This window comes from Strigops habroptila, chromosome 6 (assembly GCF_004027225.2).
Source record: "Strigops habroptila isolate Jane chromosome 6, bStrHab1.2.pri, whole genome shotgun sequence".
In the NCBI taxonomy this organism is placed as follows: Eukaryota; Metazoa; Chordata; class Aves; order Psittaciformes; family Psittacidae; genus Strigops; species Strigops habroptila.
This window is the reverse complement of record NC_044282.2, coordinates 53,397,277-53,685,634: the sequence shown is the minus strand read 5'-3', so window position 1 is coordinate 53,685,634 and position 288,358 is coordinate 53,397,277. Positions and strand designations below refer to the sequence as shown.

Sequence of the window (288,358 nt, the reverse complement as noted above, 5' to 3'; positions counted from 1 at the left end):
ATCAGATTTTCAGAAGTAATCTCAGACTTTGAAAGGGTCTGCTTTTGCATATCCAATTTGAAAACATCTTCTTCTGTTTTATGGACATGTGTATTTGCTGCTTTTATTAACTGCAACAAAAGCAGCAAATAGAGTTGTTACAGCTGTAACTGAGTTACAGCTGACTGAGGCTACAAGAAACTCGAGATTTTTTTAAATTAAATTAATTACATTAATTTAAATTAAATGAATCTAAGGCATCAAAAATAGTAGTCATGTCTAAAATCTTTTAGCAATAAGCACGATACTCCTCATAATTAATATTTTACACAGAAGAATAGAGCACACAAACTCAAAATAAGACTCATTAGAATTGTCTCTTCTTAGTATGAATCATCAGTATTTTATATAAAAAGAGTGGAATTACACAAATGTAGATATATCTCTTGTAAGTTAAGGGGAAAAAGTTCAGATAATTAACAAAACATATACCTTTCTGCACTTAGAAATCTGCAGCACTAATAATCTGTGAAGGAGAAGATGTTTCCATCAGATTTATCTTCTGGCTATAATCACAGATTCACAAAATAATTTAGGTTGTAGAGAACCTCTGGAGATCTCTAATCCAACCGCCTACTCAAACTAGGGTTAACTTAGATCAGGCTGCTAAGGCTCTTTTCCAGTCAAGCCTTGAGTATCGTAAAGCGTGGAGGTTCCAGACATTCTCTGGACAACTTGTTCCTGTGTTTGACCACCTTCATGGTGAAAAACTGTTTCCTAATATGTAATTGGAATTTCCTGTGGTTTTCACCTCAGAACTAATCACTGAGCACCTCTGAGAAGTGTCTGGCCCTGCCTTCTCTAAACCATCCTGTTAGGCAGCAGAAAGACCCTGGTTCCTCTTCACTGGACTTGCTCCAATATGTCCATGCCCTTCTTGTAACGGGGAGACTAGAAATGGATGCAGTACCCTGATGTGGTGACACAAATGGAAGGGAATAATCACTAAGTTAACAGATATTCTGTCTTTTTCCTTTCAGCAAGACTGTTCAGAAAAGAACAAAGAAATAATAAAAAATTGACTTCTGAGAAAGCATTAACTATTACAGTCAGATGAAGAATGAACATGATAGTAGGGTACAACTGTCTGGGGAAATACTATCTAGCCCAGAACTGTGTGAACAACTTAACAATGGGGATGATTGCATACCAGTGCTTTAGTCCTGGATCTGTTCGGTTTGCTAATGCAGCCAAAGAATCCTTTGGAGCATCTCAAGAATCCTTTTTCCCAATTTTCCCAGGTATATAAATCCAGAAACACTTAGTAACAGAATTTAATTAATCTAAGTCATGAAGACCTCAAAGTATAAATCAAAATCTATATCCCACAAATAAGCAACTTTTGTCCTTATGCCAGGAAGAGTAAATAAATACATCAATAAATAAACCAGATGGAATGTTCCAAAGATCTACAAATCAGTATTTTATTGGCTGAAGCAGAAAAATGTGTTTCAGTGAGGCAGAGAGTGTATTAGTCCTTATCTTCCATCAGAGAACAGCTAGCTGGAGTGTCCCTGAAGGAAAGAGACATCTATGTGGTGGTCAAAGTGCAAAACATCTTCAGCTTTACAGGGGGGAAAAGAAAGCATCTTTAACTCCAGTCTGGACCTACCCAACAATCTGTAAAGTTGCATCACCCACCTCCTGCGCAATGCACCACTTGCCCTAAGAACAGATTTACAAGGTCAGATCAAAGATCCATCTGGTCCAGAATCTTTTCTCTGACAGTGGCCAGTATCAAAAATGTTGATGAATACGAATGGCCAATAATCAAAAACAGGCATCTGAACACCCATGAACTTTGAAATCCAAATTCTCACACAGGTCCTAAATTATTCAAAGAGTTTCTATCTCTAAAACAAGTCCAGTCAATCCTTTCCCACCATCATAAACTCTGTCTAAAGGCACTGAATTTGGTGTGTGACAGCACGAGTGAGTGGAAAGAGCAGGAAGCAAAGATGAATTCCACAGCTTGAACTCCATGCTTTGTAATAAACATTGCTTTTAAGACATTGCGGAATTGGCCCAAGACAGTTGAATCGTTCTGCTGCTTGTTTCAATAATCTATTAAAGACATACATATACTTTCATTCTCTCTCACTCTTCGTCTTTTTGTTTTCTGACCAGCTGGATAAACATTGATAACATGGTAAATATTCCTGTTTTTAAAAAAGCTCCATACCTCAAGTATGTACATTTATAGGATTATTGGACTTCTTCATGACATTATACAAACTCTTCTGCCAAAGGATGGACTTGATGTGAAGGCCAAATTTTAACTGGAAACACCCTTGATTTTTCTGCAGCAGAATGGACACACTGTGTGTGGGAAGAATCTTGTCCAAGTTAGCTTTGCAGGGATTACCAAAATATGAATGCTGTTCCTAAAGAACTGCACCTGAAAACACTCTGATCGTGTATAGTTGTGAATTAGCTTGTCTAAAAATACAAGTAGGCATCCATCCTCTGCATAACTGGGGTACGTAGCAGGAAAAGGAAGCCAGAGGTACATAGACTCTTCCAGAGTGGTGCTGTTATTTACATTGTAACCATCACTGCAGAGTTTCGCTTTCAAAGATGACACCCATAAATCAAACCCAAATGTGCTCAATTTGTTTACTCCTACCAATAATGAAAATCAGCCTTAACTGCAAGCACAAATTGTCTTCTCAGAATAAACCAACAGAATTCTCCTACTTCAAACTCAGTTATGACCGTAACGATTTGCACCTGCAGTAATAAAGAAAGGCATTTCCCAGAGCAAGCATCTCCCACTATGGCAAAAGGAGAGATCTGTTCACATGAGTGAGTGACGAGTAAGCAGGCGTGGGCAGGGACAGATCTCTGACTCTCCTTACCCTAAATGGCCCAAACAGGTTGGCCACAGGATCAACAAGATCATGTAAGAGTCCCTTCTTACACACCTCTTTCTTCTGAGCAGGAGTCAGAGTTCAGTCCCCTAACTCCCATGTATAGACATAGCTGTTTGTTGGTGTGCATGTCTGTAAGGATGGTAACTTGTTCATGGCCCAGAAGATGCCTTAGCATTGAGGTTTCAATTTTTGCTCATCAAAAGTCTCCTTCCAACAGCTTCCCCTCTCATCGTTTCCATTCTCCTGCAGCTTGCAGGCCTAGGAGACCAACAACCAGACACTGAAAAGCATTTCAACAAAATGTTTACTAATGCAGAAAAAAAAAAAACCATAGCAGGAAGCCTTGCATTTTTATGTAAGGCACATGAACTCAAATCAATGAAAAGTTCAGTTCCTCTATAAATACTTCAGCCAGCTCTGAGCAATATGCAGCTGACACTTCCTTTACTCCAGGAAGCACTAACAGCAACAAAGGTTTCGGTCCAAAGTCTTATGTTAATAAAGCAACAACAGAGCACTGTGCCATCTAGCTGACTTCTAAAGGTCTGCTCATTGCCACTGCTGTCAAGGCAGTTTGCACCGATGCTGCTTATGTTGCAGAAAACTCAGAAGTCACCAGGGGTAAATTCTGGAGTGGACAGGCAAAGGAGAGGGACTTCTGCTCTAAAGGTCTAACCAAGACACTGATGGTTCTGTTTAAGTATCTACAAGTTTACTTCCTCCCCCCTTTTTGAATGTTCATTAGAAGCTGAAGTTTTTCAGCCCTGTCCTTAACCACTCTATAAAACCACTGGGGGATTGACTTGGCTTAACTTACATGAAGGGAACTGGGCTAGCTTTCCAGCCTGGCAGTGTCTCTGCTTCGCTGCTGAAGCCAAGCGTGCTGCCAGCAAGCCCCAGGTGTGCGCCACATGAGCAGGTGAAGAAACTAAAAAATGTTTATGTGCATTGCGATGACAGTTCTGAGTCCATATAAAGCACAATACATGACAAGTAGTGTGCTTATCTCAAGATACCAACATTCCTCATGTGCACAAACAGGCACTATGCCTTTATCATCTTGGAAAATTCACTGGATTGATGGTCTTTTGCATGGATTTTATTTTATTTTCTTTAAAGTTGATTTGTTTTCTCTGCTAAACTTTTTTCTTTTTAAATACATTTTAATTTTTCTGAAAATAAGCAGCAAGGATCTGCTTTATAAGAAGGCAGAATGTCACTGCATTTTCACAACTGCATCAGTTTAAGTTAGATCAGAATCAGCCACAGACAGGTCCTGTCAAAACCACTAATAAAACCACCCTTTGAAATCGAAGTATAAATTGGCACTGTCCCTGTGACAAACTCCTCCATACTTCTATTGCTCAAACAAGAAAGACCTAATGCACAGCTGCCTTTGAGACAGTGCATGACATTCCACCAACTTTTAGGAAGTGTCCTAAGTTGATATCTGTTGATAAAAATCTTGTAAACAAACAAAGCCAAGTGATCTTTACGATAAAAAAAAAGAACCATCTTGCCCTGCGTTCCCATGAGAAGAGTCAGGACGATTTTTCTTTAAAGAACCATTCTATTTGCTCTATATCTTGAAGAAAACCTCTTCTCTTGGGCAAATGGGAATTTATATCATATGATGAACACCAACATCTACCCACTAACACATATGCTATCAAATTAAAAAGTGATTTTAAAATTATATAGCAAAAGTACAACAACCAGCAGATCAGACCACCAGAATCTCTTTGGTACTTCTATGACTGCATGAACAGTGAGAGGGAAGGAGGTAAAGAGCCTTTACATGTGACATGAGGAGATTCAGTCTCATATATTAAACCTCAGGATATTTTATATACCAAAATATTTCAGTTTGGTACATGCTGAAACTTTCATTGAAATGTAATATAAGAAAATCACAAACATATTATCTAACCAATTCAGATTCTAAAACGGGGCTTTGGAGTTGAAGATAATGTTGATTGTTAGGTATAGAAGAATCTTTCTTTTTTAAATCTTAAAGTATATTGTCAGATTTGCAAAAAGTATCCAAAATACTCATACACTTGCATGATTCAACGCCTGTTTCCACTATGCTTATTGTTGTGGCGGGGGGGTGCGTATGTATGTACATGAGCAAAAGCAAGAGAAAGCATGAAAGAACATGTGTATGTATGTGTTTTTCTCTCATCTAAGCAGAGACATAAATTCCAAGAAGAATGGGATCATACTAGGTTTAAGTTGAACAATGGAAAACAAAATTGGCCTTTTAAGATTTTATTACCATCTTCACTTGAAAAAAAGGAATATCCTTTAAATTGTAATCTACAAAGTAAATGGAGTACATATATCTAGAACTGTATCTAGTTTAGAAACATGAAACAGCCCTACGGCTCAGGTTGGGAGGTAGAAAGCTGGTGGCTTCCAACCAAATGAGTTACTAGCTACATTCTGTTTCCTGAACGTGCACTGGCTGCTCTGGTCTGTGGATTGTTACCAGCTCCGGCATTTTTTAAATATTTCCCATTACCCTTTATTTGATATTTTATGCTTCCCCTCATAAACCCTTTAAGCAGATTAATTGTGCCTGTGATGTTTGTTTGTAAGTACAGCTGCTCTTCCTTCCAGTTTGTTTTATAATTGTGATGTCTCAAAGATATCCTCATAAAACTGACGGGTGGATCTGCAAACAACCAGAGTTTTATCAGAAAGGAAATCCAGATTAAAGTTATTGGAGAAAACATCTGAGTAATGCTCAATGTTACAAAAAAAAAAACAAACCCAAAACCAACCCACAACCAACCCATCAAAAAAATAAAATAAAATCCATAACTTCATCTACATGTTTAAAATATATACATAAATACTGTTAATCCTGTAGTTTATTCAGAATATACAGTTCTGGTAAAGTAGGATATCTTGGAACAGATAATAAATCCAGCCTCAAGAGTTTAAGAGTAATGCTAATTGATTTGGGGGCTGTCATGCTGTACCTCCAACAAGTGCTATATTTCAGGATTCTTTTGGTTATTAGTTGGAAAGAATGGGTGAGGTTTCAAACTAAAGCAATTGCTAACTATAAAACCAGATCAAATAAAGGCTTCAGTTTGAAAGAGCACCTTTAAAGTTCATTTGTGAGATACACTGTTCAGCTGTTAAATGTCTTGTAAATTTTCCAAGAACTTTGGTGAGCTTTCTTCATAAAATCTATATTATTTTCATTGAAGATTAATGATAGACTTATTAAAAAATCAAAAACTTGGAGAGATTTTCTGTGATTATGAGCAAGGGTCATCACACTACATTACTTTGGAATGTTTTTATAAGCTTTGTCAGTAGAACTACACTTTAAAAAAAATCTATAGACCAACTTTTCCAAGTCTGTTTTTCATTTTTAAAGGATATAATCTATCTTTTCTCTTTCATTTACAAGTACGTGCACAACATCAAAATATCATTCTCATTTCTATGTACACAGTATCATTTGATCTAACTTCATTATTGTTTGTAACTGAGCAACCATGGTCAAATCAACATGGCTATGCAGTATAAGACAGGAAAGGTTTTGCCTGAAAACTAGCCTGGGTCTGCACATTGCAAATGAAGACAGAGCATGTATGGAGAGAAAACAAACCCTGATCCTCCATTTCGTGGCACAGAGACGGGCTGCTGCTCTGCATTGGCCTGACCCACTGCAGGATAAAGGGTTCAGAGTCCCATTTGGCTGCCAGGGTAGATTTCTTTTTCAGGATGGAAAACTTTCATGAAACAAACAAGAAAATCTCTCGGGCTGCTTCAGGTAGTAAAGAATGCCACAGGAAGCAATCAACATGAACCAGGGAACGAATAGCCCCTTGACAGACCATCACAGGGTGCAGTGTTTTCTGTGTCTGCTACAGTACTTTGCTTGCTTTTCCTGCAGAGTAAGAAGTAGTATTGACCACCATCATGGGGTAGAGCCAGGCAACAAAACAAGCAAATAGAAATGGTCAGGACAGGGGTCTGCTTAGTGACCTCACTTCTCCTTGTTCCTCACCTCCACTATGGTTGGAGGATTACTGTGCCTTTTAATGGGCAGTGGTCTACTGTTCACTCTGTCTGCTTAAATAGACTCAGGAATCAGAAAGTGCTTTAAGTAAAAGCTTAAGCCAAGTTTTCCACAACGCTCAATTTGAGATACTCTAAAAGCAGCTGAAAGCCAAGAAAGTCAGCTTCTCTCAGACATCAAAAATGGGCACTCAAAATGTAACTAGCTGTCCAGAAGTTTTGGTCGCAGTGGCCTGGGTTCATGCTATACTGGCAGCACCATCATGAATGGGATTGCTTTTGCCTTCACTCATCAGTCAGTACAGACAGGGATCTGCAGAAAGCAGTTCAGGTCTTATAGAGCAATTCAGATGCTGAAGGAGACCAAACTACTCCTGCTGTGCATATTTCCCCAATAATTAGAAAAAGAACAAACTGTGGCTTTGATCCTAACTCAGGAACCTTAATTTGGTTACCTGAATCCAGGCCTCTGTGTTTAAATATCTTTTTTTAAACTTCAGTAACTTAAGTTACCACCTGTAATGGTATGCATATTTTAAAACAACTTCTTGAAGTGCAAAGTCATCAGTCATTGCTAGAGAGCACAACATTTGACAGAGATAAAGAATATAATTTAAAATAAAGATTTCTATCTATTTTACCTGGAGGAAAATTAGGACTGAAATGGCGGAAGCACACTGGATCATTTTGGGCAATTCCTGTAAACAACGGTGTCGGGATGCCACCTTTTGATGCTAAATATCTGAACTTGAAATTAAGGAAGAATTACGAACAGCCTAAAACCTTTTTCTGTTAAAAAAAAAACCAAACAAAAAACCCAACCAAAAAACCCCTCAAACTCTAGTTGTCAAGATGCCTTTGCAAGCTGCCTTTCCCTAAGGTTTGCCTAAATCAAGAAGAGGACAGGTGTTACACATATTCGAAAGAGAAAAACTGCAGATGTAAACTGTGGTTATTTAAAACCTGAGTTGTTTTAGAGGATGCAAAACTTCCGTTAGCTTAACAATTAACAAGAACCTTACCTATTAGACTAAAATTTCTGAATATAACCCCCACTGTTACACCTGCCCTTATTCAAGGATCTCTCTTCCCAAGTGTGAGGAACTGTGTGCCCCCTTCATCCTTTACCTTTCCCTACTCATGTTGGAATTCGTTAGGTACAGTGTTTACACATCAGCATATGAAAAATAGAAGCAGAAAAATGACATCAGCTAGGGAAGCAACATCTTATGGATATTAAACCTCAATTCATATACAATTGTTCGCATACCAGGCCTAGAGATACAGACAAAATTTGTTGCCTTTTATGAAGCATGGCTCAAACCATTGACAAATCTTATTCTAAAAACTCTAAATGCCGAAGAAACAGAAATGCCGGTATTCCCACTTCAGAGATATTTAAATGAAAGAGGAATATAAAACCTCTTAGCTAAGGTCACACAGCTTTCCTCACACTACCAAATTAAATAGTGCCTGGTCATGTGCCTAGCATGGGAATGTGATTGCTTGTACCATCACCCTGTCACATGGTCCCTGGTATAGTTTTGGTCTGGGTCAGCTAATTAAAACTCCTCCAACACTGTTGCTGAGCACACTTTGGGTGTTAGCATGGGTCAGGGACTGTTGCCTGTAAGTAGTTTTATTATGATGTCTTGCTCTGGACAGCAAGAGAGTTGAAAAGTGTGGATGTGAGCTACACCATGCCGGCTCATCTTGGCGACAGGAAATGGGTGCTAGCCGGTTTTGGTTTTCCAATAAAGCCATGGCCACAAAAGACAAGTGAAAGGCTAGGACTTGAATTTGCAACCCTCTATACATCTGAAATGCAAAACTATATTCACTTTAAAGCCTAAAATCTACACCTCTGACTAGAACCTCAGTGTCCTGTTGCTTTCCAAACTCAAAACACCAAACAAAAACTGAGATAAAGCTCACGCTTGGGGTAGTCTTCTGATTACATGTTAATAATTATGCCACACAGTTCTCTGTCAGTGTGGCTACTGCTATGATGGTTCCTAATGACATGCATATTTCCTAACACTTCAATGCTGACATTCAGTGATGTTCAATCTGCAGAAGATTTTCCTGTCTCAGTCACTGTTGAGTTAGAAGACAACTCCTGACAGGTTCCTTGAGACTGCAAAAGGCAGGCAACTTTATGGTTCTGTGCAAGAGGTGCTGGGGTCCTATACCTTTGCAGCCACCTTCATGGTCTTCTCCTTAGTGACACTAATTCCTGCAAACGCGACAATAGGCTCTGGTCAACATGCCAATTTGGCCATAATGGTGGCAGACTCTGAAAGCTAGAAAGCACCAACCTGTGATTAACCCTAGTCACATAGTGCAGCAATCATTTTGAGTTACTACCAACCTAAGGCAGATTTGAACTGCTGACCAAGAAGTGAAAGGCTTCATATCCTATTACCAATATCCTAAATCATCCAGCCTCCCCTGAAATTGTATTTTTTGGATTATTATGTAGGAACAATAATAGAATACCCCATAAACAGGTTCTTTAGATATTCAAACATGTCAGGTTGTACTTTCTACATTTTCAGATAATTGTGGAGTAAATATTTGTTAAATGAAGTATTTTACATCTGTCTTGGACCAAAGTGATCTTTCTGTCAGTAATACCACTGAACACTTGTAAAAGTATGCCGGCCATTACAGAGTTATGCACTCTTGGCAAATACAGTCTTTGAACTCATGTTACTGGGCTGCCAATAAAAAATATGTTCTTTTTTATCAACTGGATGTCTTTCAATTACACAATCATTGTCTGACAGAAAAGCAGTTGAAATAGATTTTTAAAAATCCTTTTTTTTTTAATTTCACACCAGCTGGCAAAAGGTTAATGTTTTTTTGCCTAACTCGCAAAGAGACATTTGGTGCAGTTCAACAGTACAGAAAAAACACTGTATAAAGATCAAAAGGAATAAAAATGTGTACACTTTCCTATGAAAGACAACACATGGTCCTTGCAGAAGGAAATGCTTCATTTCTCTCCTATACATCAGAGCTATTCCTTCACCTCATCATTACGTTCATCTACAGTCAAAGCGAATGGTGCTGGAGCTGGAGGCCAGCGCTGACCAATGTTTTCATAACCCATTTTAATCCTATAGAACACCAAAAGTAAACATCTAAAAAGCAACTGTGCTCGTAACACCAGTCTGTTAGCATAAAATATCTGGTTCAATCTAAACTGCCATTACACAGACACTCATATAAGCAGCCTAATTCAGATTATACTTAAAACTGCTAAATTAACTTTCCTATCACTGTAATCACTGAAACACAGTGAAATTACTTTTCAAGGAGATAATAGCATTCAAAACACCTCCATACACCTATTCAGAACCACACATGACAATATGGATGCACTTTGTGATCCACCATGCTACCACACTTTATCCAACACAACCTCCCACATATGTGATACCTGGATAAACATTACTTGTTCCATAGGTTTACAGCTGACAAAATACACTTCCAATGCTAAAGATGTGCCAAGATGTCCCCATCTCTGAAATACAGGCAGCTCCATTATTTGTTACAAGCAATGCTATTTTTTTTTTTTTGTTAGCACTATGAAAGTTAGTTAGTATGTAGCATGAATGTTACTTAGTTAGTATGTCCTTCCTATGAAGAAAGGACACACTTTTAACTGTCAGCGATATAATCACCCTTTCTGTCTACTTTTCTTTCAATGTGCAATTACACTAGTAATTGCCTAACTGATGTGTGATTGCACTGATGTGGAATGCACTTGATCACCCTTTATTGTAAGTTATTTTTTTTAATGAGGGAATTTCTCTTTATACTGCCCAGGGGCACCAAGAAACTCCTTTTTTTTTTCTGCTACAGGTATTGTCCTACTTACCTTCCACACTATATCACTTAAAATTTGCCTTTTCCACATGCAAGCTCCCACCTCAGTTCTTCTTCCCAACTATTACTCCTTAGTCAATACTTTCTCATCAGCCACCTTCCTCAGTGTTGTTCGGGCTCCTCTTTTCTCCTTGCATCCTCCTCTACACAGCTACAATAAATATCTTGTCAATGATCCAATTAGTAGAAGATGTAGTAGACCTCAGGTCCTGCTGCAAACTGAGCCCTTTTGTGCTAGCTGGATTTCTTAAGTCAAATCAGATACATTCCCCTTCCTTTCAGTCTTGTTCTCAGATAGGATGTACATGGGAAACATTCCCACATGGTGTCTATTTTTCACCTTATCTTTGATCTCCTGTGAGCTGTTTCTTTTTCAGTGTATAGACAGTTAATCACAGGAAACATTAATTCCAAAATACCAATGAACTCTCCCATGTTAATCCTAATGAAGAGGGAGGAAGAGAAAGCTTTGCTGATGAGCTGTTCTATCCGCTTGTTGATGTCTCCCAGCAAGAATTACTTATGGGTGCTGAAGTCTTCTGTCTCCTGGGAAGATGATGTTGTTTCACTGGTAGTGAAGGTAGGAAGAAAGGTGAAAGAAAGTCTCCAGAAACCCAAGACAACCACCTCTCTTCCTGCCTCTGTTGTGATGTATGTGAAAACTATACTTCTTTCTTCATTCCACTGTCTTTTACTTATGGCATCATTCCCTAGAGAAAGGAATGGTTACCTGATCCACCTCAAGGTGCGGGAGAGGAAGATGCTATAGCCAAAGCAGAGGTAAGTCTGAAGGAAGTGTAGAAGAAATAGGCTGAATGCACTTGGTTTTGCTAAGAGATGTGTAACTCAGGAGACTATATGAGAAAAACATTCACAGAAAGATTTGGATTCAGTGGGGGCTGAAGCGTATATCCTTTATCTCTTTAGAGTTGTCTTTTGACAACTCTTGTATCAAAATTTCTAATCCTGACTAACGATTTTTGTGGTTCTGACTCCGGATTTATAAACCTCCGGACACAGGTTCCTCTTTGTTTGAGGGAAAGAGATGTGAAGGTTTTGTAAGCATCCTGTAGCACAGGTAGCACATGCCACCTCACAGGTAGGAGCAGACACTTCAGCAATCAGCATTTACAGAGAGCTATTCTATTCACCTAAACCCCAACTCTTCCTTTGAATACACCTGTCTGTTTCTATTGCATATTACAGAAACAGTAAGACAACTGAAATCTGTAGGGCAACTTCTGGCAACTGGATTTCTAAATCAAGCACATCAGTAAAATGCCTGTAATGAGACAAGATGAAGCTGGACTAGTGTAACAGTCATCCATGAAGAACCATTAATCCCACTTACCTAAGACACGTGCATTACTTCTGACCCTGCCAGTTTCACTGTCTTGTATAGACAAAGAGTATAGATTATTATAGTTATATTGAAATATTCATCTTAAATTGTCCTGTTGACAAAAGAAATAGACTCTTTCAGAGAGTGATTCAGTTAACTTAGAGGTCTGTTTTGGTAATTACATTCTAAAAGTCTCTGTTCTGCTGCACTGACAGAGGAATATGAGAAATTATGAGGAATTCTGAAAATTTGCTCAGACTTGTCTGCATTATAGCTACCTACATTTGGCTGTATGAATGCTGTTCAAGGTATCTACATCCTTTGACAGGAGGCTTGTGGAATTTAAAAAGCCAGAATCACATCACTTGATCCTTCTCAAATAACATAGTGCAGCTCTACCAATAAATCCACAGGGCCCAGCTCCAAACTTTTCTTACTTCTCTGTAACTAAAAAACTTTTCCATCCTTGTAATATACTTGTGTCATGAATCACTGGAGATCCTACCTTTCTTGTTTCTTTTATGGCATTTGCTGAGAGGCAGGCTCCTTGGTAGTACGGCCCTCTGTTCTGCATAGCTCAGTGGTCCAAATGGGTACATGGTCACCTAAACTATTAGACCAAACAATTAATTAAGAATTAGGCATGTTCCTTCTACAAAAACCCAGCACAAAAGCCAAAATAAACTGTGGAAAACATTAAAATGATAAAATTGTGTTCATTATGTCTTCCATGGGCACTTTCCATGCTTTAGTCATCAGATATGAGATGCCCTGATGATGATGGAAAGAGGAAAGATACAAACACAAAGCATAATCCTGATAGGTGCTGAAAGGTTTTGGGCATTCAGTGAGGTTTTATAGCTGATGATAACTACAGACATTCTGCATCCACCAAGACTAACTTCATATGAAATGTGCTTGATCTGTACCTGTATAATTTGTGAGCACATGGCCATCAGGTTTCGCTGGAGGAGAATCTCCCCAAGAAATTGTCTTTCCAAGAAACACACAATAGAAATGCTACTTCAGGTCTTTCATTTCCATCATTTTGAATAGTGAATTGACCTGAATAAATTTAATGTTAATGAGATATACAATTTGTGGAATGGGGTTTCTTTCCCTTTTACCATTGAAAAAGCTTTATTATACTCTGTTTTGCAATGTCAAGCAGAATGTTGACAAAGTGTGCCAATTTTTGAATGAGAAATAGTAATTGAGACTAAAAAATCTGGTGAATATTTTAATTTTTACTTTACCAATGAAAACAAAGGAGAGCAAAAGTCAAGTAAATGGACATTTTTTAACATTGTTCTACTTCTGGCTATTCACCAACTTTAATAATCTAACCTCTGTTTAAATTAAAATATTGTGTCAACTTTTAATACAAACCCTACATGAGTTGCAAATTCACAATATGTGTTAAGTCTAAAAAAATCATCATCTATCATTGCACGGCTTCAGCAGTGGCAGCTGGGTGTTTTTAAAAGGTTCCTATGAACACAGATGTTAGTTTAAATGTAATATTATGTTATATTACTCACACTTGAACTGACCTTCATAAATATCAAATCCTTACAATTATAAGTCCTGACATTTAATACTTTCCTGCAGACTAAGTGGGACCATGTTACATTATAAGGTCACTTGTCATTTGCAGCTTTTAGAGAAACTTCTCATTTTAATGAAGACACTAACTCAGGCACATATAGTAATGAAATTGTGGACAAACATCCTTCAGATTGGCTCAAGGATGCACATTGTCACTGCACGATATAGCACTGGAAGACGTTAAAAATGCCTTGCTAGTTCACTGCCCATCTGTACTGACAAGCAGCATATGCTTTGCATTTTTACCATAGGAAATGCCTTCTCAAGTCATCCTACTGAACATTGAAGGGTTAACCCTTCCTGCTTTCCTGGGATGAAACTAATAGGCTTACCCAAAGGGCTGCTATTCCCCAAGCAACAAGGAAGGAAGCTGCTCTTGCTCACTTAACCATTCGACCAAGCAACTGGGCAAAATATCAGACTGATCCAAGAATATGTTGTACCCATAAGGCTAAATTATGTCACTTAAAATTAAGTGCTTTACTGAGCCACCTACACCCTAAACTCCTGTGGGAAGTTAGAGGCCTCTCTGGGCAGCGATTCAATGCAGCTAAGGATGGAACACCTTGAATTCTGACTGAAAATTCTAGCAGAAGCAAAGGCAAACATGGTTAATTTCAATGCATCCACATATGATCTTACTTTGATCCCAGACCTGTTGCAGTGCCTATAATATTCAGGTCCAGATGACAACAGAACAGCTAAAGAAAGAGGGAATTTTTTCTTTCTTGTGTGCTCTGCAATCGAGTTCCTGTAGATCTTCCTCACATAAACTGATGACCAGGTTTCTGATCCTGCATTTGCATTTGCTTTTATATTGGTGGGAGGAAATAGTGCACTACCCAGAACAATTAAACCCCAAATACAATTAACCAACACACTAAAACTAGAAATGTCATACCACATTGCCTCTGGCTTTCAGGTGCCCTTCCACCATAGATATTATAACCTTTGTGAAACTTTCTACTATCCACCTGCTTTTTTTATGGATCAAATTTGAGCTATTTGAGATATTAACATTCACTCAGCAAAAAGCCCCCCCAAAACATAGCTACTAAATATATGTATGATATGAGAAGAGAGAGAGAAATTACCTAAAGAGAGGAATAAGAGAACACTATTTTTCAAACACTTTGTTTTGCTTTCCAGACTTTCATCTATCACAAATAACAGGAGTGAAATGGATAACAAAACACAGCATAAAGATGTCAGAGATGTGTCTCCTGCATGAAAGCGATATCAGCCTTTTCATTATAACATGGCCGGTATATGAATAAAAACTTCCAGATGTGTTTAAATTGGTGATAGAGAAGCTTAAATCGGCCCAGACATGGAGTCAAATCAATGTGCAGACATGATAATTCTTTCATACGGTGATCAAAGTGGTGATCATTATCATTTGAATGATGTAGAGCACCTAGTCCAACAGCTACTTTTGGAAACATCTTGGACCCATATATATCCCACTGACTTTTCGCACCTGAATGAGGTTCTAAGTAAGGATGCCAGTCATCCTTGGCATCCTTTCTACAGTCAGTGAAAAGAAGTGCCTCTAGGCTACTTCTGTTCATGGACTCAGGGCATGAACATATGCACTATAGCTTGACTATGTAAGTTATTAAGTCACTAGTCTGTGGAGTATGCTAAATCCAGATCAACTTGTGCTCTCCCAGACAATTTGAGAACTATCACAGGCCAAAGGGCCTTCTGCCATGGGCAGTTTCAGCATAGCCATCTTTTTTAGAGAATAAGAGAATTTAATAATATGAATACCATGAAAGAGTACAGCTGGCCTAATGGCCAAAGAAAGAACCTTGATATTATTTAATTTACTAGTATACATAGCCCTTAGAGGGCAGTTCAGATGGGATGCTTGCTAGATTGTTCCCTGGAATTGTCTAATCCCTCATCAGAGAACCCTGTGTTGATCACTATCCCAACTTAAGAGCTTTAGACAAGCAATATAGAAGGCCACTGACAAACAATGACAATACAGTCTATAATTAGGTCTAATACATCCGGCAGCAGTTGTCTTCCAGACCTGGGACAGAAAACTAGCACGGACTTCAGGCATGGAATCCATTTCACGGCATCATCTAACTGCAGTCCTGAAACTGCCAAGAGAAATCTCAGGGAAGATCCTTTTTTCAGTGTTTTCTATTTTCCCACTTAAAGAGATGCCTTTTGCGAATCTCATTCTGAGCTGCCTACCATTCATCTTTAAATTTTTCAGCAACTTTGGCACACACCCCATTATTTTGAATACCACTCCTATGTGCAATTTTGAAATATTGCAACATTGGGCACTGTAATGACTTCTTCCCTTTCTGGATTTGGTCCTGAGTATCCAGCAGCAAGAAACAAATAAAGGACAACTTATTACCAAATGGCATGGCTTGACCAGAAGCCCATTTAGAACAACTGACTGACTCTTTTCTCATGACCTTCCTTTACCCATGAATAGGAGCTAGTTGACTTGATCAGGTAGAAAGCAGGCCCATATTCCTGCACTTATCTAAACCTCCAAAGGGAACTACTTAGGAAAGGAGAAGGCACACTGCCTTTTCTTCAAGGATGTCAGATTGCTGAAGACAGAGTGCACTGACTGGGAAAGCCCTAGGAGTTTGTGGTTACACTGTTATTCCTCAACACTTCATTCTTACTGATGTACAAGGCATGATCTAGCCCTCAGTGTGCTGTACTGTGCTGTGTTTCAATAATGAGGAGAGATTGCATTATTCAAGTCCTATAGGTGATTGATACCTGTGTAATTCTATACTGCTGCCAATAAAGCAAACAAGTCCTGCATCTGAAACACTTTTCAGATGAATGTGTATATGGCTACTTAGTTAGGAAACCATAACCAGAAAGGATGGATGTGTATTAAATTTTGAATGGTTTATATTGTACATTAAAAAAAAATCATCATTATAGATGAAAAGTGGTCTGATCTTCAAGTACTTTCCAGGTCCTAAATGGAGGTAACCTGTATCATTTATATGAAGAATGACAGTGCATTGAAACAGGAGAAAGACAGGTAAATTGGTGTTGCAGTGTTTACTGCAGTATTTGTTATAACAAACCTAAGGTTGTCATTCTCCCTAAGAGTTACATCTCCTATGAATTTTAAAAGACACATTAAAACCCCAACTCAGAATAAAAACAATCAAAATAATCAAAGAAATTGAAACAAGATGATTTAGATATTGGAATAATCACACATTATAGCTCCTATTGCAGACTTCTGATAACTCTTTAGTTCTTTCCATTTCTCATAGTCTTCCACTGTTACTTATATTTGAAAGTGTGAGCTTAGTGCAAAGCAAGCAATTCAGTGTTTATATAATTAAAATCAGCCATACTTTACCATCAGTATTTACAAGTCTCTATGCCTTGTGTCAGACATGAAATCTGAATTGCACTCACAGGCATGAAGAAGAATGGAGAGCTCCAAAGACTGCAGAAGAGCAAGAAGGATGGTTGTGATAAAACATATAATGGTCACACAGTGGTATGACTCTCATCAGTAATACTGGTCTTCCTTTTATTTTTTTAACCATGAGACAAGGAAGAGCAACAAGTATCTTAACTAAAACTTCAAATTCCTTCAGCTTTTGCATGGAAGCCCTCTAAATCTGCTATTGCTAGTAATCATTACATGAGTCATCAGACTTTGAAGAAGAACAACATTTCTTTTTTCCGCTGCAATCCAAACCCAAATATGGGTACAACCTAATGATAGCTTAATGATAATCCTACTTAAAATGAGATTAGTTGATCAAAAAAGGATATACAGTATCTTACACCTTCTGAATGTCTCAAAACTGACTCCATCAACAAAAGTCTTTGCCTGGAAGTCATATCCCTGAGTTACTCAAAATATCATCTGCAGGATCACAGAATGATATTTGTGCTTAAACATAACTCTTTTTCTGGATCATCGTGTGAAAATGTACAAAATGGATTTCAAGCATGTTTAACCCTACGTATACTACCCTCTCTTCTTTTATTTTCCCCTTTAAGTAGTGATGCTGGGAGGTGATGTGAGATCTTGCATTTCCATCCACTGCAGAGGACTCCATGGTGTGCTCTGACTTGTGACCCTTGTCCTTGCCACACATCCTTGCTTAGGAGCATGATCACTTTGGACAGCCTGCTGTGCCCCACACTGGGATTTACAGTAGCACAGACTAAATATTATCCATTTAAACTTATACCTAGAGGTCCCAAGCATGCAAAGCTGGAGACATTTCCTTCTCAGTTCCTAATACCAGAATAAACTAACATGAACTTTATATCTTTATATACATACACACACTTTATTGTCAATCCCTCCTTTATGGGCTACACTGGTGGCAGTGTTTTCTGGTTCTAATCGCCATGGCCTTTATGATACTGTACTTAATGAATTATGCTCCTCAGGAGGAGGTCACTGAAAGAATTAAGCTAAAAACCCCTAACAGTGTTTTTGGCCAGGAGCCAACCCTTTCGAGGCTGTGTTTCTGCATGAGGTCTACCACAGCTGGAGCGAAACGACTTGCAGGTGGCTCAGTGGGCAACAGATCACACAGTACTGCTCTGTCCGCCCCTCGACAGCAAGGAGGGAGTCACCTCTGCCTGCCGTTGGTGGCTGAAAATGAGCAGGAAATGGCTGACAATCTTGATTAAGAACTCCTAAGCATTGAGCTTTCCATAAGGAAAGGCACACTCAGATCTCTCAGCTCTGACATTCCAACTTCCAATTTAAACACTGCTTGGGGTCCAGGAGAAAATGCTAACGCTTATCCTTATGATGTTAGGTGGTGGATGCCTTAATAAAGATGATGTGGATGGCCCAGTAAGCACACCAAAGCCTGGGTAATGAAGTAGGTATGCTCCATTTCCCCCCCAAGTTTCATTCACAGAGAATTTACAGGTTTTATTTTAAAAGTAGCTGAAACATACTAAGTAATTTTCTGGAGTGTTTTTAAACTATTAATTTCTAAATTACATGAACAGATGCATATGTGCAGTGGAAAATAGCATCAAATAGCTTGGGGAAACAGAGGAGCTCAAAGACCTGGCCAAATAAGGTTAGGTTCCACTAACAGGCTGCTTGGACAACTCCTTTCACGTCCCTAGGAAGCTCACCACTCATCTGTTTAGCTTCAGTTTCTTGCAGATTAATCACTTGTGGTTTTAAAATTATGTAAATCTTAAATATATGCATAAATTGAGGAACAGAAGGCTTTTCCACACCTCAGTGGACAAGAACTACTGTCCATTTGCTGCAGGACTCATTTGAGGCTCTTTAGCAGAACAGGCACAATCCTGACATTGTGGCAGCCAAGGATGAAGGGCTGGAGGCTGGAGTGACCCCCCTATAAGCAGGCTGGAAGCCAGCTGGGATGTGAGGCAAAGACCAGGGAGCTTGGGGATGGTGCTCATAATGAATACTTTCTCACAAACGTCTCTCCATCAGTAGCCATAGGTAGGTTGGTGCCAGGTATCATCAGAGCAGCAGCAACTCTGCCTCGAGCACCTTGTAAGGCTCCTCACAAGTAAATGCAAAAAGCAAACACAGCATACATTAAACCTGACTGCTTGACTTCAATGTTATCATGTGAAGGTACACAGAACCTCAGATTTACATGTGCTCATCAAATCTGCTTCTGCTTTCAGCGACTCAGCTGTTTCTCAGCTACCATCAGTGAGAATTTTATGTGGTTCTAGAAATACTGTGGCTTAGAAGCAACACCACAAGTGACCAGAAAGCTGGTGCTTTTCTCCAGAAAAGACTGAGTCAACCCCATTCTAGAAATTTGAATGCAGTGTGAAGGACAAGCATGCTGAGACTTTGGTGCTGCAAACCCTTGGGTTTGGTGGGACAATAAGGCAGACATCTAAAGTTGGGATCAGCAAAATGTTTTACTGAGCCTCCACGAGCATATTCAGTCCTGTGCTGCAGTTACAGCGATGCTGGTTATCAGTGATGTTGTGATCCAAAAAAAAGGAAAGGCTTTAATGATTTCTGCCATACTTTTCTAATTCTAAAAATGGCTGCTACTCCTCCTTCAAAAGTAAAATGTGAATGGCTTGATCTATGGCCTCCTGTTCTTTATCAGTGCTTCTAACTAATTACATTCACCAAATCAGGAATGAGAAACAATAGCATGTAACTAAGGCGACCATAAAATGTTACACAAGATATGAGGGGAGATTAGAAGTATACAAATTGATATTTCATTACTTAATATAACTACCAATCAACTTAAGTAAGAGATAACTAAGTCTGTGTGCAAAGAACTGGCTAAAAGTATATAGAAAATAATGTACTTGACCAAATTTTCATGAGCACCCTGCTCTGGCTCCTAATTTACCCACTAAATATCACAACATTCACAGCAAATTTTTTTCTCCACTTCCTTTGTGCAAAGCCATGCAAATTCACAGGGACCAACCCAAAGTCCCACACCTCCAGGAATTTTATTATATTGCAGTCATGCCCACACGAGCTGGAGAGAGACTGAGCCAGAAGAGGCTAACGCTGGTTGGTGTACTCTTAATTATCTTCATGCTCATCTCCTCCTGCAGTACTTGTAGTACTTATAGACAGGACAGTCTCGGGGATTAATGACTAGAAAGAGTCAGTGGCACAGCATGTACAGCAAAGAGCCCTCAGCTCTTCCCATCTGGTCTCTAATCCTCATTCCTGTGCTATTGATCATTAAGTCTTAATTTATTGCAGTCTAAACAAAAAAAATTTATAATGAGTAACATACAAGCTCATGTTCCTGGTAGCTTTCATTCCCTATAAATTTCCATTACACCTAGGAAACTGTGGTTTGATTTTCTGTATTGCTAATTGGTGAGATCAGCCAAAGAAATTCCTACCAGGTTTTCATCTTTTGAATTTATTTACCACCATGGAAGGGGAAAGAGGACTATTCCTCTGGGAAGGAGGTAGAAACTGGAAGGATTACATTATTTTGACCTTACATTTAGCTGACATCTAGCACAGTACTAAATCAATGACTTGGCACAGGAGATGGGATTAGCACGGGTGGGTTACAAGCAGTTTGCAGCACTGCAGCTGCCTTGTGGCTACCAGTGGATGTCAGCAAAGGCTCCATTTGCAAAAGAGCCAAATGGAAAGAGACAAAGGAAAGAAAACCCTCCAGGTTCTTTCAGCATATGCATTGCACAATGCACTAGTACTCCAAAACGGCTAGTCTTTATCAGCTATTGCTTTAGGACTACTAGAAAGCAGTAGCACATTAAAGGAGGCAGCAAAGCTGACTGAAGTGCTTGTAATCCTTTACGCTTTCTCCTTTCAAAAGCAGTATTTTTTTCAGTTAATTTAAAAACAGTGAACAAAGACAGGAGGCCCACTACTGGAATAGTAGTGACAGTGGACGATAGATTTACAAGGAGCAAAACATATACAATCCGCTCCCTCTCCTCCAGCAGAGCAGCCACAGCTCCAGGAACACTTAAATACAACAATAAAAAGCAAAGTTCTCTAATTATTGCTTTGCAGGGGTTGGACTGCAACATTTTAGTAAAGCAAACAATCTGGACAAGCACAGGGTTTTAGCTAAACTCTTAACAATTTTAAGAGTTAGAACAAACAAACAAACAAACAGCACACAAATGGAAAGGATTTCCTTTGTTAAATTATAGCCTATCACCTTGTACAAGTAAAAGCTGACCTCACCTCCCCAGCAAACATTCCTGGCAGTGGAGTCACTGGTAAGAGTGACTGAATTTCCCATTCAGGGACAGATTCTGATGCCATTGCTGACACTGAAAGACAGGGTTCTCACGGGCAATGAGGTGCTACTGAAGAAAACTGGTATCTCACAATTGAAAGAGGTTTCCTCCAAGAGAAGTAGTGGGAAAATCCCATCACCGTAAGACTTTCCTCAAAGCAAATGTGGACTTTTCAGGACTTTCTATCCCAAAGTAATGCAAAATAAGTTCATTTATTGGAATCTGAAACTATAAAGTTCTGTTACTGGATGAAAGCTTTCCTACTTCCAGCTGATAGAAAGCAGTATCCTGTGACATAAGACTTCTCCTGTGACTAGGAGAATCCCTCCTAGTAATTCTAGCTTGGGTGGATGCTGTTTGGTTTAACAGTTTCTGCTCTTCCAATCTGCCCAGTCTGTAAATACAAATTATTGTAGCTCATGTGGTCACTAGAGGTGGTCAAGTGTTTCAAGAAAATATTTTTTAATTGGAAAGATGCCAATCCTAGAAACCGACATGTTTCATGGGAACATGCAAGTTTTAACAAAATTTTGTTGGGAAAATTTTCTTGGGTCCAGAATGGAATTTTTGGTCAAAACCACAAGGAGAGAGGGAGAAAGATCTACCTCACAATAACAAATACCACAGTGATCATCTTTCCTCATAAATCAATCCTTTGAGACTTCTAACTATTTTTCAGCCTGGTTTTCTACTCAATGAAAGTTACATGATTGCAGGATTTGACTGTTTATCTCTTAGTCCTCCCTCGAAAACACTGGAGCCCATTGGCCAAATTCAGTATTTACAGAGGTTACTCTGAACTGTTTGGGAGAAAGCAGGGGCTGAGTAGAGAGAGATGTAGCTACTCTGCCCACCGTAGGAAAGTCTTCAGTATGAGAACAGACATGTTGGTTTTTTGCTAGATTGTGAAAGAGTCCAGCAGATGTGAGGTAGGGAATTGGACATGCTCCAAAGACACCGAGGGGGTAGGCCATCACAGGCAAAATGAAGGAAAATCTGAGATAATTGCAGTGGATGGGTGATGAGAAGAGGCACACAGCTCATCTGCAGGAAACCTGTATTCTCTAATGGTTCTTCCTAGAACCACTTTCACTATTTTTCTGTTAGGCTGTCAGCATTTTCCTGACAACATTGTTCTCAGAACTGAGCAGCACAGAGGAGAAAGCACAGAGCTGTACAAAGAAAATCTGACACTTTTCTCTTTTTCTGAGCCCAAATGTAATTTTCTGTATCTTTCAGCACTGCCTTTTCACACAGACATCCTTATCTGCCTCAGGCACTTTCTATTTTACTTTTTCTTATGTCTTTTTGCTTGATTTTCTATCAATCATTGGTATTCAAGACTATATCTCAGGTGCCCTGAAAACAGTGGTTTCTTCTTTTCTTGTTCCTTTGATTTTTTCAAATATGAGAGGACTCTCACATCCGAACTGTGTTCCTCCTCAATTATCTCTCTTCTTCCCTTCTGTAGCTGTTGGAATACACTCACTGCAGATTATGAGGCATGAAGATATATTAGTCTGAGGTATGGCATTCTTTTAGACAGGTGAAGTAGGACTTGAGAGACCAGACAAGTCTCATTGGAGGAAAAAAGCAACAAGCTTTTGATTTAGTGAGGATGAGGAAGCTTATATGGAAAAATACTGAAGAAAGCTATTAAAAATGAGGAGGTATATTGCTGTAAAAAACCCTCTTCTGACACCAGTTTAGCACAGAAGAGGGAGATTAGCTTCAATTCACCCTGTGAGTATTTACAGGCTATGAGCAGATTTTGCAAAAGCAGGCTGAGCTCCACAGCCACAGGATACACTCCCTTTAGGGTCTGAACAAGCTTATTTAAAAGTGTGATTGACGTGTATTGGCATCTTCAGAGAAACCCAAATAAATATAATATAGCTCTAGAGCCTACTCCCTACTGATTCATCTGAAAATATTTTATGATTGGAACAGGCGTTTTTCTTGTAGCTCTCAGCACTAGAGTGGGTGCATTGTCCCTCCCAACTAAAATTATCAAAAGGATGTGCAAACCCAAAATAACAAGAAGAGAAAAACAGTATTGTTCATAATGAGTTATTTTATAGGGTGTTTCCCATCCTTAGCTTCAGTGTTCTGGTAATTTAACACATGGAATAATACCAGCTAGTAATTTTGGCTTTGAATGTTGTTATTTTATGTCTTATGAGAAGTTAATTGCATCTTAGACACAGTCAAAAAGGAAAAAAAAAAAAAAAAACCTGAGATATGGGGCACATTTTTTTATATTGCTGCTTTCTATTCATTCAGCACCAGTCCATGCTAGACCATGCAGAACTGAAAATGAGGGGAAAAAAAGTGGACACAGCAGGTGTAACAGAGAGCTCAGACCACAGAAGGGTGCTATCATTTTCTAACATGAGCTAGCCTTCCATAGCGACCTGCAAAGAATGTGGCCTTTGATATAGCTTCACCAGAATTAGTAGCCTTTCAGGAAATATTACTATTGTTCTGAATTCCACTTGAAAATTTAATTTGCCCCCTGTTATTTTCAGGCAAATTCCAGCAGAGCTTTATCCTATGAAATCTGCGTAGGTGCATAAGAAACATCATCTTGACTCAGGAAATTCATATGCCTTTGTACACAGAATGATCTATTTATCATGCATGTGTTTGCTTACAAAGAGAGAGCTTGTGCAGGTATAATTCACACGTAGGGGGGTGTGTGTGTGTGTGTTTAATGTTGAAATCACATGCATTCTATAACTACATTGTATACTGTGAAATACCTAACTAATCATGAAGTATTTAAAAGTTAACTAGTAAGTACTGAAATGTGGAACTTCAGTGTTTTGTCTTAAAAACATGCATAATAGCAATACTGCAGTATAGAAAAAACAGGATGTGATGCAGCTTTCATAAAAACAATGTGCCAGAAAAGCAATATGCCTACTGACTAGAAGTCAGACTTTGATTCTGAACACTCTTGCTTTGAAGAGGGTACACTGTGTAGCTTTGAGCTGAATCCACTTGTGGCTCAGACAAAGGCAGCGAGATGTGACACAAGGATGGTTGGGCTGTCTTTCCATCATTATGCCAGGAAGCAGGTAAGTCTAGCTGCTTACATTGGTGTGGCGATCAGAAGGTGAGGTTGACCTCCAGAGACCTCATCAAGCTTATTTTAACAGCAGCTAGCAAACTACCCATGCTGATGTGGCTGCAGTCCCACAAGCGCTGTGCAAGGAGCCAGGGTAGCTGGAGCCTCTGGTGGTGCCCAGTGTCCTCCCTCCAGTGGGTCAGGATGTCCCTGTGAGCTGGCACTGCAGCTCCAAGCTGCAGTGAAGACATTGCTGGGATCTCAAAGCCAGATGCTGCAACTGATTTAAATGAGGGGATTGGACATGCATTGCTAATTTGTAGTGGTTCTAGTCGCAGATGACATGGCCTTTTACTTTACTCAGATCTTCTCCAAGCTTACACGGAAAATAAAAACACCTAGATTTGTAACCCATTAGCAACCATCTCTTAAAACCTATTTATTCAGCTTATGAATCTATCATCTTTTGATAATATGAAAAATATGAAGTGTAGGATACAATTTGGAAAACAAATTAACAAATTGGCATATTTCTGCATTGAAGGATGTCAATGTTTAGTTAAGTATGTAAATGAAAGTGATGGTAACTGGATCATTTGTGTAATTCTGAAACTTACTACTTTATAAACACAAAACTGATTTTGGATTGGATTTTGCTGAGATCAGCTAAACAGTCAAATTGGTCTCTGCGGCTAAACATAAAGGTAAACAGATTTTCCATTTATTCTGCTTTGATATCATATGTATTGTACATTTCTTTAGAGGATTATTCAGCAATATCACTTTGGGCAAAGCCATTGTGTAATAAGATTACTGGATTGGTATTTTTGTGTCATGCTAACTTTACTTTTTGCTATGAAGCAATCTTCAAAAGGAAATGCAGAAGTCTTTTGACCCAGCTGTACAACTTTTCAAGCTATGACTGGCTACCAGCAGTCACGCTGTGTTATTTCATACTGCCATGTCTGAAAAGATGTAAAAAAATATGGCAGAACACAAGACATGTCAAAAATTCAGGAGCTGAAATAGACATTTTGGGGAAAAAAAAAAAAAAAACCTAAAAGAAAAAAATAGAATTACCAGTTCTCTGCATAATCTAACCAAGTAGCAAATATGTGACCAACTAGTTGATGGCCAATTTGGAAAGGAACATATACCACTTCCTCTATATATCCTCATATACCCTCTCTATACAATTAGTGGGTGAGAGGGGTCTGTCAGCAGGGGAAGAAAAATGTGAAATTAAGGGCAAGGAAGTCCATGAGAGCTCTGTATATGGCCTCCACTCTGGTTTGGGTTTTAGTTTTCTTTATCTTCTGTTTTTTCCTCTGGGTAGATAAATTACTAGGTCATGGCATTTCCTTTTTTCTGTGGAAAACATGGGTCCAGAGAGACAGGGGATTTTATGGCCGCTAATCAATTCCAACAAATTGTTCATTAACAGAAAAGAACTGGGAAACACCCTAGAAGTTGAAAGATTTCTGGTTTCCCATTTGAAGTGATTTTTAGTTTTGAAATGTATTTGAAACGTCAAAAAGTAAAATGCCTTAGAAATCAAAATAATTCATTTCAAGTGAAACAAAGCATTTTTGACTCAAAATATTGTCATTTTTTTCTGTCTGAATAAAAAGCAAAATAATTTCAACTGCCTTGACTGACAATTATTTCCCTTCTGTGTTTTCTCAACTGCCAAGCTTAACCAAAATTTATTACTTTCACTGCAATATACTAAAATATGCATAAATCTATCTAGCTTTTTGTTGGATGTCACTCAGGAAAAGCAGGTGCAAATTCAAACTTGTGTACAGGGGAAAAAATGAAGTAGAGGTTAACCAATAATCTGTTATAGATAATGTACATTAATTGGGGGAAGCATAACTTGGAAAAGAGCTTTTTCTCAGAAGAGCTTGCTAAAATTATTGATAACAACGCTAAAAAATGAGCACTTATTAAATTTCTGAGATTGGAGCAGAATTTAAATGAAATCACAGTATGATAAAAAAATCAGATACCTATGTATGTATTTATTTTAATTACACTCTAGTTTCAACTTTTCTACAAAGTTCTGCTGTAGCGCAAGCAAAGGGCAGATTTCCAGACACCTGGGGAGCCATGCTTAGCCCTGCTCCCTCTCTCTCTTGTAACAAGGTCATTACTCACTCGTCACTCCAATAATACTGCTATAACTTCAATAAAGCTTGTAATAATCAGGGTAGATGATAGATAAAAAACAAAAGGTAATTTTTCATAACTTATCTTTTATTTTTCTTCACTGGATATGGAAGCCGTTTACAAGCTTAGCAATGGTTAAATCTCCTGCCTGAAGTGGCTTGCTTTAACTTGGCAAAACTATGAAGAACTTCTAATAGCAGGACTACCTCTTTCCAGTTTCAGACAGTTGTGTGTCTGATCAATTTTCATTCTGATGCATGGGACAGAATATGTGTCAAGTGTACACATGCAACCTGACTATAGTAACTTTGACAATAAATAGTTCATGCGACAGCTGAGGTTTTAGGGTCTGTTTACCATTGACTTTGGAATCCCCGCTAACCTTAGGACATGTCTTCGTTGTGCAGTGGACTGCAAAGCAGAAATCTCCTAGACTCTGTTAGATCCAGAATCAGCATCAATGTAGCAGTGTCACGCAGGGCGATGGACATGAAGATAAGCCCTGCTCCTCAGCAGCAGAGACACACACAGCTCCAATGTGGCTGACCTCACTTCTCATGGGGCTAGGCTGTACAATGCTGTACAATCAGGTGGTGTTGGTGCTAGTTTAGGTGTCTCTAGACATTGGTCCAATGCCTTTGTAAATACTCTGTGTAAGACACAAATTCTATTCTTGTTTCTGAGCTTCCTCTTCCTGTAGGCTTTGCTCCTGACCTTAAAAGAGCAGTCCTTTTCTCTGTAGTGTCTACCACAGAGACACAAGAAATACAGCAGTTAATGCCAATCCAAAATGCCTTATGTTGGATGTATAAGCCCATTCTCAAAAGCAGTTGGGCTGTACCAGTGCTGCTCTCTGTTCAAGCTGCTAAAGTCTCTGTCTCCATAACATACTTCAGCTCAGCTGTAGCACCAGAGTTTTCTGACAAAGGCTGCTTCATGTCGGCTTGAGGCAAAACAACAGCAGAGGTGTTTGAACACTTCGCTGGCACACAACCAGGGCCCAGCCCTCAGAAATGTCACTTGGCACTGACTGATTTACTAGCATGGGCATAGCCATGGAATTCAACTTTGCTGCAGCACCAGTGCAACTGATCTCATATACCTAATCCATTAGACAAATGTGAAGTCAATTTGTACATCTGCAGTGGCCATTTGCTCAGGATATCTGAGCACAGGGCAGTTTCGCTGGAGCTGTTGAGCTTCTCCAACAAGCCTGCCAATTGCCTGGAATTCCTAGACTGACGGCCAAAAAAGCAGCAGGACAGTAGATGATGTATAAAGATTTGCTGCCAAATATGATGGAGTTGGCACCTGTGACTTTGGCTCAGTACTGCAGTTCCCACTGTGAAGATCAGTGATTATTGCTTTAATAAGCAGTTCTTAAGTGAGGTACCTGATATCTGTTGTTGCAAGACATGGAGTGCCAAAGGCACAAAAGATAGGGAAGTTATAAAAAACCCAGTCCTCGGGGCTCACCATTCAACTTACCTTGGGTTTTATTATTCTTGAAAAAAAAATTCTTTGAGTTATTTCACCAAGAAAACAGCACACACAAAGAGATTTCTCAGTGGGTTGCTTATTAGTTGAGATTTTACAAGTTGTCAAGATTGCCCAGATTTCTGAGTCCCATTTTACAAGAATCAAAACTACAGAAGGTCTCTAAAACTTGATACTAACCTGTTTGCAAAAGCACAACACTGTTCTCTAAAGTAAGACATCACCATGGGGTTGGTTCATAACTCACTGATGGCAGCAGGACTCTGAAAAGTTTCTTATTCAAAAACCTCCATTAAAGCCTGTGTCTCTTTGAACATCAGAAGCGGGCACGCATTTATGTAAACATATCATAGGTAGGTCAATTCTGCCAAGTGTGTGTGTAGTTTCTCTAAGTGACATTAACATTAACAGAAGAAGGAAAGGGAAGGAAACAATGTAATGTTCAGCAACAGGTTTGTTGCTGGTTTATCTTTAGAACAGAAACATTAATCGTACAATCTGAGACTTGGCAATAATTAATTCAGCTGTAAAGGAAGAACCTTTGTCTTTTAATCTGTGTGCTGTGCTTCTAAATAAATGTACATTTATGAACTATTTTATATATGACTCATGGTGTCGTAATTGTTCACATATTCTTCAGTAAATATAGATGCAATTAGAACATCAAGTTTGGAGGAAAGGGTAAAAGGTCAGTGTTGTAAAAAAACCCTGTCCTTAAAAACAGAGTTGAGATTTCTTAAGACTACCCCAGATAATGTCTGTTTCTGAAGCACGGGTCACATTCTATAGTCAAGTAAAATCTCAGAACAATGTGACTTGTGACATACGTAACTATTATTCCCGGGTCCTATGCAAAAGTGGCCGAAGAACGCTTCCATTACTAAATGTGGAACAGTTTACAAAGGTAGGTTTGTCTCACACTTACCAGCAGATGGAGTTGGAACCAGGGTCTTTATATGTATCATCATTAACATGAATAAGGTTCTTTTCTGGAATAGCAGCACATAGCTGGTGTACTAGTGACATCTTATTTTATAATAGAACAAGTATGCAAGATATAAATGGAGAGAGATTTTTATTCAAATGCAAATGAGAAAACATACTTGAGAAGCCTAGAATCTGTGCTGTAATGTCTAACACAATTTGAAGAGGTAAGAAAAAGGACAAATATGGCTTTTTCCATTCACAAGCAACTGACTGGGTTATGAAATTGATGTGTAAGGCTTTAAACTACTTGCAGAGAAAGTAAGCTTATGACAAAAAAGCTCTGTTCCAAGGAATACATTGTTACAGATCCTCTTTACGTAGAGTTAATTATTATAAGGAGTTTCTCTCTGACTTATCTACATTAATAAATCGAGTGACGAAGATGTTACTTGGACAGTTTGGGAATGAAAACTTTTAGAAGTTATTTAATGAAATCAAGAAGTTAAGAAGATAAGAAAAAACCCTTACCATTCCCCTTCTCTCTCAGTTGATGGTGCTTCAGCTGTAGGAATAGATGTTTCTCACCTAAAATAATAATGGAACAAAGAGGCTAATTGCTTCCACTTTCATGAAACATATGAAACAAGACTCAGCCTCTGACTATAGTATTTTGGTATGAGGACATTCCATGAGTCTTTACATTGGAAGAAGCTTTCTTGACCGCAGACCACAAACCTCTCGTTAAAATTCTTGGAGCAGAAACTGATTATCTGGCTGATACATTACAGAAGTGGACATTAAGGCAAACATCTTATCATTATGATAGCATAACTAAGATAGCATAACTATCTGAAAAACAAAGTAAAGCTGAACTTTTCCTGTTGACTATTAGAGATTAAAAGGTTGCTGCAAAGAATCCTTCCATTTACTCCTCCTGCCTCCCTCCTGATACAGCCCAACTGCTTTTGGGGAAGTGGGACCATGTACCTTGGAATGAGTCACATCAGAAATGGAAAAAGTCCCTCAGCATAATTTCCTGCTGCCTTGCAGCTTTAGTAGGCTTTAAAACCTTGGCAAAGTATGTGAAAAGTGTTGCCATCTGGACTGGCAGTTTTTTATACTCACTCTGTACAGGTGCAAATGTTTGCAAGGTGTTGGGCAGCAAAGGAGGAAGACCATGCAGTTCAGAAAGATTCAGGAACTTGTGTACATATCAGTCAAGCCATCCTGCTCACTGGCAGCCCCCAAACGAACTCTGCTGGTGGCTGCAGCACTATCTCCCTCCAGATGTTCTGGTAAACAGGTAGGAGCTGAGTCAGGGACAAACACAGAAGTCCGTTAATTCTCAGTGGCCCACCTGGGTACGAATTTTGATGTCAGAGTGACTGGAAGTGCTGCTATGAAGGTGAGAAAGTCTTTCTGTTGAGCACTAAGAAGCGTAACCATACCTGAAAGGAAACTTGTGTGACCTAAAACTTTTCCTTAATGTCCTCTTTACAGATGTTTTACCTGACCACAGGGAATGCCCCTAAGAGCATGTTGTCACTAGGTGGAACAGAACTCTTAACAATCTGAAAACTGCATGCCTCTTTGTTTTCACTTCCATTCTACCTCTAATCTGGTATTCCCCCTTAAAGGTAACGCCTGGAGTGAAAGGTTAGTTTGTCCTTTGTGATCAAACATCACCAATGCACATACCACACACCAATGCCTACAACACTTTTGCTCTGAACGCTGGAGCTTTCTTAGCTGCTCTCCAACCTCGGCAACACTCAGTTGTGCTCCTTCCCAGTTTGCCTGAGGGGCAAGCATACACCAGATTCACATCTCTGCTCAAATGGTTTTCATAAACCAGATACCACCCAGTTAGATTTACCCACAGTGTATAATTTAGGAGGAACCATGTGGCTGTATTCTAAGCAGCATCAGCACAATGGCATATGTAATCGCATTCAATAAACTACCCTATGAATTTATTAGAGTAGTCCCTGGCATAGCTACAGCCCAGGTCAACCAGCACTCTCCTAAATTTCTAGGCACGGTCAGGAAGTTAGCAAAAGCCAACAGACTGTGTTCCCAACAGACCATTTGCATCTGAACATCCTGTCCAATGGGAGGACATGACCAGACTGTCTCACCCCCTGAACTGTTATGTTTACAAGCTGAGATGTAAGCTCAAAGCTCACCTACAAGACAGGAACCCAGAACAAATGCTGCAGGCCAAAACTTTTCTTGAAAGAGACTAAGGGGATTAACTCCTCTGGTTTTGCTTAATTGCCCAGTGGCAGAAGCTCTAAATCAGGGTAAGGAAAATGATGTTTGGAGGATGGGTAACCTCACTCACCCACATACAACTGTAGGGAATCACACTCACTCATGGTCCCTCTTAGGCACAAGAAAGAGTGAGGTCCTGTATGCAAAGTGGCATAAATTCTATCATCCCCATTGTAGAACTGCCCAGCACCTAACCTTTTTAAGTCACTTCTCAGTGGAGGAGAATGGATTAGAATTCTTGTACATCTCCCACACCAGTGTCTTGATCTGCTGCAAGAAGGAGGGCATCATACACACATCCTGCTCCAAGAGCAAAAAAAACTGTTCTAAGTTATCACCAAAAAAAGACAGAGCTATTTCACCATAGATAACCAAGCTACAGATCCTGAGGAAGGGATTTATGTCATTAATTTCAGAAGCATGCGGGTGTTCAGCATTTGGCAAACAAACCTGCTCAGAGTGCTGCAGATAGGGATCCTCACACCTGAGCATCTCTCTGCAGGGTGCCAAAGCACCTTCTCAAGGCTATGGAGCCCATGCAAGAGGCCAGGCTCCTTCAAGTGCATTAAGGGTAGCAGGACAGTGACACTCTTCTGTGGATCTTAGGCCAAGGCTTACCCGAGATCGAGAATTTTCTGCAAATACTTCCTATAAGCTCACTTGGATAGTTTGCAGATCCGCATATTTCCATAATACACAATTTAAAAAAGTGGCAGTCCTATTTCTTTTCTTATTTATGTTCACATAAATCCAGCGCAACTCCACTGAAACCAGCGAAGCAAAATCATACATAAACAATGGGAAAAATCAGGCTCTGCATTTCTTGGTTATGATTCCTGTATGTGACAAATGATTCTGGGGCCCTATTTTGGAAGTATTTAACTTGAAACAGCTTTTCAAAATTGAATACTTAATACTGTTTAAAGATCAGTCTTCTGTAGGGCACCCGAAAGTTCCCAGTATTGGCCATTTTATCAAAGGATGTGTCAGTGTCTCAAAGAGATGCAAAAGCAATGACCACTCAAATAGTTTGGTGTTTACAGGTTCATCAATCAAAAAGAAACACTTTGATCACCTGACATGATTCAAACAACATACTTGATATCTGATACCAGACCAAGATCATACAGATCTAATAAACTTTTGGCTCCTGCAAATTTCTTTTAAAAAATATAAAAGAGGATCAGTTATAGAGAAGTTGATTAATATGCACTCTGCTCAAATAGTCTTGAACATCTGTGTATTAAATTCACTTATTAAATTATATCAATCTGTATTTTAATGAGTAAAAGATACTTATTCTGCCATCCATCAAAATAAACTCAGGAAATACTTAACATTATAATCATTTTTCTTGTTTGAACATGAGTTATGAAATATGAATCCCACACTAAGAATGCTGTACTTGCCATTATGATCAAATATGTTTTTACAGGTGCACCAAATATTCTGTTTTCATTTCATTCTCAAACTGCTGAAAATATAAACCATGTTTTATATTTCTTAGGTAGGTAATATTGCCTTTTTCCCCCCACATGGCACCCATTATTAGTGAGTTATTACCATGCCTTTTCTCAAACACACACTACATATCCTAAAGTTGCTTAGTAATGAAAATACAGATTTATGTAACATCTAGTATCAAATAACATTTAGGGCACACTTCGGTATTGAAAGGTTTGGGGTACTAACAACTTTCAAGTGCATGTTAATATTGCCAGATAAGGTGTATACAATCTATTGGGTCACGTTCAGCCTTTTACCACTTTGCTTATTTTTGCCCGAGGAAAGTTAACTTTTAGGTACAATAGGATTTAATACATGCATGCACTGAACTTTCGTTTCTTACTGCTCTGATAACTGGGATTTTTATTTTCATTTTCTTGCTCTCTTTCTATAAAAAAAAAAAAAAAAAAAAAAAAGAAGGAAAGGAAAAATACCTGGCAGACAGCAAGCCCAGCTGGGACAGCAGGTGAGCTAAACTGTAGCCTTCTTCCCAGTATCAGTTTGACATCATATCAAACACTAAGTACAGTCATTAAAAAAATTCCATCCTTCTGTTTGTACAGAGTGAATAGCTGGTTGAAAACAGAGCTCAGTGCTGGAAGCCATATTCTCAAAGAAAACAATATTTGGGAGGGTGCAGTGAAGAAAAGCAAGATATGACTGCAAGGCACAGAGCTTCTCAGCTGGCATCAAATCCACGTGCCTCTGGTGACTTCAGTGGAACTACACGACAGAGGTTTGGCACTGGGACTGTAACAAACAGGTAAAACTCACCATACTAGTGAGACTACAATACTACTTTCAATCAAGTGGGAACCTCTCCATTGATTTCAATGGGAATAGGTTCAAACCATGAAAGAACATATCAGCAGTACAGCCAGCACACTATAAAAAAGCAGCCACATTCTTTAAAGCAAATGTAACCGCACATTAATCTGGGTTTGGGGGTTTTGCTTTTTTGGGAGTTGGGTTTTTGGTTTTTTTTTGTAAAACAAATCAAGAGAGTAGGAAATAATTTGGCATTTTATTGGCAAAAGAGGAAAACCCTTCAACAAAGACATCAGTTCATACAGGTGCAACCACATGTCAAAATTACAGCTGAGGCAATGTCAACCCTTTTCACAGGTACATGGGAAACAGGTGATAGGAGGAAAGAGGAAAATAGTATAGAGGAAAACCCACAAGTAGAGGTTCTATGCTGAGTGAAAGAGAGCAGTAACTCTGTCAGATCTGATTATGTCCAAACACAACACTAAGAATGGGAAAATTTTCCACTTCTAACTTGAAGACAGTATTTAGAAAACTAATTTTCTTAAAAGATATTTCATTTATGATTTTTACTAATTAGTCCCTATCATACATAACATTCTAAGTAATTTCTTGTTGAAAAATCCACCATCTTGTGTTCCATACTAACAGTTTGTGTTGATCTAGGAAGAGGAGAAAAGCCACTGGTCTGAACTCTCAAAATATATAGGCAAAAGGGTTTGACCAGTAACTAGTACATCGTATTCTTAACTACTGTTTCCGTTGAATTTATTATCCTTAGAAAGACATTCAGTCATGACTGAAAGTCTTAAAATGATGCAAGAAAAGCTATCACATCCTAAACTGAGTTATTACAAGTAGTATTTCATAGAATCATAGAATCAAATAGGTTGGAAAAGACTTTTAAGATCAAGTCGAACTATTATCCCAGGACTGCCAAGACCACCACTAAACCATATCACCGAGGGCCTCATCTATGCAGTTTTTGAACACTTCCAGGGACGGTGATTCCACCACTTCCCTGGGATGCCTGTTCCAACACCTGATCAATTATGACTATTGAAGAATTTTCCACCTTATTTTTAAGCACAATTAATGTAGAATTGTATTCCAAATACTAGATTCCATTGAGAACACTTATGTACCAGTCTTCACAGATAAGGAAAAAATAAAAAGAAACATCTGACAGAAGATAGACACTACCTGATCTAGCAGAAGCTTCTGGAAATTTAGTAAGTTCCTCTCTATTGCACATGTACTTAAAAAAAAAAAAAAAAAAGATTAGACAAATAGTAGAAAAATCCCTCCAGTTGGCAAAGCCTACATCGTTTATTGACTTTTCTGTGCTATACAGCCTAAAGTATGGGCATACGTGCATGTGTAAAAAAACCACAAAGAGCAGTTTATTTAACCAGAGAAACCATTTTTCTGACAGTTGTGTACTTCTTGACTTTATTATTTGAAAAGCACCTTTCTGAACTGCGTTCTGTGGATAGGTTGGAACTATTTTGTCACATTGATTGCTTAGTTAGGATGACCAACACAGATTCATTATTAAATGCAAATAAATTATTCAGGGATTTTCTTTCCATGATAAGATTTCTAACAAATATATCAAAAAGAAAAACTTCAACTTGAACTGGTGGAATGATTCCTGCATCCTGTTGGTTCCAACTGATTTTAGAAGGAATCCCCATCAATGTAGGAACCCTTTTCAGCCACAAACAGGGCTTTAACAGTCATGATTCTTATAAAATCCTCAACAATAAGCATAGAAAAAGAAATCTGCATTAAGTAGCAACCCAAAACTGAGTATACATTTCGCATGTATCATAGATAATACTTAGCTAAATGCTGAACAAAGTTGTGCCAGAAATACTGAGGATGCTTTTATTACTGAAGTCACTGAATTCTTTTGGGGAATGCCCTTCGCTGTAGATCTCTCAGCATTCAGCTTCAGATTTTATTATCTTTTACAGGCCTGCAACATATATGAAAATTTACAAATTATTTATAACAAAGCAGGAACCTCACGCTCTTCTATAAGCTTATGAAAGTTGGAACAGTTTGTTAATTTCTCCTCCTTGATCTCCACCCTGATCTGTAAACCAAGCAGCATAACTCCACATAACATTTCAGGCTGAATGGATAAAAGTGTCTGTGAGCTACTCTTGGACTATTTCTTACCTGATCCAAATCTGATTGATAGTTAAATTCTCTGCGCTTACTAAAGAGATAGACTGCTCAAACTTCTGCCATCATAAGGAAACTCAAATAGAGGAAAGTTACGCATTTGGGTGTGGGTGCCTATCCTCTTCACATGAAAAATTGGCAGCAAGAGTTTTCTTTCTTTTACTCATTAGGACGCCAGATGGCCGCAAAAGATTTTTCATGGGAAGAATTTGTTAATTTAATTAACTTTTAAGACAAAAAATTAGAGAAGGAAATAGCAGTGGTTTTATCGGTGTTCCACAGTAGTAACTGCAACATGTACAGGAAGAGGAATATCACCAGGGTGTAACTCCTAATCCCAAACACTTAGACACATCCCCACCCAAGAATGCAACTAACATCTTCAGAGTCAAAAATATGTTTTTCTGTTTGTAAGCCTTTTCCTTTGCCCCTTATAAGCTATCATGTGTATCTGTGAGACATTCTACATTTTGGTGTCTAGTGGTCACGAAGTAAAGGTAATTTTTGAGTAAAGAGAAAACACAAGCTAAGTCAAGTCGGTTAAGTGAACTGTCTACCACCAAACAATTACATATTGGGTTTTCAATGTTATTTTTAATTTTTTCTTTTTTTAAGATTGATGCTCCTAATTATTTCTTTGTCAAAAAGTATTTAACTTCCCTGTGCCACAACATATACTTCTCCAGATTTCCATTCTTCACATACCTGTTTTCAACAACCATCCAAGGCCCTTGGCAAGCAACATATTACTGACACTTTCTAATCGTTACATTAAATAGTAATTTTTTCAGACCTTCTGGATGCAAATAATTAGCACAAGGGCGTGGAAAATGAAAATCATGCTAGAGATAAAAGAAGTATTATGTAACATGACAAAAACTCTTAGAAAAAACCTCAGAGCAGAGACACTCAGTTCACATTGAAAGAGATTCCTAATGCTGGAAAAACTTTGGTATAAGACACAAATGTAAACTCAGTGCAAGTTTACAAAGTTATATGGCTTTAATAGAGGCAAATATAGCTCTGACCTATGAACTACATATATGTCAAAAGGAATGTTCACTTTCCTTTTATCTCCCAAAGTTTTCCATGGTTGAACCCACCCTCGTCCTTGGAAGTTATTGACAAACTGAAGGGAATCCACAGGAAATTACATAAATTGTCCAAGGTTTTACAGTGGTTGATTTAAAATGAATGTGTGAACATCAGAAAGTTAAGTGCTAAACAAAGAGAGAACATAATAACATGCATATATTTTGAAGTCCTAAACACTGAAGTTATAACAGAAGTATTTAGGATGGTATTCATGATTTAAGTGAAGGAGTAAGATGGTAGCAGGGGAAGTGAAAATTCAGGCAAAATTAACTGACAGACCTATTTAACCACAGAAGAGTTTACAAAAGAAAGTAAAGGAAGCTTCAGGACTCTGAATATTTAAATGGGGAAGCGTAATCTATTCAAAGTTATTCTTCAGAGAATAATATTTGTAAGGGAATAAACTAGATCACTGGTGTTTAACCATTGTGGCTAGGTAAATCACAGCTTCTTTCATCAATATTTGGAGACTTACATGCATTATCATCAAAGACTTCAGTTCACATTTGGTTCAATTTTTGTAGATGTATAGGTGCAGAGCTCCCAGAAAGCAAAAAAGGTACTGCACATCTGTGAATCATCTGAACTGCACACGTATTAGTTCCACATTCCTGAATCCTGGATTTGTGCTGGTCTTGGAATGAGCACACTTACTGCATGTACATTACCCAACACAAGTCCATACAGAAGTCTCTGGCAGCTCTTAGCTGGCTGTCAAAGATGATATCTGAGTAAGGACTACTTCTACTACTAACAGTTGGACAGATTACTCCTGGTTGCCTTTTTCTTCCCAAGGAAATCTGGGGGTATACATACTTTGAGAGCAACCCGAACAACTTCCTAGACACCATCTTTCTTCAAGAAAGACTATCATCCCAGCTGTAATGATCTACTGCTATTGCTGCAGTAGATCAGTTGAAACAGTTATTTTTGTTTGTAGTATCTATGAGATTCTCAGGTATCTCTCAGAAGCCATATCTTGTCAAATCTCTCTGCTAATGAGACCATTCTTGTTTATTTCCTGTATGCTGTCTTTTTTTATTTACTACACCGAGAAAAGCAATTGGCAAAGAGCAGACACAACAAAGATAATGCACCAGTACAGAAGATAACCATAATTGATAGGTATTATTTACCAATCCACTATAAAAATCTTTTAAGTGAAACATCAGCTGAAATTGAGTCTTGAAGATAGTTGAAAATAGTCCCTTAAGACAAAGGAGTAAGAGATTGTTTATAAGAGCTGGTTCTCAGCAGAGGTTTTGGGAAGGAAATAAGCATTCTTCACCAGTTGCACAGTATATTGCCTTAGGCAGAGTACATTGATACTAAACCAGTTTGTCTTATTATTCATCTTTGTTCATTTCTGCAGTCGGTTTTGGTGTTGACATGAAAATAAATGAATAACAGAGTATCTAAACAAATGTTTTGTCTAATGGAGATCTTATAAATGACATGCCAGTTACATAAAATGTCAGATTCTCTTCTGTCGCTGTGTTTTGCATAAAAACAAAGTATGTGATTTATGAGGAAAACAATTAAATACAACCAAAAAAGCATGAAAAGACTCTCCCTAAATTCCACAGAGCTTCAAAATGGATTATTTTTTTAAAGAAGAAATAAAAGTTACTGACAAAAGATAAATTAACATCAGAAGGCCCATAGGGATATTAAGAAACTTACACTACACTGAAAAGAAAGACCTAGTGGAAACTCTATAAAGCACTTACAAGGGAGATGGCAAAGCAAGAAAATCCAAAAAAGACACATAGAGCGGATATAGATTAGATTACAATAATGTAATCCATTAATGTTTTGTACACAAGACAATTACCCCAAACATACAATTATAGGTGCAAAAAGTTTCAAAGCAACCAGTGTTTCTATCACCTAACTTACAGATTTCTTACCGTGTCAACAGAAGGAAAGAAAGACTACAACAAAGAATGAGAAAAAGCATCTAAGTGAGGTTTCTGCCCTGAATTCTTCAGCAGAGTATAGAGAATGACTTGCAGGAGCACTGATTTACAATGCCCAGTCCTATGTACCTCTCCTTTTGCTACAGCTAGGAAAGTAAGCACCCGTGTCTTTTCATATAGGGCCCTAAACATCTTATGGAAAGCTTTTAACTTCAAATATTCACTAGACTTAAGAGTTATGGTACAAATTCCTGCACTATGTCATGTTGACTGCTCTTTCCAGGTCTTGATTTCTGACTGGTCACCAGCTGCTCTTTCCCGCCATAGAGTATGATTAATACTGATACTCCCAGAACCCTACTCCATTGTGATAGCCCATGGTGCAACTTATCCACTGATTAATCACTGCTTCAGAATGTATTTCTAATTCCTCATCTCTTCCAGTGACTCACGCTTGCCCCGACATGACTGCCCTGCACACTGTGTGTGTTACAAAAAATGTCACAAATCTGCTAACAAATCACTAACAATAGTTAGATGGCCTGAATTCCTGCTGTGAGAACATAAAAGAAATCTTTTTGTTTGACAAAACTATGACACTTACAGATCCATTTGGTTTGTGCCACTTAATATAAAACATACATTTTATTCTGATCAGATTGTTTCAGATTCTTTAAAGGAAGTGGACAGGTAGATGACTGGACCAAGTCAGGAAAATATTCTGGACCAAGACAGTAAATGAGGTCAAGCTATGGCAGACTGAAAACTCTTCTTGGGATGAAGCAAAGATTGTTGATCAATACTTACAGTGGGGCACATATCCTAGGTTCAAATGTGACTCCATATCATACATCTGTTGTGAGGGCCTTGACTGACCTCATCTGGGGCCATCAACCTTACCTGCTGCCCGTGGGCCCAGGAGCCCCTGCGGAGGCTGGTGCCTTCAGTTCCTCCGTGAGCTGTGTCATACAGCTCACAGGTTTAGCTGTGTCCACGTCTGACCATGAACTCTGTTGATTTGGACTCAGACCTGTGGACCCAGTTCCTGGCTTAATCTTGGACCTGCCTGGGGATCACTGGACTGTGTCTGATTCTAGTCACCATTACCAACCCTGATCTTGACCCTGACTCACAGTCCTGGCTTCACCCCAGCCTGCCTTAACACCATGGACATGCATGACGACCTGGACTCTTGGCAGATCCCAGCTGCCATCCCTAGGCCTGCCTTTCTCTCTTGCTTGGAGGCAGAGGGACGGGGCTGGCAAGACCCCTGCCCTGCTGGCCACGGCTCCCATTTACGCAGCTGACCCTCACTTGCATCCTGATATCTGGCCTTGGAACAGCAATCCAGTCTTCCCAGCATAAACGTCTAAGTTCCAATTGGTTCTGGCTCCAGTCAAGATGTTAAAAGCAAGGCACTCTTTGCAAAATTGATCAACAGTAGGTGTACTGTTCTCCTCCATGCACTATACCCTGATTGCCATACACAGAATTTACTTCCGTATAGAATATTCACCCCCATGTTAAACTTGAGGGGTTTGATGCCTCATCAGTGTTTCAACAGAACTGACTTCAAGCAGATTGTTCAACATTTTTCATGTCTACCTTGAAGCTGAATCAATGTACAAGCAAGAATGCAAAGCTCACAAGACCAGAAGGGTAGATGAGGGGATGACCAGCAATCCTCTTGGAAGGGGCACATGTGGGGTCCCAGACCCAGCTCCCCAGAACAAGCATTACATTAGACCATCTCTAGATAGAAGAAATGGAAGTGGTCCAGAAATCAGAAATCATCTGTGTTCCCTTTCCACTCATATTCTAATAGCTAAAGAAGATGAAGATTGCTTTGCCTTTTTCTTTCTTTCCCAATACATCTGCATTTCTAATCACACAGCCAACCAGTTTCGAATGTCTTCATCCTCAAGACGAAGTGAGTTCCATAAGCAGTAGGTAGAATATCATGAAGGAAACTCTCCAGTGACTTGCGTAGAGTTTGAGTACCTCTGTTCTATGAAGAACTAACAAGCTTATTTTAACAAATGATATTTAGAAATGAATTTATAATTAATTTATAGGTAACATTTTAATTTAATAAGCTGAAAAACTGCAAAAAAATTAGTGCAGGAAATGTCAGATCATTCTAAGATCAGGCTAAACAACACTCAACTCTAAACTGTATTTGCATTCAAAGACACATGACAAAAATTGTACAGTCATGAAACTAACAGCTTCTCAAAGAATTTTGAATTAAGAAGGGTATTAATTATATACTAATGCATACCAGTAGTTTTAAAATTTTGTCAAATAAAAGAATTACACCAAACAAAATATGGGTAAATTTCTGGCAGGATTTGCTTACCTGGAGAAATTGAGGTATACTCTACTGTAACCACTCAGCTATAATTCTACCTATGCAGTTTTTAGACATATGGTGATTTTACTCTTAAGAAATTTCTAAGAAGATTCATTTAGTCTAGTCTCATATTGACCAGAGGGTTTTAACTAATTTTTTCCTGAGGAGCTGCAAAAGAATATTTAATACCAAATAACTATGCCGTGTATACCAATAACTAGACCTTAGCATAACTGTGGAATTTTGTGCCTACCAGAAAAAAAAAAAAAATCATCGTTGTGTATTCTTACTATGGAAGAATATATATTTGAACTGATTTAAGTAGTTTAAATTTCCAATGTTTAATCATGAGACTTCCCTTTGATTTAACTATTTATGGGATCATTGATAGTCCCATAAATTCTAAGCACATTAAAACCCTGCTCACAAATGGAACAAAAATCTGGATGGAAAAGGCCAGATTTTGAGTTTCATTTTAATATAAAAATTGTAGAATTCTATAGGATCAGAGCCCTATGAGCCGTTGAGCCCTATGGTTTTAAGTAATTTGATTTAATAAAAGATCTGATAAAAATAACCAAAAAAGACTTTATTTTGCTTCATATTGCTTATATTTATCTTTAAACTCTGCTTTGAATTCATATAGTTCCAAATTTCTTAAGTTGCAAAGCACATAAAAATTCAATAAATGGAGAAGAAACGTGATGGATAATTGCCTGATTAAAATTTCTGAAGCAGTATGGGTGTCTTGTACTTCATTACCCTAATATTCGCCCATTGCACATGTGCTCATTAATCTTCTTTTATTTGATTCTGCAGTTTCTCTCTTTTTGTGGGCTATATATTACGAAAATAATATTGCTAGTGCTCATTTACATAATCAGAACATACAGCATTCCTGTAATTTGTGCGTTTCTCTTCTCTAGCTTGATAAGGTTATTAAAATTATAGGCCAGAACATGGCACGATGATTGGAGAATAGTGTTTTCTGAAAGGCTGCATGGTGATTAGAACTGAAATTACCATTTGTTTCAAAATGTTCCAGGGAATGATTGCCCACTGAGATAATACAAGTTAAGTAAAGAAAACTTCAAACGGTGTTTAACGACAAAGTTGTATCGTGTATTTATGGGAAATTCGATGTATTTAATGCAGTGCCCTATGCTGTAGAGTGCAATACTAGTCTCTTTAAAAAGCTTTTTCTTCCTATTTTTCTAACAGTACCATAAAAAAATCATTGTTACAATTCATCATTCCAAACAGTCAAGGCTAGCATTTTATAGAAGCACAAGTAATTATAAGGAAAGGATATGTTATAGAAATAATAAACCCTCAGTATAAAGGTCACGCTATGTGAAGTAAAAAGCTTTTATTAAAGAACCTCTAATTCTGACCTAGAGACCCTCAAAATCATTATGATCATCCCTACCTCTGTTAAAATTAAATGGTTAGGTCAAGAAACATATTTTAATATCTTCAGCATAACTTTCACCTGGAAGGCACTCTTGAAAGATCAAATCACAGCAATATCATGGGGATATGTGTATAGAATATTAGTATTTATGAATATCAACTGTTACTTCACTTTTCCTTGTGCTTCTGGTTCTTCACTTTTAAGTGCAATTTGGGGCAATATTTAGTTTTGTCTTAGTTTAAAAATTATTGAAACAAATTCCCTCTGGATTAACCTTTTTATATACTGTTGCTACAGCAGCTAAAAGTGACAACTTTGTCAAACTGAGTATTATAAAACCTTGTAAAAAACACAATAAATGTACTAGAGAGTACCCATCTTAGACAGGAAGTGATATGTTAATGAGCCCAAAAGGCAGAGAACATAAAATAATAGCAAGAGGATTATGGACAGCAATTGCTCAGTGACCATTCAGAACTGATCTGCAAAATGGCACGTGACCAAAAAAAAAAAAAAGACACAAATGTGTATTTGAAGAGAACACAAATGAACACAGTTCTCTGACTACAAAGGGCAAATCATTAACAGCTCGCAGTATTATATTCCACACAATTCTACTGCCTTCCAATGTCAACTCTTGTGCAATGTATTTTCAGACTTTTTAGCTATTATTTCAGCTTCACTTGTTTCACGGTAAAAGGGGAAAATATTTTAAATATAAGCTATAAAATCTAAGACACTTGTAATAGGAAAGTATCATTTAAACATGATGGAAGATGTTGAACTGGACAGAAGCACATAGATAAGCGAATAACTGTGAATATGTAGTCACATTTTTTGCTAAGCTTCTGGAAAAGCAATATTGTTTAGGAAGTCAGCCGGATGTCAATGAAGCGCACGGTGATCTGTAATGAATGTGGAAAACTCTAAGGCTGAGGGTTTTTGCACATTGCCTAAAAGGTTCAACGGTTGATGAGCTCAATGGAAATTCCATGTTTCATTTTCAGAAGTGGATTTGAAAACCACTACTTCAAATGAACTTTTTCAACTGGAAATAAGAAGCATTTATGTGATGGAGAATGAAAATTTTTCCATGTTTTACTACAGACCTCCCAGGCACTAACAAGAATACCCTTCCATTTTCTGTCCTTCTCTGCATCCACTTCATTCTTCTTCTCCACTCATACACACTCTTTTTCAGCATAATAACCTCCATGCTTTTTCTATTTTTCACATCTTTTTATCTCTATTGCTTATGGTATGCATTAACAGGTGAGCATATATTTTTAGTGAACATGCATATATAAAAAACAACATTAAAATCCCTTTTTAAGTCATATGTAAAAGTGAGAGCCTGCCAGAAATAAGCTTGCCCATGCAACCTCAACTGATTTATCTTGGGAATATGCATTTTGATACAGGCTTCAATTACATGATCACAAATTTTTTTCCACAGCACTCCAGCCATTTCAGTGCTCAGATTGGACAGTACTTACTTAATGAACAGCTGTTCACTATTTTCTTCATTGTTCAATACATGGTCCCATTGTTCAATAGATGGCCTCGTGCCATCTTTGTTGCACACTATTCAAACTGTCCTCTAAAAACATTTATTAACTTCCCCATGAGTTTTCTTTTATGATGCTCATCAGTATAATTTTGAAAGCTTTACAAATATTAATTATATCCACAATATCCATGGAGATAATGGGTATTATACACATCCGACACATGCGAACTGAAGCAGGGAGACTACAGCGAATAATATTATTGAATTTTGGATATCCAGTTTGAAATACCTTGGGTTTGAACTACAGCTCTCATTGACCTAAGTTACGGCTGGGAGTCTTCAGCACTTCTTCAAATTGGTTTCCACAATCTGAGGCTGGGTACCAAAAAAATGAAGCACATTCTGATAGCAACCTGTGCATAGTTTGTTTTAAGTTACTTTCCCAGTATCGCATATATCTAGAGTTGCGATGGGAAGAGAGTTCAATTGTCTAGACTAGCACCCACATCTTCATCATGAAGCTCTTCCTTTCTCTTACAGAATTCTCTTGCTTCAGCTTTACATTCCTTCCCACTTGTGCAACAACTGGTGATGAAGACAACCTTATCTGTGATACAAACTTCAGAGACATAATCTCCACCTTCTCATCAGGATAGATATCCTAGAATTAAGAACATATGGATCTTTAACAAAAAGTTGTGCCATGATAATTCTGCCTTTAAAGTAGAAATTCCTACAGTTTGATGCCCTGACTTTTCAATCCGAATAATGTTTCATTTCCCACTTCCAGTTTTTCCTTTTATTGACTCTTTGCCCAGGTACTCTCAGTTTCCTCTCTGTAGTTTCCTCTTTGTTTTCCTTTAGCTCTTCCCTACATCCCTGAGTCCTTGTTTCTTTATGTAAATTGTTTCAGTCTAGCCCTTTCCTTTCTCAAATTCAGCTTTTGTTTATATTGCATCTGAACATGCAGTTCGTTTTTATCTTTTTGTGATAGAAGAAGGGTTAAAGCTGAAAACAGATAGTCGTCATAAACTGTATAAAGCAAGACCAGTTACCTGCTCTCAGTTTAGTGTCCATATAAGCCAGAAAGTCCATCTTTGTCTCTGTCACTGTGAGCTAGGGCAGGCTCAGTTTGCTGGTGAGGAATGGTGCCTACCAAGTAGAGAAAGATCTAGGGACATTGAGATACCTGAGGATGTTTTGGAGTTTTAAATCCATAAAACTTAAGGGGTTTTATCCGCACCTTCACTGAAGTAGCAGAAAAACCACCAAAGGCATATATTTTCTTGCCAAATCTATCCCCTCATTTTAGGAGCGCTGATTTCAAAAACTTGAGTGACATGGGCAAAAATACATACTTTTTCCTTGCATCATTCCTAGAAATGGCAGAACTATTTTGGCTGGAGCTTTCCAGAAAAGCTGGGACAGCTACTTGGCATGGAAAACTTCAGTCAAACGGTTACAATTTGGCACTACTATAAGCAGACAAAATCAAAGTTTCATAATAGGAAGCATTAGATAATTTTAATAATAGGCAGTTCTATCACCTATAAAACCTTTAAACACAACAAAATATTATGTATGCAAACAAATATCAAGAAAATTCGAATTAAAAAGTGACCTAGTGAAATGGAAAGGAGAAAAAACAAACATGCAAAAGTATGTAATATTACAACCTGACCCTGAAAAATAAAGACACATACACTTCTCCAGCTTAACACAGCAAGCGTCTGGAGCTTTCTTCACCTCAGTCCAAAACCAGAAGAAAACAAAACATAACTTGACTCTGCCAGGAAAAAAAAAGAAAAGTAAATATTAAGTTAAGAGTCCTTTAAGCTTTCTTGCTTCCTTGTATTAAAGCATGGCTATTCTAGGGCCTAACCTCTGATGTTCTTCTGGCTGCTTTAATGTAGCATAATGAATCTCCAGATAATAGAATCATAGAATGAAAGAATGGTTGGGTTGGAAGGGACCTTAAAGATCATCTAGTTCCAACCCTCCTGTCATGGGCAGAGACATCTTCCACTAGACCAGGTTCCTCCAAGCCCCATCCAACCTGGCCTTGAACACTGCCAGGGATGGGGCAGCCACAGCTTCTCTGGGCAACCTGTGCCAGGGCCTCACCACTCTCAACGGAAGTAACTGTTTCCTAATATCTGATCTAAATCTATTCTCTTTAAGTTTAAAGCCATTTGCCCTTGTCCTATACCTACAGGCCCTTGTAAAAAGTCCCTCTCCAGCTTTCCTGTAGGCCTCTTTAGGCCCTCGAAGCTGAAGCCTACTCTTCACCAGGCTGAACAAGCCCAGCTCTCTCAGCCTCTCTCCATAGCAGAGGTGCTCCAGCCCCCAGAGCATTTTTGTGGCCTCCTCTGGACTCACTCGAACAGGTCCATGTTCCTCTTGTCTTGGCAGCCTCAGAGCTGAATGCAGCATTCCAGGTGGGATCTCAGGAGAGCAGAGAAGAGGGGCAGAATCACTTTCTTCGACCTGCTGGTCACACTTCTTTTGATGCAGCCCAGGACATGGTTGGCTTTCTGGGCCACAAATGCAAATTACTGGCTCATGCTGAGCTTCTCATAAACCACACCCCCAAGTCCTTCTCCTCAGACAGATAATGTAATTTCATTTTCATTCAGATAATGTATTTTCATATTCTCTGAGCATTACAATTGGAAGTCTCTTTTTTCATCTCTCTCTCCCATTTTCCCATTCTGTCAATTCACAAAATAGTGATTACCATCTGACTGCCCTGGATTCCAGTCTTGTGGGCCAGACCTTACTTACAAACTTTAAAATGTTTTTTATTGACTTTTTAACAATTTTATTACAGAACACTGTTCTGGAATGAAATACAGGATATTCAATGAATCTATTGATACAATGAAGGACAGTAATATTTAATGACTATCAGTTTGGAGTGCTTAAGATAGTTAAAAATCACATTTTTTCAATAGTGTCTACTTTTTTAAGACAAGGAGGGGTTTATGACTGCCTAATCTGTCTTGCATGACATACTATTAATCTCCCACCGTAATTTCTGCATTATTCACATATTTTTTTGTTTGTTTGGAACAGGACATGTTTCAGAATCATATTCACTCTGGATTTAAAATATTCATAAACAGCAAATATTCCACATCTCAGGAATGGTGGATTTAGTCATGAAAAATAGATGGTCCAGCACTAGCCCTACATTGAAAGAAAACCTGCAAAGTCTGTTCTGTTGTACAGAGTGCTGCAAAGGATTGACTTGAATAAAACTGATCACAGGCTATGTGGATACTTCGGAATTCATATCAACTAGGAGAAAATCTCCAGGATGAAAAGAGTTACCTAAATTAAAGGGTTATATGGATATATACAATACAGTATAACTTGTAAATATTGCTTCTATAGTTTACCATAATCCTAGGCAGTAAACTCACAGGACCTTGCTGGTTTAAATAAAATGCAAGAAGGAACTGACTGAAGGATACATTTTAATAGCTCTCTGTCAGAGAGAGTTAACACACTTGCACCTCTAACAACAGGATTTTTATTAAATCTTTATTATGTTGTATTAAAAAAGTCCCCTTAGCCCTCAGGTAGTTGGTTGATGCTGAGTTTTCAAATGAAATATTTATGAAGTTCTTTGTTTAGAAGTTTAATTGTATCTTTAAATGACTTTCATATGCTTATATGTTTTACCCTCCAATATAAATGCCATATGATGCTCTATCATACTGTCCGGAATAGTCATTATGCATTTTACCATCACAACTGTTACATAACAATAAGCAGAAAAAAAAGGACAAAAGGATAACTAAGTTAAACCAGATCTTATACATACTTATTTTGTTGGTAACACAGATCGTATCTCCAGGAAAATGTGCTTCTAATCATGTAACATAGCATAGTGCTGTAATACTTTCCATATTTAAAGTTTTGGTCAATGTATAATACTATAGAAGATAAAAAAATGCACTCTGCACTGACCTTTCAATTTCTGTGCATGGCTGGGGGGGAAGGACAAGATTCTCATGGCTAAAGAGCAGAGGTCGAATCAGGAGACCTAAGGTCTATTCCTTAAACGAAATTCAGTTTTGCTTTCATAAGGGCTGTAGTGCTCCATTGCTCTTGTGGCACAATATTTAAAGGAAAGCACAGTTTAGAAGATTTATTATTTTTCCAAGCAATGGATGACAATTTTGAAATCACCTTCTTGATTTAGGAGCTACAGGGACACTTTCTAAAGTGAAAGCATATTAGAGATCCACATCATTTCATGTGAAAGCAGAGCTGTCTTAACTCTCATCCCACTGTTTTGTGCACCGCTCTTCGGATGTTGCCTGTAGAGCAGACTTTGGACATCTGCTCCAGGCAGACTCTATGGTTAGTCTTCTAGGGGTTTAGGCCAGCTAGTTGACATGATAGGAGATCCCAAACAAAGTTGTCCACAGTTTTACACATGGAAGACACTCACTCATCCACCTGTGCAGCCCTTTTCTGACCCACAGTTAGGGAATATCATGAAAATATCTCAGTTTCGTTGTGAGAAGTGACACCCGTCTCCACGCCCTGGGCAGGCTGGAGAGTCACCACAGGCAGAAAGCAGAGGGAAGAAAAAAGATATGATGCAAACTTGAAGGAACAAAGGAAATTGTGGGTTCATTAGGTGAGATACTTGCTTTGGTAGTTGTCAAAGGGGATGGCAGGATACGTATCTATTGTTTATATTAACCCCACATTACTGTTATTAAGACAGTTTGATAGTTCACCTGAATACACTCTACCTGAATACACTCCGCAGATTTCTTATTTGTTGTTCAAGTACTACATTAAAACCCTTTGAGGGAATTCTCAGTTCACAACCACTAATTTTGCAAAGCCAGCATAAAAACTCCCGTTGATCCAGAGGACTGTTAGCATATAACTGGATAACACTCCCTGTCTTTCTAAAACAGCAAATACTTTCTTACTAAAATTGTTCTTTTGATGATAATTTTTATTGTAACAAACAGCCCCTAAAATATGTCTTTCCTATATAAGGAACCAGCTCCAGTGATTATAGTAAGAGCCAACAACATCCAAGAAATAATCTCACTTATAATTTAAAGTAGAAAACAGTATTTTCCTGTATAATACATCACAATAAAATCTATGTGAACCAGGAAAAGCTCTGGAGAATACCTATGGGGACCCTTGGTTTCAGAAATGGAGTTAGGGAGGGTTAATTCTATTTTTAAAGCTGCTGCTAATCTATTGTAGTGTCCGCCTGCAAGAACTGACAATCTTGCAAGTTTTTATAAAATTGCTCCAGAAACATGTATGTAGCTTTAAAGTCCTGCATGTTAATTGCATTAGCAGAAAGTTAACAGATCTCTTCTCAACAAAATGCCTATCTTGGAAAAACAAACTTTTAGCAAGACATGATCAAACTTGGTAACCTTTTATGTCACACCAAAAATGCAGGTTTTTTGCAATATTTTATAGTGTAAACAACTTTTTTTTTTTACACCCAATTGACAAAACTATTACACCAGTTTCAATAACTAGTTAATTAAATGTATCACACATAAAAGAGATTTTTATTTTTCCTGTTTTGTTCTTGTACAAAGGCTGGATTTTATTCTCGTCTCATAGATATAATTCTATTTACTTCACAGTCATTACTTATTAACACCAATGGGAAGAGAAACAGAGCCATTAAATCAGTTTCCTCTTTTTTCCTTGATGCAACCTGATGCTTTTTGGTTTACCATGGAACAGTTGCATGGTGAGAGAGACCGATTTGCTTGTGTTTTTAATAATGTGTTCTCTTCAGAGAGAGTCAATATTTGCCCTGCCCAGTTTGGCTGGCTTCACTTTAAAAATATTTATTTCTGATTTAAAGAGACTGAAGATGGTAAAGTACACATTAATTAGGACCTGCTACTATTGGGGGCATGTGACTAAGAGGAACATCCATTTTCATCAGAGGGAATTATATTATGCAATTTCTTTTGCGAGGTGACCAAGTTCTTTCTGCCCTACAACTAAATAAAGCCCTTTACATTCACTGGAATGTCATCCAAGAACATGATGCTTAAAATGTTTTAATTCTCTGTGTCAGACTTCATGACAATTTCATCTCAATTTGTTCTTGGGTCAGCACTGTCCAATAGTCATTCCTTGTGTGTATTCATCCCTTTCCAATATACCACTTGACAGCAAGCGTGTACCCCTTGCCTCTATTTCCTGCACTAAATAAGCTTGGTACTTCCATCTCATCTGATAAGAACTTAATTTCCCTTATTGTGCTGGACTTTTCTCCTTTCTTGAAAATGCTTACCAGAACAGTACATGCTATTCCAGATAAGGTCTTATCAGAGAGCTGTATCAGGACAAATAGCCTATCTTTATGGAAGAACTGTTTTGGAAGTATTTCAATTGAAATTTAATGGAAATACCATTAAGCTTTGTTTGGCTTTGTAAAAGGTGATGCAAAATACTCTGAATCAACACAGCTGAAAAAATACAGTCCTCACTTAGAAATGCTCACTTAGAAAAAAAAAAAAATCCCTTTTGAGATGACTTGGTTAATTATTTTGCTTATTTGTGACCCAAAATGAAAAGAAAAAGCAAAAAGCGCTGTCATTACTCATTATGTACACAATTTATCACAGAATACAGTTCTGTCCCTCTGCTTATTAAGCCTCTCCCAGACATTCTTTTGTGTTCTGGGCTTCTGAAAAAGCCTTAAGACTGATGCTACCTAACTGAATCACTGCAGTCTTCTGCAAACCTCTGAGCTCACTGCTGGTTTTGCACCAGTACATGAAAGCAGATTTAGGATTTTAAATATTTCATGTGCTCCATGAAACGAAAGAACTTGATTATTCATGCATCACGTGGGCTGCTCTCTTTTATATTATGAAAAGAAAAAACAAATTAACAATTTGTGCTTCTTTTTATATTTCATTGCAGGCATGAGTCTACCCTGCTGACCTCTCCAGTGCAGCCTTCTGTTAGCCTTCTGCTATTATATATGGCATGAAAGGGCAAGCAAATATACCACATGAGGATATGAAGGATTGCTTTGCCTTCTCTGACTGATCTCTCCTTCAAGAAACTCTTGCAGGCAGCATTAGCCAGTGCAGTTGCAGTCCTCTGCTGCCCCAATAGCGTGTAGGTCTGTAAAAAAGATCCAGGTGGGTTGTGTTGATGTTAGCTCCAGAGACCAAGGCTAATTGCTCAGTGATCCTTGGAAACCATCTGGAGGGACTCAGCTCCAGCAGTTAGACAGGCACAGCCCGCAAGAGTTTCTCAAAGGAGAGATCAGTCAGAGAAGGAGTCTGCAGCTGTAGAGCAGGGAGGTGCCCTGTTATTGCTCTTGTTCTTTTCTTATTTCTTTTTTCCTTTTTTTTTTTTTTAATAGATTATTATTCCTTTAAGTAACTCAGGCTCACCCATGTTAGCCTTTTGGTTCAGCTCTGAGTGTTAAATTGGAGGTCTATGCTGAAAACAAGGTTGTGAATTTCAAAAAGCCCAATGATTTTGGATGAACAGAACTCAAAAGCTAGGATTTTTTATGTTGGCATCTTTTGAGTCATTTTCATTGTTTTGCAGGTAAAACAGAATCTAAGCTTGCAGTAAGGCCTGTGCAACAGCTGAATCACGTTCCCATTCCTCTGGGCTACTGCTTCTCCCTGGTACTGCAGAGGACAGACAAAAGAGAAGGCTCAGGCTGTGCTGTATTAGGCAATGTTCTTCTTCACTCTCTTCCTTCTCCCCCCTTTTCTCCTATGCCATTGCATGAATGAAAGGGAATGTAACCCCCAAAACCATGTTCAGGGTGGAACAGTAACAACCCAGATTTTGCTTATGCTCGATAGGAAAGGTTCAGTGAAAAATCATGAAGTCCCAGACCGAGATCATGTCTGTGGGCATGTTCAAGCAGGTTTACGGGCTTTCCTCACCCCAGAGACCCGGGCCATGACCTACAGCCCACCCCAGGGAAGCCTTGCTCAGCAGCCCAGCCCCACCAAGCTGCATTGCTCCAACACATCCTGCCCGAGCGTACTTTTCAGCTCTGCACAAATGGATGCTTGAATCTGAACCTGAACTAATATTAGACAGTAGAGGTGATACCAGATATTGCTGAATTGCTACTAGTAGCAGTAAATAAAATGTAAACATAGGTAGCTTGACCTTACAGTGCTTCTGTTTACTGTAAGAACTTTTCCTGGGTGTAGGCATATGGATGGCACAACAGGCTTCACCACAGGAGGTGACACTAACAGCCAGCAATGCCTATTCAATTTCTAGCTTCTTAGCAAAAAGGCAACAAAATTTCCTACTTAAAATTTTCCCTACTTATTGGCAAGCCCCAAACCCCTCTCCTGCCCTCAAAGTCCTAATCTTTTTATCTGCAAGAAATAGAGAGGAAGAATATTTTTCTGATGGGCTTGTACAGTTAAAAATCATAAACAGTAAAGAAATCTACATGCTAAGGTTCCAACAGAAACAGAGACTTGGCTGACTTCTGTAATCTGAACTTTGCATTAATTAAGTGTTTTGAATTTGATTAGAATAAATTAGCCATCTCATTTGGTCCAGTATTTGCCGCTTCCCAGCCATATTAAAAACCATATCCAAGATGATCTGGGATTCTAACCAGTGGAACGAGAACAGAGAGAGGAGGAAGGGGAGTTGCAAGCAGAAAGATAAGCAGGGACAAAACAGAATAAAACAGTTGTCATCTGCCTAGGATTTGCATTCGGGTTGTGAGCTGTCTTACCTTGTGACAGCTGCGCTGATGACAATCCCATCTTAATCCTGAATTCACATATTTTATGCATGTATTTTTTCACTGGAGCATAATTATTTTATGAAACTAAGAAACATCAAATAAACATGGTAACAATTACTGGTGCTTTGTTCCTGCTTTTGTTGGATCTTGGAGACGCACTTGACAACCCAGACCAGGACTACTTTGACAATGTTTGAAGAACCAGTTCAGCCATAGGTTGATGTCAACTGCACTAATCAGAACTCTGTCAGTCCATAACTGTATTCATATGTTGCGCTACACGACTCAGATATGCGTGGCAAGCTCCACAGGACACACAAGGCTATTCAACATTAGCTTTCTTTTCTAGACAATTTGTTTTGAAGCTATTAATTCAGCTATGGTGTCACTCTAATTTTTCCTTTAAATACAGATTCACCCGTTCCTGGTAACATGACTGCCTCGCTCATTTTGAAACCTTGGAGAAGAGTTCATTGCTACAGCACCGCAGCCTTGTAAGGAGAGTGCAGAAGCAGGAGGAACATACCTGGAGTTCAGTTCCTCCTACTGCTACAGAGAGCCTGAATCCTCAGCTCCCATTTCCCAGTGCTCTGAACAGCAGGCTCTGCACAACGTTTTGTTTGTGCATGCATGTGAGCATATACACCCCTAAGAATGTGTTGAAATCTGTTCTGTGCTGCAGCCAAGAATTCAAGATTCACGGGGCCAGACAGACACTTAACCAAGACCGATTGTGTAATCTGCTAGGCGACCCACAGTCCTGGGAAGCAGAAGCTGCTGATCTGAATTCCCCATCTTCTCTCTCGACTTTGTATTTTAAGTGTAGCTGTGGGTTTTATGCTCCATATTGGATTTAACATTGCTAATGCATCAGGCAGCTCGGGCACCATGCATTGTTTTCTTGTGCTAAAAGCTTCTGAGGAGATGGTTTGAAAACATCCAGCTGCAGCAAAAGGTGTCTCAAACCACATGCTGCAGATGAACTGTAGACACCTAAAGCTTTAAACAGAATATTTAGGACCTTATAACAATCCGAGTTATTATTCTTGGATTTAGATATTTCACATCAGTTGTGTTTCAGGCAACTTCGTGTTATTCTGGAGCTCATCTTAGACACCCACAATTTAACAGACCTTTAGCTCCTGCTGTTAACTCCTGCAGTGCCCCGTGCTTTAGGTTTTCTACCGAGCTGAGCGGAGATGTCTGAACTGAGCCCAGTAGTTTCACTGCTGTGCCACTTGGGTTGTATGTGTTCTTGTACAGGAATTTAAATACTGATAGAAAAATTTGGGATGTTGAAACATTTTACTTGTCTTTTCATCATCTGGAATATTTTTCTAAGTGCTATATGTACCTTGAAAAGCAATTTTGTGCTGAAAACTGCTGGGTTTTTTAATGCAGAAGCAAAACAGAGAACCTGCAGTTTCCTTTCCAAATGAATGGTGGATCGGTGTGTTGTCAGAAAACTGCTATTCAGCTGCATTAGCATCTTAGTCATGGAGCTTTACCACCTGAAGACTCATCTCATGTGAAGCACAAGACCCATGTTACCAAGGGGAATAGAGTATGCTCAGCAGAAACTGGTAATAACATGTCTGTTGATCTGGCAAGCTGCCACCTTGGCCCCTCCAATACTGTCAGGATAGTGGCAAAGAAACAAGGTTTCTTCCAGGTTTCTGACAACCCTTTCCCCTCTGTGTGGACCTGGATCTTGCAGCCAAAAGCTATGGTCCCAGGCATTTCAAAGAACATATGCCATTTAGTTTCTAGAAAATTATCTAGAGTTACTATTTCATATTGTAAAATACATTTCTAACACCATGCCTACGACATGGCATGGTCCTAACAAGTCCCTGTCCTGGCCAAAGGCTTTTTATATCAGCAAAGCAACAGTTTGCTCAGTAAGCCTTATTCTAGCATATCTCACTTGGAATTTTGTTTGCAAGACAAAGCACAGAACCCCAGTGCTCTACTTATCTGTATTAAGTTATTTGTCCTGTTGCTACACAATGAGGAAACTTGGTATCAGTCAATTTTAAATGGATTGCTCTACAATTGTTAACACACCACAAAGAGATTTCTGAACACTCTGTTTATAATAACAAACACGAGTTTTGTTTCCACCCAATATTTTCCATGATGTTTGCAAAACACTTAACGCTAGTGAAATGTTAGAGTGATGAGATCACTGTTTGTCATGATGACCAAAATCATTTTACAGTTTCCCCGTGCTCCCCATTCACCTATAGCTATCTGTTGTCTCATGTCTTAAAGCCAGACTGTAAATTCCTGCAAGTATCTTTGTTTTTTATAGCATTTAGCATAACAGGATCCCAGTGATCTCAAGCATTTCAGTAATACTGCAACCAATAAAGAAACCTTCGGTGTTCAGTCCAGTGTGTTTTAGTTGCAAATCCGTAAAGATAGGGAAAGAAAAGAATTATCTTTACAGTTCATCTTTTCCACCTCCTTTCAATATTGTTGACATAGTTCATGTTACTAAGGCTGGGTTGACTCTGTGGTCAGTCCAACAGTACAGTTATCTCCAGTTGAGTTCTTTGCCTGCTGTACAAAGCTGAGCTCAGTGGGCATTATTATCAGGAATGACATGGGCTACAGCATCCCCTGCCTCTCTAGTTATGTTTGTACATAGTATTTTTATTTACTTAATCCAGAATACCCACTCATAATAATCAACTCAGAGTCATTCCTAAGGATCCTCTTCAGTAACAGAAGTGGGAGATTACACAATCTGACTGACAAGAAAGTATCCACTAACTAGTAGCAGATTTCCAGATGGAGTAGCCACAAGAGAAGACAAATGACAACCCACTCACCCCCCACCTCCTACCCCCATTTTACTACTTCCAAGACATCAAGTGGCCAATGCTTGAAAATAAAGAATCTAGAAAAGTCCTAGGTTACACCTGAGGAGGAAGAAAAGGCATAGATGGCATTTGTGCAACATAACCATGCCACTCCCACTCTCTCACTGCTCATATTAGACAAAAAAATTACTGGAAAATCTACTTGGAGTGGCTGCTGTGAAGGAAAAGGAGAACGGCTGATGTAATATTTTGGCAGTTGGATGAAGAGATAGATAAGTTTTGAAGTCACAATGGAGAAAGTAATGACAATAATCAGAAGAGAATTTGAAAAATAAGAAAAATAACATCCATCATGTGAATACAGACATTGGTGAGCAAGCGCTATTGCAGGTGCTGACAGGTAGGAAGGGAAGTGAGTGGCTATGCTTTGGTTGATTCTGCTGTAGGGATGAAAAGTCTCACTGCATGTGTAAAAAACTAAAGTGGGTCAAGGAGAAGGAGGTGGCCAGGAAAGAAGGCTCTGCAGTGCTAAGGAGAGCTAGGAGGCAGAACAAGGGAAGGAAAGGAAGGGAAGGGAAGGGAAGGATAAAAGGAGAAGGATAAAAGGAGAAGGATAAAAGGGAAGTGAAATGCAGAAAGCAGAGAGAAAGAGTTGGTCAAGCAGCCCACCAATCAGTAACATCAGCAGCCTCAGGAACTCATTATTCAAAGTCACTCCTGTAGATGGAAAGAACTTAAGAAAAAGCTCAAAAAGCTTCTCATTTTAGGTTTGCTTCACTATATTTAAGTCAGATTTTCTTCTATATCTTTTCCATATGCTCAAAGTGAGTTTCCTAAATTACTCTGTTTAGAAATAAACACATGGAAACAATAAACATTTAGAACATTAGCTTGCATATTTCCTTAATGTATGCATATTTCTCTCCAATTTTCCACATGAAATGAGACTAATTCACTTAAATTTCTTAGGATCCACCCTCTGTCAAAGTTTCCACGATTTCAGGGTTAGATCAGTAGTTGATTAATACCTTTGAGAGTGTGGACTTATAAATTTTAAGTAAGTAAGTCAGCTGCTCAGTTTGTGCATAGCAGAATATTTACACTGAATTCAAGTGACCTCCATCAATTTACACAGTTGAGAAATGGCCTATTATTTCTTTTTCTTATTGTGAAAAAGTAAGGAGAATATAAGGTGTATAGAAGTCGCTACTTCTAAACGAATACAATCAAGGTTTCTTCAAAGGTTTTTCTACTTTGGGATATTTTGTGCCGCATGTTTTATACATTCTTTGAAATTTCAATGTGCTGGTTTATATTCTGCAGTTATGTGCAAATTTAAAATTAACTCACCTCCACTCAAGTTCACAGTCTTCCTCTGGATCAATACTGAAAGCGGAATTCTGTTCAACAGGAGCATTCCCTTCCTGCGGTTTTTTTGCGTTCCTGGAGTAAAGAACTTGTCCTCAGACCATCTAATTCTGCTGTCCCCAGCAGTAGCAGGAAGAGACACACATCACAGTGGATGATCATGGCTACTTTTTGTAGTACATGCCCTTCAAAAACTCCCATACTCCACCATTTGAGAGATGCCAGAGAATGCATACCTGTCTGGTCCTTCTAACAGATGCTAAAGAACTGTTGTCCACTTATTTGACTGATCCTGTTTTGAACCTGTTGACACTGCCACCACAACACCGTGGGGCAGTACATTTCAGAATTTCATTACCTCTTTTATAAAGAATAACTTTTTCTGGTCTCTTTTCTATTTTTTTCTTTATGTCTTCTGACAGTTCAGATTCTGTATAGGTGACTCATGCTAAATTTTCACTGACTACTGTTATGAGTTATCCAACCCAATTCAAACAAGAGGGACTATGGCCTCCTTTGCTTTTAATTTAGTAGTGACAACAAATACCCTGGCTTGAAGGAAAGCCTGGTCCAAGTTGCAAGAAGAGGTAAAAGGGAGAGGATGCACAGCAGGATCCACTCCAGGTACTATGAACTACGAAGAGAGAAGGTCATGGGCACCTGAGGTGATGTCTTGATATATTAAATTATTCTCAAGGACTAGTTTAACGTATGGTTGGGGTTAAGCAAAGACAAAACAGCCCTCCTGAATTTGAGAGTACTTACCCTGTCACTTGTATTTTCACAGAGTTCTTGATGTTACCACTGAAGATTTTATGCTGTTCTAACCCAACAGTCTCCAGGCATATGCTGTAACACTGGTTAGAAACAACCTGTGTGCACGTCCTCTTTTAGGATTTCCATCTATCTGATTGATTTCAAGTATCTTACTGTCCTGCAAGCACGAGCAATACCAAAAGACAAAGAATCCATTATCGTCCAAAGTATGCCATTAAGATTTTGTCTGTTGAATAGCACAGGCCAAATGTATCATATCAAGCATTATGGAGCACTGGAGCTTGATTACTAACAGTTTATCACTGGAAGCTAGAGTGTATCTGTTAGAAAGACTTCCATTATTTACTTATTTTACGTAATGTCAAACCCGTTGCAGTCTTCACTGCACCACTGTGAAAATCAGGCTGCATACTTCTGTTTTTTTCCTGGTCTTCAAATTCTGTGCTATTGTATTCTTTCACCCCTTTTCTTTGTTACACTGAAGAATGCTGGAATATTAAACATTTTGTTCTCTGTCACACAGATGTTTTTTAATAAATCTGTTCATTTTGTTTATGTATCAATCACTGAACTCCTTTATGCTTTGTTTTTGAAATCGTGAACCATTCTTTTGATTCTCCTTAAATCTTTTAGTTTTATAACACTTGGACCTGGAGAATGGACAGAACATGCCAGAAGTGGCTGTATTAAGTGCAGAAGTTACATGGGTAATAGAATGACAGATTACTGTCCTCACTTCTGCCCATGACTTGCCAGTCTCCGTGTCACCTAAGGGTGTGCAACTCTGCACTTCAGTCCCCACTGGGATAGCTTACCCCTTGTTGCCACGGCTTCACCTTTATGTACAACTAGTTTTGCAGTGATTTTTCATGTAGGACATTCCCATTGATGTTTATTTTTAGGTATCCAGTTTATTTTTTTATGCTCCGTTTAAATCAGCATTTTCTTCATATGATACCTTCTTTTTCTGTGATCAACTGCCAGTGGTCCTCCCATAGAACCTTATCTATCTTTCTACTCCACCATACCCTTAAAGGTTGTTTCATGTAAAGGCTATAAAAATGTCAACATGGATTAGCTATATTCATATTTTTAATTACCCAATCATTTGTGAAGGACTCATTTGCAACTGAATGGCTCTGCAATTGCTTCATTCCCTTCACTCATTGCTTTTATTAAACCCGACAACCCAACACACTATTCAGCCTCTGTGGCTGCCACACAGGAATCACACTAACAGAAGACAAGGAGCTGACAGAGTTTCACCCAGGTGTTTTGACATCACCCTATCATATACACCTCTCTAGAATAGAGTTATGACTTTCAGACCTACTGCAAGATAATCATGTCTGTCAGATGATGCTCTTTTCCCCACTGCTACCTGTACTTTCATGAATGGGAAAGAGATTTGCTCTATTTAATATTTACTAAGTGAATTTTAATTTTGTCAGATAATGATTTTCTATAACTGAGCTACTGCTGAACATACCTACCTATACACAAGTATAAGCTTAAGGCAGAAAATTCAAAGTAGGAAAAAATACTAATTTTAAAAAGTATTCACTGGAACAAATTACCCAGCAATATATCTTTTTTTCTTCTTAGTATCTTCAGATGAAGACTCTTTCTGCAGCTACAGGTATCACATGCAAGAAGAAGTAATTGTTTGAAATTTACCATCTATATGCTCCCTCATAAAATTATATTGAATAATAATATAACATTATCCTGGACATGAACTCCATGAACTTTATAGGATGTGCTTATTGCAGTCCATGATAATAACAATTCATTTATTTTGAAATTCATATGTCATTCTGATGCAGTAAAATGTATTTCAGAAAGGCAAGCCCAGTAAACCTTGATCTTCTGATCTTGAAATTTTTTGGGCAAAAGATTTCTACACAAAAAAGTCTAACGTCTTTACACAGTCCAGCAATGTTCTGTCAAGATATTATAGTAAAAACAAAATATTCCAGCTAGGCAGAGGTGCCTGAAGCATTCTCAAGAGAAAACTTGCTTCTATGACAGTAAAAGAATTCAGCACTTCCATGTTTTGACCCTTCTATAAAAATAGAATTCCCGTTTTCTTCCTAAACTTTCTAAAAGGAATTGAATATTTTTTTTTTTTTCCCCAGTCAAATTTACCTATCTGCCCATTTTCCATTCAACACGTTTCTCTGCTCAGATTGCTTAACTGCTCAGCTGTTCCTCAGAGAAGCAGAAACCTGAGTGAGACCTCAGCTTTCCCTATGGCTTCCAGTGAGGTAGTGGTTGAGATAGATGGGTGGTAAAGGTAGATCTACTTTACAGGATGGTCAGATGGTAAACAGGACTTCTTTTATTCTTTGTGCATTCATGTTTCTCCTGTTTGCAGGAAAAGGTCCTGTTTGCACTCAACAGGTGTGGTGCTACAGAAACAGTGGTCTCCTCCCCACCTATTAGCGAAGAAGCATGTTCCCAACTCTCATCACATTTTACACTCCCCAGACCCCAGGCTGCAGTGATGTAAGAGACTCACCACCATTGTTCCTCCCAGGAGCTTTGCCTTCTTTTGTGAGATGCACCATTTACTTTGTGCATGTCAAGAAGCTGGAGGGGATGGTTTGTTAGCTGAGACTTACTCTAAGATATACTAGTTGAATCTCAGCTGAGGAGGAGTGAAGGCTGGAGGCAATAAAGGCTGCATTCCTGTGTATGTCTCAAGGGAACTGCAAGAAGTACTCCCAAAGGTTTGATAAATTTTAATGAGCAGAGGAGCAAGGACACAGACTATGAATGATTTTTTACCACCTTCCTCTAAATGTAAGTATATCTGTCCTGTTCCACAACTACAGACTTGAAACCAAGCCAGACCAGTGGCTGTGAAGTACGTGCAGTAAGACTTGGTCAAATCATGGTGTGTGAAAGGGGTATGAGATGTGCCATTATCTTCCCCTCTCAATTGTAGCTGGATGTTTCCTTAATTGTTATCACATCACTTTTTGTTTTGTTTCTTTTTTGACTACTTTTATTGGAAACTATTCAGATATCTCTTCTGAAATGGAAGCTGGAAATCAACTTGAGATATGGTGAGGTGAGTTTCTGTTAGCAGATGATCCCTCCCAGCCTTTTCACATACTCAAACGCTGGAGTTGGAGGGGAATACTTCAGCCCCACAGGTTCAATGCAAACCAGATTTTAATCTACAGCTTGTATTTTGCTGGTAACACACATTAAGATATTTGATATCTTAATGAGTTGCCATATTCAAAGTACAGAATAAGGAAAAATAGACTTCAGATGGAAGCTAAGCCCCCTGGAAGCATCCTAAAGCACAATAGCTATTCAGACTCCCATGTTTTCCCTTTCAGAGAGGCACACATGCAAACGGATAGTCTAGGGCCTCCTCAAAGGCAGTACATACCTCAGGAACTTCAGTGTGCCTCACTGCAGAAAGCATCTTAATGGCCCCATTTACAGCAGCAGTGAAAATGAACCACGACTTATTGTCTGCCCAGCTGACATGGTAGAGCTTTCAGTCATACAACTGAACTTTCTTACTCCCCAAGCCAGGTGCTACCTCTGAACTGTTTTCTGGGAACCTCCTCTGGTATATGTCACCCTTTGGTCTCTGTTCAAGCATCACCTGGAAGACAGTTTCTTGGTGCAAGGGAAAAGCACGCCCTAGACTGTGCGCTGACAAACAATATGGATAATCATGTGGCAATGTGTGAACCCATGCCAGCACTTATTTTATTAGTAGAGATGGAGCCAATGTATCTAGCTTTAATTATTTAATGTCAAAGTGTTCAGCAGCCATAAAAGCCCAGCCTGGAATACCTTTAGTGCTGCTTTTGGGTGCCTTATCCTCTAAGCCTCCAAACAGTACTGCAATGAACACATAAGCAATGTCTAGGACAATGCTCATTATCAGAATGAATGGCCAGGGCAGCTGTGCTTCCAGTAGTTTTTGTTGTCCTAAGTAAACCCACTGGAGCTGTATTGGTCAAACTAACAGACCATCTATCCAGTCTGCTGGAGAGAAAAGAGACTGAGATACCTTTTGTCCCTGGCAGTAATTCTTCCATAGTAATACAATGCAGTTGAATGGCTGCTTTCCAAACACAGTCTACACTATTCTCACAAGTCTGGAAAGCTCTTATTTATCTTTGCACAATGTTTTGTTTTTAATTGGACATTATGGAAACTCTGACAGTAATGTAAAAGATGATTAGCAATAAAACAAAATATAAACCAATGGCTTCTAAATTTAATAATAGGCTAAATGTCTACATTCAGACATGTTTAATCAAAACCAGTTTGTAAACTTCATTTTATTCAGGTCAGCCAGTCAACAGTACATGTAATGCATACTATAAAACTGATTTAGGGCTTTTGGACACCCAAGCATCTACATAAACCAAGCAAGGATTAACTAGGTCTGTCTACTCATAAATTACAGCACGTTGTTTTTAAGTGAACAGGATAAAAAGCAACATGCTGTGAACCATCTACATCATGCTTTTTTCTCCTTTGACCAATTTCCCAGTTACTCTCTCAAATTATCACTCCAGCTCCTTCTTTGTTCATCCCTGTATTGTTTCCATATAACTGTCTAAATCCGCCTGCAAGGCAACTAATCAAAAAAGGCTGAAGCACAAGAACATTGACCACTTGATAGTTTGCCCAGCTTATTAAAAATATGAGTTTGACATCCTGCAGCATGTTTTAACAATTGGTTCACAAATTACAGCATGGCTAAATACAATTAAATTCATTCCATTGTACACAATAACTATTTAACATATGCTGTGAATCTTGTACACAGATCAGGTCTTTGCAGTGTTTTTCTACAGCTGTTTGTCAAGTCTTGTTGCCTTGTGCTACAAATCCATCCGATCTGAAAACATAAACAGACTTGGGCTGGGTCATAGCTTGGTTGAGATTTTAACAAAACAAAAATCAAAACCCCATTCAGATGGTTTTTAGAAGTGGTGATGGCCTTCCATAAGCAAAGTTCTTCACTTCTCTTTACTCACCGAAAGTCAGTACTGGGTTCAGTCACCACTGTGCTTACAGAGGTGAACCATTCCCAACCACTGAACCTGTGCCTTGACTCATCTCAAATACCTGAACACATGCAGAGCTTATACCAATAGGAGATTCTGCATAAGTTTATAGTACTTTTCCTCCCCTTTCAGAGCTTGAACCTGCAAAGTACATATTTTATGCAGCACGATATATGTGATAATATATTGGCTCATGTGAACTAACATGATATAGTGTGTGTCCCACAGATATTACATGCCACTCCATATGCACCAGATCTGAGAAGCGCGTGATATACAGCTCTCAGGGGATATGAAACACATGTGGGTCTGATTCGCCACTTTGTTATTCCAACTGTACACCGCTGCAACTCTAACAAAGTTACACCGGTGTAAAACTGTTGTACTGAAGTGGAGGATTAAACCCATATGTCTTTCTATATGAGCCAAATTTATGGGACAAAGTTATTCAAACAAATTCAGTAAACATTCAGACTTCTTCAGAGTCCTATACCTGTTTAGTCCTCAGACAGTACTTATCCTGCTTCAGGAAAAGCTTTACCTTAAAGACAGCAACTGTCATTTGTTAGAAGGATGTCAGTAAGAATCTGAGTTATTAAAAAAAAAGGCAAAAAGATTGAGAAGATTTGTGACCTACAAAACATTTCAAACAAGATGGCATTTCCTCAAGCTCACTCAACCATGATTAAAACCCTTTTTGGTGCTTATATGCATACCTCTGTTTATAATTAAAAGCACGACCCATCACTATTTGCAAATGCTTATGATTTCAGTATGCAACTTTTCAAGTGTTTATTCTGGCCTCTTTCCAGACAGTACACCTGCATATTAGTTTAGCAACATTCAGCTGCAATTGAAAATCAAATAATTCTGTTTCACTTGGATTTATATAAAATTCTGAAAACTTATAAGCTGTATGTATATATACCAAGCCAGATTCATTTCTCAACTGATATATAAAAAGCCATTTATAAAACAAATATCAGAATGATTCTTTTAAACTGTCAATTAGAAACAAGGATGGTGCTGGTGCTCTGAGGGTACATGGCTAATTTAGTTCAAGAGACAAACCAAAAAACTCAGATTAACTCCATATATATTTCTTCAGAACATTTCACTGCTTTCAGTAAATTGAAAATTCCTTCTGGTTGACGAAAAATGATTCAATCAGCCTAAAGAATCAGGCTTCATTTTCTTTCACAATTTTTACTGCTGCCTTTAATGCTACACAAAAATACTGAGGTAATACAGTGATGATGATGATGATTATAATAAATATTATTAAGAATAGTAGTAATACTACTATTAGCAGTAGTAATAATAATACTTTCTTTGGAAGGCATGATAAAAAGAGTGTAATTTTTTCTGCGTTAAAGTTATTTCTACAATTTCGAGAAGTTTTAGTCACTTAAATTCCACACTTGCAGAAAGAACAAACTTTTTTGGGGGAAAAAAAAGAAAAGAATAAAAATAAAAAAATCCAGCCCCAGTCCAACTATGTTCAATTCCAGTGCTAATAAATTCAATTTGATTACTTATTGAATAATTTTTATGTCATACATGTGGTGACTGCAAGATCAGGTTTTTGTATCATCTTCTGTGAAGTTTTACTATTAAAAACATTCAGCGATACTGTTCCAGTGTCAAGCAAAATCATTCTAAACCAATATGATGAAAAAAATTCCTTATGCGTTTTAATCTCAAACGGTTATAGCTCAGTTCTGACTATATGTTATGAATTCTTTTCCTCCTGGAAGTGTTTTTGACAAAGACATCCATTTATGCATCTATTTATTTGTTTTGTTAAAAGCTATTCTATACCTCCCTACTTATACCCTTATTGTAATAAGATATGGCAATCAATAAATAAACTCTATGACCAGTTTTATACTTGGCTATTATAATATTATATATTATTATAGTTATAAACATGGTAACCAAGAAACATTAGTGATTTCAGTTATTGAGGACGTTAAGTAATATCTCATAGAAATAATTATTAATGAAGTACGTTAGAACTAGATGGGCAAATCTAAATATCAAACTTTCTATGATATAAATACTTTTCTCTTTTAAAGAACTATGTATAGACGTTTAATTAGGGTATGATTCCTCTCACCTAATTCTAATACTAATGAAAGGGAGTTGAATCAGTCACTTAAATTTAGGCATCGTATACTCAGGTGAAGGTACTGAACACCTGGGGTACAGTAGGGAACCCAATGCACCCACAGAGCTAGCGGCTCTGATGTACCTGTGATGAACTCTTTCTGATGTACCTGTGATGAACTCTTCTGAAGCAGCAGCTGGAGATCAGTCAGGAAACAATTATATTCCCATTACATTCTGGAATATAATTGTATTCCAACTATATTCCCATTATATTTTGGAATATAACAGTACTGACTACACCGCTTAAACTGGAAATCTGAATTTGCAGTTTACAGTCAGTGGCACCGAAACAGCAATTCAAGTCATCTGAAACCCTTAGGATAGGATTCAATTACTTAAACATAGGCATCTGTTGCCATTGGGAAGCTTCAGGGTTGTCTGAAGAGTAACATCCATTCACCCCATCCTAATAGAGATGTGTAAAATAGGACAGAGGGAGTAAGCATTCCTCTACATTGACAATAAAATTTTAATAAATTACATTTAGATTAGATGGTCACTCCTGGGACTCCATTCGTTTGCCTACAGAAAGGTGTCTAGTGTCATTTTATATTCCCTATTCTGTCTGAGATGACCACATGGTGATGGACCTTCTGCAGCCTTTTTCAGGCCTTCTGCAGCAACAGTCAGGATGCAGCTGAATCAAGGTCTTCTGATGTGATACAGGCATTAGAAGCCATCTTAGATGCCATTTTAGATATTTGAAACTTCTGCATGGGGCTGACAGGAATTAAACAGAACCTACTGAAAAGCCACATCTTTCACCAACTGAAAGCCAGGTGGGACCTCACATATGGTGTCTCATGAATTCCATCCACAGTCTAACACCATTGTTCCATCCCTACTCAGGATTTGATCTGACATCCAGTAGCCGGTAGAAACTCTTGGACTGTTGGTAGGAGCTCTGCTGTACAGGAACTTACTTAACGTAATTGACCAGCGAATCCATTTCACCTCCTCCTTAGTCTCTTCTGTGCTCTCTCTGGGACAACTGCCGTTTCTAGCACAGTTTTTCCACAGGTCTCTGTGAGGTGACTGGTCACTTCACATGTGTTGCTGTTTCCTAGAACACCAGTCTCCCTAGATGGTATTTTGCAGTATTGTGTTCTCATGGACAAGATCTTACAGCTAATGCTGCTAGAAATACAGGAATTTTGTGTAGTTTCATCTCTAAATCCTATAAACACTGAGTCCAGGATTTGGGCTTTATTCCCCCTAAATTTCTGAGGCTTCCACACTTAATATAAGATGATTAAGCACCATTCAAAGCCTAAAATGTTAGAGAAATTGGTAAAGATGCCAAACCTTTGTGTTAAGCCCAGCTGGGAAAACGGAAGAAACATTATGATACATTTCTCATATATCTGAACATGTATCTAACATATGAATTGAAATAATTTCTACATAAAGGAGAATTATATTACAGGTACTTATAATAATATTGCATACAGCATGAGACATCACAAAATACAAAAGCCTTTGTGATGCTTTGCAAAGGCAACCAGAATTTAAATGAGATAAAAACCAGACATCTTCTAATCCTTCATCAAGTTTTGTCCCTTCTTTTCTTCTCGTTCACAACACAACCCAGGGGCAGATCCTTACCTGATATAAAACAGTCCAGCTTTATCAAAGTCAAAGAAGAAGCTACAGCCACACCAAAGGAAAATCTGGCATGGTGCATCTAAACTGCAGATATAACATTAACAATGACTAATTGTGAATATTGCAGATGTTTCCTTCCTACGCATGGTTATGTCTTTACCTGAGTATCTTTCTGCTTTTTATTATTAAGCATAACAAGGACATCAAAGGTTATGTTTTTAAATCTGCATGGAAAAATGTCTCTCATTTCCATATGACTCTCTAGCTTCTCCTCTTACTTTAATTTGCTTGTGAGGACTTCAAAACATCTTATTGTCTGCAGTAGAAGAAACATCTGTTGAAGTCATACATAGTTTATTGGCTGGGAACAGTGATAAAAGACAGCGTAGAGACTCACCAAAACACTTCATTGCTATCAACGTAAAACAAAATACTACAAAAAGTACAAAAAACAAGCCTTTTTTCTTTCCTTTTTTTTTTTTTTTTTTTTTAATAAGAGAAACATGGGGAAAATTTTGCCAGCCAAATAGACAAAAACTGTGACTTTAATTCATCAAGCCCCACATGACTGGATTTTGTATCACAGCCAGCTAAGGCCTAACTGCATTGCAAAAAAAGGCTTTTAATTAGCTAAGAAAGAGAAACAATTTATGAACAATGGTACTTCTCTCCACAGGATTTCCTGTTTAGAGGAATTGCTTTCCACACTAGAATTGAATTTTGCTCTTTCTACCTACTGATCTGTTTTACCACTTGCCTAGTGCAGCCTGATATTAATTACTACTCTTTTTTCTTTTCTTTTTTTTTTGGCATAAAACACCAACAAGGCCCCAACAGTGCAATTCAGATCTAAGCCAGCCTCCTAGGATGTGAGGTGGGAAGTATATGCAATGAATTTAGTACTGGCATGTTTTTTCCCCTTTTTACTAGTCTTCTGATTCAGCACCTCTGTGCACTAGGCATTTGAAAAAGACAACCACCTGGGAAGCTTACTGAAACCTGACTATCTAACTGGCATGACAATACACAGGCAAATAATTTGAATTTCCTCTGGTAATGAAGACGAAGAATTTCAAGGTGGTATGTCTGAAACTTCATTTTTGTGTAGGAGCAAGGATGACTGCATCATCAGAAAGGACTGACATTTAGCAAGTGTGGTCCCCTTCAGATATTTTGGTAATTTTATACACCTGGCTATTCAATTTCCATCTACTTGCAGGTCTTCAAGCAGGTTCTGGTTCTAGTGGTTTTGCTCAATTATTCTTTACTTTTGATACTCCATTTCCTTTTTAATGGTACCCTACCTACTTTCTGCTTTATGTGTTGGTTTTTTTCCTCCTTTACACTCCAGAAAATGAAAATCTGACCATCTTCTCATTATCTAGTTTTGTCCTCTCCTTTGCAGATTCTCTCTACTTGTCACCATCTTCCTTACCCTTATACCCTTATATATTCTAGGCAATCTGCCTTTTGTCCCCAGATTCCTACTGTTCTTCCTTTCCTATTAGCACTATCCCATTTTCTTTTTCTTCATGATAATTTTTGTCTAGTTTCTTTTATCTTCAATCTCTTTTTCTGTCTTTTTTTTGGGGGGTGTTTTTGAGCTCCCCATTGTACCTCATTCATACACACACATTAGCATTAGAGAGTTTGGAATAAGGCAACAAATGAAATTATGCCTACTGGTCAAAGCAAAGGGGATCTAGTTGTCTTGTATGCATTTCTTTTCTGCATTTCTCTCCAGCTTGACAATCATTTTATTCCTTAATACCCTTAACACTTTTCCATTGGTTGTTTTTGCTTGTGGTAAGCATTGTTTATTCAACAAAACCTGTTTTGCTTCTGCATGTACAATTGTGAAAAAGGCTCAACTGTTAACTATGGATGAACAGATAGGTTTTGCCTTTTTGTGCCAGATTTCCTAATTCCAAGGTTCAGAGGTTTATGACTTATTTCTTGTAGTTCCAGATCTGCGGTCAGGATGCCCTAACATTCAGTTGGAAGGATCTATGGCTTCTTTAAATATTTTTTGTATTTTGGTATTTCAGATAACTCTGTAACATTTATGTAGAGCCTCAATATTTTAATAAATCCATAGTAGCCACGAGGATCCTCTTTATAACCTTTTTTATAAAGCACTCTGTCTCCTTCAAGGAAGCTGCAGAATTATCAGAAGGATATATAATATATTAGGATAAGTCATTGTCAGTGATTTAGAGCAGAATCTTTACATAGTTTAACAAGGTAAGAGATAATATGTTATAGATATCTACAAAGTAAAAAGCAGAATCTGAAGTAAAGAGTCATTGCTACTTGCTCCTACTCAGAAAAGTTTATTTCTGCATTTGCAATGTCAAGTACTAGTTTGCAAGCTCTTGGGGTTCAAGTCTGTTGCCTAAACTGACATACCTGAGATGGCCTGGAGTATCTGGAACACCCACGTGGCACTGGCAGATACAGCCTAGAACCGAGAGGAACTTTGCGTTTCTGAGGTGTCAGTTGAGCCCACATGGGCATCTCAGGTAGCGTGCTGGGGCAACTGAACTGCACCACAAGCAGGATTAGCTCCCTGCTACGAGTGCCTCTTCAAGATCAGAAATGCGGCACAGTAACAAGACAATGCCTACTGAGGATTATGATGCATTTACTGAATAAAAGAATGCCTGGAACATTTCTGTTCCTCCTTCAGTGCATTTGCCTCTGCTAGAGTTACACTCCCTGAGAAAACACAGGGGAAAAAGACAAGCATAGTTGCAAAGAATCTCAAAATTGAATAAAAAGTAGGCTATAATAGGAAGGAATATTTACACCCTCTGGGTTTGACGTGTTAAAATAGTCAAATCAGTGGACAGAATTGTATCAAAGGTTCTGTTATTACATTTGTTCCCTAAATTATTGCCAATAATTTTGGTCAAGTAGTGCAGGCATTTTTCAAGTAAGTGCAGCTGATCTTCAGGGTCCACAGCCCCTTTATAGCTGGTAGCCTCCACTAACTCTCTGGTTATATAGACCTAAAATGTCACCTGGCATTAAAAGGTACATTATTTTTATTACAGAATGATGGCAGTGAACTCTCGTGGAACTTTCAGTGGGATATACTGCAAATTAAACAGTTTAGGAAAAGTAAGATAATCCATCCAGAATTTTCACACCATTCATCCAACAAGCTCCATAAGTATGTCAAAATATGATGAGAAGGTTGGCAGATCATAATATGGCAAGGCACCCTGTTATCTTTCGTTACATCACACAGCACTTGTTCAAAGAATTAATAGTAACAGTTGCTGTGTTTGATCCAGAGCTGGTAGCCAAAAGGAAGATTTGCCTGTGTTATGCTCATAAGCTAAAGTCCCACAATATTTAAGTTGCTTAGATTATTTAAATTATCTAAATTAATAAATCACTGACTCTGCTGAGGTCAGAATTATGTCTTTGCTTATGAGGATTTATTATCGATGTTTCCTGGATTACTGATGGTTGCCTGCAACAACTGAACCATCACAGCTAGGGTAATTATTTCTGCATTTAAACAAGTTCACAATTCCAGCTTCTCATACAATACCGTGCAACAACTAATACCTGGCTTTTCTGGTAGCCACTGAATTCAGGGAAGTCGAAGCATTATATATATTTTATTATTATTTTTGGCTTCTCAATGGACGTTTACTTGAAGTTCATACAAGGTACAGTAATTAAGTGATAGAGGCTTATCTATCTAAGTAAGTGCCTCAATATTCATTAACATCACAAGTAATATTCAGACCTGGGTAAATGCAGGGCAATACAAGAGACACATAGTTCACTGAGTTTACCTCTCTGCTTTGGTCAGCCTGGACCAGTTTTAAAGATTACCCAGGACTGATCAGTCATGTTATCAGGATTATCTGCTTTCTGGTAATGTCAAAGAGATCAGTGAGGACTGAAAGCCCATTATGGCAAGCACCGTGCCTCCTTTCCTTTAAAAGCCGATCTCTTCAGCAGTGCTTCCAGACTTCAAAGGCAAGATCATCTAACTCTTCTTGTAAAATAGGCCAAAGTCTACCCAGAGAGTGCAAAAACATGTATAAAACTGGATACAAACTGACAAGCTCTACAGATGTACTGTAGGTAGTGAAAGAACTCTGAAAACATGAAATACGTGACTGAGGCTGGAGCCTGTAAAATTGCAGTTTTGACAACAGAACGTTCTCCTACAGACTTGGAAATACATGAGAAATTTAAAGATTATAAAACAAAGCTAGGATAAAATGAACCAAAAAAATCTTTATGCACTTTATGATGAATTATATTTTTAGGATCAATCCACCTGACAATTTTTCAAGATCATACAATGAAAGGGTTCCTACTTAATTTGAGTACTTAATTAGCAAATGCGGGGGGTTTACCCTGGCCAGTAGCCAAACATGCACCCATCCACTCACTCGCTTCTCTCTCCCATGGTATGGGAAGAAAGCAAAAGGAAGGTGAGAAGACTTGTGGACTGAGATTATGACAGTTTAACAGGCAAAACAAAAGTTGCATATGTAAGCAAAGCAAAATAAGGAATTAATTCCAACTTGAAATACTCTGTGAATTCACTACTTCCCACTGGCCAGCAGATGTACAGCCTCCTCCTGGGAAGCAGGGCCTACGCACATGCAATGGTTACTTGGGAAGACAAACACTCTAACCCTAAGCATCTCCCCTTCCTCACTCTTTCCCCCAGGTTTTATTCCTGAGCACAGTGCCATATGGTACGGGATATCTCGTTGGTCAGTAGGGGTCAGCTCTCCCAGCCATGTCCCCTGCAAACTCTTGGCCTCCTCCAGCCTACTCACTGGGGGTAGGGAAGGTGGGAGAAAGCCTTGATGCTGTGCAAGCCCTGTTCAGCAAGAGCCAAAACACTGGTGTGTTGTCAACACTGTTGCAGCCGCAAATCCAAGGCGCAGCCCCACACACGCTGCTGTGATGAAAACTAATTCCATCCCAAGCAAACCCAGTACAGCCAAATGAAAGAGAAGTTAGAATTTGTCCGAGTGGCTGGATAATTAGACTAATAAGACTAATTCAAGTATAACTGGGTTGATGAATTGTGGAAGGGAGAAATGTCTAGAAGAGTTACCAACTACCAGTAAATAGGGACTCAATAGGAACCCACTGTCCAACAAACCACATGCTGCAAGAGCTTCAGTGACCCCATAAGAAGGGAGGGGAGAAGACAGCAAAGTGTTTCATGAAATTGAATGATCTCATCATCATGCAGTAGCACAGAACTGGAAATTACACCCATTTTGTAGGGGGGAAAGAATAGGGCTGTAATGCAAGAAGGATAATTAGAAAAAGTCTAATAAATATTTTCTTGAAAACATTGCAATACAAATCGTACATGCAAATTCTTCCTTCCGATGAAGATGAATTATCAAGCCAGCAAGTCAGACAAGTTATCACAGAATCATAGAATGGTTTCGGCTGGAAGGGACCTTAAAGATCGCCTAGTTCCAACCTCCCTGTCATGGGCAGGGACACATTCCACTAGACCAGGTTGCTCCAAGCCCTGTCCAACATGGCTTTGAACACTGCCAGGGATAGGGCAGCCACACCTTCTGTGGACAACTTTTTCCAGTCCCTCACCACACTTACAGGAAATAATTATTTCCTTGTATCTAGTCTAAATCTCCCCTCTTTCAGTTTAAACCCGTTCCCACTTCTCCTATCCCTACAGGCCCTTGTAAAAAGTCCCTTTCCAGATTTCTTGTTGGCCCCTTTAGGTACTGGAAGCTGCTCTAAGGTCTCCATGAAGCCTTCTCTTCCCCAGGCTGAACAAACCCAGCTCCTCAGCATGGCTTCACTGGAAAAGTGCTCCAGTCCTCTAATCATCTTTGTGGCCCTTCTCTGGACTCACTTAAACTTATTCCTAAATTCTTCCAGTTTTGAGCAGTTTCCATAGATCTAGGCACACTCCCTGCTTTTTGCCCCAATTTACAAGAGAAAGTGGTTATTTTATTTACGTTAGCATTTCCCAACCACAAGCGAGCTCCCCTGCCTGGTTGTGCAAATGGAAGTGGGTTTTCAAGCCTGGTGTTTTACACAAAAAAACTTCTGGAACCCTCCTTTGGCCTGGAATCCATTCAGAAATTCTGCCATTTAAAAAAAAAAAAAAGACCAAAAAATCGTCTTTTCTTTGATGCTCTGTACCTCAGATCATTCTCTTCAAGAACTTGGCATACCCTGTTGTCAATGCACATTCTATTCAGTCACTGGTTTGGAGTTCTTGCTATGCACAAGATGTTTTCCCACCATTTTTTGTAAACTCTTCCAAGAATTAATCTGGCAGGGTGCTGACCATTCTGGCCTGATCCAGAAAAACGCTTAAGGCTGTCTTGAAGCACCCGAGTAGTCCTAACCAGATTGAGCTCATAATACTATTGTTTTACAAGATGGTGAAATATCTGTTTACTCATTAAAGTCTGAATATTAAGATTCAAGATTGCTTGTGATATCCATTACAGATGTTTTCTCCTCATAAATGACCATCAGAATTTCATTTGTTTGATGTTTATATCTTTGTTCACTTCTCTACCCTATTGGATAACTTGCAGTGAAAAATTCCAGGCTCTTCTTGAACAGTTTATTGTTCTTTTCTCTTTCTTCATTATTATTAATGGGAAATTCCAAACTTTGCAGATAAGATTTATATAGTCTCTCAAATGGGTCAGAACAAGCTAGTATCAGAAATGTTTAAAAAGTCTGTTCTGCAATTTTTTGCTTTATAGATGTAAAAAAAACCACACACAAAAAAACCAACAAAAAACCAAAACAAACAAAAACCAGAATAAAATAAAATAAAGCAAAAAAAAAAAAAAATCACAAAAATACCCCCCAAAACCCAAACCAACCAAATTAAAAAAAAAAACCAAAACAAAACAAAACGAAAAAAACCCCAAAACAACAAACCCAAAAGCCTCAATTGCTTTAAAAAGTATAAAATTGCCAAAACCTCTGAGACTGATGCACCAGAAAGGAATCTGTCTTGCAAACATTTATGTGCCCAATTAATTTTAAACACAAGTAGAACACCACATTGTATACTTTCATTAATGACCTAGATAATAGGAGACAGAACATGACTATTACACTTTCAGATGACACCATGAGAGGAGAATTAACAATGTCATATAATAAAAAAAAGTTAGGCTTTATATTAGCTGCATAATAATAGATTTAGTTCATTTTTTAAAGGGACTTTTCTGCTTTTACTTTTAAATTAAATTTAATTAAATTGGGGACCATAATGATCTTTCAACATGAAAAATTCAGATTGAATATTTTTTAAGAGCTCAGTGCTGCATTTAGCATAAATATATTAATCAGAAAAATCTCACCCAGCTCTAATTTTCAATGACTACTATTTCTCCCAGCAAACCAGTTACCTCCACATCCTTATTCTCTCTCAGGATCAAAGCCTGCAGTGTCTGGACTGATACAAGAGATGTCAGCAATAAAGTCTTTCTGCATTTTGCAAGCCTTTTCTGACTATTTCTCTGAATTCAGGATTATTCATGTTTATTCATAGTTTCTCAACTAGAAATTAAATTACCATTTCTTTACCAGCAGACTACTTTCAAGTTCAAGTTCAAGATCAAGTTCCATGTCATGAAGTTATCTCACACCTCTTGGGGCTTCAGGGCTAGAAGAACACCCTTTATAATCTCGTTCCAGTCATTTGTTGACACCGATTGCGTGTCACAAATTCCTCCTATAAACCTTTCAAAATCTGTAACAGAAAGGGTAAATTTATTTACCCCAACTACCTGAAACCTTGCAGGCTGCTATGTGTTCTTGACTCTTGCAAGGGCCATAGGCTTCTTTCTAATGCCCAACCTAAGTTAGTCATGGCTCATTTATATCCAGTTGTCCTAATGCTATTCTCCAGTTTAATTAGCTCTTTTCCCTCTTTTGGTAGTCACTCTCTTGATACAGCTAGAGCAATTATGCCCTTTTCCAAACAATCTATTTAGATGTTCCTGTAATTGATCATCTTCTCATGTTATTACTACAGCTATGTTCCGGACTGTGCTGATTTTTCTTAATCACATATGACTCGAACTGCATAGTGTTTCAAGCAGGTGAAGCCTATTCTTACTTGTATGACACTCTGATTCTCCTTTTCCTGGGAATACTTCTCAGTTTTGTGTCAGTGGATTTTATTGGAAATGTCCATAAATTTCTTCTGTACTCATGAATATTTTTTGCCTCAGAGAGTCCATTTAGCCAGGAGAAAATGAATTATTTTTTCTTTCTTTTTTCTGGTTGGTGGGGGTTTTTGGGGGGGGGCGGGGGTGTTTTGGGTTTGTTTGTTTGTTTGTTGTTTTTGTTTGTTGGGGGGGTGTCTTTTTTTTCTGGATCCTCTGGTTTACTTTTGTCTGTAGAAGGAACTGAAGGTAGTGGCTTCTGGATACAAAGCCCACTGTGATTTTGGCCATATAAACCTGACTTTTCAATGTTGATATACGCAACTAGAATGTGGATAACTGTCTTCCAAAAAACTACAGCAGTACAACATCTGGCCATATTACAAATTGAAGCTGCTCTAACAAGAAAGATGCACAGGAAACCCAACAGCAAAGAGAAAAAGAGCATTCTTCTGGGATAGCAGATGCTGACCCTAGGATTGTTTATACATTTATGTTAGGCAGCCACTGGATAACATAAAACCAAAAACCAGTTTCACTCCTTAGCAGTGAATATGGAGTAAACTGCAAAGTGAGGCTTCCTTCTGCTTCCTCTCCTAGCCACCATAACTTTCTCATTTGTAGATGCACAAAGTTTAAGGCTCAGCAAGAGGTAAGGTCTGAACCATCTTACTACTTCCTTCTCTTTTCAGCTGCCAGACAGCTTGGTGGTCAGCATGCTTTCTTAGACTATGAGATAACTTTCTAGTCTCTTAAATTCTATTTGTTAGGTAAATACCTTAACTGTCAAGCTGTGAAACTTCTATACAAAAGACATGGCCACTGCTCCATTGCTTGATGCACAGGGGCTTAAGATATTAAAATCTCAGTGAATGCTGACTAAGGAAATCTTAATTCAACCATGACTAGATGTTTAGTATCATAGCCAAATGCTCTTGAGCTTTGTTCTGAGTGATAAGCATAAAAACTTATAAATCAGTTAAGGGTGTTGTGTTTTGGGAGGTTTTAATTTTTAAATTCTTCTTTACTAAATGCATATAATACGGAAAAGAAAGTAAGAGTTCAAACACCAGTCATAAGTAAATTATATAGGAAATATGTGTGTATGTATAATTATAGTTTGTGTCCTGTAAAGATAATCTTTGTTATGGAACAGTGAAAACAAACATAGAATCAAAACCAAAAAAAATTGAGAAAGAACGGGCAGACAGGAAAAGATAACAAGTAAGATTAATGTAATCTGCAGTATATTAGCCTGCTGATACTCAACCTGAGAGTGTTCTGTGACACTGAGCTACGACTCGACCGATCTGATTGAAATAAATGGGTCAGTCAGTTTGTGACAACCAAAAAGTACAGCCACAGCTGGTCTTACATATCCAACTTGCTTACAGTGAGCAGGTCTTCTGTACATATCTTCTTACTTCTGACAGAAAATATTAACATTGCATCATAAGATAGTTCTTAGTAATAAAGGATATTAATCATATTTGCATTGTATGATTAATATTCTTTACAAACAGGAAAGTAAAAGAATAATGAATTTCCTGATTTCTATTTTGTAGGTATTACTTATCTTCTTGTAGCATAACATTTTACATAAAATATTTATCTTTTTCAGTTGTTCGCTTTTCCTTAAGAATATTTGTCAAAATGTGTCTGGCTAAAGCCACAGGACCAAGGGTATCCATTTTCAAAAGTGCTGTGCTGTACAGGCCTGTCAGCTATTTGGAAACAACTCAAGAATCTCTAATAGGGCACTGTATAACGACGAAAACCTTAACTTGAAAGCGCTACATCACCTTCGAAATCAGGGCTAAACTCACTTCGCTGGTACCACTAGAGCCTCTAGTGGATTTTTTTTTACATTGCAAAACTATAGTGCAGATACCGAATTCTTATTCTACTGGAGAAACAGTGAAATTTCACAGCTTCTGATATAACTGCCTCAGTCTAAACAGTATCATCATTACATGCTCCTCTGAGGACCTCAAATATTTTTCTCTGTATGCAAGACTCATCCCCACTTACTTAGAAGTAACCTTTCACATTGTGCTCAGGCTTTAAGGGAAGACTCTATGCCTTCGTCTGAAAACTGGAAGTTCTCTGATGACAAAAATACACACCTTTATTATATATATAAAGAGCTGGATTCAGCTGCATACATGTAAGCTGCTCATGTCATAGAATAGTTAGGGTTGGAAACGACCTTAAGATCATCTAGTTACAACTCCCTTGCTATGGGCAGGGACACTGCATGCTAGACTATGTCACCCAAGACTCTGTCCAACCTGGCCTTGAACACTGCCAGGGATGGAGCATTTATCACTTCTTTGAGCAATCTGTTCTACCGTCTCACCACCCCCACAGTAAAGAACTTCTTCCTTGTTTCTAACCTGAACTTCCCCTCTTTAAGTTTGATGTCATTTTACACAAAGCAGGATTTACTGTCTAGCACACAGATGCTGCTTGAGTAAGGCACTTTTTTCCTTACACTCTATGTCTCACCTGCCAGGCTAATGTATATGTCTCAGATATTGTAAAGCATCTCAAATAGAGATGTACATACATCTGCAGGTAACTAAATGGAGCCCAAGCAATGGGATTCAGATTCACACATCTGATAGATGTCTACCATACAAAGTATCTACGAGTAAGCTAGATGTCTAACATCCTATTATAGGCAGTGGAGATCTACTCAATACAGTCACTGCAGCCTACAGTAGTCTCACCTTACAGTCTCACCTTACAGTAGACACAGTCAGCTGCTTATGTACAGGCTCTGTTTACAATGCCCTGGGTGCCCTTTCACCCAGCTCCAGCCACCTCTCCAGAAGGCCAAGGAGATCCCATAGATCCTGCACCACCTCTGCCAGCCAGAAGCAGTTGCCTCAAATGCCCACAGGCATCTCCTGTGGCAGAAAACACATAATTATGGACAACTGAATCAAGCTCATATACTTTGTTTACTTTCCTAGGTCATACATAGGTACCTATACTGGAGACATCTCAATTTAGATGCCTCATCTGAATCTGAATCTAAATCCCAACAGGAGTTTTGACTTAGCAAATAACATTAAGCAGAACTCTATTACAAAAAGCTCCAAGGAAGTCAGTGGTAAAATCCCTAGATTTTTACTATATATCTAGAAATAAATACTTAGAAGCTTTGCAAAATCCAGTGCTGCATATCTATGCACTTTGGTCCTTCAGTATATTAAGTGATATATCAAATGACTTAATAGGTGAGGGTCTGCAAGCATAGGACTTCAAAAATCTTCTGCATTCTTCTGAATAAAATGATTTTTACAGTAAAGTAAATATATTGGCAGGAATAGATAATTTTGGAGAAATACTTCAGAATTTAGAAGTAAGAATATTGGCATGATGACTGTACAGTGCCATTACAATATGGTAAAATTACATGCAAAAGGGGTTTTGTTCATGTCAGTCATTATATTAAATTGGCACATTTTCTCTAAGACTGATTTAACTTATTTTTAAAAAATTGTTAATGCTTTCTCATAGTACATCAAATTATCCCGGAAAATGCACTGTCACATTTAATAGAATCATAGAATGGTTTGGTTTGGATAGGACCTTAAGATCATCCAGTTCCAACCCCCTGCCATGGGCAGGGACATCTCCCACTAGACCAGCTTGCTCAAGGTCCTGTCCAACCTGGCCTTGAACACTTCCAGGGATGGAGCATTCACAACTTCCTTGGACAGCCTGTTCCAGTGCCTCAAATTTTGGAAGCATCAAATTTATTTTGCAAAATTGCTTTCACAATTCTTTTAAGAAAAGATCTCATTTTACTTACCGTGTTTTAGAGTAATTAATGGCAATATGAAGAAAATTGGGATTCTTCTTCACATGTCAATGACTGGCCACACTTTTAGTTTTCAAAGCAGAAAAGTTTAACTAAGAAACAATTGTATCTTTGGAAATGACAGATAAAAGCTAGCAGGAAAAGGCAGCCTACTGGGGTTTTTGGATTTTTCTTAGAAGAATTTTTGAGGATTTTTCATTTTGGAAGTTCATCACTGAAATTTTTTTTCACCATAAATACTTTAAACAAAATCACCATGATTTTCAACAGTTTATTTATTGTTCTACACATCACAATTAGTAATTTCAAAAAATTAACAGTTTCTCTAGAACACACTATCAAAGAACATGTATAACTCTTATTTACCAGAAGGATTTTTTCTCCCACAAAATCCACTGATGCACATCCAAGAAACTCCTGGATAGAGTCTGCTGAAGATCTTTTGCACTTCATATATAAGACTACTCAATTCAAATAACGTGTGCAATGCTGAACCTAAGTGGCATTAATGCCAGAAACAACAACTGCACTATATCAAGCCCAGGAAAAAGTAATGGGACTAGAAAGGGAGATTTAAAAAAAAGAATCAGAGTTTTTATTTCATCTGTAATATTGTTGATAAATGGAAACGCTACCATGCAAAATCTCAGCACTTTTTTGGCCAGAAAGGCACTCATGCTAATATAATGAGTCTGGATTACAGAGGTTTGCCAAGCTTAGATCATGTATAGATTAATAATGATGTCTTTTAATGTCTTCATGATCTCTTAATGAAATACATTTATAATACTACAATTTGGTGAGGACTCACTAAGCATTTTTCATATCAGAACATGATGTTCAAAGCTAGGTTCTTAATAATAATTAACACATGTACTGTGCTTCAAAGTGCTCTAAGAACATTAGTAATTAGGTAAAAACCCCTTGTGCTGAGTGTATGCTATCTGTTTAGGCTCCAAGAGGCCCACAACAGTCAAACTGGAGCTAGCCAGCAAAGTCCAAGCAGAAAATAGTAATTTCTTCTGTGTTCTGAAGAAATTTAGACCAAGGCAGGAAAGACATGTCACAAGATAAATTAAATGCAGGTGGCATTTATTAGACAAATAATATAGACTACGCTTAAAAAAAACCATAGGCAGAATATTAAAGCTTAATTAATTTTTTCTAAGAAGAATCGAAAGAAAAGGCAACCTCTGAAATGGAAGACTCCCCCAAACCATCTGAAACCTCTTATTTTGCTAAGATCTTTTCTCAGCATCCAACATGAGCATTTCAGCATAAGCAATCAGAGGTTTATGGTGATGACTCAATACTTGCTAATACTCAGTATCTGCAAGCTGTAACAAACCCCTGTATAACTCATACCCATTTGCTCCTGTGGCTGATACCTGGCAGAACAGGGGTTAACTGAACAGGCAAGAGATTGCAGCTGGCTAATTTGCTGGGGCTTATCATGTCCCAGACAAGTACAGATATAAAAAGAACTTGGAGATCAGTTGTAGCCAACCAAGACTTGGCTTGAGTACCCGGAGGACATGGTAGCTTGGGAAGTGAGGCTTTCCTTCATGATTAACAATATGCCCCCCACACCAAGGAAAACTTTAGCCTGAGAAATTCCCTTCAGTGCTAGAATAAAAGAATTGTTTCACAGAGTTCTGCTGCTTTTGATGGAAGAATTAACTAACTCATGATTACGTGAATTTGAAGACTTTGTTCTATATCTAGGAATATTATAGAATTCTGATTTTCACAAATAATTCAAATACGTCTTTGAAAAGACATGCAAGAAGCTAGCTGTAAATAAAAATCTGGGCTTTCTAGTCAGGCTAGATTTTAAGGTTTTTTTAATACCTAATGCAATCAATGTGCTTGTTTTCTAAGTGGAGACAACAGCAATTCCTACACCCACAGGGACGTTGGGAAGACAAACATATAAAAGATTCATCAGTAATAGGGTTATGTGCTTAAAATAAATCTGTCGCTAGATTTAGTTGTCAGTTGAAGTTGTGAAAGATTTGGTTGTCTGCTCATGATCTCAGTTTCAAGAAGGAAAAAATCATCCTAAATGTTTATATGTAGTTGAATTTGGATTTCAGAAGACCCAAAAAGTGTTAAATTTTTATTACTTCTAATTTTCTTTGCCATTTTTCAGCAACGTAAGATTTAAAATAAACAGGAGATACTGCAAGCTTAATTAATAAGAAGCCCCATAAAAAAAAAAAAAGTATTAAACCCAGTATGTTTTAGCAAAACATAATTTTTTTTTCTATTTTATTTGAGAAACGAAGAAGTTAGGGGGCATGGGGAATTTGGTGATCAAAAGAATGGCATGAGCTATTCAAATAATAAAAACCTGGTTGCCACAAAGGAAACACCTTTCGTAAAGGGCAGAACCTGAAAGTCTGATTATTTACACATTGCACTCACTTGGACTTCTTCCAGCCACATACTGGAATTTCACTTTATCTTATGTTAATTTTTTGGCAAGTGGAAGTGTGATGCTTTTGAGGTCTTTAGAATATGACCTAGAAAAAGCTGACAGCAAATTCTTGAACAAACTTGCTCTATTTAAATGATACAGATGGCACAAGAGAAATACAAGGGAAGGGAACACAATTGAAAAATGCAGAGCGAGGCTAAGGGATCTCAAGCTGCAGACTTCTGAGTATGAAGAAAGAAGTGACCAATTTCCACTCTTTTTCTGGGAAGCTGCAGTGAGGCCAAGTTTCATGGAGCAAGCCTTGCCTTACCGTAGCCACCTCCCTCCTGCCTGCTGAAGAGTCAGTCTACCCAGTAAGGGAAGCAATTCCTATAGACCTCTGAAATCCAAGGCAGGAAATTCCTTTCAACACAGCTTTCAGCAATGAAACGGACTGTCAAAACATCTTCCCAGAGGGTTATAAGGCTCCTGCCCAGGAATTAGCAGAGAAAGTTCAGCACTTACATTAGTACAATGCCCCCAGCTCTACTCCAGGCATAACAAGAGCAGCTTGAACGTACATTCATGCTGAGGCTAGTTAACACTTTCAAACTCAGTGCACGAATGCCACTTTTGTAATATAAGCTATTGAAGACTTCCAAAAATACATCAAATGTAAGAAAATGCTGCATCTTGCCTAAAGCACAGTCCAGTGTGTGTCCTTCCCAGACCATAAATGGAATTGTTTTCTTAGTTAAATAGGCAGTCTTTTTTGTTTCTGAACCATGTCTTCCATAATTTTATTAAAGACCTTTTTATAGGCTTCCCAAAAATCCCAACCCAATGCAGAAGCAATCACAGTCTTCATATACAGGTGTCAAAGGAGGTACACATATATGTTGTCTCCTGCCCACTTTCAGCCATAGTAACTTAGTGAGCTTATTGGCCAATTTGAAAATGTCGTTAATTCTAGCGGCTATTTTAATTCGACTGATAATGTGACGCTGCTCACTGGAATTCACTCAGTGATGGCTGACTGCAAAGACAGGATTCAGTTGCATAAACATATGTGAAAGTGCTAACCAAGATGTGCCAGTGTATGTCGTTGTGTCCTGAGATGTTTGGACACCAGCTGCCAGACTGGAAAATGCCTGATAGGTCCTGTCACATCAGTGTCAGGCTCCTGAAGATATAATGGATGCACAAGAACATCTCAAATAGCACTAGATACCAAGGTTTAAGCATCTGAATCCAGTTTCCAATGATTTTGCAAACAGAATGAAAAGCCTAATTGTCACAACAGCAAAATAGCTCCATAGCTGTGGTAACGGCCTAACCCCACCTCTGCGCTACTTCAAAAAATCATTGTCTTGAAAATAGCAACTACTTGAAATGTACGCCCACCCTCAAAAAGCCCCCAAAAGTTCCCCAAGTCTATAATGGAAAATAACCATAGAACATGATGGAGTACTGCTGAAATAGAATTGACTGGTTTTATTATCTCAATGTACCTTGTAATTTACGAGGAGTTTGTTGATAGTCATGTGCCAGCAAGCCACCAACAAGTATTCGTACCATTGCTATTATTTTTTGTATTTTTAAATAGGTAAGTATCCCAGTGCAACAAAGAAAAGAAGACCACAACTCCTGGCCTCCTTATCTCCCTTTTCCCCAAATTATTCCGCACCTATATTGGACCCAGATGATAAAAGCAGTAGAAATTGGAGAGATGTGTCTATCTATAAGACAGAAGGAAAGTCTGTCGTATTTTAGAAGCTTGTCAGGGAAAAAGTGCAATAATTTTACAGACAGAAAAATGGAGACTCTGAGAGGGATCTTATCAATGGGCACAACTATCTGATGTGGGGGAGTAAAGGTGACGGAGCCAGACTCTTCCCAATGGTGCCCAGTAACATGACGTGAAGAAATGGGCACAAACAGAAACATAGGAAAAGCAATTAAAAAAAAAAGCCTTAAACCAATTTTATTTTTTTTCCTGTGAGACTGGTCAAACACTAGAAGAGGTTGCCCAGAAAACTTGTGGACTCTCCGTTCTTGGAGAGATTCAAAACCCAACTGGTCACAAAGCCCTGAGCAGCCTGCTGCAGCTGACCCTACTTTGAGCAGGGGGGTTGGTCTATACGATCTTGAGGTGTCCCTTCCAATATCATCCACCCTGTGAATCTGTAAATCTCTAAGTGTAGTTTAAAAGTGCAGATGGAAAAGGTGAAATACAAACATTTTGTTTTGTCTGTCCTATGCTTTACTCCAAAAGTAAAATTATACCTACCTACTTATACTTGTCCATGTACTCTATTCACCATTTTTGCAAGACAGATTGACCTCTCTTTTGATGTCTAAACTTCATGTTTGTTTTGGAACTATATCTCTTTCCAAAATTACACAAGGAAACAGAAAATCAAAGTCACCTACTCTGCCCTATAAAGTACTACACCAATATAATGGTGTCAGTGAAAGGACAACGCGGATTTGAAAATGTTAAAACTTTCTTTCATGTAACACTGACATACATGAAGTGAAAACTGTAAGACATCACTAAATCAAAAGGCAATGATCACAGTATTAGATTTTATTTCACGAACAGCAGTTTTAGAATATGAAAAATATTGCATTACCAGAGATAAGACACAACATACATAGCTTTTTAGGGGATTTACTGTGCTTAAACTTGTGCAAAAGCTGCTGTAAAAGAGAACAATTTCATGCATATAAATTGGCTGAAGCAGAAAGAATTTTAATTTACTATCTGCTGAGGGACTAAAACCAAAACATTACCACAGCAGGTCTTTGCTGTATATTGACCTCAAGGGAAAAATAGTTGGTCGCATCAATAACAAGAATGAAAAAGTGTGGAAAGGTGTTTGGAAAGTTCACCACTTTCTAGTGGTTTAGATTTCACCATCTCCCTCTAATACTGCATATGGGTCTAAGATATTGCTTAGTGGGAGACCACGTACAGGTAATCATAAATAACAGTTCAGAATAAAACTCACTATTCCGCAAAGGCTAAGCAGAAAAATGATTCATGGGGCTTAGGCAATGGTTAGGGCTAGAGCTGACTTTTTACAAGAGACTAAATTCTATACCTAAGCTGAAACCTGCACCCTCTGAAACACCAGAAAATCTCTGATGAAGACTCTTGGCCAAAACTTGGTGTGATTTATGTTTTAAAGTGTTCATGGTCAGTTTAAGAGAGCAACAGGGGAAGGCAAGGGGCAAAAAATAAAAAAAACCCAACAAATTATTTGACTAGTTCTCAAATGTACTTATAAATGGAATTTACTTTCATGAAATTCAATGTTTTATTTCATATTACAGTTTGCAGCCATTAAATATCAGGCACTTGCTGTGTGAGTTGTTCCAGTACACACAGCTGCATTAACAGCTAGCCACAAATACATTTTACACTAGTGGGTACTTTTAAGAACCAAATGTCTCTTCATGAAGTTTTACCAGCAACTTTTTTTTATGTATTTACGCAGTTGCAGCTAATTCTGTATGTTACTTTCCACATATATGCACTTTTTTCCTGTCTCTGCTGCCTGAAAACTTATTTCCACTCATCTGTGGGGCAAGATTAACAAAGACACTACCATCTGTTCCTTGACAGGATTTGCTATCGTGTAACTGTTGACATGTAAAGGGTATTTTATATTTTGATTGGACATTAATTGTGCTTTCTTTGGATTAAGTGTTTTAAACTGAACTATGAAAATAGCCTTAAATATATAGGTCATAGCAATTATTGTGTTATTTACATTACTAAACAAGCACACAGCAGATGGCCTCCAGGGCCTTGGCCAGAAGAACCTATCTCCTGCAGATTTATTTGGTGCTTGGAGATACTACCAACTAAACTTCTCAAACCTGTTTGAATGCCATTGTGCTTCTCGTTTGTTGCCAGCAAAAATATTTCAGGCTTGTTTATTTCAACACAATATTTCTCAAGGCTTTCCTGGTACCTGGCTATATAAAATGTTCATACGTGGGCCTTGTCAGAGGCCATGCCTCTGCAGTTAAATGAAATAGCACCAGGGATCTTTAACTAGACAACGGGCCACAGCCTGGCCACATCTACACATCTAAGTACTTGGCCCAAGTCACCTTCAAGTCACCTTTTGGACCCGCGTGGTACCACTGGGGCCATTATATATAATTGTTATAGTGTATAGGTTTCTTTTAAATTTATAAGTGCCCGAAAAATACAAAGACTGTATTACAGTCCTGTGATTTCTCCATTTCATGAAAACTATACTGTCTGCAGCATGAGAGCATGTGATAGAGTGCGAAGCCTGTGAGATCACCTTTGGAAGACCATGCGAGGTGAAGAATACCACATTCCACAGAGCCCTGTCCCATCCTGCCTACTGAGCATGGTTTCTGGTGCAAGCCCTGCCCTGAACTGCACCGAGGATTGTTCAAAAGACTGCTCACAGGCCCAAAACAGGTTAACATTTAACCAGTCTGGACAAGCAGTGGTCCAGCACTGCAGGATGCTCACTGGTCCTGTTTTATGTAGCAGTAAAAACATAACCAGGGAAGTCATGCAGATCTGACCTTATAAAGCACTACTCCAAGCTTACATGACTTTTTTTTTTTCTTCCTATCCCTGAGTTAAACTGGCCCTTACATGTACTTATTCTATTCTACCCTGATCTAGCAAAATTTTCATGCATGTGAGCCGCTTTAAGCTCATTGTATTCAAGGGGCCTGATTGTATAAGCAAAGTCTGTGTATGCTCAGAAGCTCTGGGAGTACAGCTTTATGTAAGGCCATTCACATGCTCGATGTTTTGTGTTTGCTGTACTCTAACTTTATATACTTACAAAAAGAATCACAAGAGCAATACTACATATACGATATATAAAAATACATAACCTCCAATTAACTTCCATTTCCAAAGGCTTGCAGTTTTAGCTTTTTTAATCTTATGATACAGGAATACATACTAAAATATTATTGCTGCTATTTATGACATGAACATACTCAAATGCATACCACAAGGCCCACATGTGCCCACACACATGGGCACAATAAGCCAATAAGCACTCTGTCAAGTCCATTTTTTCCTATAGAGATATGGAATAATAACAGAATCATATAATGGTTTGGGTTGCAAAGGACCTTAAAGCTCATCTAATTCCAACCCCCCTGCCATGGGCAGGGACACCTTCCACTAGACCAGGTTGCTCAAAGCCCTGTCCAACCTGGCCTTGAACACTGGCAGGGATGGGGCAGCCACAGCTTCTCTGGGCAACCTGTGCCAGTGCCTCACCACCCTCACAGTAAAGAATTTCTTTGTAACATCTACTCTAAATCTACCTTCGTTCAGTTTAAAGCCATTCCCCCTTGTCCTATCACTACACGCCCTTGTAAAAAGTCCCCACTTTCCTTACTTTCCCTTTCTTGCATTAACTACCAGTCCTTGAAAGAACTTTATTTATTTGCAACCTCTGGATTAGTTGTTAGGGGAATTGATGATGTAAATACCTTGAAACATTTCACTATCTCTAAGACGTCACTTCTAACTTGTAATTTTAAAAGACATGCATTTCCAATTGCCCTGTAATAAAAAAAAAAAAAAAAAAAATTTAAAACCACAAAAAATTTTACATACTTCTCAAAAATTCTCTTATGACAAAATGAGAATGTGTGAAGTCTACTTCCATGAGCAATCTAAATACTTATATGAACCATGTAAATTTTTATATTCTTAATTTTAAGGTCTCGGTTACATAGAGGTTTGAGAGATTTAATTCTGAGGGAGTGAATCATACTACTGAAAATCTATTCAGGATCCAAATGTTGCTATCTACTGTTTGCCTTCCCAGTGCAGTCAAATGTCTCCCTTTACTTGGTGCAGTGTGTGTATACAGAAGATGAAACATAATTAAAAAAAAAACAAACCAACAACAAAAACCCCCAAACCAGGATTGTATATAAATAAAAACTGTCATGGAAGCTGGACATAAAGATACAGAGAAACCCCTTTTTTCCTCCCATTGATCAAACAGGCAATTTAAAACATTAGACACTACAGACATACCGACTTCTTAAAATGGAATTCTATCAGTGTCCTGTGACAGATCCTATTCATCATTATTGTAACTCTACTTTTAATAAGCTCTCTCAAAAAATACTGTGCTTTAGCAGCATGAAGACTAATGTTTTAGCTGTAAAAGAATCACTGATTACTTTTATCTTCCTGTAGGCTACTCTTGTGGCATCAGCTTAAAAATGACTGGGTTTCGTATTTACAGCTAAGCTGCTGAAAATAATAAACTATGAGGTGTGTCTTATTGATACATATGTATGTGTATGCATATACTGTTCCACTTCACTACTAAACTCATAAATTATAGGAAGAGAAATTAGGAACACTTTGTCATCTGAAAATATATTCTCCAGATTGAATGACAATGAATCTTTGAAGAAATCTTTGAGTGCTGCAAAGATTCAAGATCTTTGATTCCTACATCATACATGGAAATTTAGCTTAAGAATTAAGTTCAGAAATTGGAGAACTGATGATTTTAAGGGATTATGGAGATTTTTCCCCTTATGTGAAGGATATAAGTGATGAAAACTCACATCTAAAAATCAATTATGAAGATGAATGAAATGACTGCCTAATGTCACATTTGAGTAGACAGAGCCTATGCAAGTCATAAGCTAAGATGATGGCCTATTAAACAAAACACGTTCCTCAAAACACTCATTTCACCTGCTTTATTGACGTACATTCTGCCATTATGTTATTGATTTTTCAGCATAGACACTGGTTTGATTAACCTTTATTTTCATTTTTCATTTTGTTTACTACACTAAACAGACCAAGATGGTCTGTAATCGGTAAATTTAGTTATAATTCACAAAGAATACCTACCAAGAAAAGCACATTACAAATACCAAGACAGAAAACAAACCAACAAATAGCTAGCTTAAACTGAACATGTTTTGCAGTAGAAATTACAATTAAGAATTACTTTCCATTCAACTTGGTTTCAAAAACCATTGTATAGGCTTTTGTCATTATTTCCCCAATCTCCTTCTCCCATCAGCTTGTCTTATGAATTCCATTTTACTTAGTGCTTTCCATGGAAGGATTTCAGGCTTGTGAAAAACTTTGTCACACCTTTCTAGATCTTTTGTAGTTTTACTGTACCCTTTCTGAGAGGTGGGTGCAGACCTTTTCCAAGCAGTGAGTATATCACCATTACACAGAGTGAGAATTACAGCATCTATCTCCAAATGGTTACTAAATCCTACTTGGTTTTGACAGCCAGAAGCACAAAGCACTGAGATTTTATACATCATCTCTTGTGACTCCGAGGTCCTGCTCATGAACTGCAATCATTTGTTAAGAGCCTTTCATTCCATGTAAACATTCAGTTTTATCTCACATGTCAACACGTCTATCATTTTACTGCTCTCGGTAGGAATTCAAAGGTCCTTCTGCAACCTGACAATTATTTTTACAAACCTGAATAATTCAGTATGAACAACAGGTTTCACTACTCCACTATCCTCCCTTTACCAGACTACTTATGGCTATATTGAAAAGCCTATGACTACGTTCACACAAATTCCTGTTAAACCCTACTTGTTAAACCAATCCATCGAAAAAGATGGTAATTGATTCCTACCTTTTCTTTCCTCTCTTTTCACCAGGTGTCAATCCATCTGAAGGTTCTAACCTTTACCTCACAACCGCTGAGACTTCCTTAGAAGAACCTTTGACAAAAGCTCTTGCCCAAACGCCTTTTGGAAATCCAAGTTAATTGACCCAGCTTGCCTTGGCCAGGTATGGTCACCTGGGTCTTCCAAAGACTCACACAGATTTATGAGCCACGATGAGCCAAGAAAAATGATGCTGATGGTTCTCTGGTGCATCGTATTTATTCCTATTCACTGGCTCTTGTCTTTTGTTATTCTTCCCACTGATTTGATCAATATGCCATCGACCTTAGGGGCTCCTCTTGGAGCCGTTCAGGTTTTAGCTACAGGCAGCACTCCCCGGTCCTTCAATGCCATCTGTAGCACATGGTTATATGGCACACTCAGCAGTCCAAGTGTTTCATGCCCAAGTCCATCCATAACTCCTGGATAAACACCATCTGATCTTGCCAATTTCCTATTATTCAATTTATTTTCTGTTTACCTTCTACCACAATTTCAATTGGAAACAGCTCCTTCAACACCCTTCTCTAAAAGGCAGCATTCAACATGAAAACCTCCCTAAGGACCACTTTTACAAGCATGGGAGTTAGGTTTTTTCGTGACAGCTTTTTCTTCCTTGAGCTCCTTTCACCTATTTAATGAACATACAGGCTCCATAGAAGGATCCTGATGGGTTGAGAAAGGATTCTGTGCTACTTTTTATATCTTTTGATGTTGATTATCAGAATCTTTTTTTTTCGGGGGAGGGGGGTGGTGGGGTGGTGGTGGTGGGGTGGTGTTTCCGTGGTTAGTCCAGCTGCACAGGTCCAGCTTCCTCATTTGGAAGCAACATCAAACACGCGTAAGGACAAGTCTGCGCTTCTGCTACCGCTTTCTCTTTTTTTTTTTTTTTAAGCACCTCAACTTATTTTCCTCGTTGAAAACACTTTTTTTTTTTTTTTTCTTTGCCAGAATTCCCAAAGAAACTATGAGGTTTGGGCAAGCGTTAATGACAGAAACCGAAGGAAACCCCTAAGAGGTACGCTTCGGGGGAACCTGGCTCTTGCTCCCACCTTTCCCTCGACGGCGGCCGGTGCCGGTCTCACTGGTGCCCTCGCCGGGGGTACGGGCGGCGGCAACGGGCACGGCTCGGACTAGCACAATCAACCCAAGTACCCCTAGACCCTCACGGACCACGGACAGTCACTACCCCTTCCCAGCTGGGCGGAGGCGGGGCTGTTCTCAGCCCGCCCCGCGCGGCCCAGGCGGAAGGAGCGGCCCGGCCGTGCCCGCCCCTGCCGCCGCCGCGTTGCGGGGCCTCTCCGCCTGCTTCCGCCCGGTTTGGGCAGACGTCGCTGCTGCCGGCCGCTCCATCGCCGCCGCTGCTGCTGTTATGCGGAGTGTCGGGGAGCCTGCGAAGGGGGAAGGTACGTGACTCATTGGCGCGGCGATCTCTGCGCTCTCCGCCGCCTCGGGGCGCCGGGCGGGGCGGGGGCAGCGCGGAGGGGCTGTGCCCCGCTGAGGGCGGGCGGTGGGCCGGGGTGGTGGGGTCGGCCGTGCACTTCGGGGCTGCCGCCGGGCACTCCCTTCCCTTTTCGTCGCCTGCCCGACGGGCGGTGACGGGTCGGAGAGTCGTGAATGAGCCCCGCCGAGCCAGGTGCCGGACACCCACCGCTGCCGTGCGCTGCGGCAGCCGGTAGCCCAGCGCTGCGGCCGGCACGGCGCCCCGGTGAGCGGTGAAGTGTCCCCTGGGCCTTGTGTAACGGCCGTGCAGAACTCAGGTGCACAGAACCATGTTCCACTTAGTAACGTTAGTGATTTCTAGGCGTAGGATTAAGGGTGGAGTAATACAGCCCATGCAGTAAGCAATGCTTTGGGCGTGCTCCTCTGACTTGTTTTTGCTTGGATTGGGAGGAGACTTCAAGAAACGAATCCTAACCATGTCTCCTTTTCCAGAAAATAACTGCGGTGATGCTACTTGTAGTGTTTTTTCTTTATGTCAGTGATTGTTCCTGTGAAGCATCCCTTGGAGCTGGCTGATGCTCGTTTTCTAAGCTGCAAGTTAAAAAACACATACGAAGAAAAAGTCTGTTGCCTGAAGGACCTATAAATGAGGAAAATAAGGTTGTAAATTCTTAGATGTTAAAAGTGAGATGAGGTTTATAAGTGAAGTGTCTTTTAATAGAGAAGCTATTGGTGTGGAAAAGCGGAGTCTAGCAGGCGTGCACACCCTCCTTCAGGAACCCTCTGTCAGGTTTATCCTTAGTGCTGGTCGCACAGCATCATCACTGTTAGGAAATACAGGCTTCAAGGTTGCTGCTACAGAAGAGAGGAAATGCCTGCACCAGACGGGAGGTAAGCGGCAGGTTTAGGAAGTGGTGTAAATCCTGGTATGGAAGCGTATCATTAAAGAAATTAAGATAATGATGAAGGACCATTGAAGCGTGACAGTTGTTGAGGGCTTTCTTATTGGTAACACTTTGTTGTTTTTGCAAAAATTATGAAGCAGCTTCTTTTCTTTCAACTTAAGTATGATATAAAGCATTTACATCAAAAGACTTGAACAGTTGAATGACGCAGACCCTTATCTTTTATGGTGCAGTATACGCCTGGCCCTCTAGGACTTTATGATATCCAGTTAAGGTCTGAGAGTCCATCTGGACGGACATGTTGCAGAATCTGGATATGATTTTATATTCTGTGTGGCTTGGAGACTAGACACCTTCAATTATTGATTAGGATTATAGCAGTTCCCTATTTTGTTGTGGCGCTTGCTTGTGATGTCAGGGAATTGGTTGTATATTTACAGAGCTGGGTAAGTGACGGCACTAACTTTTAATATTTTCCATCATGGCGTTTGCTACAAGGATTAGGTAAAGCAAATGAAGTCAGTGATTTTTCAAGAATCTTTGACAATACCATGAGCAGATGCTATGAAAGAGGCAAGTGTGTATGTTTCTTCTTTACCTAGTCCCACTCTGTAAGTATCCACTCAGTCTGCAACCAAGTGCAGCCCAGGAACTTTCTGGAACAGGTGTATTGAAAACTTAACATTCTCCTTCATGTGATTCACAAAGGCAATCACAATAAATTGTTTAAGGGTCATGGTAAACCAAAATTTCCAATGTGACTGCCAAGCCAAAGAACTTACCAGGAAGTTTTAGAAGATTTACTCTAAAACTTCCTAATAGTGCTGCTGTTATGGGGATTTTCTTTGATAGCTTTGATTTCTTTTAAATTACATTTTTTTTTCTGTTATTGTGATTTATTATAATGGGGGCACTTTGTCTGGAGAAAGGGGTGGTCTCCATTTCTGCTAACATCTAGGTTACATTTACCAAGTATTAGGAGCAGAATTTCAAGGTTTAATCTTTAGTAGTGTTGTGCATCCATTTGTACAGATTATGGAGGACAGGTAGTTTTTGCTTATTTAAATCTGGCATGCTCTTAATAGCGACAGAACTAAGGGGTTTTTTGCTGTTGACAAACCACTGTGTAATACTATGAATTTTCAGCGAAATGTTTGACTAAATTTGATTCCAGCTTACACTTTGAATGATAACATTTAGATGTCCAGTAAGGTTTGTAAACAGGTTACTGAGGGAAGTAATTCTGAAAAAAAGAATATTCATAATAGAAAACAAATGAGTAATATGAAAGGTCTGAGCTTAACAGTGTCTTAAGTTTGAAACAAATTCAAATTCTCACACCAAAATAGTAGCCCGAGAACAGACTCAAGTAGTAAAATGAATGAGAACTGTTACACACATAGCTAGGATTGCTCAACTGCTTAAGGCAGCTGTGCATTGTGTGGTAAGTGCCTTGTTATCATGTGTTAGGTAATCCTGATGTGCCAAAACAATGTCTAACCAGAGATGCTACAACTCCAAGTATGACAGGTTTCTTTTCGTCAGTATCCTCGTTTTTTTCCTCAGTATCTTTGCTTCCTCCTGTAGCTGTCAGTAGCCATGCTGCTCTTTTGGTTCTTTTCCTAGCTCATCTCCTGCTTCTGTTTAGATCCTGTTCCTGTTGTCCTTTGTTTAGACAGATTCTTTACTCAAATTTCTCATTAAAAAAAACCAAAAAAACAACAAAACTCACCCAAAACCCAAACAACAAAACCTTTACTGATAACAAAGTTATTGTGGAAATCTAACTCCTGAAATTTTACCTCTCAAAAGAAATTATATCACTTATTGGAAATGAGTATCAGATGATAACTGGATTATTGTTTGTATCTGCCATGAACACAGGCTTTGGTTATGTATGTAGTTATACGTGGTCATGTGTTGTCAGGGTTTGACAGCATTATTTTCATGGGAGAAGCTGGGTTCCTGAGCAAAATAGTGACACTTCAAGGGTTGCTCTTGTTCTGAGGAATGAGCTAGGACTGTTTCCAGCATGGTTACTGGAACTGTAGGTCTATATGTCAGATCTCTGGCATGTACAGGCCTTCCTGCAGCACTGGTTCTGGGAAGAACCTTTTGGCTACTGCATCAGTTTCTCCTGCCTGACTGTTCAATTCACTGTCCCATTCCTCTTATGAGCACAATGATGAACATGTCCATTGCTTCTTACTGGGAAGGACTTGGGCTCCAGACCTCAAATTAATATTACAGGCAATTATATTACTGTAGTGACTCAGAAAGCAATCTAATGCAATCTGGTATTATTGTTTGTAGTCTCTCGTTTATGTTTCCTGTTCGTTGATTCTCCTGTTTGATTTCCCTTGTCCTTTGCACAGAGCTGCATACAGTCTGTTTTCATGTCTCTGCTTGCGGTGCCTTCGCAGCCCATTTAGGTTAGTAAATGAATAGCAGAATGTACAGCTGCTGCAGAAAAAAATGAGGAGGTGGTAAGCAGCAAACACAGGTTGAGGGATTACTGGAGAATGCTGTTGTGACTAGTAAATTGGTCTACTGTATTTTGACTAATTCTTTTATGTCCTTGTTAGAACGCAGGAAAACCATCAGTAGCTAGAACGTTAAGTTGAAGGTGAGATTAACAGTTGAAGAAAGAACATATGCAAGTTGAAATAATAAAACAGGAAGAAAAGAAAAAAGTGTTTTGAATTCAAAGCATGTGTTAGGCTGACGGAGAACAACAAACATGGAGATAAGGAAGAAACATACAGAAATGAGAGGTAGTTCGATAGGGAGATTCATGCTGAACAGCACAGCAAAGGATGGGGGAAGCCAAATCAAGGACGGCATGATGCTAATTGGACTGGTGTATGGTTTCTTGCTTTGATATCTGCTTCTTGCTAGTGTTTGTTATGCTCTTTGAGCTTTCCCTTATTTAACAAGAACAAAGAAAGAGGAGTGCTCTCCATTGAGTAGCAAGTCTTATTCTCATAGGAGGTGGAAAAGGAGATATTTAACATAAGATGAAATAGCAGTAGCTTTTTACTGCTTTTGCCTGTCATTGCTGCTGAAAGATGGAAGCTTCTTCAAATGCTTAAGTTTTGGGTGCTGTGGTTTAAATGCATGTATAGGTTACCATTACTTTAAATTCTTGCATGTTTGTGTTTCATTGAATATTGTCCAGATTACCTATATGACTCAAATGACTGTCCAACAGAAATGTGGGACTTGTAGTTGGTTTTTGTTTCTTTGCCTTTTCTTCTTGTTTGTTTTAGAAGAAAAAGAGTATAGAGCATGCAGTTGCAGAGTCAAATGGTTTCTCGACCTTTTCTCTTTTGAAAAGGTGCACAGTTCACGTTTTCCCTATGGATAGTAGGAATCAAATGGCAAAGAAGCATCATGTTTGTTTAGTGAGCAGGCATTTTTTCCTAAACCTTTAGACCACAAGCAAACCTATTTGTGCATGTTTTTTCTCTCTCAATGTGATTTTTAATTTCTTCTTGTGCATGTGTCCCTGGTTATCTGTTCTTTCACTGTTTTTGCAGGTATTCTGCTATTTCTCTCTCTCGTATTGAAGCAATCCCCTGTGAAAGGCCGTATCAACTCTTCTCCCACATAATTCACATACCTAGTCAATTTTGAATGTGCTCTGTTCTGGGTAGTGATATGTGCTGAAGTTTGGAGGCCACTAGTGTTTCTTTTCTCTGCATCCATACCTTAGCATGATGGGTTCCTGTTCATGAGGTGTAACATTCCCACCTTTAACTTCAGCCGGATTGTAACCCAGTCTGTAATCATGGTGTTATGTTTCAGTTTTGCCCAGTGGCTCCCAAAATACTGATGTTCAACATAATCCATATTCAAATAACCAACTAAACAAAATACATACTTTGCAGACTTTACTGTATTTGTGATAATTTTCTCATGCTATCCATTCCAAATTGTGATTTATTTCCCTTTGATTTTCTAATGTAGAATTTTTGCTTTTTGCTTGGTTTCCCTGCAGGCAGCTGGTCAAGTTAATTTACAAGATTCTTTTGACATGTGTCTGCTGTTTTTATTGAATTTGCTGGTCAGAAGAGATCTGGCATAGTTTTGGCCATGGAAACCTTTACCATGAAGACACTGTACTTCAGAAGCAGCTTTTTATATTCTCTCATATAGCTATTCTATCTTTATTTGACCAGGGTTTTGCTAACATTGTAGTCTAATCTCAGAACATATATTTAAAGGGTATTTGTTATATCCACCTGTTATTCATGCCCACCACTTTCTGTTTATTCCTCCATGAGATTTCAGTTTTAAACTCCCCAAAATTTTACTCTGGGTCCATTACTATAATGCAGTATTTGGAGGGAAGGGTGCCTGTGAAAATTACTTCATTTGTCCGGTATATCTCAATACCGTGTGCAAATAAACAATTTTTTTTCTTCCTTTGGGACTAAAAATTTTCCCAGAATCCCATTTTCTGTTCTGGAAAATACCCCATATTACATCAAATTAAACCATCCTATTTGTTTTCATGCAAAGGAAACCATCATGACTTCCTTGAATGCACTTGTTTCTTTAAGCAATGAATTTCTTGCTCATTTCTTCTTAGGTCATCAACATTATTTGTTTTATCATCAGGCCTGCATCTTAACGGGGAAATGGGGGAGTTGCTAAGAGTATAGCTATTACTTCCTTGTAGTCTGTAGGATTCCTGGCTTTAGTTAAGTTTGTGAAGTTACTTGAAATAAAAACAAAGCAAAACGAACTCAGTGTTTTGGAGTCATTTTCATGTTGTTATCTCTGAACACTTCACAAACACTTCATGATGCTTTAGCTGTTTTTCAAAAGTGGAAGTTACCATCTGGGTATGATTAAATAGATTGACAGGATATGATATGTAGGACCTCTTCCACCATGTGCTGAAATGTGTTTGATAAGACATATTTCACTTTTAGAATGTCATGGGTTTTTTTCTTTTGGTTACATTTATAGTTGCTGGTATTGTATGAAGCCTCAGGAGACCCTCAGCTGCACCAGGGAAACTTCTCCAGATTTGCTTATGCTGGCCATGACTCCAGGGCTACATGTTTCTAACTGAGTGGTAAAGTTGCAGTGGCAAATGGAGGGCCTTTAGATGGTCCTAGCAACAAGGGCCATGGGCACCCTGGGTTGTATTTCTTATGGCTTTGTGGAATCTCATATGTCAAATTTGCTTCAACCGTCCTTTCTCCTATACTTTCGTTCCACCACTTTTATGCAACTTACCTTTGCCCTTGTGATTACCATTGCATCTCTTGCTTCAGCATTATTTGTCAGATCGGGTACAGCAACTTGTTTGTCCTGTCTTGTGATTGCATAGTCTGTAGGCCAAATAACAATCCTCTTACTCAAGTTACACTGTGCAGCGCTAGACTGAGTTTATGACAATTCTGTCATTAAACACTGTTTTGGATGCAAATTTTGTTATTCCCAAGTTATTTTTCAAATAAAATGACAAGTCCAAGTAATAGTGTAGGATGGAGCAGTTAATATGCTATCAGGACGGTTGCATAATTAAGCACAGTGTGTGCAAAGAAACTTAGTTTTTCTATTAGCCTTTTGCTTTGGAGTCTGTTGAGCCAAGGATGAATATGAAGAGACTTAGTCATATGGCAGAAGTAATTTTCTTCTTGTGGATAACTGTTTCTTACCTTATTCTTACATGACACAATGACAGTAGGTGGAGTCCAGATCAGTAGTAAAAAAACTAATTGTATGTGTTGGTTTGTAAGTGCAAGTGTATATCTAAGTTTTCATTATATCTTTATTCATTGCTTAATTTATGACCTTATGTTGCAAACTCCAGTTGGAGTAGTTCAGTGAAATCAATTAAAAATTAAACTTTACAACTGATTTTATTGGTTCATGATCAGAAACTTTATATAAAACCAAATTTCTTAGGTAAGGACTTGGTACTTCTGCTTCTTGTGTTGTAAACACCTCAGAAAAGGGATGACAAGCTTAATGTTTACTTTGGTTGTTGATGTAACTGGGTTTCTTTGTCAGAGCTGCTTCTGACTTCTTTCAACTTTGCATAATGAAATAAAAGCAGGAATAATGCATTCAAAAATATAACTTATTATAGTTTGACAAAATTAACTTCAGTTATTTATGCTTCAGTCACTGTAAGTTAAGGATGATAACATGATGAATAATGAATGAAGTAGTAAAGATGTCTCCTTTGGCATTAAATGAACTTTTTTGGGGGTAGGTGAAGTAGGGAGGTGGAAGGAAAAGGTTTCATCCAGAGAATTGTGCTGTAGTTGAAAGTATTAAACAACACTTCTCCCTTCCCTCCAAAAGCATTTTTCTGTTTGTATTTTACTCAGTTTTTTCAAGGTGGTACTTGTTAATTCAAAATAAAACATTATCTGTCTATTTTGCATTACCTGTTGTTTAACTTGAATTAAAATTTCGTTAAATTGGAAACATTTAATTTGTATAGCCTTTTCTATTAGAGATGTTCATGTATTTGTCTATGATTCTGTGATTCTGTATATTGGATAAAGAATGCATAGTCATTCCTGTAATAATTTAACCAAGTTTTTCAAGTCTGTTTAAGCCAGATCTGTTGCTTCAGAAGCCTGAAATGGGGTTCTTAAAAAATTAGAAATACTCTGAAGAGCTTAAATAGCCCTTGAAGTTGATACAAACAGCTTTGTGGACTTACAAGCGCTGTTGCAAGTAATGCACATGTGTGATAATATTCCGGCAAGGGCAGGCTTCTGACTCTATGTTTGGTAACTGCACATGTACTTGTGAATGGTAAATGGTTATTTGGGCAGATGCTCGTCCATGTTGTAGTTCACATTAATGACATTTTAATTCATAAGTAGTTGCTTGATGAAGTAGTTTTTTTACTGAAGATATGGGAGTTTGGTCAGTCAGCCAGTTCCAAAGCAATAGTCTAATAATTTCATATATGACAGACACATAAACTAATGAACATACCTTGTTTATTTGGCTACATACTGTTTTCATTCAGACAACCAAATACTTTAAGAAAAGTTACAGAGGTGAGCATAAATATTTGCCTGAATTGATCAAATCTTGATTAGCTTTAACTGACAGACCCCCTCCTTTAATCCTTAGAAAATTTCTAGAGATGTAAGTTACGCAGCACTTAAAATGAGGAGCCCACCTAGTGCTGGAAGGTAGTCTCGCAGTTAGCATGTTTCTTTTGGCCTCTGGTATTTTCTTCTGGGTTTTATTGCAGTTGGGTTTTGTTGGAGTTTTTGGGTGGTTGTTTTTAAGTGAGGCGGTGCTCCCATAGCTGAGGTAAACTTGCGAAGACATTCATGCAATTGTTCTGTTTGTTTGGTATTTGTTCTTTTGTTTGCCTTCAAATAGGTTTTAGCTGAATCTTGTCAGTGTGAATAAGAAATTTTAAATAATTTGCCTTTAAGGTAGAATAGATCTTATTGTCCAATTCTTTACCTTTATATTTCTGTGACAAAACCGGAAAGATCCTTTCTTTCATATAGTAGTAATGGCTATCGACTTCTACAACCTATTCAAACATCAAATACTGAATTGGGCCTCTGTTTACTGGAGATGACAGCTGTTTGGGGTGGGTAGTTTTGGGGTTTCTGCAATTGTTCTATGAAAAGTGATAATAGCAAAGAGACAGCTATATAAATATTTTCTGATCTGTTATAACAGTATCTTATTCTGTCTAATAGCGAACATGAAGTCCATGTCAGAAGAGCCAGTCCCATTACATGAAGAATTTATCTACTGTTGCGGAGCTGCTACCCATGTCTTAAAGTGTGGGCCCTGGAAAGACCTCTCAAAAGATGAAAGTAAAAATCTACCTAGGCTCTTATTCATGATTATTCCTGGTAAGGGTCTTTTTTTGTTTAAGTCTAGAAGTGTGGTGATTGGGAAGGATATGTTCAATTTCATAAATCTCTCTAGACAAGTGGTAGAATTTGGCTTGTGCATATACCCCACCTGCCCCCCTCCCCCAAATAATAGGATTGCAATGGTGAAGTTTTTTTGTTATATTTGATTACTACTGTTATCTATATTTGTAACAGTGCTGTAAGGTATAACTGAGAGATAAGGATGTCTCATTTACTTGGTGCTGGTGGTTTGCTGACTGCTGGGGGTTTTTTGTTTTGGTTTGTTTCCATTGCTCTCCCTCCATTTATTTCTTGCACGTTGAAGTGATAGTGCAGTATCAGCTGCGTGCCAAGTGAAAGATGAACGTTAAGGGAAAATTCTGGATCCAGGAGTTTTTTAAAGTTGGGGTTTTTTTTTATAGTAAAGGGGTTTTAACTTTGATTTTTGCATATGAATTTGCATGGTAAGCCTCTTAGCCTTATATGATGTTCACCAAGTTTAAGTTACATTTAAATCCGGTCATCTTACAAAGAAAGCTATAAACTTGCATTTTTCATTTAGCATGTGTTAAAATTAATAAAGTCCTAAATTCATGAAGTCTATTAATGAACTGTGAAACTTCTGCCATTAATGGGCTCTACATTCAATCACAAGAAACTTTTAATGCAAGCAAATGTAGTGGCAGGGCTATATGGAGCTTATTTCCTGCAGCACGCTTCTGTGAGGACTCCTTGATAACATCTTACATTAACTACATAGGTTATAGACCAGATATAGGCATTAGTGAAATATTCAGAGTGCTTCTGTCATAGTCTGCAAACTTTTGCAAGTAGCAGATTTATGGTTCTGCTCTTATTTCAGAATTATGTTGGTAACAAACTGGAAGTTCTTTCACTGAGAAAACAATTAAAAAACACAGCAACCACAATAATGCTATCTTTATTTTTAGATACCCAAATTCAGTAGTGAATCAAATTACCCAGGCTCCTTGCTGTGGCTGGCAGGGAACTGACCAGGACGTGGCATAACACAATGCAGTTTTACTTCTCATAAATCAGATGGTTTTTTCCCTACTGGTATATGCCTCATTTTTAGCCTTCAGGGGGAGGCTAATCTGCCAAGACAAAATACACAGGCTTAGGAGAAATCTGGACATTTGGGTCATCTGGCAACTTGTTTGTGTACCTAAACAGGATTAGATAGCATTCCCCTTGTGCTTTTGTAACTTCTCAAGTACGAAATGTGGAGCCCTTCTGCAGTCCAGCAATTTTCACACTTGAAAGGCATGTATCCCTAGTTGAGATTCTTTATGGAATGAAATAAAGAGGGACAGAAGTATAGCTTGATACAAGACAAGTAGAGAAATATCCAGACAAGGGCAGCTCTCACTCAAAAAGGAGAGTATGCATAGCCAAGTGTTCAGTGATCTGGACTGAACATGGTTAGTCCTACTGCATGTGGTACATTGTTCTGCTTATTAAACTACTCTGGTACATATTTTTCCAGTCTTAATGAAATTTATGCATATGATTTTGTTTATGTGTAATCAAACAAATCAGGCATGGGGGTGGGTATTGAAGAGAAAGATAAAATTCTCGGTTTCTGGTGGAATCTAAATGTTTCAAGAGAGTTGTAAATAAATTCTATATACTTATTTTCTTGTTGGGGTTTTTTTAGTCAAATTTCTTCATAATGGGGAGGATTTCTCTCTGGTCTGGCTTTCCCCTTTTTTTTTTTTTTTTTTTTTTTTATATGTGGCAAAATTCCCATTGACTTTGAATGAGGCAGGATTCTGCCTCCTGAGAACTGATAGCTCACTGTGCTTGAAGCAGTTGGAATGCAGAATGTGTAGTGGAGCTCAGTCTCATTTAACTATGACAAGCTAATGTTTTTATTAATGGCAGTCTGTGTAAACTTATAATTTAAAAAAAGTCTTTTTATATTAGTTGAAATGTTTAATGTGCACTTTTTTTGATCCGTAATGTTTTTATCTTGTGTAAGCAAACCCTCTGTATAGGAGTAATAATGTATTTACTGATGTAATTACTGTGTAAAAGGCCCAGTTTTTCCTCAGTACAGAATATATGCATTTGTTGCCTTTTCTTCATATGAATTCTTTTCTATTAAAATTGATGAGATTTACTCAAGAGTAAAACTAAATGTGTACAGTTGAAGGATCAGGTCCATGGTTTTCTGGAAATGTAGGCGTTATGGAAAGGACAGGAATTATTTTTTTCCTCTTATGTTGTAAAGGTCTATTTTCCCTTTTGCAGTGTTTGTTTAGTGTAAAATTAGCAGTGAAGTATAAAATCTACTACAGCAATATTTAACATTGCTTGGGTTCACTGAAAACCAGGATCCACAAAGTGTAGTGGAATTTTTTTTTTTGCTGTTTTAAGAGTATCTGTCTATTTGTGTCTGTGTATTCATGAAACATTTAACTTTGTAAATAAATACAGTACAAATTTTAAAACCACTGTGCTGTCTGGCTCATGAAGTTTTGCTGTACATCGAGGTTTTTTTGCATTTCATTGCAGGAGTGCATTGCAACACCTTCGTTCCAGGCTTTGTAATTTTTGTTACCATTGCTGTAAACTAGATGGTTAAATTTTGTTATTTGCAATCTTCTGCTTGGGAAGCTTAGTTCACGGTCGATAATGTATAATGTAAATAAGATTTTTTGTGGTAAAGCATGCTACACAAGTTTCTTTCATTAATATACAGAAATGATTTCAGAATTTGGTTCTTTGGCATGCATGCAGAGTACTCCCTGTGCTTGCCAAGTTTCTTGATCTGCCTGCTTGCAGTTAGATTGCTGCTGGGTTATTGAATCATCTTGTTGTTTTACCAACTCATGCAGTGACTTGGTGATGTTTAACGCCTATGAGAACTTAACTAGACACTTCTGTTGAAATACAAAGATTTAATCTCCTGTGCTAATCCTTTGAGTCAAGAGTTGCTTATGGTTTTCTGCACAAGAGATAAGTGGGGGCTTGGGTTCTGATATTCTCCTAGGAGTAGTTACATGCACTTACATCAACAAGATTGTTGTCACTTGAAGACTACTTAACTATTTTTCAGCAGTGAAGATAGTATAAACAATTTGCCTGGGTTATGACAAGTCTTTAAAGTGTTCTCCCTTGAAGTGAGACTTCCTGTTAGCTTTAAAGTCTTTGAAGTTCTATTTTTGACTATAATCTAGAGACTCTGAAAAGCTTTCAATACGTTATCTGGCTTTGTCTTCATCTGCTGTTTTGATACTTAGCAATCACCACCCTCAACATTTGCATTGTCTTCATCTGCTGTTTTGATACTTAGCAATCATCACCCTCAACATTTGCATAAGGAAAGTTATATTAAGAATCACTATATAATAGTAATTTGGACTAAAACTAACGGTATGGTCCTGAAGCTTAGTTTCTTTGTATTTTGTTTTTTGGCTCCTAGTAAAATAACTTTTTTAAAGTTGTTTATCATTCACTCTGCTCAGCAGTCACTGGAATTAATAGTTCTTCAGAGGTCTACTCTCACCACCGAGACTAAGGAGTTTGCTTAATATTAAAAGAATTTATTTCCTCATTCTAAAAACTGTTTAAAGCATGCTTACTCCAATTCTCTACAGTTTGGTTTTAGAATGTGCTTTGGTTTGCACAAAAGTCATGGGATGAAATGTGCTTGTTGGTATGTAATCTGTATGTTGTAACCATTCTTCTACAAGAACTAGTAAGGATCTAGTAAGGACTCATTGTACAGGCAAATTAGGTTGCCGTTTGTAGCTTCTGGCAACGTTGGTCAGAATGTTACCCAGAATCCTGTATGTGAATCTTGGTACTTAGTGTGTAATTAGATCAATAAAAAGAAGATAGATCAAAACTGTGAAGCAAATTCTGATTTTGGAGTAGACACCATTGAGATACTCAAGGAAAGTACATCCATCCTTTCAGACACTACTTTTTAAGTCAGCAGCCAGTGTTCTCCATTTGCCTTTGAAATACAGCTGGAGGAAAGGGGAATGTTGCTTGCAATGGACAGCCAGGTTAAGAGGTAAGAAGACTCTTTACCTCCTGGTCAAGGGGATATCTAGGTTCTGGGTCATATTCTGTGCCATATGCTTTGCTCTCACAGTTGCGGAATGAACTCCAGCAACAATTTTATGAGCAAAGTTGAGAACCTGTTCTATCTGAATGCATTAGGCAGTAAAAGCTGCCTGTTTTCCTCTTTCTGGTTTTGTGGTTTGTGGGGTTTGTTTTTTAACTGAATAGTGCCAGAACATCAGCAGAAGGAAAAAATGTCCAGCCTTACCTCATATTTTACCTCTGCAATTTTGTAATTATCAGCCTGTTCATCAGAGCTCTCCTGTGGTTTGTTCTGGTTAATATTTTTTTAGGTTGGTTTTTCGCTTGTTTGTGTTTTTCTTCGGAATGGTGAGTTTGTGTTGTTTTGGTTTTTTTATAGGGTCAGGCTGGGTGCATGTCACCTACCTCAGAAAGGAACTATAAGGCCCAGTTTTATCCAGCCTAATATTAAGCACCTAATTAAGATGCTAAAATAAGGGACATAAATTCCTAGGTACTTTGTATAATCAGTAGCTGGGGCTGGGCACTGCCATGAGCATTTCTGCCTACTGAGAGGTTAGTTGCTCTGAGATGTTGTGCAGTCTCCAAGCTGTAGAGATAATCAAAACTTGACTGGGTGCATACCTGGGCAACCTGCTCTAGCTGCCCCTGCATAAGCAGGGAGTGGGTTAGGAGATCTTAGGTGATCCCTTCCAACTTCCTTGATCCTGCAAATATGACCCAGGGACTGGCCATCCAGGCTCCTTGGCCAGGTGCGGATTCTAATCTGGATTGATTTTTTGAAAGGTAGTAGCTTCAAAAGGTAGTAAGGATAAGTATATGGATAATCTTAGATAATCTAATACTTGATTAGAATTATCCACTCTTTCAAGAGCTGTAATTTAAGGTACCCCTCTCTTTGCCTTCACAGCCATACTGCATAGTAAGTACCTTAACACTGAAATTGGATTTGAGTGTTAGGAACCAAATAGAATGCAAAATTGGTAAGGAATGAAGTATGGGACTCAAACATAGTATGGAAAGAGTATGCCAGAAGAGGGAGCTGTTTTAAATATTAGAAAAAAAATATAGTGGGTTTTTTTGAAAGCTTATTGCTAAAATAACCAGCTATACCAGGTACTAGCAGGCTTCAAGCTCTCATCTGAATGCCTAGGTAAGCATTGACTGTTTCTCTACTTTATATGAATAAAAAAAAAAAATTAATTTTATAAGACCATTCATGTGACAGTGATTTATCAGTCATGTTGGTTGTTGAGGATCATAAAAATGCTGTTTACTTGCGTTAGGAGGAGTGAAATAAAGTCCAGTTAGAGCAGAGAATATAAGGGTTGGAGTGCTAGGGCTTCTGTTCCCAGCCTTTCCACTCTGTTGTTTTTCAATAGATGGCCAGTCATCCTCACAACTTGTGTACCAAACCACCAAACAAATCTTCACATTTGCAACACTTAAATAATCTATCACCCAAGTCTCTAAGCTAGCATTCAATTACAGTCAGCTGACACTAAGTAAGTAACAATAAAAACACAGCTGCATAGAGTGAGACAGCAAATACTGCTTCTCCTGGAATGTTAAAATCATTGGCCAGCTCCATGGGCAGCTTCACTCCTAGTGATTGTGTGAAATTCTTGTGCCAGGATGTATAACATCATCTGATGTACAGCAGTAAATACCCAAAGGACATAAAGGAAAATAATCGCATTTAAATAGTTCAAGTCTTTAATAGAGAAATAATTTATTTAACTTTTGATTTTGGTGCTTGGAATTAAGTAATGCTTTTAGATGCTATGGGAATTTTTAGATGAAAGTCAGAGTGTAACTGCACTGGTGTTAATGCTACATAGGACTCTGGGTTACACAATAACTTGCTCGTTATTTTGCTTAATCCTGTATCACGTAGTTTTGTTGACTTAAAGTTGAGGCTGAAAAAACTGTTTCCTGTGTTGGATGTATATTTTCCATAGTATTAATACTGTACTTTATTTATCTTCAGTTACCTCTACTAGTGTAAGATGCAAGAAGTTGCATGGGTTCTATTACCTTTGCTTATTTTGACCATACTTTCCCAAGTAGAGCGATGTTGCTATTGTCCATCCCCAGCTGAAGCAACAGAGCAGAGCAGAAGGGAAATTTAGGTGCTCAAAAATGAAGATGGTATTATTTAACACACCTGGTCTAGGGAATCAACTTAAGAATCTTGTTTGGTTGGAGTCTTGGCTCCCTTGACAAGGCATTTGGAGGATTATGCAGCTCAGTATGGCATCTAGTCCAGCTGGCACACTCAAGTCACATGTGGCTAATCAGCAGCAACCAAAAAAGTATCTATTTTGCATCTAGAATTCTGTCCCAAGGTAGATGTTTATATCCAAACAGCTGAGCAGGATGGCCTCTCTGTGTGTGCACCGTTACTCTATTTATTTCAGAAAGGTTCCTCTTTTACATATTAGCTTAGCAGCAGCATTCATCTGTTCTGTGGTATTTGCAGTGCTTGGAATTAAACTTAGCCCTAAAGATTTTATAGTTGAGCAGAATATTTACTGTAAAACATCATGCCTGACTGCGAGTTAGCCAGAAGAGGATGGCAGTGAATCTGCAGCCCTTTCATGGTGGGAGGAGAAACACTATTCTCTTTTCCTGTGGCCTTTTCTGCACAACTGCAATGTAGGACTTGAAGCGAACACTTGATGCTTTGAATGTGTTACTTGCCTGCTGGGCTGCTCTTCAGACTGGATCTGGGAAGGCTAGCTCGTGTTCTTAAAACTTTCAAGATTGTCTTTCCATGTGTCCCACCTGCCTGTGTTCGACGTTATATTATCAAGATCACATAAATGGCGCCTTCCTGGGAAGTCTCTTGCTTTTATTAGCAGGTAAAACCTAAGTAACAGAACCTCTCTTAGGGCTTGGGTAGCCTGTGAAGAGAGCGGGTGACTGGAGTGGGCTATTCATAGAGCTCATGCCTTCAGGTAGCTTTTAGAACCATCAAGTAAGGTATAAAGCAGATGTTGCTGAGTCTAAAGTAGTGTGGAAGTTAAATTGTGTATATTAAGACCTACCAGGCACTGGAAATCTAAAAGCTCAATGCTTGGAGCACTTAGAAAATTTCCTGAGGCCAGTATTTCACAATCCGAAATGTTTGTCAACAATACTGGCATAAGGTATTCCTGTTCCCACCACACTGTGCCACTCCACCCCTTGGGTCTGCCAGAACAATAGTTGGAGGGATCATGCTGTGAATTAAATAAATGCATACATTTATTTCTGGGGTCTTTTCAAAGCTGGAACAGTTCCCTGTTTGGGGTCACAGCATGGCCCCACAGAGTTGTGCCAGTGTAGTTGGGGGTGGGAATGACAGTCAAGACAGGAGGTGGGAGTTCCTTCAGCTGGACTTGCTGCAGAACTTTCCGCTGTTAAATTATGGTGTTGATCCACAACATGCAGCACATATATGTGTGTTCACACGCTCAGTCTTGAGACTTCTCTGGGAGGAGTTGGTACCCCACCAGTCACACCAGGTAGCGGTGATTCACTGAGAATGCCTCTCCCTGGTGCTTTTTCCTTTTGTTTACACTGCAATTGCAGATGAAGCTGCCAATTCTTTGCATTTGACTCTGAGTTCTTAGATTTTGATATGGAGAATTTGTGGTTTTCTTTTTCTTCCCTCTCCCCTCCCCCCCACCCCCAGTGGCAGTGGGAAAGGAGCTTTCTTACTGTCCAGTAATTGGTATATGTGATGTAAAAACAATCAATGAGAACAGACTACACTGTAGAGTTAAAAGTTTGTGTAGTGTGGCAATCCAGGTAGAAGGGTCTACGCAGAGCAAGGTAACATGTTTTCCCCTTTCCCTATGACTATAGGGTATCGGCAGGTAAGTTAGAACACAGCTTTCTATTTCAGTGAGACAAACACAGCAGAACGCTTTTGATTCACATGTTTGCGTGGGAGGCATAGACCATATTTGTAAATTTGCACTTGAACAGGAGCAAAAGAATGCAACAAAAATCCCCCGAACCCATCTTCCTGATGCTTTCAAAGCCACTTTTTCCCTTCCAACTTTTCTAGCCATTTCTTTATCTCCACCATGAATATTCATTGCTTAATTATGAAATCAATCTTATTTTCAGCTGACCATGTATTTTCTCAGATGGTAATGCATATAAGGTTCTGTTAACTGGTGGTGTTCTTAGTGGTTAGTAATACTTTAATTTTTATTCATAGATTATTTGGTCTCTTTATTTCTCATTTATAAAATGAAATCTCAGTCAAGTGCTCGAGGACTTGTCAATGGGATGGGCTGTCTCAACTCACACCAAGGTTCTTTGAAGACTCTGCCCTTTATTTTGCTGAGCAAATTAGTTTGTTTTCCTGAGAATATTATCCTTAGGGGATGACACTAATTTGTACCTATTTGATTTCTACTCTTAACCTCCATAAAATTTTGAATACACTGGTCAATTTTACCCTTATTTTTCTGAGAGATAGGGGACTCAAAAGGATACAAAAAAAAGAAGAGTGGCTAGAAGACATGCATGCAGGTATGTCCCTGAAGGAAAAGTGTAAATGTGTTCTATCCCATAGTATATATTAGAAAAGTCAGTTCTTAGGACACTGCTCTCCATTATTTTTGCTGCTTATGGACTCCTTGTTTGTGATTAATATTTTAAAATATGCTGACAGTTGTGCTTTGTTTACTGGGTCAGCCCACCAGCTTCCATTGTCTTTAGAAAAGAAAAAAGTATCTTTTATTAAAAATAAAGTCTTCCTCATGCAGAGAGGAGACTTTATGTCAGATCTAGGCTTGAAATATGCCACTTTTGTTGAATTTCCCAGTGCTCCAGAAGTACCTCTGATGGGGGCTTGGCACATTTGAGCTTGTTAAGTTTGAGGAGGCAGAGTAATGACAGGATGGTTAAATATCCAACTGTGCTTGACAGTATTTCCCCCCATGAAATCTGGGTGGCAGATGTGACTTACTGAAGTGACTTACTGATATTTCTCAATCTGCAGCCTTCTCTCAGTGTCCTCTCTCTGCTAATGAGGTGTTCTTTTCAGCATGGATCCTTCCTGCCTGGCTGCATGCAGCATAATCAGGGGAGGAAGTGATGCCTCTCCTGCAGCATGCAGAGGCTGGAGTTGGCCAGAGTTATGGAAAAGTTGTGTGGGGGTATTTTGCTTGATTTGACCATTTAAAAAAGTATCTGTTTCTCTTCATGTGAGAAGAAGAAGTTCTCTTCAGTGGGCAAGGAAAAATTAGTGAAGGACCTACCTATGAAGGAAATCCAGTGTTTCCATGTGCATCGTGTACAAAGAATGCAGTTAAAACGTTTAAAGCTACAGCACCTGTGTATAATACACTTCTTGCTTCCTGGCAGCTGGTACCAGAAGTACCTGAGCTGATATGGATTTGCCTTGATATTAAATATTTTGATGTAGTTATCTCTGAAAATAATAAGAAATAAATATCCCCTTTCAGATTCTAGTTAACACATGGCCTCATTTCTATCCCAGTAGTAACTGCTATGGAACATTGATGCTATATTAGAAATAAATTTGACTTATGTTCAATAGCTAGATTATGGAAAACAATAGAGCCAAAAATCCAGTAAGTCATAGCCCTTGCTCTCATTTTCCTGTTATGGGCATGATGGAAGATTGTCATTGTCCCAATTTCCATTTTTGAAAACAATCCTTGGTTATCCTTGGTGGATTTAAAAACCTCCATAGGAATAAATAAATGTAAAGTAGTACATGCATACTGCCTTCCACCTTTAAGTTTTAGATCTTTTATGTCTGTTATTGCAGCTTTCTCTTAAAAAGGCAGCAGCTTTTCACAATAGGTCTTAAATAGCTAAACCAGCTGTGTTTGTGAAGTGACTTGTGTTTATGAATGCGTAAAGTGTTTGCCTGAGTGAAGTGTGGTTGGAGTCTTCATGGAGCATCTACTTAGGACCAGTACTAATATCCTAACTACAAGGCCTTTCTCCTCAGAGATAACGTGGTTCAGTGCAAAGAATTTTTTCCTAAGGCTGTGGATTGGTAAATCTTGGCTTATCCATACACAGAGCAGTTTGTTCTTTTCTTTTGCATTTCTGAAGACTGTTAGCAACGGCAACTGGAAAGTTCATCTGCAAAATCACCTTAGTCTGTTTATTTCAAATATTATGTGCCCCTGTAAGTCTTCATACACAAAAATTGCAGAAACACATTTTCTGTCTTTTTTCTGAAATTACCTGTCTTCATGTTCTCCATTGCTGTTCGTGTCCCATATGTAATTTTATTAGAAAATCTTAAAAAAAACACAAAAACCCAAAGACAAACCCAGAAACCTAAAAACCCCAAAGCCCCCAAACCTATATTTTTTTGTAACTCTGACCAGTGGTACAGCACAGGGAAATCTCTGATATAAATTTGAAGAGGTACTTTCTGGTGCCTTGTGATAGTATTGTTTGCTTCTTCCTTGTATATTATTCAGAAGTGATCAAATCTGCAGAGCTGTTTATCTGCACAAAACAATTTGTGGTTATCTTGGTTTTGAGTTGTTTGTCTTGCCTTTGTCTTTTTCCTGCTGATGTTGTCTCATCAGGCTTGCGCTGTTGTTCAGATGTTTCATAGGCTTTGTTGTGAACCCATTTGACATCAAGTCTCGTGTTTCTCTGTGCGCTTCCTTCATTCTCCCCCGTTCTTTCAGAAGGAGGTTTGTTTTCTGCTGGTCCAATTCTGCTTCAGACCCTAAAGTCAGCTAAAAAATTCCCACGGGGAGTTGGAGACACAGCTCAGAGCTCAGTGCAACCTCTCTGCCAGCATCAGTTGTAGGATGGATTGTATCAGACAGACCAACCACACCTAGGGTGTTAAAAGTAGGTAAATCTGTCTTAAGCAGATGCTTAAGAGACTGTGTATGTGTAGGTGTGTACTGGGGCATGTCATTAAATGTGTTAATTTTTCATTTGCTTTGAACAAAATGGAGCAAGAATTATTTAATTGTAAGCACTAGGAAATCCTGGTTTCAACCTTTAAAAAATGTAAAAAAAAAAAAAAAAAAAAAAAAAAGCTATTCCATTATGACCTCAGTTTTTTCAGTTTTAAATCTCTTAAATCTCTTTAACTCCCTTCCAAAACCATTAGTTTACAGACATCTTAGGGGGGAAAAAAAAAACCTAAGGCTTTTTTGTTGTATTTAAGTACCTATTTTACCTGGTTGAGACATTAGAGGTAACTATTGAGATAATACTGTGGACTTTATAACCCTTGCAGTATCACTTACAAAGCCCGCTAGGTTTGCAGTGGGCAAAAGCAGGATTTCAGACTTTGTATCTTATCTGCCTAGACAGATGCTGTTAATCATTCATATCAGAAAACAGGCATGTACTGTCACAATTTCTAGCGGGGAGTTTTTATTTGCTTCACACACAATTGTCACTTGGACCAGCTGCATTACATTAATTTGGGTTTATCAGACTGTCCATGGGATTTCTTTAGAGGTAAATGAACCTGCATTTGTCCTAAAGGCGTAGCAGTGTTAGAGAACAACAGACAAGATTACTTGCTTTGCAAACTGCGTGTAGGAATGTGTATTGTAAAATCCTATTATAAAGTTTTATAGCTGTGTCACACTAAAAACTGTATATGGGAATGTATAGGGAAAAAATGTGAAATGTTCTTGAAAACCTCTCTAATAAGCTATGTTACAGGCACCTGGCTGAATCCTTCTGAGATTCCCTATTTCACAACCCAAGCAAATATACGAAGGTGTTTTCCAGCCAAATTCGTTACTTCAGAGTCAGACAGGATCAGAGTTTTCACATGTGTTTCTATATAATGTTCTTGTAATTGTTTGCTCTTTGGCTGATGCTGCTCCTCTAGTGTATGGACTATAAACGGAGTACAGGATGAAGAATGCCAGTCCTCTAGACGTGCAAACAGGTGAAAGCTTATTTGTTGTGAGTTTATGATGATAATTCAAACGTTATTTGACAAGTTTTGTTTGATATCCCTTGACCCTGCATGTCAGAGAAACCTGCATGTGTTTCCTTTTAAGGCCTGATCATCAGCCATGGTGTCAGTTTCTGCAGTTTTCTCCCAAGTGTGAGAACATCATTGTGTTTTTTACATGCTCCATTTAAATCCTTTTGACATCTGCGTGGGCTGCTTTCCATTCATTAACGTAGGGGAGTTGCATCTTCTTCCATGGTGGCTGGTCAGACGCCAAAGGCAGATGAAGTTTCCTTGAGTGAGGAACTTGTCATTTAGGCTCTTCTTGCTGGAGCGGGAAGCTTTGGCAGCTCTGCAAAGAGGCAGTGAGAATCATTGCCGCAAAAATGATTTTTGTGTGGTCCTGCTGTGTGCCTTTGGATTTCAAATTTGATTTATGGCTGCTCAGTTGTTTGGGTTTTTAAAAAATAAAAGTTTGCATTTCATTTTGTTGCAGGAGATTAGCATGTAAATACTGCAGCATACATACTTAATTCTGAAACTGTGGATTATTTCTAAAATTAAACTCATGGTAATTGCTAGCATATTCTCTAGTTCCTCAAAAGTTCTCTGTAAACCCACTGTTGGCTGTGTATTTCCCTTCTTCTGTTCATGTAGCTGCCTTTATTCTTTATGGTCCTGCTGAGGGCCCAGAGCAGAGAGCAACTCCTAGAGAAGTGCCTGAAGTGCCACAGCTTAATGCCAGCTACGACTCCCGCGGATGGTCAGACTCCTGGAGACACAATTGGAATCACTGGGGAACGTCTTGCAGGATGGTGCACAGAGCCCAAAAGCTTGTTTCAAAACAAGGTGCAAGAAACCTCATCGCTCTTTGGGATGATTTAGCTGCATGCTACTGAGCTTCACTCCCCACCACTCTTGGCATTTACTATAGACTGCCTAAATAAATCCTTTTCAATTTAGATACCCCTCCCAAAACTGCGAAGAGTTGTTTTCATTTTATTTTTGTTTTCAATTGTTTTTGTCTCAATTTCATTGAGTAAGCTGCATATATTTTTGACCTACTCTTTTCTGGACAAAAGGTTTTTCCTGTATGTTTTAGTGTATATCTTTGTTCCTAACTTGAAGTGTTTTGCTGTTGTGGTTTACATTGACATTCCTCAGTAACTCTGGGAATTACTTTTGCGTAGTGTTATCTAATGCTAGTGTTCTCTTGATATTTTACATTAATATTTTCTGTTGCAGAAGAATTCAAAATGCTTGACCATTTGAAGGCTGCAAAAGCTGTCATAGCTTGTGGGGAGTGGCTATGGTCTGTGACTTTTTAAATGAGCGTTATGTGTTTGTTGTTCTGCATTCAGAATGAAGATAATTGAAGTGCACCGTATATAAGTTTAAACTTCCCAAGCCTAAATCTTTTTGTAAGGCCAGCATCTCAAATATTAGTATGTATTTCATTTTAAGACAGGCCAAGTTTGACTTTATAACACGCTGTATAGGAAATCATGTGAAATCAGGATAAAAGTTATTCTTTAGTAGTAATATCCTGGGCAGATATTTAGTTTGTACAAATTGTTTTCTCTCCACTGTTCGATATCTTCATAAGAAGGAAGTGGTTGGCATTTAAAATCTTGTTTTGATGGAAAAAGCATTAACAAGAAAGTGTTTTTGTATTTTTAACTATATGGATGATTAAAGAGTAGTAGTACCAGTTCTCGAAAGCCTCTATCTGCAGTATATAGAAGTGGTTAATATTTACCTCCCAGTATAGCTCAAAGTTCCTCCTCTGCACAGTCAGTTGTTCTGTACCATTTTGCTTTTAGCTGTGGGTGGAGCAGATCGGAAAAGGAAGAAGTGGATTCTTGTCTTCAAATTAAAAATGGAAAGACTTTAAGCTTACTGTACAATAACTGTATGAAATATTGTGTGTTACGTGTATTACAGGAAGGTGGCAGAAGTGCTTTGGTTACTGAAACTTACGAGTACACCAAATAAAGTGTCTTCACTGTATTTGAAGTCACTGTGCAAATTGTCCATTTGACATACTCTTCCCATGACATGCTTATAAATCTTTTGCAAATTAAGCTAATATGCAGTGTGTTGTAGTTTTGTGTCTTTCTATTGTGACACCATTTACAGCTATTGTTTAAGAGTTCTGAAACAACATAAACACTGTGGAAAATTAAGCACAGTTGAGAGGAACTGCTTAAGATGTTCTCTTTGGTTCAGATGACTGCAATTTGAGATTTGCTGGCATGTGTGAATGATTCAGGTGCCCTGAGGTGTCTGAGGATTGATGTGGTATTCCAATAACTGGAGTAACAACTTTCAAATCGGCGAGGTTAACATTGCATTTACTTATGGTTTCCATTTTTTAACACTTCGTTGCTGAGTGAAAGAACGTGGGCAGTTTTGGTTTAATGTACTGGGAAGTCCTTAGAAGGCCCAACTGAGCACTGCTGGGTGTCTGCATGATGAACCTGGTAGTTCTCTTTCTATAAAGTAAAATAGTTTAATTGAACAGCATTTCAACTGCAGTAGATGGGCCCAAAATATTGTTGACCATGGATTGCTGTGTGTATTAAGCCCTGATTATTTCCATTAGCAGTTACGCTAACTCTGTTGTATGAAAAAAATCTTTATCTGTTCAGATTTTTTGTTTGTTCCCCTTAAAGTATTTTGAAGTGAGCAACTAAAGTAAAAACAGATAAAATATCTGACTTTGCAGAGCTATATTAGGAGATAAAACATTCTCCACTTATAAATATTGTAGATGCAAGCTTTCAAGAGCAGGGACTATTAATCTGCATTTACTTAAGTCAGTGAGAATCTGGAATAACTCTATTGAAATTGAAAGTTCAATAAAGAATAAATTTGTGGCTGCTTTACATGTGATTTCTCTGTAGAAATCTTTGCTGTTAAAATCTTTGATTTTCCTTTCCATTTGTGCCAGCGGTTCTCATTCATACCCCTTCAAGGCATTTTAAAGTATCAGTAGCAGCTCTAACAGCTGACCCCTCAGAATGGCTTTTACCATGAGCAGATGCTTATGAAGAGCAGGGAAAGGGCTTTCTTTTGTGTTTATTTTTTAGTTTTATCTGCCTAAAATACACATCACATTTATTACAGGATAAAAATCCCCTTTCCTGCAAAAAAAAGTAAAGAATGCCTTGAGCTTTGTATAGTATTTGATGCGAAGCCTCACTGTTCATAAGCGGTTCTTACTTCACTGCTCTTCAGCTGATGACTGAATCCTGAGAATATTTACGTGTTTGGTTCACCTGGCTGATGATGGGACAGAGCATTGAAATGTCTAAGATGGCTCTAGCCATTTCTCCCCCTTTCCTTGTTGTGCATTATTAAAGGAGAGAAAATAGTAAAGAAAAAAGGCTGGGTTTGAGAGTTAGTTAGCGATCCCTTGATCTCAAAACACCTAATTGCATTATATTCCTGGACTAAGCATAGTGCCAAAACATCATGATCAGTTGTACTACAAAAGACACATTTTATTTTGGATTGCTGCTACTTTCATCTTTAACCTTGCTGAAGGACAAGTTTCCTTTATGTAACATCGATCCAAGGAGCTTGACAGATGATGTCTAGATTTTATTTTATTGTCCCTAGGGCCCTCTGTATTACGTATTTTTGATGCAGTTGTACGGGCGTGTGACCCCTGTGACTTTTAAATTGCTTTTCTGGAAATCAGTTTGCAAAAATTTGATCATGCATTTTGGAGTTTATATATACAAAACTTATTATGGGGTTTGGGTTTTGGTCGTTTGGTTGGGTTGTTTGTTTGTTTGTTTTCTCCCTCTTTCTCCCCCCAGTCTCTGTACTCCAGTGAAAATAATGTTGCTTTTTTATTAATTACAGTAAGGTTTTTTATTATTATTAATTGCAGTAATAAAATCAATAATATTATTAAGATTTAAAAAACATCAGAGACACTTTTTCTATATAAGTGAAGGATGAAGCGTGAATGATATGTTACCTAGAGTGGAAGGCTTTCCTCTTCTGCCCATGTATTATCCCTGGTTGAGCCATGGCACCAGATCCTTCTCACGTGTCAGTGCTGGCAGTGGCTTTGGGTGCCCGATGCACTGCTGCTCCATGGTGAGGTGCAGGCTGTGTTCAGAAGCCCTGGGCTGAGGAAATACCTCTTGGGAGAGCAATGAACTTACTGTGTGTTACCTGGAGAGCAAAAGGGTTGAAGTAAAAGAAGGCAAAATGAAAATGTCCGCTACAGAAAGGGAAAAGTGGAAGAAACCTACTTTATATCTTCACACACCGTTTCTGCAAGTACTGATTTGATTCCAGCTCTGATTCTTCTTCTCTTTCACTATCAATACTTATGCAGCTCAGCCTCTGTGGTTACATTGGACTGATATAAAGGAGTTTACATGATTTTAGTGTTTGGGTTTTTTTCCTCTCATACTGTTTCAGCAGTATATTTGTGTTATTTTGGAATGTGAATGCCTTTTTACACAATACTGCTCTTGACGCCTTTTGCTGTTCATGATACCCAAAGAATTGCCTAGTATGTGAGTGAAAAACATATAACTGAGCAATCCTAACCATGATAGGTGGTTTTACAGGTGTCTAAATGATAATAAGAAATCAATGGAACTACTCTGGAAAATTAATAAATTGAGAGAAGCTATATGTTTTTATGTCTTTGTAGAATTTTTATGCATCCTGTAAGAGTTGGAAAACAAAATCTGCTTCGTCTGCATATGGATTTACTCTCCGACTTAAGTCATTGCTGATACTCAAACAAGAAAGTATAAGAGGAGGAGTAAATATTAGAATTTTGTTCAGAAATGCTAAAATCCCTACCAATACATGTTTTTATCTTTGGGACAGTATTACAGTTTCCACTTCAGCAGTGGTACCTGATGTTGTCACTGTTAAACAGTGGATTTAGAGCTATGTGGTCTGCTCTATTAGGGCAAGATGAATTTGTTTAGACACCAGCCTCTTTTGAGAAGTTCTCTCTAAAGCTGATGGGATGCAGGATGGAGGACAGATTCTTCTGTGGATCTAGAGCTCAGGGGTTGAAAAGGAAAGAGCTTCTCAAGCGATGTGGAAAAGATCAGCAAGTATATGAAGTTGCAAGCAGAAAAAAATCTAGTCCAATGAGTTTAAAATAAAATCATCCTCTCTTTTAGGGTCAGTACAGACCTTTGTATTGTCAGAATACCACATACGTACTTCAAAGGGCAGACATCTGGATCAAATGATATATGCTTTTTGTGATATTTTTATAAAATCTGGGGGTTTCTTTGCCCAATTTTCATGTACCTATAATGTGATAGGATTGCTAAGCGAGTTGGCTGACCTGTAATGGAAAAGGAGATTTACTCTTTATGTTGCGCTTTGGTATTGGGTTCTGCAATTTCAAAGTAATTTTGTAAAATGCTTCTCATGGGTGACACTGATCAACAGAATAAACCAGTTGAACAGCACAGCCCCTGAAAATGGGAAAATAAAAACTGGAAACAGAAAATAAATTAACAAATTGCTGTATAATGCTGTTTAGTTTGATTTGAAGCAGATTGTTTGCTGTTGGAAGGTTAATATTGATATTCTGCTTGTATGTTTTGTTTTTTGGCAGGTAACCCTGGACTGGCAGGTTATTACAGGACCTTTATACAGGCCTTGTATTGTGGACTAAATCAGCAGTATCCTGTTTGGGTTGTGAGCCATGCCGGACATTGTAAACCTCCTAGTGGTATGGAAATGATAGAAGGTACACAATACTATAACTTGTACATACAAATATTGTACACCGCCACCCCGATCTCCGCCCCACCCCGATTTCACTAGCAGGGCTTATGCCTGTTAAAACCAGCGTGACATGGTTTTTAAATGTCTCCGTTATATTTCCACAGAACGGTTGTAGGAGAAGAGAAGTTACTGAGGAAATTAGTATTTTTTAGGTAGATTAGATTTGCCAGTCAAATAAGTCCTATTAAGAGAATAAGAGAGTTTGCTGATGGCAGTCTTTAGAGACATCTTATAGAGAAGAAGGTCTAGAATGTATTTATGTTGAAAAGAGTAGGTTAGAAAAGTATATTTTTCAATAAAATGTCCGATTCAGAGATTGAGTACTTTAGGAGATACCTAATTATCTGAATTTAAAAAATACTTGAACTAAATTAGTGAATTTCCAGGAAGCAAGTTAATCTTTCTGAGACTGGGATATGGGACATTTGCAGGGAAGAAGTTGCTGTTTTATCTTTTAAAAATCTTTTGACATGCAAATCGCCAGCAAGACATAGTAGCCAGCTCAAAGTGGTTATTGCAAGATGTGGGGAGCCAGTAGCAGATCCTATCCTGAAAGTTACTTAGTGTCAGGAGACCTCTGGAATTCTGCAGATGGCCTCTGGGCAAGCTGCAGTGGTGTAGCGGTAAGTCAGAATGATTCCTTAGGACCAAAAGGTTCAGTAATGTGAAGCAATCTGGAAATTTTGAAGAAGAAACTGGTTTAGCTCTTTAGCATAACTTTCCCTCACTGACTTTTGCAGCTGAACTTTTAAGAGTTTTTATTCATTGATTGAATCTCAAATATAAAACTGATACATGAAACCTGTAATTCTTTGGTAAAATTCCTGCCAGTCATTGTGTTCAAGTGTCAAACTACCCTAGATTTATAATTTCTGGTACAATGCTAGCCATGGGATACAGGTAGAAGTCTGGCAACTGAATAGAGCTGAGTTTATTGCAGAGGACATGTGTAGGTCTCATAAGATGCCCTGGGATCATGCCTGTAAGTGTGCAGTCAGTGAAAAGAGCTTTTGATGAGAGATAGTTTGGCTTGAGATGGCTGAGCTAGTTGAGAGGTTTTTAGATGGAGCCAGCAGGAATGTTGGCTCCATCAGTCCCAGTGACTGTCCCAATTCTACTGTGACATTCCTGTGTTGCTGAGGAGAGCATAAATCTGGGAGGAAGGAGAACATCCAGTAGGAAAAAGGGAACTGATATCTAAGTGGAAACCAAACCTCTAGCTGACTTCACTGTGTCCTTTTGCACTGACAAGGCTCCTGTGAGAGAGGGGATTTTCAAGAAAAAAAGTAGCTTGTTAGGAGGGACAGACAGGTCAGAAGTGAAGAACCTTGAAGGCTGGTTGCTGTGTCAGGTTTTATTCAATATATTACCATGACCTGCAGAACGAGAGGGAACAGTGAAATTTCTCAGTTTGAGGATGGTACTCCATAGCATTTACTTATTGGGAAGATAACAGGTGTCAGGGAACTACAGAAACATCTTACAGAATGGAATTAGTGGGCAAAAAGATGGTAGGCGAGTGTCAGGATAGATAAATAGGAGTTAATGCATCCGACAAAATAGATCTCCTTCAACTGTGCCTGAGCAATCCTGAATTTGGAATTAATTTGTAAAACTTGGGAAAGATACTGGCATCGTCACTGACAGTGCTCTAATGCCATCTTTCATTGCATAGCAGCAGGCAAAAATTAAATCAACAAAATGTTGGACATAACCACTATTACAGACAGGGCAGGAGACATTGTTTTATTACTATATATAACCATAGTGAACCTGCATCTTGAATATTAGAGTGCAGTTCTGGTGGGTATCTCAAGGACAACATTTCACAATGAAATTGGTGACTGTATGGAGAAAGGCAACTAAAAGAACAGGGAGGAAGCAGCTTCCTTGATACGAGAGGTTAAATGGCTCTTCAGTTTGGGGAGCAGAATGCTTATCAGGAGCATGACTGAGGTTTCTAATATCATGACAGTAAATAAGGTAAATACAGAGTAAAATACACCATATTCAGTAATGGAACTAATGGTTACTGAATGGTATTAGCTGGTTTAAAACAGATAAAGTAGTATGTGACAGGTAAAAATAGGGAACTAGCAGCCAAAGCACTATCCTGTGGGCAAATTACATTAGCAGACTTAGTTATAAAAAACCCTATGGACCACTGGTCCATAAACAGCTGCTGAAAGAACCAGGTTCTTTGTTGTGCAGGTGCACTGCTGTCCCTGCTTTGGATACAGACCTTCTCCACTCTACTGGCAGCTCCTGGTCCCAGTGCCATCTTGTGGCAGGGTTCTGAGCCTGAGAGATTCACCCCAAGGGGAAGGGATACAGAAAGTGACCAGGCTTGGTTTCTCTCACTGAATAGCATCTACTCTTGCCACTGCTGAGCTTGGGGGGACTCTCTTGCCTGACCCATTAAAATGTTTTGTGTGTTCTCAGTATCATATGCCAGGATCTATAGTTACTGGTGCACTTACTGTAGCAGCATGATGCTAAGAGAAGTATAGAAGGTCATATAGTTTAAAAAGCCAGGATAGTTTAAAAAATAATGAAAAGTTGTATATGAGATTGTTTTCATATATATTTTACTAGAAGTACAGGAGAAGGAAGCTCACATCCTGTCGGTAGTATACATTTAGACAATATTCTAGAAAATAGCCTCATGTAAATTCTCTAGGTTCAGTATTTCTTGATAAGGATGAGGGAATAAATTGACAGATATTTGAATCTGACACCGTTGATTCTTGAGGTTTCTCAGATTGGAATCTAGCAAATCAAAAATGAAAAAATGGGGAGAGCTACCAGGAAAGAAGAATTCATACTGATACATTTAGAACAGGGTATACAAACTTTTTTGATCACGCACTACTATCAGTTAAAAATTTCTATCAGTAATATCTTGAGCATGCACCCCCAATATATATTTGTTTTTAAATACAAATTATATATATGTACTAGTGCATTACTGATATTTTCTTCCTGCACCTCACTGTGCATGCACCCTGCTTTGGAGACCACTGATTTAGAGTGTGCAAGCATTGAAGTGGTACACTTAACATATAAGTGATGCTGCCTGTAAAGTAATAAAGGGTTTAAAATGAAGCAAACTGTGTTGGAATAATATGCCTGGTTATATTTAGATCAAGTAGATGCTGGAAGAGTAAAACAAGTTTTCCAACAGCAGTCATCAATCACAAACTGCTTCCTAATTTACTGGAGGCATATTACACAGTGTTTTGAAAACTGAACAAAGCTACACTCTTCATTTTTAGTTCTGTGTGATCCCCTTCTATTCAGGGAGCTGTTGCAATCTATGCTCCACAAAGACACACAACATTAATTGAACATTTCATTGCTGTAATTCTGCTCCTAGCAATCAGTCCACTGTGCAAAAAGATTTGAAACTTTTTTTTACTCAGTGAATGCAATAAAAAAGTTATACTTTAGTCAGCTTTCTTCTTCTCCTCCTCAGCTTTTAAAAAAAACAGTTGTTTTGAACACTGCTGTAACTAAAACAGGTCAACATCGATCCTTAGGTGTAGGCAAAATTACGAAAAGGAGAGTAGTTTTCTAGCTCTCTCTTATTTTGTTTTAAAATGTTATAATCTGTATATGCTTTATGAATTTTCATATAATCCTAAAAGTCTTGCCCTTTTTTGTGTCTGATATTGATATTTTTGACTCATGGTTTTTCTCACGATTAAGATGTTCATGCCTCTAGGAAGAGGTTCTAAAAACCCTTGCCTACTTACAGACTGTTTACCATGCCAACTATATTATGATGGTATTGTAAGTCTTTTTAAGATGCAGGTGTTTGCACATCATTTGGTTAATTTCTACCTTATAAAGACGTTTTCATAAGAAAGGAAGAATGTATACAAATAGATTATAATTATGAAATAGAATTTTTTTCCTTAAAAGTAAACCCAATAGGCAGGAATCCCCACAGCTGATTTATTTTTGTATGTTCTGGTGCTTCTTTTAATGTGTCACTCCACTGAAGAATTTGTATTACACTTCTTTTGAGATTTGTGATTTGAGAAGATACTCTCCTATGTCTAAGCAAGTAACTTACTAACTGTTGTGAGGGTTTATTAAAGTACAAATTACTGTTTCCTATATAAATGTGTTAGAAGTATGCTATAGCTCAGTGCCCTCAAAACAGAGGCTGCTGCCTGAATGCTAGTATTTGTAAGTTAGTATTTTCCTGCAGGTTAAATGGGGGGTCTTTTGACTTACATGCAGGTTAAAGGCAGGTCATGTTTTTGTGGTATATAGCCATCACTGACTGTTTCATTTTATGGGTAGTGAAATCAGGAGAAAATAGATTGTGTTGCATTGATCTCTTTTTGAACATCTGATTCCCTTTAACAGGAACAGAAAAAAGTTTAAGGAAAAAATGAACAAGTACTTTGGTGCTTTTTAAAGAAATAGAATTGTTAAACAATGTTACTCTTAAATCCTTTGTAAAATTCTTGATTTAAAAAAAATACAAGGGTAAAACCGAAAACTTAAGATAAAAAATATTGCATATTTATTCACACTCAAATCATTCTGTCAAAATGCCAGTATAGCTGCTCAGTTTGTGGCTGTGGGCGTTATGATACGTGATGCATTGTGGAGACTAAAGCTCTGTGCTTTATATTACAAAATCCAATTGACTAGAAATGCTTGAGTACTGCAGAAGGACTAAAGACCCGTGTTCAAGAGTAGCTCCCCTGATGGCAATAAATATCTAGTTGGAAGATTTTCAACAGCCTTTCAACTTCTTTTGCTAGGAAACAAACTGCTAGTTAAAACTAATACATATCAATTAAAAAAATCCTAAAATAATTCATTGCTAATTTTATACACATTGCTAATTCAAGTGCTGTGTTTTGAATATCTAACTTTAAAATAAGGACTTAAAAGACTCAGTCTCACACAATGTTTCTTTAAAAGCTGTGAAAAATCGAAGATTATATGGGTAGTCCTTGACTCGTGCTTCCTCTAACACATCCCTCACCTCCCCTTTTTAGCACCCTAGTTGCTTTTGCCAATAAAGGCTGTATAGAAAGCAGATGTACATACATAGCCTCTACATACATGTACATACATGTCTTAAAATGGTCTAATTGTGTGGACATCTCCTGTGTTTGATAAGAAATAACAAATACAATGTCTCAGACAGAAGTTAAAATAGAAGAACACAGGTTTAGGTTTTTTGTTCTTAGGACTTCTAGGATAGTTTTCTTTGTAGCAAAGTAAAATGGGGAAGTAAAGAAAAATTAAATTGGAATTAAATGATTTATTGATTTTGGTAATGTTCTGTGTATGCCAAGTGCTTAGAAATATGAAGTAGTATGATTCATATCTTAATTGATTAAAGAGACACAACTGATGCATCAAAATATTATATAGCTAATAAGTGGCTAGTCATCAGTCATGTTGTAACAATACAATGTTTGGTCACCTGATAAATTATATTAAAGATAAATCTCTAGAACTTTCTAAACTGTACAGGTGAGTTTTGAGTTATGCACAATCATAATACAAACACATTTTATTGTTTTAGCAAGATGTGTTTATCCTTTGGAACACATTGTCTACTGAATTTTCTGTTTTGTTTCTGAATCAGTATTGGGTAGCTTCTGAATGACAGAGAAGTTTGAGTGACATTCTTAATAGCCAAGTTACAAGATAAAGTTCTAGTTCTTTTATGTTTCATGGACTGTAGAAGATAATAGTGTGTCCTTAAATCTGTCAAATTATGCTTAGTTCATTTTCCATGATAAAGAGAGGTAGGTAAGGATTGATTTACAGCCCATTAAAAGAGTGTTTCCATTGCTTTCGCTTTATGCTGGGAGAGTAGGACATTCAGACTATATTGAAACTGAATTCTATCCTTAAGAATCAGTATGGGAAAAAGCATGGAAGTGGTGAAGGGCTAATAAGTTACTATGCAGACATTGATTATACGATCCCAAAATGTTAATGTACCATCAGTGTGAAGTTTTGAAGTGAAATGAAGTTTTGTATAAAAAGATAAGATAAATTCTAGTGTTACAGGAAAATTTGGAAGCCATGTGTAGCTTTAATTTAATATATTGTTTCTTAGCTGTTATTCAATTTGTGAGAATGGAGTTTGCTTTTCAGCTCTCTGACTTCTAACGAAACTGCAGGGTTGACTATGAGTGAGAGTCTGCCTCCAGCTAAAGCAGTATAAATCTACCTGAAAAAAAAAAAAGGCTGAAATCATCTGTGTAAAACTGAATTAATACTTCAACAAGTTAATCATGTGATTGATTGCTAGATAGTTGTCCACCAAATGGGCATGATTAGCAGATATGAGCCATAAATTTCTACCATTAGAGTATGCTGCGCTGGCAGGAAGAATACTAAAATAGTAGCCTGAGCAAGACAAGGATCATGGTGTTCTATAATAAGAGGTTTGTAGATTATTTAGGACAGTGATTCCCAAACTGTGGTCTGTGGGCTGCTGGTAGTTCCCAGGACACTTGCTTGTGGTCCAAGAAGAGCTAGCTAATCAGATGGAGTTGGCTCTCTCACCGGTTTCCACTTGCTAAGCTGAATTAATGGTAGCTAAGAATACTTTTCCAATAACACTTTTTTTGTGTAAGCGTTTGCTGCAGTGGCCTTAGAGATGTGCCACTATGAATGTGTGGTGATGGCGGGGAGTGGGAATGTGGTCTGCACCGCTGCAAACACAAGAGGAGGAGCTCATGGAAGTTAGTTGTTAGGACTAGGCTCCTAAAAATAGGGACTCACCCTTAGCTAACAGCCTTTGTCTGTCTTCTTGTGCATAACCCCAAAGGAGAGAAGTTACACAGGCACAGGGAGTCAGTATGCATTTGGTAATTTTAGTTAGCTTGTGACTCTCATTTATTTTAAGTAGTATGGATGTTTTTAAGGAGTGCTGATTTTGGAGAATACCTACATTGCTGAATCAGGTGAATCAGAGCTACTGGCAGTTGGTTCAGTCAGTACAAAACCACCTCAGAATCATCATCTCTGGTGTGTAGAAGGTTTTTGACCAGCAAATCCTTATCTGGGCGTCAGCATTGTTTGGTAAGTAGTAATGGAAGGTATCTGACCACATTGAAAGTACATGGTGATAGCCATGCTTAAAAGGCATTTACGTCTTCTATAAGTAAAGGGAGAAAAGCAGTAGGAAGGCAGGTGAGCTGGCATCTCGCATTCTTTAAGCTTATGTACACACACATGTAATTCACATTACACATTTAATTCACATTAATTTTGATTTCAACAATACTTTATGCTTCCTAGGCATAGAAATTAAAGTATTGGAGAATCACTGAAAGATGGATTATCTTTAAGTCAAGTTAGAATCATAGAATAGTAAGGGTTGGAAAGAGCTTTAAGATCATCTAGTTCCAACCCCCCTGCCATGGGCAGGGACACCTCGCACTAAACCACGTGGTCCAAGGCTCTGTCCAGCCTGGCCTTGAACACTGCCAGGGATGGAGCATTCACAACTTCCTTGGGCAACCCATTCCAGTGCCTCACCACCCTCACTGTAAAGAACTTCTTCCTTATATCCAATCTAAACTTCCCCTGTTTAAATTTGAACCCATTACCCCTTGTCCTACCACTACAGTCCCTAAGGAAGAGTCCCTCCCCAGCATCCTTATGGGCCCCCTTCAAATACTGGAAGGCTGCTATGAGGTCTCCACTCAGCTTTCTCTTCTCCAGGCTGAACAGCCCCAACTCTCTCAGCCTGTCTTCATATGGGAGGTGCTCCAGCCCCCTTATCATCCTCGTGGCCCTCCTCTGGACTCGCTCCAACAGCTCCATGTCCTTTTTATGTTGAGGGCACCAGAACTGTACACAGTAAACCAAGTGAAGTCTCATGAGAGCAGAGTAGAGGGGCAAGTTCATTCAAAGTTTAGTCAGTTATGTTTAAATATTATAGACTTGGAGAAGTCTGTAGTCATGATTGCATCCCAGAACACATAGGGACACAAATAAAATTCTGCTTAATTTTATTAAAAGAGGTACAGAATCATAGAATCATAGCATGGTTTGGGTCAGAAAGGACCTTAAGATCATCTAGTTACACCTCTCTGCCATGGGCAGGGACACCTCACACTAGACCATGTTGCCCAAGGGTCTGTCCAACCTGGCCTTGAACACTGCCAGGGATGGAGCATTTGCCACTTCTCTGGGCAACCCATTCCAGTGCCTCACCACCCTCACAGTGAAGAACTTCTTCCTTATATCCAACCTGAACTTCCGCTGTTTAAGTTTAAACATATTACCCCTTGTCCTATCGCTCCAGTCCCTGCTGAAGAGTCCCAAGATGTCTCCTAGAACAATGGTATCACACTGTAGATACATTAAAAAGAACCAAGCTGTAAGCATGCCATCCAAGTAGAATTAAGCTATTTTCATAACTGTTTCATAGTTAAGTGTCTCTTTTTTTAATGTATAGAGAGGAGAAGCTTCCTGTTTATGAAGCTGGCCTTGGCACTGATTAATCACATTGAGGTCTTCACGTGGTACTCATCAGGAGCCAGGGATCCCACATCGGGGTGTGCACAGAGGAACTGGTTGTTTTTACAGGATGAGACAGGAACTGTCAGCTCAATGCAGTGCAGTCTTGCTGCCCCTCCTGACACAGCAATTGCTGCTGTCCAGAAACCTTATTCCCTCCTTGCCTTGGAAAAGGCAGCTTAAGGAAGGAAGCATGTGTACATATATAAAAGTTATTATAAGGCATTTAAATGTTGAGGTTTTTGTTTTTGCCTGGCAAGATCTGCATTTTACTCTATGGTTTTAGTGCTAGGTGTCTATTTTAAGGAAACAAATGATCATTTCATGCTATGAACCCACTGGAATGATTTAAATCTAAATGTGTGAAAAATAAGCAGCCCAAGGGATGCTGCAGTACTCTGTTTGCTTCTTTCCTTTACCCACATTCAGGTAGTTATTCATAGAGGGCCCCATTATCATGCCCATAATTATGCAGATAGTTCCTTTGAGTAAAATCTTGGCATTTGGCATTGGCTTTATCAGTTCTGCTTAATTTTAAGCATGTGTTTAAGACTTGTTCCGTTCAAAATCAAAACTAAGAAAATAAAATTTTTCCATATGTGAAGTATTTCTAAGTTGCTCTGTTGTTTTCTTTTCTGGCCAATGAAAATGATAACAGTTTTAATTACTTATATCATCACACCTTGACAACCATGTATTTATTTTTAATAATCATTTAAACACTATTAAGCTTATTCTGGTGCCCCTTAGTGCATATCTCTATACTCCATTGACTTTGATGGAGTAGTGAGCAATTTCTGTTGATGTTACTAAGAAGAGGACTTTGTCTTTACAAGTATTATAGCTATATGAAAAATAAGTTCTCTATATTCTCTATTTCTTTCAAGGTTTTCCACTAAACATAATATCTGTAGGCATATTATTAAAAATACCCATGAAGAGTGAACTAATCTTTCCTAGTACTTCATTCAACTACTTCCCCTGTTAAAAGAAACGAATTTTTTCATACCTATCTACAAATAAGGGTAATATAATTAATTAATTTTTAAAGATATCTTTTAAAGTAACAACTTTTGAAACCTCATAGTCTTCTGGATCCTTGTCCAGAAAACAAGACATGTAAAAAACGAAAGTGACCTTCATCCATTCGAGAGTATAATGTCTTTACTGCATTCCAAAAACTTTGGATGTAGGTTTTGAGATTGTTTATGGATCACTTTCTGCCTTTCACCCCGTGACATAGGTATGTTCTCCAGCTGATACCGTCATTTCTGATTAAATGCAGATGGCTATTAGTGGGGGAAATAAAGTGTTCAAGAATGTGAACCCTATGAAAAGGTAACATTTATATCTTTTGATGTCACGGTTCACTGAGATGAGCAGTGCTGTGATGTTTCAGAATAACTAATTTAAATGTTCACCATAATATTGTAGGGAAAGTAAAAAAGTAAAATAATTTATTAAACAAAATGTTGAGATGATTCAAATTATTTTCCCCAGGGAGAATGTTTAGGAATCTTTTAATCCCAGCCAGTTTGAAAGATATATTTGCATAACAATGAAAATGAATTATCCCCATAGCAGAGATTAACCCCTTCTGTCTGAAAGTGATACTGGCCTGGATTTGCTTTGATAGTTGAGTCAAAAAGTTTATTCATTACATAGGTTAGCTGTAGGAAGAAAGCCAATCAATATTTTTATTTATTAATAAGAATTGCCACTTTATGATACAGACCTTTGATTTAATTTTGATACCCACAAAGCTTGCAAAAAATGGTGCAGATCTTGATGGGATCATTGTTTAGAGGCAGTTTTAATTCACAGTGATCTACAGTTGTAAGACTGAGGAACCATCAGCAATGCACAACATAATTCCAGATTATAAAAATAATCAAGTTTGGAACATGGAGTCTTTCTGTTTGCTTTGGTTGCAGGAGTTTCCCTTTCTTTAAGGAGCAATGTAGGTGTATCAGGGAAAGGCAGGAAACTGTAAGGCAGACTATGCAGGAAGAAGTAGCTGCAGATGGCCTCATTCTTAGATAATCAGCTTCATTAATGAATTACTCCTTCCTTTAGTGTACCTACTTAAATCTCTCAGCAACATCTGAGTAGGGACTGTGTGCTTTGAAAAATGATAAGGGACAAAATGTTATGGTGCTGTGGGCTCAGGTTGAATGAAGGGGTCTCATTGCTGCTTACTGGATGAAGAGTTTTTCTTTTTTCATCCTTTTGATACTGCATGGGGCTACTCTTTAAGCTAGACATATCTGTTTAAAGGTTGAATTTTATGTTCTGTGCATTCATTTATTGAAATAATCTAATTTTCTACAGCTGTCAAATTGTGTGGTCAAGTGAGTTGCCAAACTAATGCCATTGTGCTGAATGTTATAGCACTCTACTAAAATTCTCTAGGATTGCCATTGTAGTGTCCTTTTTTTCAGAACAGAACTGTGGTTTTGAACATACTACCACTGAGTGTTTACTGCAGGGACTCCACTGACTCCTATACTGGTTTTCACATGATTTGGAGGAAGAAGTTTTACTCTGCAGTTAATTGAAGAGAGCAATTTCAGTATTTCAGAACGCGTGTTAGTATGTATTAAACTCTACGTGATCATATTTGGATCTGTTTGTGTAGAGTGCATGTCAAATTCAGTTGCTGTCTTTTTAGATAGATTATGCTATAAAGCCTTAGTTTCAGTTTGTAATGAGCTATGGCTTTGATGTCTGCTAAAGTAAATGAATGATAAAATGAACCTTTGCCTGACTGTGACCCTGGCACTGCTTGTGGGTGACCAGTGAGTTAGTTTGCTTTCTGTGGAGCATGCCTCGCCTGTGCAAAAAGAAGACAAAAAATCCCTTTTATTGTCCCTATATTCATCTGTAATGACAGGTCAGTTTTGTGGTGGTGGCACTTTAGTCTCCATTTCAGCTAGAAGGTAAGACTTCAAGAAAAATAAAGTCATCACAGGATCTTCGGCATGTTGCCATACTTGCTGGGTGACTAAGAAGGAAACCTTCAGCATTTTCTTCAGGAAGGTTAAAAAGGAAATTGCTATCTTGGTAATAGAAAATAAATCTGGCCATTAATTTTTAAATAGTGTAACAGAGAAGAGAAGACATAAATCAGAATTTAAAGTGGTCTATTTGAAAAAAATGTGGTGTGTCCCCAAAGATATAAAATTTGCACTGTACAGCACATGCAAACGGTTATTTAAAGTATCAGCAACTGATAAAGAAACCTGCTATATTTAAAGAAAACACAAGTGAAATTCTATTTCCTCTCCTCAGTTTTGCCACTGATTTTAATAAATTCAGGCTTTTACATATGCTGTTTTGTCCAATTCTCATTTGCCTTATGCTGTGCAAGGTAATGAAAGACAGAGCATGGAGTGCTCCTTCATCAAAATTGTGACTTTTTCCAGTGATGCCAGAAAGTGTAACTCAGTGCAGAGTGTCAGACCAGAGAATTAGGTTCTCTGGGCTGCTGGATTCACTTGGGTCATGTCAGCCAGCAGCAGAACCCCTGTTGCTCTGAGATCCATGGGGGATCAATGCTGGCAGTCGCTGAGACACCGTTACTTCCCCTTGCTGTCAGCTTGCACTCCTTGTGCCAAGAGGAGCCCAAACAGAGACTTAGAAGGCTTTTCAAGACAGGTAGTGATTAAAAGCATTGATTGAGAGATGTGAGGTAGCACTGCATTAGTGGAAGGTGTCCCTGCCTGTGGCAAGGGGGTTGGAACTGGATGATCTGAAGGTCCTTTCCAACCCAAACCATTCTGTGATTCGATGATTTTGCATATGTTTTGAGCTACAGCTCACAGTGCACAGAGTCATGTTTTCTGCTGGAATAAACTGTCATAGCTCTTTGCATTTAGCAGTGCAGCACCAGATTGTGGCATCAGGGAATCTAAGAAAAGAAGTTTGGAAACTTCTTATAATCCATCAATTTTGAAGGATACAGGTCAAAGATGGAAAGACATTATGTTTGCTTGAGTGGGTTGTTTAGTCCTTAAAATAAAAGGATGCTAGAGAGTGTTGTTAAATAATTTCGATCTGTTTACTGCAAGTAGTTATTCTAGTTACTAAATGTAACATTTCCATGGACAAATGAAGATAGAAACCTCCACTTTCCTTTATACTTCTATTAAAATAGCATCATCCAAGATTAATATACACAAGAGTAAAGAAAAAGGACTAAGTTATCCTGGGTGCTGTCCTAATGCCATTATAGTAACTAGTGAAGTAGGAAATTCGTTAGTGTTTAGTGTTACTCTATTAAAGATTGTGTTATTTTAGTATTATTCTGAAGTCATACTTAGTTGAACATTTCAGTCTTGGTCTATATCACAGTTCTAAATAAAATTTTGAGATGGATTTTCAAGAGAAATTAGGACTGGCCAAGCAAGTTTGGATCCAAGTCAGCGTGGATTCAGTAGAAGCGTCAAGCACTTCAGAAAATGTCACCCATTGTTCTGTGTGATTGCTGTGAAATACAAATTCTGTATTATCATTTGTGTGCCTCCAGGTGTACTCTCAGCTGCCTGCTTTTTCTCCTTTTCCCTTTGTAACATTGAGGCGTGCTCCTTGTCATTTTCTCTGACTTTAAAAATAATTCTTTTTATTCCCTGAATGTGGAATAATATGGGTTGTCTTACTTGGCCAGCGGTCTTACTTAGCTCCAAACTTCAGCTCTCCCTTGTTTGCTCTCAGTCCCTCTTTCTCTCTTTGTATCTGTTTAAACTTCCCAAAGTTTTGAAGTGCTGTTTTCAATAGGTGTGACTGTTGGACTTCCCTACTGCAGTGCAGCACCTCATTTATTGTACACCAACTAAATCAATGCCTGTGAAGTGATAGTCATCCATTTTTGTTCCTTCAACACTCACACAATTTCCACTGTCCTTTCTTTACCGCCTGTGCTGTATCTACCCAGTCTTGATGTGCAGAACATCACTCTCTTTTTTTTCTTCCATTGTTAAACTGTACAAATGCAAGTTGTTGTAATATACTATTTACTAAAGTTGATTTTAGTTGCTTCATTCAGTAAGAATGCCTCAGTTTCAAGACTAAGTTTTTGTCATGTTAAATTGGAAGATGTTAGATCTGATCGAGCATCAAAAGGTCTTGATGCTAATATGCTTTCCAGTAAAGAATTACCTTAAGGATCAATGTGCTTTCTCTGCATTATTCTTGGAGAGACTAATATGTCACACACTTCAGGCTATTGGTGCACGATAATTCAAATACCGGTGAAGTACACTTGTCCTTGAAAAACTGGGTGATACTATTTCAAATCATATGTGAAATGAATATTCCTAATGGAAACATGCAAGGTAGACGTTTGCAGGAGTACCACTTGCTAGTCAGGCAAAGCAAAGCAAATAGACATTTTGGAGAGTAAAAATGGATTTTGGAGGGGCTGGACTGATTTTTGCACCTTAGTGGTTTTTGTGGTGTAAGCTCGGCAAATCAGCAATGTAATGGAAATTGCAAGATTTTCTCTATGTTGTTTGGACAGACATTATTGGTACAAAGATCCTATCAAGAGGCTCAGGCTAAACGTAGAGCCCTTTCAGGTAGAAGTGCACACCTAGGTGCACACTTTTTTCTGAAGGTCTTGTTATTGACTTCGTTTTCTCAACCGCCAGAGCTTCAAGTAGAATCATAGAATCGTTTAGGTTGGAAAAGACCCTTAAGATTATTGAATCAAACCATTTACCTAGAACTGCTAAGTCCATCACTAAGCCATGTCCCTAAATGCAACATCTGCATGTCTTTTAAACACCTCCAGGGATGGTGACTCAACCACCTCCATGGGCAGCCTGTTCCAATGTTTGACAACCCTTTGAGTGAAGATTTTTTTCCTAATATCCAACCTAAACTTCCCCTGGCACAACTTGAGGCCATTTACTCTCATCCTATCACTTGTTATCTGGGAGAAGAGACCAACACCCACCTCACTACAACCTTCTTTCAGGTAGTTGTAGAGTACATGAACTCTGCTTCCTCTCATTGTTTATGAAGTCTCTGCAAATGCAAGACTACTTCATTGCTTTCTTCATAATCCCTTTTCTTACCTTATTTTTTCCTGCAGTGCCAGAGAGGTGTGCTTCACTTCAGCACCTAGTATGGCAAGGCTGAGCCTAGTTACATTGACACCTGCTCTGGTAGCTTGTCTTTGCTGTGGAGTTATTCTGGAATGCTCAGAGACCTCAGTAGCCCAGGAAGAGTGACTTTTTCAGGGGTTCCCACTACATTGGTGTTACTTACTGGTTTTGTTTGGTACCTGTTTGCTTGTAGGTAGTCCTCTAACTATTTCAAGCTGTTTTCAATGATTCTCCGTTAATAAGCTGTCATAGAGCTGATTCATTTTGACATTACTGGAAGAGGGGAGAATTGCTGGAAGGTTTTGAAGGGCTGCCAGCACTGAAATTACTTGTTATTTTGCAAGTGTAGATGTGCACACCTAGACATGAAAGTACTTCAAAACTGGGAATAAATGGGTAAAGCCTGGATAAAAGCCTAATTTATGGCAAAGGGCATAATATTGTTTTCTTGAGCTCCATAATTACTTGTCTCATGGAGGGTATTCTACAAAGTAAAATGGTAAGCTGAGTGAGATACCTGATGTGTTGGAATGACTTGAGTTTTACAACCAACTCAGCTACATGAGGTCTTTATCTTGGACAGGGCTTTGAGCATCCTGTTCTGGTAGAAGGTGTCCCTGCCCACAGCAGGGGGGATGGAACTAGGTGATCTTTAAGGGCCCTTCCAAACCAAATCATTCTGTGATTCTTCAAAGTGATTAGGTCTGCTGGAAAGCAGTCCTTAATAATCCAAGTACTGTGCAGCCATCAAAGGTGCAGCCTAGAAGTGAAAAAATGAGACTAAAAAAGTCACAATGAGTTTCAAACTCATTCCTGTGTCAAGATACATTTTACATAGCAGTCAGCCTCAGTCATGAAGTCCCTTCCAGTTTTGTTTCTGTGGGCAAGTGAAGAAGGGAATTCACAGAGCCTTTCACTTGGCTTCAGCATGTCCAGAAAACAAGAAATGTAGCTTGAGCAATCAGCTTCCCATAGGCTCAGACCTCTTTGGTTTTGCTCCTTGACGACACTTTATGATGGAAATTTAGATCTGCTCCTACACAGTATTGGCTCTTTAACGTCTAGCCTGCCAAGTTAGGATTTTTTTTTTAATTATTATTATTATTATTATTATTTTTGTTTGGATTTTTTTTTTAATAATATCATACTGAAAATTCTTATAAATTGCATTTTCTGTAGGTATTTAGCTTACTGACTATGCAGTAATTACTGAAAATACAGTAATTCAAATACAGAAATGCATGTTAAAATGATTCTGGAGGCATTGATTGGTGTAGAACTGCATAATAAACCACTGTTTAATAGGTGTTGGCCTTGCCAAAATTGAAGATAACCAACAAATTTCTGCTTCAAAGTTTGTACTGTTATCATACGTTGGTGATAGTTACTTTTATCAGAGGGAAGCAAGACTGAGAATGCAAAATAAAAAGTCTCTCACAGATATCTCAATTTAATAGATTCAGTGTGCTCCTGTATTCTTTTAATAAAAATTTGGGGTTTAGTATTTGTCATGTTTATTAGTTCATTCTGTCTGACTGTGCTTGTACTAATTTAATTATAATACAGCTTCCTTTCAAAAACAGATCAGGTGTTAAACAAGTGTCCCAGCAATAGGTGTGTAGATAGCAAAGGAAATCAGTAGTTCCATTTGTAGGTTAAGATCTTGTTAGTTTTTTTATAAAAAAAAAAATACATATGACCACTTCAGTTTCTCAGTAAATGGTAATTTATTTGTGGAGGATATCTTTACAAAAAGTAATTGCTCCAATAAACACTAATGAGTGGTGTGTTTATCTTAAAAGTTGCATGAACAGTTCCTGAGGGTGGTAGGGCCAGATTAAGGTCTAAGGGTTAATCTAAAACACAACGCTTTAAGACCTGGTTTCTGGTGTCAGAAGGAGTTCTTCAGTATTTATTGAACATTCTTAACGGCTTCCATCCCAGTTCTTTGGTATTTTATTGCTTGCTGATACAAATTATCCAGGGTTCAATAATCAGATGAAAGGTTGGGTGAAGAATTCGGGCTTTAAGCGGTATATCTTTAGGGATTGTATTTTCTAACACATTTGCCCATACTAGGCCTACCAACCTGAAATCTCAGCTTTGAAGATTACAGTTGCATTTAAGCATTTTCAGATGTCAGCATTCAATTGTAAGAAATTATTATGTTTTGCTATAAGAACAGAACCAATCAAATGATTTCTTTAATTTCCAGAATTAGACTTCTGACTGTGCATGGGAGTTTAACAGGTAAACCTCCCAGGTGCTTTAGTTGTGGGGTTGCTTTCTGCCTGTCACTACACGAAGGCAAGATAAAACTTTCTATGGGTTGCTCCGTCTAAACAGTAGATCCTTAGCCACAGCTGCTGCTCTTCCCACCAGTGTTTGTATGGTTTTGTAATGAAAAACGGAGGGGGAGGGGCATAAAGTCTAAGACACTTGGTGCTATATGATGATCGTGCTTAGGGTATTTGATGGAGGTGCAGTGGACTTAACCTGACCCTGAGCTAGCTCTCCTGAACTTTTTGGTTGGCCATACTTGATGCTTTGTGCCTTTCATTTTCATATGCTTTGATACCATCACTGACCTTTCAGTATCTTTTCGCCTATTGTTTTTTTCCTCTTGATACTTTCTTGTGATGCTACTGCATTTTCATGTGTTTAAACTTGTTATTTCTCCTCACTGTTAACATTAAGCAGTATGGTGATGTCACACAGCTGGAATGAGCAGTGTCTTCAGAGGAAGAGGTGAATCTTTTTCCAGCACCCTCAGTCTCAAGATACTTGTCCTTATCCTGTAAAAGGTCCAGTTCTGAAAATTCTTGACCACAAGGGTTTATATAGGTGGTTCATTAGAGTTTGTCCTTAGGTATCCTGGGATTACCTCCTGGAGTAAATGACCCAGAGAAGAAGATACAGTGTGGGTAGGACAGTGGTTTTTACCTCCCTTTCCTTCGTGGCATATAATTACAAGTCACCTTTTCACACAGTTCCTTACTTGTTCATGAGTAGTTTGGAGGCCTTGTGTATGTGCAGATCCTGGAACAGACTTTAAAGTCATGTCATAAGAAGTGTGCATATGTACTGAGCTCAAATATTCGGTCACCTGTTATGGTGTTGGTAGGTGGGAGTTTGGATGTGCAAACATTTCCTTGTGAAATTGGGGAAGTACAAAGGCATGCACAGATTATATGCACAAATTTGAGTGTAGTGTTGGAAAATCTGGCCTCCACTGTCTTTTTGAATCATCCATTAAAAAGGAGTCTATGTTTTTTTTTTTTTTTGAGACTTTTTAATGAAAAGCTAAATTTTATGAATCTCCAGTCTAAGGCATGCTCATAGAACTGATAAACTTTTTTTGTCTGCCTCAGAATTTCCAGTGCATACACAGCAGAAAAACAAACAAACCCAATTCTCTGTTATTTCCCTGAAAACCAAATTCCTCTTTCCTAGCAAGATTAACTTGTCTACTAATCTTAGAGCAAACACTTTATTTTAATCTATCATTGTTTTCTGACTGTGGGTTTAGCAAAGGTCAGAAAAAGAGATTCATTAAAGTGATGGCGCATTTGTTTTTCTGAAGGCACATCAGAAGATTAATGCTTAGCCAAAGAAAATAAAGAAGTACAGTATTTCTTTTAATACACTTCAGCTAAATAAAGTCTTGAAATCACATGCTTTGGCCCGGATGGGGTGTTTACAGCATAAGTTATAAGTCGTATAATTTGTACTATCTGAAAACTGCTTAAGTGAGCTCTCCTTCAGCCATGCCATTTATTCCACACCTTCAGGTGAAGTAACTCTGGTCTCTTCTCTGATGTAGAGCCATTGGAGAGCTGACTGCCAGTGTGTTTGTGCAAGTCTGTTTGCTTATACAAAGATCCCATTTAAGCTTCTCCACCCAAGAAATTCATGTTGATTTTGGATAATCCCTGGGTGATTTTATTCTGTAAAATAAATAAATAAATCTTCCAAACCTGTGACGCAGCCCAGCTCTCACATAGTTTGGACTCTTACAAGTGTAGCATTTGTGTTGAGGAAACATGAACTGACACTAGGCATGGGCAATTTTATATTTATCCAGAAGGAAAATAGGATGCGTATTTCAGCATCAGGTTACGTGACGCTGGAGTTTCACCTGACAAGTGCAGGGTCATTTGGTGATGAGCAGAATTTTGCACATGGATCACCAGACCCCACACTGCACGCTCATCATCCAGTGTGGCTTCTCTAGGAGTAATGCCAACTTGATTTGGCTTGGCAACAAACCAGTATTTTAGAAGAAAACGAGAAGTTGTATTAAACAGTTGAAACAATTCTCTGGGGTCATCACTGGCTGTCAGGTCTTGCTTTCAGTCTGAGACAGATTGTATGTGAATGCAACATAGGGCAGTAGATGTGGGAATCTGAGCATTCTTGCTCTGAGTGGTGCTGAGCAAGGCTGAGGAGGCTTTGGCCCAGTGCAGTAGAATGGGTCTTTGTGATCATCATCAATCATAACTAACCCATCCAATTAAAAATCGCTTCTGCAAACTCAACTCTCCCCTGCTCCCTTAAGGAAGCACCAGTGACAGGTTTGAGTTGAGTGTGTTCAAGTCCTAAACTCAAGTCTTGGCAAATGCAAGGGGGAAGTAGGTCTTATTTTCACTCTACTCTTAACCCCCACCCGTATCCTTCTTGGGGTTCCTGCTTTGGCAACAAAACTGATTGTGAATAGGCACATCTCTGCTAAAACCAGTAATGCTATGAGTGTGTTGCCCTGAATATCTATGCTGCTATTTGTTAGGTAACTAAACATTAAATTAGACATCTAGCATCTTAACAACTAATGAACTGTATTTATCTAACACAGTTATCCACATTAACTTGAAAAATGTTGAGACTGGTCTAGACTGTCTTTGCTGTATTGTTTAATTGCATTGCAGCAAAGTTCAGCATCTCATGTAGCAAAAATTGATTTTGCATAGTGAAAAGCAGTTGTTAGCCTCCTGAGACTGAACAATACAAATACAGGTTTGTTTTGTTTCCTGCTTGGTTTCTGGGGTCTTGCAAACCATGAGAAGTTCTCTAGAAGATTTATAGACCTACTTTGTCTCCTTTCCTTTACTGTAACCTGGAAATGAGCTGAAATTATTGTAAAATCATGAATTTTCAAGAATTGAAGCTGTGAATGGAATGACAAACGTTAAAAGACATGCTGATAAATCACTGGAGATGGCAGTGCTTGAGTAAAACAATACAGATATGGTAGTAAATATTTACAAGGGAAAACTGACCTGCTCAACCCAACACACAGTAATGTAAATATACTCAATGTAACATACTCTTTCACTTGTTGCTGGATCCTGTAGGCCATTGTATTTCTAGTATTCTGCATTTCATGCGTGTTATATTTACTCTTAACTAGACTTGCGATGTAGGCAGCCCACTCCTGCATGAGGTTGAGCTCCTGTGTAATTAAATGAAAAGGAAAGACAGCTTTTGCTAAAAATAGAAACTAAATTTAAAAACCATATTTTGGCCTTAGGCTTTTATTTAGAGTTTTGGAAAACAGAACAAACTCTTTGTTTTCCATTACGTGTAGAAAGCATAATAAGCAAAATATTACTTCTCATCTAATTTTGCATTCCTTGAGTGTGTTTTAGTAAACCCCTTTTTCATTTAGAGTAAACTACTCCAAATTACGCTGCGATATGACCATTTTTAGTAGAAATATTAGTTTAACTGAAGAACTTCTTTGTTGTGACTTTTGTGTTAATAGTCTAAGCTCAATAAGAAAGCTATCAGGACACATTCTCGAGCAATTATTTTACCTCAAAAGGTTATATTTCATGCAGATGATCAAAAAAGCAATATAGCGCCAGCCCACTTAGGCTACCAGTTACTGCTATCACTATCAAACCCCCAATAACTTCACTACAGTAGTAGTATTAATTTTTAGTATTTGAGGTTACTGGCCAATTGCTATCAAACTTCTTACTTGTGGATTAAAAGACCAATCAGCCTTCATAATTTGATAAACTGTGTTCACAGTCATAGGCAGTTAACTCCATGTCTTTCTCCAAGCAGGTGTGAAACCAGTTGCATCTGAAATGGATCTGTGGTGCTGTCTAACTTTCTTTTACAGTAGTTTTTCCATGCATTTCCATCTTTTTAATGTATGCATCTTTTCAGTATGTCTGCCTTATGGATACTTCCTTCCACATCTTTTTTTCACATAGGGAACTGATGCAGAGGACATCAGAAGAAACCAAGTGGGAAGTTAAACACTTAATACTGGATGGGCTGGTTAGGGCACTACTTCTGTTAGCTGCTCCTCAAATTGCACAATTACCTAGAACCATGACGCTCTAACCTGGTCTTATTCTTTTGTGGCTGGACTGACAATGATAAGAACTTGCATAAATAGGAGTAGTTTATATAATTGCTAGTGCTCTATGTTGACAATTATGCATTTCGTATTTTTCCTTTCTTCATGGGACTTTTTTATGCGTCTTTATTTTAAAACAGGAGATTTTGAATATCTGAAGGTTCTTAGTGCATGATAACATATATGATAGTTTGTCTTGAGTGAAGGGACTCTTATTCCTGGGCAGTTTTGCTGTTGCAGGTTCTGATCTCACAATGTAAAGTTGGATTGATTTAAGCTGATCCGATGCCTTGAGTTTGGTGTTGTTCTGAGTAAAGGGGATCCAATGCTAGATGATGTGCAGTGAAGCTCCATGTGTATCCATATCCTTCCCTGGCTCCCCAGCTACTCAAAAGTCTTCACATCCTGTATGTGTGATTCATCAGTCTGTATTTACCAGTGGTAATTAAAATGAAATTTTTAAGATCAGTGGGTTGGTTTATTTGTTTAGTTAATGTGTTTGTTTATTTCAGAGTTTTCCAAAAAACTGGGGGGGGAGGAGAGATAGTTGAAATTTCTGAATTTCTGTCATTAAAACAAAGGACTTTTTCTCTTCTATGTTTCAGATACAGATATTAAGGAGCTAGAGGATGTTTTTGGACTTAACGGACAAGTAGAGCATAAGCTGAACTTCCTCAAAAAGAATGTATCAAAAGATATAAAGCTGGTACTGATTGCTCATTCTATTGGTTGCTACATCACACTGGAGATGATGAAGCGAGCATCAGAACTTCAGGTACATTAATTTTACAGAATGGGAGTTACATTATTAGCAAAACAGTGCACGTGCTTAGCCTATAGGTAATACTGTGTCTTTCCTGTGGAAGCTCTATTCTGCTATACACAAACTTTCAAATAAAATGAGATAAAACCATTAATGACTAATCCAAATAACGTATAATAATGTAGCTGGGTGTAAATAAAGTTCTGACTCTGAATTTCAACCTATAAGTCACGGAATCATAGAATGGTTTGCGTTGGAAGAGACCTCAAAGATCATCTAGTTCCAACCCTCTGCCACGGGCAGGGACACCTTCCACCAGACCAGGTTGCTCAAAGCTCCGTCCAGACTGCCAGGGATGGGGCAGCCACAGCTTCTCTGGGCAACCTGTGCCAGCGCCTCATCATCCTCACAGTAAAGAATTTTTTCCTAATATCTAATCTAAATCTAGTATCTTCCACTTTTTTACTTTTGAAGTGCTGTTTTATTATAAGTAATAATGGTGATAAATATTTAGGACATTCTTATTGAATTCTCATCATTACATAATTTATAAACAGATCACTAAACACTCGGCAATTACATTATGTTACTACACCGAAAATTTAAGACTAGAATTTTAATACCAGCTTCTTAAGGCAAGCAGATTGCTGGCTATACATGGGGAAATGTATGGAAAGAATAGTAATACAAATTGTGATGAGTACTAGTATGAAATACATAATTTTTTAAATTTTATACATGTGCTTATATCATTGCTTCTACAACTCAGTCTTGGTTTGTGTAACCTGGTAAGTGTGAGAGGTGTTACTGCATGTTCTTGTGTATCTGAACATTTTTCTTTGTCACTCTGAACTATTAAGGAGGCTGATGCAGGGCGCTGTCCTTGCATCTCTGGAAATGGCCAACTGTTAGTGTTCAGTAATAACTCACTCTGCTAGCAGATGATGAATGAAGAATTTTTATTCTTAAACATTCATTCTTGCTAAATCATTGCCTCTTCCTTTACATTATAAAATCTTTGGTGGAAGGAAGTGCAATGTTATCGTAAGTCTCTGTTTAATATATGCATGAGTAGGTCCTTCCACTTCTTCATAACCATTTCTATTGCATGTCTAACTTTTTTTTTTTTTCCTTTAAAGGAAACAGCAACTAAAACCGTGAAACTTGAGGTTAACCCAATACATTTTCACAGGCATATTTCAATTTATGATTATAAACAAGGGCTTTTTTTTTGAGAGAACTTTTATTACTATTTTATCTTTTCAAGAGGGAGTGCTTTAGAAAGTATACACAGTAATTTGTCCAAAAATACCAACTTTTCTTTGGTCGACATCTGTACAGTCTTTATTACACAAATGATTTTATCTGGTTTCAATTCAGCTATAAATTGTTGAGTGATTTTTTTTTACACCTGGCTCACTGGATGCTGGCAGCTTGCTATTCATCACTGTTTTGAAAAGTAGGTATCTTTGGGACAATCTCAGACTGCATGGTGCACTGTGTGCATGAAGTTAATCTTTGACAAGCTACATTTAAGATGCATTTAACAATAGAAAATATTTGTGTAAGCCAGAGTGTTGTGCAACCTTTGTCCCTTTGCCAAAAATAAGTTAACTGTTAGGTTTTATAACATATGAAGTGTGATAATAAGAAACTTGTGTTTCCATCTCTCCCTTTATTTTTACTGGAATATTTGATTCCCACAAGATTTTGAGCACATGTGTGTATTTTAGTAGCTAGATCATTTGATTTTATTTTTGTGTAGTTCTTATGTGATACTCTTCTATTACATGAGTTTTGGTTTTGGTCTTAAATTCTCTGCTTTAAAAGCCTTTGATTGCTTACAGTTTATTATTCTGAGCCAGAGGTTAATGCGTTGTATTTATTGTACAAATAATTCAGTAAATGTTTATATTTGGAGTGAATGTTTGATTTTTGTTACCCAATTTAAGCCCCTTTCATAATCTATCCAAATGCAGGCTAGATTGTCCCTCTCTTGTACAATGATGACAGAACCTGATGAACTTGAGCTAGCATGAATGAAAAGGAGAAAGTGCTATCTCTTTATCTCTCCTTCTTGGTTGGTCTTCAGCTGTCAGTTTTGAATGCTGATAATTTCTTGGGCACTTGTGCTCCTCAGGTGAAATGGTACTGTGGGGTTTTCTTTTTAAACTTCTGTGAAATAATTCTTTCTTATTTAATTTAGCAAAAAATGAATTAGGAATTGCCAGTTTACCCCAGGATAAATCCAGTTTTGGAACCCATCTCCTATTTTCCTATTGATTATCAGGGAGGCTTCTGTTAATGGTTTCTTCAGGAGACCCCTTAACACAAGCTTAGTCTTAGGTTGGTGTCTTTAGCTAAGTCTGATTAGTAGAGAAGGGCCACACAGGTTACACATATTTATAACTAAGTGGGGCTTCTGCATGGATTTGAATACTGGGCCAGCTATGCAGTGACATTTTTTAACTAGTTTTTAAGATACTTTTTGGCCCAAAGCAGCCAGCAACTCCCAGGCAACACTCTGGCATGGTTTTTGGCTTGGCAGAGGCCCAGGACCATTCCCAGTATTTAGTTTGGATGCAAGCATCCTGTTTTGAGGCAGGGAGGAAATTGAGCCATGTGGACGCAGACCATCCCATGCCATCCTGTTCAATGACAGGACCAGGAAACAGTTCCTCACCAGTCTATTTGCTGGTACACATGTAACCATGAATGATTCTCAGCTATCGTGATGGGGCACCAAATCTTAGCAAGATTCACCTCTTCCTGGGAAGTGGAGCATCCAGAGTTTGCCAGACTGCTAAAGAATTTTGACACTGGGAAGGAAAAATGTTAATCAGCCTTATTCTGTGGAGATGGAAAAAGGCAATAATGTACAGCTTGCTTGATGCTTGGTCTTAACCTCATAATCTTCTTTGCTTTTCATTCATGCAGCAGAACTGAAAAATGAAGCTGAGTGATGAAATTATTTTCTCAGTTGTTGGAGATTGAGCCTAATTCATAAATATGCTATATCCTCCAGGCATTCTCTTCAAAAATGCAAATCCTACTTGGAGGATTTCCTTGTGCTTTGCTGGCAACACTACCAAATGTTTCCTAAAACACTCCGTTTTATCATTAATTTAGTCGAAAGATTGACACAATTCATTGCTAATGAAATTAATCAGTTACAGCATTGGTCTTTCATTTGCAATGATGCTTTTGAAATGACAGCACCTTTGTGGTAATAAATTAACATTTATTAGTGAGTGAAACTATCATATAATGTATGCATTGCTCTTCCTGTAAAAGTCGTCGAGGAGGAAGAGTTTAAAACCTCTGATTATGTACCAGTTTCTGTAATACGTAATTCAAAACCACGCGTTGCTACTGTGTCACAGTGCTGCAAAAGCATATTGGGTATTGCTAGAACTTGGTTGATATGATAAATGGTAGCTAACAAAACAAAAATTAGAATAGTTACGTATAAAAATGTTCATACCTAGGAAACTCTGTCACGTCATTTCTGTGCACACATTCATGTACATCTGCCGTATCTTTCCTTCACTGTGTCCTCTTTCAAACAGAAATTTATTGATATGTAATTTCTTTTGAGGATTCTGATGAGCATAAGAAATAATATAGTTCACATTTAATGATTCCATAAGTTTATACAGTAACATAACCCTATTTTCATGGTTTTTCTTTTGTCTGTGTACAAATTGCATTCAGGTCTTTCACTTGAGGAGCTACAACTTGTTCAGGATCTGGTAATGTATGTAGCTTAGAAGGTTTCTGCAGTGTGTCTTATTCTTCCTAAATCAGTATTGAATTTTATGCATGAGGAGGCTGTCCCCTAACTGAGCTTTCTTGAGTTAAGCAAACATTTCTTCATTGCTGACTATTCTAAATTATTTCATGATGTGTAAAGTGTTGGTGCTATTCATTTTCTTTTATAAATAAATTAAACACACCTAACAGGAGGTACCAGGCATTTTTTGTTAACCTTTTGAATTACTGAAATTGGCTGTACATCCCTGCTGTTGATTTTCTGCCTGTTTAGCCAGTTTCTAATCCACAGAAAAATGTTTCTCTCACACATTATTGGTATTATTAGGGGTCACAAGGATTGAATGACCTCAATAGGAAGCATTTTTCTGGAGCTTTTTGAATTTAGTTGTTTCAGATGATACTCCTATATGTACATGATAGCTTTATTTATTTTTTTTTTTTTTAATTTTTCAAAATATTTAGTTAAAAAAAGTGAAGGAACTTTCATCTATGAAACATTATTGTTGTTATTTCTGAAGTTCGAGAAAGCCAGAAATACATTTTAGCAGTCTTTTTTAAATTTAGCTGGTAATAGGTTAGGCCTTTCTCATTCCAAAGTTTCTATTGTTGCATCATTAGTAATATGGGGTCTTTTATTACCCTCAGTGCTCCCATAAATCACACTTCTCTGTGACATATGTAGTCATCATTTTGTGGTTTCATACTTGAACCAAAAGGCCACGTTCCATCTGTTGTGAACAGCTTGCTTGGAAACATTGATGGCCTACAGGTACACAACAGGATGACAGATGTCATGACTCTCTTAGCTCTTTTTTTTTTTTTTCTTTTTTTCTTTTTTCCTATTGTCTGGAAATCTGCTTCCTCCCACTTACCTGCAGCCCTTTGCAAATCATCCTAGTGAGAGAAGACATCTCTGCACATGGCTCTACTGACAAAGACATTGATTGGGATATAAAATTTCAGAAACACTTTTCTTTGCTGTCTCTTGGCCAGGGAATTTCTGGTTTTCAGTGTGTGTGAGAAATTACTTTTATATATAGAAGCTCTTTATTTTAAAAGAAGCTTTAGTAAAACAGTGAAAAATGTCAATAGATAGTTTTCATTGCAGTGTATTTGTGTATGCAACATAAAATGCAATAAGTAATTACAGAAGAAATTAAATAAATCTCTCAACAATGTCTATGCATAAATACTTTTTTTGCAGTAATATGCAGTAATATGAAATTTAAAACAAATTAGCTATTCCTGAATAAGTCATGTAAAACATTCTGATTATAAACCAAATGTCTTTTTCTGATATAGCTTCATATATTTTCAAAATAACTTAATGATTTTGAATGTATTCTAGATTCATTCTGGACATGAGTGCTCATTCACCTGTGAAGTTATTCAAGTATATTTCCATGTTTAGATATTCATTCCTCAGGCTTTAATTTACCAAGTCTGTTGGGCAACATCAGTTCTGTAAGTTATCAAAGCTTTTCCAAAGTTTACTGACAGAGATAATCATCTTTTTGAAATACAGTTTCCCAAAGACACAAGCTTCAAGTAGGTGGGTTGTTTGGGGGGGGGGGGGGGTTCCCTTTTTTTTTAAAAAGCTTTTGGTTCTCCCAAGCGGTGAACTGGACAAGGAGGGAATTCTATTTTGCCAGTGTTGGCAAATGCATAATTGGCCATCATAGCAAAAAGATCCCACCTGCTAAACGAGTTGTGTTTCACATCTTTTTGTGCAATGAGAATAGTTACTTATGGGGAGGGAGGAAAGAGCATGTAAGTTGTTTTTTAATGGTTTGAAATCTCACTTGGACAAATACTAGATTCTGTCACTGCTGCCTTTCTGCCTTGAATCAAGTTGGTTCTTTTGGCTGTGGTTAACACCTAGTTCCTTTCTGTTGAAGTATTTGGAAGCTCCCCCTAACTTTCTTGAAAGTAGAATTAGGCCATAAGAGAGAGAAACATGTCAGAATGCCTCTGCTAAGTGATTTCTTGTGATACAGAATTCAGTGCAGTGACCCATGCATGTTAATAATTCAGTTTCAGTTGTGTTGAAAGCTTGATTATGAATTTGGGAAGCACTTTCATAATGTTAGGAAAGAAAATAGTCACCATGTTTTTAAATACGGCTATTTCTACAAGAAAACAAAATTCTTTAGTCTAGAATTACTGGAAATCCACAGGGACTATGAGACTGTGAGATTAAAAGAGGGAGATTTTTTTTAACAGTACAGGAACTACTAAGCATGTCTGACCTTTGAGATAATAAGGGAGTCTTTTCAGCAGCATGAATGGATGAGGAAAAGACTGTATGAAGGCAGTAACATTTGTTCAGTTTCTATTTTGCAGAGATTAGAACCTGAGTATGTAATCCAAGACTGGTACTGCCATCATTACACAAAATATCTGAAAGGACACTAATTTAGCAGATTTTGACTTCCTTAGTGCATTTTGGAAGTAGGAAAAAAAAAAAAAAAGAAAATATAAACACACCTGAAATAATCAGGAATATAAACTTTTATTCCATTTTTGAAAGTTTTCTTTAACATAATAGCATCTAATTCAAATCTTGCTTACCTAAATTAGATGTCACAGTACTTTAAGCAAAGTCAGTTTACATAGCTGTTGTTTAGGCAAATTAACTTATGATGATGATGAAGTTTAAAATATGCTTAGTGAACAAATTTATTTTTTACCACGTGGAATGCTTGAAAGTAAGCTTATGCCAGATCTTTTGAAAAGTACATTAAGGCTGCATAAAATAGCAGAATAGCCAGAACTGTTCTGAAGAGAGATGGTATCTTCTCTTATATAGAGGATTATACTTTGTATACCTGTGTCCAAGGTGCGGCATAACCAACAGCAGAGTAGAAGAGTGAATAAATGTCCTTGGTTTGTGCAGCCTTGTTTTGATTTGCCCTTGCTGAGAACTGTTTGCTCTTGGTTCCTTAATGGATTGCAGTGGTGGGTGGAATATGGATATGTGGTTATGTCTAGCAATAGAGATCATGATCTGGAGAAACGGAATGGAGAAACACTATGTTTATATGAATTTCATGTTACTTTCAGGCTTAAATGATAAAGTGCGAAAAATCTCCATAAAACTTAAAATGGGTAAAAGACACTAACACAGACCCAATGACAACATCTGCAAAATTATTATGCAGGGAAAAAAATAGATGGCTGTACTTCGCAGACCTCACAAGGGAATTGGTACACATTTCAAAGAAACATGTATCTTGTGAAGAGAGCTGTGAATTTCTAGGCCATGATGCAAAACTAAACTGGGTCTGATGTATTTTTCTTCTTCAGTTCATCCATCCGGATGGATGAGCTACATGTTAAAAGGAACCAAAGCAAATAGCAGTGGGCTGATATACACGTACATTCATCCCTCTTTAAGCATTGAGGAAGCAAAAAAAGACAGACTCTTAACATGGTTTTGCACAGATTTAATCATGAGTTTAAGTTCAGCTGCCTTCAGTGAGACGTGTGTTAATTTAACTTCATGGATGTTTTAAGTTGGTCATTGAATTGGACTATTTCTATAATGTATATTCTTGGCAGTTCTCTCTATCAAGTTCTAATAGATAGCAAGTCTTTGGGAGCATATACAAGGAAGCACAGGTGGTCTGAGCCAGCAATTAGACTAAAATTTGGTTTAGTTGATGGTATACATGTTGCAGAGTCTGCATAATCCACCTTGCAACAGATGACAGAGTTCTGGCAAGTGTGTTCTCTCAGTGACGCCTTAGGCAATATCGGTAGATCTAGTGGAACAGGCAGTAAAGCAAGAAATATGAACTTGGTGCACATGAAACATTATGCAGCTATCTTATTTGGAAAAAGCAAGAAATAAGGCAGATGATTTATTAAACCTGACCAAATAAAATAAGTAAGGTGGTGTATCTTTGAAGCATCAAGGGAGTTTCTGCAAAGATTTGTGGAGAGATTTTTTGAATTTTTTAAAGAAAAAAAAGGAAAACAACATTCGTATGAAAACCAAAGACAAACTTAAAACCTCTCATTGGGGTGGGAGGCTGCAAAGCAAAGAGCAATAGTGGGTGAGTTAATGGCAAAAAAATATTTGTTAGGGAGAGACTGACTTTTGGCTGAGATGCTTATAAAAGGCCACCAGCCTGAATTTAAAAGCTCTACAAAACTTCAGAACGCCGTCAGTGAAAAGCTGATAACTGCAGAATGGGGTTCAGACTATCAGCTCACCCAAGAGACCACTAGCAACCATTATTTTCACTGGTTTGATGACAGACTCTAATCCTAATGGTCCCACTCATATTCTTTCCTACCTTTCCCCACAAAAAGGAAAAAAAAAACCAAAACCAAAAACAACTTCAAAAAATGTAACCTGTAAGAAAATGCAGATGTGATTTTTTTGTATACCCCTCGGTGGCCTTTGTGAATAGGAACAGGCACTGTCTGGATTGCCATGTGCTGCATAAGTCTGCCTGAAATTACTTTTCTCTTCACAAACGACTCACTTTGTAATATAGAGGAAAACAGAATGTGAAATATCTTAACGATATAAAAAGAAAATTAGGAAACTTAAAATGTCATGAGAAATAAACTGTTGAATGTGATACATCTTCAGATGTAAAATGCCTAAGAGAAATTTTTTTGTCTTTTGCTTTCACCAGGGAGAGGTGTGGATCTTTCTCCATATTAAGAATATTAATTTTGTCATGGAAAATTGGCTTCAAGCCAAAGTGGCATGATCTAGCAATTATTGGCAAATAATTAAACCTGTCGGACACTGAAATGTGGTCTACAACTTGAGAATAGTCTTCAGTCATGCTGTGAGGACACCTGACCTTTATAGCTTGTGTCTGTCTGCTTTCTTGTCTTACGCAGAGAAATTAGCTTTTAATCATAAATTATGTAATCTGTTAGACATGGTACCATCTTCTGATTCTTATGTTGACCACTGTTGTGGTCAGCGATACATAACTGCCTGCTAGTTAACAATCCAGTTTCCTCCAAAATGATGCAATTCACACTGGTTTTGCTCAGTACTGTAGAATTAGCAAGCAAGAAACAACGAAGGTTGAGAATCTAAAGCTTACTGCTTAGTTGAATATAGAAACAATATGAAAACCAAGATTTTGGTCTGTGATGATTAAAAGTAGGAAAACGTAAGAACAATAATTTTGATTTCAAGACACCTGAATTTTTTTAATAAGATTGTGTTTATTTCACTGCTAATGAAACATCTGATTTCTTTTCAGATGTATGTAGTCAGAATTCAAATAAACCTATAAAAATTATTTTTTCTAGGAAGTTAAAAGGCATTGAAATAGCCAAATGTACAAACAGAAAAGAAAGAAAAATAAACCGAAAAGTAGAATATGTGATCATTCATCAAGAATCCAGAGTAAAACTTGAGAATGAAGAGGAAATGAAGGACTAAAAATAAAAAGATGGCTAGAATCGTAAATGGCAGAATAACAGGATTTATTAAGTACTGTCGATTTTTACAGATTTGGTCATAAAATCTTGTTATTTTGAATCTCCAAAAATTTGGTTTCATATTGTAATAACTAAGTGAAATGATTCTATAAAAATGAGGGAATCATAAACATATAACGAGAAGTGAATTTCAAAAACAATTAGGATTTATAGCATATGTTTTCAAAAGAGCTCAACACCCTTTTGAAAGCCAGATTTCCCAAAGAACTTTTTATGCTGGGCAGTGAGATCTTTTGAAATTGTGTGTGCAGATGTGAATGCATAGCACTTGAAACTCAGAGACTCATCTTTTCGGAGAGCTGGACCAGATGACTGAAATTCAGTATGAAGATGTCGCGCACATACTGAATTTGTTTTGGTTTTTCTCTGCAATTAACATGCTTTTACAGAAGACAGTAAAGCCAGAAATCAGCAGTTTTCATGCTATTTTAAAATTGAGTAGAGAAAAGGGGAAAGCAGTCAATTAGGGCACTGGATAATTGGTCATGAAAAGAGCATGTAAAGGGACATTGTGGAGTTTTTGAACACAGACTTTGCAAACATGTAGTTAAACTTTGAGCATGGGTATCACTTTGGTAAGCAGTATCTGTTCATAGAAGCTCTATATTGAAATATAATTTCTCTGGCAAGCCTGCGCCCTCAACAAAGAAGTTGAACTGCTTCATCAGCTCTTGCCTCTCATCAGCTCTTTCCTCTCATTGTATGTGGTACAGTAACTCAAGCACTGAGGAAGGACTTAGCTTGGATCTTTTAGTTAGAAGAGGTTACTTAGAAAGGACAGTGTTGTAATTAAAAATATTTCCTACTCTACCATACTTTTAATTTGTTCATTCCCTGTGGTTTACAGGGAAGTCTAGAGATGCTTACTTTAGAGGCTTGAGTGGAAGAATGCATTCCTCTGCGTTAGCTTCTGCACTGAGAGTAGTGTGTCCTGTTTGAAGAGTTCACTGCAGGAGTGAATCGGAAAAAGACGCAAACATTATGCAAATCAGTTATAAGATCTCTGAGCTTAAATTGCACATTCACTGCATTTAGGGCATTTTTAATACACTAGTGAATTAACTGCAGATAAATGCTGGAGAACTCCCTTTTCCCCTCCTCCTCCCCCCCCCCCCACCTCTCTTTAGTATTTCTTTGATTATTAATTATTTTAGGGGAGTTTTTGCCAATGCTGCAATGGATCTTTTCAGATACCTGATGATGTGCTGAGTGACTGTAAATCTGTGATTAGAGAACTAAATCAAGCCCTAGATTTCTTAATAATCACCCATTGTGCTGTTATGACTGAGGTTATCTTCAATATTAAGGGTAATAGAAGGCCACTTCATTTGCCATTTGTTTAAATGTATAAATATTTGATATGCTTGATTTCTGTTGTTTGGATACAAGTCTACTTAACTGGGACATTTGGGGAAAAAAATCATTGGAGTTTGCTCTTTTATGTGGAATTCAGTGTTAAGTATATATTTAATTGGAAGTCCAGGAACCACAAATGTATTTAATAAACTTGTTACGTTTGGAGTCCTGTAAGAAAGTTCAATTAAATATGCTTTTAATAACTTTGTTAAAACATTTCTAGTCACTGGAAAATTTTAAGAACATTACACTCCATTTCAAATTCCATAACAAAGCATAATTCTGTATAAGGAATAGAAGGCACTGAGTCCTAATTGTTCTTGAAAATATTAGATTTCTGTTCCTGTGTCTTAAAACAGCAGTACGACTACTGTGTTTTACTGAAATGAAAGATACAAACCCCAGATCTCAATAAATACCATTGAATTGTGAACTTTAATGGCAGCTGGCAGAGTTCAGACTTTTTTATCTGGCATTGGCAATTGAAAGGTGTTCTCCAAATTCTTGTTCTCAGTTGCACTAAAACCTTTACTACCTGATGACCAGTTTTATTTGTGTGATAAATTAGATATGGTAATTTTGCTCTTTTAGCAGATTCCTGCCTATATTCCATTTGTCATAATAATTAAGGCTAGGAGCACTCTGTAGTATTGCAAAGGAAGGAATTTTGTATTTTTCCTGTATTATTTAAAATACTTACAGTTCTGGGAAGGTCAGTGCAAGGTTGTATAAAGGAGCTGACTGAGAGAATTCCTTACTTCCTCCTCTCTCTTCTTCTCGTTTTCTGATACCTTGACAAGAGTTTGGGGTAAAAGTTCTATCTTGAATCTCAAATATATTCCTTCTGTTAGCTTTGTGTTCCATTTCTCCTCAGTGTATACTTCCTGGCTCACCCATTCTTCTGTTCTTCATTGATATCACAAGTCAGGACTTGTTCTGCCCTCCTTCCTCCAAAGTATGCCATTACATATGCCACTTTAAATGGTTAAGATGGTAGTGGACTGAACTCCTTCCTACATCAAATGTCGGCTCAACTTTCCTTGTCTGTCTGCTGACCCTTTTACACAAGTAGGGCTATAGGCTTGGGTTGACTGGATGCCTTTTTGGTCTGACTCACAAGGGAGTGGTAAAATAGACCCCTTCCAAATGTCTTAAGTGGAGTACTTAAAAATAGAAATCCAAGGATCTTGAGGCACTGATGGAAAATCAAGCCTTCCCTTTTCATCAGTAAAATGAGATTATAATTGTAAGGCTGTTTTCTCATTCACTTCATTCAGCCACTTTTCCTTAAACTGAATGGATTATCATTGAGATGTATTGGTATGTATGGCTGTACATTTATGACTGTGAAAGCAGTTGGTTCAAGACAATTCTTAATACTTTCTTTATGTTGAGCCATCTCTCCACTTATATGGCATATTACTGTTCCATCCTAAGTGGTAAGTGTTCCAGATCACGTCTACAAGGATCACATTTACCAGTCCGTGTACCATAAGGGCACCTGCAGATGCAATGCAGTGATCTCATGGGAGTGCTACACTAAAAAAAAAATCCCACCCTGTACTTCCAAAATGAAAACGGAAAGAATTTCTCCTGGAAAGTGGCAGCTGCATTCTGACATTAATGTAATGGGAGCAACTGAAAACTTTATGGTGTGTAACTGTGACACTGCATTCCAACATAAGCTTCTCCTTGCCCTTCTTCCAACCAATAAACTATTCTTCCTCTCTTTTCACTCTCACCCCTCCTAATCTTCTTCTGTTTATGTGTTTTAATCATAATAGCAACAAATCCATCCCTGCCGGTATTATCACACCGTTGCAAATTTTGGCCGTCTCCTTTGGCACTTCCCTTGTGGATGGAATGATATTGCCCACTTTGATGGGGCTTAATACTCTATGTAAAATACTGCTCTGTCAATGAATATTTTCTCTATTAAACTATTTTCAGTCCAACAATAAGATACAGATTTTCGGGAGAACAGTTTTCTCATTATTACCTTAACCCATAAAAAAGCTTGCGTCTCTCTTTTTCTTTCTCTTTTTCTCTCTTTCTCACTCTCTTTCTCTCTCTCTCTTTCTCTCTCTTTCGCTCTTTCTCTCTTTCTCTCTTTCTTTCTCTCTCTTTCTCTCTTTCTTTCTCTCTCTTTCTCTCTCTCTTTCTCTCTCTCTTTCTCTCTCTCTTTCTCTCTCTCTTGCTCTCTCTCTTGCTCTCTTTCTTTCTCTCTCTTTCTCTCTCTCTTTCCCTCTTTCCCTCTTTCACTCTTTCCCTCTTTCCCTCTTTCTTTCCTCTTTTCCTCCTTTCCTTCCTCCTTTCTTCCCTCCTTTCTTTTTCCAAACATTTTGGGCAAGTCTTCAGTTACCCAGATATTTGTAGTACAGAGTAATTTGCATTTCAGCCCTGTGAGACTTGTAAATGTAGTGAACAGTCTGTGCGTTTTAATATTTTTTATATTTTTAATAATTCACAAATAGTTCAGTATGTAGGGATGACCTGTTGAGAAATTGTTTGTAGTGTCTGTAGAGAACACTGCTGAGCTCTAGACATTTGTATGCTTAGCATAATTCTGGGCTTCATCTGGCAATATTCAAGGAGTACTTCTTACTGGAAAATATCTCAAGTAATGTGAAACAAAAGATAGTTCTTTCCTGTGCTGTGACCCACTTGTAAGGTAAGGTGAGGTGTGGATGGTCCCTCTCCTGTTGCCGTTAAACAGGTTTCATCATCGAAGTCAGGTATTGAGGAAGATAACTGACAACCGTTGGAAAGGTGTAATTGAAAGCATATTGATTTCAAAGTTATTTGCCAAAGGTCTCACTTCTCAATCCAAGAGGTTCTGTAACTACCATGATAAGTGTTCTACAGCAGCTATGGTCTTCATCTGTCTAGCCAAGAATAAATAAGAGAATCTTGGTGTCTAGAGCTGGGAATATTGTGTCTTTGGTGAGTTCTGTGTGGACTGTAGGCTGTCATATTTAATAACTGAAAAAATAAATCCTTTAATCAGAATTTGTTCATGGGGCAGAATTAAGGCCTGCTATATTGATGGAAATTTTGTCACTAGTTTCAGCAGGAGCAAGATCACACACCCAGCCACACAGTACGTGGAATCGTAGAGGACCAGAAGCATTCCATAGAATATCAGACACCCTGCAGTCTCATTAGGAGAGTAATCTTTTCGGTTACTCTGCTTGTGACCACCGTTTTCAAAGATGATTTCTTAGCTTCAGCTTAGCAGCTGAAGCTAGATACTGCCAAGGTTTCCATGTCTCTTACTTTCTTGCTACAGAAAGATTTATCCTGAGTTATTTTCATCCAATTTTACTTCTTCTGTAATTAAACTCTGCAAAGTTTTAATATTACAATATTAATTGTAATAAGCTAATAATAATTACACAAAGCTAATAATATTACACAAAGTGAATACTGTAGAAGCCTGATTGCAGTTCACATTTTAAAAGGACTCTTCGTATGGCTGGTCCAATGAGTTAGGATGCAGCATTCCAACATATAAGGCTCAGAATCAAATTTACGCTAAGTCAGTGGAAAGTGGCCTTAAAGTGGACATAAATTCAGTCACACCTCGCTTTGGTGCAAATGACACTCAGGTCTACATACTGAAAGATGTAATCATTGCACCCAGCACTGTGTTCATCGTTACACTGAAGAGTACAGTTTGAAGTACATTTTAAAAAATTCTAGTCCTTGAATTTTGTTTCCATCCAGGTGGAACTGCCAGGAAGCACTGGAGGCTTAGGGCATTAAAGATGTACTTCAAATAAAATTGGATAATGTATGTTAAATAAGGAAGGTGCCAGGACATGGAAAAACCTTGTAATCACTGTAGAGCATTTTAAACAGATGAGAATATTGCCTGGTATTTATATCATCAGGTAGAAGAAAATAGTAAAAAAGTAAACCCAAGTTTTCAATTTGAACAAAGTGGGTCAAATTCAGATGTTGAAGGAGGTGTAGTTTATATGATAATACTGGATATATTGAATGTAAGAAACTAAGTTACTGTGAGTGATAGATAGACAGACTGGAAAAAAGTTGATTTTTAAAATAGTGTGGAGCAGGTATAGTAACTTTTATTTTCAAGGCATCCTACTAATTGCTTATTCTGCTAAATTCTTGTCTTCTTTTTACCACACAGAGTAGAAACAAAGCTGTACTAGATACAGAGCTGGGTTAAGGAGACTCTGCTGCTGACAAAAATTGGGCATAGTTCTGTTGGTTTACACAAGGGGGTCCTGACATTTTCCATCAGCTGTGAACTAGAGTTTTTCTGTTTTCCTGGCATTGAATAGCATCAGCTAAAAGTTAACATCTACTTATGTCTTAAGCTATTCCTGTCTTCTTTTTCCAAGACAGTCTGTAAAAGCACAGCACAGGATAGCTGCCTATGAGGTGCTTCAGTATATTGATTTTGCTTCTGCATTTCATTAGAAAGGAATAGTGTGGCTATTCGTAGCTAGTGTATGTGCTACAGCTGAAAGAATACCTTCGACTAGCTTGTCCCAGAAATGGAGACGTACCTCAGACAAAGAATATACCAGGGGCAGGACATGCTACTTAAGGGGTTTTTTAATATTTCTCTGATTAAGTCATGAAAAATAAGGAAGAGATTTGGCATTGTGAATGAGCCTGTAGAGTGGGGAAAGATAAAAATTCAATTTGTTGTGATCCGTTGTATTACATTCGACTGCTTCAGAAAAAAGGTACAAGAAAATTGTGTTTGGGAAATTGTAAGCCAGCGTACACAAAAAGGAAGTTTCCCTTTAAATGTCATTAGCTGTTTCTTAGCTTACATATTTATGTGCTATTTACAAGTAGTGACTTTGTCTCATATCACTGAGGACGGCATTGTCCATATAGCTTTTTAATCTTCCCTTAAAAAAAAAATTAGTACGATGTTATATTTTGCAGCAGTTAATATCCCAGTAGAATACTGTGAAGTCTTGAAGATTATACATAACTTCACAAGATGAATGTGTCCTGTATCTTTCATTACTGTGTATCTTGGAAGGAAGTTAATGCTGTTGAAATGTTTGAAAATAATGCATTTCTGAGGTCTTCGGGAAAGATTTGTATGTATCTTGTTAGAGAAACCTTCTGTGGAATGTATATAGAAGTATATATGCAAGTATACTGTTTCTTAGAGAACCAGCATAGCTGAACTATATGTGTATGTCCAGATAGAAATAGTTAAAAACATTGGATATATGGTGGTTTGAATTTATGTTACCCTGAATCCAGCTTGTTGTAGTCTCCAAAGTTCTTCCATTTGTAATACAAAGCGATGGAGACATATCTACATTGACCAGCTTCCTTAAGGTCAGTAACAGTCATGAAATTATATAGAGGTGAGAAAGGGTCTGTGTGGGATGTACCTGCAGTCACAGAATTGAATTGAACTGAATTGAATATCCCAGTCTATTAGACTATGCTATAAGTGATTTTAACTATAAAAGCATTAAGTTAAATATGAACAAAGGAGAATACATGAGATGCCAAAAGGTAGAGACATCCCTGACACCAGGCAAAGATAAATGGGCAACAACACTCTAACAGGAAAAAACAGTCCTTGTCACACAGCTGACCTGAGCTTAGGATGTGATACAATACAATATTAAGGCAATATTGTTTTGTTAAAAGTATGTTATGAATTTCTAGTTACTTTGCTTTACAGATCTCTAGAGGAGACATTGATTAGAGCTTGGCTACCGCTTCTCCCCTGCCTCAGCTTTTGCTGACTGTGCTGTAGTTTGACCTTTTTAGTGCCTTAGTTTGACAATCTGGCCAAGGAACAGAAGTGAGAAGGTTGAGAAGACAACCATGTCAGCAGAGCACTTTAAGGAGGCAGCCTTTTTTTTTGTACACGTATTGTATGAATTAAAAGTCTGGGTGTGCAGGAGGGACTTAAAAATGTTATCTTCATATTCTCTGTACTTTGTGTTCCTTATACATCTCATTTGCACATGAGATTTAAGAAAAGCCTGCTCTTCCCACTGCATGTGTGGAGTAACAAAGTATACAGTAAAGGGCTAAGGATCTCTCTCAGTGCTTTTGTGAAGATGAATGACATATGTCACTGTGGGTAGAACTCATGCATTTTGGTTTAGCATAATGTGGTTTATAGGACAGAAACGCATAAGTACTACCAAACAAGGTGATTTCTCGCCAGCTGTGTTCAAGAAGGAGGAATTCATACTGAAATAAGCAGAGGGAAAGCCTAGGAAGATACTAAGGAGCTCAGGATATCTTGGCTTATTTAACCTCATTGAACAGAGAATGTATATAGGAGTGTCTTCTGTAAACATTACAAGGAGTAAATACAGGGAAAAATAGAATTATTATGCAATTAATTATGTTATGTTAGAATAGAATACTTGTATAGGATCAGAACGATCTAAGTACATTTGGAAATTTGGAACTGGTTTCTGGATATGAAAATATTAAATCTGAAGTAATCATCCAAATAAGTAACAGCAGGAAATCTATATTTTTTTAGTGAATGTGAATAGTTAATGGAAAGGACTGTAAGAAAAGGTAAGAGAGTACTTTTTTGTGGTTGCTGTAGGTTTTGCACCATCTATAATTATGTAAGTTCAGCTATTTAAGTTATATATTGCAAATATTACTCATATATGCATACATATGAAATTTAATTATTAGTATAAAGTATGTCTTACATTTCAGTGCCTAAATTCCTGTTTGTAGACTTTCCCATAGTTGTTCAAGAAATATTTTTTGCCCTGACTTGATGACATGTAGCTTCTGTGGCCTCAGTTGCCTTCCTTGAAAGCAACAGGTAAAGACTGACCACTGCTAGACAGTATATAGAGTGTTACCCATACTACTGAAAACCTTCTAGATGCCAACTGGTGTGACATTTTCACAGTAAAATTCATCAAAGATTTGAAATCACAAAGGAACTCTCCATCGGCACTGATCTCTGTGTTTTGTTTCGATAGCATTTTCTGTTAGCTGAAAAATCTTATTTATGTAAAGACCTGGACTTAGTCACTGGTTATTCTTTACTTGCTGAGCATCTTATGAATGATCTCTTGATAACAGAAGGGAAGATCTGTATATGATTGCCAGGGGTGACATGCAGTGTGTTTACAAGCTTACTTAGAAGCATAGAATCATAAGATGGTTTAGGTTGAAAGGGACCTTAAAGCTCATCTAGTTCCAACCCGTCTTCCACAGGCAGGGATACTTTCCACTATACCAGGTTGGTCAAAGCCCCATCCAACCTCACAGTATCAATTATTAAATCATTCTGAACAGTTTGAGTTATTTGTGATTGAAGGAGGTAGATACCTTATTCATTTAGTGTTTAAGTTAATTTTCTGTATAAAACGAAACAGGGCCCATCCTGTGGCTCCTGACAGCAAGTGGCAAAGTATAGTAGTGAAGCCTCTTCCTAGCCCCAAATGTGATTGCTTCACACACATCTTCTATTAAGAAGAGTTCCTGGTCTGTGCTATTTCTAACCTCTGCCCAGGCATCATCTGGGAATGTTCTAGCTGGCTTTGGCCAAAATGATGTCAGAGAACATACTAAAAAGTTTTGATCCTGGAGCCTAGGTACTAGCCCCGTTTAGTTCACCAGTACTGAGGCTACAATGCAAACTGGAAGCCACAGTCACAGGTGATAAAATATTTTCTACTAGTTTCACCTCTTTCTATTTATGGAAGGTATACAGGGGTAAAAGATAATGCAGGATAATCAATAATCAGTGCCTTTGATATGATAAAGCTTAGGTTATTTCTGTACTGATACCATAAATAAGTTATACTCTTGTTCTGGCCATAGCTCAGCTCTGTGCATATATGCATACATATATTATACGATACTACACTATACTATGTTATGTATAATTCGTGACTGGGCAAAGTGAATGGGCAAGTCCAGAAAGTCCTGCTCTTGTGAGACGAAAGACGAAGCCAACACTGCCTGTGCATTTTCTTGGAAATCTGCTCGGCACAGCTGTGGTAATAAAGCAGGGAATACTTCCATGACCCTTGTTGTTTTGCCTGCAGGTTTCTGCATACTGAGTAAAAGAAATTGTGATTAATGTGGCATTCCATGTCAAGGGTAGACTGTAGATTACCATTAAGTGCATCATTATGTTATCTTTGAAAAATTTACTGGGTTTCACCTGACAGATAATAGCTTCTCTTCTGCCAACGCAACAGAGGAATAACAAACTAATACACGGGATGAACTAATATATATCAAAAGAAGTGTTACTCTTGACAGAGAAACAGCTTTTGCTTTTCATAGAGTTTTGAAGGAATTTTAAACAAAACTTCCTCACACGTTTTCTTTCCAGCCCTGGAATTTGCAGTCATGCACATAATGATGATGTTGCTGTGGAGCAGGGGTGTTTGGCCAAAGGGTCTGCAGGAGAGTTGCAGAACTGTGTTTGGATGCTTCTTTACTGAGCATTGGTTGGTGCAATGGGTCGGTTATAAAATGTAATAGATTGCTTCCTTCTGCCTGCCGATTTGATCTCTGGAGTTCTCAGGGCCTCTGAGTTGCACAACCAGCGCAGGACCTGAGATTATATTTTTTTTGTTCGTGACGATGAATACATTTCAACTCTTTCAGTAGAAGACGCTAATGAAAAATACTACTGTGGGGGCTTTTTTAGCTTTATCTGGTATGCATACTTTTAGTGTTTTTATAAGGAAAACATTTAAACATTTTACAAACATCCTTTGCTGGTGTGGTTGAGACTATTAAATTGTGCAGGGATAAACAACAATTTATTACATATTTAATTGTTTGGTTTTTTGTACTTTGTTCTCATTTTGAAGAACTTCCAGCTATGTCTACAAATCCAAAAACATGTTGACATAACCATTATCCAGTGAAGACCTGAAGGTACTCAGTTGTCATGTTATCATCTTGTTTTAGATAGATTAAAAGCTGAATAGAAAGCCCAGATGTACAGGAATGTATGTGTTTTTCATGTAGGTAGTTTGGAGGAAGCCTTTGTTTATTCTTTATATGAAGCAGTGATCACATGGAGTGAATCATACTCATTTAGGGATCCTGCCTAAACAAATCTCCTTCATCAATGCCATGCTTTTGGGGAATGGGCATTTAATATTCCTTGCTCTGAGGGCTCACTTTTCCAGTGAAATCAGTAGTTCCTCTGTGTTGTAAAATTTACTGTGCAGATCATACATACCTGAAGTTGGCAGACTGATCACTCTAGACACCAAAGTATATGAACAGTGACAAAAGTGAAACTCCAAAAGTCCCCACACCTTCCTGCTGTGGTGTGTGTTGGAGTAATAAAGAGCAGAACATATTGGGCTTCTAGGGAGGTTTGTTCATGCTCAGGCCATGCATGTGTTCATGCTCAGGGCATGCCTCATTCATTTTTTCAGTGGTACATATGTGCCACTTGACTAAGGACTAGGATCTGCCCTGGCATCCACATCAAATCATGTGAAGAGCTTGCAGATAATGTTAGCCTTTGTTGTTAACAAAATCTAAAACTTCTGAGACCCTTCATCGTGTTATAGTCCCTTGAAGCATTCAGGTCTTGAGTCCTATGTAATTTCAAGAGTTAAAAATTAATGATGAAAATAGAAGCAGCTGTCTGGTGAGTAACCCAAAGAACATCTATGCCTTAACACATTGAACTTTAATGTGTGCGTCATCCTGAGTGTTGAAATCTTGCAATTTAATAGCATGTTAAACAAATAACAAGTTAAATAAGTTGAATGACAGTTTTACAAGTACGGCTTATTGTCACAACAATCAACAGTGACAATTCCAGTATAATGTCAGAATACATCAGAGACATCAATTTGATAGATGGACCACTCGGTGGATAAAAAACTGGCTTGATGGCCGCACACAAAGAGTTGTGGTAAATGGCTCGATGTCCATTTGGAAACCTGTAACGAGTGGTGTCCCTCAGGGATCGGTGTTGGGACCGGTCCTGTTCAACATCTTTGTCGGCGACATGGACAGTGGGATTGAGTGCGCCCTCAGCAAGTTTGACAACGACACCAAGCTGTGTGGTTCGGTTGATACGCTGGAGGGAAGGGATGCCATCCAGAGGGACCTTGACATGCTTGTGAGGTGGGCCAATGCCAACCTTATGAAGTTTAACCAAGCCAAGTGTAAGGTCCTACACCTGGGTCGGGGCAATCCCAGGCACTGCTACAGGTTGGGCAGAGAAGAGATTCAGAGCAGCCCTGCAGAAAAGGACTTGGGGGTGTTGGTTGACGAGAAGCTTAACATGAGCTGGCTTCAGTGTGCGCTTGCAGCCCAGAAAGCCAACCGTATCCTGGGCTGCATCAAAAGAAGTGTGACCAGCAGGTCGAAGGAGGTGATCCTGCCCCTCTACTCTGCTCTTGTGAGACCTCACTTGGAGTACTGTGTACAGTTCTGGTGTCCTCAACATAAAAAGGACATGGAGCTGTTGGAGCGAGTCCAGAGGAGGGCCACGAGAATGATAAGAGGGCTGGAGCACCTCCCATGAAGACAGGCTGAGAGAGTTGGGGCTGTTCAGCCTGGAGAAGAGAAAGCTGCGTGGAGACCTCATAGCAGCCTTCCAGTATCTGAAGGGGGTCTACAAGGATGCTGGGGAGGGACTCTTCCTTAGGGACTGTAGTGGTAGGACAAGGGGTAATGGGTTCAAACTTAAACAGTGGAAGTTTAGATTAGATATAAGGAAGAAGTTCTTTACAGTGAGGGTGGTGAAGCACTGGAATGGGTTGCCCAGGGAGGTTGTGGATGCTCCGTCCCTGTCGGTGTTCAAGGCCAGGTTGGACAGAGCCTTGGACCACGTGGTTTAGGGCAAGGTGTCCCTGCCCATGGCAGGGGGGTTGGAACTAGATGATCTTAAGGTCCTTTCCAACCCTTACGATTCTATAATTCTATGATTCTATGATTCTACATGTACTATTTTTAGTAGGTTGACCAAAGCATAGCAGGGGTAGGTGATACTACCCACAGCTCTCAGCGACTCCTGGGCACAGGACATGTTTGCCTTCAGGAAAGTCACTGGTCAACTTTCAGTACTCCCCAGGCCTACTCAAGTTGCTGTGACTAGTGTCTCTAGTTGCCCAGCTCTCTTTTTGCCATGTGTTTAACCAATAAAAATCACTGGACTTTGAATTAGAGGTCACTTAAACCAGATGAATCTGGATTTCCCTCTCTAGTTACATGTAAATTTTTCTTGTATTTTGACTGATTGTTATTACAGGAAACTTCTATTGTTAATTTTGAGAAGGGTTTCCATAAATAAAGGAGTCATTAACCTTTACATATTACTTTGTGGTGTATACCGTGGCATTCACAGGTGTGACAGTATCTGGTGCTTATGATAGGCACTGTCCTCCATCTTCAGAATGAATGCTGTTATAATAATCCTGAATATTGTAACTTGAATATAATTCTGTGGCACCTACCTGATTTCAGTTACTGGAAATTGCATATAGATAAGATCCTGGCATTTGAAAAGTAAAAAAATTAGTAACTGGAGTCGAGCATTTGAATCTCATTAATTTCCTTCATTTTACCTGTGTATTTCTACTTCATTTATTTGAAGACACAAATATGACATACTTTTTTATGAACATGTATGTCATTATAATAAAATAGGTAAAATCTGTTTTACCTGCAGTTGTGTTGCAAAGAAGTTGAACTACATCTTTAAGCAATTCTGCAGTCAAATGTACATTTCAAAATCCTGGCTTAGAAATCTAGCAGTAAACTAAGAAAGAATTGATAAGTGCTTGAAAAATAGAAATTTTAAATTTCTCTATTGTCTGCAGAAGTTTAAAGAAAGAAAGAAATTAAATAAAGTTAATAAAATTATCCACTGTCTTACACCATCTTTTAAATGTGTGTGCCATTAAAAAATGCAGGAATGCACAGGACATTGTAACAGCCTTCTTGGTTTGTCCTTTTTCCTTCAAGGTTTAGCAAATTCCCCCAGTGGTTAGTACAGCACTCCAAGCAACTAATCCTATATAAACTGTAATGTCAAGGGAATAATGTATGCCTGACAGGATTGATTTCCCTACAAGTGTATTTTTCTTTGTCTAAAGCCGAAGTGGGGTCAGCTGGGACATAGAAGGATTTCTTAAAATAGTTCTGTAGTCGATATAAATATCACTTTCAAATTCTGCTTTTAAAATACTGTAGAATGTACAGTATGGCAAGTTACTGATGATGTATCCCATCCTCTATCCTCTCTCTGCCTGGCTGAACAGAGTGACTCACGGGGCAGGGGACAATGGTGACAAGTTCCTGCCTGGTGCAGCAGGCACATCTCTATGACTCCCCATCTCCTCAGGTTCCTCTCACAATAGGCACGAGGCTCTGCAAGTGGAACTGGACAGTAACGAGGACAGTGGTTCATCCAGCTTGGAGGTGTCACCAAGGTTAAGTTGGCTATGTTCTGCTTCAAAACTGCTTCCATAAAGAAAAAAGGACAGGTCATTGTCATAGGACCAACATGCAGACCAGACCCATTTCTTGGAGATGTCCTCTGCCTCCCTGGGGCCTGGTTAAAGATGTGAAGACAAAGCTTCCCACCCTTGACCCTCAGATTATTATCCATTATTGATTTTTTAGGCAAGCAGCGATGACGTTGGGGCAAGTCCAAGGGTGATCAGTAGAGACTTCAGGGCCTTGGGATGACAGGTTAAGGGATCAGGTAGCATGCCCTGCCTTCCGCGGGATAGCTGTTGAGCCCTGTGGTGCTGCACACAAGTAGCATACATCAGTTGAGTTTCATCTGAGAGTCAAGACAATTATTTTAAAATATTTTTTACAAAAATATCAATCTAATTTGCACAATGCATAGGATTCAAGACCAGGCTGGATGTGGTTCTGGGCATTTTAAAGATGTTCCTTCTCATTGCAGGGGAGTTGGACCTTTGAAGGTCCCTTCCAACCCAACCCATTCTATGATATGTACAGTAAACAGACATACCCAGCAAAGCACAGCAATTTGTGCCTCTTTATCTGCAAATGCAATATCCAGAATCTCTCTTACTTTACTTGCTTGATAATTCTGTTAGGTACTGTAGTTGTGTGTCTTTGAGGGGTTTTCCTATATGATTTCTTGCAATATGTTTTTACTTCTAGAAAAAAGTGGCAGGTATCCTTCTAAAATATACGTTTAATCTTAACATTGAAATTTAATTGAAAGTAGGTGTATTAATTCACTTTCAGTTAGCGTGGGTGGGATTTTAATTAATATGCCATTTTAAGGCTACAGTGTATTCTATTATCATAACATAAAATAATTACCAGCTTTAGAATATGTCTATTTCATTTTAAAGTATAAAAAGCAGTATTGTGTACCACTGTACACATCTTAGTGAAGGGTCTATGTGCTTAGACTCTTGTTCTGACCAAGTTTAGCTATATTGAACTGCAAATTGAAAACCCCATGTGTTGTCAAACTGTAAAGTTACCGTCACAGCAGGTGGCGGTTTTGAATTTGTTTAGTTGATTTAGTTAGAGAAAACAATTTACCAGGTGAAACAGAGCCATTTGGCTTTTGCTGACATAAGAAATCTGCAGAGGCTGAAGGGACAATTCCTGCTTAGTGGGGCTTTGAGCAACCTGGCCTGGTGGAAGGTGTCCCTGCCTGTGTCTGGGGGTTGAAACTGGATGATCTTTAAGGTCCCTTCTGACCCAAACTATTCTGTGATTCTGTGAGTGCCCTCTGGTGGGGTCACTGTCTTCCTGGAGCGATCAGCTGTGCTCGCACACCGGGCACTTACTCCCTGTTTAGCAGTTCCTCTTTTTACCCATAAAACTGGTTGTTTCATAACCTTATACTTGTTTGCTTTGTTTTGTAAAAGCTTTAACCAGGGCACACCACACAGCCTGCCTACGTGTCTCAGGTGCCACAAGCCTGGAAACCCAACTTCATACAATTAAAAATTCAGTCTCCTCTGCTGGGATGTGTTGCTGTAGGACGTTGCTGACAATAAGTTTCTCATGGCCTGACAGGTTCTTCGCTCTGTGCTGCTGTTTCCAACGATAGAGCGTATGGCTCAGTCTCCTCAAGGAAAGCTCATGACCCCTTTGCTGTGCAAACTTCGCTACATTCTGTACATGCCTGTCTACCTGCTGTCCTTTCTACCAGAGGGAGCCAAAGCCTCCTTGGTGCGGTTTGCTCTGCGAGGAATGAAGACCTGTGACGAATCTTCCATAATAACCTCCTTAAATCTCTTCAGTGTGGACTGCATTGGTGAGCACCCTTTTCTTTTTGTTACACCAGCCTTTGCATTGTTCTCATTTAGTTAATGTTGATGTAGTTTTGTGGGCAAAAGCTGAATAGTAAAGCATGGATAAGTTTTGAACGAGGACAGGTCTACTCTTTTCTCAAATTAAGACCATAGGCACGGGAAGATCTCAAATCAGTCAATTAAAAAAAATCTTAAGAGGAAACTAACAAAATATTTCCCCAAAGAATATCTTTTTTGTAAGAAAACAGACCTATACTACTAATAGTATCCTAAGTGATTAAAACAGTGTTTTACAATGTAGTTTTGTGTTACTGATGCCTGCTTACTTTTTGCATTTCATTCATACTGGATGGTGAAAATATATCAGTAATCAGTTTCACAAAGGGTTCTTTGCATCTTTTTTTTTTTTTTTGTTAAGCTATGATTTAACCAGCAGTATAGATTCTGTCATCTGAATATTGATAAAATGTTCAAGATCCAGAAAAGGATCTTGAGCCTACAAAGGCACATAGAAGTTACTTTATGCACAGGAGAATTTCAGCACGTTTTGGGGCATATGGAGAAAGAAGTTTAACATTCCTGCAGTGCATATTGTACCCATATTTTACACATTCTAGCAAAAGTAACAACTTTAAGAAAGGGAATAATTTCAGATAAATTATGTTAAGTTTAGAATGAAAACCAGAATGTGGATTGTGCTACACTCCAGGTATTTTGGTAAGTTGGCAGTTGAAAACAATTTGGAATAGAACTGACATGCGAACACAGTAATAATAGCAAGAAGGAAGTTTTGATTGCGTTAATAGTAGTAAAAACACATTCCTACATTTCCAGTTGTGCTCTGTCTTCTATCAGTTAAACTTTACCTACTAATTGTCCAAACAGATGTGCCAGAGTAACTGTGGTTGCAGTGAGGTCCTTTACCTTCTGTGGACATCTGTGGATGTGTTGGTCTGTACTGGAGGCTTGCTGTAGGACTGTACAGAGACTGAAAGCAGGATGGGCATTGAGGATTCTTAGTGCCAAACCTAGACAGCTCCGTTTATGTTGCACAAGACCTCTCTCCATTGCAGTACCCTGTGCCTGACAAAATCAGGCTCCTGGTTGGTAATATAAATTTCTGATAGCAATCCCGTGGTTTGCTGCTTGAATTCCTATTAATTTATGGCAATTTTTTGACTGAGGAGAAAGCAAACGTGCAGTCATACATACACTAGTCTTTCAGGCTTCTTCCTTTGATAATTTGGTCTCGGAGAAAGGTATGTGAAGGTCTGTAGGGTCACATCTCCACAAGCCAGGAATCCTTCTCTGGTCCCCACAGATAAACTTCTACCTCTCAAAACAGGTTATCCACTTCCAGGGTTGTATTGGAAATGGTCCTTGGCCTGCATTAACCTCCAGAAAAGTGTGGCCAGCCATTGTTTGTCAGTGCTGCTTGGCCCACACCACAGCAGTGGCAGGAATAATTTGAACAGAATGGATTTTGTGTGCTGCTGTTGAAGCCTGACTCTCCGAGCTCTTTAGTCCCGAGGTGAATGAGACTGGTTGATGTGTGTGTGTCAGCCTGTTGTAGTTGTCTGTATGCACCAGTGTCTGATCTGTGTCCAAGCTGTATGCTAAATGAAGGCAAGAAACCAGGCTGAAGGCTCTTTACTCATAGTATGTGATTTCTGCCTATGTTCAATTTGTTGACTGAATTCATTACACCAGAATGAAAACTCCTGTGAGCCAGTGTCTTGTAAAACTTGCATAAATAGGCTTTATTGACGGAACTAGTTCCTTTGGGCTTGTGATACCATCTCTCTCAAGCAGAATTCCTCTTCGATTTCATCTCTGGAATCTGATGATGTTCTACAGCCCAGTGACTCAGGACCACATGTGTGGATTAATAATCTTAATGCTTTCCGGATATTGCCTGTTAACCTTCTGTTGTATTGTTTGCGGACAATAGAAAATGTTACCATTCAGCAAAAATCCACTAAACTTAGCACAACAACCGAGTCTGTCCTATGGGACTGCTCATCTGTGAGTTACTGAAGCCTCTGAATTTGTGGTGAATGTTTTTCTGATCAATTCCTTGTCCCTGAATAAACTGCTAGATAAGGTTCAGAAACGTTCAGCAGATTGAGTTGTTGCTTCTCTCCAGGAAGGTTGCATGTCAACTCATTAAAAGTATACATATTGCCTTTGGCATGTACATGTGTTGCATTACTGTAATTGTAATAAAAGCTATGATTAAGGGCAAAAAAGATGGTAAAAATTTCCTTAAAACTAATACGTCCGTTAAAACAAACCAACCTGCCAGGGATTTGTTACCACATCCAAAGCTTAGTCACAACAATGTTTTCTCTCCTCTGAAAGGAAATGAGATTTGAAAACTTAATTATAGCAGAACCAAGTGCCACTCCTGTTGACATTGAGAGTGAAAAGCTCCATTCAGTGGAGGCAGAATCAGGCCCGTGGTTGAAAGAGTCAGTGAAGGAAGAATTATATTAACTACCTGTCTCACTGTTTCAGATTATGTTTGTTCCTGCTGCTTATGCAAACTCATCTTTCCATTGTCCTAACTTTGTAGTTGATGATACATAGAAATCCCAATCACACAGCATCACAGTGACATGGTGCAGGATAACATAATATAATGTCTTGCCCCAAAGGGGAAATAGGAAGAGGAGAGACAGCAGGGACTGTAAAGGAACAGCAGGAACTGTAAGGAAGGATAGGAAGACAGTGTATAAATAATAAAGGAACTAGAACAAATAAGCAAAGGGGTCTGAGAGTAGGTTACCTACCAGGATTAAACTTCCAGCAAGGATATCTTGGGGCAGAAGAAGTATTACAGTGAACAAACTGGCATTTACAGGTACTTGTATTCATGAACCTAAGAGATGAATAGTCAGAAAAATTGGACATTAGTGACCTAGAGTTATCTGAAACATTGTCGCTCTGTTTATTCAGGCTAGCAAAACAAGGCTACCCCTATCTAGCGCAGTGGTGATTGTTATACAAATCATGTACAGTCCTGCAGTGGTGGAATACTTTGGCACTGCAGCACATTGAAATTTGTAAACATTTCGTCGGTGACAGATGCCAGTAGCAGACTTACAGTGACAGTAATCCGTTCTATCTACACGGGACAGGATTTATTGTCCAGCCGTTTGACTGGCAAACTTCCTCCATTTGTTCCTGTAAAATTTCCACAAAAGCACAGACATTACATAATGGGTAAACACCACAAGGCTTTTTCGGGAGGCGGGCTCACAGGTCAGGGGTTAACGTCTGGATGACAGTGAAGATACAGATAAGCACAATAGCGAGAAAAACCTCCAACTGGCCCAGATGAGGTGTGTCCATTGTGATCTTGAACCTGTGACTTCCCTGGAGGAATCTCCCTGTTTGTTTGACCTATGCCAGGAGCAGGGGAGCACTGCAATTGGGAAGGAGGGGACTCAGAAACCTGAAATGAGGGGTTTGAGTGAGTTTAGGCTGACACAAGAGTGAAGGCTGGAGACAGTAGGTTTCTGGTTTATTCTAAGAGTCCAAGAGATGTTGTAAGAAGACAAGGAACTAAGATTAAACTTCAGAGTTTGGATTCAAATTTTATCTTGTTCCAAGGGTGGAGACATTCAGATTTCGTATGGAGTATTTATATTTCCTTCATTTTACAGAGAAAAAAGAGCTAAAGCAGTTTCAGGCACTCCACTTTTATACCCACAGGACTGTATAGGAAGCGAGAGTCCTGACTGAGGGATTGAGGCTTGTCTCCCAGCAGTAAGTATTTTTCTCTGTTCGCTGCACAGGATGGCAAAAGTACATACCTGAAGTGCCATGGAGTAAAAAGCTTTCTTGTAGACTTTCTTGCAGAACTGTGAAATAGGATCTGGGAGATACACTTGTATCAAAAGCTGGTGAAACGTAGGCTTCCAGTTGCTGTGAGAATGGACCGTAAGCTTTTACATTGACTAACTTATTTTAAAATTTTGTTTCCAGGAAGCCAACTGGAAGATTGCTTTCTGGGTTTGAATTATCCCAACTTTGGGACTTGTCATGTCTTGAGATCTGTTTCTGTTCTAATTCTTTCTTCATAATCAGAGAGATTTTAAATGTGACATTATGAGTGGTATTCATCTGACCACTATGGACATCATGCTGTCTGAATAGTTGGCATCTAAAGCAGGACAGGTGAATCACACGCTACTGTTTCTCTTTAGTGACCACGAAGGGACCCTCTCTGTACTAGATACCAAAAAGTAGAGGAGATAAATCCCATTCTATATGGTGAAACAAGACTGCTTTGCCCCCGAAACAGTACTTTAAAAAGCTGTATAGCCACATAGCTAAAATTCAGTGTACTTTTCTTTGTTTAAAATTAAAATGGTGTTATTTTCTTGCACTGAAATTAAAATTTAACTCCTAAAAGTAACAGAAGATATAATGAGCATCTCTAAATTCAGCACAGAATGCGGACGTCTTTCCCTTTTGTCTTAATGGAACAGCCTTCCATACTGAATGGAACTAAAACTATCCATTGACGTATGCAAAGCAAAGCAAGGGGCAGTTGCGCATTATATTCTCATCTAGATTTAAGTATTTCAAACACTGTACTAGCACATTTAGAAAAGAACTTTGTGTTAAAGTCAAGCAACAAACATCACATCAGCAGCAAATCTGTACATAGACCTCCATCCCAGGACAACAGTGGGATCTACCGAACCTGCTTAACCATGAGTTTAACCTTATATATACATATGTTAGTCATGAGCAGTTTCCACAAACCACATTGGCTAGACAGGCTAATGTGCATGCAGTGCATTTTAAATTAGAGACAGAAACTGGTACTGCAAAGGATTTCAGGCAGCACGTTGCAATCTTACGCCTACGTTTTTATAGTGGGCAGGAGGATAAAAGCTTTCCTCCACACACCCCAGTGCTACTGGACAACTGTGCAGATCTTTGAACCTAGAGCAGTACATTTTCAAGTTGATTTTCCAGGCTGGCTGAAATCAAAGCCCTGGTAGTAAAAAACAAGGTTTAGATAACTTCTGGCTATAATGCAGAAATCATTTCAATGATATTTTTCTACTTTTATGATTAAATACGTATAGAATTTCGGACATGATGTATAGCTAGAGAAAATTTCATGGAGAACAGAAATTACTGACATGGTGCGCAAGTTACGTCTGCATAAACTAAATAATGTTAAATCTGTACAGTGTAGTGTATCACAGATGGGCAAAGATGATAAAGCTCAGCAGGTCTCCTTTGCTTCCTGTGTTCATTCTTTGATACTCTGTGGGGCAGAAAGCAGTCAAAATGGTACAGTGGATAATCCCCTCCCTCTCACTAGCATCTGCGTAATTAGGATTCAGGAGAAGTTGTCTTTCCTGAAATCAGGTAACTCTACAGCTCTCTCTTACAAGATGGTTTTTGCCTGTATCTGAACTCGCTACTGCCAGGCATTGCCAAAGGTCAGAGACTGCTTTCGGCAGCCCGGCAGTCTGACTCAATGTGCTAAATCCTCTGCTTCTGCAGAGTTTCTCAGCAGGCTCCTGTGTGCTGTCACAGTTGAGTCCTATCCACTGCTGACATTTTAAGTGATGATCGTAATATGTATTTCTGCAAAGTGTTTAAGAGCGTGTTTCTTTACCTGTGGAAACACAGTAATATTTTATCACCTGCTTCGCAGGAAAAGGGGCCAAAGAATAACAGTCTTTAATATTTTCATGTTTCCTCTGCTACTGTTTATTTTCCTGTGTGATGCCTGACTAAAATGTTTGTTTAATGTAGTCGAACAACTCACCTTACCAAGGCAACACTTAAGCTGACGGAAAAACCTCACATCTGCTTTTTTCTTTCTGCGAGTGAACTAAACTTTTCCTTATTTCAGAGTAGGATGCTCATATTAAGTTACTGGAGGAAGGCAAAGACTTCTATGTATTTGTAGTCCTATTTATTTTTTAAAGTCAATCTGCTTCATAATTTACCCCATTTCCAAATGAAAGAAAGAAAGATGTTTAACAAGGACTTTTATTACTTGCAAAAGCTTTTACTTTCCTGTAAAAACCTTGTGAAAATAATACTAATAATGTGGAAATTTCTCATTGGGTTTATTTCTGTTAATTATTCCTCTTTTTCTTCTTGGGGGAAAACCCAACGTTAAAAACTCCTATCATAAATATTACTCATAAGGCGTGAATGTTTTGATAGTGGAACTGCTGATCATTTCCATGAAATGTGAGGCACCGCTGGGATTTGGTTGGGGAAGGGGAGGTTGTTTATTCACCCCTGGTGGGGTTCCAACCCCAGGGATACGATTTACTCCCACAAATTTGCAGTGAGTCTAATGATGTGTTGCAAATGGCATGAAAAAGGAAGAGGCAACATCAACAAAGCAGAAAGGATGTTGATAATAAGTATATGCCAGTTGAGTGCTAGCAGCTACAGTTGCTTTGTCCTAGCTAGTGCCAGATAGTCATCTGGAAATTGGCACTTTATTTTCCCTGGGCTCCAAACAAAGTCCCTTCTTCAGTAGGCTCATGCCTTTTGTCTCAGAGGTGTCTGTCTAAACTTCCCCAAGGAATATCTGTTTGTGGCTCTGTCATAACTTGTATTTACTGGTTGGGAATTTGGCTTAATTCATTGAACTCCTTCATTTTGCAGTTCCAGCAAGGCACTTAAAGACACACTAACTCCATACCCATGGGTAAACTATAAGCATTTGTTTCTTGGAATAAGTTTGAAGGTTTTTTTGGAAAAGCTGCTAACTAATGCAATACCTGTCATTCCATGTGCCTAAAGGGGACAGTGGTCTGGATGTAATTCCTACAGTCAGCTAAAACAATATTGCAGCCTGCTTTGCTGCTGCTGCTTGTCATGAAAATGTCCACCAGCACTCACTGTCTCCCTTGCCTAATTCTTTAATGTGACAGTATTGGCAAGGAGAAAATGCCTGCAGAGTCCGCATGGATCTGTGGAGGAAATGCTGGCTTTTCTTGAGCAAAACCAGGGGTGCAGGAGATTGCTTGCTGGTTAGTGCAATAGTCAGGTGTATTTAAAAAAAGCAGTTGTTTATGTTTAATGGAAGGTGGTGTAAAGTTCACCTTTCACACCAAAGGCACTCCACCTGAGAGGACGTTAGCTTTGTGCAAAGGACTGGTGTGCCAGTTGCTGAATTTCATCAGGGTTCCTGAAGAAAGAATCAGCATCAGGTTCCAATCCAGAAAAGCACTAAAAACTGACCTCCGTATAACTACTCACATGCATAAACCCTTGTCAAGTAGAGCATATTAATCCCAGTAGAGCTCAGGCAGGAGCCACGGCATGGAGATGCTAAATTACCGCACCACCTATAGGAGACCCTTCTTTGCTTCTCTTGCTGGGTAAGAGAGCAGACACTTTCCTCAACCAAAAATCAGGACCGTAGCAGAAATCCCATTATCATGGCCATCTGCCAGGGTATGTGAGAGATTAAACTGGAGTTTAGTTTTTCTAGCTAAGATATAGTTCTGTCATTTGAAGATGATGGGAGTTGTTCCAAAGTAACTTAGGGCAGGATTAAGTCCATAGACATTTCAGTTTCCATCACACAGCCCACTTCACCTGCATATGCTTCATCACACAAATGAGTATTTTTCGCACTCCTCAACAAAGCACCTATTGTTTATAAAGCACCCTGGGTATAATTGTTGAATAACTTTTTATTTTTCCTTCAGACTCTACTGTGCTTTCTCAAGCACAGCTGACTGATTTTCTTGTATAGTTCTGATCTTCCTGCAACTATAGTTTGAATTGGAGAAGTCCGTCATAACAATCCGTCATAACAAAGCTATTTCTGCTTATTTATGTCGATCATGGTTCTATACTAACTGGTATGTTGTCATTCTAAATTCAAGTGTAAACTTAAGCAGAACCCAAAGTCAATGTTTATGTCTTGTAAACCTCTAAACATCAACATTTTATCTAATGTGTGTGTGCGTGTGTGGAAGCACATGTTCCTGCGTTAGTCTTCCTTGATACTAAGCAGTTCCTTCTGTTTGATGTTTTAAACAATAAGTTATGCGATATTTCCAAGATTGCTGTTGGCAATAATTACTGGTAGAAAATATGTTTTCCCCATAGGAAATTACACTGCTGTTTGGTGTTATTAGTTCTTACCACTGTTTTCTGACTCTTTCTGAGGAATGACAGAGAAGATTGCATCCTCAAGAGCAAAGGATCAACTGGAAAGGAAACTAGTGATACACTCCTGTGAAGAACCTTACAATAAGACAAGTAACTTACCAAGAAAAAAATGTGACCAGATAGTAATATATTCGCTGAGGAAAACTTACTTTCAAAAGTTCAATCTACTTTTTGCAGGGCATTTCAATTTAGCATGGGAATCTAACCTAGAATTGATTCATCACTTTGCAATTTAAGCAATTTTGCTTTATTGTTTAGAGGACTTTTGAAAGAGTCATATTACAACATGTCAAAGTACAGATGAGCTCTGTTGCATATGAAAATATCAGTCTTCAGCAGTAATTGTCCCATTGAAATCAGATTATTTTCTTCTCATTCCCTCTGCTTGTAGTCCCTCAGAAGGATGAACAAAACCCTGCATGCATATCCGCAAGTCAGTGTTGAACAGCCATGGATTTAGAAATAGACTGTAAAATCTGTGGAGCAGAAATTGTGCTTTTCCTGATAGTCTGAATTGCCTCTGACACACTGAAGCCAGCTCTTGACTGGGACCTTTAGCACTCCCACACAGTAAAACAAACTCTTAGTTACAAAAAAGATCTGATCAGGCAGACAGTTAGGACTCTTCCCTTTGCTATGCTTACCAGTGAATTACCGATTTACTTGTATATTGTCCAGTTTACCTTTACAGAGTCCAGGAATGGGAATTGAAACTTGCCAATGTTTTGCATATTTTAAAGTATTTCTCAAGCATTTTGTAATACCAGATTATTGTGACATTATCTGCTGTGAGGCAGATTTACTAAGGGAGGCATCAGTGAAGCCTTCTGGAAAAAGGAGACTAAGAATTTGTGGAAGTTCTTTGGGAGCCCCTTGTGTGACAGAAAAAACCATTATTTCATGCTTTTCTGTGTGCAGCACTGCTAGTACCTGGCAGAATGTGTCCCTAGTCTCTAATGTTGTCCTTAGCCAACACAAACAAGAGTCTAAAGTAATAGCAATAATAGCAATTAAATCTCAAATAGTGAAATAGCAGATGCGTTCTGTGAAAAAATTGACAGTAAATGATGGTTTTGTAAAGCAGAGCATCAGAACTGTCCTGGGAAGTGTCAACATGGGAAGGAAAGATGTATGGAAACAAACTACAGAGAGTGAGAGACTAATGATAGTGTAATGAGGTTGCTTGTTTTTCACAGTGCATAAGACAAGGTTATTAAAATCACTGTACTTCCTCAAAACAATGTATGCAAGTATGAACGGGTGAAGCACTTTCAGTCAGACCAGTGTCATGGGAGCTTTGGCTTCCTTAACCATGAAAAGGCAATTAACACTGAAATATTCAGTAAAGAAGGCTTGATGATGAGTTTAATGGGAAATATAAAAAAATCTTCTATATCATGATGAGCAAAAGTGCGCTCATGAAGGATCTAAAATTATGGTAGACAAAGTAATTCATAAGAGAGCAAAGGAATACTGGCAGGAAGATAATAGATGAGCTAAGCGATGTGCAGGTAATGTAAATTCCAGAAGTATTGAAAACAAGGTAGTGTTACAAGCCTTTAAAAATCATCAAAATTATTAGTTAATTGGCTTAACAGACATAGGTGAGAGAGCTGGCAGAACTAGAATATCAATATGAAGGGGCATAACTTGCTTGGGAGAAAGGAGGATGATGCTCCATCCCTGGCAGTGTTCAAGGCCAGGTTGGTTGGAGTCCTGGGTGACATGGTTTAGTGCGAGGTATCCCTGCCCATGGCAGGGGGATTGGAACTAGATGATCTTAAGGTCCTTTCCAACCCTCAGTATTCTGTGATTCCATGATTCTATGGTCGGACTTGTCTTTACATCCAGATATTAAAGACAGGGAGACCTGCTGAATATTATGTCCACCAAACCATGACAGATAGATTCAAGAGACTTTTCCTGAGAAAATTCTGAGCCATCCAAAGTGCAGTATGTAGTGTGCTTGATGTCTGTAGAGGAAGGAATCCAGCAACATACAGATTGTTGAGCTAGTTCTCATAATGTTTTGCCTTATTTATATATACATCAAGCAGAGAAAGCAATTGGCAGAGAATATATGGCAGAGATACAGAGAATTTGAAGGCAAGAGGCAGATTGGCTGAATGTATTCGCAAAAGGTAACATTTGTGCTAGGATTTAACATGCCTACAACATAGAGCTCTGTTCATTCACTAATCCCCTTAAAATCCTGTCCTAGTCAGTGGAGAAATAGAATCATAGAGTGGTTTGGGTGCAAAGGGACCTTAGAGATTTTCTAGTTCCATCCCCCCTGCCTCGGGAAGGGACACCTTCCGCTGGACCAGATTGCTCAAAAACCCGTTCAGCCTGGCCTTGAACACTGCCAGGGATGGGGGCAGCTACAGCTTTTCTGGGCAACCTGTGCCAGCGCCTCACCACCCTCACAGGGAAGAACTTCTGCCTAAGATCTCATCTCAATCTCCCCTCTGTCAGGTTAAAGCCATTCCCCCTTGTCCTGTCCCTAGAGGCCCTTGTCAAAAGTCGCTCTCCAGATTTCTTGCAGGCCCCTTTAGGTATTGGAAGGCTGTTATAAGGTTTCCCTGGAGCCTTCTCTTCTCCAGGCTGAACAAGCCCAACTCTCTCAGCCTGTCTTCATAGGAGAGGTGCTCCAACCTTCAGAGCATCTTTGTGGCCTCCTCAGCTTGCTCCAGGAGGTCCACATCCTTCTTATGTTGGAGGCCCCAGAGCTGTACTCCGGGGAGAGGGGGGGTTTCTCACAAGAGCCAAGTAGAGGGGCAGAATCCCCTCCCTTGACCTGCTGGTCAATGTATAGGTAACACTTATCTATCTGTGTGACTACTTTAGGATGAGATGAATTTTGTTCTTTCCACTGACTATGAAGGAAGAAAAATTAAGCTTTAGCTATCTGCATTTAATTAGGTGAATCCTGTGACAGATATCAAGAAAATATGACCTTCAAGGAAAAATAAATACATTAGATTTGTTTAGACTAAACAAGGGACAACTGAAAGACATGGTAAGAGTTTTCAAGTAAAGGAGAATAATTTAATCCATATGTCCATGGTGGACGAGGTAATAATGTAATGTAATGTAATAATGTAACTAACACTGCAACAAAGGTGTTTAAGATTAGATTTTAATTAATGATAAGAATGGAATTCTAGACTGGATTTCTAAGGAAGATGATGAAACTTTCATCATCTGTGCTTCCTAAGGACAGGATGGATAGATACCTGCTGAAAATGACATAATATCATTAATTCTTCTTAAAACAAAAAGACCAGTGGAGATCCCTTCCAGCCCTGCAATTTCATGCACATTAATTAAAGATGCAAGAGTGTCATCCAGAACTTCAGAGCTCCAATGAGGGACAATTTATCATAGTAAGAACCAAGCAAAAGAGAGGAACAGATGCAACACAGAATGTTTTCGGGAAACAAAATACGACCAAAAAATGTTAGGCATTAGTTAAAAGTCAGTCTGAAAATTCAGAAAATGTCTGAATGAATGTCCAAATCATAGAATGGTCTGGGTTAGATGATCTAGTTCCAACCCCCCTGCCCTTGGCAGGGACACGAATGAATCTGCATTCTGCAGGTTGAATGCAGGATACTATAACGTTATAGTAGGACCCGCCAAACATAGGTAGGTTACACCTAGAAGTCAGCTAAACGAGTATAGGACTCTTGGTGGCACTGGAGTATGATCATCCATACTGTTTGATTAATTAATTTTCTGGTATGGTTTTAGCCTTCTCTAGCTAGCATCCTCCTAGTACTCAGGCACGGTTCAGGAGTTAGCAGTGCCATGCACTCTTCCCAATAAGCAGTTTGGATCGAGGAAAAATGCAATTATGTGAAAACAGGCCATTCTATTCCAGTTGGCCTCAGGGCTACAAAATAGTTCCTGTCTCCATTTAGTACAGTGTTACAGATATAGACCATATTTATACCTACAAAAGCAGCAACAGTTTGATTGTTGGAAAGCAGTTGTGAGAAAACAGACTGTGGAAATTTGACTTCACAATTGTCAAAGCAGAAGCTGAAAAATTGGTATGTCAGAGCAAAAGACGGTGCATTTAATATTTGAAGGGGGCTAAGACAGACTAGGAAAAGCATTTTTTAAAGGTATCAATAAGTGAAAAGAGGAAAGGCTATCAAAAGCAAGCCAGTGTGGAAATATGTTCTTTACAGAGTGATGGTGGTGGAACAACAGAGCAGATTATTCTATAACAAATAAGTACTTGATGATGATAAAATTCAAGTCAGACAGTCAGTCATCATTTTTCATACCATCAAGCCACACCTGAAGGAACTATATTGTGCCCTGGGTTTAAGAGTAAACCTGTCAGTCTTTAATGTCAGGGAAGCAAATTAATAAGGACCTTTGTTCAGTTTTCTGTGAGAAATGTAGACTAAATAAGCAAGTTGTAGCCATTCTTCATTTTTTTACTTGAATCTAGTAGAATTGATGTTCAGTACTTGTGACCCTGATAGTAAAGTACTAACCTAGCAGGATATTTTCTTAGAGATGGTGACAAATACTGCTGAAAAATTATTTCAGAATTGGATGATTTTAAGCATTATTATACTACCTTCATAGAGTTACACAGGAACTAATACCCGGAAATGAGATCCAAAGTCCATCCTGTTTAGTGTCTCATTTCCAGCAACAGTCAGAACAAAATGCTTCTGAGAAAGGGGCAAAAATTCTGCAATAGGAAAGTCCGCCAGTTAGTAAAGACATCATTCTTAGAGGCTTAAAGACCTGAGGCTTTTGTAGTAGTACATAGCTCTAAATATTGGTTGTAGTTTGTTAAGAGAGTTCTAAATATTTGTTAACTTCCAGTGTCTTTGGTGTCACTTTATAATTGCTTGGCCCTGAGAGGTTCTTACTAACGGGCTGTATCCTATGTGCTGTATCATATGTCATTTTCCTCTTAAAGGTTCTGATTATCTCTACCTCTTAATATTCCTTTGTATTACAAATGAGTTGAAAAATTTTCTAAGAACTAGAGAGATCTCTTCTGGGCCTGGTTGCACTTCAAATTCATGTTTTTTAATCATAATAAGCTATCTTTTATTAAATGCCTCAAACACAAGGGAGGACAGAGACCAGCTGGAAAGTGTTATTTGACTGAAAAATACATGAATTAACTAAATGACGTTCAACCTGGAAAAAAAAGCTAATAGAATGCATATGAATTTTTAAAAAGTATCTAAAGCATAGGTTCTGTGTAGGTGAGGAACAGAATCAAGAGAGCAATAAGTAGAGGATGGGTGAGGGAAGCCAGGAGGGGTGATAAAACCTTGCCATGCTGCCGGGTCTGAGAATACCCTGTAGCAGCAGAGAGAGAATACCCACAGCCTGCACCACAGTCAAGAGGTCACCACTGGTCTCTTACAAACTCGTCTGGTCCTGGCTAAAAAAGCTTATTCATTTCTTGGGGAAAAAAAAAAGGCAACACCTTCATACATGATGGCCTTGTAAGAGGGCATAAGAAGTCTCTCCACTCTCTGTATTCATCTGTGTAGGGGGTCAGTTGGTCAAAGTATGATAAGAGTAGTGGCACCAGATGTGCATTTGGGAAGGTTGGGCTGCGGTCTCCTTTTCCTGTGAATTTGTCCAGTCTGGAAAACTGTATAGTATCTTCTTCCAAGGGTAATGCTGTTGAAATTGTGCTGTCCAGACCTTAAAGTGAAAATTTGGCTTCATGTTTCTCCCTGTACCCATTCCAGAGTATAGCTCCTACTAACTTACAAAATAGAACAATATTTTGGTGTGTGGGACTTAATAAATTTACACCTACATCCACAATCTTGTTGATAGAGTCAACATAATCTGAAGCCAACAGCAGTAGGGAAATGAAGAGAGCTTGGGTAACCCTTTGTAGTCGTATGTTTAATTTTACTCTGATGAACAAGCTATTAAAGAATGCGTGTGTGAATCCGTTGAAGTGTCTAGATTGGGGCTATCATCACAACCACTCATTTTTGTTGGAAAAGGAACTATTCTGATTATTTCCTGAAATTTATTAGGTAATGAAGTTGAAAAGGTGTTGTGTTTTTTTTTTTAATTTGTTATTGTCTCTGTTGTTTCATTAGTATGGCATCTCTTTCTGTCTATTCTTCCTGACACAATAAATTCATCTCCTTAGCTCAGCGAAGGATGCAATATTGTTTTTACATAATTAAGATACCGAGCAAAACCACCCCGAACGAGATCTAGTCATGACACCATGATACAGAGTTGCTTCTTAAATTAATCAAGGGCATGTATATCTCTCAAAGTTTGTCAGGGTTAAGTCAGAAATACTTAACCCTCTTTTCTATTTTAGATATGTGTACCCTGAGTAAGTAGGGGTTTTTTAAGACTTTTTTCCTTACAGACATAGTTACAACTCATCTTAAATTTAAACAGACAACATAATGTGACCCCTCAGTTTCTAGTGTGAGTTTACGATTAATCTGGCCCTAATCTAATCTTTTTCTTGCAAATATGCAAGTAAATGGTCTTTGGATATTCAATAATCAAGCAAGAAGTTTAAAGACTTGATGAAAAACACGTATGTCAGACTAAGTACAGAAGATCTCTGTATTGCTTCAAGAATCAAGTCTAGAAAGAAAGTTTATCTGTCCTAAGTTAGAATTGTTTCTTCCCTGAAATTAGCACAGTTTTCCAAGTTCCAGCATAGATCAGTAGAGTCACCTGACACACACTGGTTTAGGATATAGCTCTAAAATGTTTAGACAGCAATAACAATGCTGCTAGACATCTGTTTCTTCAAAATTGGGAAATACTCAATTTCATATGTTATTTGCTTGACTGCATTGTGGATATATCAATGTGTTTGAAGTTCAGCTCAATAGATATAGGTATTCATCTAACAACTGGCTAATTGAATTGGTGGTTAAATAACCCTAAGCACTGAAAAGCTTGATTGATTTCAGTCATTATTGTTTGTGAAAACTAATAATTTAGCTGAAGGATATTAAGTCCTCACTGTGACACTTTGGGTTAAAGAGCTACGAATGATGTAAAGCACTCTTTTCTTCTCTGGATCCTTGATTTGAGCCCAATCGGGGTTCCTCTATCACAAAACCCCCACAAATAAATCAAACACATTTTGGCACAGTTTGTCGTCTCTGCTTAGCAAATGTATGAGACTAAACTGACACTGATCCTTAATCACCTTTAATCCATGGGGTGGGAATGATCCTATCAGGGCAGGAAAAAGGTCATTGGCACGATCATGGGGAGAAACTAAGTTGGCAGTTAATTTCATAAACCTGAGCTGGGAATAAATGAAGGGCTTCCATTTTCAAGGTAATCTGTGTACATAAAAGATCTGCATGTAAAAAGTTGGGATATTTTAAGAATGCGTTTGTGTGTTGAAAGCACGATAAACACAGTATTTGTCTGTTAAAACTTTGATTTAGCCTTTAAGCTCTAAGATCTTATTGTTCATGATAATTATATAATTAACAGCAGATATTTTCATTATTAAAGTCCGGTGACTTGGTTATGAGTTCCAGGGGGTATCAGCAACTTGAGGTGGAATAGAATGTAATAAAAATGCTTTTCAGTTCTACAGCTGCTGCCAGGTACGTTGTCCAGTTTCTGTAGATTTGCAACCACATTTTCTTTGTTTTATTTTTTGAGAAATGTTTTTCCTTCCCTAATTGATGTGTGAAAAACCCACATGAAGGAATATTTACAAAAGCCGTGATACTGCAAGGATTCATGTTACATGCTTCCCTTTCTGTGCTTTGGATTATGTCACTGACCCAGGCCGACTCATAATGTATCAATCCAGCATATGCATAAGTACAAATTTGAAGGAATGGAATTAGACCACGAAAATTAAGAAGTAACCTGCCGAGATTGGCTTTAGACTGTTAAACCAGATAAATTGGATAAGCAAAATACATTGGCAGGAAAAGCTAAAGAGCTTCTATACATTCCTTTCCTAGAAATCCTAGCCTTATTCCACACCAAATATGTAGGACGCCACTTCAAAGATGGGAATTGAGAGTGGAGAGGTACTGGACTTTTGCCATACAGGCAAAGGCTGAGAAAATAGTAAACTTTGTTCCTTTCTTCCAAAGTCTTTTCAGGAGAAGACTGCAACTTATGTGTCCTTAGCGGATAGAGATGGCTTCTTGAGTGAAATCTCTGTGAGCCAGGATTTAGAATTCTACACTAGCCTTGATATTCCAAAACATCCATGCTCTCAAGTCATTGTGTGGGTCTCTGACTAGAGTTCTGAAGCACTCACATACCTGTCCTTGAGAATTTCCTTCTCATTTCAGGGTCTGAATATCCAAGTTACCAAAGGAGCTGGCGTATGCAGTGTTCATCTTGTTTATGTATCTCATCATAGCTGTGCTGTGGTAGGATTCTTCAGATGATTGATGTTTTCATGATTTGTCACGGGTTAAGTTCTTCCTTCAGCAAGCAGGTAGAACTGGCTTGCTTTCAGTAGAAAACTACATCAACTGCACAACTTTTCATAAAGCTCATGCAAACACTGCATACGCCTTCATTTTATGACAAGATCAGCTTACTTCAGTTGAAGCAACTATCAGTTAGAGGTTGATGGAAGACATACCTATTTCAAACTACAGGACGCTTCTGCGCCTTCAAATATTTAAGATTATCAGTTTAAGCATTTGTGTCAAAAGCAAAGAGGGAGCAGATCATATGCAGAAGTGTATGTGTGTGTAGTATTTTGTCCTCCAAGCCTTTTGTGTTGGCTTCTCTAAACCAATTCAGAGAAAGAGTTGAAGTTCAGTAAGTAAAATTTTGTCACAGTGACACATCCTGACTTGGGTACTTACAGGCTTAGCCTTTAGCTCTGTTTGATGTATTCTTCATCAGGTTTGAAGGTTTTGTTACTGGCTCACTGTAAAATGCAACATTCAAGGCAGTAGTGGGCAATTCTAAAGGGACATGATTGATTTGGCTCTGTAAATTTCATTATTGTTAAAAATATTTTTCAAGGACTAATTAATAGTTATTATGTTTACACAATGCTTTTCACTTCAAGTATTTGAAAGACAGTCTACAAAAAGCACTTCATTGTCATAGCCGCCTGAAGCATGTTTTTAAAATGAGGAAACTGAGACATAAAGATTTTGTAATTTGCACAGGGTCTCAGAGGACTTCAGTGATAGTTCAGAAAAATTCCAGGCCTCCTGACCTCTCATCCCACATTCAGTCTTACCTTTCACATGTAATGATTTTTCAGAATGCTAATTTCAATCTGATTTTGTCTTTCGTGAACCCCAGGTATTTCTCTTTTCAATGTGTAGTGCAATATAGTGAATGGTGAATGTTTGGTGGATGACGAACAGATTGAATCTGCATGTTCACCCAAACTTCATGTCCAAACTTCAGTATGGATACGAAGGTCACAACTTCCACCCAGCCCATTGTGGGAATTCCATATGTTTTACACTTTGAGCCAGGGTCCTGCAGACTCCTGGATGTACTGCAGTGACTAATTCTGTAGATTTTGGTGGAACAGCTTCATCACTCAGGAAGTTCAGCACATGGGCTGTAGGTTGTATTTTATATTGTACTTGAAATCATGACAATCAAAACCTATGAATATTTTTCCAGGACTCTTGGTAATGATTCTGGGAATCTTTAGACATTTTCCACTAAAGCAAGCATTAGGACAGTTTGGAAGTCTTTCCAGAGACTGTAACGCTAGGTAGCACGAATGTGCACTGACATGGTGGTATCACGAGACAACCTTCCTCTGCATAGCCTGGTAAAATATTTCAGAGGCTGTTCATTTTGTACATCTTGGCTTCTGGTTGTGCCCAGTTCACAGCCTGATTTTCAGAGCTGCTGACATGTTCATAGTAGCAGTCCCTGGGAGCCTTTTGAGATGGCTTTGTAATTACACACAGAGAGCAAGTGAATTCTTCAGAGTTATTTCCTTTGAAAAAGCATCCCAGTATTCATGAAATAAGGAAACAGAACAAGGTTTTTTTTTAAAGGAAAAAACGAAATATTCAAAAAATGCCAAGGTTAGCAGAGTATAGCATTAGGAAATAGCAGAGAGATTTCTCCCTGAACTTGTGACTTAGCTTTGGAGAAAAATAGCTTTTCTGAAGAAGCCTAGTTTGACATTCCACGGCAGCAAGAGAGAACGTTACTGTTCCTGCTCTATAATGGTATCTCTTTCAATTTAGCTTTCTTCAGACATCAGACATCTTGCGGTGTAATTTGGGTTAGAGGGAAGCAGTAGCTTTAGGATATTTTGACCTTAACAGAGATTTTTACATCATCTCCCACTACATTCTTATAACAAAGTTGGGAAATGTGACATAGTGGAAACAACTGCTAGACAGATGTATGGCTGTTCAGAAAATGGGATTCAGGAGGATTTTTGACACTTGAAAGATGTAGCTACTAGGGTTCTGTAACAGTCATCTTCATTGCTTTACTATTCAGTAGTTGTGGTAGGGATGTGACTGATGGAATACAGTGTGTATTTACTGAGTTTACAGATAGTACCACACTAGAATATGCTGCAGATACAAAATGACTTTCACAAGCGAAGAGAAGTGGTCAGGGGGCAAGGAGAGGAGGATGCTGTCATTCCTTAAAGAGCCAAATTCTTCCGTACATAAATTGAGTACCAGGATAGTAAATCACTGGTTAAGCAATAGTTCTGCATGAAAAAATCCTGGGAATATCGTGGGTCACAAGCTGATGTGGGTTAACATGTCGTGTGATTTTCATACATATGAATAGGTACATGGGCTGAGAGAGCTACAGCTTTACTATTGAAGAGATAAACACTTCCTAGCATGAGCTGAAATACTGTGTCAGTAAGATTCAAGAGTAAGATGAGTGCAGGATGTATCCAGAGAAAACCAAGCTAGAATGGTAGTGGACCTAGAGAACAGTACCTATATGGAGAGATTGTTGGAAGTATAAGTTATCTGGCCTTTGTAGATATTTGCCCTAAGATTAACTGGATTAACTGTATCAACAATTAGAGGAGCTCTGGGCAACATGCTCAGACATGAACGCAGCAAATACATATGCTTATCAGTTTCCTGTGGCAGTAAGGTTCATAGTTAATTGCACATGACCTTAAAAAAGTACTTCCTTTTATTGTTTTGTATTTCAATATATTGTGCTGTAAGAGAGGGGAAAACAGTGTATCATGAAGTATCATGAACATGATGGCAACTTTAATTGTACTGCTTTGATTGTTTTCACCATTCTCAGTTTTGCAGTGTCCCACAGAGGGTGTGACTGTCAGCATACACAGTTCTTCAGTTATGGTCACATTATATGATTGCTGTAATGGTGCTTCAGAATTCTGCATCATCATCCTATTACTATTTATGAAACTTAATATATGATTTCATTGGAGTTTTGAGTAAATGTGTGCAGTGAACAACAGTCATGTCAGGGGTCTCTGGTTTCTGATTCCATTCTTTGCATTAAGAAATATGTTGCCTGTATTTTAATGTGAAGCTGGACTAGAACCTTAGGCCAGGATTCATTCCACCTCACTTTAGGCACTTAATTCAAGTTAAAGTCTAAAGGCTGTATCACTGTCATCTTCAGCGGTGATTTAACCCACCCCAGAAACTATCAGATCAACAGGTGTGTTCCATGATTATTTAGAGATTTTAGTAATAATCATTACTTCTTTTGTATTTATGTTGAACCTAGACCTTATTCCTTGCTGTGATGAAAACCATCTAATCTCATCTAATTCCTAATCTGGTTTTTTTTGCTTTCACACTATTTCTTAGCACATTACAACCTTTCACTTTATAGCCATATAGTTTCAATCAAAGCTTATTATGTGAAATGTAACAGAGAGCTTTTAGAAGACCAGTAATTTTTGTCATCTGATTGTGTTTATTGAAATCTTCAAGAAATTATAGATCAGTAAAATGCTATTTTCATTTGTAAAATCATTAGTGGTTAGACTATTTTGTGCTCCCCAAGCCATCTTACATAGGAGGATTGTCATCGACTCAGAAATTCTTTTCTGTGTTTAAGGTTCTTTAAAACTCTTAAATGTATCTTCTAGCCCTGATATATTCTGGATGCTCCACTATTGCTGCTTCTTGATACCTCACTATTCAAAGAGAAATTTTTATTGCTAGAAAAAGAATATAGAGAGCAGAAACCTCCGGAATGTATTGAACAAGAAACTTGAATGAATAAAAAATTAAAGTCATTCAGCTTCCAAACAGTGTAATTATCGTCTTTAACCACTCTCTTAGCCTGCACAAATTCTGTTTTAGGCCTCTTGTTTCTGATATACCTAAGGAATATTTTATTGTTTATTTTTAAATCTTTTAATGTTTGTTCTTGGAAACCTACTTTTGCTCTTTGCAATTTCCTCTTACTTAACGTCTGCTGAAGTTTAAGTTCCTGTTTATTGGTTTCCCTAGGATCATGTTTCCAAAATTTGAAGGATTTCTGTTTGGTTGAAATAGACTCTTGAACCTTGCCATTCATCCGGTTTAGCTTAATCCTGCCTTCCTGGTTCCCTTTCTTGCACAGTACACAAGCCTTCAGAGACGGTTCCTTTTAAAGTACTGTCATTATTGCCTTTGCTGTCTTACAGTTTTACTTTTAGGATCTTTATGACTAATCTTAAATTTACTAAGTGTGTGAACTCCACTTCACTTCTTGTGTTTTACTGCAAAAAACAAACTCAGAAATATGAGTGGAACACACCAAGAACAAGAGGTAGGACAGAGAAACTAGTGAGATGGGAGAATACTTACTGGGAGGGGAGCAGGGGAATACTTACAGTGTTCCCACTTTTGCTGTATGACTCAACTGGAGGTAGAGAGTTGCTGTCAGAATCCCCGTAACAGTGAATGAACCAGTATGTGTCTGGTTCTGCACTGATGTCCACCAGTATTTTCATCTCTGCCTACCATCCACTGCTGATGCTGCAAGGTCATGGCAAAAGTCTGACTGCAGGTCAGCTATCCACTGTGTCTTACTAACAAGAACCTTATTTTGGACTGGAAAATAAAAGACATGACGTACTAAAATCCTCATATAATGGGTTGGGTACAAGTCTTATTGCCACAGATATCCTGCCAAATCCAGGCTCTTGCAATTAGTGCTTTGCGAAATCTTGTAAATCCACAGTAAACCATATCCATCATTTGAAGGACAAGTGCATAGGGTAGCAAGGTCTGCTTTCCATGTTCTGCCCTTCCTCCAAAATAAAGCAGTGCTTTGTCAGACAGCTAGCTTCATTTATAGGAAAGAGTTCTGAGCATTAAAGTCATATTTGTCATATTAGAAACAGGAATCAATCTGAAGTTAATTAAATACCTATGGAATTCTTCATTGTCTTTCATACTTCATTTAAAATTTTCTTAGATGATTTTTGAAGGTGCATTCTAAGGTGTATATCCTTCTAAAAACCAAGGTGTATAATGCATTAGTGTTTGGAGTTAAATTGAGAAAAAGATCAATGTCAAGATATGTGCTTAATGCTGTAGATGGACAGGCTTTTGCCAGCTGCAGCACAGGATTAGATGACCAGGTGGCTTGACACAAAACCTCATGGAGGCTGCTTTGCCCAGTAGAGTACAGTGGAACCAGCAAATTTTCTGTATTGTCAATATGATTTCATATCTGCAACCCTTTTGTCTAGGAAAGGAAGAACTTGCACTAGCTGCATTCAATATTTAATTGAAAAAGATGGAGCTCTGGAGGCGTATAACTGAATTGCATCTTGTTTGGCTGGCTTAGAAGTAGATACTACTTCCTAGGATTTTTATTTTTTATCACTTGAGAGCACTGGCTTTGTCTTTTAATATTTGATCTCTGGAGCCATCACTCATCTCTTTTGTGGCATTCTGTTTCCTTAACGCACTGCTGGAATTCAGCCAACTCCATGTTTTGGTCACCACCAAAAACCTATGTGATTGCCACTTCCTCCCCTATCACACACTGTGAGAAAGTATTACTCCTGTTTCAGAGCAAAATTTTATTGGTTCAGATTTAAAAAACTGACGGAGCTTTCCATTTCTCCTGTTTTTCAGGAGAGGATTTAGTATTTTCGAATGCCTTCAGTCATTCTAAAACCCAGAAATTTAAATGCTTTAATGTAATTTAGCCATTCAGGATCTTCCATTGGTTTTGCAAACTGGTGAGAAAGGAGAATAATATTGCTCTGCATTCTGTGATCCAACATGTGTAGAGGCTTTAGATTATGAGGACAGGAGAAGTTTAGCCATCTTATTAGCACAGTAAGCTGACTGTGGCAGAAAAAAAAAGTTGAAGGAAATGCTAATTCTTCAGATAGTGATATCTGCACATTTCTTCAGTACAGCACTGATGTCAGAAATGGATAGCCCCTATTAAAACTAGGTAAGTCTGAACACCCTTTGGAGGACTTCTCACTGTCTGCAGATGTAATGCAGCATTGTGGTCCTGTAGCAACTCTTGATTCTGCAGTTGAACACGAGGTTTATTCTAGCAGCAAAACTCATAATCTTACAGGTACATGCTTGTTCAAAGCTAAGTTTCAGACCTGTGCACTGAAATTTCTTGCTGAGCTTCTGTAGATTCTGTTATAACAGAAGCCAGATGAGGTGGACATAGTGTGATAATTTAATTTTATGAGTATTTGGGTATCCAGGCAAAGTGACCCAGCTTTCGGAAGTGCTGAGTTCCCACTGCTGTCTAACATACATGGGGCCTGCCAGTACTCAACACCTCATAAAATTAGACTGCTTCTACTGAGGTGTCCAAATGTTAGACTCAATCATTTATGTCTCTGAGACAGTATCTTGCAGACCAACACATAGTAAATTGCACCAAGCCATATTTAATACTTTACATTCCAGAAAAGTGAGGCTTAGACATTTGGTGTCCAGTCCAGTCCTGTCTGGACCATCAATATTATGCAGGACTGCAGTTATCAATGATACTTATATTTGCTATTATTATGTGTTGAATGTTTGAATGAATTGCATATTGAAATGTCAATAATTAGTATCTCTTAATTAATAATGCCTCTTGATGTATGCTTTGTATTTAAAAGCCATTCTTGAAAACACTTCATGGGTGATTGTTCATACTTACCTTTACCTTTCTAAAAGTATGTAGTGAAAGCTAGTCATCAACATTCCTTCTCTGGTCAGGAGAGAGAGAGTCATCACCATGGACTGATTCAGAAGTCTGTAAGATAGATGAAGTTATATTCCAAAGGTGGCTTTCCCTTTCCGTTGATTAATATGGGATAACTTAATTTAATCTGTATGCCTTTTTAATGATTCAGTTAGGTGAGATAAATTCTGCCCTTTCTGTCAGTGGGATCTTTATCAGTGGGACTGTCAAGGTGATGACTGCTCTAATTTCCTGACCCTTTTGCAGGGTTGGGCCCATACTGATTTGTCTAAAATATTTGCTGTGTACTTACATTGCTGCATGTTTCTTTTTCTGCAGCCAACATCTTGTATATGGCAAGCCAAGAAATGATGAAGGTTGTGGAGAGAGACAGTACAACCATAAAGCAAAACTTAAAGAAGGTAACTATTTAATCAGTTGGTATCGTGGGATTCTGCTGGCTTGATTTTTCCATGCCATCAAAACATAATAGAGAGGAGTCAGCAAAATTATTATGGCTCCACAGTTTCAGCCATTCAACTGCAGTGTAAGAGAAAGATACAGAAAGCGCATTCCTTGGAGACCAGAGCTACTGATATGCAAGTAAATGAAGTCATTTCAGGGACCTCTCTCCTGCACTGAACTTTCTTGTCTGTACAGTTTTATTGTTGAAAGAGATACTAGTAGAGTTTTAGTCTGGATCGATGGCATTCTCATAATCAATTCCCAGACAAGGTTCAGGGGTTGGCACAGGCCAGGAACTGTTCCTAATTGGAGTTTCGATGTGGTCATCCTGTTCTGGAGGCTGAGAAAATTTAATAGTGTGGCCATGGTCAGACAATTTCAGATGGCTTATGAGCCAGAAAACTCAACGTTTACTAAACTACTGTTGAGGTAGGTAGGCTCTGTGAGTAGATAATCACTATAACATATAATTCTACTGTATCCGCTTCCTTCCCTCCATTTTTTGGTATCAATCACCCCTGTCATTCTACTGGATGAATGATTCCAGCACTTTGCACTGGCAGAGCTTTTACTAGAAGAGAACTTTCTAGGACAGAGGTCCTAGATCTCTGTAAGATTACTTTGTGTCTTATAAATAAATATGGTACAAAGTTCATCTCATAAATAAGTCTCTTTTTTTTGGTTGAAAATGGATTTATTTTTTGCTTATCCCATTTGTCTTCTCTGCACTTTGAAAGGTATGTTCAGATGTTTCAGTTTTATTTTTAAAGAAGTTGAAATAGCACATGTGAACAAGGAGTACTGCACTGCACTAGGCATGCCTGGTATTTCATTTTTATTGCAGAGCATTCAAAGCTGTTCTGCACTTTGGGGGCAATCTCAGTGAAGAAACTGAAGGGCTGATCTTGCAGATGGCAAATATTCTCAGTCTTAAACAAAACTTCCCATGAGTTCATCCAAAGCTGAATGAATTCAAGGAAGACGATTGATTTTACTGAGTCACCTCTCTGAGTGTCAGGGATCTGCAGGGTCTGCGTGTTCCCTGAGGAAAAGGGAGCTGTGAGCTGAGGGTGACTCCAGCACAGGCAGTGCCTTCACCAAGCAGAGTCCAGTTCCCCAGCACCTGAGTGGGACCAGGTAACAGGGTCCATCAACAGTCCCAGACAAGGCAAAGCAATGAATCAGGTCCAGCATCCCTCCAGAGAATTCAGTCAGGAACAAAAGGAGACAGGGCCAGAGATGGGACTAGAGACAAGGCTAAGGCTACAAAGTGGGTCCAAAGTCCATCCGGGAGGCACAGCCAAAGACATGAGGGAAGGCAGGCTACAAGGTGGGACCCATCCAGGCAACAAGCTATGTACAGTGTAGGTCAAATTTCAATCTAGGTGACAGGACCAGTGCTGGAGACAGATACTCCTACGATACCCTTAGTTTGAGAGGCAGAGGCTAAAGGCCAAGGACAGAGATGGAGATCCTGGACCCAGAGGCAGGGAGTGTGGGTCACGGTCCCAGGCAAGCCTGTGAGTGCTCTGAAACTGAGTGTAAGACTGCAGGTTACTATGTTAGGGTACAAAAGTGAAGAGTTTGCAGGAGCAGGACTTCAGGTGCTTTGGGAAATTTTAATCACAAGCACAGGTGCTTGAAGTTAAGTATAAAAGCTTCATTGGATGAGGACCTTAGTGGTGGCAATGAGCTACAGTTCCATTGACTTCAGGTGGTCTACTCAGATGCTTCGCATTACAAAATCACTTGTTTTTTCTACTGAATGAAGGCCCATAGCCAACAGTAAGAGTTTGCAGGTGTCCTTGTCTGCTTCATCTGTGCTTCTGTTGACTCTGTCAATCTAAGCATGGCTTTGGCAGGCAGGAGATTTTTTAAACCTGTGTTAACTTTCGTTTATTGATTCTTCTATGTCCTCATACTTTTAAAGTGGCAAACATACTCTAGAAAACAAAAAGGTGAAGTGCGCTTATAAGCAGTTGGCAAACTGAAGAAAAAGCAGGTCTAAAAATGAAGCTAAATGTGTCTCTCTTTTCGTTTTCGAGTAACTTCTGGGAATGTAAGAATTAGGGAAAAATTTTTAGTTGACATTGTGTTAAATTTGAAGTGTATTGACAAAAAAATGGGCTTAACTTATAAAGGTTGGAAGTTTATAAAAACAGGAACTATAGTCCAAGTTGCTATAGAACTGGCAAGCTGTCATTACAAAAAAATTTATACTGTTTAGTAGTCGCTGTGATCATATGCTAAAAGCCAATCTTAACACCTGAATTTGCCAGCTGCTGTGGAATAGAAAAGTTATTTCTGGATCTTATTTGCATTCTGTGATCTGAAGAAGAAAGAAGAAGAGACACTATATTATTCCAATCTTTCCATGCCCAGGTTTAACTATAATTATGACTAGTTAGGGAGCAGGAGAAATTTTATCTCCAAACCCCAGATTCTTAGTCTAATAATGCTAGTTGCTCAGATATATATTGAAAGAATGGGAGCTGGAATATTTTTTGGATAATTAAGTGAAGTATTTCACTTATAATCTTATAAAGACAGAAGTTGTACACATTAAATAGCAGTGGAACTGTATTAAAGGATTCGGTCTAAAGCGATTCATCTGGATCTAGCAGTACATGAATGTAAGCTGCTTATTGCAATGGCACAGGGAGTTGTGATACATCACAATCTCCAAACAAATAAGGTAGGGGATACTGGTAGAAGATTTGCTCAGCTTTGATGGTTAATTATTAGCTGATCGTGTCTAAGCCAGCTGAGCTATGTTCTTTCACTGTGAAAACACCAACTCCCTTTCCTAGCAGAAACTGGACGCAAAGATACTGCTGCACTAGAGGAAGTTTATTGTCATTCCTGCACAAAAGGAAGTGGGTGTAATTCCTTATTCTTAAAAGATGGATCAGCATTGAGCATCACAGAGCTTTTACAGATAGAATAGAAATTTAAAAAGGAAAGGGAAAATAGATATGTTGGGCATTGACTACCGTGCCTGTTACAGACAATATTTCCATATAGAGGCTCTCTACAGCACTTTTAACTTTTTGAGACTGCATCAAGCCACATTCATTGCTTTATTTTAAGACTTAGCTTATTGACTCTCTTTCTATCAAGTAAGCTTTTAAACCTGTTGTAATCAAGAAGATATTGCATTAAAGGGTGCTTACAGAGCAAAGTCACCCTTCAGATTTTATATTTATTGAGATATATTTTATTCATTAGTCCATGAGTAATACACAGTAGTCTTATTTCAAAGTATAGGATCTGCTCCAAAGCCCATCTAAATCAATAGAAGAGCTCCCACAGACTTCAGGAATTCTTGAATCAGTTTGGCAGTAAACTTTCTGTAGTGGTTCATAATTTCTTGAGGCCATAAATCATCTCCTCCAGCAACTGAAAATCGTGATTCTTTTGGTTAACATTTTAAATGAAAAATGATTTATATGCTTCTTGAGTTTGCCAGTGGTCTGGTGTAGCAGATACATCATGTAAGGAAAAAGACATGAAACATCTGAAGTAGAGGTACAGTGATGAAAAAATGTGTTGTCTGAGAAGAATCATTTTTAATCAAATGGGAAAAAGTATAAACTGGAAGTTTATGGACACATGATCCTATTTTCACTCAGATTGAGTGGTGGCATATAACCACCCAGATGTAGATAGTTAGGTGAGGAAGAAATTCAGTTTTGAAAAAAATAAATGAATGAAGTACATGTTTGCCACTTCCTGCTTACTTCAGTGGTGTATTTAAAATATAAAGTAATACAAGTTTATGTCACATCAATAATACCATAGAAAATGTGTTCTCCAAAAGTATCAACTAAACAGTGATACACAGAGATTTAGAGTAAAAATTGCAAAAAAAAAAAGTATTTTCACAGAAAAAGTGCTAGGTTTTGCTTTTGAAAAATTGTCTTTGCTAGAGAAAGTTTTTAAAACTGAGCAGCCAGGAACTATTTGGCCCCTGAAGCAGCTGTTTTGATGTTGCCCATGTTTTTGTTTGAGTCCCTATAGACATCCACAGGGGTTTAGTAATTATTCCCAGTGAGAGGAGCGTGATCTGAAGGTGAGTGGTTAAAAGAATACTACAAATACTTTGCCTGTCCACAGCCTGAGTGAGTCGCTTGCCTACATTTGTGAAAAACCTTCCAAACACTCTTTCTGAGTAGGTGCAAAGTGCTCTCTGGAGCCAAGAACACCTCTTTTTTGGCTAGTCTCACATCCTTTTTGGCCTGCTTTCCCTGGAGGTGCAGAGTTGAAGTCAGGGAACTTGCACATGTGCTTCGGGATTTTGGTGCCTGTGTCATTTAACCACAAGAACAACCTTCTCTTTGAAACACCCAGAATACCTAATCAGGGATCAGCAGTTTCTCTCCTCAGTGGAAAAGGATCCAAGTGAGCATTCAAGAAGATCAATGCACTACAATATCGCTTATCTGTAATACTTTGCTTTTTCTATAACTGAGTTCTTGTTACCATCGTTCATGCTATGCTGTATTCTAATAAGGAAAGGATGACATGAATTTCCAGGATTTTGGGGAGGAGTATAAGGTGTGTGCTACACACAGTGAGTAAAGACAGCAGTATTTCCCCAGCCTTCTGAAGAATACTTAAGCTACCATCCAACCTTACTACCCCTTAATTGCTTACCTTCCCTCCCTCTGCCACGGAGCTCATTGCATGGCAGTGAACAAAATTGCCATTTACTGCAGATCCTGCTGTTGCAAAGAGGGTTCTGGCTGATTCCCCTTAGATAAAGACCCACTGAATGTAGACAGTGTCAGTCAGACTGATAGCCAAGGGAAAATACTGTTTAAAGTAAATATGGTTGGAAGAATCTGACCTGGTAATAGTGTTGCTTAAATAGCGGTTTCAGGTCTGTTTGTTTTTATTTTTGTATTTATACAGAGTTGACTTCTGAAATAGTCATGTTCCTGACACATCTAAATATATACCCTCAAAGCGCTTTTAAGTCTCCAAGAGTAACATAGATAATATAAATAAGTTAATCACCCTGGTTTGTTGATAAATCTTGTGCATCCTTTTTATAAAAGCACATTTTTACTTTGCATTGAGTTTGACCCTTCATTATCTTTGAGAAGGTAGGAATACAAGTGGCCTCGCTTGGTCTCTTGGTTCTACATGCAGAGCAGTCGCTAGCATTGCTAACTGCAGCAATGTTAAAGAGAAGTCCTTTCCCCTTCTTCAGTTTACTAAATTTCCAGTTAACACTGACAAATGCATGAAAACAGGAGCCTGCACTCTGCCCACTTGGTGGAACACCATACCTGACACCAGGGAGAGGAGTAACACATCTTGAATCATGTGCAGAGTAGCGACTATGCCTGGCCGTGTCAGGGTTTATATCCTAATTTCTCTGAAAGGAAAATATTTCTCCGTGCCCTTTCCAGACAGGGAAGCTTGTTTGTTTATTTTTTATGTTGGTTTAACAAAACTGGCCATGTTCCTTATGTTAAATAAAATCACCACAAACACTTGAACTACCCATTACACCTTTACTGCAATCCCTACAGGTTAGTATGTAAAAATAGCATTGTGTACGCCAAATTGTCAATGGCCTTTTCTCAAGATGGTCCAGCAGAAAAAGTTTGGCTTTGCACTGCCCTTGGAAAGTTGAGGAATCCTAATTCTGGTAAAACAAGCTGAGAAGCAAGTTCCAAAGACCTTGCCATCACACCAGCTGATCTCAACCACAGCAGGATCACAAGGGGAGAGAGTTGATGTCTCAGAGAACCAGATCCCAAAGCATTTAGGGCTTCCTAGGGCAATGCCAGGTCTTTGAATTCTTCCCAGAAACTGATTAGAAAAGCCAAAGTAAAACTGAAGCAAGTCCAAAAAAAAGTGTATCCCAAACCAGTCTGTTCCCATGGCGTTTATACTATTCTTTTGGCAGGATAAGGTGGAGATGCTTTCATAATTCCAGAGAAGCTAAGTCATTTTCTATAAACCTTGATTAAATCTAAAATTAGTTGTGGTTAATGCCTTTTAAACTAGTTTTCATCAAAGACCAATTGAAACCATTTGCTGATTACTCGAGAGGTGTCACCCAGAGGGAAGCTACTGTCTCAACCAGTGAATGCACAACCAGTGAATGCACAATGCAAGGAGTAATACTGATAAAAAATTAATGTATCAGAGACAAGGATTTCAGCAAGGCCACTGGTACAGTCTTGCTTACCATTGCACGTGTGCCGCTAGTTTGTATCCACAGAGGTCAGTCCTTCGCTCTTTGCCAGTTGGAGTGGTGCCTTCCCATGTAATATGATCCTAAAGTTGTTATAGCATGTACCAAATTCCAGAGAGACAGAGGAAACTCAATTAATTTTTTTTAATTTTTTTATTTGTTTTTTCAGTGTTGACCTATGACAGCTACAGCAGAGGCATAAAAGAAATCTTTCTGTAATTTATACTTCTGTGAACTGTCATACATATTAAAACAAGTGCCAATGGAGTCAACTGCAGGAAATATTTATTATTTTCTTAGAAACTCTTTAAAATGTAAACATCCTGTTGATACAAATCTCAGATTCTTCTGATGTTTACTTAGCAGCTGCCATCATTGTGCAGTGTCTGAGTACATACCATATTACAGGGTACTAGGCTGATAGAGCCCTGTTCTGACTTGTGTTTTATTTTACAGAAGCTAAGGCTGAAAATACTTCTGAGCAATGTAATCGTAGAACAGCTTATGAGAACATTGCTGTTATCTTAAATAAACTTAGTAAATTCTAAGTAAACTTAGAAATTGCATGACTATTTCAAACACAGTATTGAAATTGCCAGCAAAGATAATCCATATCACCTTTACTCTGCCCTCATCATCAGATCCTGAAAGAGGACATGTTCTCATCGTTCCTAACAAGCAGGGTATTGCATCAGGAATCATACAAAGTCTTTATCAATTCCGGGGGCAACTGCCATTTCTCTTCTGAATCAGGAATACCTGGAAGTCTCAGCATTCAACGTTGCAAAAGAATAAAAAGTAATCCTCACACCCTCATGGCAGAAAAGTTATAAAAATGCAAATATTGAAAAGTTTAAGCCCTGAAGAAAAATAGAAATAACCTTCTATTTATTGTTTTGTAAATCTGAGTATTTTTAAGCCAGTCTCATTATTTTGGGGGCCTTACTCACCATTTTTGAATGCTTAGGTCGGCAGCAGTTTTCCATTGCTGGTACCGTGGTTGTGCTGACTCAGGATGTCTTTTACAGCCATGCACAGTCCACAGGAAAATATGTACGTTACAGATCCATGCAAATCATACAGTGCATGCCAGTATTTCCTACCATTAATGAAGATCCCATGTGCCTTTGGTTACACATGGTTCATTAATCATACCTGCTTGCATGCTGCAGTAGCAAAGCTCCTGATGTTAAAATGAAGATGAGAACATTTGGACTTTGGAAACATGAATCTGTCTTAATATATTAGGAAAATAGATAACATCCTAGCATCTATATATTTTGTGGCTCAGTGTGGCATAGGCAAAGAGGACAGGTGTTTTGTCATTCAAAGGGGGACCCTCAATACCAGAAATGACAGTCAAGTATCTGTCAAGTTTCACAGAACCTGTACCACGATCTGGATCACTGAAAATTTACACCTTAATTGCAATTCTGCTTTTAGATTTTATTGCATAATCATAGAATCATAGAACCATAGAATAGTTTGAGTTGGGAGGGACTTTCAAAGGTCATCTAGTCCACCCCATTTGCAATGAGCAGGGACATCTTCAACTAGATCAGGTATAGGGAAGCATTTTGAAAACAATTCTGAATTCTTTTGGTGGTTTGTAATTAAGAAACATGTATGTTAAAGTTTTAGATTTGCAGGCATATGCACACATAGACACACAGAATGCACACACCAACATCTGCACATGGAATAAGCAGACAAAATAACTGCAGCATCAAATAAAGTTCTTCCTGTTGTAAAACTGTTCTTAGTTGGTTATAAGGTACCCAAACTTTAATTGCATATATGACACAAGTGTCTGTCCTACCTTGACTCTTTATTTTTTGTTTCAGTCCAAAGGGTTCTACAGTGTCTGCAAATAAGGTTCAGGGGGAAATGCACTGTTATTTCATGGTAAAAATTCTTGGCTTAGAAAAGGAAGCTGTTCGTAAAATCATAGGATCATAGAATGGTGAGGGTTGGAAAGGACTTTGGCAGAGGAGATAGGTGCTGAGCTAGCATAGAGGGAACTAGTGAGTGAGGGGTAAACAGAGAGGAGGAGGAGGCAGGAAGAATCAAAGGCTCCTTTTGTTTGGATAGAGGTAGGCTTCTGGTGCTATATGAGGTGGTGGATTTGAGCTACCCAAGCAAGACTGGCATATGAGACGAGCAAGATGTCTGTAGCAGCAGTGGAGACCAAACAGGATATGCTAGCATATCAGCCTTAAGTTGCATGAGATCACAGAATCATTCAGGTTGGAAAAGACCCTTAAGATCATGGAGTCCAACTATTAAAACTACCACTACCAGATATTTATGTATGGACACCTGAATCATGCTTTATGAGTTTACTTGTAGGAATCTACAGGTGCAGTAGGCATTAAACGTGCAGATGACTGCATTAGAATCAATAGAAATCTATTGAAGAAGTCAAGGTGGAATTTGGCCCTTAAACGTGGACATCTGGTTTAATTTGGGGCACTATGGAATATCCCCATCTGGCTGCCAGCTGTTTTGCCAGAAAGTCCTATAAAATCTGTCATACCTGCCAGTCTCATGCAGATGCCTCAGGTATCTAGAGCATCTCAAATGGCAGCTTAGGCAACTGAGTTCTTAGTGGAGCCTGAATTGCAGCTTCACCCACCCTACAGTAGACACCCACTGTTTCAGCTGAGTAGCTTTCTAAACACCGCTAGCTTTATTGAGTATATCTTTCCTTGCTGTGTGGTAGGAATTTTGATGCCTGGTACACATGCAAACACCACACTACAGTTAACTATATTTAGATGGTTTTACATTGAACTGAACCCAACCCCAATACTAGGTACAACTGACAGTTTAAAAGATATTTGAGGAATAGGGCTGGGAATAGACCTTCTGTACTGATAAAAAGTGAAGAATTGGTGGGGGGAAAGCAGCCAGGGTTGAAATCGAGACTCAGAATGGGATGGATTAAACAGAAGACTAAAATTTGGACTTGGCAGGGCAAGAATGTGGGACTAGAACAAGAAGCAGAAGTAGTGGAAATTGGAAAGTGGAGAATAGAGCTGAAACAATGAACCAAAGGGGAGTAGAGCCAGTCCTGAGACCAGAAAGGAACAAGATAGAAGTCATACTTGGAAAGACTGGACAAATAATGGACCAGCAAGGCCAGTAGGTGGTAAATATTCTGCCCTTTTCTGCTTGGAATGGAACTTAAATTTCCAAAACCTTATCATTCCTCTTCTCAGCAGGTGCTTTTGGCTCTATTTGCATTAAAAACAGGAGAAGCACAATATAAGAGAATTCGTAGAGGTAAACAGTAAGTGGTGAGGACCTGAAGTTCACAATGTAGGCATCTCAGAGAGTTATTACTTCAGGCAGCAGTTGTCTGATCCCATGGACTCAATGTCCATTACTGACTGGAGCTCACTAAGGGCAATCCTGAAGAGCATCTTTCCCTTAGTTTCAGTTGAAAGGAGGTCGTACACTCTGAGACTACTCCATGACATGAACCAAAGCATGGTAAATGTGGACATGACATTTGCTTCATAAACACACAATAGATCCGAACTAAATCACTAATTTCCATGCTGGACAACCCCAGCATGACACCCAGGAGGGAGATGTCCCATGTTCCTCTCTCCAGAATTTGACAGTGCAACCTCTTTTAATTATACCATTACCTTAAGGGACAGAGGCCTAAGGCAGCAGATCTAGAGGTGCTAACACTGTTGCCAGTACATGTAGGTGCCACATGTAAAATACCTAGTTTTTAGTTTACCTCCTTCAAGTCCAGCAGACTGTATACACAAGCTCTGCTAAAACCAGTTGATACTGCATTACCAAGCATTTCAAAGTTTGGGATCTTAATTCAGACACCTTTTATGTATGCATTAAGAGGTGGTCTTTCATTAAAACATAACTTTTTTCTTTTTCCCCTTTCATTAACCAAAAGAGCTGTGTAATGAAGGATGCAGAACTCCTACCTCATTTCTGGCAGAAGTTGTAAAATGCCTGTTGAAAGAAACAGGGAACTATAGTAAGTAAAAATGGCAGTGTTCAAGGCCAGGTAGGATGAAGTCTTGGATGATATGGTTTAGTGCGTGGTGTCCCTGTCCATGGCAGGGGGTTTGAAACTAGATGATCTTAAGGTCCTTTCCAACCCTAACTATTCTACGATTCTGTGATTCTATAGGTTCACGGTAAAGGCACCTAAACTTCACATCCAGATGGACTGTTCATGAAGTCATTAATATATCATTCATAGATGGTCACAGTTTGTCCTCACTTTTCTAAGTATCTCATTTAAGACCTTGGAATCTGTTTTGCCAACAGATAAGACAGTGTTTCAGAGCACCCGCAAATGTAGTCCAGGAGTGCTGTCCTTTGATCATAGTCAATTCTGTGTAATGCTACGCTGGGAAATCAGCTCTAGGTGTTTCAAACTACGCTGCATACTTTCAAATTAATATGTGTAGTTTGACATTAATTCTGTGCTCTCCATCTGCAAAATGGAGATGAAAATGGTCACTAAGGTGTTGCAAAACTAAATTCATAAATGCGAACATGCAGATCCTGTAGTGGTGCGTGCCAGAGCAATGCACATAGGAAAATGAATTCTCTGTAAACCATGAAATATGTAATAAATAAATCCTCAGACCACACACAGAATTTAAAACGAAAAATGTTATCAAATAGCAGCTCATCAGCTGAACGTCATCCTGTCAGTGGATTGAATGAGTCAAGGATCCTTTGGATCATGCAATGAAAGATTAAACTATAATGCAAATATACCAGACACAAGCTAAGAATGCACATAAATCTATTGTTCAGACGTTTCCAAATCTGTGAGTTCTCAAGTTTACAACCCTACCTGGAGAACAGCCCATTTCACAGGTCTTGGAGACTAAGCCAAGTATTTTATCCTTCGTAAGCGTAAATGACTTTTTGTCTTTTTCTACATAATCATGAATGAGACTGTATGACTAGCCTATCAAAATATCTACTAAGGTGAGGGACCACTCCATTCAACTGGAGTTGCTCCATTTCTTTTTTTCTCAGTTTCATAATCTTTACTTTTGTATCTGTTGGTAATGGAGCCCAGGGTTAAACAAAATTCAGTCAGATGTTTGGCTTTCAGAAGGCCTGAATGCAGCTGTCCATTTTACGTTTGCTTTTTGTTAGTGTGGCATCCTACAATTTATGAATCAAAGGCAAGATCAAAAGACATTTTCTGCTAAAACAAATGACATACCTTGTTTCCAGCAGTTAGTGAGTGACAAAGGAAACCAGTAATGTTTGTTAATGTGGGATGGCTTATGTTCTGTGTTTTAAATATACATAGAAGTATAACTTGTGTTGGTGTCTATGCAACTGAGATACTATATTTTCAATAGAGGCAATAGTCAGTAATGTCCAAGATTTGGGTATGCTTCAACAAGAGAAAAGCAAGTTAGACAAAAGCTTGTAACATTTTGTAAAATGCAGTCTGGGCTCTTAGCCCACCTCTACCCCAGTGGGTGCATTTAGTTATGTTCCACATGGCTACAAAAATGATGGAACTGAACATTTTTGTGATGAAAGGAAAACTTCTTGTCCCCTAGTTTATGATAGCATTGCTCAATTAATCACTGAAGTACAGAAATGAAGTATGAAACAAATGAGAGTAATGCAGTTGGGCCAAGCTCTGTGTGTGATATGTTGAGCAATCAATATCCTTCTGGTACCTCCATTTGAATATTTTAGTATAAAGAGTCCTCGTTATTAATCTTGTTCCTGTAGAGTTTTAAATCTGTAGGTTTTTACAATCTCCCAGACAACCATTCTCCCCTCAAATACTTCATAGAAATTGAAAAATACAGCTATAGCAAGCAAAGTTGAGATGAAAATGTGTGAAACTGATGACTTGGGAAAAGCAACATTCAGTGTTTCTAACAGAGAGAAAAGACACTTCATTAAATATAATATTTGCCTGGAATTTATGACTTTGGTGTTTAGGTGGGCCCCATAGCACCTGCTTTGTTTATGTCATTGAACAAGGTTATAAGGGCAAGCTCAAAACAAAATAGGCTTTGGTATAATTCTAGTTCCATATTACAACCCAAAAGAAAATTGCTCATTGATCTCCAGGAGGTGCCTGTGCTCTACACAGGCAGCATTTCACAAAGGTAGAGAGCTAGGGTTGTTCAGCCTGGAGAAGGCTCTGGGGAGACCTTACTGCAGCCTTTCAATGCTTAAAAGGGGCTTGTAAGAAAGATAGGGAGAAACTTTTTAATAGGGCAGGTTGTGATAGGACAAGGGGGAATGGTTTTAAACTAAAAGAGGGTAGATTCAGACTAGACATAAGGAAGAATATTTTTACAAATGAGGGTGTTGAAACAGAGATGTGGGTGATGCCCAGAGAAGTGGTAGATGCTCTGTCCCTGGAAACATTCAAGGTCAGGTTGGACCAGCTCTGAACAACCTGGTCTAGTTGAAGATGTTCCTGCTCATTGCAGGGGCGTTGGACCAGCTGACCTTTAAAGGTCCCTTCTGACCCAAACCATTCTATATTCTATGATTATAAAATTAGCCAAGCAAAAAAAGTTTTACTTCTGAGAATGACCATAATTGCTGTTGTTCTAACATGGCTGAGTGCATCACCACTAGTTTACGTCTAATACTGAGGTTAAGAACAATAGCTGCTCCTCCACCTAAGGCCCCAACCAGGCAGGTGGTTTGAGATAACACCTAGCAGATGCCAGTAAGACTGAGCTACTCACACATGTAGAGTAACCTCCTGCTTTCTCTTAGTTACTATCCAGAAGAAGGGCACAATGGTTAGCTCCTTCAGCTCGGACATAACATTGAGTTTACTGATTTTTCTGTTTGATTAAATAGCTAGAAAGCTAGCACAGAAAACAGACAACAGCTAGGGCAAACACAGCAGTTTGCCTGGTTAGGGGTGGACTCCATGGGCAATTAGATGTTTTTATCCATAATAACAAATTTCTTAAGACAGCCAGACTTTCATCAGCAGATCTCTGTTTTCAGAGTTAAGCCTGTATTGTGTTCCACAGTTTTACAAAGGAGGAAACTGAGTCACAGAGCATTTAATTGGCTTCATCATAATTGCAGACTTGGAAACAATCGAGAACTACTAATTTGATATTCCTCACAGCATATCTTGGGTCATGAAGCATTGCTTATTTCCAAATAATTCAGGGCTCTTTGGTTGGATATTGGTTGCTTCGTCAGTAGTGTTTCACATTAATGGTTTGATATGCTTTGATTCCTAGCTGATTTTCTACTATGGAACTGGAGACAGCTGGTGTCCACAGCACTACTACGATGAGATCAAAATGGATTTTCCAGACGGGGACATTCGCCTTTGTGAGAAAGGGCTCCGCCACGCCTTCGTGCTAGATGCCAGCAAGGAGATGGCTGCCATGATTACAGACTGGTTACAGGATGACCTGACCAAATTATAAACACAGATTCAGTGATTAACAAGAAACTGGTGTAATTATTTTGTGAACGTGTAATTTTTTGTGAGAGAACCTGTCCTATTTTTTTTGTTTATTATATATTATGGCTTGTTTTATATTAAGATGTTTCAGAGAAAGCTAAAGAGAGACTGGCTGGTCCAAAGTATAGTTTTATTGATTCAGTAGTGATGTACCTTTATCCTGTGTCTTCAGGACTCTGCAGGACTTGGCAAAGGGTGGAATATTTATTGTCTGCTAACACTCTAGAGAGCACTGATTCACTGGCTACAAGTGTACCTGAGTTACTACCACCTCACTCAGCTGCTGGAGAACTGTCAGGGATGGGCTCGGGGCAGCCCAGCTGGCCTACTTTAGAAAGAAACACCAGGCTACTCTGTATGGATAGAAATCTCCCTCTGGATGGATCCTGGCAGTGGATCCTGGTATGCTGTGAAAGGCCTGGCCCCCTCCATGCATCTCATCCATCCACATAACCCTGATGCATGACAGCCAGAACAGCCCACAGCCCCAGGACAACCCTAATGCTGTCTCATCCAGGTCGGATGGAGTTGGTGGTCAGTCAGAGGTCAGGCTGAGTTCAGGATGAGTGCAGTGGAACTGCACAAGCTGAGGTGTGCAGTTTCTCCAAGACTCAGAGGGGGTTTAGGGTGCTTCCAGGACTCCACAGGGTATTAAAAATACCACAAGGTAACTGAGGCTGCTCAACAAGGGAATACATATGGAGCTCTTGTCTGGAACATGGCCAAGTGTTTCAGTTTTCAGTTGGCTGTAGAGAAGGTAAAGGACACTGGTCAAACGTGCCAGTACTAAAGGTTAAAATAGATTGTAGGATCCATACATAACTACTTAGAGGTGGCCTAGCTCTCCTAATGAAGGCCATGAGAACACTGCTTGCTCAGCAACTTTAAAGAATTAAACCTGTTTTGATGCATGCCTAAATTTCAGTTCTTTGCTCGAAGGACTGAAGTATGGAATTTTCTGCCAAGCCACAAATTAGATAAGTTCACTGTGAGAAAATGGCTATTACTCTGCCATGGTTTCACCCCTGAAATGGCATGAAATGTTACTATTGAGAACCAGATCCTTGCTGTAGCACATTGTTGACAAGTACACTGTTCCTCACATTTGTTCATCCCTCTCCTTCACAGGTAGCAAGAAACTAGAAAAAATCATCCTACCAGTTGTGATAACAGAAGAAGTTACAGATAGCTAGATATCTATAGCTAGATAGCTAGAAATGAAAATAATGTAAGGGGCACAGAGCCAAGTGTAATGAGGAGAAGCTTTCTAGACATGAACCTGTGAAATACACTCCCTGTGGAGTTCATAGAGACATTTATAAATAAGGAAAACACTACGGAATGTAGTCAGGAGAAGTCCTGCCCTTCCAAACAGAAGAATTTAGATGATGCATTGGGTATCTTAACTTATGATTTATTAAGAGTTTTAATATGGTGCTAATGAGAATGGTACTGAAGAATGATGCAGAAAGACTGATTAATTCCTTCATCTTTTCTTAGGTTATAACCACACCTTCCACTTCTCTCTAAGTCCACCTTGAATCTTTCACTAATATTTAGAACAATTTGTAACAGAATTCAGTTTCTGGATATTCTGAACTAGTTTTCAAACCTGCAGTCAGAAAGCGGATTTAGGTGACCTTCTTCACATCAGAAACTGCTTTTGAGACCAGCCAGTGGATTGTCAGATTACAGTGCTGTGTAGTGAAGCAGATACTGATGCTTGAGGCAGAAACATTGAGACCACAGTTGCAGCAGCACAGGGAGGAACGGGACACTTTCAGAGTGGAGGGATCGTGCCCATGCAACTGATCCTGTTTATGGAAGAGTCATGGGATATTCTTTCTTTCTACAGGGTCATATTTGGTCATGATCAAAACAGTTCTTGTGCTCACTTTAGAAATCCATAATTGTAAGTGTCTGTGTGTGTTTCAGTAGCCCCCAGATGCTGGCATGCATTTCTGTTGGATGGTCTTATGGCAGATGCTGAATGCATCTATTAGCCTAGGTGCTCCGTGAGGCAGAGTGGGGGGCAGGGTGTTCACATACGTGGGTATGGATGTATGTACACATGGATATATATAAACATATACACCTGTTTATCTGTTAGCAACATAAAAAATGCAGTTCACTTGGTTGTTTTGGTTTACACATTGAACTGGTTGAACAAAACATTTTTTCTTCAAAGTATATGGAATTGGGTAATCAAGCAAGCACTCAGTTTGTAGAAGTTCAGCTGTTGTAGTGGATCTCTTGAGAACAGAAAAAATCTTGCATTAACCAAAGATGACAAGTGACTATTAAAGCCTGGAAACTGAAGCACCTATGAGCAGCAGTTGTTTACAGTGCATTATTCATATACTTTGTATGGGGAATTAATTTTGCAATACTTGTACTTGACTTGTGTATGCCTTTTATACAAGTGTTAATCCATTATAATAAATCCTACTGACTGCATTAAGACCTAAACTGAGATTAGATCTGGTCAGTGATGGTCAGATCTACCGCAGGATAATGCCTTAGGATTTTCTTAAATGAATTTTCTCTAAGATTATCAAAACCATATTGATTCAATGCTACCTTCCTCCTAAAGCTGTTTCTGTAAGGCTAAGATCTGAAAATCTGCTACTCTAATCATTGCAAAAAAGCACAGGTCTAGATTTCACAGCTGTATTTCCTAAGAGGAGCAGATCTCACACAATGAGAAACCAGCTCCTCTGAAGCCCATGGTGTTCATAGTGACCCCAGGCAGAGTGTCAAAAGTGCTTATGGTCCAAGTGTGCCAACTAACCATGAAAACACGGTGTGGTCTTGCTTATTTTAGAGTTCTTGGGAAACCTATCACAAATGAATTGACTATATGCAGCAGCACCTAACCTCTGTCATTCCCATTTGTGCTAAATTCTCACCACACAAGTAATCCTGCTAGCTTCAATGACTTTGACTCACGTTCAAGTGTTTTGCTAGATCGATACCTTTTATGAAAAAGTACACAACTCCAATAACAAAAATAAAGACGTTTACGGTAAAATGTAACCCGATTCTTTATTTTTACAACTTGTTCAATTTCTTCATTACTTCATGTATACAAAAGTCACAAAAATACTTGCCAAACCCCAAATTTCACAAGCAATGTAGACATCCGCGAAGTGCAGAGAAAACCAGTGGGTGGTAGGCACCTGACTCACTTCAGCATTTTTATCCAGAGGCACTCCAAGGTAATCAGTGTTTCCCCTTTCTCCCTCCAGCTTTGTGTTTGCTGCTTTGAATGAGCTATAGAGTGTGTGGATTAGTGAGGTTTGTCCTTTCAGAAAGCTCGATGAGTGCTTGCCCAGTGTTTATGGTGAAGAATTCGGGGTTGGACTCCAACCTAAACACCAGTTTCTTGACTCACAGGAGACATCGCATACATAAGCCACAATAGATGATCTCTTCTCTGCAGTTGAGGTCATCTGTGTATTTATTTTACAGAAAATGGGTTTTTACGTGCATCCACTCCCTGTCCCTTTGGTCTAGCTAATTGCCAGCAAAGACTTTAAACAAGATGTTCAATGCTATCATTAATAAAGTCACTCAAGCTATTACTGGGTTTGGATAAACTTACTAGACCCAAGAGACTTGCTTTACTCTGTGTCACAGGCCACACTCAGATTCCCAACTACAGTAAGTATCTGAGGCTCTTTACTTGCAGGCAAATGTTCTCCTTCCTGGCACGTTCACAAAGTAAGAATCCAGAGAGTGTTTGTGAGTGACCAGCACTGTATATTTCTGGAACAGCTGATAGGGTTGGAGTACAAGTAGCATATACAGCAGTAACAGTACAAGCCAGCTGCCAGAAGTGATAGTTGCTCTCAGCAGCATCATGCAGAAGTTATGAAACAGGCTGACACGCATGCTCAGATGGGACAGGCAGGGAGAGATTTAAAGACTTTTCACGTGGTTAAACTCACAGTAAATGGACTAGTTTTTTCCGTTCCACCTATTGCCTTCCAACCCAAACCATTCTATGATTGCAAGAATGTGCTTGCAGGGAAGTAGTTGTGTTGTGGAAAGTGGTTTACAGCAGCTAATAAATTCATAGAATCAGAATGGTTTGGGATGGAAGGGACCTTACAGCTCATCTAGTTCCAACCCTCTGCCATGGAGGGTTGGAACCTTCCACTAGACCAGGTTGCTCCAGCCCTGTCCAACCTGGCCTTGAACACTGCCAGGGATGGGGCAGCCACAGCTTCTCTGGGCACTCTGTGCCAGCGCATCACCACTCTCATAGTGAAGAACTTCTGCCTAAGATCTCATCTAATCTACCCTCTGTCAGTTTAAAGCCATTCCCCCTTGTCCTGTTACTACATGTCGTTGTACAAAGTCCCTCTGCAGCTTTCTTGTTGGCCCCTTCAGGCACTGGAAGCTGCTCTCAGGTCTCCCCAGCTCTTCTCCAGGCTGAACAAGCCCAGCTCTCTCAGCCTGTCTCCATAGCAGAAGTGCTTCAGCCCTTTAAGCAATTTCGTGGCCTCCTCTGGACATGCTCCAACATGTCCACGTCCCTCTTGTGTTGGGGGGCTCCAGAGCTGGATGCAGTACTGCAGGTGGGGTCTCATGAGAGGGGAGTAGAGGGTGAGAATCACCTCCCTTGACCTGCAGAATGTCATTTAAGATATCTGACTCTCTATCTGACTGAGTGTTTGCCAGTCAGATAGATTTTTTTTCCATCCTGTTCGAAGGAATTCACAATGAAAGAGGCAGCGGGATGCCCCCCACTCTCACAGTTTACAAATACTTCAAACTTGAGTTAAAGCCCCCAAGTTCTACAGTACACTGTGTTTCATATATTTAGAGAATGCTTGTGTATGGAAATGGCTTGGAATTGGGGAAAACAGGCTTTCCCGGTGTCAGGACCCTGCTACTCCTTTTCCCTAACAGGCACACTTAAAATTGATAAGGATCCAGCTGTTCCAATCTAATATGTTAGGAACAGGAATACCATTTACAGAATATAAATGTTTTAAAGTGTGAACATCATCTGCTCTCATCATGCAGGGCATACTGCAACTTGTTTATTAGGAAGGAATCTGTATTTTCACTCACAAACACACCACACCCCAGGGTTTTAAGCATCTCAAATGAACTGAAGTGTGTAACTCCAATTGCAGCCCCAGTACAGCATCAATAAAGTCAGTAGGACTGCACACAGGCTTAGGGAGACCCAAGTGGTTGGTTGACCAAGACCAAGACAACAGAGGTGACATGACATGAACAAAGAGCTTCAGTACAAAAATATGTGCAAAACAGGAGTTTCCTTCAATCCTTGTATTCCTACTAGTTTGCACCAAAATAGGACAGTCCAAAGCAGCTGGATTCCTATGGAATTGGCACTTTGTGATAATGAGGATTTAATGCAATGGATTAAGCTAATTTTACAGATTCTCTGCTTTCTAGATATTCCACAATTTTTAAGTCCCAGGGTGCTTTATTACCTATTAGAAAAAAAAAAAACCAAAACAAAACAAACAAACCCAAAAAAAAAAAAAATTGAAAAGGGAAGAACAGACTAATGAAAATCGATATTCAATTAAAAGCAATCTTTCTTTAACAAAACATTTGCTGCGGTGGTACTAAGCAGCCTAATCTCTCAAACACTAGGCAATGTATCATGTGTACCAATGATACCTACCAGGAATGAAATTACCAGACCTGATTTGGGGAAAGGACTCTCTGCTACATTCTTCTCGGTATTTTTTCTTTTCCCAAATTTTGAAATTCCCAATTCCATCCTCATCTCCTAAGGGGATATTTTGACCAGACATAACCAAGTCGGGTTCCTCCCTCGCCCCTCCAGAAGACCCATTGCCCTGGGCTCCCTCTGCAGAGACCACAGTGAGCTGGCACCTGCTGGGGCGGAGTCCTGTGCTCGAGGCAAACCCATCAGGCCAGTTTTGTGTGGTCACAAGCATGATGTGAGCCAGGGAGAGTCTTTCAGCTTTCACATCTACCCCCTCAATTCAATGGTTCTGAGCCTCTAAAGCTTTCTATTCAGGTCAATGGAGAGAATCCTGTTTGGTTCGCTGGAGCTGGGTAGTCAAGTCAGGTGAACCATATTCAGAAACACAGGGAAGAAAAGGTATGTACAATCCCATGGCAAATCCGTCGCAAACACTCACTGTTCTGCATCTTTTTTTTTTTTTCTTGGAAAATACCTGAGAATTGAATAGAATACCTGAGAATTTAAATACCTGAGAATTTAAACTTGCCACAGAAGGCAGTTTAAAATGAATGGCTTTTTCATTTTGGGCTTTATCAACTGAAGTAGCCCAGGAAGCAAAGGTGACTTACGAAGACTGCTCTGAAATGAGCCATCAGGTTTGAGGAGGCAAGCACAAGTCTTCAAAAGAAAAAAGTCCTTGCAGAGATCTAATTATCAATAAAATATTTAATAAACTTAGCTGTACAAAATATTAAAAAGGTTATTGAAGAGTATACAAGAATACTTATTTAACAAATATATACTGCTATATAATATATTCAAGAAAATATAGATTGCTGTTTACAGTTCATTTACAATCCCATATGTACAATCTATTTAAACTTTAGAATACATACAAAGAATGCATTTACACCATCACTTACAGAGCTATCTTCTTTAGAGATATTTCACACACTCAGACCTGAAAAAGCTGAACAAATACATGAGTAGTTTAGAGGCACACAAAGGGATACAAGTATTGCTTTAAGAATTATAGCTACCAGAGATACGGCTATTGGAAACATGAGTCCTTTTTCATTTTTTGCTATTTTCCTTTCTAATCAAAGAAAAGAACATATAAATAAAACCATGACTGACCAGCAGAGAGGCTCGTTTTGTCAAAGGTGCTCCAGATAGCGTTGACCTGACTTCGGAAGAAGAGCACACAGTGATGGCATATGTAGTGACTTAGCAAACTGGCAGCAAGCAGGGCTGACCTTGCGCCTGCCTGCATTTGGCACAGGGAGCACCAAGAGCAGCAGGACTTTCCTGCCTGTAGGTGTTCAGTTCTTGTGAGCAGCTTCTTCACCAGCTCCTCCAGCAAAGAGCCGCAGCACAAGATGGAGCTGGAGACTCCAGGTGGGCAAAGCCCCTAAGTACTCCTCGGGCTGTAAGAGCTTGGTTTGCAAAGGCACTGTACAAGCGTGGCTTTGACTGAAGCGCATGGGAGCACCGCATGTTCAGCACCTCAGAAACTCAGACCCTTTCTTTCTGGTGCTATTTGAAAGGTTTATTACTCACAGCACGTGGGGTGAATGCAACCAGAGTGACCACCCCCCTCCCTGGCCAAGGAGGGGGTAAGCTGCCTTACAAAATGCCCCAGCCCCAGCAGATCACAAACACTTAACACACTTTGGCACCTCTTTGAGGACTAAAGTCCAGCTCCTCCACGTGTGATCACCCCTTTTCCTGGCCCGTGGGTGTTACTTCATGCTCTGCTGCTGCCCGCTAAGCTCTGGTGAGCCCCTTGGTGCTTTGGCAGTTCCCAGCTCCCTGGGATGACGAGCCTGAGAGCAATGGAGCCCTAAACTATGTAACTGTGACCCTCCGGTTTTTTGCCTCCTGCTCCCCTTGTATCAATTCGCCAAGGCAGGATAGAGGAAATGAATGGAACACTGTGAGGAACACTACCATCATCTCCCCAAAACCTGGGACCAAAGCCAATGCCACAGCTCCGAGGAGGCTGAGCTTGACCCAGCCTCTGGGTCTCATTCCGCTGATGGTGGAGACCTGAGTGGCACCAGCATAATTTGACCACACAGCAGAGTGAAGGGGAAGGGAGACCCAAACACTCCCAACTTCCATCAGAAAAGCACTTGAGAGTGTGACCCACTGTGAGCAGGTCCTCTCCTCCCACCAGCTTCAACCTTGCCAGGCCCGTGCCCTCACTGCCCCCTGACAGAGGGCACAGACTGCTCTCCCCTGCCCACCAAACACCCCAGCAAGTCTGCGCAGTCCCCATCCTGAAAGCCCAAAGTATAAGTATTGAAGCAGAAAAATCAGCTCCCAAATGTATGAATGAACTAATAAGTGGTGATGACAGCAAAATGAAGAGCAAAACCTGCTGAATAAACACTGAAATATGGCTGGGGTTTGTTTTCAGCCCTTTCTGGGAATGCACCTTTGGTTTAAGATTTTTGAATGCCAGTCTCCATGAGCTCTGCTGCTCAGTCCTTCCTGCCCTAGTCTGCTCAGCCACAGTCAAACATGGCACACCAGCCAGCCCGCCGGTGTGCTCCGTCCGCCACCACATACATCAGCTCCTCTCCAACACAGTAAATCCAGCAGGCTGCTCAGATACAGGTGGCAGTAAAAGGAGAACGCAGCCGCATGGGCTACACATGTCTTGAAGTGCAAGGCTGCAAAACATGCTTTGAGATGTAGGGTTGGGTTCTTGGTCAGCAGGTTCCAAAGTATGGTCACCTTTTGAAGGTGCAGAACACTTGCTGATAGGGCATAATTGATTTTCAGAGAGATCTCTGCACCTTGCAACATGCTGTACTAGGATTAAAGAGCCTTAAAAGTCTGAATGCAGCTGTTTTTACCATGGAAGACATAAGCCAGCTTATGACAGAATTCAAGATGTCACGTACACCAGCCTGGCGGGACATCTCTCTCTTTTATTAATTCAAAGACAGGAAAGGCAGGAAAATCTCTCCCCCCTCTGCACAAGGTCACAGGCTCCTGACCACCAGCAACACCCCATCCATGGGACTGTTACTCCCCAACTCCTCTTTCTGAAGTGTTTCAGAGAGGACACACTCCTGCAGTGAGCACACTGCTACAGCCTGCTCCTGCCACCCAGCACCCCTGTTTGGACTCCACATAGGGATCCCGATGCCAGGGAAGCTGCGCTGATGCCAGTGGGACACACATAGTCTCTCCATCTGCTGGTCATGGTGACTTAAAAGAAGAACCACGCCACTCTCAATGACCAGAGCTTGGCTTTGCCCATGGGGGTTTTCCTGCCCAGTCACCTCCCCAGAGGGTGATGATGAAGAGTGAGAAATTCACACCCCAACTCTGGTTTTACCCAGGACACAGCAAGCACACTGCCCAACCAAGGTCCATATGGTAACCTTTGGGTCTGACCATCTTTCAAATCCAGTGACAGAGCCCCATTTTGGGTGACTACCCCTTCCAATACCCAGACTCTCACTGATGTTGCCCCACGCAGGTTTTTTTCTCCCTGACACATGGCAGTGCTGCCCCATTGCAGACAAGAGAAGGCACTCATGTCTCAGGACTTGCCACATGCTCAGCAGGAAACTCTAACATTTCTCACCAGCTTTGCTTCAATTGAAGTATGAGCTGGATTGATATTTATGACATATCAGTCATATCAACATATATCATGTGTTTTTTGAAATCAATAGCTAACTGTAGATGCTGCTGTTGTAGACAAGAACATCAAGCTGAAGTTCATGGCAATAATCCTGTTAAGTCTGGAGAGCCAAGCTAAAGGCATCCTATCAGTACCCCAATCCACTGCATTTGCCCAGCTGTAGCCCCATGGGACCGGCATCCCTGGAGCACCCTAAGTGATGCCCCAACCTCTCTCATCTCTTCCTGCAAGAGACAGCACTGCAAACAGCAGTGCATATGTCTGATGCTACGTGGGGGCCCTAAACACATGCTTGGGTTTGTGGGATAAGGGCTTAAAACCACCAACAGTGAAAGGAGCTGCTTGGTTTACAACAGGAGTGTGACCAATAAATCACTGCAGACCTACCCAACTCTCTCCAGTAGTGAGAGCTGTGTAATCAAGACATGAGCTAAAAACTAAATGATGTAAATACACACAGAAGTCACTGGCATTCAGACTTGAGCAGAAGGCACAAGGGTAGTGTTTGCTTTTAATCAGAAGCGATGCCTGTCCAGTCTTTTCCTTACAGGTACACCACACATCAGCAAACAGCCAAAGAGGATATGGCTTTGTCTGCTGACCACATCTAAGGCCACTGGGATCAATGCAGCTATGCCAGGGCAAAGCTGCTGCAAGCCTGAACCAAGCCCTTTTCCATCTGAACGTCCTTATCCCTGTCAGAGGATACTCATTTCCCTTTTACCATTGGATGTGAAGTACAATGTAAAAACAAAAAGGGAGGGGGGAACGCTAGACGGTCCTCTTATTTTAAGACAATAAAAAAAAAAACCCACAAACAATTATTCCTTAAAAAGAGAAAATGAAAAAGTATAAAATCTGTGTTTCCTGGGAATTATTTCTAATTTCTTATGACCAGAAGCACCCCTGGTCATAAGGCAGTTAAACTGGCCATAAAGCCATTTTGATTTTGACTGTCCCTGCTACGGGACTCCGCTGGACACAGCTTCGGACACAGCCCAGGTAGTGTCTTAAACACAGGCTGTAGTTTCATAGAACTCAAGGAGCCCCAAGACAAGGCACATGTACCAGTCCTGTCCCAACCAGGCATGCTTCCCTGACTCCCAGCCCAGCACTTCCAAAATGGGATTGCTCTGTGTGTTTCCCTGCTCCTGCACAATTACACTCCCATGTAAGAGGGGAGGGAGCCAGTTAATCATAGATACATAGTCCTTTTCAAATGCTTAATATTTCTAGCTTCACTATAATTATATCCTGCAGATAAAAATGGTGCTGAAGGTCAAACAAATCCTCCAAGAGAATGTACTCTGCATGGAAACTATTGGGTGTTTTTTTTTAACTGAAAAGGTTGTCTAAATACTGCAGATTGAGAACCTATAATTATCCATTAAAATCACTCTGAGTCTACTGAATTCATATTTTTCCATCTTCAGCCTCTAGTCTCCTATTTACAATGTTTATGCGTGCCCAAAAATCAGCTCAGGCAGATGATTAGAAATACTTTTTTCCTGGACTGTTTCTATGGCGTTAGAGGGTGATGCTCTGCAGAGGACCAGCTCCAGGCTGGGCTACCACCATCCTGCAGCTGATGCCCCTCTTACCTGCCTCTGGAGGCAGGGTTTACTCCTCCATGCCTTTTGCAGACACATCTGCGTTGCTCCCCAACATGGCAGGGCTGCAGCACCTCGACCATGGGAACCTCCCTGCCTGGAAAGGCTTTCGCACACCACCAGGGCTCAGCACTTCCATCTGAGATGGCTCCAACGGCTGTTCTCCAAGCCTCATCCCCTGTTTGGGTGCAGTCTCTGAATCTGCCTGGGGGTGGATTGGCAGCCCTTGCAGCCAGCACACGGGGATTCAGAAAGGGAGGACTGATGGCTTTTGTTCTGGCAACATTTCCCTGGGAGCAATGAGCAATGTGACCACCAACTGCTGTGACCAAGATGCTTGCCCAGGGGGAATGGCAAGTTACCCACCGAGAGCCCCCAGCCTTGCCCTGCTCATACGCATCCCACTGGAGCAGCCCCAGGCAGGGAGCTGCCCTCCCCTGCCCTGTTAGGCAAGCAGAAAAAGGGTCCAACACCATCCTTCTCCCTCCCGTTGTTCTCCAGAGGTTGTTCGCCCAGGAAAGGAAGAAATGCTCTCTTAAGAGAGTGCTGGCATGGCAGTGTCACCAGGGGTGTGAACACAGTGGGCCACACTGCCACTGGGCTCGCCCTGGTGGGCTGAAGTGTGGCCTCCCGCCAAACATGCCTGTTTAGGGAGAGGTACCTGCAGCTGGTCTGGTTCCTGTATGGGCAAAACCACAGACGGCATCGCTGCCAGCAGCAACCTCTGCGCTCTCCCTGAATCCTCCCCTCCTCATTTATTGCAGCTCCAGTTCTGCAGCCTGGATCATGTCTGAGCCACAGCTTTTCTCCCCAGGCCCAGCAAAGCCAAAGTGGGGCTCAGGACAGAGGCCCAAGAGCAAACAGCACCCCAGCATTGGGGTCACAGTAAAGCATCAAAGGCCCAACCCATGACCCTGCTTTCTGTTGGCCACCTCCAGACCTGAGGTGGGCAACATCTGTCTGTCTGTCTGTCCATTCCCTGCAGCTGTGGCTGAGCAAGAGCCACAAGAACTGGGGTTCGCTGGCATCGGCTGGGCACACATCCAGGTCTCAGGTTATCTGTTTGGCCAAGGTGCACAAGAGCCACCAGCCAGGAGCTATAATACATCTTGCCTGGATTTGAAGTGCCCACCAACCTCCACCGCAACTATTTGGAGGAAGGGGAAGGGGATAATGATAATGTTTTCATTAACATCAACATTAATTGTCTCAGCAGTGAGAAAAACTGTCAAGCAAACAACAGCAATAAAAAAATTAGGTACTTTGAGAGCTTGATAACTCTATAAATGATGGAGTGTTTCCAGAGCAAGCAGCTCCAGCACTGCTCATGCCAGCCTCCTTCCTCTAACCACCTGCGCTGAAGCCCAAGGCCAGAGGAAAGCCATGAGCCCTCCTGCTACTCCCTTGTCATCCATTAGCTGCACCTCACACTCCCTACCATGCTGACAGTGAGGAAACCCAACAGCATGGACCTGATTCTTCCTCTATCCCACTAAACTCCATCTCTGAACATCGCCCTGGGTACAGGCTTATCACGCTTAATGTATATTTACATTCACACTGAGGTGTGGAGCCAGATTTTCCTCTCAGATACATGGATGCAAAGCCAGAGCTGCTCCATGGGTGCCAAGGGGGTCACACGAGGCTTACAGGTGCCACACTTGCTCCTCTGATTTGCCACCAGCCGCAGCCTGTGGATGCAGAGCAGACCTCAGTGGGGTGAGGATGGAATGAGGCTGGGAGGGTTGTGTCACCATTATTGGTGTGCATGGTGTACTCCCTGCTGATGTACTGTTTTCCTGGGGAGAGGGAGCTGTTGGACCCTCACTGAGGCTTTCCTGATCTTTGAAATAATTTGGATCTTGGTAGAGCTTTTTGAGGTGATCCCCTCTCTACCCTGTTTAGGCTCATTCCTCCCTAGCTGAACACCCCTGCCATGGAGGACAACTGGCTTTATATAGAAAAAAAACCCCATGTTTTCCAGCAGGGGTTTATCTCACCCAAAAGCACACTATTACCACTGATGAGAACTGATTTTTACATGCCAACACCTTGACCACTAGTAAAAAACCAAACCATCAAAAGCAAAATCTGTGCAAGTGCATCTCTAGTCTAAGCCAATCCAGCCATGAAACTGAAGTTTGGTACCAAAAGCCACTGAGTGCAGCAGAAATGCTTCCCAGCATCCCAAACACACCTTGACATGGATGCAAAGCTTCTCTGATTTAAAGGCCTAATTTATATCCAGCTCCTGAATAACTAAAATCCCGTGGCCCTTACAGCATGGGTCAAAGCACCCCGCTTCACACAGCAGTCTGAGGGTGGCGTTCAGCTGTTTGCATGGGAAATGCCTGTTCCCAGTGGATCTGGGTCCCTTAATAGAACAGGGAGAGGCAGGCGCTCCAGGGAGGGATGGAGCTCACTGGGAAATCAGTGCCAAAAGAAGGTAGGGTGGAGCTTAGTGCTTTTATAGAGATTATTTGGAAAAAGAAGAAGCCAGGCGAAACGGCTCTTCCCCAGGGAACGTGGGACTTCTGCTTCTCTCCCAGCACACTGACAGCTGTGTGACTTGTGGGCCTGATGCTGAGTACCTGGTGCACCATGGAAAGGTGGGTTTGTGCCAGAAAGGGAGGTGACCTGCCAGCCAGTACCTCCTGCAGGACATCGGCAGCAGGGCCAGCACACAGAGCCAGGGCGTCCCCAGGTAACACCTTTCAGAGCAGTTCCCATCTCTGTTGAGAGCACGAGCTCTACTTCAGACCTGACTCTTGCTTTCACCTCCAGTTACAGGGACCTCCTTTCCTGTCCCCAACAGCAGAAGCACACATCTCTCCCCACTGCCAACAGGCCTGGACCAAAAGACTTCAATCCCCCATGGTCACGGGTTCTCCACCTGCCGCCTTCCTCCAGGGATCCTTTGGTTTTTCCCCTGCAAACCCAGGGCAGCGATGTGAAGGCAGGCAGAAAAACTCCTTTAACTCAGAGAAAAGTGTTCCCACTTCCCTTCCGCCCCATGACTGCAGCCGGAGGGTGATGCTGGCCTGACCCCTCTGCTGCAGCCACCGCTCCATCCCCTCCCAGGTTATCCCCCGCACCGAGACAATTTTGGCCAGATGTTTTCTAAATCCTTTGGGAAATCAGGTGTCAGCTCAGCTTGGGCAAGTGGAGTGGACCAGGCAGAGCTGCGAGGCTGAGCAGGCACTCCCAGGGGCTCTGCTCCCCTCCTGGAGGGAGCAGGCAAGGCACAGAGATGGCAGGAGCTCCAAGCAGGGAGCCCAGCCTCCCACCGCAGCATATCACCCCTGGCTGAGCCCCGGCAAACCCAGCAGGGGTGGTGAGAGTCACACTGTCTTTGAGAGGGCCCGGGGGAACCAAGCTACAGCCTCGCTGTCTGGGGGGAGACATCTCCCATCCCTTCCAGGCTTACGGCCAGGGCAGCGCCAGGAAGGCAGGGGACATCTGCTCTGAGCTTGGCTTTTGGAAAGGTACACACGAAAGTGTGTATGTGTGTATATATATTTTTTATATATATATTTGTATTTATATATATAAAATGGAGTAAGGCTGCTGGGCTGGGCTGGGCAGGGCAGGGATGTGAGGGGGAGAGCTGCAGAAATTGCTACCTGCAGCCACACGTCTCCACGACCATGTCCTCGTACTGTTTGTAAACCACATTGTTCCCAGAGTCTATGTAGAGGATGCTGATGGGGCTGAGCTTGGAGGGCACGCAGCAGCTGGGGGGGGTGGACTCCGGGTCCATGGAGTTCATCAGGGTCTGGATGATGGCGTGGTTGGTGGGCTCCAGGTGGGAGCGCAGGGGGAAGTCGCAGACCCCCTCGCAGTGGTACGCCTCGTAATCCAGGGGGGCAATTATCCAGTCGTCCCAGCCCAGCTCCTTGAAGTTCACATGCAGGGGCTTCCTGCTGCAGCGGGTCTTCGCCTTCTTCCCGTGGCCTCTGCCCCCAGTCCGGGCGGCGATGGTGGTCCGTCTCTTCCTCCGCGTGGGGAACGCCTCCCGGCCGGGATCAGGAGGCTCCAGGAAGGGGGTGCTGCCCAGGGCCTTGATCTTATCCCGGATCTCCTTGAAGAGGTTCTCCTTCCTCTGGGTGTGGGAGAAGGCCACGAGCAGGGCTCTCTCGTGAGGCTGCGGCCGGGGCTTGCTGAACCCCAGCTGCCGGGGGGGCAGAAGCCGCCTCGACTCATCCGAGACGATCCTCAGCAGGAAGCACAGCAGCTTGCCCCAGAGAGACCTCTCCCTCCAATCCCGCAGGGCTTCCCAGACATCAAACACCTCCCACCTGGAGGAGCCCCCATCCAAAACGTCTGCAGCCCTGTAGTCCAGCAGCCTGGGCTCCTCACCGTCCTGGCTCGGGCAGGTGGAGAGGAGGAGGTGGTGGAACGTGCCTTCGGGGGACAGGGCCAAGCTCCGGTTTTCGGGGAGGGCGCGCAGGATCCGCAGCTCCGCACCCGTCACCTCCTCCGTGTCGGGCAGGCTGGAGATGTCGAAGAGGTACCGCTGCTCGAGGGCGGCCGGGGAGGAATCTGCATGAGATTAAACAAAAATAGGAAAAAAAAAAAAAAGGAAAAAAACTATAAAAATCCAGCAGGCTGAAGCCGAGCTGTCGTTACAGAGGCACAAGGGACACGGAGCTCACGGGGGAGATCACTGCCTTGCAGCAAGGCTCGCGGAGCACCCCAGCAGGGACACAACCTGCGTCCAGGAACCTCACCTGGCTGAAGGCACCGAAAAAGCATGGAGGAGAAGGCAAAGAGAGAGGGAGGAATCAATTCAAACCAGCGGCTGAGGAGAATTCTCTCCCTCCTCACGGGTGTTCCAGTGCCCCTAGCTGCATCACTGTCCTATTTTGGCACTGAAGCCCCAGTAGAACACTCACGGCACAGTCGCACCCCCGAACAGCAGGTTGTCACCGATTTCTCCTGCCCTTAGTGTCACACACACCCCCCGCCCCAGCCATGCCAAGTGAAATGCTGCGAACATCTCCTTTCCCTCGCAGGCACATGTCGGGGGCGCAGGCGTCGTGCCCCAGTGCGTCTGGCAGAGGCACTTCCAGAAGCTGAAAGTGAGCCCAGCTTGAATCCGTCACTATTTCTGGTGGATCCAAAGCCCAAACGCAGACTTGTGCAGATTCTGGTACTGATTAAGTATGCTCAATGTGAATTAGAAAAAACCAAACCAAAACTAAAGGAGGTGGAGTTGAGGGAAGAGATGAATGAGTTCTGGAAGGGTTGGTTTTTATTTTCTCCCTCTCTAACTAGAAACCTGATCTGCAAACATCTCTGCTGTGCTGTGCCCGAGCCCCGCGACCCGCTGCCGGCAGAGCCCTGGGCTGCAGCCTGCACCGCACCTCGGGTGGGAAAGCCTTCCTCCCCATCATTTGCTGTTATTATGATCATCATTACTATTACCGTTATTATATTAATATTTTTATTACTATTTTAGAAGCAGATCTAAACTTCCTGTGAGGAGCAGATCAGGAGATGCCTTTGAAGAAGTTCATCTGGTTTCATTTTGCACTGAAACTTCCCAGGACCTGCGCGCAGTTTCCCCCCGGCTCTCCCAGGCTGGGCACTGGCCTCCCGCCCATCGCAGCATCCTCCCCCCGTCCCGCCTCGCTCCCCCGCCGTTTCCCCACCAGCTTTCAGCCAAACCCTCCCGGCCAAGCCTGACGGCAGGATACGGCCTTGCTGGGTTTGGGGATGCGGCCTGGGGGGCTGCGGGAGGCTCCGCACCACCAGCCGCCGCTCTCTCACCCCGGGGCAGCCGGTGACAGGCACGGGAGGAGGCTGGAGCTGCTTCTCCGTTTATCTTTTTTTTTTATTCAATCGGGATTTTATTTTTCCTCCCAGACGAGCAACCTTCTCAATGTGTATATATATATTACATATATATAAAATATATTGTTAAGTCCGTAAATGTGTTTATTTGATTATTATCACCAGGTCCGCCGGTATGAAGAGGACACAAGAGAGGGGAGAAGGAGAAGGGGACGGCGATGCAGAGCTCACAGCGAGTCGGCGGCAGCCGCTCCGGAGCGCGGCAGCAGTCGGGGCTGAGCCGCTCCCGTCGCACTGCCCCAAGGAGTTTTTCGGGCTTCTCCCTCCCACGTGGCGGGAGGTCCCAGGAGCTGCCCGCACCCCCAGCCCCGAGGATCATACTCGACCCCGACTGCGTGTGCAGCCCCATCGCCATCCCCGATCTCAGACCCACGCACAGCCCCGCACTTTTTATCTCCACCGGGAACTCTTTTTCCCGGCTCCAGGCACTATCCCCATCGCGACCCCATCCCCATGCCACGCACAGCCCCATCCCCATCCCTGTCCTCGTCCTCGTTCCCATGCTCGAACTCATGCACAGCTCCATTCCCGTCTAACAAGTGATGCACAGCCCCTACCCCGTTAAGCTACAGCTCATCCCCAAGCGCTACCCCATCCTATGCCACCACCCCGTGCTCAAACGAACGCACAACCCCACTTCCCAGTCAAGGCACAAACCCCATCCACATGCACAACCACGCACAACCCACCCCAGGCACGACCCCGTCCGCAGATCAGCGTGTTAACTCAGTCTCCGTGTGCAACCACGTCCCCAGATCCACGCTCAAAGTAACTCACAACGCCGTCTCCACACTCAAGCCCATGCAGAAGCCAGACCCTCACACCCGTGCACAAGCCACAGCTCCATCCCCAAGCCAACGCACAACTCTCTCTCTGTTCCAAATCCGTTCCCAAGCCCCATCCTCATCACCAAGCTCATTCCCAAGCCCCATCCTCATTCCCAAGCCCATTCCCAAGCCCCATCATCATTAAACCAACCCTGGTCCTCCCTCCCACCCGATGGCGGGGTCCCGGCGGGCTAGCCCCGTCCCAGCTGCCCTGCCGCGCTCCTCGCTGTGCAGAGATACGCGCGTCCCGCACTCACCGCTGCGCGCCCACTCCGCGAAGCCCGTCACGGTGTCGGCGCGGCGGCCGGGGGCGCGGCGGGCAGCCAGGCGCTGGTAGAGGGCCACCATGTAGTGGTGCGGCACCACGGTGCCGTTGCGGAGAGCCCCGTCCCTCCGCGGCGGGGAGGAGAAGGGGGAGGCGGCGGCGGAGGAGGAGGAGGAGGAGGCGGAGGAAGGCGCGGCTGCCGAGGGTCGCTGGGGAGCGGCCGCCGACGGGCCGCGCACAGCGGCGGCCTCCAGCCCGCGGCGGAGGCGGCAGGCGCCCAGCAGGCAGAGGCAGAGGGCGGCGGCGGCGCGGAGGCGCATGGCGGCGGCCCGGTGCCGGTGCTCGGCGCTGTGCTGCTGCCGCCGCCGCTCCCCGCCCGCTTTTGAACATCGTCTTCGCCCGCCGCCGCCGCCGCCGCCGCCGCCGCCGCCGCCGCCCGCCGCCGCGGAAGCGCCCCCTGCCGGCCGCCCGCCACGCCCCGGTGAAGCGCCGCCCGCGCCCCGGCCCCCGCCCCGCCTCCGCCGGCAGGTGAGACCCCCCCCGCGCCCGCGGGGGGCACCGGCTCGATCCGTCCCGCGGCCCCTGCTGCGGCCGCACCCGCCTGATGTTAAGGGGGTGTCAGACCCTTGTTGTGGACGGCGGTCCCCGGCCCGCGGGTGGAGGGGGGGCACCGCCGGGGCATGCTCCGGAGGGGGCAATACCCTGCCCCGCATTGGAGGGGGAAACTTCGCCTCGTATAGGGGGGTTGTCACCCGCCACCCCGTCTTGGGGCGCGGGGCCCCGGTCCAGTACTGGAGACGGGGCAGCCCCGGCTCCGCTTCGGAACCTCACATTTTGATGGGAGCCCCTGCCCCGCATTGGAAGGAGACACCCCAGCGCCATTTCGCCCCGGTGCCCCCGGAGGATGGGGAGGGACCGGGCGGGAGCGGCCGGGGGAGTGCGGAGCGACCGGCTGCGGGGCGGCCCCGGGGGCCCAGGCTCCGCGTTGCTCCGCGCCTCCCCCAGCCCCGCTAATTCCGCCTCGGGAGACTGACACCGGAGCAAAACAAAGCCCCGGCCGGGCTGCGCGCTGATGTTTTCCCTTGCACGGAGGGTTTCCTTGGTAAAATTCAGATGTTTCCTTGGGTCTCGATTGAAATAACAACGTGGGGTATTTACTAGGATGTTATTTCAAGCCTCTTTAAGTCCCTGGTTATGTCTGTTGCGATTTGTCTGCAAATACAAAAACAAGTGCTGCGATGATTTATTTGAAGGAATGTAGGTGTTTCGCCAAAACAAACACGGGGTTTTTTCCTCTCCCCCCCCCCCCCCAAACAATCGCTTCTCACGAGCATTTGTCACTGCAGCCTCTCGGATTTCTCTCTGCTGTAATTCTACAGGTGCTTTGTCACAGTGTGGTGAGCGGGTTCCTAATGCCAACCAGCGGATCGCATCTGTATGTACACACATTGCGGAGCAATGGGGGCAGCTCCCGTGGCAGCGCCCCGAGAAGTCCCTGTCCCACGCGGTGCGGGATGGGTGAAGCCACTTGCATGCCTCACACAGCACTTTGTGCAGTGTTCACACGGGGCCTGCACAGCCTTTGTACGATGTTTGCACGGCTTGCACAGGGCCTTGCACGGGGCTGCTGGCAGTTACACCCAGCAGCTAGTGACCACCAGGAGCCCTGACCCAGCTGGGGCAGGAAGCAGAGGAAGGGCCGGCAGAGGAAGGCTTCATTAACTGTTCTTCTTCTGTCAGCCCCTTGTTAAACCCAGCCCAATGCTGTTCAGACAGTAAAGGTCACTTTAAGAAAGCATCGGTGAGCCCTGGCTGCCTCACTCCCCCCTGGGCTGGCTGCTGGCATCCCATGTGGGTGCCCTCACAGCACCGGAGCAGGCAACTGAGTGCTCAGTGAGCTCTTCCCGTACACGGGGAAGGCTGGAAAACGCTGTCCTGCCCTGCACCTCTCAATCCCACCGCCACCACCAGCCCCGGACCCACCGGCGGCGCTTCCAATGCCCCCTGCCGCAGGGAACGGCAGCGCTCCCTCCCCAGTGCTGCTCACGGAAGGGACCAAAGGGGTGAGGAGAAGGATGGAAGGGTGATGAGACCAGAAGGGCTGCCAAGCTTTAGAAAATGGGCAGATGAGTCTATCCATAAACCTCTGGGCTTGCAATGGTTTCTGGAGCGTCCTGCCTGCAATCCTTTCACGCAGCCAGTTTCATGGGAAAGAGTGAAAGGTACAAAAGTGGTGAGTGTGGGCCGTGCCCTGGGCCACCTGAAGCTGTACGTCCTCCTCCGTGCTGGGTGTGTGTACCTGCCACACGTGAGGAACCTCAGGCTTCACCAAACTCCCAGGGACTGGAACTGTCACTGCGTTTTTTCTGTATATGTTTTAAAAATTAAAATCACATTGATGCAACAGAGAGCCAGGCTGTGCCCTCTGGTTTTTCTTCCACCCCACAACTTTTTCAACCCCAGACCAGTCCTCCTCTCAGACCACAGTGTGGGCATCAGGGGCAAATGCCCACTTGGTGCAAGCCATCAGAGCCGAGCAATAGGTTCCTCCTCATCCCTGTACACAGCCGCCCTTGTGGCAGAGCCCTGTGCTGCTGGGTGATGAGAGCCAGATCCCTGTCCTCACCGTCTGCATGCAGACCCAAACACAGCACGCACATAGCCCACACAACCCAAAGCGACACGCACACACATGTCTGCACGCACCCGGCACGCATGCCCGCACCAGCTGGCACTGACACAGACCCAAGAAGCAAATCCTGCCTGGCTGTGCCAGACAGAAGACATGAAATCCCACAGCCCATCCCTCTGAACCACGCGGAGTCTATCAAGGTGCGTGAGCACCGAGTTTCCCATCTGTTCTCCATTGCGGCTTCATCTAAACCCTTTTGGGCTTTCTTGAATTTCCACCAGCCCAGCCCAGCCCAGCCCAGCCCAGCTGCAGGACCTTCCCAAGCCGCCCCAGCCCTGTGCAGCGGCACAGCAGTTCCTGCCCCCAGCCCTTCCTGCTCCGAGGACAGGCTCCCTGCAAACCTTTTTGTGCATAATTTCACACTGGCAAAGAGCCACCTTCTACCAGCCCCCTTCCAAAACCAAATTAGCACGCTGCTGCAGCAGCAGAAATTGGAGAGGAAGGGCTGCAGTTTTATTTTACAGCTCAATTAGCAAGTTTATACAGAAAAAGCACCCATATGGCCAAGGGAGATTTTATGTCCGTTTGGCTTCACCAGCAAATAGACTTGTTCCTCTTTCAGGGCACTCCCTACTGCTGTGGGCACAGCAATGTTCTCCTGCTCATGGTGGCCCTCAACCAATGTGGTGACACTGGCTCTGGCCCTGCTCACTCACTCCATCTCTTTGCTCTTACACTTACAAATCCTCTGGGTACCTCCAGTATGGACTCAAAAACATGGTTCTAAGACTGTTCCATTACCCTGTTCACTAAGTATTAAAGGAACCAGAAGTCTGCCAGAACCTAAGATGAAGATAAAGGGCCACATTTGCCTCTAATTTTTCCCTAAGAACCTGTCCCAAGTAACATGAAGCCAATGGCTCTATGCCCAGGACCTGAGCAGCTCACACCGTATCCCACCATGGTCTATCCTTTCCTTCACCAACAGGCCCTTCTGGACAGGTTTTTGGAAAGGAGAGGGCAGTCAGCTCACTAAGCCTATTTTTTTACTGGGAACATTTTCAGGATGCTGATTCTTTCGGGATCATGAATAAATTGTTCCTGCCTGGCTGACACTTGGGTTTGTCTCCTCTGTTGCAGTCTCTCTCCTTCTCCATCTCTCAGTCCCTGGCAGATTCATTTCCATGCATGGGGTTGAGTTCTGGGCAGGTGGATTCTCCTACCATAGCTGAATCCTCTTTTGCAACTGTGGGCAAGGTCCCAGCCTGAGACTCCTGCCTGCCAGAGAGGGGCTGCCCTACAGATGCTCTTCAGCAAAGGAAAGAAGGGGGTATTTGATTTAACCAGAACCCCATCAACTGTGGAAGACCACTTCTCAAAGGAGGAAACTGAGACAGAATGGAATTCCTCAAGCAATAACCATGTACCTGATGGCATAGCCATGTTCCCACAACCTCCACAGATGTTCACCTTTCCTACCATCAGCACTTTTTAATGGAATAAAAATAAACTGCAGTGACAACCCCCCTTCACACTTCAAAACTGGAGGCGTTCATGGCTGTTTCCATTAGCTAAGTCAGTGAGGTTCAACCAAGTAATTCTTGAGCAAGTTCGGAGTGGTCAGAATATTGATGCTAATGGTTATTTGGAAGAGTATGTTTTCATACAGTGACCACACAAGAAGCCTCTTGTGGCTTCACTTAACAAATGTCTTCTAGTGAGATGGTTACAAGCAACGGTGAGGCCAGCTCATCAAGTAACCAAGCAACAGCATCATTTTCTTTCCAAATCTTCCAGAAACTCCTTCCAAAACTCACTTAAACTGAAGCCAAGCTGAATTCTTCCTGATTGTCTGCACAGGGATAGCCAGGGAAGATAAGACAAATCAAGGTACAAAGTCCACACATGAAACATCAGATGGATTCACAGACCCTGTTGGGCTGCTTTCCTTCAGGCCCAGAGACCTTATGTCTCCACAATCTGGATGCCTAAAGCTGTGCTGGTCTCACATCACTTTCTGTTTAAACACTGTACTCTAGCTAGGGGACAGGAGACTTATAGAAATGCTTTGCTGAGAGCTCAATCCTTCTGGAAACATAAAAGCTTCTTGGATTAGACTTTCTATTCCCCTAGGAAAAATTGTCCTAATACAGCATCTGGTCAAGAGGGTCTGTCATAAGCCACCTGAAGATAGAAAGTCAAAACACAGTTGAGTGCTCTGCTGATCTAAAAAAATTAAAAAGCTCATTTTCTTTTTGAAAAGTGCAGAGTCAGCAGGTAATTTGACAATGCACAGATGCAGAATGTGTCCTTATAGTGGTAGTCTAGGTTAGCATCTGATCAGAAGGGATGAGATTCACTTTATCATAGAATGGTTAGGGTTGGAAAGGACCTTATGATCATTTAGTTCCAATCCCCCTGCCATGGGCACGGGTGCCTCAACAAGACCTTACTTCATTTTAGCTTTTTTCTCAGCCTAACTAATCATCTTCCTCCCATTTATAGCTACTGGAGGAAGAGCCATACCTCCAGAAAGTGATTCCTAAAGCATTAACCAAAGAGCCCAGCTGAGACAGCTGTTACAGAGGGTTTGGTCTGCCTATGCAGAAAGACCTCATCTGCATCCCTGCTCCTGACTATCCACGTGAAATGTCACCAGGGAAGCGCTTTCCTACAGCTCTCCTCAAGCTCTGCTCCACACGTACATAGTTTTACATATTTCACCCTTTAACCTCCACTCAGTCCCTTTTTCTCTCACCTGTTTCCCAGATTATTGTGTTTCTCCCCAAATTCTTGTCCTCCAGCTCCCATCCCTTTGCACAGGCCCCTCAGGTTTGGGTGGTGTCAGCCAGTCCTGAAAGGGAGATCTGGCTGGGAGAGTGTCTGCCAGCAGGAACCCAGAGGGAGTGTTAGAAAGGGAACACTGCATACAGTACTTCACCCTGATCCTTCCAGTTCCCAGCTATTCCCAGGAGACCCCTTCTCTGCCGTCTCACCATCCTTCCCCAGCTAGCACCACTCAAGGCTGTTGTGTCACTCTCACTTCTCTGCCCCTTGAGACAGAGAATTACTCCATACCAAAATCGAGCCCTTTGCTTTCTATCCCAATGCAAAGTTTGACCAAGAACTCCAGTTTTGGATCACTCCTGACTTCCTGGATGCAGGTGTTCACTGCTACGAACATGAAAGGAAGGTGGGTTTTCCCCCCCCCGCCCCTTTAGGTTATCTTTTCATCTTTTGCTATTGTTTATTCTTTGTCATACAGCTACTTTTGCTCTCTCATTCGCTTGAATGCTCTTAATCCCATGCTTTTATTTTCCACTGCAGACCAGTCAAATGGAGCTAAACTCTGAAGTCCTTAAGGTCAGCCCAATAGTTCTCCACAGTGACGGGTCTGGCAAAGAAAGTTCTTTGCCCAAGAACTCCCTCTGGGGAGTTCCTCCCTTTGGGGAACATCACCTTCAGCAGGAGTCAACAGGTGGATGCATCCTACCCAAGTGCAGCTAACAATGTAAGGTACCTAGTTGGAGGTCTCAACTTTGGTTTCCTTGACTCTGGGACCACCAACAAGCCATGGAGGCCAGATTAGGCATGCAGAGAGGGCCATGAAGACCTTCTAACCCCCTCAGCTCCAGCCCCATCCTCCTCCCTTCACTCCTCTGTGCCTGCTGCTGTCTGGGCTGTGAAGAGGAGGAGGTGTGGAGGAAGGTGGGTGTCTGGGTGGGGAGAAGGATATGGTCCAAAGTCTTGTTTGATTGCAAGTTTGCATGGTCTGGATCACTCCTTTCAAAAACTATGATGTCTCCCTGACCTTCTTGCCAGGACAGCATGTTTTTCCACAACGAACATGAGTGATTTGGGCCAGGCACCTGGCAGTTAGGAGAGATGCCTCTCACCTGATAGGCCCCCCAGAAACCAACATAGACCATGGGGCAAACTGAGCAGTTCCTAAGTACTTTTTACCACCACTGTATCTCCTGACCTCCTGACCAGTTCTGTATTTTAACCCTGCAATTTCTTCTTTCCTTTTCCATTTTGCCTTTTCCAACTTTTTTTGTTTTGTTTTTGGGGGGTTTTTTTTTTAGACATTTCATGCCCTAGGCCTCTTTCTCCTTCAGCTGTTGAGTAGCATGAGAAACTCGGAGAAGAAACCATCCCACAGGGCCATCCTGACCCACCTCAGCAGAGTGGCTGGGTGGCTTACAGCAGGACCGAGCATCAGCAGTAAGCGGAGTACCGGGGGTACCCGGACTTGTAGGGAGGGATCACTCCAAGGGCAGGAGCACCATCTCCCGGTGAAGGGATTTATAGCAGCAAGCCTCCGTGCGAGGTGTTTCCCGATGCACAGATGAAATGTGAAGACACAGGCAGTTTGGAAGACACTCACTCCGGTTTCTCTCCCCTTAGGCTATGAAACACATGGAAAAGCAACCCAGTACAAGCGGGTACTGTATATAAGAAAGGGAGGTGGAAAACTGGCTGTGAACAGGAATACATTATGTGGGTACATCCCTTAAAACCTGCAGTCCCTGCACATTTATTTAGCGCTTGCACTAAAGTTTAAGACATCTCTCTGGGCAGTCAGAGCTGCATGGACGAAGCCACTGACACACATTACTGGGTGGGACATCAAATGCCGTATTAGCAAGGACCTTGCATTCCTAATACGTTAGAGTGGCATGTGTTCACAACTGTCCGGCCACAGCTCTTCACACACACTGCAAGTTGGTGTGGGTTGTGCTGACATCAGTATTTAGGCAGTACAAGTTTCTGCCTTTTATATCTGATACAAGGCAACATGATTGCTTTGCCTTGCCCACTTGCCCGCTCCTGTCCACCCAGACACTCACACTCAGGTTCAGGCGCCTGAGACCATCTCAGATGCTTAAATGTGAGCACCCAGTGCCACCTGAAAAATCCACACCTCCAGTTGCTGCCTCAGAAAATAGTAGGGCTTTCCTACACTGTCTGCCTCCTCTACCAGCACCATGTGGATGTCTTGGGTGTCCTGCAGCCTGCAGAGAGACACCAGATGCCCATTTTAGTACCTGCACAAAGCACATTTGCTTATGAGAAGATCATCAGATTTTAGTAGGAAAAAATATATGCTACAGGACTTCCCAACACTGATGAAATGTTTGAAGACCCCACCACTGTGTGGGGTGCTTCAGCAGCGTACAGGGAGCTCTGCCTTTTTCTGTGGTTCACACACTGATCCCACCAGCTTAGTAAGTCAAAATATGCCATTTTGGGCTCCTCACTCCACAGCCAGAAGAAAAGTGCAGCTGAAAACGATATGCTATGACAGGCTCCTGTATGAAACAAAATGATTGTCTGGCAGGCAGCTGCTGGTTTGCACTTGGAACAGGGAGGTGTTAAATTCTGCCTCTATCCTTTCCGCAGGGCTTTGCCCTGCAGCACAGATAATGTCTGAGCTGACAGTTTCAATAAGAGTCAAAGGCACAAGGACAGTTAAAAGTTTTCCTGGATCTTGATGATTTAGTGATGTGGAAACTGCAAGTGAACCCAGCTCTGGATCTTCTTGGTAGTATTTTCCTTTTTACAGTGAAGGCTTGTAGATACAGTATCTACAAGACAGGTTGTGAATGTAAAGACTAGACCTGTGAGGTCTCCAGGTAGACATAATTGTGAGTAGAGCTAGCCACTTAGGTTACATATATGCAGGTAAATTAAATGTTTGTAAGACCACTCTTTGGCATCAAGGTCAAGCGCTGTGAATCAGCCCATTCCACACAGTTAAACTCCTGTAGCTAACTCCAAGGCTAATGGCCATGTACAGGCTGTCATTTGAGAATGGCCCCTGGCCTGTGTTGGCAAACAAACTGTCCCCAGGAACCTTTCGACAGAGCCGTAGGCTGAAAACATACCAGGGATATCACTATTGACAATGTGACAATGATGACATTGCTCCCTGGCATTATTTAGTTTACTTGTATAAATGGAGTGCTGGAGACTCTGGAGACCAGGGCAAGGTAGCTGATGGGCTTGTGTGTTGGAAACCTAGCTCATTGTAAAGATTATCCATAGTCTTGCTTTTATTCCTTCAAAAGCTTATTCCATCAAGGGTTGGGTGAACCTTTGCTATCCAAAAAAACAGCAGCAGAAGAAAGAAAGTCCAGACCTTTGGTATTTGGTGAGGAGCTGAGAAGTTGGCAGCAAGGGCGATGAAGAGCACTACCCTGGAGATGGACCTATGCCACTGCTGGCTGGAACCTCGGGACAGCCACACTCCCTCACATTTTAGATTTTCCCTGCTCTTGCAAGCAGTTTTGGCAGAGGATTAAAAAAATACTATAGATATACTTCCAAACTTGCACAGGGTCAGTACGGACGTTCCTGGTGGAGTCTCAAGAAGGAAGAGCACCTTCCATGCAATCAGTTTTTCCCATGACTCCCGGGTCTCTCTTTCTACTTCCCTGTTCAGGACACTACTTCCCGGACCAACTCACTTGACTCTGTAATGCTTGGGTAGCATTTAGCATTCTGGTTTTGTAATTGTAGCTTTGAACACTCAAGTGACTGATTTCAGCAGAGGCTCCAATCATATGAAGAGGAAATGGATACAACTAGAACAACGTGATCTCTCAAGGATGGTCTCTCAAGGAGAACTCATTTCCATTCTCTTCAGCCTGACTGTTTCTCTCACCAGGTGGTGCTTGCTTCTTCTTGCATTACAGAAAGCTGATAAATTGAGAAAACTATCCAAAGTATGTGCTATGCCATTTTACCATAAATGCCTACAGCTATCTCTAAAGCTGTATTTTCTTCTGTCTTTCTGAAGGACAATCATCCATTTCTACAAAATCTCCAACACCCATACAATATCATTTTAGTAGTTACTGGTTCGGAGAAGTGTAATAAAGAAGCATTTAGGGTGGATTCATTTCACTTGATCTACAATGTAAATGTAAGATTTGCTAGACACGCATCAGCTGTACCACTTGTTTAGCTCCAGAGACTGTACTGACTTGATTTTCAATTACTGTAATAAGTGCATATATATTTAATGTACATGAGGGCATCAACATAGTGACACTTGCTTCTAAGGTCATGAATGTCAACCATTTAGGCCTCATTCCATTGCCTAGACATAGACACTGTATTCTGAAATGTACCAGAGATCCAAGACATCTGCCTGGTGATGCAAGCCTGCAGCCCTCTAAAGCAGCAGCTGGAGGCCATGTGGGATACACCAAGGTCTCTTCAATGGTACTAAACCGTAGCTGAACAGCTGAATCAAGACCTGAACACCTAAGCTAGTTGCTATATCTCCCCCTACAGCCACTGGAGAAAAGTAGGCAATTTTGGGGCATAAATCACCATCAAGTGAGCACTTGAAACAGATGCTAGTGCTCCCAGAAGTGCGTCCCATTTCTCTCCTGACTACAAAGCCAGTCTACCAGATCAGCACAGAGGAAGACACTGAGCAGATCAAAATCTGATTTTAAGCAAGAATAATCTCACTTTGTCTAACTAGATAGACAAACTGCTACTGCTTTATAACACCTCTACATTTGCAACCATTAATACCTTCATTAAAACTTCAGAAGCCCATGTCCATGACCTGGTGAAACCCAGAGTTTTCTAAGTAAGAGTTAGAGCATCTGACTTGAAATGTTTGTTGTAAAACATCTGTGAACAAAACTCAGCTCCTGGAGTACATAGCATTGACCTGGAAAGATATTCACCTTCCTACTGTGGCTTTGCGTGAAGAACTGGTTGACAAGATAGGTTGTACTGGTTGTGCTGCGAGACAGAAGCATACTCACAGATCTCCTTGGACAATTGGGTAACTCTGTCCTGGCTTACTGTGACCAAGATATGGTTGGGTCATTGCAATCTGTCTCTCACAGCATTTGCCAAATTTGTCATCTTGAATTGAAAATAGAGCAGCAGAACTAATGCAACTCAGTCTAACAAAAAATCTGTATTGTTCTTCCCTTTTACTTCTGTCCCACACTGGAGGTGCACAAGAAGCAACGGACCCACTGGCAAGCCAAATCAAACAGGTTTCTGCTTCAGACTTTCCCTTAGAGGGACACAAATGCTGGCCTCTCACCTACTGAGCTGCCAGCATGTTACAATAGTTGGAGGAGCCAAAAGTTGTCCAGCCAGCTCCTCTTCTGCTGTATTTGGTTAAAACTGGCTGTCAAGTTATTACAGTGTTATTAGATTGCGAGCAGACAGCTAGACTGGCAGACACATAGAGTGACAGACAGACCAATTGCGTACATCTTTTTTCAGGAAGAGATACTAACACCCTCTTGCCTCCCAGCCCCTCATCTTTTTCTTGCTAATTCAGACAGTTGGAATTCTTTCAATTGAGAGAATTTCAGTGAGGTCCAGAATCACTCATAAAATGGAGGAGTTGTTCCAACAATATCCCAGAAAAGTTTCCTAATTTTAAAAAGAAATCCAGGAACAAAATCTAGCCAGCTCTAACTTGACTGGCTCGAGCTGCGTTGTGATGAGTAGTTCAGCAAAGGAGCCTGGGTGTCCATGAACCTCAGCCTTTTCTTACTCCTGCAAGCAGGATCTTCATAAAGGGAGCCATCTCCACACGTCACAAAGGTAATGAGCAACCAGGAGTCAGCAGCAAAGCCAAGCAGAACTTGGGCTCCTGTTTATCTCCAATCAAATAAGTGGACTTCTAGAGCTTATTGTGTGAGTGAGGGAAATCAAGATAAAGTCCTTGGGCAACAGCGTAGGTCAGGTGTGTGGTGAAGAGGTACTTGAGAAACTTGGCAACATATTTGAGAGTTTACCTGGAAAGTTGTGCAGTCACTGACCCTTCATATTTCCTTGATCTGGGGAAACATTCGTGTCACTGCATCTATGTAAAGAGTCAACTACCCAAATCCCATCATTTTTTTGGGGGGTAGAGGGGAGGGAGGTGGAAGGCTGCTACATCTATCTACTGTCTATCTACTGTAGATGTGATTTTAGAATTATATAGACAATTTCCTGTATTTTAAGACTTGGTTTTATTCAACTGGGGCAAACTAAGAAATCTCATATTTTCTTCCTTACTGGCTACCATGAAATTTATCCATGATTTACCTAGGACCCCCAGACTTAAGAGAGGTGGAATTTCAATTCCAGAGCTGCAGCAGGTCAAGAGCTAAGTTTATCTTTCAGCAGGGATTACCTGTCATTTCTACTAGACTACTCCTGACATGTGGTTCATCATGTTACAGGTTAACTGTTTAAAGGGGGGAGAGCATGAAGCATAATGAAGAACAGCTATATAACTCTCCTTCCTTCTCACCAGAATAAATCTATCTTGAGTTTAGGAGGTGTGTAGATTAAAAGACTGCCTTGACAAGCTATCAACAACCCTACCACATCATATAAAAAGGCTGAACTTTAAATCTACCATTTTGGCTACCTTTGAAACTCACAGAGAAGCCCAGTCCTAATATAAAATCTCCTAGTGGTTCACATCTGGATTTTGTAATTGTCATCTGAAAACAAATAGTGTTAGGAGTGGTAAGTGGTTGGTCACCTCACTGGAATCCTATTACTCTAGTGCAGCCTTTTTCAGTAATTAAATAATATTGTATTTCTCCCAATATGAATTAAGGCTGGAAAAAAGTTTCATATTCAGCTCTTCAACTGTGTTTTCATAGTCAGCTTATTTTGGTTTTAAATATGTTCCTCTGCTCTTGCTTTTGCTCTCTCCTTCCGCCCCCCCATTTTATTTACTATACCCTAAGCAGGGCTCTGATTTCTCCTCATCCTGCCATGATTACAGACAAAGTCCTCTGCCAGGGCATCAAAAATTGGTGGACAATTGCCCCTGGGCTTATAAACTCACTGTATTTGCCTGCTGTCTTGGGGGAGATGAAAAGTGAATCCATGGGCTGCCAAGAATCACACCCAGGCAGAGATGTAGTACTGCGAGACCTGGTCCCTGCTCAGCATACAGGAGACAGACATGACCCTGGGATGAGTTCATGGGGTCAACCCCATCCCCTCATGCCCTTGTGGGGAACAGAGAGGGATTAAACTGTAGGGCTGCAGTACGTTTGCATCAAACTGAATGAACAGACCCCAGCCACAAATCACTCAGTATTTTAACAGGCTTTGGAAGGTTTTCTTCCTCACTTTAACCCTTTATGGGAACTCAGAACCTGCAGAAGACGGGTTGTGGGCAGTCCTCCAGCACATGTGGCAGAAGGCTACCGGGTACAAACATGCTTTTTCCATGTCCCAGCCAGGGCTGAAGGGACAGGGAGAACTGTTCCCTTCACCTCTCAGGTGTGGGGTCTCCGCAACGATTGCCCTCCAATGCACTCCTCACTGCTGGTGTTTCCCACTGCCTGCTCACCAAACGGGTCCCAAATTTGGCACTAAGTCATTCCCCAAACAGGCCAGAACCTGGCTGTCAGTTATGTCACAGGCATTGGACCATGAGCTCTGCAGAGCACTTGGCTACCTCACAGGTGTCAGATCACAAGCTCTGCAGCTCCCAAGCCCTCTGGGCTTGCCCAAGTCCTTGCAAACTTCTTTCACATGTGTTTTAAGTTGCCACAGGGAGGGCCAAGGTGAGAGATTTGAGTCACATCTGGCAAAGGAGAGCAAATGTTGTTTGTGCCCCTTTCTGAACACTGGGAGGGAGATAGTTGCTATATCTCCACCATTTATATGTGCACTTCCTTGCCTGCTCTGCCCCAATGGATGAAGAATGATCTGTCATCTGGCAGAAAAGCCCCATGCTACTGCAGGGAAAGGTCACAGAGAATAGGGTCACAGGAGCCTACAGCTCCTGCAGTAGGCAACTGATTTCTAACCTTTAGCATTTCTTTCTTCTCTTTTCTTTTCATCTCACTTCCATTTGGCCCCTTACAACCCCTTTTCATGCTCAGGCAGGTGACTGAGAGAACTCCTCTGGGCTATGTGTCAGTGAAAGGCTCTTAGTTTAACTATTGGGAGTAAAACTGTGTGTAAAACGTAAATACAAACATCAGTCCTAACTGCAAATAGGGTCATATCACTGACCGGCTTCAAATCTGTCGAAAATCCCAGTGTAACTGGCCCCAGAGTCAGGTTTTGAGCATAAGCGGAGGGTTAGCCTGGAGTCGGTGGGATTGCCTGTGCAAGTAAGCAGTGCCAGACAGGAGCTGGGCAGCTGACTCCAAACGGTGACACACAGCTGGAGATTGCAGGTAGCACCAGCAACCCGTCCCTGGTCTATAGGTTGTATTTGAGTGCTCTCTAGTGGTCAGACAAATTAATCCAGAGGCAAACACAGCTAATGTTCACCCTCCCTGAGCCAGGTTGGACGGGGCTTTGAGCAACCAGGTCTAGTGGAAGGTGTCCCTGCCCATGGCAGGGGGGTTGGAACTGGATGATCTTTAAGGTCCCTTCCAACCCAAACCATTCTGTGATTCTATGAAATCACGCTCCCCTGGCTTTCCGACTGGGTCTGTAATATCTGCACACGTGAGTGTCTGGGAGCAGGGGGCTGGAGGGTGCTTCAGAGCAGGGTCTCCTTGATCTGTGATCCTGCAGGGCAAAGGTTTGATGCGGGAGCGGTTCGTGGTCGCAGAGGATGCACTCCTTGTGGGATAAGAGCACCGGGCAACATCCCAGGCCCTTCCCTATTATACGGCCCGCCAGTGCTGCTTCTTGTGCTGAAGGAAACCGCTGCAGGGCCTGCGTGTGCAGTCAGCACAGGTAGAAGAGCAGACAGGTATTGTGGAAGGAGAGCAGAGACGGGGTTTGGAAGTGTTTTGGTCCCATAGAGAAATGACTGAGAGCGGGTGTAAATTAGTGCAGCTCGCGCGCAAGAGCATCCGCCCGTCGGTGTAGTCGTGGCCGAGTGGTTAAGGCGATGGACTAGAAATCCATTGGGGTCTCCCCGCGCAGGTTCGAATCCTGCCGACTACGACCGGAGCTGTCGTTTTCTCGCCAGGACGAGCTCTTCCCCACGATCGTTTTGCACCGAGGCCGCCCGCCCCTAAACATCCGGCCGGGCGGCCGCTGCCGGCCCGAGGGAAAGGAGGCGGGACCCCTTGACAGCCGGACACAGCCTCTCCTCCCGGAACGGCGCCGCTTCCCCGCGCCATGCAGCACAGCCCGGCGCCCGCCGTGCTGGTCACCTCCAGGTACTGCGGGGGTCGGAGGAAGAGAACAGCGACCCCGCCGCCAGACTCAACTTCGCCTCAGCGGCTGTGGGCGCTGCCGCCGCGGGGCCGATCGCCGCGGCCTTCCCTTCACGGGGCACGGCCCGCGCAGCCGCTGGTGGCGGGCGCCGCCCGGGGAGCGGAAGGGAAGGGAAGAAAAGGGAATAGACCTCGGGGCGGCCGCTGAGGCGAGGTCGAGGTGGGCGGCGGGTTGCGGGTGCGGGACTTGCCCCCGGCACACTCCGGATATAGGCGGTTCCTCGAGTTTCTTGGCATTTCACAGCCGGGAGAGACCGCTGTTGTGTGTCCCGTCCTGTGTAACTGCAGGCGGTTGGTCCCTTCCTCCTGTGGTAACTTGGGGTCGTTCCCTTCCTCGTTTATTGACACTGCCGAGGATGCAGCGTGTGCTCCCTCCCACCCTCCAGAAACATCCTCACCTTGTCAGTATTTCGAAGTGGGTCAGAAGGAATTAAAATTCATCCTGAAACATACACTAGCATCTTTGAGACATCGGGGCTTTGAGCAACCTGGTCTAGTGGAAGGTGTCCCTGCCCATGGCAGGGGGTTGGAACCAGATGAGCTTTAAGGTCCCTTCTGACCCAAACCGTCCTGTGATTCTATGATGTCATTGGTGGTTTTGGTTGACCCCCATTCCCCACCAGCATGCCCTGCGCCCCGGTCTTTATGCGCCTGTCTGGCTTGAGGTTAGGCCAGTGAAAGGCAAAATAGGTTTACTCTGTTTTCCTGCCTTCTTGAAACCATGCCCTAGGTGGCTGCACAGGTGCTGTTTCCAGTTGCATTAAACTTTTAAAACCTGTATTTTCCTAGATGTGGTGAATGAACCCTCAAGAGAAATGTCTCAAGAAGAAAATGCTTGTGGCAATCTTTATAGGATAGAGATACCTCCTTTTCTTTTTTTTCTTTTACCCCCACAAGATATTTGAGTCTACATGAAAGCAGTTCCCTATCAGATGAGACATGAGAAGCAGAAGTGTTGATTCAGCAAGGTCCTACCTCTCGCACCTACCTTCTAGGACATAAGTAGCAACTATTTCAATCACATTAACTTCGAAGCCATTATTTTAATCCTTAAATATTTGGCTGTATCAGGACCTGACTTCCTTTGGAGCAGTGGCCTTGAACCTTCAAACGTATCTAACTTAACTTGCATACATGTTTTGTATGACTGACTTTATATTAAGTTTAGCCTTGGACATGGAAATCTGAACACCTGGATTTATTTTGCGGTCAATAGACTTTACCACTTGCAAATTGTTCCACTGATATTGGAATGCTTTCGGTGATAGAAGTGGATAGATAACGTATGTGTGGGATTAAGGCTTTAGCAAGTGAATATATTTTCTAACTTGTGAGATAAGATAGCTGTATAGTTGTGACCTTTTTCACTCTATACGTACTGGTTCTGGGAATAGGATTCCATGTTGCTATGGAAATATAAATAACTGTATACTTGTAGTTAGAATATACAGAGAAATAAAAACGTTTGCTGGCTAATTTGTATCTGATACTTTGCCTTCACTTAATGAATAAACTAGTTGTACAAGTTTTTTCTCCTTTTACTATGACCTGGGTTGTCACAGTTGGGTCCCCTTTGGGCAGAGGTTGTTGGAGCTGGGTGCTGCTGATAGGGCTGACTATTGAGGCAGAAAGTGCAGAGTCTGCTCTCCTGGCCACAGAGGCACTGGAATAAAGTTTCTCTGGCCACAGCACTTACATCTCTTACTTTGCTTTCTTCCTTGCAATGGGTACTTTTTGCCCCCTCACCCATCTTGGCCCTTCAGCACAGAAAGCAGATTAATTAAAGTATTAAGCCTCCATGCTATATGCAAATCAAAAGACAGGAATGAAGAACTGCGGCTCTGCCATGAACTGTGCACACTGTTCAACTAACCTTTATATAGTTCCTGCTTCCTCTGTCCAATGCCGATCCTGCGTGATCTGATTGTGCTACCACAGGGTTACTGGTATGAATGGTCTCCTTGTAGTCAGGTGAAGTGGAAAGTTAATCACATTCCCAAGTCTCCCCTGAGCTGCCTGTATTGTAGTCAAAAGCTTAGAGTTACACAAGCTAGATTTAAATATGGAATAGAAGCAATAAACCTGTGTGTCCAGTTCAACAAACCAACTTACTCCCTTTGCTGCTTTTTTAAAGCTACTAGTGTAAAAATAATTGCGTTTGATGTGAAAAATGCAGCAAAACTATATTGTCCCGGGATTTGTAGGTGCTGCTTCCATTTGAATAACAACTATAACAGCATCAAATGAATTAAAACACTGGGGCTGCTTGTTTTGAAACTAAGGCATTACAAGAACTAGTGTGCGCATTGGTATTACACTGTATCTGTTTCAGCCTCCCTGCTGATTTCTGTTCTTTTAGAATCATTTTTATGTTTAAAAACCATACAGTCCTGTTGCTATGGAAGAGATAATAGGGGTAGGTTTCCTGTAAGAGATGATAACGAAAGTGATTACAGGCCTGAAGCAAACAAACAAAAATGTAGCTGTTCCCCCTCGCTCTAATTGCTTTCCATTACAGTCATTTTAGCTCAGAGTTTTAACAACTGTAAAAGAAAAACGCTGGGTGTAGAGAAGGTGCTTATTAACTTCGTGACATTTTTAGACTCCTTGATGCAGCAGCTCTTACGGTGAAGTTGTTGTGTCATCTCGGAACATCTGTATGTGGTTGGCATTTTAAGCTAAGTAAGGCCATTCAGGAGGGATGGTTTACTGGTGTTTTTTTCTTTTATTTATATCAGAGGTGAAAAGCAGGTTAGTCTGTCATTTATACTCTTTGGCTCTGTTAGCAGAAGTAAGTCACTCCTGAGTACTATGTGACAGACCTTTTTGCTGCAGTCTTAGCTACAGTCACAACTTGTGAGTGACTACTGAAGAGCATTCCCTTTGTTGCAGGTATATTCTAAAAAACCCAGATCCATCTGATTTTACTGGCAGGTGTCCTTTGAGTCAGCATTTTGGATGCCACTGGAGGAGACAACACTCCCAATCATGACTGTTACTTACGGGTTCAACAGACTGCTGTGTGAAAGCCAGGCACCTCTAAACACCGTTGACTCTGTGTTTAGAGCCCAGCAATGTGTAACTGAGAACAAAATTTTGACTGATAGTGTAAAGTCAAGTCTTTGACTGGCAGAAAAAACAAGAATCAGAGCAAACAGAATCGCATTTAGATACCTAGTATAAAATCTTGGCGATGGTACAGCTGTTGTTAAAGCCTGAATGTTTTGAACATGGCTTGCAAAGAGGATTGGGTACAAAATTTGGCCTGTGCCGTTGTTTGCTCCTCTCTGATCTATAGAGAACTCTCAATATATTCTCTTTAAAAAGCTTTTTATTTAGTTTTGCATGGGAGATTCAGAGGTTGCCTTCTTGGGAAAACTCAGGTTTCAAAAGATCTGGTCAAGTTTTGACATGACGAGAGGAGTCTTTTGAAACTTTGTTTGAAACCAGATTGTTTAAACCTCTTTAAAGTGTATTTTAAATTCATATGCCTTATGTATCCTTAGATGAAAGGGCATTTGTGTTAATGAATCTAAACTTCCTAAAGAAAGAGGCAAGAATTCCACGATACCTCTGCAATCCATAGGAAGTCTAGAGAAGATGGGATTTGACATTCCCTATACAGCTAAGGTTAAAAATAAAAAGCAGAAAAAACATTTAATGAAGACAATTTTTATTTCTTTTTTTTAAACAGTCATGCTTTTAAAATGCTTTTAAAAAGCATTCACTCACGTATAGGAAGGATGCAATTGGAGATGTGTTCGGTGTTTTCAATGCTTTGGGTGATAAACTTCTTTCTGATTCTGGCAGATTGCTTGATTCCAGCAACAGCAGCAGTGAATGTGTTTGGCATAACACATTCACTTTGGGGAAAGGATCACTGACCAGTTTTCATTTGCAGCCTATTGAAAAAGACTGTTTATGTCACTAAATGTACCGTTCTCTTGTGCTCCAATGGCAGCTGCTCAGTCTTACTCTTGATGTGTGAGCACTATAATATGATCCTGGCATTCCTCTTGCAAAAATGTCATAAATGATTCCTTGGGTGCGAACCCAGGGGGAAGATGATGCCATGGTCCAGTGGATCTGAAGCTGGCAGTAGAAGAAAATGTGTTGAGTAAACTGCAGCAGCAGCTCCCTTGTTTCATATTCCTCCAAGAGGAGCCATTGATGGTTCTGACTGTTGGCAACTGTCAGAGTTTAACGCTGTCATTCTTTGTCTACTTTAACTGCTTATGAAAGATCAAGTGGTTTTGTTTCCAGTGGGATTTTCTGTGGGAAAGCTGACATACTTTAGCTGGCATACCCTTTCTGCTATTTGGCAATAACCACTGTCCATCAGACAGTCAAAACCAGAAGACAGCTTCAAGAGATCATGTATTCCTTTAACTTACTCAGTCCTGATAGGTGTTTGTTGGAATGGGAGTCTTTGCGCTGACTTTTTTGAGCTTCGAACTAGATCCTCAGGGTCAGTTAAATGTCTTTGTGCCAATGCCTGAACTCTGTGTTTATTTTCTTCCCTAGGCAAATTCAGAATACACACACAGGGCTGGATTTGTCAGTGCCGGAATACCAGGAAATCCGTGGGAAGATGATGTCTGGCCACGTCGAGTATCACATTGTCGTTGTTACCCGACTGGCTGCCTTCAAATCAGCAAAGCACAAGCCTGAAGATGTAGTTCAATTTATGGTAAATGTTTAATCAGTGCTGTGTCAGTGATCACTTTCTTAATCAGCTTTGATTATTTTGGTCCTGATGTAGCAGATACTTTGTCATCACAGCCTCCCTGGGTCAAGGTCCTTGATAGGATGACACAGTCTGTACCATTACTGCAATAGCAGTATTATACATATATTAATTGAACTTTTTATTCCAGGAGCTCAAAGCAACAATGACTGTTTGTTGTTGCCTTTAAGGCATTTTGCATTATGGGTCAACAAATAGAAACCAATTAAGATTTTGTAAGTCCTGCTACAAAATTAATTTCTCTGATACATGTATCAGCAGTGGGACTTGGTGCATAAACATGGAATAAATATATAATAATTTACTTAAGAATTTACTTGAATGGAGAGAGAATCACGTGAGGCAATAAGAGGAATTAACCTTACAGTAGGTTAGCCTTGACCTGTTAGCCTTGACCTGTTAGCCTTGACATAGTTTTCAAAATCCTTACTAAGAGAGTTTTACAAGGAAGTGTCCGTACGAAACATTATTGAATAGGATTGTCTTTTCCATGATACCTGCAGAGTAAAGTTTTGAAAGCATAGCACACGAGATTCATTTCACCTGTTTTAAGTCATCTGTAGCATGTGCATGTCCACTTACGCTGTCTTACCTGGGACTGTATATTGAGTCGATGGAAAAACGTGCATTTAGGGTACATTTCATTTGATCTGCTTTAGCTGTCTGCTGAACCATTCCCAAGAAATGTGTTTGTCTGTCTCTTGACTACAAAGGGACTCCTAAGGTGGTGAACCCTTTTGCATGCTGTGAACATCTGCTCTTTTTGGATGTTTTGGGGATAACTGTAATGTCAAAGTAATGTGTGTGGTTACCCAGTAGACCATTAGCCCTAGTGTAATTTACATTCTGTAGAAGATAGATGATAAATGGATATTTACACAGTCTGATTTGTGGATAAAGCCATATCTGTCAATGTTGTGAGGAGGTGCATGCTGAGGAGATCTCATACATGTATTGCACTCCTTATACTGTATGTAACATTATGGTAAAAGCAGCAATCCTGGCATAAGAGTCTGTTCTGTTCTTCCTCCTTGTCTAACTGCTTGTCCTCACTCCTGCAGTGTTTCCTCTGCGCCAGAGTCATGCGGCTATTCTGTAACGTCGGCTGAGGAACTGGTCCTTGCTAAAAACGGGTGTTTGGGGGTTTGTTATTTGCTACTAATTTACACCGGTTTCTCAAGCATGCGAGTTGCAGAGCCCCTCTGAAGTTTGTTTTAGTACAGGGGAAGGGTCAGACATGGGCAGGTAAGAGAAGGGGATTTGGAATCACTTGTTTTCTGCAGCAATACCTGCTTATATTATGCAGTATTTCCATGCAGCTCTGTTCAAGAAAGAACCTGACTAAACCTGAGGTGTTAAACTGGGCTATTGTCATCTAACATTTTGCTTCACTTAACTTAAGAAAAAGTAGATAAAACCAGTTTGTTTATAAAAAGGAGAAACAGATTTCCTACTGCGGCACCCCATCTTGCTGAGATTGTTCATTCCCAGGTCCGCTCTGCCTAGGAGGATTTTCAGCACTTAGTTGCTCTTCTCAACTGCAGTGAACCTTTCTGATTTCTTCTCTGGCCAGACCTCCTTATATTTCATTCTTCATGAAGAAGAAAACTAGTGTAGTTTGACTGGCATAGCAACTCATCAGATACATTTATTTTTTTTCAGGTGACTAAGTCTGATATATTGTATAGTTTGGTTCCTGAGAGTAATTTAAGACCTTGAGCTGGCAGGTGGAGGGATGGATGCTTTGCATTGATTCATTCCAATGAATCTTTTCTCTATGTGTTGCTGGAAGGAACAGAGGGATTCACCTGTCCTGACATATCTCTCTGTAAGTTGGGTATTTTCGTCTGGGTCTATCACTGCTTTATGGTCAGTGGGGAGATGGGGAATGAGGTGACTATCCTCTGGAAATGCCTCTCTGACTGTAAAGGGAAAGCATTCTACATTGTAGACAGATGGGTCTGGGGGCTTCAACTCCAGGCTAAAATGCTTACGGCTCAGTTGAGTTGCACACAACTCACTGTTTATATCACCAGAGGTGCCATGGGGTTTTCCACCTTGGCTTCAGAAGGTTGTGGGTCTGCCATAGGTCCTGTGTCTTATTTGCCTGCCCACACAAGCCCCTTGGATACCTCAGAGCATCTCAGATGGCATGAGATGCCTGACTATAGGCAGAACAATCTCTTCTCTATGATTAGATGTCTGCATTTGCTGCGGGTTTCTACGCTCCTATCCCAGTCAGTGCAGTATTGTTGAGAAGAATGTAGCTGAGCATCTACAGTGTGGGGGAATCTACTTTGCATAACGTACACGCTGTAACCATTTGAGAAACCCTGAATTACCCTAGGTGTCTGCAAAGGGCTGGCAGATGTGACAGAGGACATAAAGGTATTTGCACTGCCCTGGGACAGAGTGAGGTGAGGTAAGTACACCATCCAAGGTACCACTAACTTCCTCTGTTCAGGTGGGTTGAGTTTCAGTCACATCTTGGCAAAATGTAGTGACTATATCTGACTGTCATGAGAGTTGAGACACCTCCTGCATGTAGGCAGTTGTCTTAACTTGGAGGCAAGTCCCAGCCCTGTGGCTGCCAGGTGATGTGAGCTGCACGCATAGTGTCTGTGTAGTGCTCTGTTCTGGTGGATGTTGTAACAGCACAAATCACGACCCTTCCCCAGAGAGTTTGGAGGTGACTTGTAAGAGAACCAGATGGCTGGGGAATAGCGAGAAGAATGAGGTTATATTGGGCAGCAAATCTAACACATCAAATCTGTATCGCAAGGCAGAGTGAGATGAGACATCTGAAAGAGGAAACAGAAACAACTGTTTGCTGGTTCTGCCTTCCCAAGTACTTTTTTTTTTTTTTTCTGTTTGTCTTGTTTGAAATTATCAAATTTGAGAGGTTGGAAGGAGCCAATGTCACAGTGCTGAGATGACAGGTAGGTTAGAGAAAATGGATAGGAATGGTAGGATTCTCATTGTCTCTGGGGACATTAATCCGATTTTGGCTACCTTAGGAGCCAGGTCTGTGTTTTGTGACCCTTTGTCTTTCTTTTTCTTTCTCCTCCTTCGCCTCTTTTTCTCCCTGAAACACAATCTAAACGGTCTAGCTGTTCTTTCACCTCTTTCCAGTTGAAGTGGCTGCCTTCCATATTGTCATGCCCTAGGTGGCAGCAACGAACCTGGTTTTCTGTGCATTCGGCTGTGAGCAATGGGATTGAGCAGCATTTATTGCTCAAATAGCTTCTCTGTATTCCCTGGGAAAAGATGGTGAGCAAGACAGGCACGTCCTCTAAGCTAGCTGTGATCTCTGGGCTGTGATTTAGATCATCTGGATCGAGATATGTTAAGGGCCTATGACCAAAACCAGATGAACATCAAAAAGATATTTCAGATCTGACTTGTGGAGTTACTGGCCTTTACTGTGGGTCTAAACAATCCAGAGTTCCCTGTTCCCCAGCCTTAATGGGGCTATACAAACTCAGTATCATAGCATTTCTAATGGAAACGTTTGTGAAGCAGTAATAGAGGAAGAAATTCACTTCTGTAATGACTTTCAGATCTAAATACTTAGAAACTGGAGGGATTTTTTTAATTAAAAAAATAAAAAGCCATTTGTAGAACAGGGCAAATGGGTTGTACAACTGCTTAACCTTGAGGTTTTACTTGGGAATTGAAGAAAACATCAGCTGCATTGATGTTTGAAAAAAACATTTCAAAGGTCAGAATATTCTTGTCCTGTTGAAAGAGTGAAACTGATTTTATCTTCAGTAGTGCGTCAGAAGTACCGCTGCAAAGGTGATAGTTAATTATTGCCTGTAGATTTGCCATTTTCTGGGAGAAGAACAAAGGGGTTTGTTTTTCTTGAATGCATGTTTTCAAGCCACAGCTTACCTTTTTTAGCATTTAACTTCTCTCTTCCCGGCCTTATTAAAAATCCACCCAGCCTATAGTGCTTTCTCTTTCTATCTGCTCCCAGTTTAATTGCTTCTTTTTTTACAAGTTACATTTGTTAGTTGAGTTCTTCCTTTTTTTGAAGCTGAACAAATAACTACTGGTGCTTGACAGGCACAGCACATTTTTGGGAGGAATTTATATAGAACTGTCTTCCTCTCATAAAATGAGGGAGTGTAAATATGTGGGTGTGTATTCATCTATCATTGCCTGTTTGCATATGTTGGCTTTCTTTCTGTGGCCCTCAGAATCTGCGCGTTGGAGTTGCTATTTCCTGATCATACAGGTGTATTGGGAAGATAAATTCCTTCACATTATAACCTCTGTGATGTAAGGGGGGGGGGGTGGAAATCCCTACTCAGTGTAGCAATAGGTTCAGGAGCCATTAAGAATTCATGTTGATTAAAAAGAAATATTAGAGTGCTTGCTCTTCTGCTGGGCAAAACAGATGGGGAGAGCAGCATGTGGCCATGTAATTAAAATCTATCATAATGCATACCCATGAGGTCACCAAGCAACATTCATTATAATATGGCTTGAATTGGGAGTGCCCAAGTGAAAGCTTCATTTGTGCTGTCTGTGGGAAGGGATGCTTTTGATTCCTGTATCCAAAGCTAGTGATTGGTTTAAAGGACAGTGCTGCTGTATCTCCATTTTCTGACAGTGTGAAGAAATGGGCTTTGTAAAAAGAAAGTCACAGTAGTTTAACATGAGATACTATAAAACCAAGACTGCTCTTCACTAGCATGCACTGGGTGGCGAATGGGCTTGAGTTAACTCTGAGATCTCCACCTCGCTGAAATCCTTGCAGTAGATATAAAGCATATCAAGACAAGTTGGAGGTTAGAAATGAGGCACTAAAAAGAGCATTAAAGGGAAAGAAGGCATTAAATCCCATTAATAATGAGTGGGATCAAATTCTCCTATGCACAACTGAGAGTCCCAGCTCATATCCTGCAGGCATTCTGGTGTGTGTACTTTAATGCATGAGGTTCTTGTGAAGAAGGGGGCAAAGCACATGCATGAGATTTGAGGGATTAGCAGCAAACTTCAGGCTTTCACTTTGAACTTCACGGTGGTTTTCTTAACCTTCTAGCTATATTTGATCATATCCAACTTACTTATTTGTTCCTGGTGCAAAAAACACTCAACCGATCCCTGTCTCTCTTAAGTTCTATGATGGATGTTAATTGTTACAGGCAAATAGGGTCTTGACCTGACAAATATGCACATGCTTTGCTGTATTTGCATGATTAACTCTTTTGAAGTGAAGTAGGTTGAACCTTTGATATTGTGACTTGACAGAACTCCTTGAAGTGCGTGCACTCAGGCTGACTTACAGGTGGTGGGGGTTTAGGTCCACAGTACTCACAGAGTTCAGTTAGAGGCATGGAGGGGGAGAAGATGATTACAGGGTCAAGACCTAGAGGAATTACAGACAGCAGAAGAGAAATATCTTAGTATTAATCAAATGGGACTTTGTAGGATTGATAAAATAAGGTTTAGAGCAGCATTTTTTTTTTATCCTGACATTTTGGGCCATGGGATCCATCAACCATTTTGAAAGGGTTGTGAGTGGTAACTAGGAAAAACAGGATTTAATTTTGTTACATGCTGATATGCCTTTCTCCTCGAAAATTGTCAGAGGACATCAAATGGAAGGGGTCCAAAACTGTCATGGCAGAGCACTGCTTTCTGACTGGAAGGGTGTGAGAATGCTCTGTGTGATGCATGGGGCTCAACCTGAGAAAATACATTCTGTGAGACCTGGCCAGCGCTTTGTAAGGCCCCTGTGTTGCCTCTGTTGCTGCAGCTGGCTCTGGGGTCCCCAGTACAAGGAAGACATGGACCTGTTGCAGTGGGTCCAAAGAAGGGGCACAAAAATAGTCGTAAGGGGTGGAGCACCTCTTCTGTGAATACAGGCTGAGAAAGTTGGGCTTGTTCGGCCTGGAGAAGAGAAGGCTCTGGGGAAACCTTGTTGTAGCCTTTCGATACATAAAAGGGGCTTATAAGAAAGATGGAGAGTTTTTACCAGGGCCAGTAGTGACAGGACAAGGGGCAACAGTTTTAAACTGAAAGAAGGTTAATGCAGATTAGACATAAGGAAGAAATTTCTCATGATGAGTGTGGTGAGGCACTGGCACAGGTTGCCCAGAGAAGCTGTGGCTGCCCCACCCTGGCAGTGTTCAAGTCCAGATTGGACAGGGCTTTGAGCAACCTGGAAGGGGGGCTGGATCTTTAAAGGTCCCTTCCAACCCAAACTATTTTGTGATTCTAAATGCATCAGTCTGAGGTCGTTGGATTCAGCCAGTGTTACTGCTGCATTTCCAGCACCCACACCAAGGTAAAACTGGCAGTAATGTGGAGTGAAGATGTTGGAAGCAGATGGATAGCCGTTGGAGAGCCTCAGCCGGCAGGGGCTTGCGGGGGCCAGCATCGGGCTTGGTGGGGAATGGTTTAGGCTGGAGGTTTAACACCTTGCCAGTGTAGTAGGTTATCCCAGCAGAGGGCATCCTCACACTGCTGGATATGAGCTTGCACGGTGTGGTGCAGGCGTTTGAGTAGCAGATTAGTATGCTTTGGATATACTGCTGTCACACTTTGTATGCTGCGTCGCATGTTACGGTTGTTCAAAGCCATGCAGATTCACAAAGGCTCAATTAGCGATAGGATGCGAGGGTGTGCATTTACTTTAGCTTCAGTGGTGTAATTAGACATAAATTGGGATTTATGAATAATTTACAGTGTTTGATAGGGGAGGAATGAAAATTAAGTGGGAAGAAATAAGTTTGTATGTTTCAGTACAGCGTTACTTTTTGAGTATTTTAAAGCTGTTTTGGCATAGTCTTGTTGATTGGCTGCTTTCAGACATTAATATGTTACTTATTATTGAAATTAATTAGATGTTAAACATTTTTCACAAATCAGACTTGATCTTTTTTTTTCTGGGTGGAGGGTAATGTTGTTTATTCTTGGGGGCAGGGGGTAAGTACCAGTGAATTCCCCATTGCCTTTATATTTTTGCTTACAAAGTATTTTGGGAGGGGTGCTGGTATCATACCTTGTTCGGAGTGGTACTGGGACCTAGTAAACTAGAAATGTACAGCAATTCAGAAATTCCAGAATTGCTTTCCTCTCTATTTTGGGGGTATCTTTCAAAGGGAAGATTGCTTTACTCTGGGAACATCTCTTTATTGCCATCACTTTAGTGCTCAGCTGTTGCATTGCATGTCAGATTGTGCCTGCAGAGCACAGTGTTGCTCACACTTACCTGTGTTACTTTCAGGACACAAGTCTTAAATTCTTGATTTTCACTCTTCTGTCAACTCAGGTTTGGTTTTGTGCTTTGGGTCTTATGTAGCTGCTTGCCTCTTGTGACTGGGCACTGAACCCACAGCAAACATTGTACAGCTGAAATGCAGACAGTTTTCAAATCAGCCAGCTTGCTTGATAATTACTGCACAAGGCAGGGAAGCATGAAAGCTAAGGGGGTTATTGCTCTTTATGCCTATGTGTAATTCAGTAAATTAGGTGTGTCTATTAATGTAAGGACCTGTTCTCTGGCCTGGAGGGCAGCTAGCAGAGTCTGGCCGCATCCATAATAGGAAACTTTCTCACTGTCTGCAATGGGCATTGGTACCCAAACTGGCTACTGCGTGGTCTCTGCACCACGCTAAACCTTGGGCTGAGAAAAAAAACCTGGGGGAGCACTAGCTGCCCAGAGTCACAGCTGTGCTGGACATTGTCAGGTTCCAGGAGACACTATAAGGCTCCTAAAAGACACTCTCAGGTTCCAGTGCCTGGGAATATGCCTGATACTGTTTAGTTTGCTAGTATAGCTGTAGTTTATGGATTCTGGGTAAATCTGTAACTCGTTTCCCTTCTCCTTCTGTGCTTTTTGTTGGGTTGCCTTTCTTTTATCACTGTGTTGGTGGAAGAACTTTGCCTTCTTACATCCCAAGATGTAGTGCTTGAGTCTCTCTAGCTTTTGTGTTGCAGTATTAATTAGGATTCACTCCATTAGAGTTTACCAATGTGTTACAGGGGAGGATAAGAGCTGGACCCTAGTAGAGGATCTGTGCCATATGCACTCCACTAGCACTAGTTTTTTTGATTGTGGATTGGAACTAGATGATCTTTAAGGTCCCTTCCAACCCAAACCATTCTGTGATTCTATGATTCCGTGAATGTGTTTTTTTAATCTGACTCTGTATTCATTGAAACATATTCATAGATTATGGGGCCACGGAGGGCTGTGATGAATATAATGTCTGTATAGTACCACAGTCACAGAGCATGACAGTCACCCTCCATTTTACCTGTAACATCACTTAGAGATAGTGTTTTGTTTATGTGTGCTTTTTGTGTGTTGATTTTTTAAGGTACCAAATTCAAAATCTAATTTGGCATAGAAGCCACACCATTTCTAACCACCATTCCCATTGTTATTGCTTTCCTTGTAATACCTTGTGCCTTATTTCTCCTCAGGCTTCCTGTCTTTGTCTACAAAAGGAATTAACTCCATTTACTGTTGGCATCTTCTCCCTGTATGAGAACCTGTAGGCCATGGCCAAGTTGTTGGTTTTTATTTTCTCATAGATAAACTGAATAGTCAGGGATCAGCTGAGGTCTTTGCCCGTTGGTTTCTGTATTAGGTGCTCTGCAGGGCAGCAAACATGCCAGGTTTTTTAGGCCGTAACAGCCAGAAGGTCACTGAAGCCCACCAGGGCTTCTGGCTCAGTGGTCAAAAGGTGCAGACTGCTTTCTCCATCACATACCTATCTGGCTGGGCTTCTCTTCCCTCTGTCTCTCAGGGCTAGGCATTGTATACCTAATTTTTAATGGACAAGGAGTTTTGCTGTCAGAGAAAAGTATCTGGAGCAGTGACCTTCCCAGTATTTCATTAGTTGATGAGTCAGACAAATGAACACTGGGTATCTGGCAATGAACTTCAATTTCATTAGGAAGTGGATTTTAATAATAAACGTAGAAGACCGGCAGCAGTGTTTGGGGATTGACTGTGCAGATAACAGGCTTTTACTAGACTGTTTGTAAAGCTCCTTGGTAATACATGTTTTTCCACTTCAGTTTCCAGAGTCAATGTTTCACGGTGCTTTAACTGCTGCTTTGCTGCTCATGTCTCCCCTGTAAAGAAACTTACCCAGGCAGCATGTTTCATTGCAGGTTTCCAAGAAGTACAGTGAGATAGAGGAGCTCTACCAGAGACTGGCGGCACGATACCCACAGGCTTCTCTTCCACTCTTGCCTAGAAAAGTCCTCTTCGTGGGGGAATCTGACATCTGTGAACGAAGAGCGATGTTCAACGATATCATGAAATTCATCTCAAAAGATGAGGATCTAGCAATGAGTCCTGAATTACTGGAATTTTTAGGTAACTAAAAGATGTGAGTGTCCCCTCTTCCATGAATGTGCTTGACAAAAGCCTTAACATCTTGACACAAGTAGTCAAGAAATGGAGAATGCCAGAATAAAGGCTGTCACTGAAAATACCCTCTTGTGCATCTACAGTGCTACATAGTCGTGTTTGCTACTGTCTTCCCCACCTCCCAGTGAACCCATGCCTCATTCAGAAGTGTTGATACCACAATGCTTGCTTTATAGGTATCTGTCCCACTATCTCTGATTTTCCTTAGCTATATACCTAAGCTGTGATTCAGAACACCGAAGTTTAGGAGGCTGAATATATATTGTCAGTGGAGAGGTGGACCCTAAAAGGATAGTGCAGGGTTTTCCTTAGTGATCAACTATTCCACGTTTTGTCTGGTTTTCATTCCTAATAAAATTGTTAGGCCTTGCTTAAGAGGTCCTAAAGCAAATTATTGATCCTGAGGAAGATTTGAATAAAAGGCAGATTATTTATTAGTTAAACCCATTCTCTGGCCTTAAGTCCAGCTCTTGTTGCCTCTTCCAGTGATTCCTATTGTTCTTTTTTTATGTTCCTTGGGCATGGCAGGGAGTCACTGAATGAATGGAACAGATGGGCACTCTGCTCGTAATTCATCTGGGAGATGCTGAGCAGGGAATACTCCAGCCTGGTGCTGTGCAGGATTCTCAGTGTAGCATTAGTTTTAAGGAAGTGAAGTTGCAAGGTGCTAGCAAGTCACTGTGTGTGAACAGCTGAGTTTGCACAAGTCTCAAGTGTGGCCAGATAGGAGTTCTGTGAGACTGGCAGCTTCCTAAAGTCAGGGGGGGTAAAACTGCATAATATTTGGCAATATCATTTTGCTGATAGGGTTTTGGAGTATTCAGACTTTTTTCTTTTTTTTCTCTGGCAGTGCCTTATTGAAAGCAGGCAGGTTGATTAACCTTTGCATGCCGATTAACCTAACCACAGTGCACGTGTCTACAGCTGAATTAGTCTGAACTGTCTTCAGACTGTGGACAGATTAGGTGCAAGTAATGTGACCTGCTCATCAGAATCTGTCATAGAATAATACAAGCCTCACCATACCAAATGAGGTGGAATTCAATACATACACTGCAGAACCCTCAAGCTAGTTGTGTACACTTTCCTTACAGATGCTGGAGACACAGTCAATATATTCAGGGGTGTTTAGGGAGACTTAACATGGTAAAACACACGTGACTGTGGGGATAAGATAAGCAGCATCCTAACGTTCACTGCCTACCCCAATCAGCACTCGCTTGCCCATAAGGGGAGCATAAGACCACTTGCTTTGTGTAGATACCCATATTTACTCCATGAAATATGCCCTGGGTGATTCGGCAGATGCAGACATGAAAAGCTAGGTGAGGTAAGTCTCCCATGGCATGTCACTTTAACCGTCTAAAGGATGAAACTATGAATTTTATCCATCATAGTTTTCACTAGCCTATTTTTAGCTGGTCAGATTATCTTCAATTGCTTTCCTGAATATCCAGAGACTCCACAGCAAGGAATAGTTCTCTTGTTACATGCAAAGCCCAGGAGAATAAGTATGGAGACTTGGTTGAAGCACATGTTTCAGTGTGCTGAATTTGCTCAGGTGGATGGATCTTTCATACTGAAGGAAGTTAGAACTTCAGGCTTTATTTTTGAGTGTCAATTAAAGAGCTGCTGTGGAAACTTTTTTGTGCTGTCCAATGCTCTAATTTTAGCCCAAATGGATTCAATTACTAATAAAAAGTGGAATTTATATCAACTAGTTATGTGAAAGTTAGCTACCTACATCAAAGCAGAGGCCTTTTTGTAGCCACTGGAGAGAAGTAGGCACTTAAGAGGGAAACTCCTTTTCAGACAACTTTATTTGGATGGGATGACTCACCATGTGGAAATTCTATTGTTTCTATTGACTACAGAAGGAACATAAATAAGCAGATTAGACATGCACTGCTATGTCTCAGATAAAGTTCATTTCCTCTATCTTTCTCTACTTAACCACTTTAGATCAGTAAACAGATCAGACACATAATGACATATAGTGGATAGAAGGGACAGTCAGGAATATTAAAAGGATGTCACAGAAGCTGATTGTGTCCTCCATTTCCCCAAACATCAGAAACAGGTGCAGGGTGTGAAATAAAACATGTTGTTATCCTGTGTACTCAGTTTTGCATCCCTTATCGTATTTTGCAGGAACAAAATCTAGTAGTGCCATTGATTTCAAGAGTAAAAACATTCCTGATGACAAGGAGAAAGAAGACAAAGAAAATGAGGCATGGGATTTTTTTGAAGAGGAGAAGGCACCTGACTTAATCTCACAGCTTTCATCAGTGGAAAATGCCAAAAAAGGGGAGAAAAAAGAAGAGGAAGAGGAGGAAGAAGAGGAAGAAGATTTAGACCCTCTTGGTATTATCAGGTATGGCTGGCAGTGCCTTTGTTACTTAGTTTTTAGCCTAGTTTTCTAAACAAATAAGGCTGTTCTATGTCACTGTCCCCTCATCCCAACCTTTTATAACATCGACCATTTTCAGCTGAGTTTCACAGAGGAGAAGAGGCCTCTGCAGTTTATGAAGGAGGTGCCTCGGTAGAGGGAAGAGACTTTGTAGTGCCTTTTAGTGCATTCCTCAGAAAATCCAAGTGACAGAGGGACATCGTGAATACCTTGATAACAGTCTCATCTACAGTAGGTACTTTACTGGACACTGGAGGGTTCCAACATAAAACATAAAGCCACCAGGGTCCATTGGATGTGCTGATCTGGAGTACACTGGTGTTTACAGTGTCTGGAACTACTTTTGAGCTCCCTTGTGTCTATAAGGAGATAAAATTATAGCAGCATAAAGACCAAAAGAGCCAACATTTCAGTCGTGTTGTTCACAAATAGGCTTTTCTTTCTTTCTTCCCTTATCTGAAGGCATCACATGCTAAATCCTGCTAAGGCATAAGCAATAACAGCTTGAGAAACAATAATTGAATCAAGGCTTGCTGATGTTAGTAACTGGGTTTGCTTACCTATGCAATAATTTTCAGACAGTTATTTTCTTCACTACAAGATGGAATTTCTCACTTAATTCCGAAAACCATTTCTAACTGCTGAAGCCTGGAAGCAAATTTAGCTCCTCAGTGCCTGGGATCATGAGTAGTGATTACTTTTTTTAGGGTGTCTCAGGCTTTGGATGCCCAAGTAGAAAAGGCTTAGCTGTTCTTGATCTTCAGTAAGCACTGACTGGCTCAACTGAATTGTTTCAGCCACCAACAGTCACCAGCCACTTTGAATGTTCTTTCTCTTTGACTCAGTGCTTTCAAAATGCTTCTTCATAACAATAGGCAGTAACTGATAGTAACAAGCTAGAGCTGTCTTTTGGTGTTTTCCAATTGCCTTGAATCATTTCCAAAGGGATCATTTACTCCAGCCTCTAAGCTGGAGTCTCCCACACCAAGTTGGGTCCACTACAATGATTAATACTGGAAGCGCCATTTGGACTTTGCTTCTGCTATTAAAATCATGCAATTGTTGATATCCAGATATCATCCTTTTTACTTGAAGTATTTAATCCTTTACGTATCACCAGAAAACTTTAAATGTTATTCTTTTGACAAAGCACGTGCTTAGTTACTCAGCATCAAAATTATTCTTTCGTAAAGAGTTTAAAAAAGTTAAATAACTATTTACAATGAGAAGTTAGATAAAGCAGTACTTCCCACAAAATGGTCCTTAGCTGGTAAGTTTACAAAAGAAGCTGTCCTTTTTTGGATAAGAGAATGATCTATTGGGTTCGCAAATGCAATGTTGTATTTTCCGACTTACAACAAGTAGAAGCTGTAAAGAATTTGCGGTGCCAAAACAGGAAGTTTGCTTTTCTGCTCTGCACAGCTTGACAGAGCATTTGAAAGTCTTGATTATTTTGGTCTTTTAATGCATTGAAGGATGGCAAGATCTGATACTTAATCCTCATTTAGTTTATTGTTTCCATTCCTTTCAAGAACAGAATGCTTATGGAATCAGAATAACTTCATTTATATAAGAAGTATGGTCTTTACTGGGACCGAGCTGCAGCATGACATGTTATGCAGTCAGATGTTTTTCACTCTAAACCAGTGGCTGGCTATCTGTAAAAATAATAAATCTCCATGTGTATTTAGTATTATTTTTCTAAGTCTCACATGTACTATGTCGAGGCAGGAACATGAAAGTGGAAACAAGAATTCTGAATCTGATTTTATGTTGTCTCTATAATCCTGTAACTCGCCTTGCTTCCATGGAAGATATTTTCCATTCACACCAGTGGAGATCAGATTGGACATAAGCACCACATCCCAGCTTTATGCCACATAGTAATAGGTGTCTAGGTAACAGGCCAAAGGCAGAAGTTTAGCTGTCAGTGGATGGGCATTTCTTAGGTGACCATTTCAGAGTGTTTTCTATGGTTGGTGCTTACATGCTGTAAAGAGGGAGCTTGCAGTCCTCACAACTTTAGGGCTTCCGATGTGCTTGAAGTTACTTTGGGATGGGAATGAATAAAAAAGGAGGTGATGCAGACTGGATAAATGTTTAGTAGTAAACTGCTTCTTAATGCCTAGTAAATTCAGGTTAAAAAAAAAATAAAAATCCACTATCCTTTCCGCTGTGAAAAACCTTTGAAAAGATGTAAAGTCAGCACTGAAACAAGCCAACCGATTCCAAGCAGTATCAGTGGCCAGGGTACTTTGAGCAGCAGAGCTCTGACCTGAGCTGAATCATGTGTTTGGCATGATCCTACAGGTTTTTTAATTTCTGGATCAGGATGAAACTGCTCCAGTAGCACAGGCTTCCATATGTCGTCAGCACACTTCATTCGGTAACAACTTTTCCTCCTGAGCCAGAAAGCTGTGACTTGGATTTGGCCCAGCAGTGCTGCTGTGCTGCTGAACTACCAGATATCCAGTTAAATATACTGGCCTTGGGGGTAGGGGATAAATTAGGGCCTTTTTCTTCCTGTTTTTTATTGCTGGTGATCATCCAGGTGGAAGCTCATAATGGTCTGGTTCCTTTTGCCTGCAGGAGACATCCCAGTTGCACTGATTCTCCCATTCAAGGCTGTGTCTGAGTTGCTCTCTCATGTCTGGTGGGCAGCTCACTTGCCACATCTCCTCTTCATCTTTTGTGGGTATAAATGATGGTCTAGAAACTTTGTGTTTCTCTGCTGTATGATTCTCATGCCTCAAAACTTTCTTTCTATGTTAGCAGGGCCATATCTGGGATTCTTAATAGCAGGAAGACTGTGTTTTTCCTTGTCTAAATCAAGGACACCTCAAAAACCATCATATGTATTTCTGATTTGAATTGTCAGCTTTTAAAACCCCTTCTCCTTTATTTCCCCCTTCTTCCCCTTGCCTCATTCTTTCTAGAGTAAAAGGTGCTCAAAGTTAGATTACATTTGTGGGGTGCAGTGTTGAAATTAATTTGAAATATATTTCCGAGAGGTGTGCTTTCTCCTCTTTGCCCACTGTCCTTCTTAATAGTTTGGAGTATTGTTATTCCAGTGTATTGTCACCGGTTACTCTAAAAGTTTTCCTGGACATTTGTAGAAACCTTTTAACTTTGAACAGAATATACTGGTCCTGTAAGAACAAGCACAGCTAGTACGGAGCAAGATGGTCCTTTGACATCAGCTGTGCAGGAGGGAATGAACATAGTGCACTCACTTTTGTAGCAATGGCATATTTCTAGCTTTATTTTTCACTTCTCTTGCCAATTTAAGTGTACAGTGACTTGTAAGTCACAAGCTCTCATAGCCGAACTATTTTATTATTTCTTTTTGTTAGCATCTCTTTTTTTCTTTTTTCTTTTTTTTTTTTTTTTTTTGGTAAGCCATGTTCCTTAGAATATGTTAAAATGTTTTAATTCCTTTATAAGTAGGAAATCAGATATGTATTTTACCCCAAATTGTAGGGACAATATTAGGTATATTGACATATCTTTGTCTCTATTGTTCCCTTAAAGTGGGTACAGTACTGCTTTTTATCACTATTCTCTAAATCCATCTATCTCAACATTTGCAGATAGCTATTTTTAAGTGCTTAGTAGTGTAGCATGGTGCTTTGACAATATACCCAGACTTTTAGAGGAGCAGTATCTTTTAACACTGATGCCTTTTAAAAAATTGGCTGGATGGCCGCACGCAAAGAGTTGTGGTCAACAGCTCAATGTCCAATTGGAAAACAGTAATGAGTGGTGTCTGTCAGGGATCGGTGTTGGGACCGATCTTGTTCAACATCTTTGTCGGCGACATGGACAGTGGGATTGAGTGCGCCCTCAGCAAGTTTGCCGACGACACCAAGCTGTGTGGTTCGGTTGATACGCTGGAGGGAAGGGATGCCATCCAGAGGGACCTGGACACGCTTGTGAGGTGGGCCGATGCCAACCTCATGAAGTTCAACCAAGCCAGGTGCAAGGTCCTGCACTGGGGTCGGGGCAATCCCAGGCACTGCTACAGGTTGGGCAGAGAAGAGATTCAGAGCAGGCCTGCAGAGACGGACTTGGGGGTGCTGGTTGATGAGAAGTTTAACATGAGCCGGCAGCGTGCGCTTGCAGCCCAGAAAGCCAACCGTATCCTGGGCTGCATCAAAAGAAGCGTGACCAGCAGGTCAAAGGACGTGATCCTGCCCCTCTACTCTGCTCTCGTGAGAACCCACTTGGAGTACTGTGTACAGTTCTGGTGTCCTCAACATAAAAAGGACATGGAGCTGTTGGAGCGAGTCCAGAGGAGGGCCACGAGGATGATAAGAGGGCTGGAGCACCTCCCATATGAAGACAGGCTGAGAGAGTTGGGGCTGTTCAGCCTGGAGAAGAGAAAGCTGCGTGGAGACCTCATAGCAGCCTTCCAGTATCTGAAGGGGGCCTATAAGGATGCTGGGGAGGGACTCTTCCTTAGGGACTGTAGTGGTAGGACAAGGGGTAATGGGTTCAAATTTAAACAGGGGAAGTTTAGATTAGATATAAGGAAGAAGTTCTTTACAGTGAGGGTGGTGAAGCACTGGAATGGGTTGCCCAGGGAGGTTGTGGATGCTCCATCCCTGGCAGTGTTCAAGGCCAGGCTGGACAGAACCTTGGGCCACATGGTTTAGTGTGAGGAGTCCCTGCCCATGGCAGGGCGGTTGGAACTAGATGATCTTAAGGTCCTTTCCAACCCTTACTATTCTATGATTCTATTCTATGATTCTATGATTCTAAATTGCAAGATAGTACTGTGTGGCTAGTCACAATTGCAGGGGTTTCTCCAACTGCAATGCCCTCAGGAATTAAAGAAACAAGGATACTAGATGCAAAAGAGGCTAATCCTCTGAGGGGAAAGGCATGGAAGACAGCGACAAGTCAGAGAAGCTATTCACCCTCAGCTGTGCCAGGGCACATTGGCTGAGGCTGACTGGGCAGTATCTGGCTATGTCTATATCACTCTGTTCTCCAAATTATGTTTGCTACATCCAGAATGCCCACTGGAAATGGCTGCTGGTCTGTGCTGCCTCCTGGGCTGTGGTTCAGATAGTTTAGGAGAAGCCAGGTTGTTGCATGCCAAGGGAGTACCAGGTAGCTGTCCTAAGAGCTGAATTGTTGAGCTGAGCTCCTGTGCTCTGGCCCAGGGTCTGAAGGAATTACTAAACAAAGGGTAATGGGCTTGAGCTCCTCTGCCCATGCCGGTTAGCTTTCTGCTTGCTGCCGTGTTTGCTCCCAGTCTGCCCTGAGAATTCCCTACAGTTTTACTTTCTGTAAAGAATTCAGGCAACTGGTCGTGTATTTTTTTACTTTATCCAAGCAGAATCAAATTAGGCTCAGAATCAAATTCTAGCTCTGAATCTTAAAACAATTTAAAAACACACCACAGTGACTGAATTGGGTTTTGTCGTCCTCCCTCTGTGGATGAACTATGCAGTTTTATTGTTTGTAGGTTAAAGCCAAAGCTTTAGCATCTCTATCCTCTCACTCTGGAGTTAAAACAACTGAATTTAGTACTTGTACTCAGTTTACTCCAATAGAGCTGAGACAGCAGCTTGATTAAAATGGCTCAGAACCATCTCCTCTGAACAAAGCAGCAACAATTTTGCACAAAGGGCGTGACTGCTTTAGGGGTTAAAGCATGCGGCAGCCCTTTCAATGCATTGATTTCTTCAGCTGCAGTTAATTTCTGTGGTAATATTTGTTCACCAGCTGGAGAGAACCCATCTTTTCCTGTGCTTTCCTTTCCTGTCTTCATCAGCTCTCCACAGCCCTTGCAGGAGCCTCTCTTCTGCATACAGTTCCCTCCCTTCCGTCCTTTTTCCTTTGCCTGCCTGAATCTTTTAGTGACAGCATATCTTCCTTAGGTTTTTCCTGTCAAACAGCACAGAGCCCAGAGGTGGGTATTCCCCAGGCAAGAGCTCTTCTGTCTCCTAATGGGTCCTGGAGAGTTTCTGTTTCCATTCTCTACATTTCCTGTTGTTTCACCGGATTTCCCCTCGGGACTTCTCCTCATCCAAATTTTTGTCTTTCCAGAGGAATAATGACATGTGGGTGGATGGAACCTTTGTATCTGTTGTGTTTAAACATAGATACAGCTAAGTCCTGACAATAGTTAGGAAGGGATGGGGCTGGTGAGGGCTGACCTTTCGGGGGCCTGCTGCCAGAAGTTTTTTAAAGCCTTGCAGCTAGTCGTTGCTGGGGTCAAGCTCAACCACGCCTCATGCCAGAGGTTTGCCATTGTGGGGTTTACCAGTAAGGAGGTTATTAAAGGACTAGGGGCATTTTCTGGCTGCAGATGAAATGGGCCATGGCTTTGAGCAACAGATTGGCAGAGGCAGCCAGCCCTGGCCTTGCCAGAGCCGCGCAGAGTTGGGCTGGCTGCAGGAGGAGGTAGGTTGGCACACAAGCCAGCAGTTGTTTCTGGGTCGTGTCCTACACCTTCGTGTCTCCCCGCGCCCTGATGGAAGCCAGGCCAGAGTTTGACTACTGAGCTCTTCACCCCAGTGCTCCCTTCCTTTCCCTTCCGTTCAAGAGCCTAAAATGGCCTCAGCCTTTTGTCTTCGGGGGAGAAATGACTGGCAACTTTTGATCTTGACTCTGCCAGAAACCTTGGGCTGCTGAGAATGGCTGACAAAGAGGCAGAAATTGGTTTAAGGGGAGTCCTGCACTTAGCATCTTTCCAAGTGGTTTTATTGGTGGAGTGCCCAGAGCTGTAATAGGTGAGGGCAGCGTGCTTGCTGGATTTTCATGTCCAAGGAAGAGAATTTCTGCAGGCTCAAGCGGTGTCATGGCACAGCTTCTTTCTGCCGGACAGATGGTCTGGAGCAAACTTGTCAAAATGTGTGTTCAGCTGCTGTGCCTTCTGTGCTTCCTTGGTTGGCAGGTTTGTACTCCTGCTACTCCTCAGGATGCCGCTCCTCAGGCATCCTCCTACTCCTCAACCACTCATAAATTCACAACTGCCTTTTGGTCTAGCCAGGTACGTGCACAACTTCCCCTCTGAATCCAGTAGGATTCATACACAGCAGTAGAGATCAGCTTGAGAGAGAGTGAAGATGTCAAAACATCAAAGAAGAGAGAAGAGATGGGTTATTTTTTCTTTAATGAAATTCAGATAGTTAGAACAATGAACAACAAAAAAGCAAGCTTTGTTTTCCCAGCAGTGTGTGTATCTGTGCTCACAGCTGTGAAGCCATCAGAGATTTAAACAGGCAGATCTTTATTTTCTGCCAGTTGTTGAGTCACAAGCTTAGGTAGCAAAGCATGCTCAACCATCACTTTGCCAAGTGACACAAGTACTTGTCGCCGTTCCAATCCAGCTGCTGTCAGATTGGCGCCTTGCAGGATCTTAGTAAACAACCCCACTGGTCTTCTGCTGAAGCATTTTTGACAGTTGAAATTTTTCTGAAAACCAAGGACATCATAGTCTGGTGGAGTGTTCTTCCCCTCCAAAGAGAGGCAAGGGAAGAAAAGGCAGTAAAAGGTCTGTATTACCCATGCAGTCAGAGGATAAGCCTCACTTAATTTTCATAAATTGTTTGCTCTCAACTTTTTTTAGGGGCAACCTTATAGCCTCTCCTTGGAGGTGTGTTAACTGAATAGCTAGGGAGTCCAGCAGGATGGCAGGGATGCTCTCCCTGCAGGAATTCAGTCCCTCCAGTTTGTCTGTCCTAAACTTTTTTTGTTTATAGGTGCTTTGTGAGTGTTGTTTTCATATGCGGTGGGCTTTGCTTTCTCTTCTGCCTCCAATCCCATCTCCTGAGCAGAGCTTCCCACGTGTTTCTTTACTGCAAATCTTTCTGTCTCCCCACAAATGGAAGGTTGAGGACGATCGAAAGAAAACATTGGAAAATGAAACCATGTTTAGCTATCGAATCTCACAGAATCATCCATATTTGTTCTGTGTTGTGTCTTCTGAGTGGAAGAAACATATTCTCTTAGAATATGTTTTCCATGGGGCAACTTTACCAGGGCCTGTGTGGTTCCAGGTGGTGGAACTGAGAACCTCTTCTAGCTGTACTTTCCAACCAGGAGAATCAAGTTGGATGCGCAAAAGATTCAGCCCTCTCCTCTCACTGCTGTTCTGTGGTAATGCTAATTGAATGTGAGTGAACTCAGGAAAACTGAGATTTTTTGGTACCCTTGGGCTTGTAGCTGGCATATGTTGCATCCATAAACACTCCTTCAGGAGACTGTATTTGGCAGGTGATTGCAAAAGCCCTGCTGCTATGTCCACTTCTGGCAATCAGAAAGAACTGTACCTTGGGATCAGAGCTAGGGTACTCAGACTGTTAGAGAAGTCTGGAGGAGAGTGGGTGCATAACTTACAGAATTAAAGTTGGCTGCTCTGTGTTTTCTTTTATTCTGGAAATAGTCACTTCCCTGACCTAAGGAAAACTTGTGAGAGTTCTTCCCTGTGCCAGCATTGTCCTTATCTGCATTCATATTTCCTGGTCTGGTGTTGGATTTTTGGTCCTATAAGATTATGCAGTCATTATTTCCCCAGGTTTTATGTTGCATGTTGAAGCAATTGCCTTAGTTAAACTTCAGTGGTGAGTTTCTGTCATGGCTGTCATGAGTGATTCCAGTACATACACAGCTGGAACATGAGGATCCTTTGGGAAGGAGTTTAAGTAATTATTTTAATGTGCTTCATTTTCTTTCTGATTAGAACACTGAATATACTTTAGTGGGTTTTATAAATAGTAAATTTGTGTTTATACCATCATCCTAAACCCAAAGGACTGCAAATAACTCTGTAGTCTGTGTAGTGTTACAGCTGTGTGTGCCATCCGGCAGTGTTTTCATGCAGAACACAAATGCAACTACACCTGGGCTAAAATGCAGGGGCTAAATAGCTTAGTGCAACACTTCATAGCAGCATCAGACACTAAGTGAAGAACATGTAATTCAACTGGAAATGCAGGGGGAATTGCAGTGATGTAAATGTAAATACCTGGCTTGGAAATTGACCAACCTGCTGAAGTAGGTATGTGTGCTTTTAAGAAGGATGTCACAGGATTTTTAATGGACCTGGTTCATTGTTTACAACGTATTAAAGCAATAAAACTTACCACACACTTCTCTGTATATACAAGAATTGTAGAGCCAAATAACGTCAGGGAAATAGCATTGCCACTAGCTGGCACCAGTTTTCAAATAATTCCCATAGTCCTCTAAGTGAACTCTCAGCTTTTGATTTTCCCATCCTGTTTAACAGTGACGTGCGGTCATTAGTAGCAGTGCAGAACTAAACAGCGATGAAGGCGTGCAGAAGCTGCCATGAGCCATTCTGCAGGCGTACCAAGCAAGTCTTAACTGAGACATGTTCGTAGGAGGCAGGAGATCCTTTAGAAAGGGTACAGGATAAATTTACAACTACACAGAATCAAAATTGTCTTTTTTTTTTTTTTTTTTTTAATACTTCTACTTTGGAAGAGGATTGAACATGATGTAATTGGGCAGATTTAAACATGTTTTGTCTCATGGACTTTATAATAATAGGATGACTCAAGTTCTTAATTAGAATAAAAAAGCATTACCTCATCGATTAGCCTGCTCCTTTCACGAAGGCACGGGAAATCTTTAATCGACAGACGCAGGGAACTGCCTGTGGATGAGGCAGACTGCTAATGAGGGATGGATTCAGAGGTGCCCTGTTGCTTTTCTGTTCAGCAAGTATAATAGAATTGTTTGCCACAGAAGAAGCTGTCTATGGGGTGAATGTGTGCTCAGTTTAAATCAAAATGGGAGACTTGCTTTTCCTTTCATCCGATGCTGTCAAATTCCTAATTCAGGATGCTTAATAAAACCATTGTTCCCTTTTCCCCATGGATCTGCTGCAGAAGTTTCTGTCTTCATTTCAAAGGATCAAAGAACTGGCTTTTGGAAAACCATTTTTGGAAGCAATCTGTAAAACTTTGCCAGAAATGCATGAATTAGCCATTGTAACTATGGGCTGGTACTAATTAACACACCTGGGGATCACATCACTTGCTACTGCCCCTTGTGACATTTGGCAAGATCTGGAATCATCTGAAGTGCCAGGGAAAGAAAGAATGTCCTTAAGCACATATACACATCTGGGATTCCGCAGCTCTTCGTTCTGCACTTGAATTTCTCAGGTCCTGTCACAGTACTTAAAAGTTAGATCTCTCCATTATCCCTTTGGTAAAAAGAATAAAACTGATTTTCTGGGTCTCTCTGAGGAAAAGTTTCCCCTTGCACACAAATTCAGATCGTTGTTAATGACAATGGTCACTCAAGTGAAAGAAATGCTTTTTATTACCTTCCATAAATTTTGGATAGAGTCAAAACCTTTCTTTTCATATTGCCTGAGATGCCCAGTCATGTCCAGATCATAAGGGAGGGTAGGATATATCATCACAGTGAAGTACACAGCTGTGGTAGGTGATTTGACTGTGGCTAAACTAGTAAATAAAAGTAGACAGGAACTGTAGCCTTGCTCTGTGCCAACTAGGATGAAGTAGCTTCTGTCCAACAGCTAAATCCTTCCACTCCCCTAAGCAAGCTGGCCGTATCCAAATCAGGAAGGGCCCTGAGCTTGTACTGATCTAAAACTATGTCCAGGCATCATTTGGGAAAGCAATAGTTAGTTTGGGCCAAATTCGTGCCAGGAAGCATGCTAAAAACTTACAATGGAGATACTCTACCGTTATCTCAGCCCGAGCCCTGACCACATTTATTTGCTAGTATAAATGTTGGCTTTTTGTTGTCAACAGGGCAGCCTGAAGAAGGTGCACATTTAGGAGTCAGGATTGGAGCCGCTGGGGCCCTGCAATGAGGCTTTTCTTGGTGCAGGCAGTGCTATGTCTGCGTCTGGCCCTGTGATCATAAAACACAAGGGGCATTTTGCAGAGTATGTAGCTGGCTCAGTGGTTCCTATCAGCTAGCACTCTGTTGGGTGATGGTGGGCAGAGCTCAGGAGCAAGCCCAGGAGCGGGCGGGTGCAGCAAGCCTGTTTTGGAGTGTAACAGAGTTCAGCTGTGTGGTGTGAGCCGTGGTGCCTCAGTTGGCTAGGAAAGGTCCTGACTTGGGGTTTTGCTAGTATGGGCTATTTTCTGAGGTCTGCTCTCTGAACCATGATTTTCTGTAATAACTGCTACTTACTTGGCACGGTACACAAACTGGTCAGAGTGGCTTGGATGGAAGATTTCCAAGCTTCTGTCTTCCTTGCTTTATTGCCTTCTTTCTGTAATAGCATCTGAAGCATTCTTGAAGGCATCATTAAATACAAAACACGGTGTCATGCCCTCAAAACTACCTTACAACATTATCTAGACCCATTTACTAAAGACGTCTCATTTTTCATCTGTGTGATGGGTTATCTGCCAGCATAGGCTGTTGCTGCATATAACAGTCTTGTCCTGGAAAGTTGTTCCCAATTCATCTGTCTTTCTCATCTTGGCTGTGAGTGACACAGCCATGGCCCAAACTGTTCTGTGATATGAAAAAAAGCAAATGCATTCTTAAGAGGCTCCTGAGGGCTAACCCTAACTTCCTCCCTTAGGGGCTGTTACAGCAAACCCTGACCTCACTGGACTTGATTTTATTTGTTCAGTGGTTCTGCCAAGAGACAACAGCAGTGCCACACAGTGCAGGATGCTCAAATGGGAAGGAGAAGCGTGTGGTCCAGAGCTGCTGGCCAAGGCCTAAGGGGAATTAGTTATGATTCTTAGTTTCAAAGACATTCTGCTTAGGCTGCAGACAGTTCACTTCTGGTTTTCAGGACTGTATTTCATTCCTGATCTGTAAAAGAAGAGTGCTGGCATGCCCTGACACATAGAGGTGCAGAGAGAGTGAATTCTGAAAGCGGTGAGGTGTTGGAGGCTATCCAAACATTTGGATAAAACTCAAACCCTTCTTACATACGTTATTGCAGAGGCGCTACCACCATTGCTGATGGGCTCGGCCTTGGCCAGTTGCAGGTTCATCTTGGAGCTGGCTGCATTGGCTCTATCAGACACAGGGGAAGCTTCTAGAAGCTTCTCACAGAAGCCACTTCTGTAGCACCCCCCTGCTACCTAAACCTTGCCACGCAAACCCAATACAGCAAGCACCAGTGTCCTCCCTTGGGGGTGCAAAGGAAGATGACCATAGACAGGAGCAAGGCCAGAAGCTGCAGATAAGAGCTGGGTGGGCAGCACAGAGGGGCTCGCTGAGGGGGACAGCCCCATGAATCACCCATGAATCACCGCCAGGCATTTTGGCCATGTTTGATGGACAGTTGGTTCTCTGTCCTAGCCATATGCCATGTGAAAGGTCTGCTGTAGCATTTCTCCTTATGGATCCAGATCCTGAAATGTTCTGAGAATGTGTTTTCTGTCTGAAATCATCATTCTTTCCTCCAACATTTTTACAGCCACTGTAACACGAGGGAGTAGAAGTTCAAAACATTGTGCAGTTATTTGTAATTGCTACTCCCCTGCTGTCATCAGCATCACTTCATTACTTTTCCACTAGTCCCTCCTACTGATACAGATTAGTGATATAATTTCTGCTTCCCCTGTGTATTTATCAAAAGATCCTCCTTTCCAAACCTCAGTTCATTTCTCACATCTCTCCAATTTACTAGGTGACTTAGTTGCACAAGTTTCTGCACCAATGTAAAATGGCATAACTTTAATGTACTTTGAGTCTATATAGGATTTGTGAGTCAGGAATTTGTCCCAAAGGATCAAGTTACTTGCCCTAGCTCATACAATGAGTTCACAGCAGCTAATCCTGAAAAGACCTCTCCTTGGGCTAATAGACACTACATGCTTGTTGCTTTGTGTCCCCATATAAGCCTGAGGTCTCATGTTGTCAGCGATGCTTGAGACATTTACCAGCATTTCTACTCACAGTCTGTGTTCCTGTTTTCCCTTCTGCATGCCTTGCAGCACATGAATCTTCACCAGCCCCAAGGGGACGGCTGGCAGTAGCAGATCATCAGGTAGCTAAGGAGCACGGAGCAGGGTCTGCAATGAATCAGTGGGGTGGATCTGCAAGCTCATGTTGCTTGTGTCAAATCATAATTCTCTGGGGATGAGATGCTAGTTGGAGGCCTTGCTGAGATCATCTATCTGCCATCTCTGAAGAGTGCTGTGGGAACAGCAAGTGTCGCTCTCGCTGAGCTGAGCTGGGAGACATTTTTTGCCAATAGGAGGGGAATTGATTTTGGTTATGATTTTAGAATGTTATCATGGCTGTTAAATAAGACCAGCACTGAGCTGGATCTTATGCATGAGCATAAGAGTACTACTTATTTCTTCTTCTTTTAGTTGCCTGTCTGTGCATTGTTTGTGTTTATCAGGTTTCTGCGATTCATCACTCAGCCTTTCTGTGCTCTGCAAAGGACTCACAGTGCTTCCCCACCTGAACCCATCCATTCAGTATGACAGCCAGCTCAGTGCCCAGTCCCTGAAATCACTTCTGTTGCAAAACCTTGTGTGCTAAGAAATAAGGCCAGTTAATGATAAATAGGAACCCAATGAAAAAAATGCAGAACTACATCAGCTATTTTTCTGCTTGCAGCAGAAAGAAGCCCCTTGGCAGCTACCACAGCAGAGCCTCAGCGTCTTGCTTAGGAGGGCGAGTTTTGTGTCTTCGGTGCGCGCTGGAGTGACTGTTCCTACAGTCTGACCTCCAGCAGTGTCTGCAACATCAGAAGAGGAATTGCTTCATGTAATAGGTGTAATGTGGCCTGGGGAATATTTTCACCCAGAGCAATTTTATCTTATCTCTATTAAAAAAACCCCAAACAACAAAACAACACAAAAAACCTGAGGCAGGAAAGCTGTGTTTTCTTTTTATGGAAGAGGTTTTGATCTCATGATCAGCAGGAGAGGCAGCAGCCAGAGCACAGGGCTGTGTCTGCAACAGCAGTATCATTTAGCTCTGACAATATCGCACCGTGTCCTTTTCTCTTATTTCCTGTGGAGCCATTTCTGTGTTGCAGTGAGAGGTTTGTTTTACCCATGGCACAACCAAGAAAAAAAGTGACCTCCATGAACAGGAGTCTATGGGGGAGGGAAGGCAGGGGGCAACTCGGCTCAGCCCCATCTTCCCTCCTTGGGCCGTATCATGGATCTGTTGAGACCCTGCACTTCTGAAGAAGTCTGCCTCTGAGTGCAAATCCTGCTTGGCTACTGCTGGAATCTGCTCACTGCTTTGGTAACTGTCCCTTCTCTGGCTTTTCATAAGCTCTGTAGATGTGGTGTGACAGGTATGTCATTGAAATTTAGACTGGAACATCACTCGTACTTTGCTAGAGGTTTTCTGTGGATTGGGGGTGGGTCTGTGTAGGTACCAGATGAAAAAAAGAAGGGTTCAGACAAGGTTTTACATGGAAGCTCTGGGATTAGAGAGACAAGAGGTTTTTTGATGGAAACATCCTCTATCGTTACGTTATCTATTTGAGGCTTTTCTGTTCGCAGGCAGATGAAAACTAGATTTATGCCTGCAGTCTGGGTTCTTGTACCCATTCTGCTTTTGGATGCGGTGAGGAGGGAATTCGCATGATGCAGCAGCACAGGCAAAATGGTCTCCTCCTGACGAGCACCAGGAGGCTGTCAAACATAGGTGGCAGGAGATGCTGCTGGATGTGATGGCATTCTGTTTGTGAGGAGGTAAAGATTAGGTAATACAAAATTAAACCTTTATAAAGTATACATGGAACATTCAGGCTGGTAGTCCTTTGGAGGAGGCACCAAGCGCTTGCAGGTCCTGCTGATTTGACTTTACCAAGGCCTGTAGTGACAGAATAACTTTAAAACTTTCAATTTTAAACTGAAAGAGGGTAGATTTAGATTGGACATAAGGAGGAAATTTTTTATTATAAGGGTTGTGGGGCACTAGAACAGGTTGCCCAGATAAATTATGATGCCACATTGTTGAAAGTGTTCAAGGCCAAGTTGGATGGGGCTTTGAGCAACCTGTTCTAGTGAGAGATGTCCCTAGGTGATCTTCAAAGGTCCCTTCTAAGCCAAACCATTCTGTGACACTGTGGTTCTATGATTTAGAGGTGTGAGTGCCCAACACTTCTGGAAATGAGACATCAACTATTCATGTGTTCAGTGCTTTTTCAGAAATTACTCAAATACATCTAACAAGAAGCTACAGTGTATGTTCACGTGTGTATTTGGCTTTCTTCACTATTTCAGTGTTGAAGAAACCAGTCTCTTCTCCAAAATGGTTGCTTTTTTCATTTGTTGCTTTTACTTGCTAGTTGTAAGAACTCTGACCACAATATCATATTTCAGTACCATCAATTCGCTATTTGTGAGGCCGCCTTTTTTTGTCTTTGCTCCTGAATCCATTGAGCATGTGGTAGATAACATGCTCACTAGCTAGGGTTTTTTCACACCCTGGTTGTGTCAGCTTGATTGACTTTGATTGCGAAGCTGCTCAGGACATTTTGTGAAGCATGTCTCATAAAGGGACAATGTTGGCAGGTTGATTTCATTACGGTTGTCATATTTATATTCTTGTCATGTTGCACATTTTATTGCTGGGTTATACTGCATGTAGACATCACTTTACAGGCATGCAACACAGTACTTGCTCAAGAATTTGTTGTCTTTGGAGCTACAGACCTGTAACAAATATTAATTAGTGTAAGAGAATGGATTTTTTTCTTACAGTGTAATTTTTACGGGGTCTTTGGCATCAACCTAGGGCCTATTCCTGAAAGTAACTTCTTTAGCTAGAATAGTGACCTTAAAGGGAATAGATCAAGGAATAATGTCTGGAAGAGTTTTATGTCCAAACTGTTAGTCATACTTTTTTTCCTAATAAAGCTTCCCTTTTCCAGAAAGATTCTATGTTTATTTAAGATTTAACATCAATTTTATTTTTTAGTGAAAACTGACTTGTTTATTTTTGGTGGTCAGCAGTTATAGCTGGTTATCATGTGTGAACAGTTTTAACCTCTTCCCTTTCTCTTGCTTTGCAAACCTGCCTGCTCTTACCTCTGCTTAATTTCATCCTTGTTTTTCCTTACCCTTCCTTCTGAATTTTCCTGCTTTCCCATTGCAGCTTCCTGTTTGTCCTTTGGTTACAGCCTGTGGTCTTTTTCAAATTTCGCCACCAATAGTAATCTTTAGTTAAAGCAGAAAAAGAAGAGTCCAGCATAGAGGTCTGGAGGGTAAGACATACATGATGCAGATGGGGGGAGAAGAAGGTTGAAGAAAGAGACCTAATTGTCAGTCTAGAGGATAAAGCAATACTGTAGATTCTGGAGGTTGAGCAAGAAAGTGTCTGATACTGGCCAGAAATTTGGGGAAATGGGTTGAGGAGAGATGAAAAGGGAAAATAGGCACATGAAAATAGAAAGTACTCTAGAAGAGGAAAGAAGAGCAAAAATCGATGTTTCTCTCCTTTTATCAATTTGACATCAAGTCCTATTAAACATACAAATACAGAAAGAGAATTAGGGGTAATAAAAACTGGTATACACCAAGCACTGATACTGCCATCATCATGTTTGCCTTGTAGCTATTTTACTAATTCATAGACTGAACAGCAAGACATAATATTCTCTCCTCTTTGTCCCACCTAAGCCATGGAGAAGGACCAAAAAACATTCTGGTTTCATCCCTGCTTGCTTGAGGCATCTGAGTGCCTAAGTCATGCAGAGATAGCTCAGGCTCTCTCTCTATAGAGAAGCAGATACCTACAATGCTGCAGTTAGATCCCTGTCTGCAGGAGCTGGAGGATACAAGCTTCCGTTGTCCTGGTCCTGCTTTGGAAGAAAATGGTGGGAAGCCTAAGGACTGCTTTGTCAATCCTTGGATAAGATACCGTTATTAACCAAGCCTGTAGACTCATAAAGAGAAAACAGCAGCATGATTCTGGGGAGACTTTAGCAATGAAGCAATGCTCTTTTAGATATTTACTGATTATATCTGGTTATCTCTGCCTTTTTTTAACTCTACGGAGCATCAAGGCAATGCTCACCAGCCCATGCTTTTCTGTGTTGTACTTTTCTAATTTCTAAAATAGCTTTATTTTTAGCCCTCTGTAACCACCCTGAAGCTCTAAAATGTGTTGAGTAGTTACATCCAGCATGCAGGAAGGTGCCTGGCCAATTTTTTTCCAAAACATGTTAGTGCTTGTTGTCTGGTATTGCATTTTTGAAAATGTGCATCATTAACATGAGTATTAGGATAAGAAACCCTGGCAGTACCATTCTGCTGCTTTGCAGATGAAAACTGAAAGACTATTGAGTATTTTTGGCTTTTTCACATCATTATTGGCAACTTTATGATGCCTCTCTTGTTCTGGGCCAGTGTCCTTGCTGTGGTTTGATTTAGTCATGATTATCTTTTGAAACTTGTCTTCTGTTGTCCTTAACTTGTTTCAGCTAGTCTCACATTCTGGTTTAGTCTAGAAAATCAAAGGAAAATGATAAAGAAATTGCCTTTATGTTAATTTTCTTTGCAATCTACTGTGTAGCTGTTGTTCCCTTGCCAGGCATATGAGTGCCTATGTGCTTTAATAGTTACTTAGTTTAAAACTTTTTAGGAAATGTTTCTGTATTATGATTATTGCTAGCGAGCTGTACACTAAACAAAAGCTGTCCATCTGTGTTCCTGTCTGTTTTCAAATTATATTGAAAAAGGATATAACCAGAAAGCTTAAGAATGGATTATATAAACAGCTTGGCTTCTTTTAGGAAGAACAGGTACTCCCGAGTGCTGAGCCCTTCAGCAAAATCTCTCCCCAAAAGCAGGTCTCTAGCTGAACTCTTGAAAATCTATTCCTTCAGGCTTTCTTTCCATCTGTTGCTCTGCTGGAACAATAGTCCAAGGCTGGCCTAGTCTGGGGGCTGCACCAGGAGAAACTTTGCCTGCAATTGAATGCTCTTCTTCCAAATGATTTCTAATGGGTGATTTATTCCATCTATTCGGCGTTATCTTATTTTGGGGCATGCCAGAGCCATTTAAAACACTGTAAATTACTGTGATGTCCACAAGAAAAAGATTACTGTGTGAGGTAAAATATCCCTGTGGCCAGCACTTGTCACGCTTGCTTAATGCTTAGCAGTAAGGCTGTGTTGAGCCGACGGGCTCAGAATTTCTATTCAGCATCCCTTGCCCAGAGCGTATGAGAATGACTCCTTTTGTCCTGACATTATCAGGCAGCTTTGGAAAATGAGCACTGTTGAATGAAAAGAAAGAGGCAGATGACATTTTGTTTTCTGCATGAACTAGTGTATAGGTTCTTTGTTTTTCAGAAACGGTTTTCAAGAAGATGTGCTAATATTGCTGCTATTCTAGCAGTAGTTCTTTTGTTCAAGCTGGAATACAGATTTGTTAGAGTTGGGGTGCCCATTTGTATTAGTGAGTTCTTTCCTTGTAAAATCTTAAAATACCTTAAAATACCTCAAAATACCTCAAAATACCTCAAAATACCTTAAAATACCTTAAAATACAAATATGTATATTCTGAGCAAGTCTCTTTTCTTATTATTACTGTAACATTCCTTTCCTGGAGCATTATCTTATTTCTATAAAAAAAAAAAGAGTTGTATTTTCAGAACAATAAGTTTTGAAAATTTTTGTCTGTTTGCTGAGATTACACTTAACTCTGAATAATTACACTGTTTTAACCCAGTAGTGAGCATGGGTTAGAGACTCCTGTCTGTGTTGAGCACAGTAGGCATGTCCTTTGATTTGAGCTGTGCGTCACCAAGCATTAGGTCCGGATACCCAATATTTCAAAATACAGCTATCACATGTACAGGTCTGGCAATCTTCTGACTTTGGAGTCTCTCAGTCATCCTTGTTGTTTCCTCAGGTTACCAGAAAGCTTTTCTGCATTATTGATGTGCCACTGAGACACGGAGGCTGCCAGACAAGTGACCTACATTGTGTCAGTGAACAATAACATGAGAATTGGGCTCACAGAGTGGGTTGGGTTTGAAAGCGATTGTCTTCTGCGTACAGGGGTTTGTTAACATTTTCCTGGGGAATTTGGGAATCGTTTGGGAGCCAGGAGTCTCAGCTGGATTTTCAAGTGTGCCAGCATCCTGACTAGGTGGATTCATATACCCTAATTTTTGATCATCCACTTTTAATCCGTGTCAGTTAGGAGGCTAGTCTTTATCTACAGTCACTTGCGAGGCAGTTTGGCTCCTTTTGGACTCAAAGCAGAAGACGATGCTGTTAGTTGAGTCATTCTCACAGTGCTTCATGTATAGATGTGAGCTCAAGTTGGTAAATAGATTCAGCTGAACAAAGGATACATCATCTTTAGCACTGGTTTGGTTTTTGTTAAGATTTTTAGGATTCTCTAGAGTGATGTTGCAAAGTTCAGTTGTTTCAGTAACAGAGAAATAGCAATGACACTGATCATCTTCTGCGAGCTGCGTTAAGGTAGCTTCAAAATGTCAGATGCCAAGGTTGAGAGTGTGGTGTGTGAAGAAAGTGCTGATGAAGTAGAGGGCTTGAGTACAGTAATACTTTGTGAGACTAAAATTAACTGCCCTTGCAGCTTCTCCTCTGCATGCCTACCAGCATGTGGCTTCAAGCTCGGTTCCAGGTAAGTTCCTGGTCCACTGCTTATGGGGAGGTAGCAGGAATATAGAGAGAGGGGATGAGTGGACAGGGAGACACAGACTTGGGACAGCTGAAGCTGACTGTGAAACCAGAACCTCAGACAGAAACTTCCTACGCACCCTTTCTCATCCATTAACTGCTGCTCAGCAGTGCACAGCCTGGGCTGGCACAGCTAAATACAGAACCGTGGGAATCCTGTTTCCCAGTTAGAGACAGACCTCAACTGAGTCCCTGTATGGATATGCTGGAATTACTTGGCAGTCCAACTGTGGCTTCCTTAGAAGGGTAGTGAGGGGAAGCAACTCAAAGGCAGAAAAACAACTTCCTCATGTTCTTGCTGGTAGCAGTCAAGCTCTCTGGGTTTGGCCCCGTGCCCCATAACTGCCAGTGGAGTCCCCTGGCAAAACAGAAAGCGAGCCAGTGGAAGAGGGCTGGTTTGATGGCTAGACTAAACAGAGGGTTATTACCAGGACCTTCCAGTTCAATTAATTTTGTTTTATGTGCTGTTCTTTATGACACGCTTTATGGTTCTCTTCCCTTTCTTCAGCATTTCCTACCATTCTTGTACTCATTGCTGCAAATACTTTAGCTAACTAGTAGTAAAGTCCTTGTTAACTTCACTGGTGCAGACCTGTTGCTTGGAAATGTATTGGCTCATGTATAGAACTACCTGTGGCATAACAGGCCCTTACGCATCAGGTTGTAACTCTCTGAATGGACAAGGGATCTTGTCAAAGACTTTTTGGCATTCTGTAGGTTGGCAAATCCTCATCTATATTATTATTCACTTCTCAAAGAATACTTTGCAAGTCATGAATTACACAAATAAAGTTGTTCCTTCTCCAGTAGATTGGATTTATTTGTATCTACTAATTCTGTTGTTAGTCAATTTGTCAGCTCTGAAATACTCAGTCTTACTGTTCTTCTGAGGGGTTTTTGTAAAGTATAATGGCTCTCATTTTTTACCTTTTACTTTAATACTTAGGTTCATTTGAGTGGTAGATTTTTTACCACATATAATAAAGCAGTGAATTTGAGTTTGTGTAGAAATCCTGGGTGAAAGCTGTCTGGCTTGTAGATATTATAACTTTAGATTTTGTTAGGTTTTGGAAGAAGGCTCTTTTACAAATGCTTCAGTTTGAGGCAGTTCCTTGGAGCTGACCTTTCAAAAGTAGCTCAAATTCAGAAGTCACTCAGGGCATATACATAATGAATATAAATGCAAAAATTAGAAGATCATGGAAGTTTCTCCTGCTCTAAAAAGAAGGTTTGTATCATAAATAGTTCAGCAAATTAGTTGCTGACAACTGCAGGTACCTTTAGTATACTGAATGAGGTATATTTCCAAATAAGGCCATATTTAAGTTCTGTGTGGGGCTTGCTCTTAGGCCTCTAAAGTCCAGCATTTCCCATTGCCAAGAGATGAAGTGGTGGCAAGTTAATAGAATCCATGAGTTCTAATTTGGTGATAATAAACTTGTGAAAATAACTGGAAGTAACTGGACTCCACTCTTTTGTGTGCTGCTGTAATCGGAAGAGGATTTTACAAGATTCTTTAATGTAGTTGGCATGTAAGTGTAATCTTTTGACCTTGTTCTTCATTTTTGATGACGATGGCATGTTAAGTGCTGATAATTAGGTTTGCTCTAGGCTGAAACCTGACCTGCTCTCTGCAAAGGAGAAGACCAGATCTTCTATTGTAAGAGGCACTCAAAGGGGCTACCTTAGCAATTGCAAGGCCATGACTGCTCAGAGTAAGGATCTTGGAAATATGGCAATTTCTTAGGAAGGACACGCTGTCGTAAGGAATGCTTCTTTTTAAGGTTAGTTTCAATTGGACTTTTCACCCAAAGCTTTTTGTCCTGTTCTCTACATTTTCTTTTTTATGCCATTGGGTTTGCTGCATAACTCAAGCTGCCCTACTGTGGAAGCTGCCTGGTAGCTTAGCTAGTGGAATGTAACTCCTGGGTATGACAGCAAGAGGCACATGCTTTTCACTCAGTTCTTGGAAGGGGTTTCAGCTCTCCTTGTTTAAGACACATGCAAATGAGGCCTCTTAATCCAGACTAGTTTTTGGCTTCGTTCTCCAGCCATGGGGAGAGTGAGAGATCTTCAGAGATTTATTGCATCCAAATATCAGTGTTCAAAATAGATGTGATTAATTGTCCTACAGAGATGTATGTTTGTTTCCACTGTGTAGAGATGAAGCCTAAAAATTAACTTTGTTTCACTGTCAAATTTTTAGAAAACTGAATTTAGAGGAAGTTAATCCTGCCCTCGGTTCAAGAAAGTACTGAGTGACATTTGTAAATTGTGCAAATAGCAGTCTGTCCAACCAAGTGTCTTCCAGTCCCTGCTCGCTTGTACTTAAATGCGATGTAGTCTTCGTACCACGTCTCCTCTGGGGAGGATGAGGGGAGTGTCTAACAACTTTATGAAAAGAGTATGCAGCAGTCAGAAACAGCAGCGGGCACTGGCAAGGAAATGGAGCCAAAGAGATTTTTAAAAGCCTGTCCAAAGGGATCAGTGCAATGGACCAACCTGCACTTTGTTTTTCAAGCCACCATTTTCTGTCTATCATCTATGACATTGTTGCTGGAACCGGTCATCTTTCTTACTCTAAGCTTTCTGTGTGGGAGAGTAAAACTGCTTAAATGTGATTGAGTGAGAGTTTGCACAGTACAGCAGTGTTAGCCCTGCTCCTCCAGTTCCCACTGGGTTCCTTGATAGTTCTTAAGAATACAAAACATGAACACAGGTAGAGTATGTCAGACCAACGATCCCTCCAGCTCAACTCAGTATTCTGTTCCTGCCAGCAACTAACAGATGCCAATGTACCTTTCTCGAATCCTTTCCCAGCCTCCACCTATTTTCAGCTTATGAGACTTTCTAGCTATAAATCTTTAATGTTATATGAAGAATTGCAGAAATTTCTTGTCTCTTATGTTTTAGAACTAAAAAACCAAAGAAGGCATCTGCTCCTCCAACCAAGGAAGAGAAGCCCAAATTAACCATTTTTGAAGAGGAAGTAGATCCAGATGAAGGACTCTTTGGCCCAGAAAAAGATTTCTCATCAGTTGGTCCCAGGAAGAAGATGAAAGAGAGTAAATCTGTTCTATATTTGTATATACACAGATTGTTTTATCTAAAGCATGAGCTTTTAAAATGTAGTGATGCAGAGTATACAGGCTAAATAATGACTTGGGTATGTTAAGGCAAACCTTCAGCTGGGGCAGAATCATCTAGAATCATTCAGAAAGAATAACTAAGACCTGAAGTTCCCATAGATGTTCACTGTTGACATTTTGGGCTGGGATATTATAGGTCTGTGGGAGCTGGCTGTTTCACAGTCACTCATCTCACACTGACAAGAGTAATGTGAACTACTTTTCAGTGCAAGAAGAAAGCAGATTTAGTAAGTCCGAAGAGTGCAGAGAATCACTGCACTTTGTGGATTGGAAGTCCTTGTAAAAAAAGAATTGTCTACATAATCTTTTTTTTTCAGCCAAGTAGCCAGATTTACTAGCTACTGTTCATGCAGATACTGTGTTATGTAGCATGATTTAATTACAGCATTTTCTGGTTCCCCTTTCTAGATCTGAAATTATTTGAAGATCCAGACCTTGGTGGGGTGGTAAGACTGGGTGACTCACTACTGCTGCCAGCTGCCTGTATGAACAAGGAATATGTGCTGAACACGGGTCCTGAGGAGGACACTGAGGAACTGCTGAGGTACACATCTCAAATCTGTTGTGTAGGGTGAAGGTAATCTGAGGAGTTATTTGGACCTCAAAAGAGATTAATTTGAGGGCAAAGCTTAAATAACCTTTGAATGCTAACTGAATCACTTGTGCTTACAAATAAAAAGTAAGAAAGATATGTGTCATGGAGCTTGGAAATCAAACACAGTAAAAAGGAAATTAGGAAGATCCTTTGAGAAAGGAAGGGTGCAATGTATTATTCAGTGACTCAAAGTAAGGGTCTTGAAGACCCAAGGCATACCATCTAGTCCTTGTTTTCTAACATGACACTTCTGCTTTCTGCAAGCAATTCCCAGGGGAAAACTGACCTTCATTATGAAAAGTTAGAGACAAAGCCCAGAAACAAAGACGAATTCAGCTTCAATGAGCTGAAATCAGGGGCTTTTGCCACATGACGAATAGTTTTTTGCTGGTGGCTCACAGATCTCTGTGCATACTTCCAGGAGGAATCCTGTGCACACCTTTACAGCTGTAAAGGACTCTCATTAAAATCTCCATCACCCTGCATTTAATTTTTAATCTAGTAGAAAGGAGGGCTGGAGGTCAGAGTTACAGGAGGGAATAATGTACTTGCTCTTACACTTACCTGCCCACCTTGATAGTGTAGCACTGGAATGTATCATCATGTGATGTGTTTTATTCCTGACATCTCTCTCACAAGGCTAATTTTCCTGCACTGATAATCCTCAAGAGAACAAGAGGGAGCCAGTGCTCAGGAAGACCAGCATCACCAGGGAGTCTGTGCTGCCATAGAGCCAAATTCATGCCTTCTGGATCTCAGGCTGGCATCTGAATGATGAGGCCAGCCTGCTTCCAGTGCTCATTCTTGCCAGCCAGCTCCTGTTAGGATGTATGATTTCTGCAGCAGGCACTAAACCCAGGAGAGAGAATCTGTGTGTGGTTTCAAACCTCTCCCGAAGCAAGTTGTTTTGCAGCTATTGCTTTCTGTGCGTGCAAAAGTGCTAGTTATCTCAGTGGTAATACCTGACTTAATTTAAGCAAAGGTTAAATTGGGTTGGGTGCCATCTTGCATGGCATACTGACAGCCCACCTGGTGTTTATAGAAACTGATGGGGCAGGACACGACCTGATGTAGTGCTGTAGTATAATGAGAGCAAACACATATGTTCTTGCAATACTTTCATGTTTCCTTTCTCCTCTGCTAGCGATCTCAGCATGCAGCACCTGATTCAGATTGTTCATACAGCTAGAAGAGAAGTGCCCATTTCAATGCAGTCCTTGCATTACCCACTAGCAGAAAGAGCTTCTCCATCTGTCACGTTAATGTCCTTTGAATTATATGTTTTCTCTTCCTCCATGGCAGAGAAAGGTCTATTGATCTGAAACCAATAGCCCATGCTTTTAGATCAGTTTGGGGTCATCATCATTAGCAGCACACCTAGATGGTTATGAAAATTCATGGGAAAAGATCTCATTTCTTTTAAATTCCAGAAGTTTTCATTTATTCTGGAATTGTTCCAGTGCTTTCAGTAATTGACAATTCATCAAAATCCAATTGGAAATGAATACTTATAATGAAGCAGAAAATCAAGCCAGTGGGCCAATGGGCAAGTTGCTACAGGAATCTAGAGGCAACTTCTGGCTGTGGTCAAGATCTGGTGACCTGTTGAGGTCCCTAACTCACACTCTGAAATCCTCCTGATAAGCCTAGTTCACAGTGATATCTGCACATCATAGAGAGCTGGTGAACTGAATGCAAGGTGATTTAGAGTAAAGGAGGAGCTGTTAAGGTGGGGAAGAAGAGTGTCAGTGCTATTTTAACCTAGTAGAATACTTCACCTCACCTCTATGTAAATTCTTTGCAGTCACCTGAAGTCCTGTAGCTGAACTTTCTCAAGTGATTATGCACAACACATTTTGATTTCTTCTCAGCTAGAAGTCTTAGAAGAAAAGTTAGGTCTCTTAAATCTAGAGGCAGCATTTGAATCATCTCCCACCTTCCCTTACCAGCAGATTGGTGTTATATGTTCTTGCAGGGCAGTGCCACATCTTTCCAGGCAGTGACCCTTTGTGGTGAGAGGAAATGTTCAATGATGTGAGCTGAACCCTGCAGTCTCTCTAGCATGGGAGCTTGAGCATATTTTGAGGTCTAAGAATAAATCTTGACTTTGACCTGTAGATGCTGACAGTCCTTCTTCCTTCCCAGAGGGGACTGAAGAAATTTTCCCCCAGCCCTCAGATCAAAGTAGGAGCCGTGACTACCTATTCCTTTAGTGGACTAGAGCTGGCTAAGCTACTAGAGGAAAAGTGGCAAACATCTTGGTCTGTTGGACATACTCTCTTATACCACACAAAATTTGCCTGGACACATTTTGTCAAGACCTAAGACCAGCCTGAGCTATGATGCACCAGCCCGTCTGTGGTAGGTCCAGAAACCTAGACATGTTCACTGTACACAGATAGATTAGCTGAATAATGCAGATGTTGTAGCTCTTGACTCATGCAGTCTGCTCACATGCATGTTGTAGAGCTGAGAAGTGTCTGACTTCCTGGAAAATGCACGTCCCAGTGAATCATGGACAGAGATAGGAGAGCACTGCCTAAGGCAGAACCTTCTTCCAAAGGAGAGATGGGAAAAAGATGATGTTTAGAACATCAGAACACAGGAGCAATCAAGGCCTTCGTGATCTGTATGGCACCTGAGTGGTTGCAGCAGCAGTAGCACCCCAGCACTGTCAGCACAGCAGTGAATCCCCAGCAGTGACTTGCAGCTCTTGAGGAAGTGACTGTTATGGAGACAAATGAGTCTGCAAAATGTGTGTGGGCTGTGCTTGTCACAACATGAGGGAGAAGAGAATATGATAAACGTTCTCATTGCAAACTGAGGACTGTGCTCTCTGTGGGTGCCTGCTGAAATGAAATGAGAATTACTGTTTCAAATAGAATCACCTACTTTACATTAACAAGTGTTGAGTTTTGAGAAGAACCAGTTGTTTTGTAAGTGTAATGAAAGATTTCTTTTTATGGCAAAATACTCATGTCCATTCAAACAAGCATCATGCCTCTTCCTGTCCGTTGACCAGGCTTTTACTGGTTACTAATTTTTTTGGCCTATCATCAACATATACTGAGTGATGGTGATGAAGAAACTAGGTGAGCTACCTCACTAACCACTGCCATTGCAGATGCAAGCACTCTTTCCTACCATTAAGTCTGCCACAATACATGTGTAAGGTGCCCGTAGAGCACTGTACTTGCATGTCCTTCCAGAGCTTGTGGAAAAGAGATAAACCACCAAGGTCAAGACCCATCATGTTGCCTGCAGGAAAAAGGAGCACATCATACTCTTCCTTCATGGGATGTGCTTTGAGAAAGGGAGGGATAAGTGACCAAGCCTTTTTGGCTTGTCTTTGCACCACAGCGATATGGAGAAACCCAGGATCTTCAGAGAAGTCCAGGGTCCCATTATTTTTTACTCTTCCAAGGTGCAACGTGACCAACTGCAGTGATATGAAAGGGTAGCTGATCAGCCCTTTCACAGATGTTAAAAGAATTATCCTGGGGAATGATTTAGGACCAGGCTTCTCTTCTACGGTTGTTTTCCTGGGTTGTGTCACAGCATTTAACAATTCCTTCTGGATGCATTCAGCCATTTACTTCCATTCTCAAAGCTCCTCCTCAGTCTGATTTCCATTTGAGCTAGAGACAGAAATCAACTGCTGCAGAAATCAGTATCCTGCAAACCCTTCTATTGTGGATTCTTATCCCATCTTATTTTCTCATCTCCACCCACCCAGTGGCCACAGATGTTCAAATTAAGTTTTCATGCAGCAGGACTGCAGTCCACCTCTTCTGCCTCATTAATCTAAATTGTGCCTGCCTGGTGTGATGGATCGGGTTTTTGTGGAAAACCAATGCTAGAATTGATCCTGTGAATGTTGCAGCAGCTCTGTGGGTCTACAGAATTACATGAATTATCACACATCCTAGCCTGAAATAATTATCACAGTTGTCTGAGAAGCTTTTTAGGAGAGATTTAACTTCACCTTTGATAATGAATAGGGAGTTGAACTGGAAGGAAGCAGCTGCCAGCATAGCATTTGTCTTTTTCCAGTCCTGAGAAAAGCATCAGCAGCAGGATCCCAGTTCTGCTGCCTTGTGATGGCAGACCTGGTATTGTTTCTCAGGATTACGCTGATCTAAGACTGCTGATGTTGAAAGGACAATCCAGCTCTTACCTTTGTGGTACAGCTGTATCAATCTGCCTGTGTCCTTAAAAGATTAATTTTGTCTGGAGTTAACAGGTAGATCTATTTTTACAGTTGCGAGCTGTGCCATCAGTGATGCAAATGATGACCCTTTCAGGAGGATTATATTATTGGAGGCTGAAGCTGTTTGTGAAACCACGTCCTAACTAAAAATGGCCATTTCTAAACACCATTCAGTCCTTACAGCTTCTTGAGCAGGTTTGTTAGCTTCAGGTTTGACAAGGAACTGATGCCATCCTTGAAGCAGAAAATGTTTTTATGTATGTTCGTCATTCAGCAGGCCATTCACAGATGCCAAATTCAGAGAGCAACACTTACATCTTCAGACTAGGCAGGAGTCATATGAGACACCACATCCAGCACCACATGATGAGAAACGCTTTCTCACTGTCCTGAGGATATGGGACCAGCACCATAGTTGGGTTGCAGGGAAAAGTAGGAGCAGAAGAGGAGATACCTCCTACACAGCCCCCTGTGCTTTGCACTCCTGTGCTTAACACCAGCCTGTATAATTTCCACAGGCCCTTGCTAGACATCCCACTGTCTCTACGGACCATAGCAGAAGTGATGGTCAACAGATACTTCAAAACCTTCTTCCTATTTTGGGGCACGAGTCTTTTCCCAAGTAATATATGTGATATTACACCTCTCCACAAGGCTTCAGTAAGGTATCTCTCAGACTCGGAATTAACACTAGACAAAATAAAGACACCAGTAATAAGATAGGGAAAGATAAATGTCTACTACGCAAGAACCGCTGAGAGTTGCATAACCTAGCTGCAAGCACGATCCTTTTGGATATTTTAGCAAATGGTAGTCTTTGTCTCTTGCTTTCATTACTGTCCTACTCATTACAGCATTCCTAGCAAGCAGAGGTCACTGTCACCATCATGCTAGATGCTGTACAAGCACTAGCACATAGTCATTCCTGTCTCAGAGTTCTTGTCCAGATAGGCAGGACAGAGTTCAGAGGAGTGTCATCTAAACTGCTGATGTTCTGGTGGCAGCTGTCTCCATCTCCCAAGTCAGAATTGATTTACTCTCTCTTACACCCACATGCTAGCAGTCATATCATAGGGCTTTGTGACAGCCTTTCTTCACTAAGGGTTTTGATTGCTTTCTGCGTCTGGAAACAAAGAGGATTTTCCACCAATAGAGTCTGTGAATCAGCACAACAGTATGGCAGGAATTTTAAACAATGTGGTGCTGCTTTTCCATTACAGAAAAAGAAAGAGACTAATTAGAGAATGATTAATTACATGGATTCTGTGCCTGATTGTCTATAAAAAAGATGGGGGTGGGAAAGTTCTTCCTTTAATCTTGTTATTTCAGAATAGCTGATTGATTTTTTCGTCCTCCTCCTAGCCTGGAGTTAAATATGGTGGTAATTATGCACTGTAACAATTCATTTGCTTCTCAAGAAATAGAAGTCCTTGTTTCTATCTCTGCCTGAGGCATTTTGCATTTTACCTCTTTAGTTTTCCAAAGACAGTTGTGTCTCACAGGATCAAACAGCAGTGGATCAAACAGTTTGCCTAGCACTGTAGCACTGAGAAGCAGGTTTTGAGACAAAGACCACATATTGTCTGTTGTATTCTCTGTAAAAGACTTCTGTCTAACCAGTGTGTTGAAAAAACCCATGACAAGAAAAGGATATTTACATGATCAGCTTCCAGACTTTGAAAAATCATCTCCTGCAGAATTTTTGGCCTTAAAGCACATTACCAAAATACCTCTACATACACACACTCAAAACCCCCACAGCCTACTGGCCTGCATCTTTGGGGGTATTTTATGACTGTGCTCACTGCTTTTGTTGCTGTAGTTAGCACAGAAGTTAATATAGAGCTACAGAGGAGTAGAGAATTCAGGACGCTGTACCATCTGGTCAGGTTAATGAGCTGTATTTACTGCTGCCCCTTCTGGGCAGTGCACGTAGTTCAAAATCATGCTTCCTCCATGTGGTCTGTATGTATATGTATGTATTGTTCATCTGGTTATTACGGTTTCTATTATTTATGACCAAAACTTTATGACATGAACACTGATTCATTCAGTATATTTTTGTGCCAAGAAGGGAAGCATCAGATCAGCTAAAGAAAGCTAAGCTTCAGAAATACCAGCCTTGACATGTTTTGTTTATAACACAGCAAAGAGAATAAGAACATGTCTTGACAGTGTGATCACAGGTGTGATATCTTTGGATATCAGAGTTTGCAGCAAACAAGATGTCTGGTCTTAAATTAAATTAATTTCTTCTAGTAGATGAGGAATTCGGGAGGAAGAAATACACTGACAAGATGTTTTGTGAGTTACGTGGGATATGTCGCCCACAGGGAATCATGGAAACTAAAAGACATCAGAAATCTTATCTAAGTAAAAGAGAATATAGTCTCCAGCATTACTTGGGGGATGAAATCTGGGGAGCTGCCTGCTGGAATACAAGTCCACAAGGAAAAGTTGAAGGTGCAGAGCTCTGGGACAGTGGCACTGCTCTGTCCATCAGTTGGTCTGTTTAAGTATTTCCTAGTTTTAGATACCTGTTACAAGATAAGCCTTGGTTAAAACTGATCCTTTTTAGATTCCCTTTGGGAATCACAAAAAGATCTGGCTTCAAGAATGGTTTTACCTTAAAGTGTTCTGACTGTCTATACAGCAGAAAATACAGGCTTATCCTTGTTCGCTTTATGGCCAGTTCATACTCAGTGTAGTTTGTCTCAGGCTGGGCAGCACAGTTGTAAGTTTCTCACAGCTTTTAATAAGGGCAAACAAAAAAAGAAACCCTTGAAATCATGCAGTTTTTCTTAATAATAGTGAGATCCTTAGCTGAGGGTGCTGGAGTATTGAAGTACCTGAGGTTTTAACATTCAAACAATGTTCAGTAGGGATGGAGTAATAAAGCGTCTCAGAGACACCAATTCTCCTGTTGATCATGTTCCCCATGGTCCTGGCCCGTTACCCTAATCAGTTGCTTTCCAAATTATGGAAGAGCTCAGCTTTGCTTTAACTGCTTACATTATTTAACTGTAGTTTTGGCTGAGGCAGAGGGAATTTTACTGCTGGCACTGTTACAGCCTAATGGACTGATTCAGTTGATATTGAACTCTGATAAAAACAGTTCTTACAGCACTGCTTGTAAACAATTAAACAGTTAGTTAAATCATTTCACTGCCTAAGATGCTACAGTCACAGAGTAGGTGTATCCTACTAGAGCTGGGGTCTGGCAAGGAGATACCTGCATATTACAAACCTACTGTTCCTCTTAACCTTTGACTCCTGGTCCCCCATGTAAAAGTTTTTGCTTGTGCTTCTTATGCTTTACCTTTCCTGATTTTGTATGCTGCAGTTAGAGGTCGTGCCTTTTGCAAGTCATGTATTTTGTAAGCATATGATGTATGCATTTTATCAGGGGCTTCACTTTTGTAGCTAGTCATTACACAGCTAATCATCTGCATGGATTGCTGGTTGGGTTTTTTGACTGCTTAACAATTATTTATCAATTAATCCTTTGGGAAATTAACAACTATGTTTACTCCTTAAGGTATTTTGTTCGACCACCATGGTCAGAGGACCAAAACAAGAGGCTATTATGATTCAGAGCAGAAATTACTGTGGCCTGAAAAGACTTCTCTAGCTATGCTAATTTTTGCTTTGCCATCTCTGCTATATCTTTTAGACATGTAATGTGTCACCACCTTCTTTCCCTTTCCTCTACATCCTCACTTTCCAAAGGCAGACACCTCTTGGAGTCACAAGACAATCTGTTATAAGGGCTCTCTCAAAGTAACAGCTCCTATGGGAACAGTCAGGCTGTGTTCTCTTGATAAGTTCTGTGTCTCTTGATAAGGTCAAATAATGCAAGTAGAAAACATCCTTAACTGTTTCAGGTGTTTGGGGTTATTTCAGTAGGAAACAGGGGGAAATGTTCTCCAGAAAGAGTTGTATACACTCACAGATTGCAGAACTTCTCAAGTTTCTTGGAAACAAACATGAACACAATATTTTTAAAGCCATTAGTTTTTCCAGGTTCTCATGATTGAGCATGGAGGATGTTCAGTCTGAGAGGAGATGGGAATGAAGAGGAAGCAGAGCTGAATGTGAACAATTTTACTGTCCCATGAAAATCTCTGGGAAGCAAATCATCCTGTCACAAATCAAACACATTTTTTCCCCAAACTAAAGCTCTTTTTCTTTTGATAATTGCAAATTGCTTTTAGTTTAGACATTTGAAAACATGATGTAAAATTAATTTACTTGTATGGCAAACTGAAAAGCCATATTATAAAAAGGCAGTTCTTATTTTGATAACATGGAAACTTTTATGCAAAGCTCTTTCTATAAGAGAAATTAATAGAATTTGATCCTTTCCTGTATAAGGTTTTACTTTGCAAGGCTGCATTTTCTTATAAAACAAATGCAGTTCAGAAATTCCCAAGATGTTACTGATGTTTTCTTTTTATTCCAGAGTTGAAGATGATTTAGAGAAACTCTTGAAAGTAACCTCCAAGCCAAAACCTAAGGTAGCATCAAAACCACCACTGCCTCAGAAGCCATCAGTTGCCCCGAGGAGCACTAATTCATCCCCACTGGCAAAGCCGAAGGAAAACAGGATTCAGGCAATGAATGAAGTGGACATTCTCCAGTATATCCAGGAAAACGAGTCTATCAACAACCAAGATACAAGTCTCTTTTGAACATACATATTCTTAAAATGTACTTAAATTGTACTTAAAATGATGCCTTCTTGACCCAACTCCTGGTGAGCTCAAGTGACAGTAGCAATTGTTGACCAGATGCTTTTACTGTCACAGAGCTCATTTGTGTACTGTCATACAGAGAGCAGCAAGTTTGACTAGCAAAGGCTCAACATGATATTTTCAAAACAGAGCAGTTGGGGTAAAATGTTGCCTTAGATTTCCAGGGGTTTTCAGCGAATGTGGACAAGGACATAGCACTACAGCTTGTCTACTACTATTTTAGTATCAACATAGTGCAGTTTTGGCCAGTTTAGTCATGACTCAAAATGGTAAGCATGTTGCACGCATGGCAGCTGTGAATAGTGTCCAACAAATGATCTGAGGCAGGACAGGATGCTGTTCCTGTCATTGATCTGACAGTGTATTTCAGCTCACTGGAAAGCTCTTTTTCCTTTCATCCTGTGTGTTATTTTTGTAGCAGCTCTTTCCTCCCAGACTGGTATTTCAGTAATCCATAACCAGGAACTGTTAAGCATAGGTAACAGTTCCTCTGTTACTCAGAGAAACACTGAAATTCCAGCTAAGCCTGTCAATCTGCTGCATTTGTTGTTGTGCAAATGCCAACTTATAGGAGAACTTGTAGGACTGCAAACACTAGAGCTATGCATCTTTGGCCCCTGGGGAGAACAGCATAACTGAAGATGGCTGAGAGTGCACCTCCAGACATATGTAGAGGTTGCAGCGTGAGGGAGGTTTGGATACTGTAGGGCTCTTGTGAACCTACTGAAGATACACAAGGGCTAATTTTTTTCCAGCCAAGTCTTCCTGGGCTTCCACTGTAGTTGGTGGAGAGGAAGAGATTTGTCTGGGAGTTGTTTCAGAGCAGGTGTCCTAATGGATGAACAAGGCCAGGTTGGACAGGGCTTTAAGCAACATGGTATAGTGGAAGGTGTCCCTATCTGGAACCAGATATCTTTAAGGTCCCTTCCAACCCAAGCCATTCTGTAATTTGCTCTCTGGAATCACTTACTCTTTCCTCTTCCCTTCGCCCAGAAACTAAAGAAGAAGCCATGATGATTAGTTCCACTAAGCTAAAATGAGGATTTTTCATAAAACAGAGGTCTGTTCATTACTATAGCAATGGTTAAAACAAGGGAGGACAAACCTGGAATTATCCAGAGGAAAAAGATAGGAACAAAATATACTGGAGAAATTTTGATATGCAGGAAAAGAAAAACATAGTAGAACAGGCATCCCAGACTATCCCTTTTTTTTCCCCCAGCTCAGGCATTCTGGTTCAACATGCTGAATTTGCATCTAATGGGACTTGATACCTGCTGTCATGGAGGAAGAGATTCCGAACCCATTCCACATGTATTCTATACAGATGTGAAGGCAAGCTCCCCAGAGGAAAAATACTAATGTATTTAAGCCATATCACTATCTCCAAATTTCCCTTTCTAATATAGAACAAAATAAATAGAAAGCACTATATATATATTTTTAATAATGAAATTATCTCTATTAGTATTTCCTTTTTAAGCCAATGGAAAACATGATAAAGGTAATTCAGTTTGATGGGACAGATAAAACACAACCATGGGCTCTCATCTATGCACGGTAGGTTTCAGTATAATAAAACTTTTTGCTAACCTGCAGGTGTTACTGTTATTATTATTCTCTAGGTTGTACAGTAGCAGCAAATCGGAGATAAAGGGTGGATTCCATCCAAAACATGAGGAGTCTTACGTGGTGTTAAAATGCATGCTCCACTAAAGCCCTGTGTAAATAAGAATGAAACCAAGAATGTAGCTGCTCTCATATTTCCTTCAAGAGCAGCTAAAGGTAAAACTATATATGGGCAAAGGCAGTACCTGATCCTGTCTGTTTTCACAGTGTCCTGGTGCAATTAGGAAGCTTGTTTATCACATCCTGAAAAAGAGAAACAAAAGCACTGAAAAGAAAATATATTACTTGCCAGAGAGCAGGCAGAGAATAGCAGGGAGGATAAATTAATTCAGGACAGCCTTCCTGTTGCACTACCCAGTCTAGTAACAACCACTATGTATTTAGGAGAGGATCAGGTTCGAGGCCATCTTAAGAACCTGAATGTGCACAAGTCCATGGGGCCTGATGAAATCCATCCACGGGTCCTGAAGGAGCTGGCGAATGAAGTTGCTAAGCCACTGTCCATCATATTTGAAAAATCGTGGCAGTCAGGTGAAGTTCCTGATGACTGGAAGAAGGGTAATACAACCCCCATTTTCAAGAAGGGGAAGGTGGAAGACCTGGGGAATGACAGACCAGTCAGTCTCACCTCTGTGCCTGGCAAAATCTTGGAACAGTTTCTCCTGGAAAACATGCTAAGGCACATGAAAAACAACGAGGTGGTTGGTGACAGCCAACATGGCTTCACTAAGGGGAAATCCTGCCTGACCAATTTGGTGGCCTTCTATGATGGAGCCACGGAACTGATGGACAAGGGCAGAGCAGTTGACGTCATCTACCTGGACTTGTGCAAAGCGTTCGACACTGTCCCGCATGATATCCTTGTCTCTAAATTGGAGAGACATCAATTTGATAGATGGACCACTCAGTGGATAAAGAACTGGCTCGATGGCCGCACGCAAAGAGTTGTGGTAAACGGCTCGATGTCCAGTTGGAAAACAGTAATGAGTGGTGTCCCTCAGGGATCGGTGTTGGGACCGGTCCTGTTCAACATCTGTGTCAGCGACATGAACAGTGGGATTGAGTGCATCCTTGGCAAGTTTGCCGATGACACCAAGCTGTGTGGTTCGGTTGATACGCTGGAGGGAAGGGATGCCATCCAGAGGGACCTTGACATGCTTGTGAGGTGGGCCAATGCCAACCTTGTGAAGTTTAACCAAGCCAAGCGTAAGGTCCTACACCTGGGTCAGGGCAATCCCAGGCACTACTACAGGTTGGGCAGAGAAGAGATTCAGAGCAGCCCTGCAGAGAAGGACTTGGGGGTGTTGGGTGACGAGAAGCTTAACATGAGCCAGCTTCAGTGTGTGCTTGCAGCCCAGAAAGCCAACTGTATCCTGGGCTGCATCAAAAGAAGCGTGACCAGCAGGTCAAAGGAAGTGATCCTGCCCCTCTACTCTGCTCTCGTGAGACCTCACTTGGAGTACTGTGTACAGTTCTGGTGTCCTCAACATAAAAAGGACATGGAGCTGTTGGAGCGAGTCCAGAGGAGGGCCACGAGGATGATAAGAGGGCTGGAGCACCTCCCATATGAAGATAGGCTGAGGAAGTTGGGGCTGTTCAGCCTGGAGAAGAGAAGGCTGTGTGGAGACCTCATAGCAGCCTTCCAGTATCTGAAGGGGGCCTATAAGGATGCTGGGGAGGGACTCTTCCTTAGGGACTGTAGTGGTAGGACAAGGGGTAATAGGTTCAAACTTAAACAGGGGAAATTTAGACTAGATATAAGGAAGAAGTTCTTTACAGTGAGGGTGGTGAAGCACTGGAATGGGTTGCCCAGGGAGGTTGTGGATGCTCCGTCCCTGTCGGTGTTCAGGGCCAGGTTGGACAGAGCCTTGGGCAACATGGTTTAGTGCAAGGTGTCCCTACCCATGGCAGGGCAGTTGGAACTAGATGATCTTAAGGTCCTTTCCAAACCTTACTGTTCTATGATTCTATGATTCTATGATTCTATTTAATGGAGGGTTGAGGAATCTTGATCTACACTTTATTCATCATTGGAGGAGACTGCTTGCATTGCTGTATTTTTGGCCTACAACTCCTCACATGGCCTGAACACTGGTAAAACTACCACCTTGAGGGCCATGGATTTAATGATGAGTAAACTGAGTGCAAATCTTCACCCTTAGTGGGATTAAGATTTCTTGAAGAGAAATCATAGAACAGAGCTGGCAGCAGCCTGGGAAGACCAGTTTGTCCACCATCCTGCCATAAGCAGGGATATTTGGCCTGTGTCCTGCTGATGGCAGTTCTCACTGGCCAGGACAAGGTGTACTGATGTGAGGCTGAACTGGAGGAGGAGGCAGATGCCAGAGCAGGACATGGTGGCTGAACATGGTTCGGCTGGAGATATACCTGAGCATGGCCACTGAGTTCCTCTTGCAGTGGCAGTAATTATGCCCATGTTATCTTTCACAGGCATTTTTCTAACCTGTCCTTAAATATCTGGCTGGCTGGCGGGCAGCACTGGAGATGTCATAGCCTCCTGGGTGTGCCATTACAATGCTTTGCCATCCTATTAGAAATGTTTTTCTACCGTTTGACATAGCTGTTCCTTCCTGCAACCTAAGCTCGTTACTTCTAATTCTCATCACCACAGAAAGAGGACAAAGTCTATTCCTTTCAGTCTCTTTTTCTAGACTGAACAACTCTGAACAGTGTGGGTGGCAGCAGGACAGGAAAGAACTTCACTACAGTACCAGCTTCTCATGACTTGGTGCACCCTAGATGAATGATGTCATCTTGCATTGGATTTCTCCCGTTTTTAGAAGAATTGTTCTATACCCACATTCCAATTTACCGGGGCAATAAAGGATGCCAGCATCCCACACCCTTTCACTGACACCTCTTGGTGCAGTGACACAATGTGCAGCCTTTCACCGTTCCTCATAGCAATGTCATCTGTCTGCCTTCCACCACCTTTAAGAGCTCCACACAGAAATGGCTTATGCTTTTACAAAGCAGTGGGAGGGTAGATATTATATATTACCATCATAACCATGGGAACATTCCCAGTAATACTGATGTAACAACAATATAGCTGTACCCATTTTGAATGGCCAAGGAATACTTTGCCCCCCAGCCCTCCCTAAAATTGCCAAATTACTTAAACACCACAGAGTAGGAAGTGCTGTGAATTGATTCCTGTGCTAGATTTTTAAGATGATATTAAGGTCAATGCTTTACTTCAGAAAAAAACCCCATCTTTCCTGTCAAGCCACTAACATAAAAGGGTCTTTCATAAAAGCCAGTGTAATGCATTTGTTTTTCAATCCAAATGTCTAGCTGCAGGAATAGGCACCTAAAGGTGAATTACAGTCCTTGAATAAATTATATATAATGAATCATTATTATACAAGAGAAGAATGTCAGACAAATGTAGCCCAGAAAAATTGAACATATTATTTGAAATGACACAGGGAAAACACACAACATACTTTGCATCCTGCCAGACCAGAACTTCCTTTTTTTTTCCGATACATCACTTCTAGTAGCAGCTATTTTATAGTGTGCTCTTGACAACTCTTGAAATTCAGTTATGGACTCTAATGAAGTTCTTGGCTGACAAGCATCACCTTTCAAAATTAGTAGTAGCTGGCTCATCAGAAGATTGGAAAAACAAGAGTTATATTTAAACCCTTACAAAAGACGTTTTCTTTAGTGATTAGAACTCATAATAGATATCTCTCTTGGATTAGAAGCTGATTCTTGTTTTGAATAACCTTCTGCTTCTTGTGTGGTACAGCACTAATTAACAAACAACTCTATATACTTGATTTGGGTCACAGTTAAAATACTGATTTCCCCAAGCTGGGTCTTTCACAGATGACATGTGGGCCATCTGCTCAGGTCTGTTCTGTTGCTGTATTTTTAGGAAAGCTAATTCCCACGTATCATTTAAGGCCTAGTTCTGTCAGTGACAATTTGGGTTGGGTCTAAAAAATACATATTAATTGAAACTGATATTTCTGCTAATCTTTGCCCAGATGTTAGCTTCTGCAAAGAAGCTGAGCTTGCTACAGCAGAATACACAAT

The 288,358-nt window shown here is 40.4% G+C and overlaps 3 protein-coding genes and 1 non-coding gene across 9 annotated transcripts; 3 read left to right on the top strand and 1 right to left on the bottom strand.

Annotated features, from left to right (window-relative positions):
* Nucleotides 1-90,178: 90,178 nt before the first annotated feature.
* On the top strand, nucleotides 90,179-204,067 carry LDAH (lipid droplet associated hydrolase). Of its 6 annotated transcripts, none has more exons than XM_030491142.1 (8): nucleotides 90,183-90,347; nucleotides 98,996-99,154; nucleotides 100,908-101,030; nucleotides 116,776-116,910; nucleotides 138,548-138,717; nucleotides 163,324-163,564; nucleotides 187,215-187,297; nucleotides 200,802-204,067. In XM_030491142.1, exons 1-8 carry the CDS (start codon nucleotides 90,314-90,316, stop codon nucleotides 200,991-200,993), a joined length of 1,137 nt encoding a protein of 378 aa, XP_030347002.1. In that variant the 5' UTR covers nucleotides 90,183-90,313; the 3' UTR covers nucleotides 200,994-204,067. The 6 variants fall into 6 exon arrangements, with proteins under 6 accessions (XP_030347005.1, XP_030347006.1, XP_030347002.1 ...); XM_030491144.1 differs by lacking the exon at nucleotides 90,183-90,347 and adding an exon at nucleotides 90,523-90,656 and having other exon boundaries at nucleotides 200,802-203,500; XM_030491143.1 differs by lacking the exon at nucleotides 90,183-90,347 and adding an exon at nucleotides 92,190-92,725 and having other exon boundaries at nucleotides 98,995-99,154; nucleotides 200,802-203,500.
* Nucleotides 204,068-215,576: 11,509 nt separating this feature from the next.
* On the bottom strand, nucleotides 215,577-219,418 carry GDF7 (growth differentiation factor 7). Its single transcript, XM_030491140.1, has 2 exons — nucleotides 218,944-219,418; nucleotides 215,577-216,545 (listed from the first exon to the last, which is right to left on the bottom strand). The coding sequence occupies exons 1-2, from the start codon at nucleotides 219,269-219,271 to the stop codon at nucleotides 215,623-215,625; spliced, it is 1,251 nt and encodes a 416-aa protein (XP_030347000.1). The 5' UTR covers nucleotides 219,272-219,418; the 3' UTR covers nucleotides 215,577-215,622.
* A 13,996-nt stretch (nucleotides 219,419-233,414) lies between these two features.
* On the top strand, nucleotides 233,415-233,496 carry TRNAS-AGA. Its single transcript has one exon. It is a non-coding gene; the product is annotated as a tRNA-Ser (tRNA).
* On the top strand, nucleotides 233,418-284,259 carry HS1BP3 (HCLS1 binding protein 3). The gene is made up of 7 exons (XM_030491139.1): nucleotides 233,418-233,714; nucleotides 238,296-238,461; nucleotides 247,657-247,864; nucleotides 250,070-250,292; nucleotides 272,867-273,018; nucleotides 273,511-273,646; nucleotides 282,370-284,259. The coding sequence occupies exons 1-7, from the start codon at nucleotides 233,674-233,676 to the stop codon at nucleotides 282,596-282,598; spliced, it is 1,155 nt and encodes a 384-aa protein (XP_030346999.1). The 5' UTR covers nucleotides 233,418-233,673; the 3' UTR covers nucleotides 282,599-284,259.
* The last annotated feature ends 4,099 nt before the right edge of the window (nucleotides 284,260-288,358 follow it).

Bases quoted from the DNA above. Each gene is read 5' to 3' on its own strand.
- LDAH (XM_030491142.1), top strand. From the start codon at position 90,314: ATGCGGAGTGTCGGGGAGCCTGCGAAGGGGGAAG. The intron at 101,031-116,775 runs CTATGACAAGCT...GTTTTTTGGCAG, and splicing joins TGGAGCTCAGTCTCATTTAA to GTAACCCTGGACTGGCAGGT. The intron at 116,911-138,547 runs GTACACAATACT...TCTATGTTTCAG, and splicing joins TGGTATGGAAATGATAGAAG to ATACAGATATTAAGGAGCTA.
- GDF7 (XM_030491140.1), bottom strand. From the start codon at position 219,271: ATGCGCCTCCGCGCCGCCGCCGCCCTCTGCCTCTGCCTGCTGGGCGCC. The intron at 216,546-218,943 runs GTGAGTGCGGGA...AATCTCATGCAG, and splicing joins CGCGGAGTGGGCGCGCAGCG to ATTCCTCCCCGGCCGCCCTC.
- HS1BP3 (XM_030491139.1), top strand. From the start codon at position 233,674: ATGCAGCACAGCCCGGCGCCCGCCGTGCTGGTCACCTCCAG. The intron at 233,715-238,295 runs GTACTGCGGGGG...TTTCTTCCCTAG, and splicing joins GCCGTGCTGGTCACCTCCAG to GCAAATTCAGAATACACACA. The intron at 250,293-272,866 runs GTATGGCTGGCA...CTTATGTTTTAG, and splicing joins GACCCTCTTGGTATTATCAG to AACTAAAAAACCAAAGAAGG.